The sequence below is a fragment of the Lindgomyces ingoldianus genome, assembly GCF_010093535.1.
Source record: "Lindgomyces ingoldianus strain ATCC 200398 unplaced genomic scaffold BDR25scaffold_4, whole genome shotgun sequence".
In the NCBI taxonomy this organism is placed as follows: domain Eukaryota; kingdom Fungi; phylum Ascomycota; class Dothideomycetes; order Pleosporales; family Lindgomycetaceae; genus Lindgomyces; species Lindgomyces ingoldianus.
Genome location: NW_022985165.1, coordinates 1,602,985 through 1,869,465, shown reverse-complemented (window position 1 = coordinate 1,869,465; position 266,481 = coordinate 1,602,985). Strand labels below are relative to the sequence as shown.

The 266,481-nt window shown below is 43.6% G+C and overlaps 78 protein-coding genes across 78 annotated transcripts; 45 read left to right on the top strand and 33 right to left on the bottom strand.

Annotated features, from left to right (window-relative positions):
* Window positions 1-18,067: 18,067 nt before the first annotated feature.
* BDR25DRAFT_90245 (uncharacterized protein) lies at window positions 18,068-18,483 on the bottom strand. The gene is made up of 2 exons (XM_033699220.1): window positions 18,200-18,483; window positions 18,068-18,142 (listed from the first exon to the last, which is right to left on the bottom strand). The coding sequence occupies exons 1-2, from the start codon at window positions 18,376-18,378 to the stop codon at window positions 18,121-18,123; spliced, it is 201 nt and encodes a 66-aa protein (XP_033552906.1). The 5' UTR covers window positions 18,379-18,483; the 3' UTR covers window positions 18,068-18,120.
* Window positions 18,484-53,043: 34,560 nt separating this feature from the next.
* BDR25DRAFT_350328 (uncharacterized protein) lies at window positions 53,044-54,296 on the bottom strand (the record flags this gene model as incomplete). Its single annotated transcript, XM_033694686.1, has 6 exons — window positions 53,044-53,178; window positions 53,217-53,515; window positions 53,563-53,693; window positions 53,729-53,883; window positions 53,911-54,167; window positions 54,242-54,296. The coding sequence occupies 6 exons, from the start codon at window positions 54,294-54,296 to the stop codon at window positions 53,044-53,046; spliced, it is 1,032 nt and encodes a 343-aa protein (XP_033552905.1).
* Window positions 54,297-59,277: 4,981 nt separating this feature from the next.
* Window positions 59,278-59,924, top strand: BDR25DRAFT_90236 (uncharacterized protein). The gene has a single exon (XM_033699219.1). It carries the CDS (start codon window positions 59,457-59,459, stop codon window positions 59,802-59,804), a length of 348 nt encoding a protein of 115 aa, XP_033552904.1. The 5' UTR covers window positions 59,278-59,456; the 3' UTR covers window positions 59,805-59,924.
* A 437-nt stretch (window positions 59,925-60,361) lies between these two features.
* Window positions 60,362-61,259, bottom strand: BDR25DRAFT_310464 (uncharacterized protein; the record flags this gene model as incomplete). The annotated part of the gene is made up of 2 exons (XM_033691154.1): window positions 60,362-61,006; window positions 61,107-61,259. 2 exons carry the CDS (start codon window positions 61,257-61,259, stop codon window positions 60,362-60,364), a joined length of 798 nt encoding a protein of 265 aa, XP_033552903.1.
* Window positions 61,260-61,400: 141 nt separating this feature from the next.
* Window positions 61,401-63,467, bottom strand: BDR25DRAFT_339930 (uncharacterized protein; the record flags this gene model as incomplete). The annotated part of the gene is made up of 3 exons (XM_033693455.1): window positions 61,401-62,583; window positions 62,729-62,907; window positions 63,329-63,467. 3 exons carry the CDS (start codon window positions 63,465-63,467, stop codon window positions 61,744-61,746), a joined length of 1,158 nt encoding a protein of 385 aa, XP_033552902.1. The 3' UTR covers window positions 61,401-61,743.
* A 1,175-nt stretch (window positions 63,468-64,642) lies between these two features.
* On the top strand, window positions 64,643-65,608 carry BDR25DRAFT_211998 (HET-domain-containing protein; the record flags this gene model as incomplete). The annotated part of the gene is made up of 1 exon (XM_033684704.1): window positions 64,643-65,608. A coding segment is annotated over one exon (966 nt), but the record flags the coding sequence as incomplete, so codon positions are not given.
* Window positions 65,609-66,220: 612 nt separating this feature from the next.
* Window positions 66,221-66,918, top strand: BDR25DRAFT_90214 (uncharacterized protein). Its single transcript, XM_033699218.1, has one exon. The coding sequence runs from the start codon at window positions 66,326-66,328 to the stop codon at window positions 66,734-66,736; it is 411 nt and encodes a 136-aa protein (XP_033552900.1). The 5' UTR covers window positions 66,221-66,325; the 3' UTR covers window positions 66,737-66,918.
* Window positions 66,919-67,099: 181 nt separating this feature from the next.
* Window positions 67,100-68,900, top strand: BDR25DRAFT_310461 (uncharacterized protein; the record flags this gene model as incomplete). The annotated part of the gene is made up of 6 exons (XM_033691153.1): window positions 67,100-67,201; window positions 67,311-67,764; window positions 67,820-68,145; window positions 68,186-68,438; window positions 68,719-68,810; window positions 68,865-68,900. 6 exons carry the CDS (start codon window positions 67,100-67,102, stop codon window positions 68,898-68,900), a joined length of 1,263 nt encoding a protein of 420 aa, XP_033552899.1.
* A 1,441-nt stretch (window positions 68,901-70,341) lies between these two features.
* BDR25DRAFT_379749 (uncharacterized protein) lies at window positions 70,342-71,084 on the top strand (the record flags this gene model as incomplete). The annotated part of the gene is made up of 3 exons (XM_033697634.1): window positions 70,342-70,381; window positions 70,441-70,556; window positions 70,593-71,084. 3 exons carry the CDS (start codon window positions 70,342-70,344, stop codon window positions 71,082-71,084), a joined length of 648 nt encoding a protein of 215 aa, XP_033552898.1.
* A 1,979-nt stretch (window positions 71,085-73,063) lies between these two features.
* BDR25DRAFT_350324 (uncharacterized protein) lies at window positions 73,064-74,623 on the bottom strand (the record flags this gene model as incomplete). The annotated part of the gene is made up of 13 exons (XM_033694685.1): window positions 73,064-73,157; window positions 73,199-73,251; window positions 73,340-73,355; window positions 73,397-73,531; window positions 73,577-73,668; window positions 73,727-73,799; window positions 73,838-73,926; window positions 73,955-74,086; window positions 74,145-74,196; window positions 74,258-74,269; window positions 74,300-74,420; window positions 74,450-74,549; window positions 74,606-74,623. 13 exons carry the CDS (start codon window positions 74,621-74,623, stop codon window positions 73,064-73,066), a joined length of 987 nt encoding a protein of 328 aa, XP_033552897.1.
* Window positions 74,624-78,406: 3,783 nt separating this feature from the next.
* BDR25DRAFT_90137 (uncharacterized protein) lies at window positions 78,407-78,853 on the top strand. The gene has a single exon (XM_033699216.1). It carries the CDS (start codon window positions 78,531-78,533, stop codon window positions 78,768-78,770), a length of 240 nt encoding a protein of 79 aa, XP_033552896.1. The 5' UTR covers window positions 78,407-78,530; the 3' UTR covers window positions 78,771-78,853.
* Window positions 78,854-79,435, bottom strand: BDR25DRAFT_90143 (uncharacterized protein). The gene has a single exon (XM_033699217.1). The coding sequence runs from the start codon at window positions 79,237-79,239 to the stop codon at window positions 78,937-78,939; it is 303 nt and encodes a 100-aa protein (XP_033552895.1). The 5' UTR covers window positions 79,240-79,435; the 3' UTR covers window positions 78,854-78,936.
* Window positions 79,436-79,456: 21 nt separating this feature from the next.
* Window positions 79,457-80,813, bottom strand: BDR25DRAFT_211653 (LaeA-like protein; the record flags this gene model as incomplete). The annotated part of the gene is made up of 8 exons (XM_033684692.1): window positions 79,457-79,490; window positions 79,568-79,993; window positions 80,045-80,188; window positions 80,246-80,283; window positions 80,349-80,367; window positions 80,465-80,613; window positions 80,691-80,729; window positions 80,790-80,813. Coding segments are annotated over 8 exons (873 nt in total), but the record flags the coding sequence as incomplete, so codon positions are not given.
* A 358-nt stretch (window positions 80,814-81,171) lies between these two features.
* Window positions 81,172-82,483, top strand: BDR25DRAFT_310458 (uncharacterized protein; the record flags this gene model as incomplete). Its single annotated transcript, XM_033691152.1, has 2 exons — window positions 81,172-81,233; window positions 81,712-82,483. 2 exons carry the CDS (start codon window positions 81,172-81,174, stop codon window positions 82,481-82,483), a joined length of 834 nt encoding a protein of 277 aa, XP_033552893.1.
* A 1,214-nt stretch (window positions 82,484-83,697) lies between these two features.
* On the top strand, window positions 83,698-86,391 carry BDR25DRAFT_350321 (uncharacterized protein; the record flags this gene model as incomplete). The annotated part of the gene is made up of 18 exons (XM_033694684.1): window positions 83,698-83,762; window positions 83,802-83,861; window positions 83,902-84,160; window positions 84,193-84,230; window positions 84,269-84,385; window positions 84,418-84,495; window positions 84,537-84,617; window positions 84,685-84,765; window positions 84,807-84,870; window positions 84,902-85,051; window positions 85,139-85,258; window positions 85,304-85,362; window positions 85,389-85,468; window positions 85,512-85,654; window positions 85,699-85,934; window positions 85,971-86,042; window positions 86,090-86,195; window positions 86,236-86,391. The coding sequence occupies 18 exons, from the start codon at window positions 83,698-83,700 to the stop codon at window positions 86,389-86,391; spliced, it is 1,965 nt and encodes a 654-aa protein (XP_033552892.1).
* A 649-nt stretch (window positions 86,392-87,040) lies between these two features.
* Window positions 87,041-88,325, bottom strand: BDR25DRAFT_379744 (arsenical-resistance protein; the record flags this gene model as incomplete). The annotated part of the gene is made up of 3 exons (XM_033697633.1): window positions 87,041-87,927; window positions 87,986-88,162; window positions 88,232-88,325. 3 exons carry the CDS (start codon window positions 88,323-88,325, stop codon window positions 87,041-87,043), a joined length of 1,158 nt encoding a protein of 385 aa, XP_033552891.1.
* Window positions 88,326-91,415: 3,090 nt separating this feature from the next.
* BDR25DRAFT_310456 (uncharacterized protein) lies at window positions 91,416-91,754 on the bottom strand (the record flags this gene model as incomplete). The annotated part of the gene is made up of 1 exon (XM_033691151.1): window positions 91,416-91,754. One exon carries the CDS (start codon window positions 91,752-91,754, stop codon window positions 91,416-91,418), a length of 339 nt encoding a protein of 112 aa, XP_033552890.1.
* Window positions 91,755-91,852: 98 nt separating this feature from the next.
* On the top strand, window positions 91,853-93,440 carry BDR25DRAFT_350318 (uncharacterized protein; the record flags this gene model as incomplete). The annotated part of the gene is made up of 10 exons (XM_033694683.1): window positions 91,853-91,918; window positions 91,959-92,000; window positions 92,060-92,249; window positions 92,294-92,376; window positions 92,453-92,653; window positions 92,707-92,948; window positions 93,008-93,118; window positions 93,161-93,272; window positions 93,323-93,365; window positions 93,397-93,440. The coding sequence occupies 10 exons, from the start codon at window positions 91,853-91,855 to the stop codon at window positions 93,438-93,440; spliced, it is 1,134 nt and encodes a 377-aa protein (XP_033552889.1).
* Window positions 93,441-93,969: 529 nt separating this feature from the next.
* BDR25DRAFT_278823 (uncharacterized protein) lies at window positions 93,970-100,491 on the bottom strand. The gene is made up of 5 exons (XM_033687711.1): window positions 100,096-100,491; window positions 99,663-100,030; window positions 99,036-99,501; window positions 96,829-98,986; window positions 93,970-96,780 (listed from the first exon to the last, which is right to left on the bottom strand). The coding sequence occupies exons 1-5, from the start codon at window positions 100,369-100,371 to the stop codon at window positions 94,358-94,360; spliced, it is 5,691 nt and encodes a 1,896-aa protein (XP_033552888.1). The 5' UTR covers window positions 100,372-100,491; the 3' UTR covers window positions 93,970-94,357.
* A 5,340-nt stretch (window positions 100,492-105,831) lies between these two features.
* BDR25DRAFT_391351 (uncharacterized protein) lies at window positions 105,832-106,925 on the top strand (the record flags this gene model as incomplete). Its single annotated transcript, XM_033698144.1, has 8 exons — window positions 105,832-105,967; window positions 106,034-106,133; window positions 106,186-106,242; window positions 106,274-106,494; window positions 106,533-106,613; window positions 106,673-106,706; window positions 106,739-106,858; window positions 106,884-106,925. The coding sequence occupies exons 1-8, from the start codon at window positions 105,861-105,863 to the stop codon at window positions 106,923-106,925; spliced, it is 762 nt and encodes a 253-aa protein (XP_033552887.1). The 5' UTR covers window positions 105,832-105,860.
* On the bottom strand, window positions 106,891-110,678 carry BDR25DRAFT_253695 (nucleotide-diphospho-sugar transferase). Its single transcript, XM_033686258.1, has 6 exons — window positions 110,343-110,678; window positions 109,282-110,248; window positions 109,183-109,210; window positions 107,992-108,828; window positions 107,201-107,935; window positions 106,891-107,144 (listed from the first exon to the last, which is right to left on the bottom strand). Exons 1-6 carry the CDS (start codon window positions 110,668-110,670, stop codon window positions 107,073-107,075), a joined length of 2,967 nt encoding a protein of 988 aa, XP_033552886.1. The 5' UTR covers window positions 110,671-110,678; the 3' UTR covers window positions 106,891-107,072.
* Window positions 110,679-111,195: 517 nt separating this feature from the next.
* BDR25DRAFT_278813 (uncharacterized protein) lies at window positions 111,196-114,092 on the top strand. Its single transcript, XM_033687710.1, has 3 exons — window positions 111,196-111,561; window positions 111,626-113,018; window positions 113,084-114,092. Exons 1-3 carry the CDS (start codon window positions 111,231-111,233, stop codon window positions 113,805-113,807), a joined length of 2,448 nt encoding a protein of 815 aa, XP_033552885.1. The 5' UTR covers window positions 111,196-111,230; the 3' UTR covers window positions 113,808-114,092.
* A 905-nt stretch (window positions 114,093-114,997) lies between these two features.
* BDR25DRAFT_339922 (uncharacterized protein) lies at window positions 114,998-115,679 on the top strand (the record flags this gene model as incomplete). The annotated part of the gene is made up of 3 exons (XM_033693454.1): window positions 114,998-115,082; window positions 115,181-115,186; window positions 115,281-115,679. The coding sequence occupies 3 exons, from the start codon at window positions 114,998-115,000 to the stop codon at window positions 115,496-115,498; spliced, it is 309 nt and encodes a 102-aa protein (XP_033552884.1). The 3' UTR covers window positions 115,499-115,679.
* Window positions 115,680-116,483: 804 nt separating this feature from the next.
* Window positions 116,484-118,352, top strand: BDR25DRAFT_212590 (uncharacterized protein; the record flags this gene model as incomplete). The annotated part of the gene is made up of 2 exons (XM_033684721.1): window positions 116,484-117,213; window positions 117,382-118,352. Coding segments are annotated over 2 exons (1,701 nt in total), but the record flags the coding sequence as incomplete, so codon positions are not given.
* A 1,062-nt stretch (window positions 118,353-119,414) lies between these two features.
* On the bottom strand, window positions 119,415-119,912 carry BDR25DRAFT_350309 (uncharacterized protein; the record flags this gene model as incomplete). The annotated part of the gene is made up of 4 exons (XM_033694682.1): window positions 119,415-119,438; window positions 119,495-119,530; window positions 119,575-119,673; window positions 119,727-119,912. 4 exons carry the CDS (start codon window positions 119,910-119,912, stop codon window positions 119,415-119,417), a joined length of 345 nt encoding a protein of 114 aa, XP_033552882.1.
* A 64-nt stretch (window positions 119,913-119,976) lies between these two features.
* On the top strand, window positions 119,977-121,473 carry BDR25DRAFT_350308 (uncharacterized protein; the record flags this gene model as incomplete). Its single annotated transcript, XM_033694681.1, has 10 exons — window positions 119,977-120,070; window positions 120,120-120,185; window positions 120,245-120,355; window positions 120,387-120,466; window positions 120,496-120,577; window positions 120,619-120,702; window positions 120,734-120,983; window positions 121,037-121,070; window positions 121,104-121,129; window positions 121,212-121,473. The coding sequence occupies 10 exons, from the start codon at window positions 119,977-119,979 to the stop codon at window positions 121,471-121,473; spliced, it is 1,089 nt and encodes a 362-aa protein (XP_033552881.1).
* Window positions 121,474-123,192: 1,719 nt separating this feature from the next.
* Window positions 123,193-123,908, bottom strand: BDR25DRAFT_90025 (uncharacterized protein). Its single transcript, XM_033699215.1, has one exon. The coding sequence runs from the start codon at window positions 123,696-123,698 to the stop codon at window positions 123,285-123,287; it is 414 nt and encodes a 137-aa protein (XP_033552880.1). The 5' UTR covers window positions 123,699-123,908; the 3' UTR covers window positions 123,193-123,284.
* A 1,570-nt stretch (window positions 123,909-125,478) lies between these two features.
* BDR25DRAFT_90013 (uncharacterized protein) lies at window positions 125,479-126,311 on the bottom strand. Its single transcript, XM_033699213.1, has one exon. It carries the CDS (start codon window positions 126,160-126,162, stop codon window positions 125,605-125,607), a length of 558 nt encoding a protein of 185 aa, XP_033552879.1. The 5' UTR covers window positions 126,163-126,311; the 3' UTR covers window positions 125,479-125,604.
* Window positions 126,312-127,058: 747 nt separating this feature from the next.
* Window positions 127,059-127,776, top strand: BDR25DRAFT_90015 (uncharacterized protein). The gene is made up of 2 exons (XM_033699214.1): window positions 127,059-127,450; window positions 127,521-127,776. The coding sequence occupies exons 1-2, from the start codon at window positions 127,353-127,355 to the stop codon at window positions 127,657-127,659; spliced, it is 237 nt and encodes a 78-aa protein (XP_033552878.1). The 5' UTR covers window positions 127,059-127,352; the 3' UTR covers window positions 127,660-127,776.
* A 1,914-nt stretch (window positions 127,777-129,690) lies between these two features.
* On the top strand, window positions 129,691-130,998 carry BDR25DRAFT_211268 (uncharacterized protein; the record flags this gene model as incomplete). Its single annotated transcript, XM_033684679.1, has 2 exons — window positions 129,691-129,954; window positions 130,033-130,998. 2 exons carry the CDS (start codon window positions 129,691-129,693, stop codon window positions 130,996-130,998), a joined length of 1,230 nt encoding a protein of 409 aa, XP_033552877.1.
* A 255-nt stretch (window positions 130,999-131,253) lies between these two features.
* On the top strand, window positions 131,254-132,029 carry BDR25DRAFT_90001 (uncharacterized protein). The gene has a single exon (XM_033699212.1). It carries the CDS (start codon window positions 131,508-131,510, stop codon window positions 131,976-131,978), a length of 471 nt encoding a protein of 156 aa, XP_033552876.1. The 5' UTR covers window positions 131,254-131,507; the 3' UTR covers window positions 131,979-132,029.
* A 709-nt stretch (window positions 132,030-132,738) lies between these two features.
* Window positions 132,739-135,816, top strand: BDR25DRAFT_89992 (Het-C-domain-containing protein). Its single transcript, XM_033699211.1, has 5 exons — window positions 132,739-133,101; window positions 133,164-133,186; window positions 133,267-133,419; window positions 133,469-133,736; window positions 133,796-135,816. The coding sequence occupies exons 1-5, from the start codon at window positions 132,858-132,860 to the stop codon at window positions 135,457-135,459; spliced, it is 2,352 nt and encodes a 783-aa protein (XP_033552875.1). The 5' UTR covers window positions 132,739-132,857; the 3' UTR covers window positions 135,460-135,816.
* Window positions 135,817-136,685: 869 nt separating this feature from the next.
* On the bottom strand, window positions 136,686-139,235 carry BDR25DRAFT_253681 (DUF1446-domain-containing protein; the record flags this gene model as incomplete). The annotated part of the gene is made up of 6 exons (XM_033686257.1): window positions 136,686-136,879; window positions 137,036-137,737; window positions 137,945-138,148; window positions 138,252-138,466; window positions 138,535-139,039; window positions 139,115-139,235. 6 exons carry the CDS (start codon window positions 139,233-139,235, stop codon window positions 136,809-136,811), a joined length of 1,818 nt encoding a protein of 605 aa, XP_033552874.1. The 3' UTR covers window positions 136,686-136,808.
* A 614-nt stretch (window positions 139,236-139,849) lies between these two features.
* On the bottom strand, window positions 139,850-143,626 carry BDR25DRAFT_339916 (uncharacterized protein). The gene is made up of 3 exons (XM_033693453.1): window positions 141,154-143,626; window positions 140,604-141,108; window positions 139,850-140,538 (listed from the first exon to the last, which is right to left on the bottom strand). The coding sequence occupies exons 1-3, from the start codon at window positions 143,455-143,457 to the stop codon at window positions 140,117-140,119; spliced, it is 3,231 nt and encodes a 1,076-aa protein (XP_033552873.1). The 5' UTR covers window positions 143,458-143,626; the 3' UTR covers window positions 139,850-140,116.
* Window positions 143,627-144,309: 683 nt separating this feature from the next.
* BDR25DRAFT_253677 (DUF500-domain-containing protein) lies at window positions 144,310-146,997 on the top strand. The gene is made up of 3 exons (XM_033686256.1): window positions 144,310-144,675; window positions 144,725-144,810; window positions 145,035-146,997. Exons 1-3 carry the CDS (start codon window positions 144,480-144,482, stop codon window positions 146,592-146,594), a joined length of 1,842 nt encoding a protein of 613 aa, XP_033552872.1. The 5' UTR covers window positions 144,310-144,479; the 3' UTR covers window positions 146,595-146,997.
* Window positions 146,998-147,158: 161 nt separating this feature from the next.
* BDR25DRAFT_331638 (uncharacterized protein) lies at window positions 147,159-148,382 on the top strand (the record flags this gene model as incomplete). Its single annotated transcript, XM_033692658.1, has 2 exons — window positions 147,159-147,878; window positions 147,997-148,382. The coding sequence occupies exons 1-2, from the start codon at window positions 147,200-147,202 to the stop codon at window positions 148,380-148,382; spliced, it is 1,065 nt and encodes a 354-aa protein (XP_033552871.1). The 5' UTR covers window positions 147,159-147,199.
* A 1,896-nt stretch (window positions 148,383-150,278) lies between these two features.
* BDR25DRAFT_379702 (uncharacterized protein) lies at window positions 150,279-151,156 on the bottom strand (the record flags this gene model as incomplete). Its single annotated transcript, XM_033697632.1, has 1 exon — window positions 150,279-151,156. A coding segment is annotated over one exon (402 nt), but the record flags the coding sequence as incomplete, so codon positions are not given.
* Window positions 151,157-152,483: 1,327 nt separating this feature from the next.
* On the top strand, window positions 152,484-154,874 carry BDR25DRAFT_379698 (uncharacterized protein; the record flags this gene model as incomplete). Its single annotated transcript, XM_033697631.1, has 5 exons — window positions 152,484-153,602; window positions 153,655-154,110; window positions 154,159-154,400; window positions 154,456-154,502; window positions 154,566-154,874. The coding sequence occupies exons 1-5, from the start codon at window positions 152,623-152,625 to the stop codon at window positions 154,872-154,874; spliced, it is 2,034 nt and encodes a 677-aa protein (XP_033552869.1). The 5' UTR covers window positions 152,484-152,622.
* Window positions 154,875-155,253: 379 nt separating this feature from the next.
* On the top strand, window positions 155,254-156,701 carry BDR25DRAFT_278791 (glutamine synthetase/guanido kinase; the record flags this gene model as incomplete). The annotated part of the gene is made up of 1 exon (XM_033687709.1): window positions 155,254-156,701. The coding sequence occupies exon 1, from the start codon at window positions 155,307-155,309 to the stop codon at window positions 156,699-156,701; it is 1,395 nt and encodes a 464-aa protein (XP_033552868.1). The 5' UTR covers window positions 155,254-155,306.
* A 64-nt stretch (window positions 156,702-156,765) lies between these two features.
* Window positions 156,766-158,795, bottom strand: BDR25DRAFT_278787 (gamma-glutamyltransferase; the record flags this gene model as incomplete). Its single annotated transcript, XM_033687708.1, has 7 exons — window positions 156,766-156,942; window positions 156,992-157,397; window positions 157,446-157,606; window positions 157,661-158,231; window positions 158,285-158,444; window positions 158,499-158,532; window positions 158,592-158,795. 7 exons carry the CDS (start codon window positions 158,793-158,795, stop codon window positions 156,766-156,768), a joined length of 1,713 nt encoding a protein of 570 aa, XP_033552867.1.
* Window positions 158,796-159,322: 527 nt separating this feature from the next.
* BDR25DRAFT_379689 (uncharacterized protein) lies at window positions 159,323-160,450 on the bottom strand (the record flags this gene model as incomplete). Its single annotated transcript, XM_033697630.1, has 5 exons — window positions 159,323-159,456; window positions 159,511-159,746; window positions 159,799-159,913; window positions 159,944-160,037; window positions 160,094-160,450. The coding sequence occupies 5 exons, from the start codon at window positions 160,448-160,450 to the stop codon at window positions 159,356-159,358; spliced, it is 903 nt and encodes a 300-aa protein (XP_033552866.1). The 3' UTR covers window positions 159,323-159,355.
* Window positions 160,451-161,665: 1,215 nt separating this feature from the next.
* BDR25DRAFT_278785 (MFS general substrate transporter) lies at window positions 161,666-163,296 on the top strand (the record flags this gene model as incomplete). Its single annotated transcript, XM_033687707.1, has 4 exons — window positions 161,666-162,005; window positions 162,054-162,167; window positions 162,234-162,983; window positions 163,046-163,296. 4 exons carry the CDS (start codon window positions 161,666-161,668, stop codon window positions 163,294-163,296), a joined length of 1,455 nt encoding a protein of 484 aa, XP_033552865.1.
* A 2,076-nt stretch (window positions 163,297-165,372) lies between these two features.
* Window positions 165,373-166,991, top strand: BDR25DRAFT_253663 (ClpP/crotonase). Its single transcript, XM_033686255.1, has 3 exons — window positions 165,373-165,878; window positions 166,080-166,547; window positions 166,708-166,991. The coding sequence occupies exons 1-3, from the start codon at window positions 165,571-165,573 to the stop codon at window positions 166,862-166,864; spliced, it is 933 nt and encodes a 310-aa protein (XP_033552864.1). The 5' UTR covers window positions 165,373-165,570; the 3' UTR covers window positions 166,865-166,991.
* Window positions 166,992-167,245: 254 nt separating this feature from the next.
* BDR25DRAFT_331635 (60S ribosomal protein L20) lies at window positions 167,246-168,258 on the bottom strand (the record flags this gene model as incomplete). The annotated part of the gene is made up of 4 exons (XM_033692657.1): window positions 167,246-167,529; window positions 167,584-167,760; window positions 167,847-168,031; window positions 168,255-168,258. 4 exons carry the CDS (start codon window positions 168,256-168,258, stop codon window positions 167,371-167,373), a joined length of 525 nt encoding a protein of 174 aa, XP_033552863.1. The 3' UTR covers window positions 167,246-167,370.
* A 386-nt stretch (window positions 168,259-168,644) lies between these two features.
* Window positions 168,645-170,678, top strand: BDR25DRAFT_300851 (uncharacterized protein). The gene is made up of 6 exons (XM_033689457.1): window positions 168,645-169,282; window positions 169,337-169,412; window positions 169,472-169,621; window positions 169,674-169,735; window positions 169,784-170,216; window positions 170,424-170,678. The coding sequence occupies exons 1-6, from the start codon at window positions 168,693-168,695 to the stop codon at window positions 170,505-170,507; spliced, it is 1,395 nt and encodes a 464-aa protein (XP_033552862.1). The 5' UTR covers window positions 168,645-168,692; the 3' UTR covers window positions 170,508-170,678.
* Window positions 170,679-172,761: 2,083 nt separating this feature from the next.
* Window positions 172,762-173,661, bottom strand: BDR25DRAFT_278773 (uncharacterized protein; the record flags this gene model as incomplete). Its single annotated transcript, XM_033687706.1, has 2 exons — window positions 172,762-173,412; window positions 173,471-173,661. The coding sequence occupies 2 exons, from the start codon at window positions 173,656-173,658 to the stop codon at window positions 172,773-172,775; spliced, it is 828 nt and encodes a 275-aa protein (XP_033552861.1). The 3' UTR covers window positions 172,762-172,772.
* Window positions 173,662-176,165: 2,504 nt separating this feature from the next.
* On the bottom strand, window positions 176,166-177,387 carry BDR25DRAFT_379686 (aflatoxin B1 aldehyde reductase member 2; the record flags this gene model as incomplete). The annotated part of the gene is made up of 4 exons (XM_033697629.1): window positions 176,166-176,358; window positions 176,416-176,719; window positions 176,845-177,316; window positions 177,370-177,387. Coding segments are annotated over 4 exons (987 nt in total), but the record flags the coding sequence as incomplete, so codon positions are not given.
* Window positions 177,388-177,441: 54 nt separating this feature from the next.
* BDR25DRAFT_350293 (uncharacterized protein) lies at window positions 177,442-178,474 on the top strand (the record flags this gene model as incomplete). The annotated part of the gene is made up of 6 exons (XM_033694680.1): window positions 177,442-177,551; window positions 177,594-177,897; window positions 177,929-178,012; window positions 178,047-178,140; window positions 178,227-178,335; window positions 178,381-178,474. 6 exons carry the CDS (start codon window positions 177,442-177,444, stop codon window positions 178,472-178,474), a joined length of 795 nt encoding a protein of 264 aa, XP_033552859.1.
* Window positions 178,475-178,645: 171 nt separating this feature from the next.
* On the top strand, window positions 178,646-180,254 carry BDR25DRAFT_379676 (Di-copper centre-containing protein; the record flags this gene model as incomplete). Its single annotated transcript, XM_033697628.1, has 6 exons — window positions 178,646-178,921; window positions 178,970-179,087; window positions 179,210-179,427; window positions 179,481-179,497; window positions 179,597-180,005; window positions 180,123-180,254. 6 exons carry the CDS (start codon window positions 178,646-178,648, stop codon window positions 180,252-180,254), a joined length of 1,170 nt encoding a protein of 389 aa, XP_033552858.1.
* Window positions 180,255-181,833: 1,579 nt separating this feature from the next.
* On the bottom strand, window positions 181,834-182,752 carry BDR25DRAFT_379672 (ankyrin; the record flags this gene model as incomplete). Its single annotated transcript, XM_033697627.1, has 2 exons — window positions 182,403-182,752; window positions 181,834-182,058 (listed from the first exon to the last, which is right to left on the bottom strand). The coding sequence occupies exons 1-2, from the start codon at window positions 182,700-182,702 to the stop codon at window positions 181,834-181,836; spliced, it is 525 nt and encodes a 174-aa protein (XP_033552857.1). The 5' UTR covers window positions 182,703-182,752.
* A 168-nt stretch (window positions 182,753-182,920) lies between these two features.
* On the bottom strand, window positions 182,921-183,197 carry BDR25DRAFT_379660 (uncharacterized protein; the record flags this gene model as incomplete). Its single annotated transcript, XM_033697626.1, has 1 exon — window positions 182,921-183,197. The coding sequence occupies exon 1, from the start codon at window positions 183,179-183,181 to the stop codon at window positions 182,921-182,923; it is 261 nt and encodes an 86-aa protein (XP_033552856.1). The 5' UTR covers window positions 183,182-183,197.
* Window positions 183,198-183,976: 779 nt separating this feature from the next.
* BDR25DRAFT_278770 (uncharacterized protein) lies at window positions 183,977-185,245 on the bottom strand. The gene is made up of 2 exons (XM_033687705.1): window positions 184,763-185,245; window positions 183,977-184,699 (listed from the first exon to the last, which is right to left on the bottom strand). The coding sequence occupies exons 1-2, from the start codon at window positions 185,228-185,230 to the stop codon at window positions 184,043-184,045; spliced, it is 1,125 nt and encodes a 374-aa protein (XP_033552855.1). The 5' UTR covers window positions 185,231-185,245; the 3' UTR covers window positions 183,977-184,042.
* Window positions 185,246-185,385: 140 nt separating this feature from the next.
* BDR25DRAFT_253647 (uncharacterized protein) lies at window positions 185,386-186,969 on the top strand. Its single transcript, XM_033686254.1, has 2 exons — window positions 185,386-186,775; window positions 186,831-186,969. The coding sequence occupies exon 1, from the start codon at window positions 185,597-185,599 to the stop codon at window positions 186,704-186,706; it is 1,110 nt and encodes a 369-aa protein (XP_033552854.1). The 5' UTR covers window positions 185,386-185,596; the 3' UTR covers window positions 186,707-186,775; window positions 186,831-186,969.
* Window positions 186,970-188,660: 1,691 nt separating this feature from the next.
* On the top strand, window positions 188,661-191,850 carry BDR25DRAFT_391337 (kinase-like protein). Its single transcript, XM_033698143.1, has 6 exons — window positions 188,661-189,751; window positions 189,821-189,865; window positions 189,920-190,267; window positions 190,343-190,765; window positions 190,818-191,125; window positions 191,197-191,850. Exons 1-6 carry the CDS (start codon window positions 188,666-188,668, stop codon window positions 191,798-191,800), a joined length of 2,814 nt encoding a protein of 937 aa, XP_033552853.1. The 5' UTR covers window positions 188,661-188,665; the 3' UTR covers window positions 191,801-191,850.
* Window positions 191,851-191,912: 62 nt separating this feature from the next.
* Window positions 191,913-194,029, bottom strand: BDR25DRAFT_89864 (uncharacterized protein). Its single transcript, XM_033699210.1, has 4 exons — window positions 193,503-194,029; window positions 192,760-193,428; window positions 192,594-192,691; window positions 191,913-192,539 (listed from the first exon to the last, which is right to left on the bottom strand). The coding sequence occupies exons 1-4, from the start codon at window positions 193,872-193,874 to the stop codon at window positions 192,026-192,028; spliced, it is 1,653 nt and encodes a 550-aa protein (XP_033552852.1). The 5' UTR covers window positions 193,875-194,029; the 3' UTR covers window positions 191,913-192,025.
* Window positions 194,030-212,629: 18,600 nt separating this feature from the next.
* On the top strand, window positions 212,630-214,134 carry BDR25DRAFT_339902 (uncharacterized protein). The gene is made up of 2 exons (XM_033693452.1): window positions 212,630-212,704; window positions 212,754-214,134. Exons 1-2 carry the CDS (start codon window positions 212,636-212,638, stop codon window positions 214,065-214,067), a joined length of 1,383 nt encoding a protein of 460 aa, XP_033552851.1. The 5' UTR covers window positions 212,630-212,635; the 3' UTR covers window positions 214,068-214,134.
* Window positions 214,135-215,264: 1,130 nt separating this feature from the next.
* Window positions 215,265-216,755, top strand: BDR25DRAFT_339901 (uncharacterized protein; the record flags this gene model as incomplete). Its single annotated transcript, XM_033693451.1, has 2 exons — window positions 215,265-215,528; window positions 215,649-216,755. The coding sequence occupies 2 exons, from the start codon at window positions 215,265-215,267 to the stop codon at window positions 216,753-216,755; spliced, it is 1,371 nt and encodes a 456-aa protein (XP_033552850.1).
* A 3,449-nt stretch (window positions 216,756-220,204) lies between these two features.
* On the top strand, window positions 220,205-221,383 carry BDR25DRAFT_89830 (uncharacterized protein). The gene is made up of 2 exons (XM_033699209.1): window positions 220,205-221,049; window positions 221,129-221,383. Exon 1 carries the CDS (start codon window positions 220,462-220,464, stop codon window positions 220,993-220,995), a length of 534 nt encoding a protein of 177 aa, XP_033552849.1. The 5' UTR covers window positions 220,205-220,461; the 3' UTR covers window positions 220,996-221,049; window positions 221,129-221,383.
* A 43-nt stretch (window positions 221,384-221,426) lies between these two features.
* BDR25DRAFT_212127 (uncharacterized protein) lies at window positions 221,427-222,105 on the bottom strand (the record flags this gene model as incomplete). The annotated part of the gene is made up of 2 exons (XM_033684710.1): window positions 221,427-221,537; window positions 221,701-222,105. The coding sequence occupies 2 exons, from the start codon at window positions 222,103-222,105 to the stop codon at window positions 221,427-221,429; spliced, it is 516 nt and encodes a 171-aa protein (XP_033552848.1).
* A 770-nt stretch (window positions 222,106-222,875) lies between these two features.
* Window positions 222,876-224,287, bottom strand: BDR25DRAFT_322362 (uncharacterized protein; the record flags this gene model as incomplete). The annotated part of the gene is made up of 4 exons (XM_033692028.1): window positions 222,876-223,094; window positions 223,147-223,929; window positions 223,984-224,111; window positions 224,167-224,287. 4 exons carry the CDS (start codon window positions 224,285-224,287, stop codon window positions 222,876-222,878), a joined length of 1,251 nt encoding a protein of 416 aa, XP_033552847.1.
* Window positions 224,288-224,562: 275 nt separating this feature from the next.
* Window positions 224,563-227,625, top strand: BDR25DRAFT_253638 (uncharacterized protein). Its single transcript, XM_033686253.1, has one exon. The coding sequence runs from the start codon at window positions 224,807-224,809 to the stop codon at window positions 227,483-227,485; it is 2,679 nt and encodes an 892-aa protein (XP_033552846.1). The 5' UTR covers window positions 224,563-224,806; the 3' UTR covers window positions 227,486-227,625.
* Window positions 227,626-228,140: 515 nt separating this feature from the next.
* BDR25DRAFT_379649 (aldo-keto reductase) lies at window positions 228,141-229,600 on the top strand (the record flags this gene model as incomplete). The annotated part of the gene is made up of 4 exons (XM_033697625.1): window positions 228,141-228,407; window positions 228,574-228,715; window positions 228,821-229,079; window positions 229,163-229,600. 4 exons carry the CDS (start codon window positions 228,141-228,143, stop codon window positions 229,569-229,571), a joined length of 1,077 nt encoding a protein of 358 aa, XP_033552845.1. The 3' UTR covers window positions 229,572-229,600.
* A 106-nt stretch (window positions 229,601-229,706) lies between these two features.
* On the bottom strand, window positions 229,707-231,430 carry BDR25DRAFT_212412 (uncharacterized protein; the record flags this gene model as incomplete). Its single annotated transcript, XM_033684717.1, has 4 exons — window positions 229,707-230,480; window positions 230,547-230,729; window positions 230,790-231,323; window positions 231,380-231,430. 4 exons carry the CDS (start codon window positions 231,428-231,430, stop codon window positions 229,707-229,709), a joined length of 1,542 nt encoding a protein of 513 aa, XP_033552844.1.
* A 1,680-nt stretch (window positions 231,431-233,110) lies between these two features.
* On the top strand, window positions 233,111-234,726 carry BDR25DRAFT_339898 (uncharacterized protein; the record flags this gene model as incomplete). The annotated part of the gene is made up of 2 exons (XM_033693450.1): window positions 233,111-234,335; window positions 234,536-234,726. The coding sequence occupies exons 1-2, from the start codon at window positions 233,177-233,179 to the stop codon at window positions 234,724-234,726; spliced, it is 1,350 nt and encodes a 449-aa protein (XP_033552843.1). The 5' UTR covers window positions 233,111-233,176.
* A 200-nt stretch (window positions 234,727-234,926) lies between these two features.
* Window positions 234,927-236,250, top strand: BDR25DRAFT_379639 (NAD(P)-binding protein; the record flags this gene model as incomplete). The annotated part of the gene is made up of 6 exons (XM_033697624.1): window positions 234,927-234,975; window positions 235,020-235,090; window positions 235,168-235,382; window positions 235,434-235,515; window positions 235,571-235,862; window positions 235,914-236,250. 6 exons carry the CDS (start codon window positions 234,927-234,929, stop codon window positions 236,183-236,185), a joined length of 981 nt encoding a protein of 326 aa, XP_033552842.1. The 3' UTR covers window positions 236,186-236,250.
* A 651-nt stretch (window positions 236,251-236,901) lies between these two features.
* Window positions 236,902-238,157, bottom strand: BDR25DRAFT_379635 (beta-lactamase/transpeptidase-like protein; the record flags this gene model as incomplete). Its single annotated transcript, XM_033697623.1, has 1 exon — window positions 236,902-238,157. Exon 1 carries the CDS (start codon window positions 238,099-238,101, stop codon window positions 236,902-236,904), a length of 1,200 nt encoding a protein of 399 aa, XP_033552841.1. The 5' UTR covers window positions 238,102-238,157.
* BDR25DRAFT_350278 (uncharacterized protein) lies at window positions 238,154-240,033 on the top strand (the record flags this gene model as incomplete). The annotated part of the gene is made up of 10 exons (XM_033694679.1): window positions 238,154-238,282; window positions 238,380-238,586; window positions 238,690-238,806; window positions 238,871-239,136; window positions 239,189-239,225; window positions 239,300-239,359; window positions 239,389-239,421; window positions 239,505-239,538; window positions 239,594-239,626; window positions 239,765-240,033. 10 exons carry the CDS (start codon window positions 238,154-238,156, stop codon window positions 240,031-240,033), a joined length of 1,185 nt encoding a protein of 394 aa, XP_033552840.1.
* A 54-nt stretch (window positions 240,034-240,087) lies between these two features.
* On the bottom strand, window positions 240,088-241,387 carry BDR25DRAFT_300845 (methyltransferase MppJ). The gene has a single exon (XM_033689456.1). It carries the CDS (start codon window positions 241,251-241,253, stop codon window positions 240,225-240,227), a length of 1,029 nt encoding a protein of 342 aa, XP_033552839.1. The 5' UTR covers window positions 241,254-241,387; the 3' UTR covers window positions 240,088-240,224.
* Window positions 241,388-242,233: 846 nt separating this feature from the next.
* On the top strand, window positions 242,234-243,591 carry BDR25DRAFT_339896 (branched-chain-amino-acid aminotransferase 5; the record flags this gene model as incomplete). Its single annotated transcript, XM_033693449.1, has 3 exons — window positions 242,234-242,310; window positions 242,382-242,498; window positions 242,549-243,591. The coding sequence occupies exons 2-3, from the start codon at window positions 242,426-242,428 to the stop codon at window positions 243,589-243,591; spliced, it is 1,116 nt and encodes a 371-aa protein (XP_033552838.1). The 5' UTR covers window positions 242,234-242,310; window positions 242,382-242,425.
* A 696-nt stretch (window positions 243,592-244,287) lies between these two features.
* BDR25DRAFT_278753 (putative transporter) lies at window positions 244,288-246,091 on the top strand (the record flags this gene model as incomplete). The annotated part of the gene is made up of 6 exons (XM_033687704.1): window positions 244,288-244,547; window positions 244,596-245,105; window positions 245,157-245,313; window positions 245,361-245,507; window positions 245,561-245,746; window positions 245,805-246,091. 6 exons carry the CDS (start codon window positions 244,288-244,290, stop codon window positions 246,069-246,071), a joined length of 1,527 nt encoding a protein of 508 aa, XP_033552837.1. The 3' UTR covers window positions 246,072-246,091.
* Window positions 246,092-248,617: 2,526 nt separating this feature from the next.
* BDR25DRAFT_278748 (polysaccharide export protein) lies at window positions 248,618-250,111 on the bottom strand (the record flags this gene model as incomplete). Its single annotated transcript, XM_033687703.1, has 2 exons — window positions 249,960-250,111; window positions 248,618-249,909 (listed from the first exon to the last, which is right to left on the bottom strand). The coding sequence occupies exon 2, from the start codon at window positions 249,860-249,862 to the stop codon at window positions 248,618-248,620; it is 1,245 nt and encodes a 414-aa protein (XP_033552836.1). The 5' UTR covers window positions 249,863-249,909; window positions 249,960-250,111.
* Window positions 250,112-253,243: 3,132 nt separating this feature from the next.
* On the top strand, window positions 253,244-254,944 carry BDR25DRAFT_253625 (uncharacterized protein). The gene is made up of 2 exons (XM_033686252.1): window positions 253,244-254,257; window positions 254,308-254,944. The coding sequence occupies exons 1-2, from the start codon at window positions 253,443-253,445 to the stop codon at window positions 254,588-254,590; spliced, it is 1,098 nt and encodes a 365-aa protein (XP_033552835.1). The 5' UTR covers window positions 253,244-253,442; the 3' UTR covers window positions 254,591-254,944.
* A 303-nt stretch (window positions 254,945-255,247) lies between these two features.
* Window positions 255,248-256,825, top strand: BDR25DRAFT_339892 (uncharacterized protein). The gene is made up of 2 exons (XM_033693448.1): window positions 255,248-255,822; window positions 255,913-256,825. Exons 1-2 carry the CDS (start codon window positions 255,510-255,512, stop codon window positions 256,383-256,385), a joined length of 786 nt encoding a protein of 261 aa, XP_033552834.1. The 5' UTR covers window positions 255,248-255,509; the 3' UTR covers window positions 256,386-256,825.
* A 100-nt stretch (window positions 256,826-256,925) lies between these two features.
* Window positions 256,926-260,517, top strand: BDR25DRAFT_339891 (uncharacterized protein; the record flags this gene model as incomplete). Its single annotated transcript, XM_033693447.1, has 3 exons — window positions 256,926-257,966; window positions 258,019-259,938; window positions 259,993-260,517. The coding sequence occupies 3 exons, from the start codon at window positions 256,926-256,928 to the stop codon at window positions 260,356-260,358; spliced, it is 3,327 nt and encodes a 1,108-aa protein (XP_033552833.1). The 3' UTR covers window positions 260,359-260,517.
* A 16-nt stretch (window positions 260,518-260,533) lies between these two features.
* Window positions 260,534-262,171, bottom strand: BDR25DRAFT_379627 (S-adenosyl-L-methionine-dependent methyltransferase). The gene has a single exon (XM_033697622.1). It carries the CDS (start codon window positions 262,003-262,005, stop codon window positions 260,605-260,607), a length of 1,401 nt encoding a protein of 466 aa, XP_033552832.1. The 5' UTR covers window positions 262,006-262,171; the 3' UTR covers window positions 260,534-260,604.
* Window positions 262,056-263,284, top strand: BDR25DRAFT_350271 (uncharacterized protein; the record flags this gene model as incomplete). Its single annotated transcript, XM_033694678.1, has 9 exons — window positions 262,056-262,162; window positions 262,202-262,269; window positions 262,316-262,387; window positions 262,417-262,542; window positions 262,684-262,775; window positions 262,819-262,860; window positions 262,898-262,989; window positions 263,025-263,092; window positions 263,172-263,284. The coding sequence occupies 9 exons, from the start codon at window positions 262,056-262,058 to the stop codon at window positions 263,282-263,284; spliced, it is 780 nt and encodes a 259-aa protein (XP_033552831.1).
* A 351-nt stretch (window positions 263,285-263,635) lies between these two features.
* BDR25DRAFT_350270 (uncharacterized protein) lies at window positions 263,636-265,216 on the top strand (the record flags this gene model as incomplete). Its single annotated transcript, XM_033694677.1, has 6 exons — window positions 263,636-263,731; window positions 263,895-264,034; window positions 264,080-264,105; window positions 264,686-264,805; window positions 264,840-265,037; window positions 265,170-265,216. The coding sequence occupies 6 exons, from the start codon at window positions 263,636-263,638 to the stop codon at window positions 265,214-265,216; spliced, it is 627 nt and encodes a 208-aa protein (XP_033552830.1).
* A 213-nt stretch (window positions 265,217-265,429) lies between these two features.
* BDR25DRAFT_350269 (uncharacterized protein) lies at window positions 265,430-265,800 on the top strand (the record flags this gene model as incomplete). Its single annotated transcript, XM_033694676.1, has 3 exons — window positions 265,430-265,440; window positions 265,480-265,529; window positions 265,580-265,800. The coding sequence occupies 3 exons, from the start codon at window positions 265,430-265,432 to the stop codon at window positions 265,798-265,800; spliced, it is 282 nt and encodes a 93-aa protein (XP_033552829.1).
* Between the last annotated feature and the right edge of the window lie 681 nt (window positions 265,801-266,481).

The following is a 266,481-nucleotide window of genomic DNA, read 5'->3' as shown; positions in this document are numbered from 1 at the left end:
AGCTATAGCTATAAGCTTAAAAAGAAATCTGTGTGTAATAAGCTTAAGTATATACTTAATAACTACTTTTTTTTTAAGCTTAGTTAGATTTTTTAATTTAAGCTAGCATTCTGCTTTTAAAGGCTGTCTAGCGCGTTAATTACTTAGTGTTATGTAAAAGACATTATAAATAGCTACAGCATGTTATAAGAAAAGTTTTAAGTCTTATTTAAAAGCTTAAAAAGTAAGCTATATTTAATGTTCTTTAGAAAATTTAATCTAGTGTTGTTGTTAAGGCATTATGTAGATAGGTAGAGTGTGGTAGGGGCTTGGCAAAAGTGGCCGGCTAACCTGTGTGGCCGGCCAACCTGTTAGGTACGTTATAACTTTAGCAAAATAAGCTTTATTATAAGCTAAATATTTATTAACTATACTTACACTTAAAACTTTACTTTAAGCTTTAAATAACACTTTATAAATATACTAGGCTAGTTTATGCTAACATAGCCTAGATTACACTTAGCGTGTAAAGAATTAGCTATATTAGCTATAAATGCTATTTAAGAGAAAAATCCTTGCGCATATAGCTTAAGTATAGTTTTAATAATTACCTGCTCTTTTTTATTACCTAGCCTTTATAAGTTAGCTATAGAATTAGCTTATAAAGGTTATCTAGTGCTATAGTTATTTATTATTTTTTAAGAGACTTTATCTATAGCTGTAGTATGTTTTTTTAAGAGTTTTATGTTTTATTTAAAAGCTTAAAGTATAAGCTATATCTAACATTCTTTTAGCACATCTAAGTAGTGTTGTTAGGAATGCATTAGTGTAAAAAAAGTAGTTTAGTAGAGTCTTAGTAAAAGTAAGCAACTTAGGTGTGTAAGTAACTTGCCTGTAAAGTACGTTAATTTTAGTTCATGTAAAAAAATTAATGTTAAAAAGATATATATTTTATACTATATTTAGTTAGTAGATTTTTTTATAATTGCTATTTCTATTCTTATAGTAAAAAGCAACTTTATTATAATTATACTTTACCTAGTAGTTGTAAAGGAAAACAAAAACAAATAATAAATATAGAAGATAAAGAAGAGTTAGAAGAGTTAGAAAATAAAAGTACTACTAGTAATAATAGTAGTTATATATAGTAAAACTATAAATAAAAACTATTTAGTTTATTTTAGTTATATAACGTACTTCACAGGCGAGTTGCTCACACACCTGAGTTGCTTACTTTTGCTAAGACCCCACCCTAACAAACTCTATTATAGCCTATAACAACCTGCTCTAGCACTATATAGTACAGTACAGCCTAAAATATTATTTAGATACTACTTCTACTTCTTACTTACATATTTGTGTGTTATGCCTAGTCTAATTGCACTATCTATAGCGCCTTTAGAATAGCTTACCTACTTTAGCTTACACTTACTTTTTTGCCTTTTTTTTATTACTGCGCGCCTTAAACTTTTTTAGAGCTATTAAGTATAAGCTTTTTTAAATTATTAAAGTTTTTTTTACCTAAATCTGCTTTTTTTTATGTAATTTATATTATATAGTAGCCTTATTAGCTGCTTAAAGCTTAGTAATTTTTTATTATACTATTACTAGCTTATATATAATTATTACTGCTCTTTTTAACACTTTTTTAAACACTTTAACTATAAAAGTTAGTAAACTATTTATATGCTTTTAAATCTTTATTTTTATAACGTACCTAACAGGTTGGCTGGCCACACAGGTTAGCTAGCTACTTTTGCTAAGCCCTTACTAAAACTTACCTATTCTAGCGCAAAACAGCCTACTTTAGCCCTGTATAAAGTAATATAACATAAGATATTATTTAAAGTCTACTTCTACTACTTTCTTACACATATGTAAGTTATGCCTAGTTTAATTACACTACTTATATTACTTTTAACTTAGCTTACTTTTTTTAGTGTATACTTATATCTTTAGCTTTTTCTTATTACTACACGCTCTAAACTTCTTTAGAGTAGTTAGATAAGCTTTATTTTTAACTATTAAAGTTTTTTTTACCTAAATTTACTTTTTTTATGTAATTTATATTATGTAGTAGCTTTATTTACTACTTAAAGCTTTATAATCTCTTTTTACGCTAATACTAGCTTATGTGTAATAATTACTGCCCTTTTTAAACCCTTTTTAAAGGCTTTTACTATAGACATTAGTAAGCTATTTATATGCTTCTAAATTTTTACTTTTATAAGCATTAATTATAACTTAAATTTAAAAGTATTACTTAAGGTTTACAACTACTAGGGCTTATTATTAATAGGTAGTAGTAGTAATAAAGTATATAACTAGATATTAAAAGCTATTTTAACTTATTTTAGGTTAAATAAGACTAAACTAGCGCTTTAAAACTCTTTTTAGATATTACTAAAAGTAATTACTACATTATAAGTGTGTATAAAGCATAGTAAGAACTTAAGTTTTATAATATAAGTAATTTAGTTATATATAAGATCTTTAGCTTAGCGCTTATATACTTTTTTTACAAAGGTAAAACAACCTACATTAAAAAGCTATAAAAAGTGTAATAAGTATAAAAGTATATAAATAGTAATAATATTATTTTTTTTATAGTACTACTAAAAATTAAGTAAGTTATAGCTTTTATAGCTATTAATAATAAAAAGCTAATAAGTGCTTATAACTTTTCTTTTTATATGCTTATTAAAGTGCTTTAACTACTATAGCTTAAGCTTATTTATTATCTAGCTATTTTTAGAGACTATAATAACCTAGTTTTAAAGTAGATTTTTTTTTATATTAAGTAAAAAAGTAATAGCAGCTTTTAAAAATAATAAAAAGTAAAATAGCTTACTTTATTATATTAATGCTTTAAATAACTATTATTTACTTTTTATTACTTTACTATATTACTTTTAGCTATTTTTATTTCTTTAAAGCTATAACAACTACTCTAGTTAATATCTAGCCTATTATAAAGCCTAACTTATTAAAGTTATACATGTTTTTATTTTAAATACTATACTTAGCTTTTATATTAGCTCCTAGGTAAAACTAGCTTTAGATAACTTTTAAATCTTTATAAAGTGCTTTTTTATAATTATACTTATAATTAAACTTTATTGTAAACTTAAAGCAGTGCTTAACTTATATACTAGGCTAGTTTAAGCTAACCTAGCCTAAATTACACTTTATGCGCAAAGAATTAGCTATATTAGCTATAGCTATAAGCCTTAAAAAAATCTATGTGTAATAAGCTTAAGTATATACTTAATAACTACTTTTTTTTAAGCTTAGTTAGATTCCTTAATTTAAGCTAGCATTTTACTTATAAAGGCTGTCTAGCGCGTTAATTGCTTAGTGTTATATAAAAGACATTATAAATAGCTGTAGTATATTATAAAAAAAGTTTTAAGTTTTATTTAAAAGCCTAAAAAGTAAGCTGTATTTAACATTTTTTAGAAGATTTAATCTAGTGTTGTTGTTAAAGCATTATATAGATAAGTAGAGTGTAGTAAGGGCTTAGCAAAAGTGGCTGGCTAACCTGTGTGGCCGGCTAACCTGTTAGGTACGTTAAACATTAATTATAATGTCGCATACAGCTACCTGTCTATATATATCCTTCTGCTGTGCTAGCTAGGAGGTTAACCTTTTAGCAAACGCAACAGCTAGTACATCTCTTTATATAAAAGATTCTGTCCGTACGCAGCAGCAGCGTCGCGGCCTGGATACAAGCGATCGCGCACGAGCAGGATCACGTATCTATGTCACTGTTACAATCCTTGCTTCGTGGAAGCACTCGGGTCTGATGGTGTTCCTAGGGGATGAGTAGGACGGGTGGTAAGGGGCTAACTAGTAGGGTGTACAGTCCTACGTACAGGCTAATAGGCTACTAGAGGGGAGGAGAGTGACTAAATTATAGTTTACCCTGTGTGTAGTAGTAGAGAGGCTAGGTTAAACAGTCCTATTAGATAGAATTAAAAGTATATATAGTGTAAGATATATAAATAGTATTATAGCTTTTTAAAAAGCTAAATGCTACTTAGTCTATATAAAAAATAAACTAAACATTAAACACACTTTTTAAAAGTTATTTAATATAGAAACTATATATATATGCTAGAAGTGCTAAGGGGAGCTAGTAAAGTTTATAGAAGCCTACTAAAAAAAGCTTCTTAAGCTACCTTAGGCTACCTAGACTTATAGCCTGTCTTCCTATTAAACAACGCATTTCTCTATTATTGTAGGCAGCTGCGCTGCCTCTGTGTCCTCTAATAGGTCTATAAGCAAACCCTACTCTAACCCTACTAGGTTGTGGAGCACTGCTAGTAGAGTTATGCTAGTCTAACTATAGACTATAACACGCTGCCCTTTCTCTTTAGCAGTGTCCTTACTGCTCTGCTTATATAACTATATTAGTAAAAATTTATTTATAAAGTAAGCACTTTTTTACTAAAAAGTATTTTTAACATTTATTTTTTTTAAACTAAATAGCTTATTAGTTTTATTTATTTTATTATTTTTATATTACCTTATGTTTTAATTTTTTTATTAGATAAAAATATAGCTTTATAGCACTTACTAATTTTTAAAGTTACTATGTGTGTTAACTTTATTTTTAAATAAATATATTAAGTGTGTAAAAAAGTATAGTAAGTGTAATACTTTTATTTTTAACACTATATAAAGTTAGTTAAAGAAAGAGAGAAAAACACTTTTTTAAAAAGCTACTACTATAAAGGCTTATAAGTAGAAGCTGTCGCGTATACTAAGAGCCTTGGCTGGGGCTCAGAGCCTGGGACTGGGGCTCGGAGCCTGGGACTAGGGGCTCAGAGCCTGGGACGCAGCTTGGGATCTAGAGATATTATGTTCTAAAGCTTAGTGTATATAAGGAGAGCCTTTAGCTCTCTTAGATAGCAGAGTTACTTTATCTAATCTTCTAAACAGCTACTGCTAGGCTATTTTATTCTCTACAGTTATAGGCCTAGCGCTTTAAGAACCTAGAACAATTCTTTTTATATAACTATAGCGCTAGCAAAAGCTGTTTAAAAGCTTTATTTTTTATCTTTACTTATCCTTATTACCTTTAAAGCCTATGTTATAGCTAATTAAGATGCTTCTCTCCTAACAGGAGTATACTAGCTTAAAGACTATGCAAGCTAGCCTCTCTAGTTTATCTAGCTCTAGTTCTATGCTCTTAGCAAAAACCTATAGGACATGATTAATCTAGATAGACTAGACGCTCTAAATCCTATAGACAGCGCTCTAGAGATGCCTACACTTAAAGTAATTACTGCTAAGAACTTACTAGAGAAGGCTAATATACAGTACTAGACTAATATTGCTAAGTACTAAGCTTAATTAAGCAACTAGGCTTCCTGCGCAACGCGTTTTTAGACAATCTAGAACTAGGTTAATGTAACTGTCGCACTAGAGCTCCTAGGACCTATAATAATGTAGCTTGTGTTAAAGAACTAATCTACTTTATAGGCACTTGTACAAGCCTTAAAACAAGAGCTAGCACTAACAGACGCAAGCACAAAGAATCTTATATAAGTAAAGTACAGAGCTTACCTTACTGTTACAATCCTTGCTTCGGGAAGCACTCGGGTCTTATGATGTTCCTAGGGGGGAAGTAGGACGGGTAGTAGGGGCCAATCCGGTAGGGTGTACAGTCCTACGTACAGGCTATTAGGCTAATAGAGGGAGGGAGAGTGACTAGATCGTGGTTTGCCCTATGTGCAGCAGTAGGGAGGCCAGGGTTAAACAGTCCTGTTAGACAGGGTTAGAAGTATATATAGCGTAAGATATATAAATAGTATTACAGCTCTTTAAAAAGCTAAATGCTACTTAGTCTATATAAAAAATAAACTAAATATTAAACACACCTTCTAAAGGTTGTTTAATGTAGAAATTATATACATATGTAGGGGACGCTAAGGTAAGCTAGACAAGCCTACATAAGCCTGCTAAGCAGGGCTTGCTAAGCTTTCTTAGACTTATAGAATTTGTGTCCTATCCTTCTATTAGACAACGCATTCTTCTATAATCTTAGGTAGCTGTGCTACCTCCGCGTCCTCTACTTAGTCTGTAAGCAAGTCCTGCTCTAACTGTACTATATTGTGGAGCATCCTAGGTGGAGTTACGCTGGTCTAACTGTAGACTGTAACACGCTGCCCCTTCTTCCTAGCAGCGTCCTCACTGCTCTGCTCACACAACTATGTTAGTAAGAGCTTATTTATAACATTAGTGCCCTCTTACTAAAAGGCATTCTTAACATCTATCTTTTTTATACTAAATAGCTTGCTAGTCTTGTTTATTCTATTATTTTTATGTTATTTGTTATTTTAATCCTCTTTACTAGACAAAGATAAGGCCCTATAGCGCTTACTAATTTTTAAAGTTATTTTATGTGTTAACTTTATCCTTAGACAAGTGTGTTAAGTGTGTAAAAAAAAATAGTAAATGTAACGCTTTTATTTCTAATACTAGGTAAGATTATTTAGAGAAAAAGAGGGAAATGCTTCTTTAAAAAGCAGTTACTACAAAGGCTTAAAAGCAGGACCTTAATAATAAGATATTATGTTAGGTCTAGAAGACTCTAGAGGCAAAGGCTAGAAAGCGTTCTAAGCAAGATTATATCTAAAAATTATTAGATTTATTAGAAGCTTATTACATAAAGTACCTAAAAAGAGACTTATCTTTCTTAGATAAGATAGAAGCTCTTAAGGCTAAAGTAGAAGGCTATTTCTTTTCTTAACTATTATTAGCTAGGACTTGTCTCTAAAGGCTGCTGCTATCTAGTAATAACATAGCTGTTCCTTTTAATATAGGTGCCTTATTGCCTAGCTAGTTTTTTTTAGACAAGCCTAAAGGTATACTTATACTAACAGCTGCGCGTTCCTTAAATTCTTAGCTAGTTTTTACATGTTTTTACTAGTAAGCTACTTTTTTTATTTTACTAAAAATTCCTTTTAGTTTTTTTAGTTACTAATAATATGTTTAACTTTATATTCTGTTTCTTTGTCCTTTTATTTTTAAGTAGATAAGAGGACTTCCTTAAGTGCTTTTTCTAGTCTAGAGACGTAGAACTATAGGTGTATCTTTATATATAAAGGAAGCTTAAGCTTGCAGTTGTTTTATTAGGTCTAAAGAACTTTATATAGTTCTATTCTTTTTTTTGCTAGCTTTCTAGAAGGTCTAGGTATCTTAAGGTTCTTAGTGTTAAAGTACATGTAGTCTCTTAGGTAGATTTCTAGTCTTAGTTATTATAATTTATTTGCATATCTTTTTATTATTACCCTACTAGAACTTGCTTCTACAGCTAACTTTTTATGTATCTAGTGTAGGTCTATTAGCTAGTCTATTAACTTTTATAGGTCTATAAGTTAACTTCTGTGTAGCATAAAGTATAAGTTATATCTAAAATTAGCTTTATATAGTGTTTTTTTTATTATAGCTAATTCTATATTATTAATTACTAACTATGCTATTAGAAGCTATTCTAGCTAGTTATTCTAAGTGTAGGAAATATACTTTCTTAAATATTTTTCTATTTCTATATTTACTTTTTTAGTCTGTCTGTCTGTCTGCAGGTAGTAGGCTGTTAATAGCTTATGTGCTATGCTAAGGTGCTACATTACTGCTTTCTAAAAACTGCTAGTAAATAGCTTATTTTAGTTAAAAATAATAATCTTAAGGCATTTATATACTAATATTATATTTTGCTTTAATTTATAAATAAATTTTTTAGCTGTTATTATTTTTTCTAAAGGCTAAGTGTGTAGATACTTAGTAGTTTTATCTAGGGCTACTATAATTATATTACACATCCTGTTTATTTCTAGTTCTTTAGATAGAGGTAATTCTATAATAAAGTTTATTATAATTATTGTCTATAGTAGTTTTAGTGCTTTAATTAATTAGAGATATCTATAGGCTTTATGCCTTCTTAAATTATTTTTATTACAGGTATTATATTTTCTAAGCACCTCTGTGCATAGTTGCTTTACTTTTAGTATTTGTTGTAGTATAGTAGCCCTTAACTTCTTCTAGAGGGTGCCTATTTCTAAGTGTCTAAACATTAAAGATTTATAATATTCTTAAATTAGGTTCTTCTATCTTTGCTTACTAGCTATAAGCATGTAAAATTCTTTTATAAGTTAAGGTCTATTATAAATCTATCTTTTATTAGTTTTCTTAAAAAGTGTAAACTTTTTAGTTCTCTTCTCTTCTCTATTAAAGTAGTCTAGTCTTTAGCTAAGAGCATTAGCCTGCTAGTTTTGTGCTCTAGGCACATGCTTAATAATATAGTTAAACTGTGCAAGTTCTATTACCTATCTTACATGCATTAGCAATAGTTTCTTTACTAACAAGAACATAACTAGGTTTGCATAGTTAGTTATAATATTAAATAGCCTTACTATCTTATGTAGCTCTATAGTCTATACTCTTACAGCATTTAATATTGCTTTTAGCTCCTTATTAGGTATGCTGTAGCCTACTTCTAGTCCTAAGAACTTAGCAGAGTGGTACACAACTAGGTGCCATTTTCTGTCTTCCTGTTTTTAGTATAACACAGCTCTGCTAGCTCTAAGGGACACGTCTGTGTGGATTTTTATTTCTAATTATAGGTTGTACATTCTTAATACTAGTTTATCTGTTATAGCTTATTTTAGCATTATAAATGCTTTATTTATTTCTAGGGTCTAGACAAACTTTGCTATTGCCTACTCCTTAGTTATAGTGTTTATTAATAGTATAGTAATTTTTAAATAGTCCTTAATTATTTGTCTAACATAGCCTAATAGTCTAAGAAATTCTTTTACTTCTTTAACTATTATAAGTTCTAGCTATTTAAGTACCTTTTATACTTTAGCTAAATTAATTTTTATTTCTTTTTTATTAATTATAAATCCTAAGTATTCTGTTTTAGTAATATAAAACTTATATTTAGAAAGCTATAGGTAAAGTCTATACTTCCTAAGCTATTCTAAAACTTTTTATACTTTTTATACATAGTCTTCTAGAGTATCCCTTAAATAGATAAGGACATTATCTAAATATACTAAAGTAAAGACATCTAGATAAAGGTTAAGGGCTATATTAATAATTTACTAGAATGTTGCTAGAGCGTTTGTTAGACTAAACAGCATTACTAATAATTTATAGAGCCCCTACAGAGTCTTAAATGCTGTAAGCTACTTGTCTTCTTTTTATATTCTTATTTTATTAAATCTATCTTGTATGTTAAACTTTATAAAGTACTAGGTTTCTTTTAGTTAGTTTATAATGTTTTATATAATTAGTAGAGGAAACTAATCTTAGACTATGTTATTATTTAGGGTCTTATAGTTTTAATAGACTTATATTTTTTCTTCTTTCTTTTTTGCAAAGACTACTGCTAAGGCTATAGAACTATAACTTTTTTAGATATAGCTTTATGCTAATATTCTATTAACATACTCCTACAAAGCCTTCTTCTGTGCCCTAGTTAGGGGGCAGAGCCTATGCGTTTTTAGGTTATAATCTTTTATTAGGTTAATAGTGTAGTCCTAAAGCTAGTGTAGTAGTAGTTCTCTAGGGTCTTCTAGTGTTTTAAACATGTCCTTATAGTCTTTATATTTAGGCAGGATTTAACCTTCTTTTTAGACTTATATAACACTAATTTATTCTATGTCTTTATCTGCTTTAATTTTTTTATAAGAGACTTCTTTAAGTTTTTTTTTTATTATTTTTATTACTTAAGCTTTTAGTTTCTAGTAAAGAAATTTTTAAGGCTTCTTTTTTTTAGAGTAGTAACTGCTACCCTACTTAGCTTATTTATAGACTAGGCATCTATTATTATAGCATGCTAACTAGGTTATGCGTGCGTAGTTATTAGGGGTTTCTATAGTTATAGTTCTCTAATTAATTACAAGATTATAAGTTCTAAGCTAATTATACCTTAGAATTATATTATATTTGCCTTTTAGTTTAAGTATGTTTATAGATTTCTAATTTTTTATGTTAGAGGTTTTAAAGTCTTTTTTATAAGTTTCTAAGTTAATCTATCCTCTACTGTACTTAATTAATAATGTGTTAGCAAGGGTTACCTTAAATAGGTTTTTTTTTATGTAGAATAGTATGCCTTACTTGTCTACCTAATCCTTATCTATAGTAGTAAAGGTGCACCTGCTATCTACAAGGGCTAATCTAGGCTATCCTTTATACATAAAGGTAGTTGTTAGGCTGTGTCCTGCCCCTTACTCTACTATAATTACTATAGATATGTTATGTTTAACTTCTTTATTAAAAAAAGAATAAAAATTAATGTCTTATAAGTTATTATTAAATTTATTTTTTTTTTCTTTATAAATTTAATGTTCTTAATTACAGCAGTTAGCTGCTTTACATTTATAATCTTTAACTAAATAATGTAATGTTAAGTAGTCTTTTTTTCTTGCTACTTTTTATTAAAAGTAGTAAAACTTATAGTTTTTTTATTTATTACACTTTATTTATAGTTCTTGTTTGTAAGGGGGAGCTGTCTAATAAGTGTAATAATTTATAGTTTTGCAGGCTAAGGCTGTTCCTTGCTATAGGCAACTGTTATAGTTCTTTTTCTATGTAGGCTACTATCCTGCTTAATGTTTGTTATTCTAGTGTTTAACGCAGTATTGTTGTGTACACTAGTACTAGAGGTATAGATAATTATTAGGTCTATGTAACGTGTTAAGGGGACTTTTCTAAGTCTACTAAGGATATTCTTTTGTTTATACTAGCTGTACAGGGTGCTCTTTCTATTAGCACTTGCTTGTGCTATAGGTGCTGCTTCTACAAAGGACACATTGTCTATAATTTTGTTGTACTGCAAAAGCTTTTCTAGAGATTGCTAGGCTTAAGAGTAGTGTCTTAGGTTTCTTAGGCGCTAGTTATAGTACTTTAAACCTAGCAGGTTTACCTAACTATTCTAGCTTTTAATCTTTAATTTTAGTAAAAAATTACTATTACTTTTTTTTATTTATAATATTATATTTAACTTTAGCTATCTTTTATATAATGTTAAACATTAAGTAGTTATTGCTAATATTTATTTAGTAAAGTAAGACTATACAGTTGCTTAGGTAGTTATGTAGTAACCTGCACTTCTAGCACCTACATCCCTAAAACTGTTAGAAAAGCTCTCTTACTAAAGTACTAGAGGTCTAATCTTAAAAGGGGAACTATTTTTCTTCTTTCTAAACATTTATAATGTATTCTTAGATCTAAGTCTCTTTTTTATATCTTTTAAAAATTATAAGGTCCTGCAACACTGTATTAAGGCTACTAAAATTTTAAATAACTACTTTTTAATACACTTTAAAGTAGTTGTTTAAAGAGTAGTTTCCTCTATATTACTAGTAAAGTCTATTGTCTAGTCTTTTTTATATTTCCTTATCTATAAGGCTATATTTAGCAGTAATAGCTTTTATTATTACAGTAGTATTTTTATTCTCCCCCTTCTAGAAGTCTAAGCAATTTTAGTAAAAATGTCCTACTTTTTTATAGTTTAGGCAGGCCTTGTTTTCTAGCTATTTTTATTATTTTTTTATTAAAGGCAGCTTATTGCGTCCTAAAACTTAGCTCTTTTTAGAGGGGGGGCTTTATGTATGCTTTACATAACTAAGGTCTATTAGCTTTTTATTATATTATAAAAGCTCTTTTTTTTTAAGGACAAATTCTAGCTTTTAGAAAGTTCCCTTTAATTTTTTTTCTCTTTTATATTCTTTATAATAGTTATTATAAGTTGTTGCTTTCTTAATATATTCTTTAAAAGTAGTTAGTTAGTTTATGTGCATAAACTTATTTTTTACTTTATTATTTAGTCTATTATAAAACATGCAGCATAGGGCTTTCTAGTTATTCTATCCGCAGATAGCTATTTGCTCTCTAAAACGCGCTGCATAGTTCTAGACTAGTCTGCTGCCCTGCCTTATATTATCTAGTTAGTTAGCTACAATTCTTTTTTTATCTAGGGTCCTATAAATAGCTAATAAAGCTGCCTTAAAATTTTTAACACTACTAAATACTTCTTTTATTTTAAGATTAAGTAGGGCGCTATTAGCTCTAAAGTCTATCTAGTTATTAGCATAAAGTTAAAACTAGATTATAAAAGGGCCTTCTAAGTGTAATCCTATTTAGAAGATTATTTCTATGTTAGTCTAAAATGCTCCCTTATTATACTACATATAAAGGTAGCATTAAGTAAAGAATAGTTAGAGGTCTTTTAATAATCTTTTAAAAGGCTTTAAAAGGGCTAGTCTTAAAGCCTTCTTAGCTATAACACTTACTTTATTTATTAAGATGTTTTAAACCTTTACTAGTTCTACTTATAATTTATGTATCTAATAGGCTTAGGTAGTAGCTTTATAAAGGTTAATAAGAAGTAAGGGGTTTTATAAATTTATAGTTTTTTTTTTACAAAGGTTAGCTATTTTTTACTTAAGTTTTAATAATTTACTAACTTTATTACTAATCTGCTAGAGTTTTTTAATGTTGTTCTAGATAAAGTTAATTTATTCTGCTAAAACAGCTTTACTTTAGGTAGAAACTTTTATAAATTCTAATAGTGCAGCATAGGCTATGTTAGAATCTAAGTTATGTTATAAGGTTACTATACTTTTTAAAAGGAGTAGTGTTTAATGTTATAATTCTTACTTTAGAAAGCACTTAGGTCTTATAATGTTCCTAAGGGGGAAGTAGGACAGGTAGTAGGGGCTAATCTAGTAGGGTGTACAGTCCTACGTACAGGCTATTAGGCTAATAGAGGGAGGGAGAGTAACTAGATTATAGTTTGCCCTATGTGCAGCAGTAAAGAGGCTAGGGTTAAACAGTCCTGTTAGACAAGGTTAGAGGTATATATAGTGTAAGATATATAAATAGTATTACAGCTCTTTAAAAAGCTAAATGCTACTTAGTCTATGTAAAAAATAAACTAAATGTTAAACACACCTTCTAAAGGTTGTTTAATATAGAAATTATATACATATGTAGGGGACACTAAGGCAAGCTAGATAAGCCTACATAAGCCTACTAAGCAGGGCTTGCTAAGCTCTCTTAGACTTGTGGAATTCGCGTCCTATCCTCCTATTAGACAACGCATTCTTCCATGATCTCGGGTAGCCGTGCTACCTCCGCGTCCTCCGCTTGGTCTGTAAGCGAGTCCCGCTCCAACCGTACCATATTGTGGAGCATCCTAGGTGGAGTTACGCTGGTCCAACCGTAGACCGTAACACTTACTAAGGTAAAGCATAGCACTATAACCCTAGAAGCTTAGTACTAGCAGTGGCACTTCCTGTACACTAAGGCAAGGACCTACAAGATTCTTAACGTAGAAGGCCAGCTTACTGCACAAGACTTCCTAGACGCCCTAGCTCTAAAGCTTGCACTAGACTAGGCGCGCTCTATGCACTAGAGGGTTATAAAGGCTAGCGCACTTAGTAAAAAACCTCTAATAATCTAGAAAATTAGTAAGATCTTCTTAATAATGCTCTAGAAGCACTCCCTACGTGTAAGTAACTAAGGCACAGGTATATTTACAACACTTAGTAGATAATTAGATAATAATTTAGCCTAATCTATTTTAGCCTAATTAGGCTACTTATGCTTATGCAGAGCTTTAGGGTAATCCTTTTATTTATAAAAAGCAGCAGACTGTAGAGACTTTATATTAGCAGTTACTAAAAAGCTAAAAAAGCTTAGTAAAACTACACATTAAAAAATTCTTAAAAGGCTTAAGTAGGCGCAGCATAAGAAAGTAAAGGCTATACTGCTTAAAAAAGGCTATATAATTCTAGATAAAGTCTTCTCTACTTTAAAAGCTATTAAAGAATTAGATAAGCTAGCATTTCTAAAAAGCATTATTACTACACTTATTAACCTAGCGCTTTTAGTAAAACTAGAAATGCATATAACTATAAATTTTAACACTTACTTACTCTCTATAAGCATAATTCTAGACAATAAAAGTGCTATATACTTAGTAAATAGTATAAAGCTGCTTATACCTAAGTTATTTAAAAAAGCTTAAAGTTTACACATAGTAAAAGCTAGCACTTAGTTATTCTTAATTTAAGGAATAAAAACTAGAAAGCTTAGAAAGGTGTTAAATAAAGCACAAAAAGAGCGCACAGAAAATCTTACACTACAAAAGGTAGTTATAGTAAAAGGATTTTACATTAATATTATCTTAAAAGCTTATTTAAAAGAAAAAGAACTATAGTATTTAAAACTTAACTATACACTACGCATAAGCACACTAGAAAAGAATAGAGTACTTATAACACTTTACTAAGAACATAACTTTATGTTTATTAAATATAAAGCTGTCTCTTTTTACTTACTAGTGTAAAGTGTGCTTCTAAATTACTAACGCTTATAGACTATATTCCTACACTTAGACTTAGAAGAGCTCTAGTATACGCGCGCAGGACACCTAGGCTCTAAAGCTCTGCAGGCTCTAGTTAAAAGCGCAAAAAATGTATAAATAATAAGTATAAAGCAAGTACACTATAAGCACTGCGCAACAACACACGCTAAGCAGGTTATATTAAGAAGACTAAAAGAGCAAGCTCCCTACCTATTCTAGAGAATTGCATAGGACATGTTTAATATGCTATTAGGGCGCAGCAGAGCTCTATAGATAATAATTATTAAAAATAAATATAGTAGTAAAATCTTTTTATACTCTTTTTAAGCAAAAACGCTTTTAGAAATCTAAAGAGTAATAAAAAACTTTAAAAGTATAGTGTCTAATTAATATAAGCTTTAGATTAGCAAAATACAGCAAAATAATAACACTACTACACTCCCTTAGCATAAAAAGTTAAAGTATAAGCTTTAAGTAAAAAAATCTAGCATTAATATTAAAAGCTTTTTACTATACACTTATAAGCTAAATAAAGCTGTAGAAAAAGCTAAATAAAAAATAATTATAAAGTCTATTAAAATAAAAAGTAGCGCAGGACTCCCTAAGAAGCTCTAGCTAGAAGTAGTAGACGCAGCAACATAGCTGTACAATATAAGCCTGTTGCACGCATATAACCTACGCTTACTAAATAAAGTCTTAAACACATAGTTTACTAACTACTTTAAATACTATAAGCTAGAGTAGGTAAAAAGTGCTACAGCTAATCTAAAGCCTAATTAAAGTAGGACCTACGCATATAGCTATTATGCTTACCTACTTAATAAAGAATAAGCAGCTAGGTGTTAAAAGTAAAGCTTTAAAGTAACTTTATAAGGCTACATAAAATATCTTATAGGCTATAGAGCTTTAAATATCTATAAAATATAAGTCCTATTACTTAACTAAGTAATTACTATAAGAAACATAGCTTTTAATAAGACATACTTTTATAAAAATAAAAGTAATAAGCTAATCCTCTAAGAAAAAGCCTCTAAAATTATTAAAATTTTTAATAAGTAAAGTAAGATTTATAATGTAAAAAAAGCTTTTAAGCTTTTACTTTAAAAGTTAAATAAGTAGTAAAGTAATATACTAAATTAAAAGCCCTAAGAGCGTAAGCTTAAAAGTATAAAAACTAAAAAGCTTATTAAAACTTAGGTTAGCTAGCTAAAGAATTAGCACTTAAAAGTAGAAGTAACTACACAGGTAATAAGTATAATAAGTAAGTTACTAAAGATTTACATAGTTCTTAATAAATATATAGCACTTATTACCCTAAAGCTAACTTCTAAGCTAGAGCTTATAGATAGCTCTACAACACGCCCTATATAGGGTAGGCATAAGCATATAGGTAATCTTTAGTAAGTGCACTTAACTAAAGAAGCAGATTTACTAGGCTTATTAAGTTAAATAGCTAACTTACTAGTTAAAAAATTAACCTTTACCTTTTATACTAAAACATTATTTTCTGTAGCTCTAGTTAAAGCAGGTAAGGCACTCTCTAAACATGCGTACAATAAAAAAAGCTAGAGACTAGCTACATGTATAAGCTAAAGAATATAGAGGCAAGATTCTAATAACCTAGGTAAGCCTAAAGGTGCAGAAAGCAGAGGTATATATACAACGCTTTTAAAAAGAAGTAGTATACGCCTAGCTTTAGTTAATCTAGAGCACTTCTAAATAAACTTTTTTAAAGCATTTATTACTTACAATAATAAAGCGCTTAAAACGCTTTACATAGTGTTTTCTATAGCTGCTTTTTTTAAGTAGCCTTAACTAAAAGCTTATAAGCTCCTAAAGAAACTTTTAAAATAAAAAGATCTATATAAACACTTATATAAAAATCTTTTTAAGATTATAGCATAAAAAAAGATAGCTACCCTACTTAAAAAAAGCACTTAGAAAGAGATTATATAAACTAAAGTAACATCTAAGCTGCTTCTACTAAAGTAAGTATTTACATATAAATTTAACTAGAATAAGTATTTTGCTAAATGCAAAGCTTGCATATGCGTACGTAGTAATCTCTAGAGTAAGGACTTGCTCTAGTTAACCTATGCTGCCACTCTTACAGCTAGATCCTTCTAAATAGTAATAGTAATAGCAGCTTAATTTAACCTAAAGATTAAGTAATATAATGTTATAAGCGCGTTTCTAAACGCGCACTGTAAAGGTAAGCTAGAAGTAACATGCAAGCTCCTAGAAAGCTTTATAAAGCTTAGCATATGCGTTAAGCTTCTTTAAGCCCTATATAGACTACGCAACTTACTAATTTTATAGTACTAGAAGCTTTTATAGGCTTTTTAAAAGCTTAAGCTTAGCTTATTTAAAAAGAAGCTATGCTTATTCTTTAACTATAATTACTATATCTTACTTCTTTTTTATATAGATAATATACTCTATATTTATTACTATAATAATAAGTTAGAAGCTTACTAATTAATTAGTGTAATTAAAAAAATATATAAGCTAGAAGATTAAAGGCTATGCAAATAGTTTCTAAAGATTAAAATAATTAAAAATAGAAAGGCTAGAATAATCTAGCTAGTATATAACATGTATATTAAAAAAGTAGTAAAGAAGTTTAACTTTATAAAAAGCGTGCTCTTTCTAGAAACTTTTTTACTGTTAAAAGAGCTTATAAGCAACTAAGAATTAGTAATAAAGCATAAAATTAAGAAATACTAAAAGCGCGTAGGATTAACACTCTACACTGTAATTATAGTGCGCCTTAACGTGGCGTTTACAGCATCTTAGCTCTCCTACTACCTAATAAACCTAAGAAAGCAGCACTTCTAGGCAGTAAACTAAGCAATTATGTACCTGTACTGCATAAGGCATACAGGCATACAGTATAGAGCACTAGAAGGCGCGCAACTTATTATGTGTAAAGACACATCTTTTACTAATTACATAAAGACTAGATAATTATCTTATAGATACATTATTTTACTTTTTAAAAGACTAATTTTATAAAAAGCAGCTTTTTAGCTAATAGTAACTATGTTTATAATAAAAGCTAAGCTGCTTACTTTAGCGCACATTATAAAGAAATTACTAGCTTTAAAACACTTCTTTAAAGAGCTTACCCTAAAGCTAGGCACACTGTAGCAGATCTACTGTAACAACTAGCAGATAATTAGGTTAGTAGTAGAGAAGAACGCCTAGATAACTACCTACCTACGCTACATTAATATTTAAAACATGTGGCTGCGCTAGGAGCACACAAAGGGATCTTTTAAAGTGCGCTATATTAAAATAAGCAACATGCTAGCAAATAGACTTATAAAGCACTTACTAAAATAGTAATTTAAGCACTTTAAGCAGCTTTTTAACTTTAAAGACACATAAATAAGCTTCTAAAAGAAGAAAGCATTAATTATTAATAGTAAGGACATCTCTACACTGCCTAGAAACAAGAGGGCTATCTACTAGTAAGGACACTCCTCTATGCTATAGAGTTTAAGTAGGGATTTAGTACATAAGATGTGTAAAAACATAGAACGCTTAAACTATAAAGAGATTAACAAGCTCACCTAAGAGTTCCTTAGCGCGCTAGCAACGCGCCAGGAGCCTAGGGGAGACAACACCCTGCTCCTCCTCCTCCTCCACCTCCTCCACCTTCTCTTCCTCCCCCTTCTCCTCCTCCTTCTTCTCTTCCTCCTCTTCTCTCTTTTCCTTCTTTACTACATCTTTCTTAAGCAGAGCTTAAAGAACTAGCTAAAGCTAGAACGCAGCCTATAGCCTGTTAGTCTAATCTAAGGTATAACACACAATCTCTGTAGAGAAGCTTACCTGCTTATCCTCTGCAACAAGCGCTGCAACAAAGCGCCGCGCATAGACAACAGCAACAGGGGGACTGCAAATAGGTTAAAAGCTAGATTACCCCACACACTGCTACAGGGCTTATAGGGGCAGGCAGCTGTGCCCGGAGGAACAGCGCCAGCAGCGCGAACCGCCAGTGGCGGAATCATAGCACTCCCCACTAGAGCGCCCCGCGAGCGCACTCTTTATGCAGCCCAGACAGGACTGCGCGCGGAGCGCACCAGGGGGAGGCCGGCGGGGGGTGGTGGGCGCAGGGCGACGGGGGGTGGTGGGCGCGGGCTTGCGGGCAGCGCGGCCCCGCAGAGCGGCGGCACGCGAGCGGGCAGCTCTTTTAGCTTTGTTAAGCTACAGATGCACGTTAGTAGAGATTACAAACAGGTTTAAAGTTGTTCTTAGAGCTCTTAAAAGCATTAACTTACACGCAGCATGTTGTTAGGACTTACAGAAGAGAAGCTTAAGAAGTAGCAGAATTTATTTACCTCTATTGCGGCGATTACAGCACGCATGTGACCTGCGCTGCTTAGGGAAACAAGCATCACGCTGCCTAGGGCAACAAGCACAAACACAGGGTAAACGCACAACGCTGCTCTAACAAGCTAAGTTAACGCTTAACGCAGGTAAGCTGCTGCGCAGCTCACCTGGGGGGTGTGTCGCGTATACTGAGAGCCTTGGCTGGGGCTCAGAGCCTGGGACTGGGGCTCGGAGCCTGGGACTAGGGGCTCAGAGCCTGGGACGCAGCTCGGGATCTGGAGATATTATGTTCTGAAGCTCGGTGTATATAAGGAGAGCCTTCGGCTCTCTTAGATAGCAGAGTCACTTCATCCGATCTTCTGAACAGCTACTGCCAGGCTATTTTATCCTCCACAGAAGCTTAAAAAAGAAATGTTATATTAGGTTTAAAAAACTTTAGAAGCAATAGCTAGAGAGTGTTCTAAGTAGAATTATATCTAAAAGTTATTAAATTTACTAAAGGCTTAATATGTAAAGTACTTAAAAAAAACTTTTTTTTTAGATAAAATAAAAGCTTTTAAAGCTAAAGTAAAAAGTTACTTTTTTTTAGCTTTTATTAGCTAAGACTTGTCTCTAAAAGCTGCTACTATTTAGTAATAATATAGCTATTTCTTTTAATATAGGTGCTTTATTACCTAGCTAGTTTCTTTTAAATAAGCCTAAAGGTACTTTTATACTAACTACTATATATTCTATAAATTTTTAGCTAGTTTTTATATGTTTTTACTAGTAAGCTACTTTTTTTATTTTACTAAAAAAAATTTCTAGTTTTTTTAATTACTAATAATATATTTAACTTTATACTTTATTTCTTTATCTTTTTATTTTTATATAGATAAAGGAATCTCTTTAAGTGCTTTTTTTAATCTAGATATATAAAACTATAGATGTATTTTTATATATAAAGAAAGCTTAAGCTTATAATTATTTTATTAAGTTTAAAAAACTTAATATTGTTTTATTTATTTTTTTACTAGCTTTCTAGAGGGTCTAGATATCTTAAAGTTCTTAGTGTTAAAGTATGCGTAGTCTTCTAGGTAGATTCTTAGTTCTAGCTGCTATAATTTATTTATATATTTTTTTATTATCTCTTAACTAGACCTAGCTTCTACTACTAACTTTTTATATATATTTTATAAGCCTAATAACTAGTTAATTAACTTTTAAAGGTTTATAAGTTAGTTTTTTTATAGCATAAAGTAAAAGTTATATTTAAAATTAGCTTTATATAGTGTCTTTTTTATTATAGCTAATTTTACTATGTTAATAGCTAACTATGCTATTAAAAGCTATTCTGCCTAATTATTTTAAGTATAAAAGATGTATTTTTTAAAGTATTTTTTTACTTTAGTGTTTATTCTTTTAGTTTAACTGTCTATCTATAGATAGTATGCTGTAGATAGTTTATATGTTATGCTAATATGCCTTATAGCTGCCTTTTAAAATCTGCTAGTAAATAGCTTATCTTTATTTAAAATAATTATTTTAAGGCATTTATATACTAATACTACATTTTATTTAAGTTTATAAATAAATTCTTTAGCTATAATAGTTTTTTCTAATAGCTATATATATAGATATTTAGTAGTCTTATTAAAAGCTACTATAATTATATTGCACATTTTTTCTATTTTTAGCTTTTTTAATAAAGAAAGTTTTATAATAAAGTTTATTATAATTATTATTTATAGTTACTTTAAAGCTTTTATTAGTTAAAAATATTTATAAGCCTTATGTCTTTATAAGTTATTTTTATTATAGGTGTTATATTTTTTAAGCACTTCTATGCATAATTACTTTACTTTTAGTATTTATTATAGTATAGTAGTCTTTAGCTTTTTTTAAAGGGTGCCTATTTCTAGGTGCCTAAACATTAAAGATTTATAATATTTATAAATTAGGTTTTTTTATTTCTACTTATTTACTATAAGCATGTAGAATTTTTTTATAAGTTAAGGCTTATTATAAATCTATCTTTTATTAGTTTTTTTAAAAAAAGTAAACTTTTTAGTTTTTTCTTTTTTTTTATTAAAGTAATTTAGTCTCTAGCTAAAAGTGTTAGCTTATTAGTTTTATGTTTCTAGAACATGCTTAATAATGTAGTTAAATTAGGCAAGTTTTATTACTTATTTTATGTGTATTAGTAAGAGTTTCTTTACTATTAAGAATATAACTAGGTTTATATAGTTAGTTATAATGTAAAAAAGTTTTACTATTTTATGTAGTTTTATAGCTTATACTCTTATAGTGTTTAATATTGCTTTTAATTCTTTGTTAGGTATGCTGTAGCCTACTTTAGGTCCTAAGAACTTAGCAGAGTAGTACACTACTAGGTGCTATCTCCTATCTTCCTGTTTCTAGTAGAACACTGCTCTACTAGCTTCTAAGAACACATCTATGTAGATCTTAGTATCTAGCTATAAGTTATATAGTCTTAGCACTAGTTTAGCTATTATAGCTTACTTTAACATTATAAATACTTTATTTATTTATAAAGTTTAGACAAACTTTGCTATAGCTTATTCTTTAGTAGTAGTGTTTATTAAAAGTATAGTAATTTTTAAGTAGTTTTAGATTATTTATTTAATATATTTTAATAGTCTAAAGAATTTTTTAACTTTTTTAACTATTATAAGTTTTAGCTACTTAAGTACTTTTTATACTTTAGCTAAGTTAATCTTTATTTTTTTACTATTAATTATAAATCTTAAATATTCTATTTTAGCAACATAGAATTTACATTTAAAGAGTTATAAGTAAAGTTTATATTTTTTTAGCTACTCTAAAACTTTTTATACTTTTTATACATAGTCTTCTAGGGTATCTTTTAAGTAGATAAGGACGTTATTTAGGTATACTAAGGCAAAGACATTAAAGTATAGATTAAGAGCTATGTTAATAATTTACTAGAATGTTACTAGTGTGTTTATTAAGCTAAATAGTATTACTAATAGTTTATAAAGTCTTTATAAAGTTTTAAACACTATAAGCTATTTATTTTTTTTATTCTTATCTTATTAAACCTGTTCTATATGTTAAACTTTATAAAGTACTAAGTTTCTTTTAGTTAGTTTATAATATCTTATATAATTAGTAAAAAAAAATTAATTTTAAATTATGTTATTATTTAGAGTTTTATAGTTTTAATAGACTTAGATTTTTTTTTTCTTTTTTATAAAAACTACTGCTAAGGTAACTAGGCTATAGCTTTTCTAAATATAGCCTTAGGCTAACATTTAGTCTACATATTTTTATAAGGCCTTTTTTTATGCTCTTATTAAGGGGTAGAGCTTATAGGTTTTTAGATTGTAGTCTTTTACTAAGTTAATAGCATAGTTCTAGGGTTAGTGTAGTAGCAGCTCTTTTAAATCTTCTAGTGTCTTAAACATATTCTTGTAATTCTTATATTTAAAGGGGATGCTGCCTTTATTTTAGATTTAGAAGATTTTAATTTATTTTATATCTTTATTACTTTTAATTTTTTTATAAAGGCCTTTTTTAAGTTTTTTTTTTATTATTTTAATAGCCTAAGCGTTTAGTTTTTAGTAAAAAAACTTTTTAAGCTTTTTTTTTAAAGTAGTAACTACTACTTTATTTTACTTACCTCTAAATTAAGCATTTATTATTATAGTATACTAACTAGGTTATTTGCGCGTAGTCTTTTAAGCTTTTAATTATTATTATTCTTTAGTTAATTATAAAGTTATATGTTTTAAGCTAGCTATAGCCTAGAATTATATTATACTTATCTTTTAATAAGAGTATATTTATATACTTTTAGTTTTTTATATTTAAAGTTTTAAAGTTTTGTTTAAGTGTTTCTAAGTTAATCTATCCTTTACTATACTTAATTAAAAATATATTAGTAAGGGTTACTTTAAATAGTACTTTTTTTATATAAAAAAGAATTTTTTATTTATTAACTTAGTCTTTATTTAAAGTAGTAAAGGTGCATCTACTGTTTATAAGAGCTAATCCTAACTGCCTCTTATATGTAAAGGTAGTTGTTAGACTATGTCTTATTTCTTATTCTATAGCTACTAGAACTAATATGTTATAAAAAACTTTTTTATTAAAAAAAAAGTAAAAGTTAATGTTTTATAAGTTATTATTAAACTTATTTTTTTTTTATAAATCTAGTGTTCTTAGTTGCAGTAGTTAGCTACTTTATACTTATAATTTTTAACTAAGTAGTGTAATGTTAGATAATCTTTCTTTTTTACTACTTTTTACTAAAAGTAGTAAAACTTATAGTTGTTTTATTTTTTACACTTTATTTACTTCTTTTATTTATAAGAGGGGGCTGTTTAATAAGTGTAGTAGTTTATAGTTTTATAGGTAGAAGCTGTCTTTTACTATAAGCATTTATTATAGTTTTTTTTTATGTAAGCTACTAGCCTGTCTAGTGTTTGTTGTCCTAATGTTTTACACAGTAACACTGTGTATATTAGTACTAGGGGTATAGACAATTATTAGGTCTATATAACATATTAAAAGGACTTTTTTAGGTCTACTATAAGTATTCTTGTGTTTATACTAACTATATAAAGTGCCTTTTTTATTAGTAGTTATTAGTGCTATAGGTGTTACTTCTATAAAGAACGCACTGTTTATAGTTTTATTATATTACTAAAGCTTTTCTAGAAATTACTAAGCTTAGTAGTAGTGTTTTAGGTTTTTTAGATACTAGTTTTAGTACTTTAAATCTAGTAAGTCTACTTAGTCTTTCTAGTTTTTAATTTTTAATTTTAATAAAAAATTACTATTACTTTTTTTATTTATAATGTTATACTTAACTCTAGCTATTTATTATATTATGTTAAATGTAAGATAGTTATTACTAATATTTATCTAGTAAAGTAAGACTATATAGGAACTTAGATAGTTATAGTATAGGCTACATTTTTAGCATTTGCATTTTTAAAACTATTAGAAAAGCTTTTTTACTAAAGTGCTAAGAGTTTAATTTTAAAAAAAAAACTATTTTTTTTTAAATATTTATAATATATTTTTAGATTTAAGTTTCTTCTTTATATTGTTTAAAAATTATAAGGTCTTATAATACTATATCTAAGCTACTAAAGTTTTAAATAGCTACTTTTTAGTACACTTTAAAATAGCTGTTTAAAAAATAGTTTTTTTTATATTACTAGTAAAGTTTATTATTTCGTTTTTCTAATATGTTCTTGTCTATAAGGCTATATTTAGTAGTAATAGCTTTTATTATTATAGTAGTATTCTTATTCTCCCTCTTTTAAAAGTCTAGGTAATTTTATTAGAAATATTTTACTTTTTTATAGTTTAGGTAGGCCTTATTTTCTAACTACTTTTATTATTTTTTTATTAAAGGCAGCTTATTACATTCTAGAACTTAGCTTTTTTTAAAAAGAAGGCTTTATATATACTTTATATAACTAAAGTTTATTAGTTTTTTATTATATTATAAAAGCTTTTTTTTTAAAAAAATAAACTTTAGTTTTTATAAAGTTTTTTTTATTTTTTTTATTTTTTACACTTTTTATAATAGTTATTATAAGTTATTACTTATATAATAAAGTTTTTAAAAGTAGTTAGCTTATTACTATACATAAACTTATTTTTTACTAATTTACTTAGTCTGTTATAGAACATGCAGTAGAGGGCTTTTAAGTCTATCTATCTATAAATAGCTAGCTGCTCTCTAAAGTTTGCTGCATAGTTCTAGACTAGGCTACTGCCTTATTTTATAGTGTTTAATTTATTAGCTATAATTTTTTTTTATTTAAAGTTTTATAAATAGCTATTAAAGCTTTTTTAAAGTTTTTAACACTACTAAACACTTTTTTATTTTAAAAGTAAGTATTATACTATTTACTTTAAAGTTTATCTAGTTATCTGTGTAGGGCTAGAACTAAATTATAAAAAGGCCTTTTAAGTATAGTTTTATTTAAGATATTATTTCTATATTAGTCTAAAATGCTTTTTTATTATATTATATATAAAGGTAATATTTTATAAAAAATAGGTAAAAGTTTTTTAGTAAACTTTTAAAAAGCTTTAAAAAAGCTAGCTTTAAAGCTTTTTTAGCTATAGTACTTACTTTTTTAGTAAAGATGTTTTATACTTTTACTAACTTTACTTATAGTTTATAAATTTAATAGGTGTAGTTAGTAGCTTTTTAAAGGTGTGGAGGATAAAATAGCCTGGCAGTAGCTGTTCAGAAGATCGGATGAAGTGACTCCGCTATCTAAGAGAGCTGAAGGCTCTCCTTATATACACTGAGCTTTGGAACATAATATCTCCAGATCCTGAGCTGCGTCCCAGGCTCTGAGCCCCTAGTCCCAGGCTCCGAGCCCCAGTCCTAGGCGCTGAGCCCCAGCCAAGGCTCTCAGTATACGCGACAAAAGGCTTAAAAGTTTAAAAAGTATTTATAATTTTATTACTTTTTAGTAAAAGCTTATAACTTTTTATTAAAAGCTTATTAGTTTACTAAGTTTTTTACTAATTTACTAAAGTTTTTTAATGTTATTTTAAATTAAATTAATTTATTTTACTAAAACAGCTTTACTTTAGGTAAAAACTTTTATAAATTTTAATAAAGCTATATAGGCTATGTTAGAATCTAAGTTATATTAAGAAGTATCTATACTTTTTAAAAAAGTAGTATTTAATGTTATAATTTTTACTTTATAAAAGCACTTAAGTCTAATAGTGTTCCTAAGAGATAAGTAGAACAGGTAGTAAGAGGCTAACTAGTAGAGTGTATAGTCCTATGTATAGGCTAATAGGCTACTAGAGGGGAGGAGAGTGACTAGATTATAGTTTACCCTATATGTAGTAGTAAAAAGGCTAGGTTAAACAGTCTTATTAGATAAAATTAAAAGTATATATAGTGTAAGATATATAAATAGTATTATAGCTCTTTAAAAAGCTAAATGCTACTTAGTTTATATAAAAAATAAACTAAATGTTAAATACACTTTTTAAAAGTTATTTAATGCAGAAACTATATACATATACTAAAGGTGCTAAGAGGAGCTAGTAGAGTTTATAAGAGCCTGCTAAGAAGAGCTCCCTAAGCTACCTTAGGCTACCTAGACTTGTGGCCTGTCTTCCTATTAGACAACGCATTCCTCCATTATTGCGGGCAGCTGCGCTGCCTCCGTGTCCTCCAATAGGTCCATAAGCGAACCCTGCCCCAACCCCGCTAGGTTGTGGAGCACTGCCAGTGGAGTTACGCTGGTCCAACCATAGACCGTAACAGTTACATAATGCTTGTGCGCAAACCTCTGTGCGCAAACATCTAGATATCCCCCTTTTTCTCTATATAAAGGAAAGACAAGAGTAATAAAACTAGAAACATATTACCTTTACTTTACCTACTTTATACACTATGTACACTATACACTACTCTTACTTTTACTACTTAAGTGCTTATACTATAAGCAGCTAGCTATTAGAGCCTATTTAACACTAATTAGTAGTTAATTTAATTAACTATAAATTAGTAAAAGTAATAATAAAGTACTTACACTTTATAAAGTACTTTATTTTATTACTTATTTTTTAAAAAGAGTAATAATAAAGTATTTATACTTTATAAAGTACTTTATTTAGTTACTTATTTTTTAGAATAGTAGATTAATCTTTTACATTATATAGTAAGCTCTACTACTATATAAAGTAAGAAAAAAATAATGTAAGATGTACACTAAAGCTATTAAAGCTGCATAACTTAGTAGCTAGATAATAGTAAATTAATCTTTTACATTATACAGCAAGCTCTACTACTATACAAAGTAAGAAAAGGATAGTGTAAGGCGCACACTAAAGCTATTAAAGCTGTATAACTTAGTAGCTAGATAATAGCAGTACCTATATAATTTACTAGAAAAGTAATTAACTATACTATTATAATAAAATTTTATTAGCAACTAACAACTTTACATAATAATAAAAAGAATAAGAAATAATTTCTATTATATAAATAACTTATAAAAAATATAAGAATATTAGAGGTAACACTATAAAATAAGACTAGCCTAAAGTACTAAAATAATAAGATTAACATGTTAGAAGCTTTAATAAGCTTATAAACTTAATTATATATAAGTTATATAATTACTAATTTATGTATAATAACTTAAAAGAGCGCTACTTTTCTAAGTTTATACATAAAAAATTTTAAAAAATAAACACTATAAAACTTCTTAGTACTTAGCTACATATTTAAAAAGAAGCTTATATAAGTACTAAAAAATAAAAAAATTACACTATAGCTAAGTAATAAAAGTACTTAAGCCTAGAAGCTATAACGTACCTAACAGGTTAGCTGGCCACACAGGTTGGCTGGCCACTTTTGCCAAGCCCCCACTAAACTCTACCTATCTACTTAACAACAACACTAGATTAAATCTTCTAAAGAATGTTAGATATAGCTTGCTCTTTAGGCTTTTAAATAAGACTTAAAACTCTTCTTACAACGCGCTATAGCAAATTATAATGTCTCTTACACAACACTAAGCAATTAACGCGCTGGACAGCCTTTATAAGCAGAATGCTAGCCTAAATTAAGGAATCTAACTAAGCTTAAAAAAAAGGTAGTTGTTAAGTATATACTTAAGCTTATTACACGCAGATTTCCCCCTAGGCTTATAGCTGTAGCTAATATAGCTAATTCCTTGCCTGTAGAGCGTAATCTAGGCTAGGTTAGCTTAAACTAGACTAGTATGTAGGTTAAGCACTGCTTTAAGTTTATAATAAAGTTTAATTATAAGTATAATTATAAAAGAGCGCTTTATAAGGATCTAAAGGTTATTTAGGGCTAGTTTTGCCTAGTAGCTAACATAAAAGCTAAGTATAGTATCTAGAATAAAGACAGGTATAACTTTAACAAGTTAGGCTTTATAATAAGCTAGATATTAACTAGAGTAGTTATTATAGCTTTAGAGAGACAAGAACAGCTAAAGGTAATATAGTAAAGTAATAAAAAGTAGATAACAGTTATTTAGGGCATTAATATAATAAAGTAGGCTATAAGATTATAGAGCTTTAAGCAGCAAATAAGGCTACTACATAACATAAATTACATAAAAGAAAGTAGATTTAGGCAGAAGAAACTTTAATAGTTAAGAGTAAGGCTTATTTAACTGCTCTAAAGGAGTTTAGAGCGCGTAGTAATAAGAAGAAGCTAAAGACGCAGGTGCGCGCTAAAGGAGGTAAGCTAAGTTAAAGGCAATGCAGGTAGTGTAATTAGACTAGGCATAACTTGCGTACGTGTAAGCAAGTAGTAGAAGTAGACTCTAAATAATATCTTGTGTTATATTACTCTATACAGGGCCAAAGTGGGCTGTTTTGCGAGAGAATGGGGTGGTTTTGGTGGGGGCTTGGCAAAAGTGGCCGGCCAACCCGTTAGGTACGTTATAATATAGCATAAAAAAAAAGTAATTACACTTAAAAAGCTTTATATATAACTTTTATTACTATATAAGGCTCTACATAAAAGTAGACTAAACATAATGCTGCTAATAACACTAAATGTACTAACATTACTTACTTTTATACTTTAGCTAGCACTACACTAATTACTATACAAACAATACATGCTACCCTACCTAACGCCTGCTCTACACCCTTAATTATATACACTACTGCCTGCAGTAGTGTATACACTACTAATACTACCTGCATAATTTATACTATATTATAACCTGTATAAACTTCTACTTTAGAGGGAAACTACTAAAAAAAAACTTTTAGTAAATAAAATTATATAATTTTAAAAAGCATAAAAAAAATAATAACTATATAAGTTAACTATATAACATTTTTATAAATAAAATAAGAATTTTTATTAATTTATATTAATAGCTAAATATCTAAAAAACTTAGTATATAGACATCTTTCTAGATATTTTAAAAAGTTATGTAAATATATACTATATACATAACATAGGCCTTAGATATAACTAGAAGCATTTATACAACACCTTAAGTAGTTACTTTAATACTAATATAAACTATAGCTAGTACTAAACAGACTAGATAATAATAACTTTTATATAATAACGTACTTCACAGGCGAGTTGCTCACACACCTGAGTCGCTTACTTTTGCCAAGACCCCACTAAACTACCCTTCCTACACTAATACATTCCCTATAACACTACTTAGACGCGCTAAAAGAATATTAGATACAGCTTACGCTCTAAGCTTTTAAACAAGACATAAAACTCTTAAAAAAATGTGCTATAGCTATGTGTAAGGTCTTATAAAAGATAATAAATAACTACAGCGCTAAATAACTTTTATAAGCTAATTCTACAGCTAAATTATAAAGGCTAGGCAATAAAAAGAAGCAGGTAATTATTAAGACTATACTTAAGCTATATGCGCGAGGAATTTCCCTTTAGATAGCATTTATAGCTAATATAGCTAATTCTTTGCGCGCTAAGCGTAATCTAGGCTATGTTTACATAAACTAGCCTAGTATGTTTGTAAAGCGTTATTTAGAGCTTAAAGTAACATTTAAGCGTAAGTATAACTATAAGAGAGCTCTTTATAAGAGTTCTAGAGTAATTTAAGGCAAGTTTAGCCTTATAGAGAATATTAAAGCTAAGTATAGTATCTAAAATAATAACACATATAACTTTAGTAAAATAGGGTTTATAATTAGCTAAATATCTCTTAACTATACTTGCGCTTAAAACTTTACTTTAAGCTCTAAATAACGCTTTATAAACATACTAGGCTAGTTTATGTAAACATAGCCTAGATTACGCTTAGCGCGCAAAAAATTAGCTATATTAGCTATAAATGCTATCTAAGGGGAAATTTCTTGCGCATATAGCTTAAGTATAGTCTTAATAATTACCTACTTCTTTTTATTACCTAGCCTTTATAATTTAGCTGTAGAATTAGCTTATAAAGGTTGTCTAGCGCTATAGTTATTTATTATTTTTTATAAAACTTTACACATAGCTATAGCACATTTTTTTAAGAGTTTTATGTCTTGTTTAAAAGCCTAGAGCGTAAGCTGTATCTAACGTTCTTTTAGCGCGTCTAAGTAGTGTTATAGGGAATGCATTAGTGTAGAAAGGGTGGTTTAGTAGGGTCTTAGCAAAAGTAAGCGACTCAGGTGTGTGAGCAACTCGCCTGTGAAGTACGTTACTAATAAAAAAACTTTAATAAAAGTTTATATAAAGTTTTTAAAGTAATAATTAATAAGCTTACACTTATATAAAAAGCACTAAAAATAAAATTTTAAAAGAATGTTCTACTGCACACTACTATTATATAAGCCTGTTAAAGATAACTAGAACTAGAATATACTATATTTACTATTAAGCTTTTATGTAAAGCTTTATTTAGCAACTTATAAGCATTACTTTAAGTTACTATAAACTAAAAGGTAAACTAATACTTTTAAGAACTGCCTAATGCATACTACATAAACTACTAATATAACTTTATATAATAAAAGTCTACATAATAAAAAAGAAGCTTTTTTTATATAAAAAAAATAATGTAAAAGATCTTTATTTAAGTTTAGGCTATAATTTAAAGATAACTATATATAAATAAAAAAGTGCTTTATCTGCTATAAAAAAATGTTAGTTATTCAACTACTCTTATAATAACTATATATAACGTTAAGTAAAGAACTAGTACATTACTTTATATAAAAAATTTTATAATAAAACCTTATTATATAAAGCTATTACTTTATACATCTAAAACTTTAAAGGTTACTCTAAAGAAAAAAATAATTTACATAATATAAAGAAAATAAAATAAAAAAGTAAAAATACTAAAAAAGCTATTAACTACTTTACTTTTACTACCTACTTATACTATGCAACAGGAGAGGACATTTATAGTATTAAACCTAAGAAGTATGCTAAGCAGTTTATCCTTAATAACTAATACTATATAGTATACTAAGGTAAACTATAAAACATAGGCGTAGTAAAAATCTCTACTATTAGTAAGTTTTAACTTAAAGCATATATATAAAAGAACTTATATATAAAAATTAATTAAACACTTAGCTAAATAGATATTAGCTTTAAAAGCTAAACACTAAAAAAATTAATTAGTATTATATAAATCTAGAACTTAATTAGTCTAGTTATATACTATATTTTAGAGACTTTAATACTATTTTTACTATTACTAGTAAATGCTAACTAACTTAAGGCATACTTTAATAATGTTTTAAATATTATTATATATAAAAATAAAACTACTATACTTATTATATAAAAATACAGACACTTTTTTTTAATATTAGTAAAAAAAATATATATTTTTTTTTACTAAATTAAAACTTTACTGCCTCTACTGCTAATTTAGACACCCTTATATAAAAAGACTCTAAAAAATGCTAACTAGCGCTAGCTATAACATTAATGCTGTAGTGCTAGAAAAGATTAAAAAGTTTTACTACTTTTACTAATTATATAACTAGGCCCTGTAAAAATTTAAGTTTATAATTAAAAATAACACTTACTTTAACTATAAAGTTATTATTAATGTTATATAAATTAATAATAAAAATATTTTATATATTATTAATGTAAATATATTATTTTAGGCTACTATATTTTTAAAATCTATGTCTACATAAAATACCTAGGATGTACTATGCAAATACTAGATTAACACTTATTAAAAACTTCTAAACTATATTATGTATAACTTTAGTATAAACTTTACTTTAAAAGATTTTTAAGCTTATGTAAAGATTATAAAAGCTATATATAGGCAGATGCCTATAAAAGCATATTAAGTAGTTAGAAAAGTTAAGCACACGCATATACTTCTTTAATAAGTGTTTAACATTCTAAAGACTAAGCTAGGTAACTATATAAATAATAAGGCTATTTTACAGATAGCAGTTAAGGCTCTAAACAACACAGCTAGCCTGCATAGTCTAGTACCTATGTTGCTAGTTTTTAAGGCATACCTAAGAATTAACCTAAACTTTCTACTATTACTAACTATTATTACATAAGTAAGCGCTATATAAAAGGTAATAAAGATACTTTAAAAAATTATATAAAAGTAAATATTTGTCACGATTGTGCACGAGTAAGGTTATAGAGCTTCACAGAGGTCTAGTTTAATTACTACGTGAGGTATCATAGTAGGTACAAGACGTTGTGTGAGAAATAAGAAAGTTTAGAAGGAAATTAGCAATTAAATACTTAGCTTAGAAGTCTAAGCGCTTTAAGTATAAATTAAGCCTGTTTTAGGTTTAGTTAGTGTTAAGGCAGTTTATGCTTAAGTTTATGTCTATGTTGTGTTATATTTATGTTAGACGTGCACTAATAATACTCTAGTACACGTCTAATACAGTTATGTCTAGGATCTAGGGAGGATACTGTGACAGTACCCCCCCCCTTATTAAAAAGGGAATCCTTTACATTAGTAGTTCTAGCATTAGGTTGTCTTTATTAGAGTACAGGTTTAGTTTAGATAGGTATTAGGCGTAGAATTAAGTTACTATAGAGTTCTTTTATAGGGCTTCTGCAGGTTTCTATAACAGTTTGTTGTATCTAGTCTATTTTATAAGGTATTTATAGATATGTTTCTTTTTATTAAACTAGATCTATTTAACATCTTTTATAACATATTTTAGTTTATTATTTATAATAATAAGTTTAGGTAGTAAGTTTAGCTATTTAAGTAGATAGTTAGATTTAGAGGCTGCTTAGCGCAGCAATAATATGTAGAACACAGGGTGTATCTTTATGCTGTTAGGTAGGATTAATTAGTAAGTATATAATAAAACTATATAAGCTACTATAAAGAGGCTAAGGTTCTTTTAATTAAGTTTTTTTAATTATTAGTTTATTTAAATATTTCTAGTGTCTAGCTAGACCTTCTTGCTAGCTGCATACATAGAGGCAGAGGTTTAAGATTAGTTTATGTACTTTTATTAAAAAGCTTAAGCCTATGTAAGCTTTTTATAAACATATTTAAATATATTTTAAATTTTATTAATAAGTCTATTTATGTTTATTACTTATATAAATTAATAAGTTAGTTAAGGGGTATTTAAAAGTAGTTTAAATTTTATTTAGAAGTAGTATCTATAGTTTACTAAAAATAAAGATACTTATGTTAATTTAGATATTATGTTATTAGCTTTAAACTATGCTATAGCTAACTATTTTACCTAGTTATCTTACTAGTAGTTTGTGTACACTTATAGGACTTATTTTATTATAGTGTTTATGTTCTTAGTCTAGCTGTTAGTCTCTAGGTAAAAAGCTATAGATAAATAAAGAATAATTTAGAGCTATTTATAAAGTTTGTCCTAGAAGGCTAAGACAAACTGCGTACCTCTGTCTAATATAATTATGTTAGGCAGGCTATAGTAAACTTATATGTATTAGTAGAATAACTAGGCTATATTAGAGGCAGTTATAAAGAAACATAGTATTAAGTGTTAATACTTAGTTAAGTAATTAACAACTACTATAATATTTATATACCCTTTAGATAAGGGTAGGTTTATAATAAAATTAATTAATATATTTTTCTAAGCTTATTTAAAGATTAGGAGTAGTTTAAGTAGGCTATTATACTTTTTTTAAAAGGCTTTTACTTTACAGTAAGTATAGCAACATAATACGTATTAGCGTACAGTATAGAACATGCGGGGCTAGTAGTACTCTCTCTGCAGTAGGTTAAGAGTCTTTTCTCTGCCTAGGTGTCCTCTAATAGGTAAGTTATGTATAATTTAGAGTAGTTTAATTTTTAGTTTATTAGAATTAAAAATTATAAGTTAGTTATAGTAATACAGCTTACTATTTTAGTTTTTATAGTTAGCTAGTGTTACCTTTTTTAACTAACTAGCGCTATTTTAAAGTAGGTCTAAAGTTTCTTAGATAAATTTATTATTTAAATACTTATTAGCAATAATCTAATTAATTATTTAATTTATTTTATTTAAGTTAAAGTCTAAAAATAGCTTAAGTTAAAGTAAAGTTTAGTGTTAAGCTTTTTACACTTCTTTTTAAGTAAAGATGTTTTAAGATTGCTTTATAAAGGCATCTAGTTTCCCTCTGTCTTAACTAAGATAATAAGTAATCTTAAAATTAAAATAAAATAAGTATTTAGACTAATAAGCTTATTAGTAGCTAAGTTATTTTATAGTTGTAAAGTACTATAAGTTCTTATAGGTAGATAGAACTTATATTAGATGCGCTGCACTTTCTAGTTTAGGTTGCTATTGTTTAAAGTAGTATACTATAGTAAGTAGTTTCTTATTATAGATCTTATAATTACCTTCTGTAGAACTTATTTTTTTTTAAAAATATGTAATAGGCTTAATAGTCTTATCTAGCTTAGTCTAGAAAAGAACTCCTACTACTATGTAGTCTAAGGCATTAGCTTCTATAAGTATTAGTAGTTTAAAGTTAAAGTAGTAGAGTATTAAGGCTTTAGTAAAGGCTTTTTTTAGCTAGTTAAAAAACTATTAGTAATTTAAGTTAAAGTTAAATTAAATTTTTTTTTTAGTAAGTGTAATTATAAAGCTTACTTACTATAAGAAGTTATTAATAAATTATTAGTAAAAGTTAGCAAATTTTATAAAAGCTTAAATATTCTTTATATTCTTTAAGTATTACTAATCTAGCATAGTCTAAACCTTAATAGGGTTTATTTAAATGCTATTTATAGAAATTACATATTTTAAATATGTAACTTTTAATTAGTAGAACTTACATTTGTCTATATTAAGTTGCAGACCTACTTTTTTTATAGCCTTTAGCACTAGGCGTACATGCTATTTATGCTCTAAAAGGCTATTACTGTAGATTAGAATGTTGTTAATATACATAGTGCAGAACACGTCTAGGTAGGGTTAGAGTAAGTTATTTACAAAATGTTAAAAAGTACTAGGCGTATTAGCTAAGCTAAAGGGCATTACTAAGTACTTAAATAGTCTATATTAGGTCTAAAATGCTGTTAGCTACTTATTACCCTTTACTATTCTTAGCTTATTAAAGGCAGTAATAATATCTAACTTTATAAAATACTTTACTTTACTTAGTTAGCTTAGAGTTTTCTGTAAAAAGAGAATTAAGTATTAGTTTTTAATAGTAATAGTGTTTAGTCTTTAGTAGTTAACATAGAATTAAAGCTTACTCTTAAGTTTCTTTATAAATAGTATAAGTAACACTACTAGTAAGAAGCTAGCTTAAATAAACTTTTTTTTTAAATTCTTATTAAGGTATTTTTAAAGCACTTTTAATTTATTTAGTAACATTTTATATAGTAGCCTATAACTAGGTTGTTTACTAGGCTTAAAGGTTATTTAGTAATTATATAGATGTTATATTAAAAGCTTATTTAACTTATCTTAGAAAAAAACATATAACAGGTTATAGTAGTCTTAAAGGACTATTATTTTTAAGTTAGTGTGTTTTTAAGAAGCTAAAGCTTAGTCTATATTAGAAATTATAACTGCATAGATTTTATAATCTAGTTATTAAGCTAGGGTTATAAATAGAGTAGGTCCTATGTAGTAGATGTCTATCTGCTGTTTAAGTCCTAGTTTGTGTTTAAATTAAGTAAGTAAAGATTTTTTAAAAGCTTTTTTTTTTAAGTTTAAGTAGTTATTAAATTATTTTATATAGCTTATCTTAGTAAAAGGCCTAGCTTATTATTCTTACTTAAGTAGTTCTTTTTTAGGTTATTAAAAAGTAAGTTTAAAAACCTTCTATATTAAGTGCTACTTAGGTGTTATTTAAGTGTAAGTGTAAGTATACATTTTAGCATTAAAAAGAGTTAAAGTTTAAGACTTACTCTTAGTAATTAAAAGTAACCTTATGCTAATATAGCTATAGTTATTTTAAGATTAGGTTATAATATTTTATATTTATTATATAGAGCTTAATCTACTCCTTATAGTGTTAGTAGGTAATTATAATAGTTGTAGTATAAAAAATAAAACCTTTTTTAAGTTATTTTCTATTAAATCTAGTTAAGTAAATTATTTAGGTAAGTAGTGTTAATTAGAGATTTAGTTTACGCGCTAGTTCTTTATTAATGTAACTTATACTATTTACTTTTAAGTTAATAAGAGCCTATATTAAAGCTAATATAGTTCTTTATTATAAATATATAAAAATATTAACTTAGTACTTCTAGTTATTAGTAAGGGACTTAGCCTATAAGTTAGTAAAGATCTAGTGTTAAATTAGTTCTAAAGGGCAACTTAGCCCTAGAACAAGCCTTTTTACAGGCTCTTACTGCTATAGCTGCAGCTATGTTAAGAGTAGTAAAAAAAATTAAAGCTTAAATATAAGTTAAAGCCCTTATAAAAATAAAATTAAAATAGTAAAAATTTTTAATAAGTGCTAGCAGCGCTACTTATGTAAACTTAAAGAAAAAAAATAAAGCAGTTTTAAAAAATATAACTATGCTTACTACACTTAAAGTATTAACTTTTTTTTTTATAATTTTTACGCTTTCTAGAACTAACTAGAGCATAATTTAAATTAATTTTTATTATATTAAAGTCCTTATTTATAACTGCGCTAGTTTAGGGGTGTATTAGGGCTTATACAGAGAGGAACCTTATGTTATTATTATAGGTAGTAATTAAGTTTGCATATGTGTTAAGGTTGTTTAGAAGGGGTTCTTCTACTATAGCGCGTTATAGTTTAGTTAAGAAGGAGTTATATAAAGCTATAATTAGACTTATCTTATTTAGGCCTATATTAGATATAAGTTAGTAAAACTTAGTAAAGTGTAAAGTAAAGCCTTTTTTTTATTATAAGGTGTTTAGGTAACTTAGAGCTGTTAACTTTTTATTTAAGTCTTTATAAGTTACTTATAGAAATGCTATAAATTAATTTAAGTTAATAATATCTTTATCTATTAGTAAGTTAATTAAGGCTGTTATATTATAGTTAAGTTAAAAGTAAGCATATAGTAACTAAAAGTGTTTAAAGAGAAATTAGTCTACATTTTCTTTAAGTTTATATTAGAGCTTATGTAGAAAAAAAAGTAAGTCTTTTTATTTTTTATTAAACAGCAAAGGATTAGAGAGTTAGTTAGATTTTATTACTAAGTTAGAAAAGTTACAAGTTATAGGTAGCATTAAGTAGAAAAAAGTTAAGCTATCTCTAGACTTCTAAGTAGGCTTTAAGGCTAGTAAGTTCTTAGTTCTTACTACTATAACAAAAGTTAAGGCAGAAATAAACTGCTTAATAACATAAAGCTGTTCTTTAAAGTTCTTTTAAAAAGCTTTAAAGCTTATAATGTAGTAGCTTTTTTATAAAGTAAGTGCTTTTTAAAAAGCTTCTTAGCTTACTTTAATAGCTTAGAGTTATGTAAGTACTAAGCTTATTAGATTAAATTTAGAGGCTATTCTTAGCTAAAGTTTTAACATAACATAATGTTATAATTATGCATAAGTAAGGTTATAAAGCTTTATAAAGGTCTAGTTTAATTACTACATAAGGTATTATAGTAGGTACAAGACATTATGTAAGAAACAAGAAGGTTTAAAAAAAAATTAGTAATTAAATACTTAGCTTAGAAGTCTAAGCGCTTTAGGTATAAATTAAGCCTGTTCTAGGTTTAGTTAGTGTTAAGGCAGTTTATGCTTAAGTTTATGTCTGTGTTGTGTTGTGTTTGTGTCAGACGTGCACTAATAATACTCTAGTACGCGTCTAATACAGTTATGTCTAGGATCCGGGGAGGATACTGTGACAATATTAATTATGTAATTAACACTTATAATAGCTTTATAATATATAAAGTTCTTAACTTTCTCTTTAGCTTAAAGATTATAGCATAAAGAAAGAAGAAAAGCTAGACTAGCTTATATAAGATTAAGAGTATTAAAGAAAAAAACATTATTATTAAAAAAAAATAGCTTACTAAAGCTCTAATATACATAAGTTAAACTATACTATAAAAAAAAGATAACTTACTTATAATAAATAACTTAGATAAACTAATCTCTATATAAAAAGATTTTTTATAGAAGAGGAGAAAAGAACAACTTTATAAAAATATTATAAAAGTAGAACTAGAGCCTACTATAAACTAAGCCCCTTAGAATAGCAATGCTGCACTAGTGCAAAGAGAAGATATAGATACTAAAAAAAGTAAAAAGTAAAAAAAACTTATATAAAGTCTAAAATAAGTATTTTTAACTTAGAAAAAAAAATAATTAAGCCTTATTTATTAAGCTTTATATAAATAGTGTAATTACTATACTTAAAAAGCTATTTAAAAAATTAGACTATATAAAAATTAACACTTTAATTACTAATAGCACTTTTAAAGTTATAGTGTATAACTTAATAAAGCATAAAGGTTAAATTTTTAACCTCTGCTTTATATAAAAAGTAAAAAGCAAAATAACTTAACTATATAAAAAATTCTACCTAGTGTTTACTAGCTACTTAGATAAGAAAAAAAGAAATTTTTTTACTTAGTTACTAACTATTTAGAGAATAAGCTAGAGACTACTTTTAGCTATAAAAGTAAGCTTAAAAGCTATATATAAAATGCATTTTAAACTATATAATATTATATAAGTATATATCTAATTAATAGATAAGCTTATGCGCACGCTGTATATAAAGCTACTAAAGAAGATGCGCTAGAGCTTTTTACTAAATATAATACTCTAAGTTATACAACTCTTATATAAAGCTACTAATTAAGACTGTATTAGTTTAAAACATACTATAACTACTATAAAGAAAAGCTGTGTATGTACATTTTTTATTATAACCTCTACTTTTTAATTACTAATAAACAACACTTTAAGCATTATAATAAAAAAATTTACATAAAAAAAAAACTATAAAAAGTAAAGTTTTATATAAAAAGTAAAACTATTCTAGCAGAGAAGCAGCTTATTAAGTTTAATAGTAAAAGAATTAAACTTACACATAATATAGTAGTTTTTACTTAGAAAAAATAAGTAAGCTACTTTTATATAATTAACTTAAAAAATAAAAATGCTGCATAATAATATATTAAGTAATATGTAAAAAAAGTATATATTACATTTATATATTAACTAAAGGTAGCATTTAACTTATTTATTACTGCATAAACTATAGACTTTTTATATAATAATATTAACACACTTAACATATAAATCTAATAGTAGATAGATAATAGTAAGCGTAGTCTTACCTTCTTACTATTATAGCTTAATTATGTAAAGCTGTTTATCTTTATAAATAAATTATTTACTAATAATAAAAACTTTAGCTTATAGCTAAGATTTTTAATTATATTAAGTAATAAAAACTATATAAAGTAAAGTAACTAATTTAAAATACTAGGTAATATTATACACTAAAATTTTACTAAGTGTAAAAGAGTAACTAGAAGTGTTTTTACTAATAAACTATATAAAATAGTTAGAAAGTTTAATAATATAATTACTTTTAGTATAACTTTATAGTAAATTATATAAATACTTAAACTACTACTAATTTTAGTAGTAATCTATATAAATTTAAAGTTTTTATATAATTACTTTATTAAGCTAGGCACTACTAGTAAAAAGTAACTTATAATTAACATTATATTACTCTATAAATTATATAAGAAAAGGGAAATTACTAAAATTAAGTAAATTAATAGTAAAAATAACTTAGTAAATATATATATAAAAAAAACACTAAATTAGGCTTTTAATTATTAGTCTTAACTAACTGCCTATCTGTCTAGATAGAAGCATCTGTAGACTAGCTAGATCTTGTGCACAAAGATGCCTTAAACTAACTAGACTAATAACACTTTTATATAAAGCTTATTTTTTTTTATAATGTACATACTTATTTTTTTTATTATAAGGATCTATTACTGCTAGCACTATATAAAAAAAGAAAAGAGCTAGAGGATTATATAGTAAAGCTTAAAAAGTAAAAGACAAAAAAAAGCTATTTATATAGCATAACTAGCTTATTCTAATGCACAGCATTACTAGAGGCAAGTCCTAATAAATAGGGTAAAGTAAAGGTAGAACATAATTAGATAGACTTACACAGACAGAAGAGAGGTAACATGTATAAAAAGTAACTTTTTAGATAAAAAAAAAAGTTACTAGTGTTTATACACAGCAGCAGTGTTGCAGCCTAGATATAAGTAATTATGCATAAGCAGAATTACATATCTATGTTATATAATGCTTATGTGTAAACCTCTGTGCGTAAATATCTAGATATCCTTCTTTTCCTCTATACAAAGGAAAAATAAAAGTAATAAAACTAGAAACATGTTTCTTTTACCTTACCTACTTTATACACTATGCACACTGTACACTACTCTTACTCTTGCTACTTAAGTGCTTATACTATAAGCAGCTAGTGTTACGATTGTGCACGAGTAAGGTTATAGAGCTTCACAGAGGTCTAGTTTAATTACTATGTGAGGTATTATAGTAGGTACAAGACGTTGTGTGAGGAATAAGAAAGTTTAGAAGAAAATTAGTAATTAAATACTTAGCTTAAAAGTCTAAGCGCTTTAAGTATAAATTAAGCTTATTTTAAGTTTAGTTAGTGTTAAGGTAGTTTATACTTAAGTTTATGTCTATATTATGTTGTGTTTATATTAGATGTGCACTAATAATACTTTAGTACACGTCTAATACAGTTATGTCTAGAATCTAAGGAGGATACTGTGACAGTACCCCCCTCTTATTAGGAAGGGAATCCTTTACATTAGTAGTTCTAGCATTAGGTTGTCTTTATTAGAGTATAAGTTTAGTTTAGATAGGTATTAGGCATAGAATTAAGTTACTGCAGAGTTTTTTTATAAGGCTTTTATAGGTTTCTACAACAGTTTGTTGTATTTAGTCTATTTTATAAAGTATTTATAAATATGTTTTTTTTATTAAACTAGATTTATTTAACATCTTTTACAACATATTCTAGTTTGTTGTTTATAATAATAAGTTTAGGTAGCAGGTTTAGCTGTCTAGGTAGATAGTTAGATTTAAAGGCTACTTAGCGCAGTAATAATACATAGAATACAGGGTGTATCTTTATGCTGTTAGGTAGGATTAATTAGTAAGTGTGTAATAAGACTATATAAGCTACTATAAAAAGGCTAAGGTTCTTCTAATTAAGTTTTTTTAATTATTAGTTTATTTAGATATTTCTAGTGTCTAGCTAGACCTTCTTACTAGCTGCATATGTAAGGGTAAGAGTTTAAGATTAGTTTACATACTCTTATTAAAAAGCTTAAGCCTATGTAAGCTTTTTATAAATATATTTAGATATATTTTAGATTTTATTAATAAGTTTATTTACATCTATTACTTATATAAATTAATAAGTTAGTTAAAGAGTATTTAAAAGTAGTTTAAATTCTATTTAAAGGTAGTATCTATAGTTTGCTAAGAATAAAGATACTTATGTTAATTTAAATGTTATGTTATTAGCTTTAAACTATGCTATAGCTAACTATTTTACCTAGTTATCTTACTAGTAGTTTATGTACACTTATAGAACTTATTTTATTATAGCGTTTATGTTCTTAGTCTAGCTGTTAGTCTCTAGGTAAAAAGCTGTAAATAGATAAAGAATAATTTAGAGCTGTTTATAAAGTTTGTTCTAAAAGGCTAAGACAAACTGCGTACCTTTGTCTAATATAATTATGTTAGGCAGGCTATAGTAAACTTATACATATTATTAGAATAACTAGGCTATATTAGAGGCAGTTATAAAGAAACATAGTATTAAGTGTTAATACTTAGTTAAGTAATTAATAACTACTATAATATTTATATACCTTTTAGATAGGGGTAAGTTTATAATAAAATTAATTAATATATCTTTTTAAGTTTATTTAGGGATTAGGAGTAGTTTAAGTAGGCTATTATACTTTTTTTAAAAGGCCTTTACTTTACAGTAAGTATAGCAACATAATATGTATTAGCGTATAGTATAGAACATGCAGGGCTAGTAGTACTCTCTCTATAGTAGGTTAAGAGTCTTTTCTCTGCCTAGGTGTCCTTTAATAGGCAAGTTATGTATAATTTAAAGTAGTTTAATTCTTAGTTTATTAGAATTAAAGATTATAAGTTAGTTATAGTAATATAGCTTACTATTTTAGTTTTTATAGTTAGCTAGTGTTACTTTCTTTAACTAACTAGTGCTGTTTTAGAGCAGGTCTAAAGTTTCTTAAATAAATTTATTATTTAGATACTTATTAGTAATAATTTAATTAATTATTTAATTTATTTTATTTAAGTTAAGGTCTAAAAATAGCTTAAGTTAAAGTAAAGTTTAGTGTTAAGCTTTTTACACTTTTTTTTAAGTAAAGATGTTTTAAAATTGCTTTATAAAAGCATCTAGTTTCCCTCTATCTTAACTAAAATAATAAGTAATCTTAAAATTAAAATAAAATAAGTATTTAAACTAACAAGCTTATTAGTAGCTAAGTTATTTTATAGTTATAAAGTACTATAAGTTTTTATAGTTAGATAGAACTTATATTAGATGCGCTACACCTTCTAGTTTAGGTTGCTATTATTTAAAGTAGTGTACTATAGTAAGTAATTTTTTATTATAGATCTTATAATTACCTTTTATAGGACTTATTCTTTTTAAAAAGTATATAATAGGCCTAATAGTCCTGTCTAGCTTAGTCTAGAAGAAAACTCCTGCTACTACGTAGTCTAAGGCATTAGCTTTTATAAGTATTAGTAGTTTAAAGTTAAAGTAGTAGAGTATTAAAGCTTTAGTAAAAGCTTTCTTTAGCTAGTTAAAAGACTATTAGTAATTTAAGTTAAAGTTAAATTAAATCTTTTTCTTAGTAAGTGTAATTATAGAGCTTACTTACTATAAAAAGTTATTAATAAATTATTAGTAAAAGTTAGTAAATTTTATAAAAGCTTAAATATTTTTTATGTCCTTTAAGTATTACTAATCTAGCATAGTTTAAACCTTAATAAGGTCTATTTAGATGCTATCTATAAAAATTACATATTTTAAATATGTAACCTTTAATTAGTAGAACTTACATTTATCTATGTTAAGTTATAGACCTGCTTCTTTTATAGCTTTTAGCACTAGGCGTATATGCTGTTTATACTTTAAAAGGCTATTACTATAAATTAGAATATTATTAATATACGTAGTGCAGAACATGTCTAGGTAGGGTTAGAGTAAGTTATTTATAAAATGTTAAAAAGTACTAGGCGTGTTAGCTAAGCTAAAGGGCATTACTAAGTACTTAAATAGTCTATATTAAGTCTAAAACACTATTAGCTACTTATTACCTTTTACTATTTTTAGCTTATTAAAAGCAGCAATAATATCTAACTTTATAAAATACTTTGTTTTACTTAGTTAGCTTAGGGTTTCCTGTAAAAAAAAAAATTAAGTATTAGTTTTTAATAATAATAGTGTTTAGTCTTTAGTAGTTAACGCAGAATTAAAGCCTACTTTTAAGTTTCTTTATAAATAGTATAAGTAACACTACTAGTAAAAAGCTAGCTTAAATAAACCTTTTTTTTAAGTTTTTATTAAAGTATTTTTAGAGCACTTTTAATTTATTTAGTAACATTCTATATAGTAGCCTATAACTAAGTTGTTTACTAGGCTTAAAAGTTATTTAGTAATTATATAAACATTATATTAAAAGCTTATTAGACTTATCTTAGAAAAAGACATATAATAAGTTATAGTAGTTTTAAGAGACTATTATTTTTAAGTTAGTGTGTTTTTAGAGAGCTAAAGCTTAGTCTATATTAGAAATTATAACTATGTAGATTTTATAATCTAGTTATTAAGCTAGAGTTATAAATAAGGCAGGTTCTATATAGTAGATGTCTATTTACTATTTAAGTCCTAGTTTATGTCTAAATTAAGTAAGTAAAAATTTTATAAAAGCTTTTTTTTTTTAGGTTTAAGTAGTTATTAAATTATTTTATATAGCTTATTTTAGTAAAAGGCCTAGCTTATTAGCCTTACTTAGGTAGTTTTTCTCTAGGTTATTAAAAAGTAAGTCTAAAAACCTTCTATATTAAGTGCTACTTAGGTGTTATTTAGGTGTAAGCATAAGCATATATCTTAGTATTAGAAAGAGTTAAAGTTTAAAACTTACTTTTAGTAATTAAAGGCAACCTTATGCTAATATAGCTATAGTTATTCTAAGATTAGGTTATAATATTCTATGTTTATTATATAAAGCTTAATCTGCTCTTTATAGTGTTAGTAAGTAATTATAATAGTTATAGTATAAAAGATAGAACTTTTTTTAAGTTGTTTTTTATTAAATCTAGTTAAGTAAATTATTTAAGTAAGTAGTGTTAATTAAAGATTTAGTTTATATGCTAGTTCTTTATTAATGTAACCTATGCTGTTTACTTTTAAGTTAATAAAAGCTTATATTAGAGCTAATATAGTTTCTTATTATAAATATATAAAAATATTAACTTAGTACTTTTAGTTATTAGTAGAGAACTTAGCCTATAAGTTAGTAGAGATCTAGTGTTAAATTAGTCTTAAAGGGCAACTTAGCTCTAAAACAAGCCTTTTTATAGGCTCCTACTACTATAGCTGCAGCTATGTTAAGAGTAGTAAAAAAAATTAGAGCTTAAATATAAGTTAAAGCCCTTATAAAAATAAAATTAAAATAGTAAAAATCTTTAATAAGTGCTAGCTGCGCTACTTATGTAAACTTAAAAAAAAAAAATAAAGCAGTTTTAGAAAATATAACTATACTTACTACACTTAAAGTATTAACTTTTTTTTTTATAATCTTTACACTTTTTAGAACTAACTAAAGCATAATTTAAATTAATTTTTATTATGTTAAGGTCCTTATTTATAACTGCGCTAGTTTAGAGGCGTATTAGGGCTTATATAGAGAGGAACCTTATGTTATTATTGTAGGTAGTAATTAGGTTTACATATATATTAAGGTTGTTTAGAAGGGGTTCTCTTACTATAGCGTGTTATAGTTTAGTTAAGAGGGAGTTATATAAGGCTATAATTAGACCTATCTTATTTAGGCCTATATTAAATGTAAGTTAGTAGAACTTAGTAAAGTGTAAAGTAAAGCTTTTTTTTTTATTATAAAGTGTTTAGGCAACTTAGGGCTGTTAACTTTTTATTTAAGTTTTTATAAGTTACTTATAAAAACACTATAAATTAATTTAAGTTAATAATATTCTTATTTATTAGTAAGTTAATTAAGGCTGTTATGTTATAGTTAAGTTAAAAGTAAGTATATAGTAACTAAAAGTGTTTAAAGAGAAATTAGTTTATATTTTCTTTAAGTTTATATTAAAGCTTATATAAAAAGAAAGGTAGGTCTTTCTGTTTTCTATTAAATAGTAAAAGATTAAAAAGTTAGTTAAATTTTATTACTAAGTTAAAAAAGTTACAAGTTATAAGTAGTGTTAAGTAGAAAAAAGTTAAGCTATTTTTAGACTTCTAGGTAAGCTTTAAAGCTAGTAAGTTCTTAGTTCCTACTACTATAATAAAAGTTAAGGTAAAAATAAACTGCTTAATAATATAAAGCTATTTTTTAAAGTCTTTTTAAAAAGCTTTAAAGCTTACAACATAGCAGCTTTTTTATAAAGTAAGTGCTTTTTAAAAAGCTTTTTAGCTTACTTTAATAGCTTAGAGTTATATAAGTACTAAGCTTATTAGATTAGATTTAGAGGCTATTCTTAGCTAGGGTTTTAACATAATGTAATGTTATAATTATGTATAAGTAAGGTTATAGAGCTTTATAGAGGTCTAGTTTAATTACTATTTAAGGTATTATAGTAGGTATAAGACATTATGTAAGAAATAAGAAAGTTTAGAAGAAAATTAGTAATTAAATACTTAGCTTAAAAGTCTAAGCGCTTTAGGTATAAATTAAGCCTATTTTAGGTTTAGTTAGTGTTAAGGCAGTTTATGCTTAAGTTTATGTCTGTGTTGTGTTGTGTTTATGTTAGACGTGCACTAATAATACTCTAGTACGCGTCTAATACGGTTATGTCTGGGATCCGGGGAGGATACCGTGACAGCTAGCTGTTAGAGCCCATTCAACAGATTCTATAATAAGACCCTAATGTGTAAGAAAGTAAGCGTGTACATTTAAAAATTTAAAAGTAAACTAAAGTAAAAGAAAAAAAAGTTGTATAATAATAACTTAAATAAATAAAAAAGTAAAAAGATTATTAACTACCTTACTACTGCTGTATTTCTCTACTGTGTGACAGCAGAGAACATATACAGCCTAGAACTAGAAGAATACGCGGAATAGTTTATTCTTAAGAATTAATATTATATAGTATACTAAAGTAAACTATAAGATACTAGCACTGTAAAGATTTCTACTATTAAAAAGGTATAACTTAAAGCATACCTATAAGAATTTCTTTATATAAAAGTAGACTAGACACTAAATAAGAGAAGTATTAGCTTTAAAAAATAAAAATAAAAAAAATTAATTAGTACTATATAAATTACTAATTTAGTTAGTAGTGTTACATATTACATACTAGATACACTAACACTCTTCCTACTATCTCTTGCTAACATAGACTAGATAAATGCATACTTTAACAACATATAGAATGTAATTATATAAAGTAATAAAATTAAGGTTTTAGTTATATATAAATAAAGTTACTTATTTTTTAATATATATAAAAAAATTAATGTTTTTTTTACTACACACAAACTTTAACAACTGCATAGAAGGTTTAGCTACTCTTGTATAGAACAGCTTTACATAATGCTTAAAAACGCTAGACACAACACTAATTTTTTATACTTAAAAAGATTAAAAAGTTTTGCTATATATATTAGCTACACAACCTAGCACTATAAAGATTTAAGTTTATAATTAAAAATAATTTATTCTTTAGTTATAAAATAGTAATTAATGTTGTATAAATTAGTAACTAAGACATACTATATGTAATTAATATAGATATATTATTCTAAGCAGCAACTTTCTTAAAATTAATATCTATATAAGATACCTAGGACGCTCTCTGCAAGTGTTAGATTAACATGTATTAAAGCTTACTTAATTATATTATATATAACTCTAGTATAAACTTTGCGTCTAAAGATTTCTAAAATTGCATAAAGATTATAAAACCAATGTGTTAACAAATGCTAGTAGAGGCCTATTAGGCTATAAAGAAGATTAAGCGCGCGCACGCACTACTATAATGTGTGTATAACATCTAAGGTTGCTGTTTACTATAGTAATTACTATGCAACCTTTTAGCTCTAGTAATAGTAATTACTATAGTAATCTAGTAATTACTATTTACTAAAAATAGTATAAAAGTATAACATAAGTCTTAATTAGCTATTTAAAATTTATAGCACTTTTAACTTTATTTTTATTATTTTACGTAGACTACTATATGTAACGGCACAGGCAAGACAATGGGTCTGAATACAGTAGGAATCCACTTAGAGGCATATAAGAGTGCGTGGGGACTTAATAACCTAGGAACTCTATTAACACCTATAGGCCTTATACAAAGGATATTAGAAATCTACTAAGCTAGCTACAGGGGCAAGGTGCAACTAAATACATAAGGGAATAGGGGTAACAGCAGAGGTTAGGGCTAGGTTAGGGTTAGAGCTAATACAGGGGCCTTCTAGAGGTTCTAGGCTGCCTAAGATAGAACAATTTATAAAAATGATTACACTACCCCCCTCTTTGTAGACTAATAGTCCCTATTAGTAGTAATTATAGTACATAGTATTACTATTATGTTCTCTATATTCTTAAACTAAAACTAGTCTAATTTAGCTAGGTGTCCTTACTCTAAAATATTCTTTCACACTGCTAGCAGTATCCTCTAAACTAAACGCCATGTGTGCGCGCCTATTCTAATAGTAATCTATATAGATGTCTAGCCTGTTAATAATTAAGACTTGCCCTTTATTCTTTACTATCTATGCAGTTATTAATCTTAGGCGTGCATTTAGTATAGTAACATTTAGGTGTTGTTAGAGGTGCCTTAAAAGTCTCTTGCTATTAAGGTAGTAGAGGTGATTTAAGGCATTATTAGTAGTAATTTAACGTACTTTACAGGCGAGTTGCTTACACACCTAAGTTACTTACTTTTACTAAAACTCTACTACACTACTTTTTTTATACTAATGCATTTCTAATAACACTACTTAGACATGTTAAAAGAATGTTAGATATAGCTTACACTTTAAGCTTTTAAATAAAATATAATACTTTCTAAGTAACATGCTATAGCTATTTATAAAGTTTTTTAAAAAATAATAAGTAACTAATATACTAAATAACTTTTTTAAGCTAATTATATAGCTAACTTATAAAAGCTAGATAATAATAAGAAGTAAGTAATTATATAGCACATACTTAAGCTAAATACATAAGAATTTCCCCCTAGCTAGTAGCTATAGCTAATATAGCTAATTCTTTACATGCTAAGTATAATATAGGCTATATTAGTATAAACTAGCCTAATATGTTTATTAAGCACTACTTAAAGCTTAAAGTAAAGTTTAAGTGTAAGTATAACTATAAAAAAGCTTTTTATAAAAAATTTATAGTAATTTAAAGCTAGTTTAACTTTATAAAGAATATTAAAGCTAAGTATAGTATTTAAAATTATAACATATATAACTTTAATAAAATAAAGTTTATAATAAGCTAGATATCTACTAGAGTAGTTATTATAAGTTTAAAGAGATAAAAATAGCTAAAAGGAGTTTAGCTAAGTAACTAGAAGTAGACAACAGCTATTTAGAGCATTAATGCTAAAAAGTAGGCTATTTTACTTTTTCTTATTTTTTAAAGTAGTAATTACTTTTTAAACTAGTATAAAAAAAATTACTTTAAAATTAAGTTATTATAGTCTGTAAGCATAGCTAGACTACTAATTAGCTTAGTCTAGACTAGTTAAAGCACTTTAACATATATATAAAGAAGTGTACTATTAGTAGCTACTATTTACTAGTTATTAACAGCTATAAAAGCTATAACTTACTTTATTTTTAGTAATACTATAAAGATAATAAAATTATTACTATTTATATACTTTTTTACTTATTATACTTTTTATAGCTACTTAATGTAGGTTATTTTACTTTTTTAAAAAAAAGCATATAAGCGCTAAGCTAAAAACTTTATATATAACTAAATTACTTATATTATAAAAATAAAGTTTCTACTATGCTTTAAAGTAGCCTATAGTGCTATAATTACTTTTAGTAATATCTAAAAAAAGTTTTAAAGCGCTAAATTAGTTTCTTTTAACTTATAATAAGTTATAATAGGCCTTAATATAAAGTTACGCACTTTATTACTACTACTACTTATATATACTAAGCCTTAGTAGTTATAAACTTTAAGTAATACTTTAAAGCTTAAGTTAACGTACTTTACAGGCAAGTTACTTACACACCTAAGTTGCTTACTTTTGCTAGGACTCTACTAAACTACTCTTTCTACACTAATATATTCCTAATAATACTACTTAAATATGCTAAAAGAATGTTAGATATAGCTTATGCTTTAAGCTTTTAAATAAAACATAAAACTTTTAAAAAAATGTGCTACAGCTATGTATAAAGTCTTTTAAAAGATAATAAATAACTATAGCACTAGACAACTTTTATAAGCTAATTCTATATCTAACTTATAAAAGCTAGGTAATAAGAAGAAGTAGGTAATTATTAAGACTATACTTTAGCTATATATATAAGAATTTTCTCTTTAGATAGCATTTATAGCTAATATAGCTAATTTTTTACATGCTAAGTATAATTTAGGCTATGTTAGCATAAACTAGCTTAGTATGTTTATAAAGCATTATTTAAAGCTTAAAGTAAAGTTTTAAGCATAAGTATAGTTAATAGATATTTAGCCTATAATAAAGCTTATATTACTAAAGTTATATATGTTATTATCTTAAATACTATACTTAGCTTTAATATTCTTTATAAGGCTAAATTTACTCTAAATTACTCTAAGACTTTTATAAAAAGCTCTTTTATAATTATACTACACTTAAATGTTACTTTAAAGTCTAGATAATACTTCCTAAATATACTAAGCTAGTTTATACTAATATAGCCTAGATTACACTTAGCGTGTAAAAAATTAGCTATATTAGCTATAAATGCTATTTAAGAGGAAAATCTTTACATATATAGCTTAAGTATAGTTTTAATAATTACCTACTTTTTTTTATTACTTAGCCTTTATACGTTAGTGTCGCGTACAGCTATCCGTCTATATACATCCTTCTGCTGTGCTAGCTAGAAGGTTAACCTTTTAGCAAACGCAACAGTTATAAGCCTAGTTTACAGCGTAGTGTAAATAGTTAGCGCTTAAAAATTTGCACACTCCTACTCTACTAATAGGATTACATTATTTTTAAGCACTGCGTGTTTAATTCCTACGCTTAGCAAAAAGCATTTAGGCAGTGCGTCTATTACAGAGGCTACCTTACTAGATCTGTCTCTAAGTTCTGTTGCTTAGGCTAGGGAGAGTGTGTTAAAGTTATTTTACTATGTTTTACCTCTCTTGTTCTACAGTTTAAGCTAGGGGGTGTGTTGCGTACAGCTATCTGTCTATATATATCCTTCTGCTGTGCTAGCTAGAAGGTTAACCTTTTAGCAAACGCAATAGTTAGCTATAAAATTAGCTTATAAAAGTTATCTAGTGCTATAGTTATTTATTATTTTTTTAAAAAACTCTATACATAGCTGCAGCATGTTTTTTTAAAAGTTTTATATTTTATTTTAAAGCTTAGAGTGTAAGCTATATCTAACATTTTTTTAGCGTGTCTAAGTAGTGTTATTAGAAATGCATTAGTGTAAGAAAGGTAGTTTAGTAGAGTCTTAGTAAAAGTAAGCAACTTAGGTGTGTAAGCAACTTGCCTGTAAAGTACGTTATAATTAATGCTTATAAAAATTAAAATTTAAAAGCATATAAATAGTTTACTAACTTTTATAGTTAAAGTGTTTAAAAAAAGTTTAAAAAAAGTAGTAATAATTACACATAAGCTAGTGTTAGTATAATAAAAAATTACTAAGCTTTAAGTAGCTAATATAGCTACTATGTAACATAAATTACATAAAAAAGTAAATTAAAGTAAAAAAAAACTTTAATAATTTAAAAAGGCCTACACTTAACAGCTTTAAAAGAGTTTAAAGCGTACAGTAATAAAAAAAAGTAAAAAAGCAAGTGTAAGCTAAAGTAAGTAAGCTATTCTAAAAGCGCTATAGACAGTGTAATTAGACTAGGCATAACACGTAAACATGTAAGTAAGAAGTAGAAGTAGTATCTAAATAATATTCTAAGCTGTACTGTACTATATAGTGCTAGAGCAGGTTGTTATAGGCTATAATAGAGTTTGTTAGGGTGTAGTCTTAGCAAAAGTAAGCAACTTAGGTGTGTAAGCAACTCACCTGTAATGTACATTACTAAAAGTAATAATTTACTTATAAAAAAGTAAATAAAAAATAAAAAAGCAGCCTAGTAGCATAAAAAAGCTTTTAACTATAAGATAAAAGTAAACTAATAGTCTTAAGTAAAGCTAAAGTATAGAGAGTATAAAAAAAAGTAACAACTATAAATAAATAAAGAAAAGAAATATTATATATAAAAAGCTTACCTGCACTATTAAAAAAGGCATTTTTAATAAAACTACCTAAAAAACAAAAATTAAAGTCTAAATTAAAAAAAATAGTAGTAATAGTAGTTTTACACAGAAAATAACACTATAATAAGTAAAGAAATTATAATAAAAATAGACTAAAAACTATGCTAGTAATATAAAAGAAACTACTAAAGTAAAAGATGTGTAACCTGATAATATAAGCTAAAGATACTTAATAGATTAAGTATATATCTAGTAATATAAAACACAGCAGCATATAAAGAATAAAAGAACTAAGATAATATAAATGCTTTTATATATAATGTTTATAAAAGATATAAGAACCTTTTAATTAAAGTTAAATATAAAAAACATAGTATAAGAACTCTAAATAAAAGTAAACTAAGCTAAGTACTAGCTATACAAGTTACTATAACACACACTAATATAATGTAAATTTAACTTCTATAACATAAAAGTATAGAAAACTTATAAAGTTTAAAAGTTTATATAAAAAGTAACTTTTAAAAACTTTAGACTATAGTTAGTTGTAAATAAAATAATTCTTTAATAATATAATTAAAAAATATATAAAATAACTGCTAGTCTAAATCTAAAAACTATAATATAAATAAAAATATAAAAAATAAAAAATAACTTCTTTACTTTCTATAGCTTTAGAAAAACTTACTATATAAAAATAATATAAAAAAGAATAACAATGCACATTATATAGATTATACAAACACTTAGTACTGTAGCATGTTGCTTTAAAAGTGTTGCGTCTTGTTTAAAAGCCTAGTGTGTAAGCTGTATCTAACATTCTTTTAGCATGTCTAAATAGTGTTGTTAGGAATGTATTAGTATAGAAAAAGTAGTTTAGTAGGGTCTTAGCAAAGTAAGCAACTTAGGTGTGTAAGTAACTTGCCTGTAGTGTACGTTCTTAGTTATTGTTAGCCTTAAACATTACTACTTTATTTAATATTTAGACTTATAGTTTAAACTTTTATAATTTTTTTTATAGCTTTTAGGTTATAGAAGCATATAGAATGCTTTTAGCTTTTAGGTAGTTTAGTTCTCTAATTCTAACTCTTCTATATTCAATTTAGGTTCTGTAATATGCTATACGTATTTACTACTACAAGTTACTTGCTCTGCTCTCTAATTTCACATTTATGAATTAGCGTAGTATGTTATATAGTAAGTTAAATAAGCTTATAGACTACATTAAAATAATTCTTAGCTCTATTACTTTAGATGTTACAGTGTAATAATTAGCTAATTATAAGAATTACTATGGTTTTCTAACTGTTATAGTTACACGTAGTAAGGGCCCCTCTAGTTAGTTGTGCAGTATAGCTGTATTCACGAACCTAGACGTTACCAGTTGAAAAAGCTGTTCTAGAACGTACTACTCTTGTTGAACACGCTGAGTATATTTCCCCTATTTTCATATCTGATATAGCACCTTCAAACCCGAGTAGGAAGACAATCTAGTGTAGCAGCACATCAACATGTTGACTGATATGACATTTCTAACTTGACCTTCCCAGTAAAGTATCAGCAGCTGTTTCCCTTTGCAGGATATGTTCCTCTAACTATATTCACAAATACCACTGGGAGCAAGACATTGGGGGAAGCTATCATAGCGAAATTAAACTCCACAGCAGAACGCCATCATTGAATTTGCCCTATTGCAAGGACTTGGCGTGAATTAGGCCTCGAAGCATGAAATTGGCGGCTTACAAATCACGGAAAGAGCGGTTCGTGGGAAATAGAAAAAGTCAACAGTAAATGCACCGAAGTGCTTGAGCCCGACCGCCATGTTCCTAGTTGAACAAGCAACCCCCTAGCGAGGTTTCTCAAGATTAGAAATGTTGTATGTACACGGGCTAGGCATATTGCCGAATTTCCTGTAACATGATAAGCACAAGATGTCCTCTCAACGACACAGCGAGCTTTGGCATCTACCGGCCACTTGATGAGAAGGTCGAGCACGAAATACCACAGCATGATGGGCCCGAAACGGGAAAACCACACTGGTGTGGGGCGTCCATATGACATTTGTACGTAGCTGGCTTGACTTTCATTCACTGAAGAGAGTCGATAATATATTGTACTAGACAGCGTATAGAAAGTTGAAGCTAGTCGAATAGGATCTGGAGTTGCGCATATCTCTGTAGTGGCTGCCCCCGATGGAGTAATCAGAACAAGCCGGGTTAGCGGGATATACCAGCTGTAGTGGAGTGCACCATTCGGCTTGGAACACCAAGCATTGCGTCCGCGATAATAATGCTATTCATAGTTCCAAGTGTTTCTGCTTGGAGCAATGCTCCTTGTAATCCCTGTCTAGTGTGTTTCTTTCTGGATATTGATAGGTAGCGAAGGATATTACGCACGATTTCCCGGCGTGCTGTTCTCCCGATCCTATTACACTGGAAGCCTTCCCATCAAGAGTTGGCTTGAGGGCTGCTCCATTTCCCTCTGGCGTGCGCTTATGGTTAGTAACGTGCACATGATATAACATCCCCAAGACACTAACCCTCGTAGAAAACTAGGCATCTTGTTTCAAGCCTCCCACAGTGATGAGGAACAGGATCCAGAGGAAGGTTAGGAGAAGGGTGGCTATCCTGGTCAGCCGCGTTATAGCCGGGGAAGCAACAGCAATATCATCAAGGTTAGGACTGGTACCTCTAGACTTTCTCGCCGCATTGAGAATTAGAGCACCCTTCTCAATAGTGAAGACATGTTGATGGACATTTCTGCGAGTGATAACGTAGCAGTGTTTCGAGTATCTTCTGCAATTGAGCTTACTCACACGTCTATTGTGGGAACGAGCTTGTGGCAACCGCAGGCAAAGACCTAATAGCTGTGATATTTAGTATAGTCAAATTCTGGCGAGGTAGGATAACAGGACATGCAGCAATGAACGTAAATTATGGAGGCTGGGGCTTTTGGAGCGATCATAGGAGGTACTACCACTGCTTTTATCGCCCAGATTGCAGAGTCATCCAGATATTCTCGACTAAATTATTATCATCAGCATAGAAGTAGGGTGGATTGAGATAGAATTAATATCGGGGAGAAACCTGTACGGTAATTAACTTAGCCCATGTATTTTAGGCATGTCAAGCAATCAGATATACATACCAGACACTCAGCGCTTCCAACCGTACGTACTACGACTCAGAAAAGTGAATAGTTACGGTCACGTGAGCCGTACAAACGTAAGAGGATTGTCAATTGTAACGTACAACTAAGAGAGGTCCCCTTACAGTTTGTAATACGTCTTAGAAAGTTAATTTTTCCTAGTAATATAGGACCTAATTAGACATCTATAGGCAAGCGTTAGAAGGGCGTTTAAGGGGGCGTTTTTAAGTAACAATAGGTAAAAACTCTATTATGTGCTACAAGCAAGAATGTGTTAAAGAGGGGGGGCTAGAGTATTAAATCTTATGTAAATAGTTAACTTTTTTACGCTTTATATTATCCTTTAGTTATAATTTGCTATTTTTATTTATTATAAGCTAATTATCTTAATTCCTCTAGCATAGTAGGTGTACAGCCTTATCTTAAGCTAGCTTCTTTTAAGCTAGCTCTTTTTAACAAGCTAAAGTAGCTTATTACACTAGTTTTTATTATCTTACTTACTTAAAGGCTTTATTATTCTCTTTATTTATTAGCTTTTATAATAGGACGCTAGTAGTTAAATTTATAAAAAAGTTCTTAGCTAATAATTATTTTAATAATAGCATAAACTTTTTTATTAAGTAAAATAACTTTTAGCTAATAAATAAAAAGCTTTTACTAAAAAAGCTTAGTTACTATGTTAAATATAAAAGCTAGCTTTATAGGAATTGTCCTATTTCCTTTATATAGCAGCATAGGGCAGATTTAGTGTATAAGAATAATAAAGGCGTCCTTTTAAAGCTTTAGTTATGCAAGAGATGCTACATATAAGGCCTTTAAGCTAGAGTAAAACAGGTTAATAGCTATAACTATATTATTAGCTATTTTAAAAAGAAGCACTAAGTTAATGCTAATAAAAGTTTTTTACCTAATAGGCTATAGCTTCTAGCTAATTCTTTTAATACTACTTATAAAGTTGCTAAAGAGGGGCATATTATTACTTACACTATCTAGTAGAAGAAGTCTTTATAGAAAGTAGTTATTAACTAACATACTTCACAGGCAAGTTACTTACACACCTAAGTTGCTTACTTTTGCTAAGACCTTACTAAACTACTTTTCTTACACTAATGTATTCCCTACAACACTACTTAGATGTGCTAAAAGAATATTAAATATAGCTTACACTCTAAGCTTTTAAATAAAACATAAAACTTTTAAAAAAATGTGCTATAGCTATGTGTAAAGTTTTATAAAAAATAATAAATAACTATAGCACTAGATAACTTTTATAAGCTAATTTTATAGCTAAATTATAAAGGCTAAGTAATAAAAAAAAGCAGGTAATTATTAAGACTATACTTAAGCTATATGCGTAAAAAATTTCCCCTTAAATAGCATTTATAGCTAATATAGCTAATTTTTTGCGCGCTAAGCATAATCTAGGCTATGTTTATATAAACTAGCCTAGTACGTTTATAAAGCGTTATTTAGAGCTTAAAGTAACATTTAAGCGTAAGTATAACTATAAAAGAGCCTTTTATAAGAGTTTTAGAGTAATTTAGGGTAGGTTTAGCCTTATAGAGAATATTAAAGCTAAGTATAGCATTTAAAATAATAACACGTATAACTTTAGTAAGATAAGGTTTATAATTAGCTAAATATCTCTTAACTATACTTATACTTAAAACTTTACTTTAAGCTTTAAATAATGCTTTATAAACATACTAAGCTAGTTTATGTAAACATAGCCTAGATTACGCTTAGTGTGTAAAGAATTAGCTATATTAGCTATAAATGCTATCTAAGAGGAAATTTCTTACGCATATAGCTTAAGTATAGTCTTAATAATTACCTGCTTTTTTTTATTACCTAGCCTTTATAATTTAGCTGTAGAATTAGCTTATAAAGGTTATCTAGCGCTATAGTTATTTATTATTTTTTATAAGACTTTACATATAGCTATAGCATATTTTTTTAAGAGTTTTATGTTTTATTTAAAAGCTTAGAGCATAAGCTATATCTAATATTCTTTTAGCACATCTAAGTAGTGTTGTAGGGAATGCATTAGTGTAAAAAGGGGGGTCTTAGTAAAAGTAAGCAACTTAGGTGTGTAAGCAACTTGCCTGTAAAGTATGTTAAGTAATTTTTTATAATATTTTTTTTACTAAGGCCTTATTAGCTAAACTTTAGAGCATTATTTCTTAAAACTACACTAACTTTTTTTATGCTTTTTTATTATTGCCTACTATATATTTTTTATATATAAATTCTAAAGTTATAGAGCAAAAGCAGGAGATTTAAACAGTACTAAGAATAGCCTAGTTAAAAGTTACATTAAGTGTTAATATATAGACTTTACTAAACTACTTCTTTTTTTAAGGTAGTAGCTTATTTTATTAGTAAGTTAGTAATTCTTTAGCACTAGCGCCTTAGCAGCTTAAAAACTTTATAATAATTAACTATATAAAAATAAATAGTAACTACTAGCACTAAGACTTACTTATTAGCTTTTAAAACTTTTATAGTAACTATATAAAAGTAAATTAAGTGCATAAGATTACTACTATTATTTATAACTTTAAAATTATATTAAAATTCTATTATTTAGTTGCTAATAATATATTAAATAATAATAAAGAAACTATTACTAACTTTACTAAGCACATTAACATGCTGCTTACCTCTAAGCACTATATACACTATAGTAGTTATATAATCTAGCTAGTTATTAAAGCAGTAATATATAGTAAAGGGCTTAGTGCTTTTAAGACTAAGCTAGCCTAAGCTGCTCCCTAAAATTAGTTTAATATATACTGCTAGCATAAAGTTATAGGCAAGCTTTATAATTTTATAAATATAGTGTTAGCATTACATAAACACTAAAAGGCTTTTATAATATATTAGGCTACTATTAACACTAATAACCTTTTTTAGAGCTTTAAAACTCATTTTTTTATATAAGATAGCAGTGTCTGCTAGCATTTAGTATATTTTATGCTATTACACTATTATAAGCTTAAAACAACTATTATAACATTTATCTAAAAGTAAAAAGGCACTAATAATAACTCTACTACACTTAGCATCTCTACTTTTACTAAGGTAATAACTAAGAATAAGTAAAAAAAAGTAAACTACTTTTATAAGTTTTTTAAAGTCTTTTACTTTATAACTAAAAAAAATTAAAAGTAATAGTAAGTATAAGTTTTTTTAGATAATAATTATTAATTTTTAGCACTTATATAATAAACTTTATAAAGTGTAAGAGAAGGTAAAGTATAAAGATAAAAGCTTCTATTTTAAAAACAGCATATTATATAGCATTAAAAAGTTAATATTATACTAGAGTAAGTTTATTCTAAACTCTTTTATATCTTATTACTATATTATAACTATACTTAACTCTTAACTTTATCTTATTTAGTTTAAGAATTATTAAAGAAAGCACTTATTATAGCATAAAAAAGCTAAGGTTTTAATAAAAGCTATTTTCTAGTAGTATGTTAATGCAGAGGCTAAGGCTAAGGTTAATAAAGATAACCCCTCTTAGCTACTCTAGTGTTATAAGTTACCTAGTAGCAACTATTATAATAATAAATTTAAAAAAACTTTTTTTATAAACTTTTTTTTTTTTACTAGTAATTGCTTATATAAAAAGCAGTAAAAAACTTTAAAGTTATAGTAGTATTATAACTTTTATTAAAAAGACTTTACTATAGCTAAGAATAACAGCCCCTTGTTTATAAATTCTTTTACATAGTAAATAAAAGTAGGATGTTTCTTCTACCTTATACTTTTTAAAATTACCCTTAATTTCCTCTCTATCCTGTGTACGTCCTACAACTGTAAGAGAGCCTTCTTTAGTAGAAGAAGGACTTACTACTTTAATAAAAACTACCTTTTTAGAGAGATAATTAAGGCTTTTTAATTATAAAAAAACTAGCTTTATTAGAGAGTAATTTACTCTAAGCTTTTAGCTTTCTTAAATTATATTTATTTTAGTGTTATGTTATAACTTCTGCTAAGTTGTTAAGCTGTATAAAAATTCTTAATTATTATAGTTAAGACTTATAAGTTGTCTTTATGTTAATTGTATAGTAAAAACGTACTAAGATAGTTAGACGTAACGTCCTAGATTTAGTCAAGTCGAATCGTATTACGTACGGTTGGAAGCGCTGCAGACACTTATAAACTTTTAAATCTATAGCTCTGTACATCTCGTCCTATCTCCAGACGTAATGCAGCCTCTTATAAAGACTAGGGGTGATGAAAATCAGAAAAAACGAACGGTTACAGGAAGAACTAGGGAAGAAATGAGAAATGAAAGTAAAGCATAGAAACCACAATGTGCGAAATGACATTAGGCGAAACCAAGCAGGAGGGCATGCATCAGATGTTTCCTATCACTTTTCCTAACAGAGCAGCTACCCTCTCAAGCTTAGATCACTCCGAATAAGACACAAGACAATTTGCAGCATGTAGCCTTTTGTATAATCGCTGCGCGGAGTTGAACGTGAGATGAAAAGAGACCGCATCTCAGGTGGAACAAAGACGGGGAAGGTAAGGGCGGAAAAGACACGCTTTCCGTCGATGGCAGCCATGATCCGACATGAAAGACATGATGAACCGCAGCCCATGAGAGCCGCACGTTTGCAGCACCACACTTGCCTGCTTGCCTGCTAGCATACTACGGATTCTGGGGCTTGAAGTCCATCGAGACGAGACAGTTGAGAAGAGAAAAGCAGCCACAGCTTGTCTGATATCTTGGAAAATAAGGACCTCAGTATGAACAGAGAAAACTACGCAGGCCTTAGCGAGATATGAGAAGCAAGATGCGAAAGATTCAAATGACCCATGGGGGTCATGAGATAGAAACCTGCCTTTCCTTCACTGAACGCATTTTGCCTTGGTCATGAGCACTATCCTTCATTTCCTCTCCTCTATTGATTGATCTATTCTATCTGCCCACGCAGGACCACAATTGCTTGAGATACTATGAGCAAATCTCTAATCGAAACACTGGACCATCCGGTCAATATACATGACATCTGCAAACTAGTGGAAGCCCATGGACAACCGTATACGTGTATGAAATCTGTGCTCGAGAAGTATTTTAACCACTCCTATTCATGTAGGGTGAACCACCACAAGAACGAACTTGTTCTTAGGCTACGGAAGCAACTATCTGTAGCGTCGGATCCCAATTTCGGAAGCTGCGAAGCGCTGCACCTCACCAATACCGCGGTTTCGTACTTCACCCGGCCTGCGGAAGAAATGAATGATAAGCAACAGCGCGCACTGCGAAATTTCTACCGTCTTGCAGACGAAGGAGCACTACTATAGAAGCTGAATGCGGAGGATGCAAGTGGCCGCTGTAGGTCACACATATATCCTTGGATGAATGGGGATCCTTAACAACATCCTTTTCTTCAGGTTCTCTCTCCAATCTCGCGTTCTTCTGGGAACATGGGCGTTTTGATAGTGGAAGCTTATCACACAAACTGGAAGGGTTTTCGACAGCTCGTGGCAACATCATATCTTCTGCACCGTAGAGGACTAGACGAGCGACTAAGCACGCTGCTTTATGACATGGTTCATGGCCTTTTGTTCCAGTTTCCTTGCTCGAGAAGTGAGACGTCCGGGGTTAATGTTGAGGTTCATGATGAGAGGGCCTGGCAGTTGGCATCGAAAGCGGTTGAGGAAGTTGCGCTACAGTTGCTGGGCATTGAGGTCAGCCTTAGAAGGTTGGATAACTTGCTTGAGGACTTGGTGTATGGAGCGGAGGTCCCGAGTTCGGACGACTTGACGTTGAATAGTTTCAAGTCGCCGCCTAGGTCCTGGTTGTTGATGGCCGAGTGGGGGGAACCAGCTTCGTCCAAGCATATGTACCATGTGTTCCTTTAGCTTTTATTCTTCTCCCTGCCACACTCCTCATACATCTCCCTCAAACTTGGCATCTTGTGGTCAACGTAATATGACATCAGCTTCAGCACCTTATTTGGAGTCCGGTGTTGGCCCGGTGGTCGCTTCGACACATCGCTCAGTCCGATCAGAGGAACAACCTTGGCAAGATCCTCCTGCGCCATCGACTTCATTGGGCTAAACTGCTTCCAATACGGCTGCCTCTCTACGAAATCCTGGTGTACAGCACGCGACCTATCGACGGTAATCTGGAACCATTTCGTCGTCGTCCCTCGGGGCTCTGGACTCTCGAAGGGCAACCCGATCGATGGGGATGATTGTGGGCTTTTGGACGAACTGGTTAACGATGTAAGGGATGTCTGCCTGTTCGGTAGGTTGCGGTTGAGCAATGGACTCGCCCGCGTGATTTCTTCAATGCCATCTTTAACCGGAGTTTCAGGCGTGATGGCATCGTCGCTCACCGTCACGCCACTCTGTCTGCTCCCTGCCTTCGATGCGTCGTCTTCGGATAAGATTTCCTCCAACGAAAACCGTATGGGCGAGGCATTCAATGCCTTTTGTGCGGCGTCGGGATCTCGATAGATAGCAAATGCGGAATTGTCGGCTGGGGCGTGATACTCGTACTAGGAAACGATCGCAGCCATTAGCTTTTGATCCTCTACTTTGACTCTGCGAAGGGGCTCTACTCTGCAGGGTCATTGTAGGTTGACAGGGGAAACAAACCCGAAGATACTTGTAAGTGCTGAGTTCTCCAAAGCGCTGCATTACACGGAAGACCTCGCGGCTTTCTGACAGATTGGCAGGCCGAGGCTGGATGCGAATGTGGACGGAGCGCGAGGCTAAGAGCTGGGAGGTGGCTCTCCATGAGACGGACATTGCTGAGTGTTGCGAGATGAGACTATTGGGGTCGGTGAGGTTCCAGCAATTCCCAATGCATCAAGAAAGTGTTCCCGAGAGCCAGGGTTGCGGAACGCGATCACGTGCTTGGCACGTCAAAATTAGATCTCCTGTCGCCATGTCACGCAACGTCGCTCGATAAGCTTGATAAACATGCAAATGGTGCACATGATGCTCATATCTACAATGGAGCAACTGAATAGTGGTCACGATAGCACTGAAGCTTATCGCGCCCAAACAACCCCAGGCTCAACCCACTCAGGGAGCGCACTCTAAAACCCGAAACCCAATTCAGACCCATTAATATGCAATACGATACGTCAGGCCCGGTGACCATTGAAATACCTGTCCCACCGCCCAATTTTGTCGCCATTGGCCGTTCGACAGCCTCCTAGTGGTATATGGCGCCCCCAGATCAAGCAACCCAAACGCCAATGCAAATGCTATTTAATGCCGAGAGTGATTACTTAGACGACCTCTTCATTACCTTTGATTTCTTCCGCATCCTCACGGTCTTCGCCACCATGGCTTGCCCATTGAGGCGGTCGCCCGATCGGCGGAATTTAAGAGTGGAGAGCGGCGAGTCCTTGGGCGCCAGAGGGCTGTATTCCATGTCGACGCCCTCGTCCTCGTCTGCGTTTGATGAATTGGATGATGGTGGTGATGGAAATGGTGATGGAGATGGTGATGTTCGCGACTTCGAGTCGCAAATGTGGCACTGATCGCCTTCCTCGACCATCCTTTGTACGAGTATCGATATGTCCCTGATGTGCGACGGACTGCACTGCATCCGCATGTTCGCTTGCCGTTGCTGCCGTAGCGCAACCGGGGACGGGAATGAATATGGGGACTGTTGAGGTGCATCAGCGGGAAAAACAAAGTCGTCGCTTGGCGGTGTGAGTGGCAGTTCGTAGAATGTCGGTATCCGATAGGAAGAGCTGGTGTCGACGCGCAAGCTTTGCTGGTTGAATCGCTGGGCCAGCTCGCCTATTGAGCATGGTGGTGGTGTTGGGAGCCGGGCTGGATATAGCGGGGGAGCGAGCGGTGTCGAGGTTGGCGAGACATTCATGGCTGCACGCTCCGCCTCATGAAAGGACGACGGGTGCCGCGACGCTGGCCCGAAGGAGAAATCGCGAAAAATGGCGGCCATTGTTGCGAGCGAGAGCACCGGCGTGCTCGTGGAAGGCGGCAAGATGAGATAGACGACGTCGTGGTTTTGCGGAGTCGGTCGTCGAGGTGGGTCGTCCAAGACAGCAGCTTTGCAGGCCCAGCAGAGGCGGGCAAGGCGCGTGGTATTAAGGCGCTGGTCAAGGCAAAGGCCATCGTTTAGCGAGTGAAAGCCAAGGGAGTGGGCGCTCCTCGAAGGTCGCGGGAGGAGCCAGTCTGGCGTCAGAGGGAGCGGCGCAGACAACCAGAAGGGCTAGCAGCGACGAGTGGCAACGACCGACCCAGTCAGCAACACCACGCTCCTTCAGATGGCCCGAGGTGGCGCGCTCGGCTGAAGCTTGGAGGAACGCCCATCCACTGCCCGTCTGCCTTCGATCCCGAGCGCCGGTCGGCTGCGACGCTCTCCGTCTGGCGTGTTGCACCGGCAGCCCGTCGCCCGCAGCATTAACCCGACAAGAGCCTGCTCATTTCATCGTTTCACCGAGCTGCATGCCCACCCTCCCCAGAAGCGGAATGCCATGCTGGGGCAAGCGCCTGGGGCATGCTCATGGGGCCGGCCAGAAAAGCGCCAGAAACTGCAGCTTGTAACGAGCGTCCTGCAGCTAGAAGGCCCCAAGAACCGCTCCAGAAAACATTTTCCGTCACGACGCTTGCACCCTGGCTTTGACTGGCCACTCGCAACCCTCCCAAAAAACTCTCCCTTCCCTTGGCGCGCCCAATTTGCCTGTCCCTCAACAAGATCGTCTCTTCGATTTACTCCTCCTTTCCCTTCCACTGCCTGGGCAGTTCCCTGAGGCCTCTGCAGCTCATCGGCCACCAGCTTGCCAGGGACCAAGGATCAGCCCTTCATCATCCACCCGGCACCAAACTGGTTCTCTCACATGGCCATTCCAAATCCTCATCTCTTCCGCAGAGCATAGCCCCTGCTATATCCCATGGGTTCGCCCACAGCTTCAGGCAGACGACCTCGCCTTCGGATTCTGGATCGTCGGGGCTGCCGGCAACTTCAGCCGTGGACATTCAACTCGTGCCACACTTCCTCTAGGCTCCCAAGGCCCAGAAAGGAGCCAATCCCCGCACTGGTGGGAATAGCTTACGCCCGGCGCAGCATCATATCCAGTCGTTGGCCAATGCGACCAGGTAAAACCTTTCCACCACCATCATATGATATCTGGCGTATTACAGCCCACCATCCCTTTCCTTCATCCTACTTCCGCTCCCCTGGATTGCGGAGCAACTGCTTCTCCTTTTCTTCTCTAGCCTCATTGAAAAAACTTGAGTGGTAATCTAGGGCAGTCGAATAAGAATCCTCTGTCCTAATCTACCACAGCTGACTACGGAGGCTGCTACTAGCTGGGCCCCAAAACTGTCCAAAAGAACATCATCGGAGCCCGGCTTCTTTCGATGTGGCTGACTCCTGCATAAACGCCAGGTTTTGCTATCGAGGAACCTGGGGAAATCGAGTCATGATTGGAAGCATTTCATCTCAACTACCGACATCCGGCTCCTTCTAGCGCTTCCATTGGAATGCACCCCCTGAACCAGCGGGAGGACGACCTTCATTCATGCCACTATGCCGCTCTGCTCAGCCTGTCAGAATATTAGTGTACCAGCGCTGATCTGCGAACTCCAAGATGTTCCAGATTGGTGGGAGATGGTGGTCGACCGTAGCACGAACAGCCAGTCAAAACCAAGAGGCATGGTTCACCTCCATGATGCCAGGCAGCTGCCGTTGTCTGCCGCAGAAGGTTGCGGTTTGTGTGCCATGATCATAGATGCTGTTCTACAATACAACGGCAACCACACTTTCGCCCCCAGCTTATTTCATCAGTCTCCTGTTGCTCAAGGTCAAGGGCAATGGGACATTACCAACTTAGAGGACCATTTGATCGATAGTCCAATTTATCTACGGCATAAACACGACCCAGTCAAAGGGAGCTTTCCAGAAGATGATGTGACAAACGCATTACATTTCAGGGGTTTCGTGGTCTTTGTGCCTGTCGATCAGGGAATATTGACCGGACAGATTAGACTGTGGGCGCCACGAGGTACCGCCGGCCCAAATCTCACTTAACCCTAATTGCTGAACTGAGCCAAAGACAGACAGCCCAGCCGCCGTCAGCTGCGATGTCGTCGGCCGTCCAGCCCTACCATCCTCGGACTCGCCGGAAGCGTACGATCTCATTCACCGTTGGATGAGCGCCTGTATTGGCAACCACAAAACGTGCAGCGAGACTTTCTCGGGTGCTATCCTTGATGAATGCACTCCTCCAATCTTACCCACTAGAATCATTGATGTGGGATCTCCTGATAGGGAAATATCGCCGCGTTTGATAGAAACAAAGGGTATGGCTGGGTACTATGTCGCCCTCAGTCATTGTTGGGGAAAGCCTTCCAAGCGTCCTCTTATGACCACTCAGTCTAGCATCCAGAGCCACCTAACGAACATACCCTGGGAGCTTGTACCCAAGGCATATCAGGACGCCATGACAGCCACACGCCGCCTTGGCCTCCAATACATCTGGATAGATTCACTTTGCATCATTCAAGATTCCCACTCCGACTGGCTGGATGAATCGACGCATATGGGGATGGTGTACGAAAACGCTCGTCTAACAATTGCTGCCTCCCACGCGTCTGACTCCAGCCAAGGGTGTTTCTTCACGCGTTCCCATCCTCCAGCCTCCATCGAGCTGTCTCACATATCGCAATCCGGCGATCGTGAAGGGTCCGTATTCGCAAGCTCCATGCCAATAGACTATGTCCCCATCACACCAGAACTTGGTCCCCTCGCCCAGCGAGCCTGGGCAACCCAAGAATGGCTTCTCTCCCGTCGCATGATATTCTACACCGCTGATAGCCTTGTCTGGTCTTGCAAGATGATCACTCAACGCGAAACTGGTGGCTCGTTTCACTCCACCGCTCGGAATCACCGGTGGAAAATCATCATTGAGCGATACTCAGCCCGTCTGCTTACCAAGGCAACTGATCGCCTTATCGCACTCGAGGGGCTGAGGAAGGAGATGGGGAAGAAGAGGGTAAACGATACCTACTGCTTCGGGCTGTGGAAGACTAGCATGCCCGACCAACTGCTGTGGTTTTGCAAAGACCCAGCCGAGCGGTCGAAAAGTCTACTGGGGCTGCCGACGTGGACTTGGGCGAGTACAATGCATGGAGTGCGCTTTCTCGAGATCAAGAAGGCGAAGAATGTGTGCAAAGAGTTTCAGTTTGATGAAGCTAGGAAGACCCTCACAATTCGCAGCTATATCAGAAAGGTGCCGAAGATTATAATCCCATCGATAATGCAGATAGAGAGTAGCTCCAAATGCCGCATTTACTCCGCTCTGATGGAGGGTGTCCATATTGTGCTGTCGGCAGGAATGGTGTGTGGGATTTGTGCCGACGACCAGACCGTCTTTGGCTGGGGAGGACTCGATGAACCCGACATACCCGCTGATGCCGACATCTTCTGTCTCCAATTGATGAGCAAGAACGTAGTCATTTCTGCATCACCTGGAACCAAGCACAAATTTCAGGAAGACTGGGTCCTACTCCTTCGAAGTTTAGTTGGTCATCCTCATACGTACGAGCGCATCGGGGTAGGAAAACTGTTTTCTTCCGAACCATGGTTCAAAGAGCAAGGATTGACACAAGTGCGCCTACATTAATTATGGTAAGGCGTGTTGTTCTCTTTGCCGTTACATGGCAGCCTCGTGTCTCAGTGTGCTCTTTTCTTACTCTGCTTGCTCGGTCGACGTCATCTCTCCAGAGGCTCCCCCCCTCAGGCACTTTGTGATTGATTCTAAGGCTTATTTTACTCTCCTGGTAACCTCCCATTGCGATTTGCTACATCAATTAGAATACGTTTTTTCCAAATAATGCATTGGGAAACTTCGTTCAAGTTGCAAATATCTTGCGTACGTAATGTTCATCAAGAATGTAAGCGCACTTCGACCCTCGAAAGGAGTGCCACGCATTCATGCAATTGCTACCTAGGTATAACTGAACGCAAAGAGCCACAACTGCTGAATCGGTATGCTTGGTTTTCAAGCTTGTTCCCTTCCGTCTTTATTTCTCACATATATGGCCTATTCCGGCGCCGCACATGCCAGATCGCCGCATGCGGCAACATACGAACAAAGTCATGCAGTACCGTCCTTAGGCATACAAGAGTCCACAATGCAGAGGAAACTCTCACTCAAGATAAATCAGCCCCACCCCAACTTTTGACCGATTGTCCTCTTTCAAACTTCGTCTATCAATTACTCAGGCACCCACAGCAGTTTTGAGAATAAGCATCCACTCTCTCAGAACCACTTTGTCCATTCATCGGATACAACCCCCAGCAGCTATGGCGACGCTCATCCAGCGCCTTTTAGGCTATTGCGCAGCCAGGACCGAAGCAGACACATCCTACTCTCCTCTATCTCGAAAGCGCAAATCTACGGCCGAACCAGAGGGACGTTCGTGCCTTGAAGGAAAGTAACCGAGCCACCTCATACAACAAAAAGCACTACCAGAATGCGAGTTTCTATGATGGTGGAAAGCCTACATCGCCAGTGGGTCAAGACCAGAATTACTACTCTAAAGAAATCATCCCGGACAGAGAACCTGTCCACAAGAAGTCCCCAGAGGTAGGGTGAACTGTTACGATGGTGGGGCCTTCGGGAACTAAGAAGGCGGTGGTGACCCGCATGCCGAGGGCTCCGGTTGTACCTCCTGATGCTAGGCCGTCGGGAATTCAAAATAAGACAGTAAGCCGGCTCACCCAGAGCTCCTTCTGTTCACGCCATTGTCGACGATCATGAAGAGAACGAGGAAGTATATAAGCCTCCAGAGGTCATTGAGCAACTTCCACTGAAGGACCATCCAAACCATGTCACCAAAAGACTCCTACAACTCAGTAGTGGAAACAAATCAAGAGCCAAACATAACATCATCAACACTTTCCAGCAGCCAGAGTACACAGCTCGAGACATCGAGATCCGGGATGGAGTATGGAAAGTCATGGGCTTGATGGAACGATTTACGAAAGCTCATATCCGGTTCGAGCTTAATAATATCGTTGCTTTGAAGAAGGTTTTCAATACGCTGAAACCAGAGACGGGTAAGATCATTGGTTGTGTTGCGTCTGGAGGCCCTGGCGGCGAGGATGGTTGGTATGACTTGTTTACGAACGAGCCAAAGCGGTGTGCGCTTGTCGTTACTATCATAGGAAATGTGCTCATGGAGCAAGTATTTCAACATGCCTTCTTTGGCGGGAAAGAGGCTCAGAAGGAGTTACTTGCTATTCAGAAGCAGTATCAGAGGGAAGACGGTAAGCATTCGCGCCCGTTATCACCTGCGACAGAAATTATAGGAAATGATACAAGGGTTTGTCCGCAACATCAAATACGCGCAACACATCCGCGCCAGTCTCGGTGAGGAAACGCATCGCGGGCAGTTCAGCGGAAAAATAGATCTCACACCGCTTCCCCTCAGCTTCCACATACACGTTAAAGAAGTTATTTTAGCAATTTACAAGCACCTGCTTCCCATCCTCTCCCTCAACCCTTCCTTCACCTCCAATCCTGCGCCCACAGCTCGCAAACCCGTTCTCGGAACCCTGTACACCCTTGTCGGCTGCGCAGATGCCATTTCCACCTTCATGCGCTTAGATCCCCACACCGTATACTACTTCACTCCCATCCTCAAGGAAGTCAGTTTTGAGCACAAGTACATGGAATGTTTCAACCAAGAAAAAAATGCAAACCACCCATCCGCGCCGTCGAACATCCTGGCCTGAAGAATTCCTTGAAACCAACATTGCGCGAGCGAAACACGATGAACGTGTCGTAGAAATCACACTAATTGGTGGCGTTACGGCGTATCGCCAAGGGGGATGGGAGACGCAGGATAGCGGAGTTGAAGAGGGGACAGTCAAGTATGTAGATGAAAACGGGAAAGAGAAGGGGATTCGCAGTAGGGTTTTGACGCAGAGTTGGGTGCATTGTCGGTGAGGGAGAGCAAGGAGGTTCGATAAGGAATCCGAAGTTACAAAGAAGAAGGATCATGAGAAGGTATGGAAGGGTAAAGGGTTTTTGGAGTTTAGGACTGCTGTTGAGGGGTTTAAGGAGGGAAACAGGGCGAGAACGTTGTCTTAGGTGAGGGTAGGGTCCTGGTAGGGATTTTTATGTTGGTTGCGATTTGAATTGTTGTACTGGTTTCTCCTTTAGTCTACTCTTAGAAGCACCTTAGAAGTAACGAGTCTAGCTTATGAAATATTTGCTAGCCTGCCTAAAATTAGAAGCTACAGTGAACAAGTTGAAACACGAAACGGGAGAAGGCGCCCTCGACCTCACTGACGTGAGCGAGGCGTCTTCAGTAGGTACTAAAACCCCTACAATACCTTCCTTCCGATCTCTACTTCGCATTCAGCACCTTCTGCCCGACTCCTGTCCACCTGGGCACTAGAAACTTTCCCATTGGATACCTTTCCCCATTCTCAATTGTTTCTTGCTTGGCACCCACTACCTCAACGCCCTACTTGACACTTCGCTCGACATCTCACTCAATTCTTTCTCACCTCGTTAGCCAGGAGTTTGTTGCGCATTGGGGGGTGAGATGGGAGACTGTAACGTCCGTCCGTGTGTCGCGAGCCACCTCCGACGCGAGCCACATTCCCAAATCCGACCCCGTAGAAGTCTCCCTCGCAAGCCAATAAAGATATAGTGCGTACCTTGCCATTTTTAACCCTTTCCTCTACTAGGATACTAACGCGTGAAGAGAATTTCAGAGTTTTGGTCACGCTGTTGACCTTTTTATTCACGCCAACGTTCGCTCCTTCGCTTAACCACCCTTGCTAAATCGCAAATTAGAGGGGTGTCTCCTACAGCCAGAATACTAGGGAGAAGGCACTGTTATAGAAGAATATAGTTTCAAGCTTAGAAAGCTATTTCAGCCTAGTAATGTAGATTCTAAGAGTTTCTCCCAGTAGATTAAAGGACAGTTTCAAAGCCTTATAACGTAGCGTAATCCTCGACACAGTTTAGCGAGAGGCCCTTGTTAGTATTTAATTGTATTACGTCTTAAGCAACCATATTCTGAGGTTAGCTGTAGCGCATGGCGGTAGAATTCTAGTAGTGTCCATGACTACGCGCTGTTTCTATTTCTGCAACAAGCTGCTGCATTACAATCCTTCACTCAACTTCATAGCCGTCCCAAAAATGCTTTATGTCCTAACAAAGAGAACAAGCTTGTGGCTCTCCTGTCTGTGGCTGTGACACTAGTGGCTGGTAAGCCAAGGCATGTGCGGGGGCGGGGATACTCCAAACACACGTCAACCACAACGAACGCATAACCTCTCCCACATCTTCGATAGAACCATTATACCGTCCAGCGAACGGCACCGCGGCAGCTGCAAGTACAAGCTATACAGGTCACATTGGCTTGGGACCACCTACCCGTCGACGTCCCGCGCAACTCTGTATTTGATCCCTAGATGGCCATGGCGGTTGAAGACTGCATTCGTTGCCGTAACCCAACTACGAAAAGGTGCATCGGATGTTTAGGAGCACCAGATTATAACAACAACCCCTCAGTGCCCACGTTCTACTGTAGTCTTGAGTGTCAAAAGGCGGATTAGTCTCAACACAGAACAGAATGCCAGAAGCTCTAAGCCCGAAAATCTTTAAGTAGAGCAGCATCATTACTTCAAGCTATCGTCTACAAGATCAAATTGCACGCGACAACACTTGAAATCACGTCAGTACATGTGGAAGGCACGACAGTCTATTTGCATGGACCTCTGCCACACCCATTGTGTGCTCAACAGATAAAGCCCTTTCCAGTTCACTTGTTCGAGGATCAGGCCATACTCAAGTCTGCTTTAGTGTACACAAAATGCATGGATACTATGGTGTTTCTCTACAGTTTTACTACAGAGCTGCTACAAGGTCAGATTTCACTATCCGAATTACATCCTACATTAACTATACTAACCTAATGTACACAGATAATTGCTCGGAGATTAAAGAAATCGCTGTTAGCGTGATCAAACCTCGATTGCGAATCTGCTTTGGCCCCGCTCACGGCCCAGAGATCAGCACGCCGCAGTCTATGTACCATAATGTGTATAGAGTTGTACTGAAACAGGGAGAGATTTAGGCCATAGACACAACCGGAGCGCAATTTGGCTACTACGAGCCTTTGTGCTCCTGGGGAAGCTTTCAGCAGAGAATAAGCAAGGTCGACAGAGTGAATGAGCTTGGTTACATTCGCCACACAGTCTTCTATAACAGCACGAAATATCCTGTCAAATCCATGATCTCCCAGCAAGCTGAGAAGGAAGAGTTGGTCAAACAACTTAAGCACTGGCTCCCTGTGTGGGTGACACCGCACAGCGGAAAATTCAACCCCATACTGCAAGGTCCAGAGGCAGCTTTTGAGTCAACCAAGCACGAGTTCTTAGAGCAGCTGAGCGCCCACGTCAAGAAGTCGCTGGCTAGAATGTATACTCCCGCCGAGATTGCGAAACGGACGAAAGAGGTTAAGGCACGGATGGCCCAGAATCAAGCAGATCCTACCAGTCGAAACGAGTTTGAAGGATCCCTCCAATTCTTTACGTCTGCAATAGGAATACAAGACCGTATAGGTTGACAAGGAGCCAAAACTAGGCAAATATTTTACAGTTCAATGTGACTTCATTCCTCAAGGCTTTCTAGGCAGCCCGCGAGCCACGGGATGCGCTTTCCTGTTTGGTTAGTGAGAACTGCACGGCCACAAACTGAGTAGGCACGGTTTCGAAACTGCAGTGCTTACAAGGAATAAATTACATCTTAGATGCTTAGCTCATAGTTTTGCGCTAGCTCAAATCGTCATCCCTTTGAGTAGTAGGTACCGATCGCGTGGCGACGTTGCATGAATTATCCCCGCGCGGTAGCCACAATCCTAAGGATGACTTATCGACGCAATAGGAAGGTTTCGTGCCTCAGATACGGCCATACTATAGCTATCAACAGCAGCGAGGCGCCAATGATGGTGTCGTAGTGGAACTACTCTGTGATGCCGCTAGATGGGGCCTCTCCGCAGACCGGCGATATGGTGGTGACGCCAGCGTAATTTTAAGGTGGGAGACGTTCTAGAAGTGCTAGAGAAACTAGGCTACAGCACTCGCATATTCTCAAGTAAATACAGATATGTATAAAAACTTGAGATTCCTCTAAAACTAAAGTACCTAGATTTTGGCTCGCTGCAGAGGGTGGCTCGCGACACAGGGACGGACGTTATGTTGGTCATGACATGGGGAGTGAATTGATAGTGAGAAAGGAGTGGGGCGGAGTCAGTCATCTCTAAATGAGGTGGTGTGGTGGTGAGCACAATGATCACCCCTATTCCAGGCAGCGTCCCGTTCGGGAAGTCTTCTCTCAAGATGGCAACCGGTCGTCCCTGCTCCTTAATTCACTAACAAAACTTTGACTTGGCCTCTTCGAGAGTTTGTTTGATAAACAGTTATGCGTTATCTTAGCGCATAAAACAGGCAAGAGAACCGCGGCCGCTTCATTCTTCTTAGAAATCTTGCCAACCATACACTATACTTTAGTCATCCAAGATGGGGCCTTCTAGTTTAGGAAGCATGAAGAACTTCTCTGCGCTTCTTTCCCTAACATTCCTAGTCTTGCCCGGCTCTAGACCTACTCCTAATCGATGGTATCGTGCTACAGACTAGAGTGTAAATCGAATTTAAGTACCCTGGGTAAGCTATGCACCTTTTGTCTACGAAGGTCGAGCTCGCAGTCTTGAGTAGACTTTTCTAGACAATGACTGGCGGAGACGAGGAATTCGTGGAAAACTCGAAGCATCTGCTCGTATTTCAAAGTTGTCTACACCAACGGACATGGCACGGACGGTTATGTTGGGTGGAATTCTACGGCGCCACACTTTAAGAAGCAAGTCTTCGATGTCGTCGACAATAGGAAGACGATACGCTTACAAACACATACCCAGTTTCATAGTCCGTACGAAATGCCATAGCATCCGCTCAACAAGATATGTTGTCTACTGGTGAATATTCTGGGGAACGTTCAAAATACGCAGATATAAATCGACGTTGGCAAAGAGGAAAGGCAGAGAGCATCGCATCTCGATGTGGACTCGAGTCTCGCTTGCAAGAAAGCGAAACCTGGGTTTTCTTGATTTTACCTTAGAGTTACGTTCATATGAAGGTAACTTCAGATTATACCCGTACTAGACTACTAGAGAGAGATCGCTTCATAGAAATATAGCCAAAACTACGCGATTAGTTCCGACAAAGTATTTGCTCCATATCGCCTTCAATCCTCCACCAAATAATAAGGATAAAGTATTCATCAACGGTTTGCCTCTCTAATGCTTTACAGCCGAAAGAACTACAACACTATGTCTGGCACAGCAGCCCGGAGAGTCTATAAGAGGTTGTCCTGGTCCCAACTTCAAAATGCGTTCGTGAAGCACTGAGTGGATGGACATCTGGACATTTGGGTAGATGTCGATGGAGAAGTTGGGCATCCTACCCATGCGTCTTATAATACTGCAGTCGCACTCAGGATTGTTCCCTTGATAAATGGGAGAGTTTACTTCAATGCAGATTTATGCCCGATTTAACCAGCTAGAACCTCCTTGAACTTGGCCTTGATTGGTGACACAGAAGTCCGATCTAGCGTCGTGTGAGTGGATCTAGGGGTGCTAGTCTCACTCAATGCAACATTGCTCACAGAGAAGCTAAGGGTCGGCACAAGTTTGATAGGAGATGCGCGTAGATGGCCTTCCTAATTTCGGGAAATATCTCCTAGATAAGGTCTCTCCTGGTCATGGCGCGTGTGATGTGATAGTGAGCTGCAGAGGCAATGTTGATGGCGTTCATGCTTCCGTTCTACTTGTAAGCCATATATACTATTTTGCACACGGATCGACCGTTAGTTAATTATTCGCACCTTTTTGGTTGTGATGGGGGAGTGGTGCGGAGACCCGCTCTTACAATACTCAAGAATTTATCTTTGGAACGGTTTTCAGCGAAGTTTTCCTCCTGCATTGTGGACCCTCCTTCACCAATCCAGGCTTCTAGAATCCTTTTCAACACCAGGTCTAAAGAAGCTTACTTTGAATTTATTTACGCCGTCTTGGTCTTGAGCTGAATAGGTCTCCGAGAGAACCCTGAAGCGAAAAGTGACATGATAGAAAATGGGAAGGAGTTGAACGCGGAAACCTAATCCTTTTGACATTAATTTAAGACAGAGACTCGTTTCGAACAACAGAGATTTTACCACGTGTAAGTTCCCAAGGCGAAGATGTAGGACGTGAAGCTGTCCACTCTCATAGTGATGTGACGAGACCGTACTGATCGAAGGAAGGAAAGAAGGACTAACTAGGAAGACATAGATTGAGAGGAGTACTTTAGGTTTGAAGATGTTGAGCTATGTGGAGATGGGAATCTGGTTATTCGTTTGACGCTAGTCGACTTCGTCTCTTCATGTGTTAGCGCGTCTCCTGACGAAGGCGATTAGTATGGGGTTTGGCGGAGCTCGATGCTGAATTGGCCGTAACGACTTCATCATCCCCTTCCAAACACTGCCGAAATCACCGAGTAGTTCCAAGATGAAACGCGAATAACGATTCAGCCTAGGCTGTCCTCTTCAAGTATCGACTCTGTTAGTGTGTTTTTGTTTGAGCCCCTCGCCGAACCCTGAAAGCGTCCTCGTTAACACGGACCCGTACTAATGCAAGGCGAAAAGTACTGAGTAAGGAGTAGATACTGTACCTCTCTATGTATTATGGCTCCCCCCTAGAGATTCCACATCAATACAACACTATCCTGCTGCATCGCCACCCAGGGTTACAGGTACTTCTCCCAGACTCCAGTCGTTCCTCTCATAACCTCCACGCAGAGTTGAAACAGGGAAGCTGAATTATGAACATCTTTGGGACGGGTCGCATATTGGTATGGGCTTATGGAGCAATCTTAGGTGGATGGAACCAAGCCCTGCGACGCCAGTTCGCCCTGCCGATGCATGGCCTGGCATACCATGGAAATATTTGTGCTCGCAGATCATGTTGCTGTGGAGATAGCCCAGGAAGTCGCGGAGCATACTATAGGATCACCTGGGTATCTAAAGTGGACATTAATCCGTTAGAACAGTTGATACTGGACTGGGCTTACTCATGGGGAATATTTCTGAGATATCTACTGCCACATGCGCCTAGACGGCGTTGTGGGAGATATCAGAAGAGATATTGAAACTCTCATTGACACACGTCCCAGAGATGGCTTTTCGTTGGAACTGATCCTAGATTGTGACTTCCTCACCCAGGATGTAGAAGAGGTGGTAGAGCAAGTCCGGATGTTTATCGCAATTCAAAAAATTGGGGGTTAGGAGTCGCATTTCCAGCCCCCAGAAAAATGGGCAGAAACCTGAGGTCGAGCTCGCAGACTTCTACCACATCCCCTTGGATACAGGCCAGATAAACCTTCACGCCTTCTCAGCTAGCTGTAAGGGAGGCTCTGAATCCTCCGACGTAGAAGATTTCGTGTTCTAAAAAGTACCAAGATAGGTTGATTAGCTGCTGAAGCAATCACCAGGAGAATTAGCGCAGTAGTGGTATGAACATTGAATTTTGTTTGTATTATTAAAGAAAATAGTTCGAGCTTCTCTCTCTGTTACGCATGTGAACGGAGTGAGTCTCGAACCTTTCCCCCATTACTGAAACTAATCGAAGTGGAGCAGATTCATTCCTGTACTACATTGCACCATAATTAACCCCTCACATGTCCTGAGAAGCGCGTTGTGCGAAGGTCCGTGATGCTCTTGGAATGACGTGGGCATGTTGAAGTGTCATATTGTGGTGAAAAAGACTACACGACGATGAAGACATCCTACAACAGTCGTTATTGTGGTTGCAACGTTGTAGTTACAATGCTATCATACACTATGATGGAAACATTTCTACCTATCGTGCATGATTACATGGTTCCGCATCTTCCTCACGGTATTTAAGCACAACGAGTCTAACCCTATAACCCTACTCTTCACCGATCAAACAAACTAGCACGAGAAATTCTACAACCAACAACTGTAAAGAAAAAGGAACCACACATATGAAAATGTCAGTTTTAAACCCATGGCTTTTCTTAGGGAACGACAATGTCGGGGACACCTGGCATGAGAAAGACATGCCCCAACCGCGCAGCACTTTTCACTCCCCACCCGTGTCCCCAAAGCAAGAAGGACCGGTGGATAAAGCTAGTAGTTCCCTAGAGCCCACACGTCAGACGAAGGCTGGTTCAATCTACTGATTTTCATCAGGTAGCAAGAACGTCGGATACACCTGGCTTGAAAACGAAATGCTCCAACAGTGCCGATCTTCTGACTCCCAAAGCCAGTCCACCGGTCTAAGCCAAGAAGAGCCGGTAAATAGAGCGAGTCATTCGTTGCTTCCAGAAGTCGGATCCAGAATCCAAGAACAAGAGCGCGGGTCTTGTAGACCTTCACGGTGTCACGAGGCCGACGAAGAAACTTGGAAGAATCGCTTCGCTGAAGTGTACTTTAGTGACTTAAACCACTAGCGCGTCGGCCGTGACAGGTACATAGCGTCCACTAAATCGTGGCGTACATAGCAAGCATAGCCTAGAGAAACTATGAATCATTAGCAATTGAAATTGGCATGTGTATTAGTCGTATGGTTCTAATGGATACGAAGTACCAATATTCTCCGCGCGCTCGTTTCAGACATTGATGAGAAGATATGTGTATTGCTGGATGTGAAACCATCGTCTGTTCTGCTACCCACCCACGCTCTCCTCGCGGTACATAGCGTGATAGCGTGAGGGGAAAAGCAGAAACAAACTCATATGGCCCCAGCGTTTGTCATCATAAGGAGGATTCAGGATAGATGCGAAACAGACATGACATGACATGACATGGACGGGAAAGGAGGATTGGGAAGTAAGCTTACCAAAATGTTACCAACATTTAAACGCCTGAAAGGGACCAATAGTCTGGGTAGTTTCGTGGTCGACAGACTGGTAGCGAGGCGCCCTTTAAGTACCGACAGTGAAGCATGCAAACAAGGATAATAGTGGAGAAAGCGTGGGATGGACTGTGGAGAAATAAAACTCAAAACACTAAAAACTGGGGAATTGGGCCGGGTGGGTTAATCTCGGGCCATCTAGATACAGACAAGTGAGTCCGATGCAGTCCTTTCCGAATGAAGGGTCCGCGAGTAAGCGCTCAATCCCTGAGCCCTCGATCCCGTAAATCTCCTTGACGAGTGGCATGGCGTAGATGGGGCTTGGGATGGAGGATGAACATAGTTCTCTAGTTCACCAATTAGAGGGCTCTCACATTTAGATTTTTGAGTTAAAGCCTGGCGTCTACGGCACAAAGCTCTCAAGAATGTGAAGATATTGGTGATTGAGTTAGATGCCGTCAGCCGAAACTTCGATTCTGCATCGGGGGCGCGCTATCCAGATTTCGGACATATATCCGAGACGAGGTGGGCGACGAGACAAAGTCGATGACAATTGAAACGTAGTGGAGTGGATGAGGGAACAGGGCGGAGATGTGTGCAGAAAACTACCTAATCGGCGACATGCTAAACTTACAACAGCAGAGTGCAACATGCCCATGAGTCGTGTTGAAAAGAGAGTTTGATCAGCGCGTGCAGGTGGAGGGGTCTCCCAGAGATGCAGAGCGCGCGACACGTGCACTGCCGGTGAATGACCCTGGAACGCGGGGGATTTTAACGATCGGCACGGACGGCCATCTTCCACGAGAGTAATTGGCAAATCGCAAGTGCGCATTGAACCAAGGTCCGTGAGGGGTTCGATAAGAAAAGTGTTAAGAGGAAGAAAGATTTTCGCAGAGCGGGTGGCTCACGATGTCTGCAGCGAGGGGTGATCACTTGGTTAAAAAAAATTAGAACCAGAGTCACTTGTCAGCGGGACTTGTGAGCGGTTAGACCAAGGAAACGGCCGGGCGATCTCCTGGGCCAAATGCAACCAAGATTGGCGCCGTGATTCATCCATCATGCGTGCAGCAGGGAAAGGGGAGCGGAAATGCCTGTTTAGATAGAGGAAGCTGGAGGAGTTAAGGTGATCGGCTCGGCGCGTCGAGGCGGAACCAACGGGCGCAGGCAGGCACACTCAGCCGTTCCACTGAGCCGGGCACCTCTCGCACAACACAGGATAGCAGCATGCAGCAATTCATCACGCCCTTTACCCAACCCTTGCATGGTGTGCTACTCAGCGCTGGTAAAGGCGGATGTCGATGCGTGCCCATGCAGGCATTGGAAGAGTCATGAACCCCTCGAAGGGGCATCTTTCGTCACACTTTGCCTCTCCCAAAATACCCGCCATCAACCCGCCACACTGGACGTCCCAGGAGCAGTAATTAACCTACGTGTCAATAGCAGAGAAGGAGTTTTGCAGTAGGGCATGGCCAGACCGCTAATTCACACATTTACACAATCCCACGACTCCTAGACTGACCATCGGAGCACAGTCAGCCAGTCCTCCCAAATTGCCTAGATGGGCAGGTCTACTCCGACGCTGTGTACGAAAAGTAATATCTTTTTCATTTGGGACTCTCATTTTGCCACCACACGCCCACGTCAAACTTGCTTCCTGCAATGCACGCATCTTCCAACCAGAAGCCCTGCAGCACAGCGCAGCTGATGCACGCATGCCCGATTGCATTGTGCAGCCAAACGGAGTTGCCAGCGGTTACGAGGAGGGCACCGTTGCACAGGATCGAGGAGCCAGGGGCGGGATGAGGCTGAGGCGAGGCTCCGTGCCGTGAGAAGTGTACCGGTTATCTGGTCGGAGGCTTTCTGAGCACTGACGCTGGGCTGCCTTCGACGTGTTCGATATACGATGCACGCCTGGCGCACATCTCAGGAGGAAATTGTGCAGTGCAGCTCAGCTTCAAAAAGACCACGCAGAGATCAAAGCAGCGAACACTGAAACCAGCTCAGAAGAAGCTCAATTGACGGATGCGGGTATAAGCTCTCCTATTATATTCAGTCGGACACCGAAAGACGACCTCCTCATAACCACCTTGGCCCTCTAACACCATGTGCGTGAGACCGCTTGGAAGCTGCGGAGATTGTACTCCGGAAAGCCACCCGGCGACAAAAAGCAAAAAATCACGCGCTGTCCCAACCACGCACCGAGCAACACGGCTTGCAGCCCAAAAGGAATATGACCTGAAGGAACTGTGGTGTGCGTTCGTACGGAGCCACCAGAGGCCTGCAGCCAGTGCAAGGCAAAGCAATGCACACGAAAGCAGCCCGCATGAAATGCTTCAACGCTGAAAGCCACGACGCGAGCAACCAACAGAGCAGGGTCCAGATCAGGGAGGAAAACATTAGAATGGAAAAGTGGGGGACGGCGGTTGGAATGCAGACAAAAAACCCAGCCATGTGAACCATCTCTTATTGCGGGAGAACAGGCAGGAATGTGAAAAGCAGTAGCAAGGTATCAATGTTGCGTGAATGCTGGCCCAAAACAAAATAAAACGCCTAGCATAGTGCAATCGCCCAAAAAGACTCCATTTTTGTCCCACGCACACATGCGCCGCCGAGTAAGAAAAGCGGAGAGAGGAGATGAAGAGTTAAGAGCGAGTACTCTGGTGTGAGGAGTATAGCAGAGTCGAGGCGGTGGCCATTGTCCTGCGTTGAGATCGTGATCCTTGCTTCCTTTTGACCCAATAACTCCCGTTGCCGAAATGCCTCTGTTGGGTTTGGTTGACAAATTGTGTGTATAGAGGCATCCCACCTGCATCCATTTTGAGAAATGTTCCAACTAATCCGAAATGTGCGATGATGTCAAAATCCTAAAATGACATTGCTCAACAGGAAAGGCGAGCGCGAGGTTTGAATTGGAAAGTTGGCAATCGGACGAGAGTGGGCCGGTGGCCTTGACCGAAGCCAATATTGAGGATCGATTCAGAAGTAGTGCAGACTGCGTATGACGGATCAGTGGTCAATAAATTACCAGCTCATTGCTGCGGTCTCCTGGCAGTCCAGATATGACTGTTAAGCAAAGGGTCAGTATCGGCAGGTAACGTCAAAAAATTGGTATCACGGCGGTGACGCAGGGGTAGACCTACATATTGTTGTACGCATGAATCTTCTTGTTACATATCTGGAGTCGGACAGCCTCGACGAGTGGTTTGACGTGCTCGTTCACATCCCACCGGTTGACCCTTGTGAAGGGGGCGAAGCTCAGGGCTTCCAGGCCCTCGGTTATCCCTAAGTTGTACCACCTGCCGATCTCTTTCTGGTGCGGGTCGTTGGGCCACGAATTGTACGGTGCGCGGATGACGATCTCCTGAATGTCAATGAAGCCGGCTGATTGCAGCAACTGCCGGGTCTGATGGTTGTAGGCAATGGGGCGTGAAACGCGGTTAGTGGCATCCGCTAAGTAGTTGTACCACTTCACTAAGGCACTCTCTGGAGACAAGGTCTGGTCGTCACAGCGTGGCTCCAGATCGATTTCGACGTGCTCTATCCATCCAGAGCCCGGCCGTAGGTGCCTAGCAGAAAGTTAGTTCTGGTGTAACAGGCCACAGCGCGCGCCATCGTACGTGAAGATCTTCTGGTACAGCTCTGGCCAGCTCGAGACGCTGCCGGCGGCCATTCGCAGATGGATCAAGTCCCAGGAGTCTTCGCCTAGGGACCACGGGCTCTCGTAATCGCGGGGGACGCGGAATCGCAAGTTCGGCGGGATCCTGAACACAGGGGATGTGAGCACTGGCGCCAATTTCGGCCGGATTGGGGGCACACACTTTTCTGGCTGGATGTTGACCAGGTCCAGGCCCAGAACCTGCGGTATTCAGAATCAGTTGTCTGCCCATACGAGGAGGGCTGAGAGTGAAGCGGACGACGCACCTCGGCGTTCAAGTAACGACTACACACACAAAAGGTTAGCAAAGAACTATGCAGAGGAAACAGGAGCCTTGGTGAATGGCGCGGAGGCACACTGCAGGTTGCGGAACCAGACTTACTCTGCCATGTCAATCGCCCAGATACCTGTCCCACAGCCCAAATCAAGGATGCGGGGCTCCCAATTTGGCGGGATCGGAGCCTGATGCAGCTGGTCTCTTCGTGCAACGAGGAACAATTTGTGGTAAATGTCCATGCGGTCCTTTTCGGGCTGCGCAGTGCACGTCGGGTTAGCGAACTAGAGTCTTGCTCGTCTAGGAGAACACGTCTGAGGGCTGGATTTCTCACCTCGTCACACGGGAACATGTATATTCCCCGGCGGAAGCCCTACGAGGGGTCAGCAAATTTGGCACTGGTGGGAATTGAAACTCGGTAGGTGTGGCTTACATGGTACGATCGTCCATTCTCGACGTAGTTGCTAGAAGCAGGAACGGCCAACCTGTTAATTCCACTCGGTCAGTGGGGCGCTCGAGTAGGTGAACGCAGGGAGACACGGAAAGCGAGCAAGCGCGGCCGAGGGCAGCGTCGCACGGAGCGGGGAGAGCAGTGCTCCACTCACCCATTCGAAGCCATCGTAACCATTGGAGCAGCCTTGCTCCTCATAAATCCGCCTACAGCGCTCGTGGAAGCGGACACGCGGTTTAATAAGTCGCAGTCACCAGGCGGGGAGACGGAGGTGTGTCGCGGACGACGCTGGTTATGGGACGTCGAACTGCGGAGCGGTGAGGGCGCGGCGACGACACTTATGCGGCTGCGCTGGCGAGGCGAGATGGTTGAGGGCAGGCGGCTGAGAGGGGGGGGGGGACAGAGGGTGGGTGCGGGCGTCGATGCGTGAGTGGACAGCGCAGAATGGTGAGAAGCAGTCCGCGCTGGTGCTGGGGGCGGGGAGGAGGTTTTATTAACAGTTCGCCGGGACGTGCTGGTGGGAGCGGGTGTGCACTGGCAAGCCAAACTCACCAGGATCGCACGGCAGGGGCTTTAGCAGTCAAGTAGCGCCCAGATTTCAAAACATCTGCCCCATGTCGGATCCAGCCAAGGTTGCACGGCACGAGCAACAAGCAAGTTCGTTAAGCGTAGCACGTCCATCTGTCTCTTGGGGCTCGACGCAGCTCGCTGACTCCAGTGTCCCCGAGGGCGGCCGCTGCGCTAGCTGCTGGGAACCACGCAATAATAGCATCGTTATTAATTTTTACCGGCATTCTCATGCGCGGCGCGAAGCCTGCCCTCCTTCTCCGGAGTAAAAAGCCCCTACGGCTTAGCGGCCTCTAATCCAAGGAAAAAGTGCCCAGCAGCGCACTCACCGACCCAGGTCCACACAGTCGGAATTTGTCTTGGAGAAGGCCCAGGGCAAGGTCCACAGGGTGGCCAAGCTAGCGGGTCGAGCGGGTAATTGGCTCATCAGCAAGCCTCCCAGAAGACCGGCTCCAGCCAGCCCCTCTCCTCCAATTCATCCCTCGCATCCTTGTCGTGCGCCTCCCACGTCTTCCTTGACGTACCCTGGAACCGAGCGCTCACGTATCATCACCGCGGCCCCAAAGCAAGGCTCGTCGGTAGAGAAGACGCTGCTGTCGCTACTGCCGCTGCTGGAGGACCACCACAACAACGATAAAAACAACAACAAAACAATCACAAACCGACGACCGCGCGCCCGGGCAGAAGACGGTTGCTCCGGAGCGAGGCCTAGCGCGCGCCGTCATGACCGATCATGGGTCAAGAACGAGAACACGTCGAGATGGCAGCCGAACCCCAGCCTTCACTCTTCGCAGGGCCCGCCAATCATGTCCAGCACACACGGTGAGCTGTCCGAACTTGTTGCTCCCACACCACCAACTCTCCGCCATGGCAAGATTGCTGCGTGTTCGCACAGCGCAGCTCACCATGTGCGCGGCCGCAGCGTGCGGCGCCGGTCGTTCCATGCTCGTGGTGTGCGGATCCTTTGGGCGTTTCTGCACGAATTACATGCCTCGCTGTTTCTTGATTGCGTTGGGGAGACTCTAGTCGCGCAGTCCTTGTGGATGGTTTGGCGCCACATGGAAATATCATTCGGCACTGTTGGTTTTTCGACTGAAGACAAGGTTTGACTTTCTCCTGAGACGTTCCCAACATTCTCGTTAGTCACCGCGACCCGCTTCAGCTCCAGGTGTCGCTTCTGACAAACCGCCGCCTATCGCAGCTGCCCTGTCCCAGAGGTCTGTCTGCAAGGCGTTGGAGCTCGCAAGCCAGCCTCGGCCTCCTGCATGAGTCGCATATCCTGGGATCACAAAGAGGTCACCCCGAGATCTGGGGGTGATGCGCGCATAGACACGAGAAATGGTGTTGCCAGGCGTGCGAGTTCCCAGTCATCAAGTTTGGTTGCGCCCGTTGCTGCGTCTGTGTTCTGCAAGCAAGCTGGCAGCACACGTTCCGTTCCGTGCCGTTCTCGGTAATAATTGAGCACGCAAGGAGAGTCTGCATTCCTGGGTAATTTTTGGTGCTGTTGAGCTTGGATATCAGAGTTACCTTTGATGTTTGTGCTTGAAAGTACGCATCCTCGCTACATGAGCCTCCAACAATTCGATCAGCAGGCGAAGTGGGAGATGAAGAGACAAAGATATTACTGTCCATAGCTGATCGGGATTGGCTGCTCTGCGCTTGCCCAATTGATGAACAAAAGCCCCGGCGGTGGTCGCTTACACTCGGGGGAAGGATTCAAATGCAGGACGCAAATCGCAGCCTCCTTGGTAGCACGAGACATGCAAGCCCATCAACAAACTCACCACCCACTCCTTGTCACAAGGCGCCTCATTAGTTGCCGACTTCTTAAGGCTGGAGGCCATGTGTTGGATGCGGCACCTTGACCAGTGAAGAGGCCGGGAGGTGTGAGTAAAAATGATGGTGAAATGAAGGGCGAGAGTGACATGAATCGTAAGAGATCCGAGAGTGTGGTTCCAAGCTTCAACCTGCCCTGGGATCAAGCTGGTGCGTGCTCTCTCGCTGCGGTTCCCCCTCCGGCTCGGTAAGGAGACTTTGCAGGCCTGACATTGCTCCTGTCATTCACTTTCTAGTTTCCGACCGACTGGCTAGGGTGCGGCAATTGCGGTGCGGAGCTGTCAGCGATTGATTATTGATGGGGGTGCAGGCAGCCATTGGGCAAATTAGCTGCGAGCTAGCGAGCATTGGTGCCTGGAGTAAATTTAAATCGAGCGGATCGCCGGGAGCCTGTGAGAGAATGCAATAGAGCAAAATATACAAAATATAGAAAGGTACTCGCTGCCGTCATCGTCGCGCTCATCCGGACTCGAGAAAAGAACATGTGATGAGCCCGGGCAGGAGGATGATGAGGTGTGGTGAGGCTCGAGTTTTTATTCGAGTCCTGGAGGAGTAAATGCCCCGAAGCAATTCACGGTTGGTCGCGAATAGCATTGGGCTGAACGCACCTTCCTCCTCCGGTGGTCCCGCGGCGGAGGATGGCGCTGCTACGTCGCAACTCCTCTTACTTCTCTGAAATGGATGGCCTCAGAAAAGGGAGTAAGCCCCTTTTGCGGCCAACGAGCATTCCCAAAGCGGCCGAGCTGGTGCGCGCGCCACTGATGAGGAGAGGGTTGGAAAAGCAGCAGGCCACGACGCGGAATCGCGATGGCTCGGCGAGGTGCGGGGACGGGGCAGGACGCTGCAAGGAAGCCCGTCATCAATTTGAGATGAAACATGCCGCATGGCGGCGAGCAGAGCGCCTGCGCGGCACAACCACACGTCTGGGACGTTTCGCTCTCGAACCCGCCGTATTGGAAAGAAGAGTCGGTCCGTGGGCAAGCAGCGCGCTGCACCGGCGAACCACTCCACGCTCATGCAGTCTGCGCATAGGCGTTGAACGGCGCGGCCTCTCACAGTGAGGGGCCATTCTTCAAACCAAGGATGCTCTCCAGAGGTGTTAGTGGTGGTGAAATGAGACTGCATACGAACTGGCACGCGGCAGAGGCCAGACGACGATGTGACACACGAAAGGTGTGATGACCCCGTTTCTTTCGACCGGATCCAGTTCTGCTCGTGGATTAGTCAAAGACCGGACACAAAGAGCATTCCCTGTCTATAACAGTTGCTGGTATTATGACCATGCGTGATCTGGCAGACAAGGACGCCGTCGCGTGTGTGAATGAGGATGAGGCGTTCCCGCCACTACATTGAGGGCATTGATCATGACGAAACAAGCAGTGGGCAGACGGAGCGGCGCTCAGCGGAGTGCTGAAGTAGGATCGTGGTTATGTCCAGCCCTGTGCCGGCAATTGAGAGTGATCCGATGATAAAGTGAGCCCGTGTTCCTGGAACCTGCCCAGCTCATCTCGGTGCTGCACTGCTGCACACTCCATGTCCAACACAAACTGACGAGGTGACTTATGTTACATTGTCCTCAGCCCGATGTGCTCTGAGCTCGCCACATGCGACACGTCTGCCGCCCACCGTCGCTCGCCAACGGTTGAAATCCGGTTCGGTCGTGTTGCAGGACCATGATCGGTGACTGAAAGGGTAGGAATCCCTCCTGCCTCGACTGCTGTCCTTATTCAGCCCACGACCATAGTCCAATTATGCAAGGGACTTGGCCTCTTACAAGTGAGAACGACGCCTTGACTGAGCTGCTGACACTCGCCCGACTGGCGGTGACGGGGAGCTACGTGGTCCGGTGTGGACAAGCAGGCGCCTGTTAGAGCTTGAGCGCATCAGGGACGTTGAGAAGGGCCCACCCCTCAACACATCGCGCGTAGGCGGAACCTCGTCGTTGCTTTAGTGACTGCAGCCGATGGTCTTTCGAAACGCCATGCTTCCCCCACGCCGTTACAGTTCTTTTCCAGAAGCATCGAAGAATCAATGTCCCAGCCGTGTGGGTGCGCGGCATGCCCAGAGTCTAAATTGGCACTCCCTTCCGTCAGTGGAGCCCGTCCGATAGCGACGCGAATCATCCTCTCCTAAGTTGCGACCCGCTTGACTTGTGAGAGGCGTGACTTTCCCACCTAGTCGGTATCTGCCTGAGTTTCTTTCTAATAATGAAGAGAAGCGCCGACTTGGGACCGAGCTACCATCCTCCATATACCTAGGTATATGGGCTTCCAATCAGCCAGCATTGACCGATGACTACAGCACCGAACACAACATACGTTATCTATCTCATGGCACATTTACCAACGCCAAATTTGCGGTACGAGACACAGACGGTTGAAGCAACGACCCGCCTGTACGGTTCGCTGCCGAATGGAGCAGCGGAAATTGATCATCGCGTCTCCGTCGGGTTTTCTAAGCTTGGTTACAAACGATCTGTCTGCCGTAGGGTTCCAACTCCATCAAAGTAAATGACCTGGGAACGCACACTCGGCAGCAGTTCCCTTTGCACAGCATTGTCTCTCGCGGGACCGAATGTACGGGTACGAAATGTATCTTCATTGCCAAGGGGTCAACCACACAGTGGCGACGAGCCTTCGACATCCGTAACGGTCACCTAGTCGGCCCCAGAAATCATGCCATGATTCCTAAATTAGGAAAGCGTTGGATGCGCTTTGAAGGACGGTAGAGTTAGACCTAGGCAATCTGTCGACACAATAGGCAACAGACCATTCAGGCTCTGCCTAAAAATGCGCTTCTGCAGATCGCTAAACATCCGAACCGCCTCAACCTGTAGCTTTCCTATCACTTCACAGTATTTCGTCTGCCTTTGTTGATAGCATTCACTCGCCGCCATTGTCGGAACTAAGAGCTACGACTCTAATAATACGTCTAGTGTTACGGTGCTTGCTTTGCATATATGATTCAGACTACAGAGCGCAGTTGGTACCTAGGCTATACCTAGGTACAAGGAATAGGAACTTAGTATGATTTGAGTTTATTCCAAGGCTCACCCTTGGGATCCATACCCAGACTCCTAACTGCGGCTGCTGATCATGCATCTGTGATTCCTTCAGTCCAACGGCCTTCAGGGGTTCTTAAGAGGATGATCCTTATGCAAACCGGTCTCGCCGAGCGATAAGAGGATTGATACCTCTGATTATTTTAACGCCAAGAGTATCTAGCTCATTGCTTAGCCATGACAGATGAGCAATTATTCCCGCTTAGCAAAGCTAGCTGAGCTTTCTTTGGCCTCCCATTCCCCGGCAGTTACCCCGTACTAACTAACTCCCTCAGCACCAAGCCACCAAACTTCACAGATAAACATTGCAGAAGCAGACAGAGGGAAACCATATACATAGCAAAATCTCATTGAAGACGCTATCTATTTCGGTTTCGGTCTCGGCCCCATTACGTGACAAAAAGCCCGAGCATACGCAACGGGCCGAGTTGCGTCAGAAGTTGCATCGGAAGTGTTCCGCTCTGCAAGTGCACGTTCCTGTTTGAAAGGGCACGTTAGCCTATTCCCAGCTAACTTATGGGAACCTTGGAGACAATTCGCAAAAGTTCTATTCTGTCTTTCTTTCTTTTTGCTTTATAATAATCTGGTGTCTAGGGAGATTCAGCGATTGATTCGTCCTCAACAGTCAAGCAAATTTCGAAGATTTCAGTTCAGCTGCTCGCTCTGGAAAATGGTACTCCCTGAATCTCAGTTTCCGAAGAATTATCGTCATGCTCACTCACGTCTCATGTCCAATCATCCCCCTGAACGCTCTTCTCCTTTAATCTGATCATCCTTTCCAGCCCCATCTCTTCTTGAAGAATTGCAAGACATACACTAACCCCACAAGCACTGGAACCTCAATCAACGGGCCAACTGTACTTGCTAATGCTTGTCCACTTCCGGCCCCATACACAGCAACCACCACCGCGATAGCTAGCTCAAAGTTATTGCTGGCAGCGGTGAAACTTTGTGTGCAGCTGATCTTATAGCCGAAACCCATCTTCCAGCAAAACCAGACGGTAGACGTGAAGATGACGAGGAAATACACTAGTAGCGGTGCACATACTCGGAGCACATCCGTAATCTGTCGCACGACATGCTGTCCCTGGCTCGCGAAGAGAACAATAATGGTGTAAAGCAGCCCGATCAGCGACCAAGGCGCTATATACCGTATGAAGCGCCTCTGATAAATATCCTCTCCCAAGGCTTTGATCAAAATGAGTCTTGTAAACACGGCCGCACCGAGTGGAATTCCGAGAAACACTCCTACACTCTGTGCAACCTTGCTATAAGACACACCTGTCTTCTTCCCATGGCTAACCACCTGAATGTAGAACACTGCAAATGGTGCAAACAAGACAATCTGCAAGATAGAATTGAACGCCACAAGCACAGCACAGTAATCGCCATCTCCCTTAGCGAGATCAGTCCAGATTAGCACCATGGCGATGCAGCGCGCTATTCCAACAAATATGAGGCCTTCGCGGAGATCCTGGCGATCAGGGAGGAAGGCCCATGCCAGAGCAACCATGAATAGGGGTGCAATGATCCAATTTAAGACGAAAGAGACGAGAATTTGGATCCAGAGAGCGCGGGAGCCGAGAAGGAGGTGGAGTGTTTCGAAGCGGACTTTGCAGAGGATTGGATACATCATTACGAGGAGGCCGATAGCTTCTGTGAGTTAGAGAGTTTGACCCACGGCAGTGTTAAAAATGTCCCAGAGTAGACGCACCGATTGGTAAACTAACACCAACAAACTGTCCCTTCTGTAACGCAGGACCCGTTGATGGCACCGTATTCCCTAGGATGATTCCGATTGCCATTGCCAGGATGATCCAGATTACGAGAAACCTATCCAAAAAGGAGAGCTCCTTCAGAGGAGGAAGGCTCTCGTTTGTTCCATCATTGCCTCAAGTAAAGTCAGCAAATCCCTCCCCTCTGTATACCCAACACACCCAACCTGTATAGTGAGACTCACCAGAAGATACAAATTCAGCCTCCCCATTTCCTTTCTCAACATCGCCACTTCTACCATGTTGGTCCTCCAAAGCAGAATGCTCAATAGTATCCATATGTTCGCAGAAAAGATTCAATTGTGAGAGACTGATGAGCTATGTGAAGTGTCACTGCACTCCCAGATTTTATAACTGTAAAACAGAGGGAAGAATTTGGCCAATCAGGGGATGGGAGGATGTCACCGTTGCCAAGGCGCTAGATGAAAATCCGGCAGAAAAGGAGGCGGTGTGAATGTGGAGGCGGTGACGATGGACAGGGGCGAAGATTGCATGTCACTCCCAGCAAGAGGCGAATTCCTCCTGTTGACTGACCGAAGTGGGCGTTAATGTGCAGTAATAGACATGTAGCAAATTTTGCAGTTGCAGGTAGATGCAGTGGGTTGATATTCCCTTGTTAACTTCTGCAAGTATTTAGATACCTTAACCGTTCCCAATTCATGTGAGTATTGGGGTCGCCGCTTCGCTAGGCTCCCACACCTTCTCGTCCTTGGAGTCTTCTAGATCCGAAAATTCTTCCTCGGTGAGACCAATGGAGTTCTCTGAATTAGCATTTGAGGAGAGTTCGTTTCATGGTCGGAGGGATACGCTTTCGCCGCTAGTCTTCTAAGGAGATTTCGAAGAAGTTCTTAATCTCTACAAAGGTGAAGTGCCTGCCTGCTACCGTGATGTGAATGTCGCACCGGCTGTATTCAGATTGCAGTACACAGGCCGCATTGCCTCTAACGAGTGCTCTAGAATGTGGTCGAAAGCAAAGTGTCCAATTAATCGGCTCAGTCTGAGACTTGCTTTGCGTCGAATGTCAAGCAAAACCTCAAAGTTCTGCCTCACTACTCTCCGAAGAGAGCGTTTGGTGGTGGTGGTGGTTGTGATTCTAGAGATATAGGATATTTTACGGATTATTCTGTATATCAAACCCTGTGAAATGATCGCTTGGCATCATCCTAAGGCCGAAAGAAGTCCACAGTCATAGACCATTCCCAGTCTTGCGCACCCCCAAGGCTGCAACGGCCAAGATCATAGAACACGGCAGCTTCTCGAGCAACATCCATACCGATGTATTTAAGTAAAGCGAACTTCGTTATATTCATCTAGGTGACGCAGCTGTGAAGAGGCTAGTGCACTCAATCTTACACATGTCGATTCAGTCCAGAGTATCCTGCATGATAACCTAGTCCTAAAAGTATCCGTACACTATATCGCGTAGCTCGCGAGGTAAGGAAATATGGAGCTTTGTCACAAACGCTAGAGATTCGGCTTGGGAGTAGGGAATGGATGGCCGTGCAGAATTCGATCTCAAGCTAAGAGTTTCGTATTTCGAGCTCTCGCGGACTCTCTACCTAACTTCTATAAGCCTAATCTCTAGTATTAGTAGTAAAACCTAGGCACACTAAAGTGTACCAGTCGCTAACCTCTTTCGCTTCGCTTGGATGTTGCTTTGTGTTAATAACGACACAAAAAATAATAGTCCGTCATCTAATGAGGTGACTTGGTCAAAACTCGCGTATGTGATGAACGAAATTGCTTCATGCAGTGCGTTGAGAGTAGATGATTGGGGCCAGGTGCTAATCTAGACGAGTTTAAATTCTGACTTGTTGAGTAATGTGGTAGTCATCAATGCTTCTTCGGGATTCACTGCCTGCAACAGCCTCGGGGAAGGTGAATACCTACTCTTAGCACAGGATACGGCGATTCTTACGTATCTTCTAGCCTAGGATGGCCTCCTATCCTAAGCTCCATCAAATGGGGGATACATCCATGCGACTGCGCGTTCTCGTCCAGCTGCTGCCAATGAATTAATTCCACATGAAGCCCTCGCCTATCTCTTAAGTTATAAATATATATATTGAGATTTAGAATGCACTGTACCTTCTCGCCCAATATGGGACATGAAAAGTTTTCAATTCAAGGCAGAAACTTGCATCCCATTGATGTGCTCTCTAATTCTAGTAGAAGGTTTAATAGATTGACCCTACCCTAGTCATGTTCCGTGTTGCCTATACACTGTAGACGAAGGTCCGCTTCTTATCAGAATACCTCACATCATTCGTATTCTCAGCTTGAATATCTTCAGGTGGCATTCTGGCAATTTTCTTCCCCTTATACCTATTCCACATTTTCAACTCAAAATAGTACGCCGATATCACACGTAGGATATGCTAACCAATCCGGTCGTAATATTCAACGGGAAGATATAATTGGGCTCACCCTTGGCGAGAAAAAATTCTCAGTCGGTGGTGTCACCTAGGTTACTATGAAATTCCGAGAACAATTGTGCGATTACCAGGCTCTGAAGTGTTCTAGGTAGCCGGGCTAGGGCGATGGGAGCTGTGATGAAGGTCCCAGAGAACAATATTATAATGCTACCGTAGCGAGGATCAGAGTTCTCTAGGGGAAGCGTGAAAGCTAGAATCATGCCAACGATGGCCAGGAGACCGATGAGGATATGCAAAGTTCGCTCTCGAAAGTGGTCGGAGGAATACGCGAAAACTGGGAGCAGTATAGTGCCGATGAGGTATGGAGGTACGGTCATCGGATTTGCAGTTGGTCCTGGATATCCGAGTCCCTAGTTTTGGTTTAGCGCGCGATCAAGGCATTACCTTTATCATAATGGAAGGAATTTAGTAAAGCTCTGCGGTGCTACGGAAGCAAGAATGCTGAGCGGCAACGCGGCCCAAAGCCTCCAGTCCTTAATCGCCTCTCAAACATCTCTCCTCGAAAGCTTGAGACCCGAATTCAAATTCGCCGCCGAGTCAATCACCATACGTTCTTCGGTAAACTGCCCCTCTGTCGCATCCAAGAACCAGGCCCCTCTCTGGCTTCTAGCCAGCCAAAACGGTGTGACCAACGCAATTCTAATAGTTGCTGTTCCTTCAACAATAAACAAGCACTGCCAGCCGTGCAGGCTGCCACCAGTCTGAAAACATTCGTATGCTATCAGACCGCCAAATGCACCTGTAATTGCGTACCAGCCGTAGAACAATGCGAAGTTGAAACGCGGGTATGAGAGTAAGAGGTGGGAAACACACGTGGAATAAAAGCCGGATTCATGATGCGCTTCATTTCTGACCCAAGCATGCGGAAAGGTTAAGATGGCCCATCCTGGGTCAATGATCTCGAGAAATCTCGGCCAGCCAATCTTCTCCTCAATCACCACTGAAACTGGCCGCAAGGGAATGTAGGTAGCGACACAGTGGCGGACACTCCAAGGTCGGCTGTGGACCCATCGGTTTGCGTATTTCCTAAGTTAGAATGGTTAAGGTTATTGAAGAGATAGGTGATGGTGCAGGTTAGAAAGACGAAGAAGTTGAATTTGCGGTTGAGGGGACGATGGTGTGTATTCTCCTCCAGAGTTTGCGGGGAGTATTCGCCTTGTGGCGAGCTCTGCAGCCCCTGTTGCAGTCGACCGGCATCTGCGCCATCGACCCATTGGACCGCGCAGCTGACTTGCTCTGCCTCTTCCACTTGCTCGGCTTTTTCGAGAGACATTGCTGAGTTGCATTGTATGCCAGCATAAGGGACTCAACCCAACGTAAATGTTGAAACTACATGGCCAGTTTTCCATGGGCGGAATAAAGCATGCAACAATGGATCCAATCAGAACTGCACCCGGTAATCAGGATTCCCATCCCCCTATCTTGGATTACCGAGGAGTAGACATTGAAATCCCCGCATTGATCGACACAATCCAAGCCCTTGGCTCTCGCCACCAACAACCTTCCCTGTGGAGAACTTGTGGGAAACCCCTATTTCCGGGTTAAGTTAGGAAATAGTTCTCCTCAACGGTCTGTAAGTCCACCAATAGAAAACGGCTAGTCTTGTGTGATACTGAGAATGGCACTTGGTCTTCAACTTCAGTCGTCTACATTTTGAATCATGAAACCTCGGATCCTGAACTGCCAAACAGTCGAATTGATGGTCTCTGCTCATTATCCCTGGGATGGAAAATTCGGTCCATGTCACAGGAGAATGACATGCCCAAGCGTTGCGTACTGAATATTCGCTAGCCAAGATGCCTTCACTTATAGCATCACCCTTTTCAACTTCCCCTGACGACGTGCCCACGGCACCACTCCTCACTATCCGGTTAAGCAGGCTTCTTGCCAACGGTGTCGGTGAAAAAGACCGTATCTTTAAAGCTAGCGCATCGCTCGGCTTTTTCTCCCTCGGCCTAACGAACTTCCCAGATGGAGAAGCCGTACACCATATTCGATCTCATAGAGCGGTTCTACTCGCTTTCTCTAGAAGAGAAGATAAAGGAGGATTCCGCGGCCGAAGGTAGCTATTTTGGATATAAAGGGATGGAAGCTGAGGCTATAGATGGTAAAGGGACTCTTGATAATAATGAGATCTACAAGGCGAGCACCACCACTTCGCATATAGCCGATGTTGCACAAGCATCATAAGCACAAAACACTTCACCAACCTCCCCATCTCCCAGGTCTCAAAAGACGACATCCTCTCACTAACTCCTTCTATTCCTGCCCCACCTATCATAGCCACAAATCGCAACCCCCTAATCTACTACATCCACGCCAACAACGCCATCCTAACAACCCTCTTCTCCTCCCTCCCCACCTCTCCCAACCTCCCATTCTCTCCACCGCCACACCGTATCTTCAGGGTGCCATATTCGCTTCATCCGTGCATCTCCCCAACCTCAATCCCCCCAACCAACCTTCAGTGAACACACCGATTTCGGCAGCTTAACAACCCTCTTCAACCGATTGGGCGGCCTATAGGTCCTCCTTCCAGACACCTCGTCTTGGGCCTACGTCCGCCCCATGCCCGGCTGCACGATCATCTCTCTTGGGGATATGCGATGGTGAAGTTCCGGGCGGGGAACTTGAGGAGTAATTTGCATCACATTGTTGCGCCAACCGGGGGTCAGGAAGGATTAGTGGATACGAGGTAGTGGTTGGAGAGGAGACATCAAGGGAGGAAGATCCAGTTTTCCAAGGGTGCGGAGAGTTAGCAGAACGCAGTGGGGACAGAGGGAGCGATGCTGTGAGAGGGTATTTGTACTGGGCTCTGCTTATCTTCATTCTGTCTAACAGTATCTAACAATAGAGCCAACAGCTCTCATCATTATTGCCAATGGTCCGTAGTACGTCTTGGCATGCTATAACAGGCACACGGTATTCTACGATCACAATTTCATATAGCAGTTCGTAGGCATTTCCATCTTAATTCCTACAAGTATCTTAACTGCCTAACTACTCTTCGGACACCTCAAAACCGGCTTTTGTTCTTGAACCGACAGTTTTGTGTACCTAAACCTATATACGTGATATCTAATTAGTTTTCCTGTCTTAAATTCTGTAGAATAACATCTAGACGCAGACTCTTTATTCTTAGTCTGTGCACATTTAAAACAATCCCCTCCATATTCTTCTCTTCATGTCTTGCATTCAGCGCAAAAAGCAGACTTTCACGATTCTAATTCTTTGATTGGAACGCATTTTCTTCAGGCATATACGCTGAAGCGAATATCGTCAAGACGGACATCAGTATTCTAATTAAGCAAGATCTTGACTTGCCCAGCGGTATAGCAGAGATTTTGTATCCAAATGTGAAGAGGATCAAGGTCTGGGACGGATATAGCATCCTTGATGCACTTAAGACGGAAAGTGAAGGTGCTTTGCAACCCTCACCTAGATGAAACCGCGAGCCAGTTAACATGACCAAGCAAGGGAAAAGTATTAAATGAACTCATGATCGTTTGAAAAGTCAAGCTACCTAAACGAACCGAGAAAAAAGAAAGCGCATCCGAATCCACTCCTCTCACCAAACTTCCCAGATATGCGCAGAATCCACGCAGCATCAGCCCTCCTACGCCATCCATAAGCACCTTTGGAAGAATTGAAGATCTGTACCCGTCCCCGAGCTGAAGGTAATTACAGATTTCCAACCCCCTACCTATCCCAAACTTCCATGACTCCCAGAGCTCAGTACCAAACACCGTGACACCAGCCTTGCTGCCGTCAAAGGGAGGAACAGGTCCCCAAGAGTCTATCCCACCATCATGTCATGACTCGCAAAGTCTAAACTATGTTTGCGCCATCAACGATGATTAAAAAATAGTTTGACCTCTATGTGTACGCCGCGCTAGCTCCTGAGCTAGGCGAGGTGGCAGGATGTCCATTTCCAGGGTCGCGAATGAGTCCGCTCGTTGGCTCAGCATCAGTATAAGCCATATCCATATCCATGTCCACATCTCCATCAACGTCTTCAATGATGTCAACGTCTTCAACCTTGACGGCTTTGACATCCCCAAATATATCTTTTTCCTTTTCAAACTTTTTTTGTTCTTTTGTTTTGTTTTCGTGGATGGAATAAGGCGACGTCACGTCGACCAGCGACTTGGAGGAAGAAAACCTAAAATCGAAATCAAACTTAAACCCATTCTTGAAGTCTTGCTTCCCATTGCCATCAATCTCAAACTTCGTAATATCGAACTTTGCATCTTCATTCTCATGAATCTTGGACTTGACATCGGGCATTAGGTCCACACTCTCGAAGCACACCGATTCTTCTTTCTTGACACTTACAGCATCCCCTCGTAGGCCATGTATCTTGATCTTCATCTTGTCCGTGCTCCCGTCTTTCGTAAGCTGGCACCCGCGTCGCAGGCCAGGCACGGCTTCAGTCGTCTTGGTATGTACCTTTTCCCAAATGAGAGGCGGGAGACCGCGTGGGAATGTCTCGCTCGCCTTGAGCGAGTTGCATTCCCAGTACATTTGCTCGCCCGCAAGGTGGAGTAGCCGGTGACTGAGCAGCCGCTCTTGGAGGCTCCAAGCCCGTGTATCCCAGGCGAAACCCGGGGCATACCAGTCGATGAGCGGGAGGGAGGTGTTAGCGATGTCGTCGCTGAGGGTGAGAGCGGCTCGAAGGACAGGGTTGACGCTATCGCTTCTGTCGTTTTCCGCGTTCTCTTGGTTGACCTTGTCGACGACGATTGTGAGGGCTGCATTGCGGTATACGGATGCCATGGCGGCGCACTCGCGGCGTTTCTCTTCTTCCGAATCCTGGAGGACACATAGGGAGTCGGCCCAGATGTAGCGGAAGCCGATGCGGTTTGCCGCTGAGATAGCGTCGTTCACTGCTTTCGGGAGAATCTCGCGAGAGATTTCGCCTTGGCTGCTGCCCAGACGGTCGTTGGAGAGGGTAACGTCCCACTGGCTCCAGAGGTGATTGAGGACGACATATTCGACTCGGCTTGATTCCCACTCAATCTCAGAGCTGTTGACGACGCGGATAGTGCGGCCATCTGGTCCACGCGGCTGACTGTCGACGAGGCGTGTCGGGAGAGACTTAGAATCTGAGGTCTGTCGGCGACAAGCTTCGTGTCCATGGGAGCACTCATCAAGCCACGACTTCGCTCGCTCAAAGGGTCCAAGTTCATGCCTGTGATCGGCTCCCGTACATGACTGCAACTCGGCCAGGCAATCAAGCATCTCTACTGTGCCAAGCTCCTCGAGTGGACCAGGGAACGAGACCTTCTCGTTTGGCCACTTGAGGCAGCAAGCAGAGGGAGTGAAGATGATGGTAAGCCTTGCCGCATTCGGTCGTTCAGCGGGCTCTCGACTTAGCATCGCCTTGATGGTGTGAAGGGCGGCGGTCTCTTGCGGAGCGGTGGCGTGGTCGAGGAATTCAGATAGATATTCGTGTAGTCGCGAAACGTCCTGCCAGTAACATTTGCCATCACTGCCATGGAACTCCTGGCGGAATTCTTGCCACTTCGGATTGCTCTGGATGAGGATGGCAGAGGCCATCTCAAGGAATACACAACCAAGGCTCCAGATATCTGCTGCTTGTCCGCGAGTCGCGGTTTCGGGTACCTCAGGCGCGCAGTACTGGCGTGTTAGAGGCTTGGAGCGGGGGCCAGAGGAATCCTCCTCTGAAGAACTGATGCCGAAGTCACTCAGGACTATGTGGGGGATGCCGGAGTCACCATGCATGACAAGGATGTTCTGTGGCTTAATGTCCATATGCTTGATTACCGGCCGTTGCTCGTGGAGATACCGAATCGTTGATGCAAGACAGCCATACATCTTGAGGATTACTTCAGTCAGCCCAGCGGGTTTCTCTGTCATAGATTTGTCGATCCAGAGGGCAAGCGTTGTCTCCGCCACCGGAGAGAGGAGGATTGAGACTTTGTCGCCCTTTGAGTACGCTCCGAGGAAGCGGATGATGTGAGGGTGCCGAAGTTTCTGGAGCACATCAACTTCTTTCTTAAGCTCCTCCAATGCAGAATGTTCCCGGTTCTTCAGTGTCTTCCGACTAACCCTCAGGTTTGTCTCGCGGTGAACGACCTCGTCCACTGTACTGAAGCCACCAGTACCAAGGAGCTTGACGCTGAGGAAGGATTGCGATGTATGGTACATGTCTAGTGTAGGAGGGTTTATCTCATGCCAGTCGGATTTGCCCGAAGAGGTCTGGTCTGAAGCATATCCGAAGTGTTCCGTGGCTTGACAAGTGGTCTCCAAGAGAGGATCTTGCATTACATCCATTTCTGTAACATTGTTAGACAGCAATCTGCACAAATTGGAGCGAAGCATACCGGATCCGTCGCTCAAAGAGCTGTCTTGTAGTAGAGTAGCCGAATAGTGGTCCAATAGGACACCCTCTTGCGCTTTCTCCAGATCGTTTTCATCTGTAACATGCTTGCTAGTGACGTTAGCAGTGCGAGCGTTCATCATCATTATGACCTCGAGGAGCGAGCTGATACCCTCGGTAGCACTGCTGTGGCCAATTTTGGCCTTGGTGGCACCGAGGTGGTGCGTTTGATGGAAGCGGTGTCGGCTGCGGCGAGGGGCGAAGACATCGGTGACAGAGGTAATGCCTATACCACTACCGGCAGGGGTACCATTTCCATGCGTCTCGATATAGCTCACGTCTTTATGCGTGTCTGTCCGGCTCATGAGGGCGTTGAAAAAGTCTTCAGGGTTTTGGAGCGATTGACCTGTGCCAATAACGACGGCGCTCTCTTTTATTTGTTGTGTATGCATCTCTAGGTTATCCTTCAGTACGACTCTCGTAACGCAGTCATCCAGATGTTCATAGAATTCCTGAGCATTGGCGAACTTGACTGTACATATGGAGCAATTTCCGGGCTTCTCAGATCGAGATTTCTTGCGACTGCCAGTAGGGTTCTGCTTGACATCGTGAACCCGAGTGAGATGGCGTTTGAATACGTCCGTGCGGGTAAAGGAATTTTCCGTTAGAGCAGTGGCAGAACAGAAGCCACAGACCATGGTACCTTTGTAGTGAGTTAGTGTATGTCGGTTCTCGTCGTACTTTCGTGCGAAGCCCTTAAAGTGGTATTCGCAGGTCGCGATTGGGCACTTTTCTGGTCGCTCGTTTTGGTGGGCCAGCATATGGGTCTTGAGATGCTTGAAGACACGTCCGCACTCTGGGTTAGGACAAATGCCTTTCTCCTTGCTCTCTTCGTTGAAGGGTTCGCGGAAGGGTTGCATACAACCGAAGGTTGAGGAAAGAGATGAGGCTGGCAGTCCCGGCTCGTCAGGCTGGAGGTCGTGGTGTAGATCTTCAGTCCAGGGAGCCATATCGCCACAGTACCCTTGAATCAAGTCGCAGAACGTAGGCGTAACTTTGAATTTCTCATCGGTGCTCTCCGGAGACTGTCTCGGAACCCGCGGTGGAGGCATCGTGGACTCGAAGGAGTGCCCATCATTTGAAGAAGATGCATTCGAGGAAGACTCATCCTCAACTACTGCACCAACCCTTTCAGCAGGGCGAATCCCATCCGCAGGTGACGATAGGTCCATATCCGATGATCCAAGAGAGGAAGAATCGGAGACTGAACTGACATCTTCCAAAGGTTGGGTTACGTTAGGAGATACCGAAACAGAGTTGCTTCCCTCTGGCTTCGAATATGCCCAGTGGGTGTCATTTGTCGTAGATGGCCTTTCTTGTGTGGTCTGGTCATCTAGGTCTTGCAATAGTCCGCCTAGTTCGGGTTTCGTAATCTTTGGTAAGGGTGACATCGCCTTACTTACGGTCCTGGTGACAGCATCTCTGGCCATAGCATCCGTGTGACAGTCCGCTGCTTCATCGCGCCTTGGGATTGAGCCTGATGGAGATGAAAATGAACTCGAGGTTGACTTGGGGTTTCTGTGGATTCGTTCGCCGGTGTACGCTCCTGGAGGTGAACGTCCCTCAGCACAGCCATCTGAGAAAATGTGACCCTGTGTTCCACTGTATGTCTGTGAACAATGTGGTTTAATATGCTGGTTGGCTGTCTCGCCGCAGGAAGATTGTCCGTGAGAGACCTCGTCACTGATCTCTGACAAGTGGAATTGCGAGAAGCTCGGTGGAGGTTGGCGTCGACCACCGCGTTGGTTACCGCCATTGCCACTGCCGTTTTGCTTTGGGCCTGGCCGGTCTTGTGAGTCCTTGTCTTGTGGATTGTTTGAATGATTGCTATTATTGTTGTTATTGTCGAAGGCATCGCTGTCATGCCTATCGTCGTCATCATCGACATTATCAGAGTCGTTGCTGTCATCCTCATCATCATTCCAGAGGAGCATGTTCTTTCCTTTCTTGAAATGGTCTGCTATGTGGTCAATGCGGTCCTGTCGCGACGTGAAGCGGTGAGGACAGAAGCCGCATTTGCGAGGGAATGAAGTGTCAGAATGGACGACACTCTCCTCCTCGTAGTCTGCACTATTCAGCCCCGGGTGGATGTTCCTGAAGTGCTGTAAATTGTTAGTCAGAGAGCCAAATTTAGGAGAAAGATGTGCTTACTTGAGAGAAATGGTATCGTCGAAAGCAAGGCTTTACTTTCTCCACGCCCTGGCTGACACACAAACTACATTGCCAAGACTTGGATGGGTAGCCTTCTTCTTCGTTCCTCTTCCAATCACACTTCCGGCCGTATCGCTTCCCACACTTTCGTGTGCACTGGTAGATTTTGTTGGGGTCTCTACAAAGAAGCTCATGCTTGTCTGTAGGAGTGCATCCCTTCCTTCCACCGCGAGGAGCTGACTGCCCAGTCGTTGTCGTAGTATCGTTGCTGCATGGAGCAGTGGAAGCTGTATCCATCCAACCAGTTGAGGTGTTTGTCAGCTGGTCTTGCTGGCTTAACCTGGTCTGAGACTTGTATGCAGAGTCATGACCAGACATGCCCTGCTTTAGCATTTGCCCGAACCAATGTCGGATGGCAGTTGGCGACTCCTCTGTGAGCTGACTGAGAGACTCGATATGCCGGTCACTAAAAGAGCCGTTAGAACTTGTTTTATAACGGCTACCGCGACTGACATAGTCAGGAGAATGAAAGTACTCGATCACTCGTGAAGCCCACCCCCAAGGGTGACATTCATGAGTGGAAAGCATAGTAACGATAATGGGGTAAACGAGAACTGCTGTACATACCCAGGAAGCACACCATACTTGCTAAACCACGTAGCACAAACATCTGCCGCCTCGTCACTAAGCCCGATCTCATTCAAACTCGTTGGCGTCGGCTGGGTATCCACCGTCCAGCTTGACCCGGTCACACTTGCAGACGGGACAAAGGGTGAGAAGTCGGCATACCCCGACCTCTCCTGACGCTTCGGCTGTGGGAAGTCCTGGGTATCCAGCTGTAGCGGACGCTTGTGGATATTACCGCTACCGCTGAATTGTGATTGATTCAGCGACCCAAATGACTGAACTGGTGTGGATGTGGATGCAAAGTCATCTATCGCGGGAGAGAGCTGGTTGTTCCACGCGGAAGCACTTGCCATGGTGTTATCCATGCTCTGCGAACATCATCAGCACTCAACCCACCATTAAACCAACAGCATCATCACTGGCTCGATCTTACCAAGTTCTGCTGTAGTCCAAATCCAGTCTCATGGGGAAAAGAAAAGAGATCTGTAGCATTCATGGAACCAAAGGACTGCTGCGTGTTCGCAACTCCAAACTGGCCCCCAGACGTATCAATCCCCTCATCACCCGCAAAGAAGAAGCTGGAGGTGTTATCCTCATTCGGCTTCATAAACGCCTGATCCGTCATCTGCGCAGCCGGCTGCGTATAATCCGTGTTGAAACTCAAGTCGAAATCCAGGTCGTTAAAATTAAGGTTGTTAGCGCCATCCATGATTGAGGCCCCTCAATTTGCGATTTCAAAGCGTGGAGTTTAGGGCGCGGAGTTGAATATTTTTCGAGCCCAGGGGCGAGAGAGTTCACGATGGAAAGTGAGTCAGTGCCTAAGGTTGGGTAATATCAATCTTTTTGTCTCGAAGATGTGCCCGGCGCCGGTGAGATTGAAGTTGGAGTCATTCCACATTGCTGCAGCCCTTCCGCTCTGGAAGGGCGCAGAGCAGCGGTAGGCAGCCATTAGCGAGGATGTGTGTGGCTGTGAAGCCAACGTAACGAACGGGCCCTTGAAACTGTGTATTAAGCCACAGAATTGCTCTCCGTGATTCTAGCAAAGAATTTAAACAGATAGAAAGTAACCTAACTGTGTTCTACATTAAGTAAGAAGGTGCAGTGCAACATACTCAAAACTATCGTGGAGGGTTAGCAAGGCAGATTTGATCAATTAGACCTATGGCTAGAATTGCGGAGGATTTAGTAGGATGCCATTTCTGTTTTAAATCACCACCCGGTCAAGTTTTACGTTCAGTGATAAGATGCAGTGGAGATATTTACAGCACAAAGAAGTGTGACACTCCGCACAAGACACTCGAAATGCTCGCATTAATTTCTGTTTGCATGTTATTCGGAGAAGGGAGAGTGTCGATGTTCCTTCCCACGCTTCGAAAATTACTGGCCAAGCATCATCGCTAAGCCAGTCTAGCAAGAGAAGGGCGGTGGAATCACTTCGAGGCTGTGCAGCCAATAAGAGAGTCCGGGCTCGTGGCTGTGTGCGTTGGCTTCACATTGCCCCATTTCTCCGAGCAGTTTCGCTTATGTTTCTGATCAAATGGTTCACGAGCGAGAGTGGTTGAGCAGAGGAGGGTAGTAGGGAGAGCTGGTTCTTTTAGCTATCCTACAACGCGAAGCGCCATTTTCTACCAGAGCTCCTCGACCCTGTATTACCAGATGAAACCTTGACTCTGCTGACATGTTGAAAATCGCAATACATCGTCCAGTCCATTCCCTGAGCCGAAGTAAAAAGCTTGGAATATGATTGACCATCAGTCACATTGCCCACAATCTTTGAAGTAGTAATTTGCCTATCAACTTCGCACGCCGGCTTCCCTACATCATCATTTCGCTACGCCTTCGATTATTCAGACTTTCTCCGGATCGTTGATACCACCGTTCGTAATGATGTAGGTAGCCTCCTTTTCCGGCATGTCTGGAAATGCGATTAGAATTCTGCACATCCAGAATATTAGGAACAGCATTATCTACCAGGTGAGTCCTGGATTTTTGCCACTCGTTCTTCACCACGACCCTTTCGAAGCAGAATCCTGGTCGCTGAAGCATGCGCAAGAATGTGGCCGCCAACTGGTTTACGACCATCTGCACCGGCAAAAAGAGCACTGGCTCCGGGATCGCTCTGGACTTGGTTGGTCATGAGGACGGCGACATTGAACTCTGTGAGTTGTTAGACTGCGTATCGGATACTGGAATGGTGTCTAACATACCTTCTGCAACATGTGTCAACTTGGAGAGGAACTGATTCAACTTCTGCTGTCGTTCATTAAGCTCTCCTCGTCCAGTATAGTCAACCCTGAAAAGAGCCATGATGCTATCAACGATCAAGAGGCGGTACTCGTTGCCAACGAAGTATTCGGCGACTTTATTGAGGAGTTCCATTTGGTGTTCTGAATTAACAGCGCGAGCATAGGTGATGTTGTCTTGGGCTGAGTGATGTGAGTGGATGAGCAATGCGACAAGGTAAAAGATCATACCAGTCTCGGGGTCCACCCCAAACCGCTCAGCAATCTGCGCGATCCTCTCGGGTCTGAAGGTGCCTTCCGTGTCTAGCTCGGGATATTAGATAACTATTCGAACGGGAGTGTCAATTATACCGATGTACGCCACTTTCCCTTCGGCCCCCCCAAGATCCTTAGGCAGCTGGGCAATCACAGACATCGTGTGAGATAATTGAGTCTTTCCGCAGCGGAACTCTCCGAAGACCTCGCTGATACTCATGGTTTGGAAGCCGCTGGATCGAGTAAGCGTACGATCAATGGTGGAAGCAGGCTCACAATCACCCCCCGAGGACAGCATCGAACTGTTTGCTGCCAGTCGATATCTTCATGACTCGCTTCCGTTGTTGACCGAGTTCGTGAGCGGTTTGGAAGCCTCCTCCAGCAGGCTGACACTTCGCGATAGCATCCTTAACCTTATCAACCTTAATCTCACTGAACCCTTTGATCTTCAGCAACGTCCGGCGAGTGGCCGCATGGACAGACTGTCATTAAGTTAGCACGCCGAATACCCCCTTCCACCCGCACTGAAGTGCTGAACGTCTACTCACAGCAATAGTGTAATACCCATTCGCCTTCAACTTCGCAATGTCCACAGCACCGATACCTACCCCGTCAGTCAGCCACAGCATCCACATCTGCCCGGAGCAAGACACATACCATGTGCCTGAATCACATCGATATCCACGATGAAGCCATCCTACCCAACACCAAGTCAATACTGCGCAGGAGTGAGATTGAAGCCCAAGAATTATGTCGTACATCGTTCCCAGAATCGTCGCTTGCGACTGAGGAAGGGGCCATGGTCGGTTCTAGTTCTGGTTCTGGTTCTGTGAGTTGGTGCTGTAATGATGGTTTGCAAAAGAGTGATGAGAATGTGTTCTCAGTAGACAATAGAAGAGAGAGCGACCGTAGATGTAGGAGTGATAGTGAGGGTCAGGGTGAGGGGAGGCTGGTGGCGAGCTGGCTGCTTTGGAAAGGGAAGGAAGAAACGGCGATCCATACTCGCAACGCGACGCCAAAGCACGTGTTTCTAGAAGCCTTCCAAAGTTAGAAGATGCGCGGTAGTACGGATTGACGAACATTGAAACTGAACTGTCGGAAGTTTTGATGATAATGAAAAGGCAAGTGTAAGAGTTAGAACAAAGGTGCATCGAGTAGCTCCAGGAAATATCCAGAGTGGAGATGGGCAACCAAATACGGACCAAGAAAATCTCACGCACACATACGGCAGGCTATCTCATATTCACAGAGTAGATTAGCACACTAAGCCATGCTAATTACGATCCTAAACAAAAGGTAGCATAGGGGATAGGGTAAGGGTAAGCAACAACAATAAAAAAGGGTAAAAGCCACATACTGCCACTGCAGAATCTCCAGCTCCGACAAAACACACACAATAACTCTGCATTGCCACTGCAAATCCAATGCCAATGCCTTCAGTCCTCCCTCCACACCATCCCTCATCCCTTTCTCCAACTTATCTTATCCACAACACACCACCACCGTCCGTACACAGCACAGCCGTCGCCTTTCTACGTCCATTGATTGATGCCATAACTCTTCGTCTATCCAAGTAAGATCCATCATAAATCCCCGTTCACCAGAAAAGGAAGATATTCAAGAACATACAAAGAAGGAGTAAGAATTATTTTCAGTTGCCCCATCAATATCGATCAAGTGTTGTTTCAATTCGCCAAGCCGTTCAAAGTATGATGGTTTCTTGCGTGTAAAAGGGATAACGTTCGTGGGGTATCAGCGTAGGATTCGTGAAAACTTTTTTTCTCTTTAATAGTAACTCGTGATTGCGTAAGTTTGCCAGTTCCGAGGGCGTGTGGTAACAAGGCAGCCAAGGCCTAAAACGATTGTGGGTGACGAAACGAAGGTAGGGATGAGAAATTCAGAACAGGGGTAGTGTCGAGGATATTTGTCACGTCGATGTTATTCGCACAGGTGTGACTGAGATCGGTTGATTGATTTAAGCTACGGCAGTAGTAGGGGCCGGGGGTTGAACGGCAGCAGGCGGAGCAGTGCTGTCGCCGTTGACCTCAGTTTGAGTGCAATCGCGAGAGATATGGCCAGTTTCGCCGCATCGGTAGCAAGTCTTGCCCGCAGTGTTGAGAGGACCGCCGTTTGGCGCAGTGCAGTCACGGGAGATATGACCTAGGAGTGCGTTAGTCATCTCGCGCTCCATCAGATGATCGAGGACTCTTTACCCAATTTCCCACAAGCATAGCACTTCATAGCCTGAGCTTGGCAGTCTCTGGCGAAGTGGTTTGGTCCACCGCACTTATAACAAGTGGCTGGGCGAGGGCCGCCCGCAAAAGCGCCTCGGAAACCTCCGCCAAATCCGCCTCTAGGAGCGCCAGCTCCGCGTCCCATTCCGGCACCAGGGTTAGGGCAGTTACGGGCCAAGTGGCCAGTCAGGCCACAGCTATAGCAACGTCCACTAGTACCGGATCCGCTGAGGCGGAGAGTTGGGCAGTCGGCCTAGGAAGGTTAGTGGTCCCCTCTAAATACCAGAGCTGCGGAACATACCTGGACATGTCCAAGGCCCTGGCAGTGGTAGCACTGCTTTGCTATTAATCCGTCAGAGATATTCCTCACGATTATATAATAACACTACTCGAGGCTGGATCGACATTGCTACCGCCACTCCGCTACGCAGAGGCGAACATGTTGCGCAGACGAATGTTAGGATACTGGGAAATTGACGTACTCTCGGTGGTGCGTGGATGCGGGCATCCGTTAGACTCATGGCCAGGCTGCTTGCCTTCAAGCCGTCAGCATGCGCTCGGGAGATGGTGGGTGGTCTTGAGCTTACAGTTGTAGCAGAGCCTCTCGGAAGACGAGCACACCTCTGTTTGACAGCCATGTTAGTCACGTGCTCCTCCTGCAGCGATTCTGTATTGGCTGGGGCTGCGCGGCGCAGATACTGGGACTGAAGTGCAGTCTTGCGACACTCTCCCTCCTCAGCATCCTACGACAAGCGCATGCCGAGGCCGAACGGCACAGGTATGCTCACCAGCGTAGTGCCCGACGTTCCCGCACTTGAAACACGCACGGCGAGATAGAGAAGACATTGTGTATCCTCCACGTAGATTCTAAGTCCAGATATGAGTATCGTGAGTTGGTTGTGGAAGAAAGCGAAAAGGGGTGGCGAGCGGGCAGAGCGCCGTCGAAGAAGCAACGTTTGAGAGTCTGGCGTGCGCTCGACGGCGACGTCTGCTCTGCTATGAACCGGCGCAACAAGTGACGAGGGCGCGTACCTGCTTTCACGTCTTCGATTCCTTCACCTGCGCGGGACCGGTCAGCGATGAAAATTTCGAGCCTGCGGCGGGGACGTGGCGCGCGCCGAGGGGCGAGTGCGCGCTCCTCCCCCCGCGGTGAGTCGTGACTTACGTTCAAGTCTCCAGTCCTTCCCTCAGCGACACTGCTGCGACCGTCCTCCGCTTCGTGCTGTGGGCGTTGGGTGAATATGTAGTTGGCAGAGATGCAGGCCAGGACAAATGCTCGGGCTGCAGGCCAAAAGGATGAGGGAAGCGCTGTCCGTGCACGCTTCGGCAGAGCTCTAGCGACCTGCGCAATTTTGAGTGGCCCGAGGTCTCTGCCAGCATCAAAAGCCGCCAAAAAGGGAGGGTCCAGATTCCGTCACGGAGCATGACGGGCCTTGACTTGCCCTGCCACGTTGAACCTGCACACCATGACGAGAATTTTCACCCCCTATCTTGCCCAGATTGGCCCTCGACAACCCTATCACGGCCCGCTGGTGGACTTCGTTTTTGCACCTCGTCCGCCTCTGCCGCCTGGGTGGGAGACGGAAGCAAAACACGCACCTCGCGTGCGCTAGCATAGGGGGCAGCCCCGCGTGATGAGTTGTGACACAATATTGGGCTGGGCACCGCTCATCAGGACATCGACATCCATCCCCACATCATGTGGCAGAACCCCATCGCTCGCGGCGGAATTTCTCCTCGTCCTTTTTTATTTGCTTTTGGGCAGCGCGCGGACGTCTGGAAGAACCCTAGCCCGAGCCCCGAGAGCTGGAAAATTTAGGGGACTGGTCAGGCTTCATGCCCTATGATGTCCGGCTGCGCCGGCTCTATCCGAGCTGAGCAAGGCCTGCATCATGAAGAGACTCTTTGCTGCATGGGCTGCAGAAATCAGTCTCGTTGCCAGCAAATCAAGAGCCGCAGATGCTGCTATCGTGGCTCGAGCGATTCCCCTATGGCGTGCATGTCAGCACACGATATGCCCATGTCCCAGCAAATCCCCCAATCCTACAGGGAACGGTGCAAAAACTCTGAGATTCAGATTGATCTTTGCGGCTTTGCGCGGTGGGTTTGCTTTGCAGGATAGATGAGCTTGATATCAGGCTTGGCACCATGGATGCGGTTTTGGCTCGGGCCGCGCAGTCGGCGTCAGATGCGTGGATGTTGCGCGCGAGCGAGCCTGGGTTCCTGCATAAGAGACGCTGAAACCCCGGTTAATCTTGTCATACGACCATGGCTGAAGTCACGATGAGCTGCCTGGTAGGAGAGCCACGCCTGTTTACGGAAGAGGTGGGGATAGGCGAGATAGGTTGAGGACGAGTCAGGCCGGGCACACGCGCTGTCGCGTCCTATGGAATTTCGGAGGGAGAAGGTGATTGGAAAGCTTCTTGCTAGAATGCGCGAATATGTCAAGAAGATACTTGCTTCTGTTTATATACTAGCACGTTTGCTAGGGAAAAGGAGAACGTCAAGCGGATGCACACTTCTTAACCTGAGCCCGAGTTTCCATGATGTGCTAACATGCGGTAGGTGCGGAACAGTCTTTTCTTAATATATGGTTGGTTCTATCTTTTATTGTCCCCCGGATCCGCAATGGACTTTTAAGTTCATTCATTAAGGAAAGTTATGAGTCGCCATGATACTTAGTCCTCCTTCTCGATGACTGCGGGAGCCTTGATCGTACGGTCCTTGAGGAAATCAAGACCTTCGCCGCCCTGTTCCAGTGGTGATTAGATTTCATCCTGGCCATAATATGTTCGGAGGGACTTACATATGAGATCAACGGCGAAACCTCAATACCATCTTCCGCACCCTCGCTCACAACAACAGCGCCCGCAGCCCGCACCCACTTCGCGCCTTGTGTCATGATATCCTTCTTGCTCGTATCTGGATCATCCTCTCCAGTCCCTCTCGCATTCTTCAACGGCGAGAACTCATCTTCACGCTTAACCTCCATGCAAGCGAACTTGTCCATAGTGAGGAAAGGGAAACAGTCGAAAACAAACTGCTCCAGTTTGATACCATTCGGCTTCTCCGGCTTGACTGTCTCGCCCTTCTCTGTATCCACATACGGAATCTTCTTGCGCGCAACATGGTGAGGCAGCTTCTTCGCCCACTCTGGGATGCTCTCCAGAAAACGGTACGAGTAGTAGTGGTTCACAATATTCGCAGCGCGGAACTTTAACAACTCCGAGTTCTTGGGGTCCTTTGCTTCCGCGTCTTTGGTGTCGATCTCAGAGTACTCGACGACGTCTGGTCGGCCATTCTTTTGGAGGATCAGACCGACGGATTCCTTAGCATTTCGTTTCCGGACGACCTTTGTAGCGATGTCGACATCTTTAGAGGCTGAGAAGCCGATGAAGACAGGATCGGCGACTTTTACGAGACAGTTGTCAACGCAGTAGGCGTGGATGTGTTGGATGCCGCGTTTAGACATATCGGCCACGACGCCGGATTGGATGAGGGCTTGGTAGATACCGCCGTTGCCGTCGGGGGCCACAGCAACCTAGAAACGTCAGCGATTGGTTCCTGCAGATTCAGAAAGCAACCGGTGCTACACACTTTTGACTTGCTCTCAAGTAGAATCTTGCCTTCATTCGAGATGCAAGGAAGCACGCCCTGCTCGAAGATAACGACATTCTCCTTCTTGAGACCAAAATAGCTATTCTCCTCAAAGAACTTCTCCGTAGGGCCCCGCGTCGGTCCACTGGTCATAACATACCACGGCACCGTCACCCTATCCTGACCATACTTCTTCTTAGCCAACTGCTCCACCTTCGAAATCCTCTCACCTTGCAGCTGAAACAGGGACTTCTTGCTGGGGAGACCAATATCAAAGCAGCCTTTAGGGGCAGAACTACCCAATCGAGTGCCCTGCCCACCAGCCATCAATACCACCGCAACCTTGTTCTTCGCAATCAGCTCCAGACCGCTATTATACCATTTCTCCAAATCCTCCGCCTTGGAGTCCAGCGCCGAACATGTGGCATTATCAGGCAAGGGCTCGATGGTCGATTCGGTGGATTCCTGTTTTGGGGGATGCAGTGCCTTGTCTGTAATCTCGTTGATGTAGTCAGGGGTGAAGCCGGAGAGCTGGGCGAAGAGTCCTGCCTTCTCTGCCGTGGAGAGGCTGTCATAGAATGCGAAGACCTGTTCTTGGCCCGCCTTCTCGTACTTGGACCTCAGTTCTTTGACTTGCTCTTCGCTGGGCTCCGTGGTAGGAGCACCGTTTTCACCGCCTGTGACGTGCAATTTTTCGAGGAGCGTGTTCACGGTTTCTTTGACGGCGGCCATGATGCAAGCGGGGTAAGCGGAGCTCGAATGTCTGACGAGAAGGGGAATGTGGAGAATTGGATCAAGGAGAAAGGAGCCAATGTTCAGATGCAGGAAAATTGAAGACTGAAAAGAAGTCGCGGTCTCAATTTAAGTTTATGAGGGAAAGCCAGAAGCTCAGCTGCTTTGCCCTAACGCCACACAGAGTGGGGTCCCAGCACAACGCAGCCTCACCGGCATGTGTCAGCGGGCGCAAATCATCACTAAAAATAGTCATTCAGAGGACAATTCATCCGTTGGAATCGTAAAAGACTGTGAATTGGATATATATCTAGTCGGCTACAGGCAAAGTTCCTATTTAAAAGTTTGCAATTTGCCTCCTAATGTCGAACGTCAGAATCGTCGAGATGGACAACGAAAATGCGATACCAAAACATCAGGAACCCCGCCCTATAATTAAGCTGACGGTAACCAGTACACGGCCATACGAAAGAAGAAAGTGGTAATGCTCGTCGACACAGATTTAGCCATGGAACCTAGATCGCAATGACGTTTAATAAGAAGTGAAGAAGAGGCTACAATGCGTGGCCATTTGCTTGAACACCATTGGTTTGCGGTTCCTCAACTTTCAGTGGCTCGGCTGGCGCTGGGTTTAGAATGCGGGTTGCATCTATTAATCTGGCATTGGGGTTTAATTCGAGCCCAAACCCAGGTCTGTCTAGATCAGAGACATCTAGATATCCCTTCGTTGGAATAGGTTCGTTGAGGAACAAATCACCAAACACTGGTAAGACTGACTTGCCGTCTGGGGAATTGGCCAAATACTCCTGGAATGGCGAGTTCGCCTGGCTGACGACGAAATGGTACGAATAGGGTCCGCTGGCATGAGGAACGACGGGAATGTCATACGCGGCGGCCATAGCGGCGACTTTGAGCAATTCCGTCATACCTCCGACCCACATGACATCTGGCTGGAGGATGTCCAGGTTTCGGCCCTCGATCAATTTCCGGAACCCATACCTGGAATATTCATGCTCGCCCGTAGTAAACTTCATGGTGGGATGAGCGCGCTTAATAAGCTCAAAGCCATCTGAGTCGTCGGGGGATAAGCACTCCTCCCACCAGTTCAAGTTGAGGTCTTCGCAAGCCTTGACAACCTCAATTGTATATGGGACGTTCAAGCTCATGTAGCAGTCAACCATGAGGGGAAAGTCAGGACCAACGCTCTCACGGTGTTTCCGGAGAAACTCGACATTCTTCTTCAACCCCTCAACGCCCTCACCAGGACCATATGGGAGCGGAACCTTTGCACCAAAAAACCCCATGGCCTTTGCCGCTGCAGGTTCTGGGCCGGTGCAATAGAAGTTCAATCTTTCCCGAGTTGCTCCACCAATCATCTTGTATACGGGCTCGTTTCGGATTTTCCCCAACAGATCCCAAATTGCAAGATCGATCACAGATATGACAGCAACAGGCAGTCCTTTCCGCCCGTAAAACATGGAGGCGCGGTACATCTGCTCAAACATGTGGTTCGTATCTCGTGGGTCTAGGAGACATATGAGCAGGGAGATTCATTCCACAGGGTCCACAGGACCCACTCTCCGCATCCAAGGCCAGGAGGTTCAAGAAAATGGGACTACCTTTGCCAATAAGGAATCGCTCAAAATGCTCTGCAACAAGCCAGCAAGCAGGGGGGCCACCAAAGCCGGTTGCAAAACCTTTGCTACCATCCGATGCTTCAATCTCGACACAAAAGGAACCCAATACATTGATTCCCCAGCTTGTCCGCGATTTCCTATATTCTTCGTATTGGGACATAGGTGTTGAGATCTTGGAATCTATCAGCCAATGGCCCCCATGGACATTGTGATAGTCGCCGCCAGACCCAGGCCCCTGAGTAATGAAGGTTCGCACATGCTTGATAGCCGGAAAAGCCCGGACAGCCGTGGAAGCTGTATTTGAATGCATGATTGAAAGATGAGACCAGCACAAAAGCCACGAGAGGAAGTGGAATGACGGGTGAAGGAGTGGGATGAGGCACAGAACAGCTGAGGCGGGCGCACTATTAAATACGTGTACACGCTCTTGTGGGAGGTTCTTCTTGAACAAGAAATACCACACTAGAGGCGGTGTCAGCTTGCCTTTCGGGCAATCTCGCTGCAATAGCAATGCCGAAGAGATAGGCCATGTTGACTTCGGCTTTTGTGTGGAGCCTCAACGTGATCGCTGGTGGGTGGTGATGGTGGTCGAAGGAAGTAAGACAAGCCACCATTGGCTCGCACGACGGGTGAATAGAGAGCCTTCGCAGACGTATAGGGGGGATTACAGCACTAGTCAGCGCAACCAGCCACTCAACAGCGTTCACAGCGCTGAACATCGATAAATACTCGATCTGACCCACAGCCGGGCCAGCGCCAAAACTGGCTTCCGACGGCGGGGAACATCACCTTCGTTCCTCGGGTTAATGCTCTTGCGATGGTTGCTTGAGTGCCGCTCGACACATCGCATTCCAGAGGCCTTTGCCCGCGATGGACCTGGCAGGTGCCAATACCCAAGTCCAGAACTATGTCAGCCCAGACTCCAATGCCAAATTGTCCCAGCACTCGCCGACGGGCGACGATGACCACGACAACTGGAGTTCGAGCGCGGACGAGGCCAACCGCAGCCAGAATGGCACCGCGAAGCGCAAACGCCCTCTGTCTGTCTCATGCGAGACGTGCAAGCAGCGCAAGGTGAAGTGCGATCGCGGTCAGCCTAGCTGCGGATGGTGTATGAAGAACCACTCGGCCTGCACGTACCTGCCGCGCAAGAAGCCTGGGCTGCGCGCTGGCTACGGAAGGGAGCTCGAGGCACGACTGGGTGAGTGAGATGAGTGCGCAAGACGTGTTTTGGAGGTGCACTTGGCTGATGGAGGCAAGCGCAGACAAGCTCGAGTCCCTGCTCCACCACCAGCAGAACCAGATCTCGCAGCTGTCGAGCAACCAGCTGTCCAACTCTCAAATCGCGCATTCAGGGTCCTCGCCGCAAGACGGCCCCGTGTTTAGAACGCCGCCCATACTCCAGACCCCCCACATTCCGCGGCCAGAGACTGCCTTGTTCCTCCAGAAGCCGTCTGTCTTCTCCCAACAGCCTCAGCTTCCGCCCAGCTTCGTGGGTGGCATTGCAGACGCGCGACAGGGGCCATCTACGCCAGCTGTGGGAAATGGGTACCAGCCCCCGCCAGATGAGATGCAACACTCGTTGGGCCCGCTGCAGCGAGATGTGTATGGCTCAGGTGCTCCTGCAGGATTCAGCAACGACCGTTTCCCCGCGCCTTCCTTGTCCGCACACGCTGGTCAGGCGACCATGGGACAAACTGACACCGATTTCCCCCCGTATGACCTCTTGTACGGCCTTGTCGACCTGTTCTTCAAACACATCTACCCATGGTGTCCGATCCTGCATCGCCAGACGACATTGAATTCACTCTTTGGGGAGGCGAGTCTGGACGAAGCCGACAGGATCATCCTGCACTCCATAGTCGCCACCACTCTGAAGTTCTCAACTGACCATCGTCTAAGTCCAGAGAAAAGAGACAGCTACCATCGAACATCTAAGGAGAAGGTCCTGCTCTATGGTATCGAAAACAGCTCTGTAAAGTCACTTCAAGCTCTCGTCATCCTGTCTCTGGATGTTGTGGGCTGCTCTAATGGCCCTCCTGGGTGGAACATGCTTGCCCTCATCACCCGATCCGTTGTTCAACTAGGTTTGTCCATGGAGACGTATTCGCCAATGGTTGCTCCTCAATACGCATCCATCTACACTCTGCGAACCATAGTTCTGCCGGAGCCAAAGGATTGGATCGAAGAGGAGAGCCGGCGGAGGCTGTTCTGGATGATATACCTACTTGATCGCTACGCTACTGTTGCTACAGCCTTCGAGTTTGCGATGGACGAGAAGGAGATTGATCGTAGATTGCCATGTCGTGACGACCTGTTCAATCGCAATGTGCCGGTTGAGACTAGATGGTTCCAGACTTCTGGGCGGTCCGACTACACAATGAACCGGCCGGAAAACCTTGGCTCCTTTTCTTATTATGTGGAGATCCTCGGCATTCTGTCTCGAATTCACAATTTCCTGAAAAAGCCTGTGGATATTACCTCCTTGTCGGATGTGGAGAAATGGCAAGGCGAGTATCGCGAGCTTGATAGTGCTATCGAGCAGTGGAAGTATAATCTTCCCGCAGAATACGGAAACTCTGCCCGGATTTTCTCCGGCCCCGGAGTGAATAAGACTCTAAATAGTGGACTAGTCATGCTTCACGCGGCGTTCCATACGTAAGTCTGAGAGCACGCCCTTCCAAACTATTTTTATGAACATACCCATCCTCTAACTTCAACAGCACTGTAATTCGACTACATTCATCCGCAGCTTATCCGACCCATCGGTCCCCAATCTTCACCCCTTCTTTCAGCGCTAGCCAAAGATGCCTCAATGCTGTGGAGAATATTACGGCTCTTTGCGCATGCATTCGAGAGAATAATCTTCTCACGAAGCTCGGCCCACCCTTCGCTTTCTCTCTCTGGGTGGCAGCTCGCGTTCTGCTTGTTCACGGGTCAACGATCGACCACCGTGTCGATCAGTCAATCAACCTCCTCGTCAGTACCTTGCGAGAGATCGGTCAGTACTGGGAGGTGGGCACTCGTTATGCCAATCTTCTTTCACGCGTTCTTCATGAATATCAAGAATCGCAACGGGCACCAGCGGGAGTCAATGGCGAACGTGTTACCCCTTCAACAGTTAAGATTCTTGCAGACATGCGTCGCTGTGCCTTCGATCTAGACTTTTTGATTTCCCGACAACCTAAGACGCATGCCTCTACTAGACCTGCTTCTGTGACGCCTGCTCGAACTCCAGGTCCAAACGAGTTAGAATACCTCGACGTATTTGATTTCTTCAATATGCCTCGACTACCTGTCTCTATGGATGGTCCCATGAGCTACGGCGCCAGTGCCAACACAGACGGAGCTCTGCAGATGCCAGACGGCACACCCAGCAACGAGTTCAATATCACCAATTATATGGTCGATGCGAGTTCGGATTGGTTCATGAAGAATCCTACATGAAAAGTCAGCAACTTTTTTAATTTCCTACTCGCATCTAACCTAAAAGCTTGAATTTTCCTCCTTCAGCAAAGTTTTCAAAGTGTAGTCTGGTCTGATTCTCGCAATTCTCTAATCATGTTTTTCTCTACCTTCCTTATTGTTACAGATACCCCTTTGCTGATACGATGGAGGAATGGAGAATAGGTTTAGGTAATGAAAATTAGTAATATTTCATCCAATGAGTATCATTTCCAAGCACATACTTGAGGAGGTTCTGGCAAAGAGTCGGTAAAACTAATATGGATTCGCGTTGTAAAGGTTGAGGATCCGTCATCCACTGTACATTCCGCACGTTCGGTATAACGGAAACCCTTGTGCGTCCTGACATCGAGCTTACTTCAATAGCCTGGACGTGGATAGATGAGTGGGCTACGCACGACTCATAGCCTCTCATCACCTCTCATCACCATCCTTTCCCAACGCGAAGATAGGGCTTATGGGCCAGTCCATCATTGAATGGTTGCTTTACCGCTACCAGCAACGCACAACCCACATCTTACCAATTTAGATATACCCCTGAATGCTCCTACAAAGTCGGAGAAGTTCATCGGGTCGACATGCTGGTGGACTCATCCGCGACGCGCTTCGACTGAACTAAATTCTCGCAGTGAAGAGCACATTGAAATTTCAATTCTGTGATGAGACTGAGCTTCGAGTCTAAATCTTCGGCAATAAATTATATTCACAGATAACCCCCGCGATGATTGACTACACCACTAAGCGCCCAGAGCTCTCGATGGACGCCATTGCTAAGATAACGACTAAAGATAAGCCTCGGGATCCTCATGATTAAAACATCAAGCTCCAGACTTTGATTATTCCATGTGACCAGTCTTTTCTTGGCTGCAGCAGTTCCACCATCGGGTGTCCACTCGCCACCAATCCCTCATCTTTCGGGAGTTCGTGGGGCGCCGGCCTAAATGCATGAATGAAACTAGTTCTCTATCTTAGAATCCCATGTAGAAGGCGGGGCTTTTTTCCTGCACCTGGGTTGATTTTGCCTTTGCATACCTACAATCATGTAATTGGTCTTTCCCTCTCCATGAGACTCTTTTCATATCTTAGGCTTCAAGCCCCCCGATAAGTACATTCATATTCGCAATTTCAATCCTCCAAGGCCCTTCTGCTAGGTACTCTTTATGTAATACAAGATGAAGTTTCTCCTCTCTCTCATCCCATTCACTGCTGCGTCTACCATTCCTTACGGCCTCGCTTCAAACTATAATGCGGATTCTTGTAAGTTGCCCTCTCTTCACCGAACTTTCAAGATATTCACGACTATCAGCCTCACTGGCGTAAATAGAGGTATTACCGGTATATGGATATCTCTTTAGACTCACGTATGTTTCCATACTAATCCGGGCCCTCTAGCAGCCACCGTCACCCTCCCGATCTCCACCTCCACACAATTCGACCAACTCTCTGCTGTTCCAGAGCTGCGTGCAAAACGAGGGGAGGTCGGCGAATGCGGTGACAACCGCATTATTGAGGATAGACGACTCGTACCTGATGTTGAGAATCTTGATCAAGATGTTGCTGAACTAGAAGCCATCGAAATTACTCAGCGCGGGAAACGAGATATGGAGGATTGTGGAAAGAGTTGTTTTATGTCGGAGGGGGAACTGTTCGTGCATATTTCCACTAGGGAGTGAAATTAATGGGGGCACTATTTTCCTCAAGGGAGGATGAGGAACAGGAATAAGTGTGTTTAGATTCCCTGATCTTCATGTACTGCATCTCATCACCTAATGTGGAAGATGGCAGGGGCGATAATTATTTTTTGGGACAGGAAATTTGTATTGTGTTGACATTCTCCCTGGGGTGTGGACTTTGAGGATGGAACGTGGTTTGGGTAAGCCCAAGGAAGTGTTTTTCGGTCTTGCAGAACGGCTCTTACTCTTCGCCAACATTATAGACACATGTGGGATCGACCAAATTGCACAGACGCGCATTGGTTCGTATTCCCTTCCTCATGTCGTTGCACTTCTTTGGAGGTTGAATGACACGTTTGTCGTTGGCAATGAAGCCTGAAGGGAGCCTACGCCACAGCCAGGGGGACGCGCGGAGTGGCGTTGACCCCGCAGCATGAGCTTCGATGGAAGCTTCGAAGCAGCGTCGATGATGTGCCTTAGGCAACAACATTTCACCTTTGACTTCGTCTTGCCCTGAGAATATCCCCGCAGCAAATTGCTCTCAAGTCTTCTCAATCCCCAATATTTGTTCTTCTATCGAAGATGTCCCTCTTTTGAAATATTGGTGAAAATTACCGTTTCTGGACGGATAGTATCGGGCCCGAAAGTTCGCGAACTCTCCGAGATCAGCTGGAAAGAGGATTGCGTGCGTAAGACGCGCGGTTCGTTCAGGCAGCAACAATACGAGCTGTCCAATCTTCTGAGCCGTTGCCAAACACCGCGTGGTTTGATCGCAAAAAGGTTATGACGCGTGTGTATATTTGACGGCGTCGCCGAGCCTTGCGAAGCTCGAGGCTTCCTTCAACCTTAATCCCACTCCACCTTTTTCTTTCCAAGCTTAAAGTTGCCCCTGCTTACTTGCCTCTGACCTGGACAGCATTTGTTCTCTACCTAGGTATCTTTCTCTTCTACCTATTCAAAAGTCTGATTGACACTTCCACCCACTATGGTGGACAAAACTCTCCCACCATCAACCAACCCGAATCTTCAGCTCAACATCCATCCTCCACCACCACCCCACTCAACTGCAGGCTCCAATTCAAATATCCCTTTCACACCTCGCTCCTCGACATTCCCAGATGATCTCTCTTCCGAAGACCCCGATATCGATGTCTTCGAGCCCACTCCTATCAGCAGCCCCGGAGGTCCACATTATGATGACCTCCCTCCTTCCTACGACGAAGCGCAACAGCAGGCGCTCGAGGATGCGAGAGCTGGCAGGACTCCACCAAATCCCAACGATATAGAAATTCATAGGCTGGTTTTGAACGACACCCAGTATCCTTACATGGCACCCCCGGGTCCAGAGACACAACGGACAAGGGTAAGTGGGAATCTACTGGACAACCCACATGCGTATGAATTCGAGCCCGAGAATCGGCGGAATTCTAGGGGCTTGGGGACCAGTATTCCTGTGCAGCAGGTTGAAGGTGTGGAGCACATTCCTGTAGCAAATATGCCTTTAAATACCTTACCGACGAACAACATCCCTGTTGGGCACATATCATCCAGTGCGGGAGCTACGAGGGTTGTTCCTAATCCGACAGCCGTACTACTGAGTAGAGCCCTCGAGTTCACAAAACACGAGCCCGATGCCGACGCTCGCTTTGCGCCTCGATTGACTCGCGTCGTTGCCGTTCCACAGCAAAGACTACCATCCTTGCGTCCCGTCGAGGGTAGAGGATCCCGCCACCGCCATCGGGGACATGGACGACGAGAACGACGAGGAGGCGGTCCCACTGCCTTCCCACCCTGGGCCCCCACAGCACGAGAAATGCACCGTATGCCGGGGCAATGGCCCGACACCTCGACCGAATCCCTCCCGGAATTAACGGAAGAACCAGTCCAATTTCTACGAGCATATGCGAAAGCCCTACACGCACACTCCATCAGACCAGCCGAGTTCACAGAATTCCTGGACGGACTTAATGCGCTTTGTCTAGCCACTGGCACAACTGCCCAGCAGCTCACACGCCCTGATGCGGAACTTGATGAGGGGTCATCCCTGATCCAGAATTACGTCGCCTCCACAAATGAGTCTTTCTTCGCTCCTCGCGGTCTCAAAGTCTCTCTCCGGTCTCTCTCTTCCCTGACCACCGCACTCCAGATCCCCGAAGATCGCGGACAAAGAGCAGGTGCAGTGGCAAGTGTGCTTGATGAAACAAGTACTGCTGAGCAAAGAGCCGGGTCGCTGTTTCCTTGGATCGAGAGACTTGAAAACAACGTTCCAGAACCGACTTCACAGATGCTAGTCTTGCGGGAAATGAGCGAGCGCATCCATTGCCAGGCTTATCCACAATCTCAATCCCAATTCCAACCCGAACCCCATCCAATCTCTCAGAATCAAGATACTGGGGTTATTAGAGACAACGCTCCACCCAGCGGTCCCGAGAAGCCTCGAGAAGAAGACCAAACTGTAGAGGACCCTCCTCATTCCATCCCCACGCCTCCTCCCGGCCCTATTCCAGGCTCATTCCCAAGCTTTGGTCCCCAATTCCCCTTCGGCCCCGGCCACGGCAGCCGCCGAGGCGGCCCGCCATTCGGACCCGGAAACTGGGGCCACTGGACACAAAATCAAGCCAACTGGGCCGGACCCTGGGGCAACCACCGCGAGCGTGGCCGCGGCTGGGGCATGGGGCGTGTACCCGGTGCATGGCCTCCACCACACCGGGGCCGTAGAGGCTGCGGAGCCCCGAACCCTCGTGCAGCCGCGCCTCCCTTTCCTCGTCCTGGAGAAACAAATAGCTGGGCAGCCTGGGGTGAGAGTATTGGGAAGTGGGGTGAAGAATTTGGGAAGCATATGGCAGAATGGGGAGAGCAATTTGGGAAGAAGGCTGAGGATTGGGGTCATGGGGTTGAGAGAAGGGCAGGGTCTTGGGGAGAAGAGATTGAGAGGAGGGCTACTGGGTTCAGTGGGAATCCTAATAATATCGGGAATGATGTGGGTGCGGATACTAGGGCCCGCGAGACGGGTGTGCATGTAGGGGAGGAAGGCAGTAAAGCGAAAGAGATAAGCAAGAATACTAGCAAGGATGAGGCCAAAGGCGAGCACGACGACAATTCCGATACTGAATCCATTTCCAGCTCCTCAGACTCCTCAGACTCTTCAGATTCTGACTCTGATTCCGACTCCGACTCCGGCCGGGACCCCCATCCCAACCCCGAACCTGAACCCCTTTACCCAGACCCCGAATCTATCTTCCTCGCCCGCATCCGTGAAATCAATCTCTTAGCCTCCGCCGCCACTGCCAAAGGCAAAAAGTCTCCTCTCCTTATCTCCCGCGAGCGCGACGCAGCCATCGCCCGCGCCTCCGCCGATAAAACCGCACTCGAGCTCAAAATAGCACAGAAGCGTGAAAAGGCGACAAGGAAGATGCACCTTAAGGAATGTAAGCGGGAGAGCAAAGCTGAAGCCAAGCGCGTGAAGAACGAGTTGAAAGAATTGGGGGTGGGCAAGAAGGAGATTAAGAAGGAGTATAGGACCATGAAGAGGGAGAAGATGAGGGAGCATAGGGTTTTGAAGAGGGAGGCGAAGAGGGAGTGGAAGGAGAGAGCGTGGGAGAGGAGGGAGGAGAGGAGGAAGTTGAGGAGAGCGAGGTTTGGTGGGGAAGGGGAGAGGATGGGGTTCGGGATGGTGGGGAGGGGGAGGGAGAGGGGGGCAGAGCGAGAGGAGAGGATGGTTTGGGTTGTTGTTGAGAATTTGGTAGCGTGATTGATGATATGCACGCTAAATGGATAATGAATAGATAACTGATCGCCTCTATTGTATTTACGATATGCAGCTATTTCAATGGTAGATAACGCTCTACACTCAAATGTCAAAATGATGATGAGACACTTACGTTATACTCCTATTCTGCAGGCCTAGTTCTGCCCTTTAATCGGCATGATACACTTGCATCTGATATTGGACCCTGAAAACCAGCATTTAGATAATAATTTTCCGGTGATTCTCACTTCGTTCTGGAAACCTCTATTAGCATTCAGATGGCCCTATTTCCATCCCATCCCCGAAGTATACCAACCCTTCAACATACCCCAGCCCACCAACTAGCAACCTTCGCCCGCGACCCCTCCAACTCCCTCTGAAAACACTTATGCTGACTATCCTCAAAGAAATTCGCATCGACAAAATCCTTCGCTCCCTCTTAAATCAGAGAATCTAATGCCAGGCCGGCATGTATCTGACGAAGGTAACGGCTCCGCCTGCTACGCCAATAGTTTCACGAAGCCAGCGCAATGCTCGGCCGTTTTTGCGGAAATTGGAGATGGTGGATGTACCGCTGGGGACAAAGATGTGGCGAATAGCGTGAACGCATGCCTTCAGGATGATGGTCTGGGGTGAGGCGTTTGCTGGAGGGTTTGCTTTCTCCATCTGTGAAGGTGAGTTCTAGAATAGCTTGGCTTGGCTGAAGTGCTCCCTAAATCTCTTGCTTCGTATGCGTGGTTTCATGCCCGTTATCTTCTTGGCTGAGTCGACGTACCTGCCTTCCTGCTTGGTTGCCGGGGAATACTTTCGAGGCGGCTTGGCTAGTAATTGACAGTTCTTTTGGTGAATGTATTGTGCATAGTGCCGCCTTAGTTGTGGTCCATGACTGGATACACGAGTCTGTTGATAGGTATTTCTTGCCAGTTCGCTTTGAGGAAGGTTAATTGTATGTTAAAGTAGAAAAGTCGTGGTTTCATTGAATAGTGTCATTGGGACAGCTGATGCTAGGAATAACGTGACTAGTACAGTATGTGACCTGATCTGTTTTCTAGGAGTACTCGTCAGGATTGTGGTTGAAATCAAGCTCGCTAATGAGCGTAAGGATGCCAGTTACTCTAGCAAAGCTTTTGTGATGTCGAGGATGTCTTGGGCTTCAAACTTTCACCTTGAACCGCGCCGTTTTCAATAGTCTCCCACAAGTATTTATGCTAGAAGTCAAGGTCTATACACGTTAGCGTGTGTAGGTTAGAACACCTCCCATACTGAACATATCTTGAACCGTGGTCTTCATAGCCTCATCCTACACAAAGCTGCGTACTCTGAGCTCTGGGGTAAATGTAGACTTGATGAAATGTCTCATCCTTCTCGTTAGTAAGAATGGAAGTATTGACGCCAAATCCTCGCACCATTCGGAAAGACCTAGGAATAGCTCGGTCATTTGGGTCCACACCAATATGTACGTAGCCTCGGGATGCATACACTAGAAGTCTCAGAAGTTGTTATGGGCTATTTGAGCTTGAGGGACCTCAGTATGAGGCTCCGGCTTCCCAGCACGGATAGCATCTGGGACCATCATAGCATCTTGGATGAAGAAGGCCGGGGTGTTGTTTCTAACATTGCCCTAGTTGCCCTCCTGAATGTAGAACTTGATGGTACAGCCACGGATATCTTGGGCCTTGTCTGCAGATATACGGATTCCAAGGACTGGCGAGAAGTGCAGAAAGACTGGAGTCTCGCGTGAGGTATCTGTAAGGACACCGGCGACGTGACATTGGCGGGCCGATTCAAAGAGGTGAAATTCCCAAATGCACCAGGGGCTCGCGCGTGGACATCACGCCCGGGATGCGCTTTTGGTAGAAGTGGCGAATTCAGCACTCACTAATGTCCCCCAAATTACATGAACAACATAATATAAGGGTAAAAGTTCTCCCATTTTTAGAGTAAAGGGGTCTGTAAGCAGCATAGGCCCTATTTTGTCCTCACTCGCGACCTTCAATCAATCATCCGCGTTCGTCTGCTCGACACCAAAACCGCTTGTTATCCCTCAGCTCTTATTCTGCACATCTTTCGTATCTCACGAGAGATCTGTGACCTTCTTGGATTGTTTCGAAGTCAAGGCACTCTTCGCTCTCACAAGTCTTTTGGTAAGAATTTGCGAAGCGACTCGATTTTCGCACATGCATTTCTCAAATATAAAGAGTTAGGGCAGCGATTAGACAACTTTTGATGTTATGATCTATCTTGTGCAGCGTATATGAGGGAGGTAATCCTCCAGGTAGTGGTGATATTCTTTCGATCGTAGATCTTGCCTACCACAGTTTTTATTGTGGCGGTCGCATTTTCCATGCGAAATGCCGTTGCTAGCCCGGTTTCTGCTTATCCCGGGCACCTTGGATTATTACAAATCTTCTACTCAATTGGTGCTTTGATAATGTCCAGCTTTTGTCGAGAAAATTCGAATACTCATTGTTGAACTAGCATGCGAATCCAAGTTTGAGATGTTGGGTTTCGCAGTGGCGATGATCGGGAAGTGGAATTGATTGATGCTGTAAACTAAACCCCCATCCCTAACGAATTGAAGTCGATGACGAAGCAGAGAAAGAGGATAAGCGACAGAAAAAGTGACAAGCTAAACTCAGGTTGGCCATATTGTAAAACGTGATGGTGATAAAACACGTGAGGAGAATGGCAGAATGCTATTACCAATAAGTCGATGCGCATTTGACAGTTTCACGCAGAACTCCGCATCTAGGGGGAAAAAAAAGTGCTTACGAATATCCCACGCAATCGTGGCGAGCTGAACTTGCAGCAGGCATCAGTCAGACTTCTGCCTTGTTCAAGCAGCCATCAAGCAGGCAGTGAGGAGGAAGAGGGGTCAAGGTTTAATCAGAAAGCGAGCGAGATAGCCGTTGAAAGGAGGCCAGACGATTAGCTCGGAAAGAGCTGGGACAAGTTAGTCCAGAACTTATATTTCTCCTCCCCTGCTCTTATCCCGCAGCCACAAAGCCCAACTGCCCCTCTTCGGGAAGCCCTCCGTCGACCTCCCGTGAAAAGAAACATTGCGGCCGAAACTCCAAGCTCCGGCAAAGACTGACCCCTCAAACCTTGGTGTTTCTCCAAAGCGGTTTACCTGATTTCCAAAGCGCCAAAGTCTAGAAATAGCCCTCTGTTTCCGTTTCTGCATCTTGCTAAATGCTGGGCGAGTTTGGCTGGCTTAGGCGTTACCAGATAGCCTAACCTTGCCTACCTTTTCTTTACACCACGTTGTCCTTTTCTGTCTTTGTTTTTAGAATGTATGATCGATGCTCTAATCTTCCTTGTCGATCCCCACAAATAATACCGTCGGCTCTTCATAGATACCTACTGGATTGACGACGCTGCGATGACTCGCTTCTGCAGAGAGAGAGCATCAACCTACCACTTTGAAATCTTGGCACATAAGCGACGCCACAGACCCGTCACTGGCGTTATGCGAGTCGCTGATGGCTATCAGCCCTGGAGATCACGCCAGATGGGTGTGTAATCTCAAGGTAAGATTTCGATGCAGTGCGATTCACTTCATCGCCGGCTAGGGCTTGCATGTGAAGAAGAGCTGTTGGTAATGATGGTGTGGGGGGTACAGGGAAGACAGGATTGCTAATTGGTGCACTTTGTCAGCAATGCAGGAGAGGGGTATGCCGTGGAGGTCATCCTCGCAGGAGAAGCGAATGCATGCTTGGGGACAACACACGTTGTTGCCTGCTCGGGATAGATGTGATGGCTGCAAAAGAAAACTTTTTGATGATTGCTGTGAAGCACGAGATATACATCCTTCTTGTAATAGGCTGAAGATCGTCCAGTCTGACCATCGGTAACCTGTCCATGCTCCTCCTTCCCCTACAAATTAGTACCAAAACAAATGTTGAAAAGAAGATAGGCATGAGTATGTACAGAAGAAAAAAAGGTATTTTGCACCATCGCTGTGAAACCGATCGCACTTAGCCGAGCCATGCTTCTGTCTTTCCTGCACACCTTCATGCAATAACCAAGTCATCCTTCTTAATCTGCCAGAGTAAAATCGGGTACTCCGACCTCACCCCCGCCATGAACAGGGTTGAGCTTCAGGAAGCGCCGCCGACCGAAAGATTCGATGCTGCTCATGCTACTGGATCGCCTCGTTTTGGGGAAGTAAGGCCTGGTGTCGTTGGTTTGAGCGCTCTCTGACTCGAGATCTTCCCCGATATATAAGGTGGCGATATCTGCTGGAAGTACCTCGATCTTTGGAGATGTCGGAGGAGACCGCTTTGGGTAGGTGGTCGACATGACTGGAGCCAAAGGCAGGAATGCAAAGTTCCGCCTTGGAATATGATGAGCGCACTCGGTCTTTGAACCTGAAGCATCCGTGATGCTAGAAGCACGCTCAACCATCTTGTCGGTAACTTCAAAAGTAACGTGGCGAGGCTCGGTAGTCATTGTTGATAAAGAAGGTTTGTTTTGATGTTGACAGTAGGAAAGACTTGCAGGAATGACGAAGGAATAGAAACGGCTCACTTGTGCGATAGTGAAAGAGAGGACTGCGGTGGAATGAATTCCTAACCCCTTTTATATTCAGGAGAGCATGGTTGCAAGACGTAATAATCCTATGATTCCGGGCTACAAACGTGGGTGATTGTGAGTTTTGCCTCATCGCCAGCTGCAGAATATGCAAATGGCGCTTGAATTTAGATATCGCGTGATTAAACTAGCGAATCGCCATCAACTGTGTGACCAAGCAGGAAAGAAGAAAATAGATATGGTTCGACCATAGAATCTGAAAGAATTGGTTGTAGGACTTAGCTTACCCCGGATTACTAGAAGTAGAGGACTATTTTTGATAAGGAACCAGGACGCGCAGCCATCAGGATCACTAGTTCATGCCCATGAGAGATTTCCACTTGCTCGAGGCGATATTGACGAGGAAATCTCGGAAGGGAAGGCATGGCGTATTCGTATCTCATGGCTGAGAGCGGCGTTTCCAGCGTGTATGCGTCTTGAAAGCTTGAGGAATGGTCGGAACTGTCCGAATACCCCACAAAACGCATGAAAATGCAGGCAGCTGAGATCGAAGGTGTCCCCTCCGATCTCTACGGGTGGAGAAGCAGAGCAGAAGGCGGGCTGTGCAGCCTCTTCTATCCAGCTCCGAGTAACCTTAGTTTTGTGATGCGAGCAGCGAAACACTGACTCACATGGTGATGTCGCTGCCAGTCTGATCTTGCACCCCATGTCAGGAGAGACATTGCTTTTATTTGACACCCCGCATTTTGGACTGAAGAGGAGGACCTAGCGGGGAGACTCGGTGATCAATCCTGTTTTTGAAGCTGAGGCCATCCATCGTCGCGATGAGAGCCCTCTGTAACCGAACGTAGCCGGCGCAGACTGGAGAGGCGCTACCCAGTACTTCTGCAAAGGGGTCGACCGGATAATAAGTGTCGCTGAAGGCTTGACGGATGTCCTGGGAGATCTCACGCCAGAGGGCGAGGCAGGGCACGTACGCAGAAGTCGTGCTGAGGCAAGGACCGCGGTGTTGATGGATGTTGGAGAAAACGAACGGCACGGATGAACCTGGTGTGCTCACGGGACCTGAAACAGAAGTTTCATGTTGCGAGGCTGGTGAGGATAATCCTGTCGAGTGCCGAGTCGAGTGTCGAAAATGTCCTTTTCTATCGGCCGCGGCCTGGCAGCAGGACTAGAGGTTTTTGCAGGCTGGTCGAGCAGCATCAGATGCTCGAAATTTTTGTCGCCCGAGTGTCACGATCTTCATCGGGCCGATGCACTAGCACCAAATGCGGAAAGGCGTTGACGCAAGCCGAAAAGCCCAAGCCCGCCGTTGAAACCTGAGGCGGCCGGAATGTGCCTTGCACGCCTAGCACCTTGACGTCCAACATTGCCGCACACAGGAATTCATTATTAGATTACTCTGGATCTACCAGTCTGCTTGTGCTGTGCACTCGAGGACACCAGGGACCTAGATGGGCTCAGGCAGCCTCGTCGGCAGTCACGCGGCCGGCATTTGCGCCCTCGCGCAGCCCAGGACGGTGGAGTGGACGCAGGCAAATGAACACAGCCGTGGATGCTGCTTCGTCTCTTCATCTCGGCTTAACTTCTACCGCTGACGTCCATTGCGTGATCTAGTCCTGACTCGAGACCCTGGATGAAGTTAGATGTCCCTTTTTAATCTCAAAAAGATGACCCCGCGAGCATAAGAGATCGCCTGCTCTGACTCTGACCCACTACGCCGTCCTATGAATGGACGGAGAAACGGAAAATTATCGTCCAACACACAACCGTCTTTTTCACAGCCGAGCCGTACTATTCGAGACGACATTGGCCAACCCTAGGACTACTCTGTGCGGTCACTCCTGGCTGCGTCAGTCTGTTTCTGGACGCTGTCCTTGGCCAGGGCGGCTCCAATGTTCCACCCGCGTCTCTCTTGATGTGCTGCACTCTGGCGCGGATACGACGCTTCGTCCGTTCTTGATAAGCTGGACGCGCAAAAACCGCTCAGAAATTCGTGCTGCAGAGACATGGGTGCCATGTGCGGACGCACTGGAATCTTCGGAGCGAGCATGGGTAACTTGTGTACGAACGACGCTCCGACAGGTACCTCCAGAAATGGTACCCTTTGGAAAGTTTTTCGTGCTCCTTTTGGGCGAATTGGGGTAAGGGGAACCGCTCTCCATGATTCAAGCATGGGCCTCCCGACAACGGCCGCACGGAGAGGAAACAGAGCCCGAGCTCTGTTCGCTCTCCATGATGATGAGCGTTGACGGCCAGTTTGGGGTGATTGGTGACTGTGTCGAGGCTGCCGGCATGCAATGCGTGACGCTCTGCAGCTAGCCTTCGCGGATGCGCAGTCCAATATTATCGCAGGTATCAAACGTCCCACAATCACGACCATGATACAAGCAGATCCCAGGGTTCATGTTTGCGCAGCGCCATCCACAGGGCTGATGCTGATGGCTGAGGTGCCTGTCTGTGTCGAGGCTCCGTGACAGGACTGGTGGCCTCTCCTCTGCTGGGGATCTGCCAGAGTGTAGCCTAGCGTTTGTGCACTCCCGGCTAATGTTGGGATTCCATGGTCGCCGCCCTGTAGGTGGTATTTTATTATAGTTGTTATCAACCTTGGAAACAAAAGTCAGTAGACTCGTCTGCCATGTGAGACTCGCGGAGAAGCGAGCTCCTGAAAGAGTCCTGGTCAATTTGAAATCGACGGCGCTCGTCTGTCTGGCCTGCGACTGGAGCAGCGGATGTTTCTCTCAGCTGGGCCGCCTTGACTCTGTCCGCTGCCGCTCAATGCGCTTCTCGCGAGCGCTTCGCAGGCCTCTCGCATGAGGAGGCGGCGGACTGATGCGGCGCGGGCACGATGGAGAGACTTCTGCACTCGAGCGATTCCAGGCATGGTCATTGGCGGTGCGGACAAAAGCCGTCACCAACAGCGCGCCGGTCGTCGTCTGCAGATTGCTGCTTGATAGGATGGGATGACCCTTGTCGTGTGTTCCTTGTCGCTGTGTAGGGTGAAGCCAAACGCCCGCTGTACGTACATACATGTCCTTGCCTTCCGCACGGGGCCAACGGCTGTAGAAGACTGTCGCACTCAATGTTGCAAAGGTAATCTAACAGCTTGCCAGAAGCACCGTCTGTTCGGGCTCGCTGCGATGCCTCTATTATAAAACCACCCCACGGCCCAGCTACTCCCTTTTGGACTCCCTGCCAGCCAATTCCTCCAGACTTCTCTGCCCCAGACCGTTCCATTCCTCAGCGGCCCCATAGCCCTCCAGCCTGAGCTCTACGCTGCTGCACAAGCTCCATCATTGCCCCAAGGTACCGCCGAGCGTCGAGCTTCGAGCTTCGAGCGTCGAGACACAGTACACAACGCCCACACCACAGAAACAGCTCCCCGCGACGAGCTCTCGGCCAATCAGCACCGAGCAGATCACCCCCGCCTTGCACGCCTTCACAACGCCCGCGTCCTCGCACCACCCACTCCTCTTGACGCTCCCTCGGCGTGCACCAATCCGCCTGTCGCCGCCACCAGCATGTGTACCAAGGTAGTACACCACTATAGCTGCGGCCACCAGATCATGGAGGATGCCCCCTGCGCGACGTCAAGAAGCGCCGTCTGTGGCGTGCTCAACACCAAGAACGTCAAACACGACGAGAAGTGCGATCACTGCGATCACTGACAGGTACCCGCTTCCATCGGCCGCCTCAGCCGGCCCGCCTACGCGTTACACGGTCTGACAAATCTTATCGCAGTGTGCCACCGCAGACTTTATCCGGACGACACCCCATGACGGCCGGTGGCACGCAAACGGGTGTCGAGAGCAGAGACGCAGGCCGTTCCTCACCTCAGTTCTTCACTCTGCTACTTAGACCTCGGGCCCGGCGGGCTTGACCACTTCCACGAGCCCGCCCACGCACCGTAGGCAGCATTTCACGGCGTCACGGAGATAAAAAAGTTCAGGCGTTGGACGGGCATTGGGACCCACATGGACCATCGTGAGTCCGGCGTTTGAATACGGGGTGGTGTTGCATAGCACTTCCTATCATGTATTACTCAGCACCTTCTTTCCACATCAATACGGGACTTTCTTCTTTGGAGTATTCATGTGGCGGAAAGACGGGCTAAATGGGTTTATTCTCCTCATTATATCCTCTATGTTACTGCTACGTCTTTTTACAGACCGCCTTCCACGATGCCGGGAAGCGAGAACCATCAGACAGAAAAGCGAGTCGAATTAATGCCGAGGCGCGCCCAGACAACTTCCAGAAGGATGGATTGTCTCTGAATGGGCCTCCTCTTTTTCAAACTCCGCTCTTCTTAGCGTTTCGCAAACTGCAGACTATCACTAACACCACTGACTCCGAGGCGTGTAACATCCGCGGTTAATCTACGAACCAGTGACAGCAACGGCCATAGATACAGCTCCATTTCTCGCCAATCGGTATGGGGAGACGTCGTAGCCTATCTACAGACAGATGCTGGTAGTAAGTGGGCTTCGGCTGCGACGGCCGGCAGCCTACTTCAAACCCAATTTTGCATGTCACTAAGACGCTGCGACAGCATTATTCGCTATCGATATTGGTCGCATTTCCCTCAATATTGCAGCCATCGCTATTATTGGGTCTAGGTGAGTGTAGATGAGAGGGTCAAGATGGTGCCCAGGGTCTGAGTGTGATAGGACGTGATATGTGATGTGGACTAACAGTATTTTCCGGCATGCAGCACGGCTCGGCCTGGAAAGAGGCGTTTGCTTCTACCTGGAAACGAAGGACAGTCAGACGAGCTGAGACATGTTTGTTCCCTCCGATCCTCCCGCTTCTGCTCGGGGAACGGCCCGTTAGCCACAGGTGTCTGAGCCCGGTCAGCTATGTCTCGACCGTTGTGATAATACGTCTCCCGCATGCACGTCGTCAACTGCAGCTCCAGCGAAGCGGCGAGGGTACTCGACAAGATTGGGATCCTTGGGTTTCATGTGATGTCGCGGCGAGCCCGTCAGTGTCATATACCGCCGACGTGATCTTCATATAGCCGAGTTATGAGGCGTATATCAGGCTTGATATAGCTCAGTTGCCTGGTTCGGCTGCAAGCTAGGGGGCGCTGTCTTTTCCAGAAGGCCTCATGCCTCATACACGGAGTTGGCTCGAAAGAGCAACGGGACATCAATATGACGACCAATGCCAAAAAGCCGGTCACTCCACTCGTCCTCCGGCGTAGACTGCAGGCTTCAGCCGTATCAGCGGACTTTGCCCTAGGTTGTGATATCAAAGTCCATGGGGTACGACCATGGGTAGCTGGAATGCGCTTGACCACTTAATCTATTTGGCTTATTATGCAGGCTGCGTCTACCACCCTCGAGCCTTACCCGCGATTCTGCGTCTCGATCGCTTGCCTGACGCCTACTCCTGGGCTCTTTGTCACGCAATCCATTTGCAACGAAGTTCCTGCGAGGGCGTTGTTCGGCATCTGCGTGCATGAACGAGCATATGCAGCAGCACCATGCGGCTCTGCCCTCTGGCTCTTTATATAGCATGTGGTTCCAAATCGCCCTCTTCTGAAATTGTGATCATGAAAATTCTCACTACACTTGGGTCAACATGGCGCCACGCTCCTCTCCTGAGGCATATCCCTTGGAGTATGCGTTAGACGACGCGACAAGGATGCGGCAGAGAACAGGGACCCCAGCGGCGGCGGACAGGGAGCGTGATACAGTCGATTGAATGCATGACCGCTTTTCGAGGTGCGGTGGAGAGTTTTTCGAGTACTGTGATTATTGAGCGATGTTGGTGTTGGGATGCTCTTTCGCTGTCTGGTGACGACGCTGCATTTTCGTGACACCCGGTGCGCAATGAGGCTCGTCCAGGGCAGGTAAGTAGTGCACCCATCCGACCTCCGTTTATCCACCACGACCCGTGTCGAATAACGATGTCGATTGATATCAACTGGGAGACACTCACGGGCGGTGCAGATGGGACCGCCCGCGCAGAATCAATCCGTGCCTTCATTCACGACAAGTTCCAGCAAGTGACGCTGCCTCGGTTCATCCGATCCGTAAAGGTCCACTCGTTCGATTTCGGCAGCGTGCCACCAGAGATCGAAATCAAGGATATCTGTGACCCCCTTCCGGACTTCTACGAAGAGGATGAAGATTACCCAGACGAGCCCGAGGGTGATGATGAAAGCCCTTCCGTCCCGCGCGGCACGGTTGGAGGCTATTCCGCTCCGCCGTTGACGGCAAAGGAGCGACGCTTGAGAGACACGGAAAAGGGGCCGTCCAACATAGAAGTTCACTCATCAGCACGTCCGCGCGCAACTCCGTTTATCAATACGAATGCACCCAGCTTCCGGGCCACGCTGACGCCGGCCGAGCAGCTGGGGAGCCCGCTCCTCCCCAGAGCCTCAACACCAGGCATCCCAGGAGGGACATCCAACATCAACTACTTTCATCTTCCTTTAGGGGCCGGCCTGTCTGGTGCAACTACACCACTAGCTGCCGTAGCCGGGGCTCAGTTTCAAGGCTGGCCCGACTATCCTCATGGCCGACCAACAACCCCGACCGAGAATCGCCTTCGGAATGCCGCGTCTTTCGGCTCCTTGACATTGACACCACAATCAAATCCAGATCCTGGTACCCGACCTTCTTCTCAACACCAGCACGATTCCCCAAGGAGAAACTCCGCCGCAGAATCAGCAGGTTCGTCTTCCCAAGGAAGACTTCACCGTACCCCTTCTCCTTCCCCCCCACCGCGGATGCTTGAAAAGAGGGTCGAAGACATCCAAGTCGTTGCACATGTGCAGTACTTTGGAGACGTCAAGATGTCGCTTACCGCGGAAATTCTCCTTGATTATCCTATGCCAAGCTTTGTTGGCATTCCGTTGAAGCTGAACATCACTGGACTGACCTTTGATGGGGTAGCCATTCTAGCGTATATTAGAAAGCGCGCACACTTCTGCTTTCTCTCTCCTGAAGATGCCGATGCCCTTGTCGGCGGCGAAACAAGCCTTGGCGCCCTTCAGACGGACACCCAGCCCCCAGAACAGCATAATGTCTGTCGACCCAGGATTGGCGGCCTCCTCGAGCACATCAGGGTCGAAAGCGAGATCGGTGATAAGGAGAATGGAAAACAGGTCCTCAAGAATGTTGGCAAGGTTGAGTCGTTTGTTCTAGAGCAAGTCAGGCGGATCTTTGAAGATGAATTCGTCTATCCTAGCTTCTGGACGTTCCTTGTCTAATGGTGGTCTCATCGAGCGACCAGCCGTCGACAAAGACTGCTAAAACTTCCCTTGGATCTGCTGTGTCGCCGAATTCTCCTTGCCTTACTGTCACCTGCAACCATGCAGCGACACGAGAGAAGCATTGATAGCTACATTAAATGCAAGAGATGGAATTGAGAAACCCAGTCAGACGACCTGCAGCTGTCATCTCGTACTTCGCGGAACTTTGTACGCGCTGTCAAAATGCAAGCAAGCGTCGACCTGCCTTAGCCCTAATGCTCCTCTCGCGAGGTGGTACTGAGTACAGTCTCCACTGTTGAACTGGAGTCACGTACGTCGCAGTGCGGGCGTACCACGGCATGAAATTCACCTCGTTGAAGCAAGCATTTCCTACATTGGACTAACACAGAAACGTGGGATAGCGTTCTGCCACTCATGGCTGGATGCAGAGACGAGAGAGGACAAGTTTTTGACAGGTCTATACTTAGGCTGTCACTATCACAGTAACTGACAGCGGGAGTCAGACCATGTCTGCATCACTCAGTGCTCGCATACACAGAGAATACAATATTCGCTTGGCCCCGCGGAGTACGACTCTTCTTGTCGCCTTACAATGGAGTTCACGCCACAGGGTCTACTATCGGGACGACTTACAATCTCGCCTCGTTCTCTGTGTCCCTCACATATTGTACATCGATTTATCATCTAATTTTTCCTCCCGTCAGGTGCGCGGCCGATCTTCTATCTGGGCGTCCCATTTTGGCCGGACGCATCCTGCCCGAGTTATCCCGCAATTCCTGTTTCCAACTCGATGGCTCTCCCCTATCGGCTGCGCCTTGTTGTTGCTTTCGTGTAGCCCCTCACCCCTAGACCACATGACGGCATACTATCCGTGTCCTTCTGCCACGGTCCCATTAGCGAGTCTCAGCTGTCCACTGTCCACTTCCAGACGTCAAGACACTGCAGGCCACCGACGGGGAACGTGTCCACCCATGTAACCTTGCAACATCTTTCGAATGCCTGCACAAGGTGGTCGGGTCGGAGGACTGCGTCGTAAGATATTGATTGCAGCCCGGACGACTGAAATGAATTTTAGATTTCAAAGAGAGAGGCCTGTCCGAAGAGGCCTATTCTTGGACGAGGCGGACTTGCAGGTGGAGTAGGTGGAGAAAAATACGCGCAAGTCCTGCGAAGGTCTGCCTAGAGGGCTATAATCTAGGCCAGTATTTCGCGGGGCCTCTTTATTATCACATATAGTTCTCGGGGGGGTATAAACCATGGATCGGAGTTAGCGAGGCGGTGGGCTCTCCATCTACCTTGCAGCGGGCAGAGCAAGTTTTCCTGGATGCCATTCGTCTTCATCTAGAGCTTGATGAATGCATCCGTACGAAGAGATATTCTCGGATTTCTGGAAATTAAATGCTCTGATTGGTTGATTTTTCCACGTGACGGTGAATTGTACCCAGGATCCAAGCTGTCAGCCCTACCTTCTCTTGATTTACAGCCAGCGCGAAGTCATAGGGACCTTCGACGTTAAATTTTGCAGGATCCTCTGGCCTTGAGGTGCGCTGCCTCAGCCTCCCTGTGATGGTACGAGTGGCTTCAGATCAAGCTCTGATTTTCCGGCGATCATGCGTCTGCCACCTCAAGTCTGTCGCTTGCATAGCCAATTATGGCGAATACAGCTACACACACCCCTCCTTAGGTCACATGTCACGTCGTTGCCCCACTACGGACAAGAGCAAGCTGAAACAGGACCTTACGTCTGCCAACAACACGCCTCCTAAACACCTACCGACAGCTTCTCCAGCACCTACACATCTTTCATCATTCGACCTATTGCACCCTACATTCTTTGAATTCCATCAACCGCCACCATGCCGCCTCCAAAGCTGCACGTTGGCTCTCTCCTCCTGCCCTGTGTAGTTCTCCTGATCTTCTGGGTCGGCCCAACCCATGCCTTTGGTGCGGGAAACATTGCCTCTCTAGCGAAGATTGAGGGGCAGAATTGGCGTCATGGGGATATCGAGGACACCCTTCTCAACATTCTGATGTCCACTCGCACCGGCAAGAAATTCAGCAAGATGGACGTCAAGCGAGTGTATTTTGGCAATTGGCTCCGTATGTTCTGTGTCTCTGCTGGAGAAAGGTATGAGTAGTAGAGCTAACTCTGAGTGTTACAGGGGACTACTCTCAAGCTGTCGACGTATGTGCAGACCCTGTTGCCACCATTTTCTCTCTCAAACTCCGTTTCACTGCGATATAGCGGCTGACATCAGGTGATAGGTCGGAACTGTCAAGATGGTCTCTGCGGAAGCTATCCGGATCTTACTCTGGGTCCTCGGCTTCCTGAGCTTCGGATACGGCACCAAGGAGTTCGAGGTTACCAGGGATAGACTTGGCTGTTACAGGCCCGAGGAGCATATCGATAACCCCAAAGTAGGTCCGGATCGCAAGCCAAAGTCCCAGTAGCTGACTAAATTGACAGGACTATGCCGACAACCTCGATGCCCGACAATATGACCGTCGGCTCCGAGGTCCCGTCGATGAGAGGCGTGAGCTGAGTGTTGATGAGCGCACTGGTTTGAAGAACTACATCGCCTCAGAAGACCTTGGCATCACCACCTCCGCTGGCATGGTTCGCGACCTGTTCCGCCGATGCATCGATCTCGGCCGTCGCTCTAATAGGAGTGGGAACAAAGCCGATTTCTACGAAGCTCTTCGACTTCTTGGGACCGCCTGCCATTGCCTGGAAGGTACGCGAAGAAACCCACGGAGCTTCATTGTTCCGCTGGCTGTGCTAATTAATGGGCAGACTACTCGGCTCACTCCAACTACACCGAACTTGCCTTGATTGAAATGGGCGAACGCGACATTTTCCCTCATGTTGGTCGCAATGCTCAATTCCGCGTCCAAGGCGCTCGTGGTCCGGTCTATCCTATCGTAACTGGCACCTTTGGTGGTGTAGACTTCTTACACTCTGTCATGGGCGAATTCTCTGACAAAGCCACCCAATCCGAGATTCAGGAGCTCGAAGGGGCTATCTCAGATTCTCAGAATAAACAGAACCCTAGCATGATCAAAGATCTTCTAAATCAGCTTCCGGAAGGCATCTTCGGCGGCAAGGACCAAGCTGGAAAAGCCGACGAGCTCGAGCAGAATGCTAACGCTGCTCAAATGGGGAACATGCAGATTACCCCAAAGGAGCCCGAGGCTTTTACTCAGCAGATGGATGAACTTGTCAAGCAAATATACCCCATCATGGAGTTTCATGACGAAATCATGCAGCAAATTTCTGAGTTCATCGAAAATATTCCAGTACTTCCGGAGCTCATCGAGCAGGTCCAGGAGCAGGTGAACGTCTTCGTGTTCAGCCTCTTGGCACCGTATGTCCTGCCCATCATCAACCAAGTCAAAGCCGAGCTCGAAACGGGTTCCTCGGAGGTTATTGCCAGCTCTCGAGACAAACAGCACATTGTTTTCAACGACCAAAACTCGACTGACCCTACTCATTCCATGCTCTCTAAGGATCATTTTAGCAACGTGCTCAATGAGCCGGCCGGGCGAATTGCTTCGGAGGTCTTAAAATGGGTCGTCCCCCAGATTGTAGAATGCTGGGACGACGAGCGAGTTGACGCTGACCGTAACATTCAGCGCATCATTACTGGCGTCTTCCACCACCCCGCTCTCCGTAAATATGGTGATGATGGCGCTTCGGACGGTCGCAACATCATGTTCCGTACTGTTGAGAACTGGTGGCGTGACCTTTCTCAGCGTGCCAAGGATGATCTACGTGACAAGCTTAGTCGTGATGGTGTCCAAAACGGACGTAATCACAAAGAAGGTGTCCATGACAAGGGCCACGGATGTGGAAAACCACTCGGTATGGCTAATGACTTCTCCGGGGTTGGCGGTAAAGGTGGTGCCGGAAATCTCCTTGGAGCTGCCTTGGGTGGTTCGTCTGGTGGTAAGAGCAACGATCCATACCAGAAGATGGGCAATGAAGCCGGCAAGCTCGCCAGTGAGGCCGTTGGTGGCGGTGCCATAGGCGGCATCGTTGGTGGTCTCGTTGGCGGCATTGGCGGAGGTCTACTTGGTGACGCATTCGGCGGCGAAGAGAAAGAGGGTAAGAAGAGCGAGCAGTATGGCGATGATGGCTCTTACTCGCAATCTTACTCCGAATCCGGCCACCACAAAAAGAAGTCGTACGATGATTCTGAACGCTATGGCCAGGCAGAGTATAAGCAGACTCAATACCCTGGTGGTGGACGCCGTGAGGAGTACTCGCGCCAGGAACAAGATGAGCGTGGTGGCTCTTATGGTTATCAACAAAAGGTTGAGACAACTAGCTATGGCGGGTCCGGTGGATATGAACGTCGTGAGGAACGAAACTATGACAGTGGTGCCCAATACCGTTCTAAAGAGACGCGAGAAGGCTTCGATAGCCATGGCGAGTACTACAAGGAGGAGAAGAAGTAGGTTCCCCGCTCAACTTTCCCAATGGCCAGACCCGCATATTAATACCTCCCCAGGAAATCCGGCAAGAAAGACAAATACAGCAAAGACTCGGAGGAAGAAGAAGAGTCTGGTGAAGACTCGTATGAAAAACGCCAAAAGAAAGAGCGCAAGAAGCGTGAGAAGGAAGAGAAGAAGAAATACAAGAAGCATGGCGATGACCGAGATGACTCTGGTGACGATGATGCGTACAATCGCCGTGACTCAGGCGAATACAAGAGAAAATCGCAAAGCCCGAAACGGCGTACGGCAGACTACTCGCGCGAGAGTGGAGAAGGGTATGGTGGCGGAGGGGGAAGGACGAGTGATGCGTATGGTCAGGAGAGGAGGTATGGTGAGAGTGGAGGGTATGGAGAACAGCAGGAATCAGGAGGGTATGGAGGGGACTCGTACTCTTCCCGGGGCTATAGACAACAACGACAAGAATCCTCTGGCTATGGGCAACAGCAGCAGGAGCCGTACGGAGGAGGTGGCGGTGGCTATGGCCGCGAACAAGATGAGTATGGAGGGAGACGTCAGGAGGGGTACGGATCTGGTAGCTATGGACGCGAACAAGATGAGTATGGAGAGAGGCGTCAGGAGGGATACGGATCTGGTGGCTATGGATCTGGTGGCTACGGTGGTGGTGGAGATGATAGCTATGGAAGGAGGGACTATTAGACACTAAATCGGCGTCAATTATATCTTTCCGCCATTGAATAACTCGCTGGCTGGGAAAGATGTTCCTGATGGAATGAGATTAAGAGGGATTGGGGAGGTCAGAGGTTGGCTGATAACGTGGTAAAAACTTTTGGTAGAACAAGTAACGACTCCTCTCCTATAGAAACATGGGTTGAGTGACCTTTTTGTCTTTTTGGATTAACGGAGGCTTTGATCCTGACCTCCTTCTGGGCAAGCAATAAGAGAGTTAGAGATTGCCCCTTCTTTGATTCTATTTCCAGGTTTGCTGTGATCTCCCATTAACCTCCTTCCAAGTTCCCCTCGATAGCTTCTGAATTACAGTTAATAGCAAACCAGATCCTGGGAATAAGCTGATATTAGAATAACTAGGGTTCCTGGAAATGCATTTTCTTCATCAGATACAGTAGAATTTGATCATTCAAAAGACACATTTAAGGTAATTTGTATGCTTCAAAGAAATGGCACAACAAGAGGCATGAAACGAAAATTCTGAACAGTCCGTCTGATGGCAGTAAAATAGTAACTTCCCTCATCCATAAACAACTAAAGACATGATACAAATCCTGGTCCCCCTTCACTTTTGATATCTCTTTCCTTCTGCGCCTCGTTATAGGTAGAAGAGCCTGGCACCTTCAAATCCTCCCCCGATCTAAAAACTTCTTCGGCAGGTCCACAGTCTTCGCTCGCATGTATTCTATGGCATCTATATCATAAGTCAGCTCAGCCCCTTCCAGTGCCCCTAAGAAACCCTATCATTTCCTCTGCTCTTCCTCGGGGAGATCCAGCGAAGGGAAGCGGGTGGAACGAGGAGAGAGTAAGGAAAAGGGGTAGTTGTGTAATAATTCAAAATCCCACTTACTCTTCCCCAACGTATCATAATTGCTACAAGCATTATACCCACGATCTAGATGATCATGTAGCAAGAAATGCACTGCAAAAATCCCCGGCAACTCAAACCGATCAATTGGCTTCCCTTTGTATTCCTGCGGCCCCAGTAACTGCTGGACTTGCGCCACCGTCATGAATGATCGTAACCAGTCCCATTCGTCAGCATGCCGCACGAAAAACCCGCAATTGCAGTCTGACGCTTTATCACCCGATCTCCCTGCGACGATGTATCCCAGCGGCGCACGCATCGTGGGGCCGAAAGTCTCGAGGGGGGTGGGAGAGACTGGGTCATAGGATGGCTGTTGCCGGGGATACATCTTTGTAATTCTCGGCGCCTCCAGCTCCGTAATTGTCCTCTCGCCATACATATTATGCACACGCAACGGTAATTCTGTCTGTGGCATAAGTGCAACCCAATATTCGTAATACGGCTTTGGCGCGATTTGCCGTAGGTCGTTGGACAAGGATAGCCCTGGGGCAGACTGGAGGAATACTTCAAGACACCAGCGGTTGAAACCGTTGGGGATGTCTGGGCGGACGACTTCGGGGTCGGAGGTTTGGGCGAAGACCCGGAAGTCGACGGTAGAGAGATCTTGGTTAGGGGCATCCAGGGGGGAGGAGCCGTTTTGGTGGAATTTCAGGGTTGTGAAGCGGGAGACGTTATCACCCATGGCTAAATAAATAGTTAGAGTTGTTGCTAAGGGTATTAAGAATAGCAAGAGGGTCGTAAAGGTTCAGTTGGAGTTGATAGGCGGGGGAGTATGTATAAAACAGGGGATTGGGATTGGGGTTGGAATTGACATACCATCTCTAATCTGATCTTCCGTAATCTTACACTTCTCCTCAATATCAAGACCGCACATGTAAAAATGCCATTCACACTGAAACCCCGCGGGCGCTGTGATACCCACTTTAGTCGTTGGCGGCGGAGGAAGGCCTTTGATGCCTGTGACACGCACGTGGTCTTCGCCGATCTGCTCCATTTTGATGTTGGAGATGTCGGCGGTTACGTCGCAGTTGTAGTACAGCGGACCTTGGATTTCATATAGGAGTTGAGATGCGCAGGAGCCGATTGTTACGCAACCTAGGGGAAAGTCAGTATGGTTAGGGTCTTTGATAATATGATATTTGGGGAACGTGGACTGTGTGAAGAGGAGGAGATGAGGGAGGGAGGAGATGAATCAAACCTCCTGTGTTCTTTTCCTTTGCTATGTTGAAGCTTCCATCGTATTCCACTTCTGCGATTGGAAATCCCATGTTGACATGCTTCCCGATCTTGATGAGATCCTTAAACATTGAGTAGTACCCGCCGGTCACGTAGGCTGAGCACTCTATCAAATGGCCCGCAATGAGGGACGCCGCGAGTTCATCGAACTGGTCTGGCTTCCAGTCATGCCACCACCTACCCGCGTTAGTCAACCAACTCTACAGTCGCGCCCCTCTCCATCCCCAAATCGAAGAAATACTTACGCAGCAGCCCCAATAACCGGCGCCGCATCCGCGACTCTACCCGCCAACACAATATCCGCACCCTGCTTAAACGCCTCCGCAATACACAACCCGCCCAAATACGCCTGCGCGCAAATTGGCTCCATCCCCCACTCCTCCAACTTCTTCCCATGCATCAGACTCTCAAACTTCTCACCCTTCTTAATCAACTTATTAACCTGGGCTGTGACGTCATCGCCCTCGATCCAGGCCACTTTTAAATGGCCCGCACCTTTCTTGTCCAGCATGTCAACGACGACTTCAGCGAGGAGCTCGGTATCAGAGGCGCCTGCATTGACAGCGAGTTTAGTTTTGTTGGCGACGATGTTAGGGATCGCCGGTTCGAAGCATTGCAGAAAGGTTTCGGCGTACATAGCGGACTTCATGCGTTCAGAGAGGGGAAGTTGGATTTTGCCGTTGGAAGAGGAGAGGTTTTTGACCTTGCCGCTGCCGTGTACCGTCATGGTCATTTCAGAGAGCCAATCGCCTGTATATTTTCAGCTCTGGTAGTGAGAATGAGAGTGGGAGCAAGGGGATCGAATGGAAAAGAGAGTGTGTATACCAATTACAACGTCGACATCAGGATCTCCTGCCATTCTCGTGATAGCAAGAGATCGATCTGTGAATCCGCCTGAGCATCCTGCAATACGGATTGCGCGTTTAGTATTCTTCAATGGCGACATCTTGATTCTCGATCGAGCCTGTACTCTCTTTCAAACTTAATATAGAAGGGAAATTACAACTTCACAAGCACTTCATCAATCTAGAGATAAAAAAGACTTTGGTTGAAGAACCCTACCTCCTAGGCAACGCGTCTAACGCGGCCTACATATGTCTCTCCATCTCGGAGCTTACCTTAGCTCCAAGTCCCTCCAAGCTATTCACTTTGTCATAGGAATGAACGATCTGGGGTTACATGTAGAATCAACCAATAGCACGCCTAGTCATCGGAAATGAAGGCATGTTGAGGTCCTGAGGACATGTCCTGAGACTTGTTTGTGGATAAGTTTTGACGAGAACAGCAGGGCGGGTATTGCTTTCCCGACCTCAGGTTTCTCCAGAGGTGGACTAGATTGGTAGCGCGGGCCATGCTATTGGCTTGTTGGATAGTGGGGATGCGGGGCAGTGGATGGAGGGGGAGGAGCAATAGTGTCAAGGGTTGTTCGGATTTTCTGGAGTGAATGCGTGAGGTGAGTCGAGGATAAGAGCCTTAAACCCTCTACAAAGAAGACAGCATTTGAATTCTTACGGGTAGCTAGAGTCGAGGTCTCTTAGGAGAATGTCGCCTGAAGAGTTCCTACAATGATAGATGGACAGAGCCAGACGTCGGAAGGGTTGACGAAGAGCCGAGCTACGCGAGTCAGCCGACCTCAGATCCAGGAAACCATGACTCAAACCAGCTCCCGCAAGAAAGGGTGGTCAAAACTTGGTATTATTGTTTTAGTCATGATCTGTCCGTCACTGCCATGTGAGTAGAATTCCAATCGCGCTCAAGTCCATCTGGTCCTCACCTCAAAACATGCTCCTCTGGTATCACCCCTAACCGTATATATTCTTCAATTGCTCAGGTTTCCCCCTCAGCAAACGCCCTCGCAATCTCTTTCGCGATCCCAAGCCTCAGGATCCTAATCACATCTCTGCCACTCGCATCTTTCCTAAACCCCTTTCTCCAATCCCAAGCCCTCTTCGTGTCATCCACACTCCCGCCCTTAACCAGCACCGTACTACTCTCTGTCGACTGCCCCTCCATTGATCCGAACTCGGCGCTGCCGATGAGCGAGTACTGGCTCGAAGCGGTGGTCAAGTTGGAAGTTGATTTCTGTAGCATTGATCTTGGCGATGGAACGTGGCCGTCGTGGGCAGCGGCAAGGGCTGTACTAAAACATGCTTCGCATTGTGATTGAATCATAGAGGGTGCGGTGTCAAGGTCTTCCACGGCTGCGAGAAGGGAATATATTTGTTGGAGTGAGAGTGTGCGCTTGGGTTCTATATGATTAGATTATTAGCATCACTCTATCCCAGCTCAAGCGGGAATTTTAACCAGGACTTACGGTCGATGAATAGAAGGACCTCCCCAAGTAGACAAAGGAGCACATCAACCTGCACCACAGTCTCAATGTCGGCATCATACAGCCCTCCGCGGATGCTTGAAGCTGCACTTGCAATGATGACCATCAAAGCATTTGCAGCAGCAAGTTTCCTCGCCATGGGTCTATGTGCAGGTTTTTTACCTGCTGTATGAGCCAAAATTTCTTCGTCTCGCAGATCATAGAATTTGCGAATGGTTGCATATCCGCTAAGGTAGTTCGAGAGAATTTGTGCAGCCTCAGGGTCGCTGCGGGCGAATTCAGTCAGCGTTTGTTTAGGTGATGTGATAAGGGCGCTGAGGCGGTCATCGAGCTCGCCGACTGGAGGAAAGGCTAGAGATTTGACAAGGCATTGTGCAACGAGGATCCGTAGGACGTCCTGGATTTTCTTTGAGTTGTGGGCTCGAGCGTAGTAGAAGAGTGTGTCTCCATAAGCCTGAGTATTCTCACGGAGATGGTCGGCGTATGTCTGCAGCATGTTAGAGTGATGTGAATGAAGAGCTGGAAAACATACTAGAGCGACGTGAAGTGCATGTTTGGATAGACCCAAGGTATGACATAGCTGAATGATCTTATCGACACGTTCCGATGACTGAAGAGGGAGGTCGTTCAAAAGCTGCTCGATGCGGTCATCAGCCGTTCTTTGATCATCCAGCCTTTCGAGAACCTGAATCGAAAGTTCCCAGCCCTCACGAATCGTCTTTCCATCCGAAGTTGCTATTCTATCCTTTGAAGCTAAGGCAGTTGCATACGCCGTAAGCAGGTCATCTTTGGTGAGGCCTGCGCGTGGTCGCTCGTTGAAACTCAAGACCATGAGGTCGCTCTGATCGAATTGATCAAGAATGCCGTCTGCTCGCCGGAACCAGTCACCACCTGTCGCCACCTCTGCGATAGCAGATGTAAGGGTAAGTGACCAACCGCGGAGGATGTGTAGGACACCTTCGATATTGTCATCAAAAATACATGCCATGCCAACCTCGGTAGGACTTGTCGTTGCAATACTGAAACCCTCCTCGCCACTCTCAAGAACCGTGGCTAAAGCAGACGATAGCCGCTGGCAGTACGCTTGAACTGGGGTGACATCGACAGGACGAACTCGTTGCGATCGGGCGATGGAACGGCGGCTGGCTGCAAAGCTTCCCTGGGGGACCTCATCTTCTTCCCCGTTCCACCATATCGCCAAGGCGGCCGTGGCCTCGAGCCAGTCCGCTGACACAGCAATGATTTCTTCTTCTCCTCCAAGGAGCTGTTTGTACAGTAATTCGAGGTTCTTGTACACAGACCAAGGCACGTTGCTCTCGGCTCTGCGACTTGCCATGCTCAAGTTGAAGCTATTCTGGGATTGAGAGATGCCGAAACTTGAGGCTTGGAATGGCTGTGAAACACTGTGGCGGTTCTGGCTGTCGCCTTCTGCATATTCTTGCAGGTCAGCTAATGCTTGATACACTCGCCGTCTGAAGACGCTCCAGTCCTGTCCCTTCACGTCCCAATCATCCGAGGTAACGGCAGGACATTCCTGCAGGAGCTTTATGGCGCTCTCAGCAGCGGAATTTGCCTTGGTAAGGTGGACTCCGCGATAACCGTCGTCTCCCAGATGATCATCACGAGCTGTGTCCGCGACATCGAACTTGGCACCTTTTAGCAATTTTAGTGTCGCTGAAAAATTTCCTCGGAGAGTCGAAGCATGAACTGCATCCCAGAACATGTCGGATGCTGAATATCCACGCCTCTCTTTTAACACAGTCGCAATTTCGGCTGGCGTGTTATGGTAATTGTTGAGCCAATCGATTAAGACTTTTGGAATCGGCACAAAGTGCCTCGACTCAAGCCGGGTCGGGACGAGGGAAAATGCGGAGGGGCGTTGATTCCGTGATGCTTGACCAGGGCAGTGAATACTGAAAAGGAGGCTGATAAGTCGGTTTGCCGCGACAAGGGGAGAGAAGCCCGTAGAACGTCCTGATGCCGCTAGACTCCCGCTGAATGATGGCTGAGTCGGAGCGCGCCATATCTCGAGAAGCTCCTGGGCAACATCAGAGAGAGCTGTACTTCTGCTTTCTGGCGTGCCTGAGGCAATTGATTCATGCAGCCTCCCCATAAGACGCTCTGTTTCTAGTATGACATGATCCGACTCTCGGAGGGTCTCACTGCCAGGGTTTGGCGCGAGACTCTTGGCTAAGTTGAGGAGATCGTACTGAGACTGCTTTGCGGCTGGGCGAACCACTGGAGAGCTGGATATTGGCTGTTGTGTGATGCTCGCCGCGCTTTGAGAAAACCGATTAGGGGGGCGAGAGCGACCTTGAAAGATGGATGTGTCCTCCTCCTCGTCTCCTTCAGCGTCCTCCTCTTCACCCTCACCCATGGATTCATCTTCGTCTTCGTCGCCATCTTCTCCGGCTCTCCCCTCATCACCCGTGCCCTCATCCTCCTCGCTATAGTCGCTGTTTTCACCCTCGCCATTCTCTTCCTCCTCGTCCTCATATTCGGCCTGCGGCGGACTGCTGTTGGGCCGCAGCCCTGAGCGCCCCCGATGTGTTGAGGGACGACCCGGCACTGCGAAATGGCCGCTCCCAACTCCAGAAAACTCATGCTTAGTAGGAGAGCTATGGAAGGGAGATGGATTGAAATCCCTCCCTCCTTGGCTGCCCAAAGTGAATTGTAGTGGGTTGCCGAAGCGATCTCTTGGAGGGGGCCCGGCCGGGGTGGATGATGGCAAGGAGTGGTCAGGTGGGGGTCCGGCAGGAGTTGTCGAGGGTACATGACGACTAGAGCGGCGCGAATCGGGGGTCGATGGAGGCGTAGTAGAAGGGTGGCGGAACATGACTTGGTGTTCGCAGGGGAGCGGGACGTTTGCGGTGGGTTGGAAGGGAGGATACCGAACTATTTACGCAGAGAAAGATGGTCGTGAAGCTGAACTCCAATTGCAGCCGAGCACCCGTTCTCCTAGGTCAACCACTTAGGCGGGGTGCGGGGTGGAAGGAGGCTGTGAAGATATTGTGGATGTCGCAAAACATTGCTATCAAATAGCTCCAGGAACGCGCCGCGAAATATCTTGGCGATGGAGCGTTCGGGTTAACCCTAGTTGTTCCGAGAAACCTCACTCACGTGACGCGTGCTTACCTCAGACCCTCCCTTCGAAGGGCTCAAGGGATGTTGCATGCGCTGTAGCACGTTTCGGACATTAATCTCCACGCATTGCTCTTTTCATTTCCTCTTGCGAGGTCGGGAATCTGGACCGTCACACATACGCCGCCGGCCTGCATGCCCGATACCATATCTTCCTTTCCTTGGAAGCATCTGCTAGCTTCGCCAGCTTTATCGGTGCGCAGCTGGGGCGCATATTCCGGGGCCGCAGCAGCGAATCATACGCCCCAACGATTCACTTTTTCCATCTGATCCTCCGGACTTCTAGGCGTCGTGCATGCTTTTCCAATATCGCTCTCTGAGCCCCTCGAGTGAAGGGTGGCCATCGCTGCAGGGGTTGCCGCTCGATCATTAAGGTACCGGCGCCCAGCAGTGTTTTTTAAGCTGGGATGCGACGAGCTGACGAGGGGGTGACGGGGAATGACTGGCAAAGACTGACATGGGCTGACGGCCGAAGTCCACTTGACGTATCCTTCAGAAAACGGTCTGTCCCGCCGCCTACCGGCGGCCCCATTATGACCCTGTTGTGCCCACAACCTCTGCATCATCGTTTTCTTTCTCCTCACGCTGTCCCCATGCCGTGCAACTCGGGGGTCTTTCTTTAATGTCTAATCTTGGTCCTTTTGTTTATTGATATATCGAGCTCTCGCCCCACACTCTCTCCATCCTCTTACGGAGCTGAGCGGCAGCAACCTCGTCATGGTGCAAACGCAGGCTGTGTGGCAGAAGACGAAGTCCGGCGGCAAGGCTGGCTTCGACAAGCTCTGGGGATGGGCAGACAAACTCGGGGCGCCCGTCAACAGACTTTCAAATAAGCTGGGTTCCGAAGCTTTTTGGCCTACCACGCTCGACAAGGAATGCGACAAGGCTGCGAGGATCTTGAAGAGCTTTTGCAGTATGTTCCGACTTGAGAGTGTCTGGAATGGCTACTGACTACGCGGCAGAGGATGGTTTCTACCAGGAGGAGGAGCGTCCCACCGCTGAAGGCCCCAAGCAAAAGCAACGAGTACTGAAGAGAATTCCTCCAGAGGTATGTCGCTATATCTTCTCGTCACATCCCCGCCCCCCATGCACAATTGAGCCACACCCGGAAAGTCAAGAGTACCTAGATCGGTTTATGGGCCATGAGTAAGAGGTGCAGCCTTAGACTGCCACTAGAACAATCTGCGCAGTCGTATTGTCGTTCTTCGAACGATAGCTCATCGCAGAACCTCGATCTTAGGAAGTAGTCAAAGCTAATCCGGATCACTCTAGGTAATCAAAGATGCCAAAGGCCTTGCCATCTTCACGACTATGCGGACCGGCCTCTGGGTATCCGGCGCCGGAGGAAGCGGCGTGTTGGTCGGCCGAAAAGAGGATGGGACATGGTCTTCGCCCTCGGGAATCCTCCTACATACTGCCGGACTAGGCTTCCTAGTCGGAGTGGACATATACGACTGCGTGGTAGTCATAAACACACAGAAGGCGCTCGATGCCTTCTCCAGCGTACGATGCACATTAGGTGGGGAGATTAGTGCGGTTGCTGGTCCCGTCGGAGTTGGCGGAGTTCTCGAGACTGAAGTCCACAAGCGACAAGCACCAGTTTTCACGTACCTCAAATCGCGAGGGTTTTACGCCGGGGTGCAAGTCGACGGAACTATCATCATCGAACGAACAGATGAGAATGAACGCTTTTATGGGGAGCAGATTGGTGTCGCGGATATTCTGAAAGGGAAGGTGCGACATGAGCCATATGAGACGAGAACCCTCATGGCAACCATCAAAGCCGCCCAAGGGGACCGCGATGTTGACCAGTCTCTAATACCGAACGAGCCACCGCCAGGTGATTTCGAAATTGAGCACGACGAGAAGCCCTTTGGGATTCCTGACAAAGAAGACCCAGATCCATTCGGCGTTTTGGCATTGGAAAATGCTGGTCTCGAGATTAGGGAAGCAGGAACCCGCAAGAGACCAACAAGCGAGCAGTTTGAATTCAAGCCCAGTCCAACAAGCCCTATTTACACCACATTTCGGAGGAGCATGGATAATCGCTCCAGTATAGACGGCAGAAGCAACAGCAGACGCTCGAGCTGGAGGACAAGTACCATTAGTAGCATGGTGGAGCGCAGCACCCAAACAGTCGACATGTCGACACAGACAGACTTCGACGCACCACCACCAATTCAAGTACCGCCAGCACTACCTCCTAGGACTGAACAAAATTCCAGTCCCAAAATGGCTGAGATCCCCGAAGACAAAAGCACGGATGAAGCGAAGCCTGAAGTACAAGAACGTAAAGACAGCGCAAAAGAAGACTCAAGACCGAGCTCAGCACGAAATTCACAGGCATTTGACAACATCAATCTCGACGACGATGCCGAGGATGAAGAAGAAGAAGAAGAAGAAGAAGAAGAAGAGCCTGTTGTCCAAGAAATCCACCAAGCCACCGCCCCTCAAGTTATCACTCGCGCCCGCCTCGTCACGGTCGCAAAGCCGATTCCACCAAAGCTGCCACCACGCAACCCCTTCCGCAACAGGCTCACCGTAAACTCTGACATTGCCAACGAAAGCGCGACACGCGATATCGACGCTGGGACGTCGCCCATGGTTGCATCAGGTCCGAGTCCGCCATCGACACCCTCGCTCAAGCACGATGGCTCCTCCACATCGTCTAAGGATAGCATCTCTTCCATCGAAGGCCTTGAGCACGTAAGCAAACGCCTGCAGCCAAAGTTCGACAGCAACGATGAGCCAGAAGAGAAGAAAGAAGACAAAGACGAATTCCACTCAGTTCCGGATTCCCCGGTCAAGAACATTCCAGGCGGGTTTAACTAATCACTTCGGTTTTGTCAGTATTTAATGGGAAGGGGGGAAATGGATGTATTGTGCAACTTGCCACAGGATTACAAAGCTCAGTCCGGATGATCGGTTTGTACGGAGTATCGCGGGAGTTGGGACTGGGTTCTCTATTTGGGTTGAGAAGGTAGGACTCAGGGTTTTGGTACAAGGGTATCATATCCAATAGCATAGCTTCTTTTATTTTTCATTGGGAAGGGGGGAAAGTGCTATTGTGTACGTTATTGATATTTTCTGGGGGTTATGATGGGATGGCACGATAGGTATGTTGGGCGTTTGATGATTAGATGCTTCGACGCTGTTGTTTGCTTGCCACAAAAGTAATTTCTCAATCACTTACGAGGTAGCCATGCATAGAATAGATACGGTTCATGTGGGTTCGGACCTCGATACATTCATCCTTTGTCATGCTCTCTCGTGGGGACGATGGGTTAAACAATAAGGCGGGCTGGCCGCTAAGATTTTGCAACCGTGCCATCCCTGCCGAAATTTCTCCAAATCCACAGACCCATCATCCATCCCACTTCGACTGAATCTTCATCACGACATCAAATACTCCTCCTCATACGCAAGGTCCCGCAGAAATGCCCCCCAAACCCTCCAAATCCAAACCAGACCCCGCAGGCCCCCCCTCAACACCAAAGACAATCTCCGGCTTCACCGTCCTCGCACTCACGCTCCCCACACTCGCCTGTCTCAAATTCACAACCACGTCCCTCTCCACACCCATAAAACACTGCCTCTACATCAAACCGCACGAACCAAAAACCCCGTCACCGGACGACGCGAAAAGCCTGTTTATCGCAAATGTGCCAATCGACGCGGATGAGGGTAGTATTCGCTCGCTGTTCCAGGAGCATTTAGGAGGTGCAAAAGTGGCGCGCGTCGAGTTTGATGCGAGTGTTCCTGGTGGGGTAGTTTATAAGCGATGGAGGAGTGAGGGTGGTGTCGGGAATGCTAGTGCTAGAGAGGAGATGCGAGATGCGAAAAAAAAGGGAATGGCCGGGGGCAGAGATGGAGGCAAAGAGCAGAGGGGTAAAAAGAGAAAGCGAGATGAGGAAATTGTTGCAGAGGGCGTGATTGAAGACGAGAAATCAGCACTACCTAAGATCTGGCCTGCGGAATTACGGAAGAGTGGGTCTGGAGCCGTGGTCGTGTTTGTAGATAAAGCGAGTGCAAGGGGTGCGATGAAGGAGGTTAAGAGAGCTGGGAAGGAGGGGAGGGAGGTGGCGTGGAAGGGTGCAGAAGGGTTGGGTGTGCAACGTAATTTACCCATTTCAACTTCTTCTTTTTCTTCATTATCTCTTTCCTTAGAGGGATTTGGAATAGACATGTTCTTCAAGTTAGATTCGTTAGCTAACCACCCTTGTTCTCCCTCTAGGCTACAAATCCCACCACCACCTCCAATACCCCCCCAAATCCGTCCTCCAAGCCTCAATAACATCCTACCTAACCCAATTCTCTACCGCCGAACTCGCTCGCAACCGCCTGCGCTCCAAACTCCGCTCTGTACCCGACGAAGATGGTTTTATCACGGTAGTTCGCGGCGGCCGGGCCGGGCCCGCTAGACTTGAGGATGCCGAGAAGAAGAAAGAGGAACTGGAGGAAAGGAAGAAGAAGAATGGGGTTAGGGAGGATTTCTATAGGTTTCAGATGAGGGAGCGCAGGAAGGAGAAGGAGGGGGAGTTGAGGAGGAAGTTTGAGGGGGATAGGAGGAGAGTGGAAGAGATGAGGGAGAGGAGGGGGAAGGTCAGGCTGGAGGGGTAGGGTGGGCCGGGGTTTTGTAAATTGAGCGGAACCTGCCGGTGTAGGTTCGGATGGAACGTGTTTCGACGCATGGAAGGACGAAGCATGTCTAAATCCCTAGGCTTCCTGCGATATCGATGTCGAATATTGCGTCCGAAATAGGACTTCGTCTCGATTGTAGCGACTGAATCCGTTTCGAGGGGACCGCAAAGAGAATATGCTCGTCACCCTCAATCCCATACTTGCGCATAGCTGGAGGCTACAGCAGGCTAGCGACCCTTCGAAGAATCTCTGAAAGCAGGCGTTCGGGGTATAGCCATCGTAGCAGAGGGAGACGACCCGGTCGTAGAGCGGTCTACAGATTAATACCATCCAGATATACGTTGAACCAAATATTGTTAGAAGTTTCCTTCATTGCTTCCGAGGATAGTTCTTCGTTCTACCGGCCTGCCACATGCTCTAACACGTTGTCATCAGTGGACGCTTTCCAAATAACAATAAATTCTCAACCTAGGAAATGACAAATAATCAAGCCCTGTCGGCAAGAGTCACTTCCTTTTTAAAAAGGCTGTCTAGTTCATGAGGCCGTAATTATTGAGGGAAAAAAAACCCCTATGTGGAGGGCTTTTTGAGTGGTTCTGCGGAAGGTACGAATGAGAGAGTAATTTTTCTCATTGGGATTTCGCTACCTCTACTCCTATTGTTATCAATTACCGTCGTCATAATTGTTTTTAAAAGAAAAACGCATCCCACTAGCCACCGTGACACGAGCAACAAGACATCCCTGTATCAGCACCACGGCATATGCCTTTAATTCCCAGATAAATAATTCTCCACGGGAAGTGTGGGCAAGTCCGAAATTCTCTAAAGGCTAGGCATTTGTCGGATAGAGATCAAGAGTACCTCTCGGACCCCCACTTCTTCCCCCTTTGCTGGGACGCGCTTTTGACCACATACGAGCTTGTACGCCCACCATATGTCTCACATTTAATGACGCTTATGGTCGCACAGAAGCCCGAGGAATGTCGAGAGTGATGAAGCTGGCATTCGTTTCCGCTCCAGGATTCAATCCATGGCAATTAGCTTGCCGACGGATATCCAGATCTGTGTCTGTTTCCACGATGGATCCGAACATCGGTTGAGTGCGGGATATATTGCTTGCTTATATTAACGGAGAGATGTGGAAATGTTTGACTTCGGCCTAATCGTAAGCTGTTGGAGGCTGGCCTTTGAAATAGGTCTTGGACCTGGCTGGATGTGGAGACAGGTTTGGCGACACGCTCTTGATTGAATCCCAAAACACAGCTCGACATCACTCGCGTAAAATTGTGGCAGTTCTTATTTCATAATTACAGATCGGATACTTTCATCGCCGGTTTTTCCGCTGCGGAGAATAGGAACCTACCAGTCTGCTGCTTGACTGCGCCACAGAGCCCGAGGTGGTATTTAAGGCTTCGCTGATCGGGGAAAGTCCTAGAGATATTTGAAGTCTAGTATTGGTGAGGCTGTAGGGTAGCATGTCGATTGGCGGATCCTGGTGTGAGGTCATATTGATTCAGTGAGTGAACCCAGATGGATGTGGGGAAAGCATGCCGCGGATAGCTGAGAGATCAGCAAATCCAAAACCCTCAAGGGGTGAATCTTCCGATAATAAAATGGTAAGATCGTCTGATCGCCATATAGCTTCCACTTGGAGTCCGATATAAGCTCCTCGTCTTCCCTACAAGGAAGTGGCATTTGGATGTCAAAAAGACCTAACTAGCAATACGCTACGTCTTCTAAACGAGCTCTCGGTCTATCTGAAATGCAGCACATCTTCTGAGTAACACTGATACTCTCGATTACACCTGCTTAAAGAACATGCCTCAGAATAGAGGCGATTAATGAGAGAACTAAATCCGGGACCGAAATATTGTACCAACCTCGCAAAGAAAACACAGTCCTCATGGGGCTATGGGTTCTCGAAGAATCAATCGCTGCTGAGCCACCGCGGGTCTTCGACTTTACACCACGCGGGATTGGCCTTTCAATATCCTCGTCGCCAAGATATATGAGACAAATCGTGGAGTCCCTGTACCATGAATACATTAAGTGATGGATTCGGTGAGCTCCGTTCTGGTAGCTTCGTCTATGCAGCATGTATCAATCCAGGTGTATTGATATCCTATAACCCAACTCTTGTTGATAAATCCGAGTAGCTTAGGTTTGACTATTTCCATAGCATTGAACATTTCCTGGTACGCTAACCTTCGGCGGCTCCATGTATGCGAAAGTATCGAGTATCGAGGGATATCATCACCTACATGATCAGGGAAGGCCAGTGTCTTGGTATCCAGGAGTTTCGTTTCTGACATAGCTGGAAGGTATAGGGAAGATGGATGGCAAAGAAAGGGCTACATTAGAGACGTAGATCTAAAATCTGGAGTTCTTCCGTGTCTTTTTTGGTCACAGCCAACCGGAATGCCGCCACAAGGCTGAGAGAACGAATCCGAACGAGGAGAAAACACAAATTTAAGGGGCAGGGAACGCAAAGATTTTAGAAGCACATTGGTTAGGGATGATTTGTTGGTAAGTACAGATGAAGCTGAGAGTTGCTGCGTTGCCAATAGAACTTCTCGTAAGCGCGTATACAAGCGGTTAATTCGGAATCCCATGAGAGGAAGGAAGGTTGAGGATGGTAGGGGTTTTCGGCAGGGGCTTAGCCAGTAGTAGAGGAGGGCTAGGAACGCAGGAAGATCAAAGGGACAGGGGAGGGAGAATGTTGAGGCGCAGTGGAATTCAGCGGGTGCGTTTGAGGGAAGTGTCAATCGTTCCACATGCAGCTCTGGAGCCTTGCGCTACTTTATTTACTCTCGATTATCGCCTATTTATAGCCTAGCATTTTATTCGTAGAAGTGCCGAAGTGGTAGGAAAGCATCGAAGGTAGTTGACTTGCTAATATTACTCCAGCGGCTGTCACCTTTAATAAGAATATAAGAATATAACAAATATCGCACAAAACAAAGTCCTTATATCCAAGACCGCGAGATTTCGAGGCACCGGCTCGGAAGGACAGTCAGGCATTAAGGCTTTGGTTAAGACTCTCCAACATGTTGTTCACCGAGCAGCTGCTTTGGGAAATCCCAAATATGCAAGCCTCGATTTATCGGTAGCAATCGAACGACAGGGGTTATAGAACGCGAGGATTAAATGACCTTAGGTCCTACTTCTCAAAGCGAGCGCCGGTGAACGACGAGCAACTTAGCTAATGGGATGAGCTATTGCGTGGGTTGAAACGTGGGCTGCTCAGACCTTCTCGGCACACGGATTGTTGAAAAGGCCGTGTCATAACAGGCAGAAATGCAGTTAAATTAGGAGGCTACTGGTGTAAAATGTTTCTATTCTGCATGGCAGTCAGCATGGTGATGACTAGCCTATGGGGTTGTTGGGCAGAAGTGGGGTTTTGTGTTCATATGCATGCACATGGCATATCAGAATTGCATGCTAATCGGGATGCGTGGAAGGCAATGATTTCCACCCTCAGAGGAAAGAGGCTAGGATTGATGCAACCTCCCGTAGAGCCTCACTTCCTTGTTCCCATGGTTCGAATCGCAGGAAAACGAGGCCTACACGACGCGTCATACGAGAGGTACGTTACACTCTCTTTACTAACATCAGACACCCCTCGAAATGGAACAATATTCACTAAAGAGAAGGGATGTAACTCACGATCTACGAGAACAGTAAGTGACCACAGGACTAAATGTCCCGCAAATCCTAACGAGGAGGATTTTGATCATTGAGCCGCACATTTCTGCCATCCAAATATGTCTACATGGTAAGCCAGTCGAAATCCGGCCCCCTGCCAAATGGGATTTCTTGTGAGAACATGGCAGGGTCAAGCGATGTCAAACGCCTCCAAACTTTGCTTATTCTATATTTCGACCTATGATTCTTTTTCCTGCCCCTCTACCTCTCCAAAATATATCAGCCCCAGGAGCGTCTCGCCCAGAATCATGGCTAACGGGGTTCAGCCCTTGGACCCTTTTGCTTTCGCCAACGAGGTGTGAGAGTTATACGATTTTTTTTGCAAGGAAGCAAAGCCTGTGTGACACTCTCTGAGGCAGGTCGAACGCCTTTGAATCACCTTCGCACGAATATAGTCTTGTGGCCTGGTAGGCAAAAAATGCAGATCTTACATAAAGGTTCATATCCTCCCTCACTGAAGCCCTCCTAGTTTCAGAGCAGAGATTATCCAGTATCGTTAAATTACCTCTTCGAAATGGCATGCCGGCCCTTACTTCGAATCATAGCCTTGTACTGGTTATGCCTGTGTGCGCGTGCTGCTGGGCCTTACCAGTCACTCGGAGACATCTTCAACAACCAGCTTGCTCATTTGGAACAAGCAAAGCCCACCAAAAACCCCTATTTAGGAGGTCAAAATTTTGGCTACTGTTGTCGCCTTGCCGTCAATGAATCCTTGGAGATAATTGACGGACAACTTCAATTCAAGCCTGGTCAAATTCACCTCAGCGGCAACATATCGACGTTTCTCCAGTACCAATTTCCTTGTGGAGCCAGCTACAACGGATCACAAGGCCAGCCAAGACAAGTATGGGTGACATGGAGATGGTGCAACAAGAATTGTCCCGGCTGGGAGATCTCCAAACCTGAACGATACAGTTTTTGGATCCAGCCTTTGGTCGCCTTCATCATTCCCTCGGTCGTATTTTGTCTCAGCATTCCCCGAAGACGCAGAATCCAGGTCCCAGATGTTCTATTTCCCCGCAATGGAAGCACTCTGTCGAAAGCAGTCGTCCTCCCGCTCAAGGCGACCGTAGCATTTATCATAGTCGCACTTGATATCCTCATCTGGCTGGCCACAGTTCTCGCTCTGGCAGGCCCGATGTTGATATCCGGTATCTTCGAGGCAGTACTTGACCTTCGTGTTATCACACTATTAGTTAGAAAACGAGATATATCATTGCGAGATCAAGCTCGGCTTCTATACGCAGTTCTCATCGGCAATCTCGATCAATCGCCTGCATGGGGTCACATGAACGCTATTACGCAGGAACTCCCTAGTGAAAACTACGTACCTGCACCTAGTGTTCTTTCTTACATCACGACGACCAAAGCCCGCCTGAAGTCTATGCTAGAATCACAATACAGCTTTGGTTCAACGGTCGGGGCAGCGATCATCTTCTTCATGGGAGGATTCATATTTGCGCTAATTGAAATACAATCGACCTACGGAATATCGTAAACTAAATCATCCCTCTTTGAATTCGTATTGGGGATCTGACCGTGATAGATCTACTGCGCATCGCCTGGCATTTGGCATGTTCTGGATGATCATACCACACGTCGCGATCGTGAGCAGTGTTCTCCTCGCTGGCAACAACCCAAGTTCTTGGAACTGCGTGGCGTCCCAGTATTCTAGCGCGGACTTGGATGAGCTGAGCCATTCACCAGGCTCAAGCACTGCAGTCGACAAAGGCAGGTTTTCGTTGGGATCATCACGTAAATGGCTTAGCAGCTTTTATGCGATGCTTTATCAGCCCTCTTACCAAAGTATCTACCACTCAGCGTCGCTATGGAATCGCGGGACAAACAAAGCAATGTGGCTGTCAAGTCTCTCCGCAGAAAACTCCCTTCCTTCTGTTAAGAGTGAAGTACTTCACCTTGGGACAACGAAATGGCTTTTCTACTGCATTTTCCCCGCCATGTTCCTCCTTGTAATTCCATCCTTGTTTGGGATAATGATCAGGTAGGTCAGATCTAGATCCACCTGGTTCAAAATTAATGATTTTTCTAGTTACGTCACGCCAGTTGTCGGTATTAGTTGTCGCTCTGGCGCTATTCTTGTCTATGTCTCAGCCCAAATACTACTCACGATTCTCTGGATAGTCGATGTTCGCCTTTGGAAAAGAGATTCTAAAGGCGAATTTCTTACTCTAGGATCTCCCCCCAGGGGATCGTGGGCGCAGAAGCTTCCTTGGTATATTCTAGGCTTTCTGGGTGTTTTGGCAACCTTCTTCTTTTCCATCCTTAGTACCAGTACGCATCTTGAACCTTAGATCAGGTACTTTGATTCTGATACTGAAATTGTTAGTCTTCACGTTCATCAACCTCTACGTGAATTGTTTATGCTTTTTCCCCGTAAGTAAGCCCCCAGGAAAATTATTTCTTGTTGTCTGAACCGAATTTTAATTTGATACATAGATATGGCATTGGTGGGACCGCTACAACTCGAATGCTCAAGTCTATCTTGGAAGCAATAGTGATGAGAAGATTAATAACGCGAGAAGATACTGGACGCCGTGCGGCTTATCAGCCACAGCCTTTCTCGTCGCGGCCGCGTACATCGGGTGGTGGTATCAGCGGCGCCTTCGAGCCCAGTTCCGTGACCTTGTCGACAATTTGGGTACTGATACCCTGCACATATCTCATCGGAGAGAGGTTTCGCATCAAAACGGGGCAAGGCATATAAGCAGCTCAAGTGCCGGTCTTCCTCAGGCACAATCCTGCTGACTACGTTAGTGGGTTGCGTGCGTTCCATATTTCTAGAGTCTGCTTTGTATTGCATATTTGCTGTAACGAATCCTCACTTCTTTTCTGGATAGACCTAGTATAGATTGTGAACAAGTGTTAAGGCTTTTCTAGAAGAGAAGAGAACGTAGCGCTCGGAAAACAACTGTACACTCTCATGTGACAACGATTGGGCATTTTCGAGGAGGGGCAGCGCAGGGTTCCAGTGGCGGGAATATCAGTCTCCAATAGAGTTCGAGGTACAAGTGAGACCATACAGAGTTCTTGTTTTGCGGCGTTTTCTGCCTGGGCAATCAATGGTCATGCGATTTCGATAAAAAGCAACTGAAATCCATTTTTCATAAAGCTCATTCGAGGAAGTCTTGTTTTACACAGTCTCACCGATTCCTTGCGATACAGCATCCCCTGGGCATCATGGCTGTAAACCCTACTATTACATTGCATACAGGAGACCATCAGCTGAACTTGCGGCTTGCTGTTGAATTCTTGGGCAGCCATCCCGACGTCAAATTCATTCACTACCACTGGGCGGATCTCTCTGGCGTCCTTCGGGTACGAATATTACCGACTGATCACAGCCTCCGGCTTATCAGGCAGCATCGCCCTCTCCAAGCAGGCGCGTTCAGCCTGATTGGTTTCGCTCAAGGCCCCTCCCTACCCCGAAATTTTCGCCCTGGGGGTGTGAACGGCCTCTGGCCTGATTGGAGCTCGTTGCGACTCTTGAAGCACGGCCATGCCTCCGTGCTTTGCAATGTGTCAGAAGAAGCGTCTGGTCACACTGATGTCAACCCTTCAGCGCCGTTTCTACGATGTCCCCGAAGCATGCTTCAAAGCTTGCTCAACAAGGTTGAGTCCGAGCTGAGGGTATCTCTATTAGTTGGTTTTGAAATGGAATTCCATCTCATGGATGAGAAGGATCGACAACAGGCACTGACTGGCGATGGACCCGCCGGGTACAATTACTGGAGTTCGGCCTCTGCGATGAGAGACTCTCGAGGGAAGTGCCTGGGAGAGTGTGTGGAAGCACTACAGGCCGCAGATATTTACGTGGAGCAATTTCACGCAGAATCTGCAAGGAACAGTTATGAGATAGCCACTGGTCCGCTTTCAGTCCTCTCGGCAGTTGACACCTGGAATCAGAGTCTCGAGATTGTAAAGCAAACCGCTGTACAGCATGGCTTTCAGGCAACATTTCTGCCAAAGCCTTTCGCAAGACTTTATTGTCTTGGTCAACACGTACATCTATCTGTACATGTTGATGAGTGTGATAGCGATGAGAAAGTGCAGGAGATTCAAGAATCATTCCTAGCAGGCATACTACGACGTCTGCCACTGCTATGTGGCTATGGGATGCCTTCCAGAGACAGTTTCAAGCGGCATGGGCTTGCATTTTCGGGATGGGTGACGCGAGGAACTCAGAATCGCGGGGCCCCTATTCGGGAGATAGATAAAGGGCATTGGGAGCTGAAAACAATTGACGGAACTGCAAATTTCTATTTAGTGCTAGCCACATTCATTGCTGCAGGGGTCCTAGGCGTTCAAGAAAGCGAGGCTCTTGTCTGGAGAGATAATCGGGACTTCTTAGCCAATCTCGACGGAGCGGAAATGAAGCAGCTCCAACTTGAGACCCAGCTACCGGCGACACTCAAGGAGGCATTACACCTTTGCGCATCGAATCATATGGGACTGGATGTGCTTTTAGGGCCGCAGCTGCTGGATTTCTTCACTGCCGTTAAAAAGGGGGAGGAGAAGTGCCTGGAGAATATGACGGATATGGAGCAAAAGATCATGTATCTGGAAAATTTTTGAGCTTCATGCGAATAATGAAAAGAATTTAATTTGAGAAAGCTTTAAAGGATGTGAACAGGAGTATCTATAAGGAAACCCCGCCAGCCCCTTTAAATTTGGGTTCCCCAACTGCCTCAAAGCTGCCGTTCGGATATCTTAGCAATGCGTTCATTCCGGAGGAGTGTCCCATCCATGAGACATTGTGTCCGAGCGCTTTCATGTAAGCTACAGTGCTATTATCATAGTCATAGTCGAATGAAATCTAGGCATGCTTTAGTATCTTGAAAAAAAAGGTGTATGAAAATACTAACGACATCAGGGTTAAGTTGATCGTGAAATCGTGGCTCTGCTAAAGCCTCATAGATGTTCAAGCGTCGATCAAGGACATACCAAAGCGATTGAAGAGTTGCAGTAATGATTCTCGAACCTCCTGAGGCACCAGTGACAAAGTACAATGTGCTGTTCGAAAGGAACTCTACAATAACAGGTGTGCTAGACGAGAACGGCCTCTTTCCGGGCCTTATGAGGTTGGCGGGCGATGGAACAAATCCGAAAGCATCGCTAGTTCCAGCGATTGAGAAGTCATTCATTTCGTTGTTCATCAACAGGCCTGTCTCAGGCACCATAATGGTAGAGCCAAAATTTAGATTGATGGTACTTATCAAGGATACTGTCAAGCCGCTGTCATCGGCAGTCACAACATTTGAAGTGCCTGGCCTACAACTGGATTAGAAACTCTAGACATATTCTAAGGGGGTTCCTTACGTTTCCAAGCTCTCAATGTTATCAGGGTTATATGCCGATACTGGTTGCGTACTGGAATCCAGTATTTTGTTGCGAATCGCAAGAGACGTTTGGTTTGTCAGCATCTCCGCTTCAAATTTATTTACCGTATCGTTGAATGATGGATCTCCAAGTTTCGTTCGCTACAATTGTCAGTGCCATCACTCACAAGCATTCACTGCATATGTTAAGCTTACAGCACCATAGCCGAAGCGAATTGCTTCATCGAAACGATGAGTGCTAAGGTTTAGGTGGGCTGGATCCCAAATGTCGTGATAGCCCTCCAAGGTCTTCAGCACATTGAGAACAACGGCGCCGCTTGTGGGTGCGCCAGTGCTGACAAGCCTGAAATCTCGGTACGTAATCTGCTGAGGCTGGCGGACTGTGACCGTGTAGTTCGCTAGGTCTTCTAACGTCATGATTCCACCAGTACGGCTCAGGGCAGAAATAGTCGCCGCAGCTATGGACCCGGAATAGAATGCGCTTGGTCCACGCTCCGCTAGCATCTCCAAGAGATCGGCGTACCGTCTCCTCGTCAAAGTGTCTCCTATGCCAAGTCTAGTGCCATTTGGTGCGAAATCAATCGCCCAGGCGGAGTCGTCGACAAAGATTGTATCATCCAGGCGGTCCATATGTGAGACCATCTCCTCGTTTACCGGAAAACCCGTTCTCGCGAGCTTGATGGAGGGCCGAAGCAGATCTGGCCACGGCAAGCGACCGTAATTGTGGTGAAGGTATTCGAGACCTCTTACGGTACCAGGAACTCCACTATGCCATATATCAGCCTGTGTGGCTCTGGGTGATATTTAAGAAAGCCAAACCTAGCCAAACCCCCATATATTGAATGGACGCTTCCGTCCTTGAACATGTCCTCAGTTGAGCCAGCTGGTGCCGTTTCTCGAAAGTCCACAACTTCATACTCTCCGGATGCACTACGAATGAGCATGAAGCCACCTCCTCCTATGCCTGTGAGATATAGTACTCCAGACAAGTAGGTCAGCATTGGCGAGTCTGGTTCGATGAAGAAGAACTTACAGTTCACTCCTAAGCAGAATTCAGTCCCAACCATCTTCAACCTCAGTTAGTGCCTTGCGATTTCTCTTCTTTTGCCATTGCCGGAAAACATACTGCATCTGCCGCATTTCCGCCCTTCTTCAGCAAATCAAGGCCAATGTTGCTACATATTGAGCTCAAAGACGCGACTGCCCCACGAACAGGTGAAGAGCTGTTGCCATATCCCTTTTGAGCGTGAAAAGGGAAGTGTGTAGTTGTTGTAGTTCCAGCTAGCTGTTGCAGGGCAAGCACAACCAGAATGGCGAATGAGACGAACATGATGATTTCGAGATCGCGCCGTCGTATTCGCGACATGGGGCGCATCTTGTAATTTCGGCCCGGTAGCGGGCGGGGGGGGGGGGTTGCTTAGCTGCCCGAGAAACGTAACCGAAGGAACGGAAGTTCCGAAGTCTACCCGCGCCTTGCAGGATGGGTTGGATAGGGTTAACGTTCATCCAGAATTATAAAAGGTGATAGACGGAGGGAGCCTGGAAGGACGCTGCGGTGTGCCAGCTTTGTGCTTACCAGGCCGACTGACGGCCCTGGGAGTGGTGGAGGAAATCGGTGAAACTTGCTTGAGGTGGGGGTCGCCCTGCCTTTTCGACCCGTCACGGACCACCACAGATATCTATTACCAGCATGTTGGTTTCACTGTCTCGCATCTTCAGCAAACCACCTTGTACATGACGTGGACAGAGGATGGGTGGACATTTGTCTGTGCTGCGCTAGCACAAAAGATGTGATTTGCAGTCCTGTAGCGTCGATTTCCACCCCTCACATTATATTCATCACACCTATCACACCCATCGCACTTTTCGTCGTCCCATCCTCGCTGAGTGTCAACAATTCTTAGGATAAGTAAAAACCAAGGCACGAACTTCTATGCTCTGTCTCGGAGCAGCCCCTTCGTTTGCAAGTCCAAACGAAGCATGAGGAGCATCTGGGTCGTCAGCCCAAGCGACGGTGTCAAATGAGGTCTACAATTATGACTTACATCTTGCGAGAACGTCAGAATTCGAATCGAAGTTCTTGAGCAGCAGCACATCGTCATTCTGTTGCTGGCTCATGAAATACCATTTCATTCCTTCACTGTACTGCGCGTACATGGTCGTGCCATCATACTGCCTGCGGATATGATCCGTTTCAATCATATTTTCATCCTTGACGGTCTTCCCATCGCAGACAGCTAGCGGCCAGTCTTCAATCGGGCCGTTCAGTGGCTTCCAAACACTGATTTAGTTAGCTGGGATAACAGGCATTGGTTAGTGGTTACAATATTTACTTGATAGTTCGAACACGCCCTTTCAGCAAGTATTCAGCGTCGTCACCGAGGTGCAAATGAACTCTGCGGACAACAGCATCCGGGGCCTGATCTACCGTTACCGTAAGTCTGGGTTCTTTACAGTGAACTTTGAGCCATATCTCACCAACATGAACATGTTTCTCCGGTGGAAGGGGCTGAGCCGGGTCGCTTAAATTCACGAGCTTCCCATACCACTTTGATAGAGAATTATTCCTCAACTATCAAAGTAAAATTAGTAGTAGGCGTAGATTTCCCACAGTGAGCCAACACTTACCCTCCAATCAAAAAAATGGACGCGGTCAACGCCCTCGAGGTGCTTCCGGAGGAGCTTCTCGCATTCTGGGAGATAGCAGCCTTCAACTGCAGCATGATCCTCGAACTGCTCGCTAGAGAGCTTGGTGCTGTGCTTGATGTATGTGAAACCGTTGTTATCGATTGAAAACTCGGATTCTCGTCCCCGCACATCGTGCACTATTTCTTCCGGACCTTCTTCATATACCAAGTTCGACTTCCGTTGGTCTGGCGACTCCTTTGGGATATCGAGGAAGAGCTGGAAAGGCTTTTCCCGATTGTAAAGATCCGACCATTTCAAGTACAAGAAGTGGGTTCGTTCATCTCGAGGTCCAGCCATGTTGAGACGCTCTGATGACAAGAGGTGTCGCGATGAGTACTGGGCATGCGAAGTGTGCTCCCAGTCCCCAAGGGCAGACTTCAGGCTTATCTACTAGTCTCGGGCCAGGCATACGATGTCGCGTAGATGCAGATGCAAGCTTTTGAGAGTGCCCCCGCACATGCCCCAGTACGCCATCTGCACAGGAACTACAATGAATTCGATGCCGGGGCGTCACGATAGGTCAGAAAGGGTCTTAAAGTGCATGACACGTTGGAGTCACGTCGACTTGAATTGCAATCATCAATTTATGGAAAGAAAGAAGCTGGTACACCCAATACATTGATTTCACTGCCTAACTCTCATCAAGGGCTAACTTTCCATCCAGAGATATAGTTCCAGTCCCGTACTATAGCTTATTTAGGATCCATTCACGAACGGAGACAAAAGGAAAACTAACCATAGTTAGGGTAGCCGTTTTGCAGACTACCCTGCGACACCATTCGTCATAGGCTGGTCGGGGTCCAAGAGTGAGAAATCGGGTGCCCGATCGGTCTTATTGTTCACCTCTTCACTGAACATCGCTTTCCACGGCTGGACACGAGTATCCTTCTTCACTTTTCCCTCTACCTTGCTCGACCAAGAGACTTCCTCCACCTTCTCATCGCGCTTATCGGCGAGCGGCATTCTAAGTCTGGCTGGGTTCTTATTAGCATACTAGATGTGTCTTTGCTAGCATACTCACCAGTTGAAACGGATCAGTCGAGAGGCTAGAAGTATAGGGCTGGTGGAAACGTTTTTGGTTTGGCACCCGTATAAAGAGCGTTGGGCTGTTTTCAACGCTATATATGCCAAAAATGTTGGAAGAGGGGTTGCATGAAATACCAAGCTGTGAAGACGCAGTCGCCGGAAATGGTATGGATCAAAGATATGATGCATGTAATATATTGTCCCCAACCACTATCAAGCTGAGAATTACACCGTGTCTATTGGCGTAGACGGCAATTACAATTGGGGGTGAATATGGCGTGACTCTAAGTCTTCGAGCCTATAATGAGTCTCTGTGGGTGTCCTGTGAATGTCCCCGTCGGCTACTACTACTTATCAGTTTGACTCCCCAAAATATGGGACGCTTACATAACGCGAGTCGGCCGTCACTTGTAACGTTGAGGCTCTGCCTCGCAAATTCGGGGGTATGCGTCATTCTCCATTCCAACACCATCGTTAACACTGACCATGTCCGACAGCCCAGATCTCCATGATGGCAGTGAAGCTGCCTCTCTGCTTGCATCGAACCAAAATGATGCGGCCACACGAGATGTTGTTCGTCGAGTGCCGCGGAAGAATATTTCTCGCCTCACTTTGTGTTGCCTAGCCTTATTTTTTATTGTGGAGATGTTCAATTTCGTCACATATGCTCCCCTCACAGTTCTGTTCGAGAATGTGATATGCGATGCTTACTACTCTAAGAGGTCGTCGACTCGGTCTGGTGGGTACTATGATTGTAAGATCGAGCCTATTCAGGGAGATCTTGCACGCTTGAAGGGATGGAAAGGGTTCTTCGATACTCTACCAGGTGGGTTTCCTTGTTAGATCAGCGTACCAATATTGATGCTCCTCAAAGTATTCATAGTAGCTTTTCCGTTAGGAAAAGCTTCAGATACACTGGGTCGAAAATTTGCTTTGGCAAGCAGCATTGCTAGTGTCCTCGCGGGATTTTTATGGATACTTCTTGTCGGTGGGTTTTAAATTCATAGTGTTAGAGGAATGAAATGGCGTAGAATATACTGATTTTGGTTTGCAGGTTATATTCCTTCAATTTTCCCACTCAAAGCAATATGGCTATCCGCCGTGATGTATTTGTTCGGTGGTGGAATCTGTCAAGTTAATGCCACAATAATACTCATGACCGTTGAAGCAGCGGGGGAACGATACCGTAGCCAGATCATGTACTACACTTACTCTTTATATCTTCTCGCTGAGCTGGTGGGTCCAGCCATCGCCTCATTTTCCATCTCGACGTCATTGTGGCTATCGTTCCTTTTGGGAATCACACTCCTCCTCATGTGCCTGGCTTCAACATTTTTCATCCCTGAGACACGCCCTAGAACAGAGAGAAGACATCCGGAAGACCCTCCGTCCTCGTCACGAGATGCTTATGGAGAACGTCGACAGTCCCAGCATTGGGAAAGAAGCTCTGGCATTCAAATTCGGAACTCCAGAGCACTAATGCGTCATCGAAATGTGCTCCTCGCTGCCCCGATTTTCGTCGTTGGTCAATTTCGACTTGCCACGCTTAACTTGCTCCTGCAATATGCCACCGTTAAATTCCGCTGGACATTCTCGAGCGCAGCACTGCTCATATCCGAAATCGCAGCAGTCAATCTAATTATACTCGGTCCTGTTCTTTCGTGGGTTCCATCAATACTTCAGCATCGATATGGATGGAGGACTCGAACTATTGACCTTTGGATTCTGCGTGGTAGTCTAGGTTTCTTATCCATAGGCGCATTCATGATCGGAATTGCGCCACGGACTGATTGTCTTATATTCGGTGCGGAAATTCACCCACCAAAGCTTCTTCGGCCCATCTTGGGTTATTCTGACCTTCGTTAGGCGTTCTGATCTTTAGCGCAGGATTCGGCTGTCGAGCTTGCCTTCTCGCGTTAACTACCTCTTGGATTGATGATAACTACCGAGGTCGTTTCTTCGGCATCACCCAGATCGTTGAGAATATTGGTTTGCTCATTGCCGACCCCATCATACAGAACATGTTTGCCGCTAGTCTTGGACTTTCTCGGGTTTGGATAGGTATCTCTTTTTGGTTCGTATCCGTGAGTGTAATCCGGACCTTCACTTTACGATGAAATGCTTAAATCCATACAGGTTGTTTATGTCATAGCGACAATATGCGCATTTTCAATTAACAGACGTTTGTAAAGAACGTATTTTCTTCGTATTTCATATTCCACCTTTTGAGGCGTATACTTCCGACAGTGGAGGGCCTTTCCTACCTCTTCAAGGCACACCTTCTTGGGCACTATCATCGCATTACGGGTAGCCGTTTCGATAGCTTACTATTGGGCTACTCCCTTCCTTCGTTCGCCACGTCGTGTTTCAGCGTGCCGCCCTCCTTCAACTAGATTCCAGGTCTTCCGTTTGCTTCTCTCCTCAAGAATTTTTGGAACCGGAGCCCTTCCCATCAGCTGCATATTCAACCTCCCCCCTCACCTACTCACTTCCCACTCGGCCCGCAGTCTCTAGCGAGCTTTTATTCCCCCTTCTCTTCTCCGTCACTTGTCCCATTTCCCCCTCTTCCTTCGCCCTCTTCTCAGTCCACGCCACGCGTTGAAACTTCGTCAGATACGGATTAACCTTTCCCCAGGACACCCATTTCCTCAAGGATGCAGAGGGCAATGACGAGTACGATCGCACCGCCTAGAGATCCTCGAGTTATCGCCGAGTGGTAAAAGTGGGGTTGGGGTTAACAGATGAGGTGTGAAGTTTGAACACATATCCCAAGGTGAAGTGGGATCTGAGTGGAGGTGAAATTCAATGTAGTGTGCTTATTATGGAACTCTGCGACTTCCGACACGAATGTAAACTTAGCGCAGGGGACTTAGCATAGAGTAATAATTCATACGATCTTTAAGAATAATCCCCCTTTGAATCCGAATAAATTGAAGATAGGGGGTTGGCAAGGCGATGCTCAAGGATGCCATCCATGTATTCACCAATCACGAGCCTAGATGCTAGTGGCTGCACAAATCTCATTCGTCCAACATCACACAGAAAGTGATGCGGAAGTAATGCTGGCCTTAACCACAGCCATCAAAGTCAGTTTACGAGCATTGGAACACTCTTATGCCTGAATTTCAATGTGAGGGTATGATGCAAAAGGATAGGAGGATTGTATGTAGATGAGAACAAATTCAATGTAGGCAGGAAGCATTAAGGGGCAATCTAGATGTAAGACGAACCACGTGCTGACTATTTCCGAGAAAGGAACCAGTACAGGTCTTAATATTGGGTAGATGATACTTGGCCTAGAGATTCACGCTGAGTAGTAGTAGTAGTAGTAGTAGTAGTAGTAGCAGCAGTAAGAAAATAAGATCGAACGGAACAGTGGAAATAGCTTCCTAACATCATCCCTACTTGTCTTCTGGCTTGACCAATGAAAAGAAGCTCCCTTCGTGATGCAAGCCCCTGTTCCAGTTGTATACAACTCAACTACTTCTGTAAACGGGAGGGCTCTATAATAGGCTGCTCAACAACCTTGGGCTTGGGGTCTCATCATACTATATAAATCCCAAAGCTCCTCGGGCCCTCAGTCCAGAGTAAATCACTTCTTGTAGAACCCATGTTCCTTGCGACTTTTCAAACGGATATGCAAGGAATCATATTCCCCGTACATAATCAATACCACCCACAGAAGAAACCCACGGGAACAACCAACGCCACAAAAAGCTGAGGTAAGACGAAAAAATGAGATTCAGTGTTGCGGCTCAAGCATATCTCCAAGGAACTAACGTTTGAACGACCATGGCCAAGTCCGAGAAAATAGTAATTCTCTTAAGTTTTATGTATTTAATAATACTAGTGTAGCTTTAATATTTCCTATATTAGTAGCGATATAGATAGTTAAAGTATAGGTATATTGTACAGAAGGAAAATCTGTGCGTTACATGGGAGTGTGCATCAATTTCTTTGGGCGACATGAAAGAACTATAAGGCTGAGTATAGCTTGGCGGATAGCGGTTACACGTGAAATAGAGGCCTCCCTCCTAGATGACAAACTTTCTCGAAGTGACAAAGATGTGATTAGTGATGTCAGCTGAAGAGTCGAGGTCCTCGACTCGGCACGGTCCACACGCATAGATCACTAATTCCTGCCAAGCCGGAAGTCCGTCCAAACTTTCAACCTCGGCCGCTTTCTCCAGACTCTCCACTTTAACCATCAGCGCATGGCGGAGACACGAGCTAGTTAGAGCAGCTATTGATATTTGAACGTCTTTTTTGATCTCACTACTTACACTGCCCACTCACCTTCCAGCACTTTAGATACATATCTTCCGTCTTTGAATCTCTCCCTCCAACCTTTCTTGGAACGATTCACACTCAAGTCAAATCCCTTGTCCGCAATGCCACAACCCCGCACCCCAATCAAGCTTCCCATAAGCTACAACGACGTTCCATTCACACAAATCAAAACTAAACATTACGAAAAAGACCCGTCGATAATCATACTCACGCTGTACCGACCGAAGAACTACAATGCATTTACGAATACCATGATGTTAGAGTTGGAGGAAGCGTACGGCATGTTTGACGTCGATGATCGCATAAAGTGTATTGTGGTGACAGGACATGGGCGGATATTTTGTGTTGGGGCGGACTTGGAGGTCGGGTTTAAGGGCGGGTTTGAACCTGTTAATGAACATAGGGATGGGTATGCTCGTTTTGATTTGAAGTTTGAGGATTTGAGGGCGAGGAGAGATTGGAGCGTCTGCCCTGCCTGGTGTTCACTATTAAGTCTTTTCGAAGTTGTGTTTATGTTCAATTTCGTCCCTCCATCTGGTCTCTCTCTGCGCATCCCGATTAGAAACTCCTTCCCTTCTCCAATGCTACTAAGCTAATGTCCCCCCTCCAGTGGCGGCCGGGTAACCCTTGCCATCCACCACTGCCGTAAGCCCACCATCGGCGCCCTCCAAGGCTCCGCCGTCGGCGTTGGCATAACCATGACACTACCCATGAATATCCGGATCGCATATCGCCATGCCAAAATCGGCTTCGTATTCGCGCGCCGCGGACTCGTTATGGAAGCCTGCTCCTCCTTCTTCTTACCACGATTAATCGGGCATTCCCGCGCCATGGCAGCCGTCACCACTGGATCCACGTACGAGGCGGGGGATGCGATATGGGGTGGCTTGTTTGCGGAGACAGTGGATACGGCGGAGGGGGTTTTACCCCGGGCGCTGGAGATTGCGACAGAGGTTGTGAAGAATACGAGTGTGGTGAGTACGTATTTGATGAAGGAGATGATGTTTAGGGATACCGGGAGTGCTGAGGGCACGCATTTGTTGGATTCGAGGATTCTGTTTGAGTTGTTTCAGAGCGGGTACGCTTCTCCCCCTCCCCCCCTTATCCTAATCCCTCACCCCTCTTCCCTTTGATGTAATCGACCCTTACGGATGCATAATTGGGACAATGCTCCCAGAGTAATTCCTAGACTGGATTACAGACAGAAAGACAAGCTAACCTTCCCCGTTACAAATTAGGGATAACAAGGAAGGCGTGCAATCCTTCATGGAGAAACGACCAGCCAAATTCAAAGGCACAATGGAGAACACAAATGTCTCTGCTTATCCATGGTGGATGCCGATTGATGTTGTGGGACGAGCGAAGGTGGATCCGAGTGGGAAGGCGAAGATTTGAGTCCCGGGCTGGGTTAACGTAAGGGGTTAGTGATGGTTTAGGCAGTAGATGATTTTTGTTTGCTTAGGGTTTAGGATGATTAATGGGGCCCGAGGGAATTTGACGTATATCTCATATGAATGAATGCACAGAGCAGTGCAGTGTATTGAGTATGGAGAGCTATCAGTTGTGTGTTACGCTATCTCGTAATCTGCTGCCAACGGATGAATTTACATCTGTCACGATCTTGCAGCGCAAGCATCAACGTCCTAGACCTGTGATCATTCAGTTATTTGGGCAATTTGAAACGGCAAGTTCAGCTCTGCAATTTTGAAGGCGTTGAATATGAACTGCAATTTGCCTTCTTGTGTGCGGCACATCACTACTCCGTTCGTTCGACAACGCAAGTTAGGTATTTTGATTCGTTTATATTGTACTTCATTTTTGAAGCTATGCAGAAAGGGTTCGGAAAGCCATTTCATCCCTTCCCATCCAGTCCAGTCCACACCACACGAAAGAAAAGACGCTCAATAGAAGGTTGATGGTCGGTGGGCAGCGAAGAGCTTCTTGCTGGTGACCTTGTTGACACGGTGTGGGAGCGGGAACTTGAGGTCCTTGGTGAGGAGCTGCTTGATGTAGGGGCGGCGGATGTCATTGGTCTTCTCCACCTCGACGACCTTTAGGATCTATATAGTTGTGGTTAGAAAGACAGTTGTTGGGCGGAAGTTGGACGTTCATACGTGAATTGACCTGAAACGAGATCGGTGACGGGCAGCCATATCCTGATAGAGGGCATGTACGGCTTCACACCGGGACATCTCACGGTACTCCTTGTACATGTTGTGAGTGCCGGAGCGAGAGTCGTAGCGGATCCAGATGCCAAAGTTCTTGACCTTCTGGGGGCGCTTCTCGTAGATCTAGAAGCACAACATTAGCATCTCAGTGTTCTCCCCATTAGATCGGTATTGAGCATATTGTATCCATCAAGCCTATTGCAACGCACCTGGTTCAACGAGACAATCTCGCCGTTCGCCTTCTTGATCTTTCGCAACTTTCCAAGGAAGTACCAGAACCTTGATTTCGCAACGACATCGTTGGGGGCAAATATGCGCATTCGGTAGAGCTTAGGGGTGGGGTTGGCCTCTGTGGGCAGATGGCGCCCGATGACCTGGTATTCCTGGAGACGACCTAGGATACCGTTAGCACCATCCTATGGCAAGCGTCAAATCGTCCAGCCCAGCAATTGCATTCAGATGTTATCCGTGCGGGTTGGGGTCGTTGCAAATTGTGTCGAATGGTGCATCGGGTGACTTCTCGTCCTTAATAAGTTTTCGTGATGAACGCTTTTCCAATTTCCAGCGAGCGACAGAGTCCTCCATTTCCACCCTAGCGCTTCCCTTCAGTTACACACCCATCTTTTCTACGGATCCTACAAGAGGAATATGCGTGTGCAGGTAAGAAGTCCAACAAGAGGGCGACGTGGTTGTGTGTGGGCCGGTTCGAAATGCAATTGCTGAGCTGTTTATCGGTGTGAGGGGGGTCTTCTTACCCATCTGCATGAAAGTTAGCAGTGCTATTATGGCAAATTATTTCAAGAATCTCTCACCTTGAATGTGGCTGTTGGGTTAGTGGGCTGTCGTCGCTGTCGATGAAGTCCAACTTGATGGGCAAGGTTAGAAAATCTGTGGGCTCGCTTACGGAGGCAGATTTTCCGGCGCCGGTTGAAGTGGATCGTGCACGGCGCCGAATATTAGCCGCAACCACTGACGACACAGATAAACTCGACAAAGCTCAACCAAGCTCGCCATCTGTTGCTAAACATGGTCGACACTTGGTTCCCGGAGTAAGCATGGAAGCAATTATAGAACCCTTCCGCCGTGCCCACGCAAGCGGGAATGGATACGCTGTCTCCGCCCTGCTGAGTCCAGTCGCCCCGCCGGACGACGCTGGCCGACTCTACGACTTTTACCGTGCGTCCAATGAACAACAGATCGAGCCTGAGATCCGCTATGCCCTCAAATACAGCAAGAGCAGCAGAATTTCGCCCGAAGAAAGCAACGCGTGGACCGATATATTTGTGCTCTATTGGAAGGCCGTTGGCGAAATACTTGCGGTAGAAGAGGCTACAAACCAGGGACGCCTGGAGGACCGCATATGGGTTGCTGTGTACGACGCGTGGAAAGCGCTTACCGACAGCATTCAAAGATACGTCTCCAATGGGACGCTTCCATTCTGGGCTGTTGTGTGTATGTATCATGCTGCAACAAACCTGAGGAAGTTCGCTATCAAGGCAGACGAACAGCTAGCGAGCACAAAGGGCAATGTGACATTCAATTCAGGCTTCCAAGACGACGTTGTCGACTCGTTGGCGAAGACGGAGAAGCTTGAGGAAGCAGCGCGGTTGTTCAACAGGATGTTCGCTTTATGTCTTGGGGATCGGTGAGTCCGGCCTATTACGGCTGTTGCAGGCACAATTGCTGAGATCGTGGACAGGAACCCTGACTTAAATGAGTCCCGCAAATGGGGCACCTATTACATGGCGAACCTCCAATTCAAGACTTATTTTAAGGTGTGTATGGCCTCCTGTATCTCAACTGCGTTGCATCACTGACGAGACCCCGCCTGTAGCTCAAAACTATTAACCTATCAAAGAACGTAGTTAGATCAATCGAAGCCCAACCCGACCTCCCACCTCTGCCGTTATTCCCGAAAGCGCATCAAGTAACCTACAAATACTACACAGGCATTCTAGCCTTCCTACAAGAAGACTATGCAAAGGTTCGTTCGGTCTATTAAAGCGCTCACCGACGATCTTCTGACCATCGCACAGGCGGAAGTATTGCTTACCGAAGCGTGGAGCCTCTGCCATGTCGCAGCTACCAAGAACCAAGAGTAAGTCTCGAGCACTAACCTAGGCAACAGCTGCCGCTAACTTGGCAGACTCATCCTCACCTATCTCATACCTTGTCGTCTTGTCGCAAAACACAACGTACCCAGCCAAGACCTTCTCGCCCGCTTTCCCGGCCTCCAGAGAAGATTCGGCCCTCTTGTTAACTGCATCAAAGGGGGGGACCTCACAGGATTCGACAATGCGCTTCTGGCGGGCGAAGAAGAATTCGTGAAGCGTCGCATCTACCTTACGCTCGAACGAGGCCGGGACATCGCATTACGAAATCTCTTACGCAAGGTTTTCATCGCGGGAGGCTTTGAAGAATTGAAGGAAGGCCAGACCGAGGCGGACAGGATAAGGAGGACGAGGATCACACTGGCGGAGTTCGCGGCCGCCTTGAGGATGGACATCGGTGGAGAAGGCAGCGGCCAGGTCTTGGAGGACGATGAAGTCGAGTGCATGATCGCAAATATGATTTACAAGGCAAGTACTCTCTCTCAGCGCTTATGCATTGTCACCACCTGCAACCCTAACCCACCGCTCACCATCCTTCCCGAATGTCTCATGCAGAATGTTGCCTGGTGGCATGGGAATGCCTTATCCGGAGGCAAACTCGCTTCGGCCAGGCAACGCTGCAACGCTTCCAGAACCTCCGCGGCAATGCTTGAGCCGTGCTAATAACCGGCGTAGGGCCTTATGAAGGGCTATATCTCCAGAGAACATGCAATGGTAGTGCTGAACAAGAAGGGTGCCTTCCCGGGAACAGGGGTCTGATGCCTAAAGTACCTTTCACCCTTCTGCACCCAGCAACTCCTGGACCCACGCCCTGCGGCGTTATTGGCTGATAAGCAGCGACGCCCATCTGCGCTGCAGTCGAGATGCATGCAGGTGGTCGGTCGCGAAAGGGACTCCGGCCTTGCCAGATTAGAGATGATAACGAGAAACGATTTACCCCATCGCTCACACTGAGCATCATTTCTTCAACTATGTGCACCCGTCCTTGCATGATTCGTGCCTCCAAATCCGTCACACACATGCGACGCACACCCGTCTTGATTGCCACACAATCTAAGTTTTACGAGCGAGATCCCTCCGAACTGCGCGGCCAGGATTCAAAAAGTTCTGACCCGCGCCCGCGCCGCGCACAGACCGCAGCCACGCTATCACCTGATACCGCGTATACTTCCCCCCACCAAAAACCCACCAACCAATTAGTAGTGTTATCCACCCTCCATCTGCTTTCTCCACCGCTGAGCGAAGGTCAAGCCTCCTGAGATGGCGAAGCTAATTTGGATCTGCCACAACATCCTTGTTGGGGCTAGGGGAGTGTTTGTCACTGTGTGACTGTTCGTCCATGTGCCGATTGTGTCTTGTCTTGTCTTGTTCAGACTTCCTTACGGCTTGCGTTCGCCTTAATCAGTCACCGAGCGGAATGGGAAGCCTCCAGATGTTTGCTGGGTGGATGCGTGCTTGTGTGCGTCAGGTCCGTTGTACTCGTCCTCACCTAGTGACTCACACACCTCGTGGTAACAGACAACGGAGGCTATGCCTGATCATTTCTTTCCTTCAAATCTGTGCGGCTGTTGTCTCACTTTCTTACCGTGCCGTTTTCTGTCCTCTCTCTTCTCTATGCTCTGGCCGCGCCACGCTCTCTGGGGCGTGGGCGTTGCCTTTTAAGGCAGAAAATGAAACTAATGACCCGCATATATGGGACGGCCTGGTCTGAATCCTTGCGGGTGGATAAGGTGGGAGAAGTTGGTGGGATGAGATTGGAATGGGGACTTGGCATGCAGGTCAAAATTTGTTGGGACGACCGCAAATACGCAACGGTGGTACAGTGAATAAGGGGCCTTTGTGATACCAAGTAAGTTTGTAAGGCTTGCAAAGGATTTGCTTCCGGTTACCGCTTCTGGAATATGGGAGGATTGGCCGTGGAATGGGTGAGACAATGGCTTGCAGGGTGAAGATTTCTCTCTATTTTCATCACACCATGTGTTGAGTAAACCAAGACAATGTATCACAGAGTTCTCACGCTTAGTATCCCCGCTAATTCTGTGAGAATTCGTCATGATAACGACAAAACTTTGAATGCTATTTGCCCTTCAGTCCACCTTTCTTAAAACAATAGCATCCAAGTTCTCATCCAATCCCCGCGTATATATATATGGTGACAACACGTATCCAATCCACCCAACGTGACAAACAATATCAAAATCCTACGATCCTTGTATTGCAATTTGTGTAAGACACTCATTCATCTGTTTTTCCCGCAGAAGAAAATAAGGAATACAATCGCGGCCGTTATTACGAAGGGGAGGGAAGTTGGGAAAAAGAGAAATGTGATGTATGAGAGTGAAAATGAAAATGAGAACAGCTTCTGAGCTGCCGTGACATAGTCACGTATGCGTTCCATCTTTTTGAGATTGATATTTTGGAGTGAGTAAAATAGAATCCTGTCAAACGGTCGACGAAAATGGCCGGACTATCATTCGCAATCTTGTGGCCGGAACGAAACGCAATCATCAGAGGTAAAATGATAAAGAGAGAGGGATAGATATAGTACAATGAGTTGGCAAATGAGTGCCTGAATGGTATGGTATCATAGAGCCGGAACGCCTTGCAAAGGAAAAGGAACAAGGAAGCAGATAGATAAAGCTAATTCCTCGTCGAGAGTCGTTCGATATGAGCGAGTTGATGCCTGGGGGCGAGATCGAGGGAAGTAATATACAAGAATATTAGGTTGATGCACGTGGAATATCAAGAGTGGGTTGCGGGTATTGGTCTTCCGGAGAAGCTCGGAGCGAAGTTGATATTGGTGTTGGGGGTATTGACGTGTTGTCGTGGCAAATGATGAATCAGGGGGGAGAAATATGAGTCAGAGTGATGGTAGAGAAAAGGGATATACGCGGAGACGACATAATAGCGAGGCTGTGTCAACATCCATGGTGCCAAGGTGAAGAGTGTCGAACAAGGTCGCGACTAGATTGGGATGAGTCCGGTCGGACGCCGTGATGAGTGGCGATGTAGTATTGTGTGGACCTAACGAGGCGTCTTCTGAGCCAAGTCGTCCATGTGATTCACCATCGCGACGAAGAGATCGAAGAATAGTTTTCCACCGTTTTCCATCTCGTTCTGCATCGTACCGCTGCGTTTGAATGTGTGGCGGGCGCGGATGATGAGGGCAAGGTAATGTGCTCGAAGTTTCGAGTCGTTGTCAGGAGTATGTGCATACGCAAATCGTGCAGATGAAAGAATAGTGCTGCACTGGATTCCAGATTGTAGCCCCTGCTTCTTCAGCGCTAACTTCTTGAGTTCATGGAGTCCGTATCTGTCTGCGGCGCAATAGATCACCGTATCCTTTAGGATCGGCCCTTGGGGTGTATACACAATCGCCTCGGCCGTTCCATTTCCATTTCCATTCCCGTTGCCTCCGTCTTCGAGGTTCCAAGAATTGCGACGCTTGTCGTACTCAAGTCGAGGATAGTAATCACCTTTATAGAGATACTCAAGGAGAGAGGAAAACACTTCAGGTTCTTCGTCGGGTAATTCGATTCGTTTGTTGGTTGTGGAGAAGAACTGGTCGCGGCAGGCGGTAGCGAAGAACGGTGAGTGGCAGAGGACGTCTTCATGAGCAGCGAAGAGTCGTTGCTCGCGGCCGACAGATAATGTGATGATTGCACTGATAGAATCCATCATTAGCCATCGACGTTCGATCAGAAGGATGCAGTGGAACTTACCTTCCGATTGTAGGGGACGTTTGATTAGACTGTGGCGACGATGCTTGAGCTTGCTGTGCCAATCTCTCGACTTTTCTTGTCGATGATGGGTCTCTAAATGATGGGTTCTTCTTATTCGATTTAGATTTGCTGGCTCGATGCTTCGAGAAGCTCTCACCACCATATCTTGATCGGTTTGATGAGAACATGACGGCTGGTGATGAGATTCGTTGAAATGCGACTGGTGGAGAAGATTGGAAATGAGGCGTGGCGGGTATTTATAGTTTCTCTGGATAGGCAACAAACCCTATGAAAGTGTCACGCAAGCTTGTATCGAATGGGAATCCTCAGGCAGAAACGAGACAGGGGAGGGAGAGGGATATGGGCAATACAAAATGAGGCAGCCGGTCCTAATATATATGCAGGCCGCCTTGGGGAGGCCGCTATCTGAGCTGCGTACATGCCTTGAGTGAAGGAATACGCGGATTGGACGCGTCGGGTGGGACCCGACCTGCGAAACGTACCAACGCGATATCACATGCACCGCTTAACCTAAAAGAGTTATATAAGTGGTGGTCTAAGAGTCAGGGACTCAGGGCGGAGGGCAGAAAGCTCAGACCCTGGTCCTAGCTCCTGGTCGAGCACAGGGGCTGTGACACGAGGGAAAAAGTGGCCATCTTTTTCGATAAAAGGACAGAAGAATGAAATGCATCTGAACAGAAGTGATCCGATACTTATCTTCTTTCAATCGGGATGAGCAACCCACAATTGATGGAAATAAAAAGAAGATGGTGAAAATCTGACTCCTCACTCGTTTGCTCGAAGCCCCATCCTTCGGGCAAGAAAGTTGGGAGCTTGGGCCAGGGACTGACATGAAAAAGCAAGGCACCGTCGTGGTGCAGCAGCCAAAACCCAGTCCAAAACGAGCTCATTATGTCGTTCACAAATCAAGGAGACTTTGCCGGCACGTCGAGACGGCCGAAACTCGTTTGCCGTGCCCCTGAGGGGCGAAAAGTTGTGACAGGCCGAATGTTGGCTTAAGGGCGGCCGCTTCCCGTCTTCCCCGCTGTGATGGCCCTTGACTATCGCTCGCGCCAGGGCCGAGGGTAGACCAAAGGTGAGCTTTGGATGCAAAATCCATAAGGAGTCCTTGCAAAGCAGTTGCAAGCATGATCGCTTAGTGTGGAGCCGCGTGGTTCCATGATTGGCCCATTGCAAGACAGGTACCAGGCATCACCAACCGTCCTCAGGCATCCACAATGTGACGGAGATCTGTCATGGTGGCCACGCGGTTTCGATTTTTCCAATAAATCTCTCCTCTCTTTTGGCTGATAGTGGCACCTCTCGGGTGTAGGACTGCTCGGCACTTTTCTCAACTCCTTACTCCTAAGTCAAATTTTTTGCGTTCAACAGGTCAAGGCATTTAATTGTCAAATGAAAAGGCAAGCGTTCCTTCTCGCATATCCTCATTCTTCTCATTCTTTCACCTCTATTACGTATATATAGTGTCAGTGACGACCTAAGAATATAGCTAAACCTTCTTATTTCAAAGCTATGAGGCAAACTAAATTTCCAAAGCAAATTCTTTCAAACCTTTCCCTTCATATGAGGTTATATCCTGTCGTGTGCGCTCCTCAAAGTCAAAATTCAGGGGCTCGACTCTCTACTCTCGACTTTCCCTCACAACCCTATATCCGTTTCTGCCGTTCCCCATAGATACTCGAAAATTCCTTCATCAATCCTCACAGCATTCCCCACAATTCTCTTTGTCCTTTCAGTCCACATCTCCTTCGGCATTCTCCTAGCCTCTGCCCCTTCCTCGAACTCATGGATTGCAAGATACTTCGGCGCCTCCTCCGCCTTCGGATCATCTTTACTCTGGACCTTGAAAACCAACACATACCTTGTACTCTTTCTCCATCCAGGCATCTGTGAAATTTCCTCGAGGTGCTCTTCCCTGTACCAACGTTCGAGTTCTTCCTCCATACCCGGCGCTGGTTGAATCGCTGTGGACTTGATAATTTTTCCAATACCCCTCAGCCCACCCTCACCGGGTTTCTCGAAAACCTGAACACGCCGGTAAAATCGGGTATCGAAGTCTGCAAATTTCTGCGCCGGTCCTCCTTCCGGTAGTAAATCGTTATACATGCTCACTCTCCCGAATTCTGCACTTTGTAGGAACGAGAGGTCAGGAAGGGCGTAGAGCGCCAGGTGTGGGCGTAGTCGAGAAGGGTCTTGACACTTAAAGCGCCATGCAGCGACACAGCCCGTTGGACCCAGCCTTGCGTTTCTAATGTCGGGAATGTGGTGGTTCTCATACCAGTTGTTGAAGATGGCATCGGTGAGAGGTGGCTTTGGGACTGAGTTAGTCCAGATAATTCCAGGTCCGGTGAGCGGCGGTCCTCTGTATGTTGTACGATTCAAGTTAGACATTAACACAGGAGAGGGCGAAGCGAAATCCGTGGAAAGGCAAGGTGAAATTTAAAGGGCTGCGAAATTTGTAGAGCATTGGGTTACTTTCGGTCAACGCGACGGCAAGGTATGGGATGTAACCACCAGTGGGAGCGACACGAGGCTGATCGGGAAATTAGATCCGAACTAGTAAAGATGCCGATCTTCGGATAACTATACGCCGTTTTTCAGACGCGCAAGCACGCGTTTGGTCAGTGCTGGTTCTGGGTTCAAGTAGCGATAGTGGGATTGTCAACTACAACTCCTAACTAAAGAGTGCCCTCGTGGTGTCATATCCGTATTTCAGCTCACCGAACCAGTATTCTGGCGCTTCTGCTTTGGCAATTCGCCAAGCAGCATCAAGGACTTCGACAACCTCGCGGGGTAACGGGCCTTTCTCAAACAGCGGCAGAGTCATTTTGAATTGTTCTAGGCTACTTGCTCCCGTAAGAATACCGCTTTGCAATATCAGTTTTCTAATTTCTATAGCATACGCAGGTTCCAGGAGCACTTACTCATTTCCACCGTTTCTTCTCATCCTCAAGCCACTATGATGAACAAGCCATCGCAATCCTGTCTCGATCAACGTAAGGCCGTATTTTCGAACTACCGGCTCGATGACGCTTAGGGCTTCCAGCGACGCATTCGTGAGAAACCGAGCTCGGTACGTTTTGTCAACTTGCGTCAAGACCTGCGGTGCCGTGGTATTGTTGGAACTGTATTTGCCTGTGAAGAGGCCTCCCGCGAGGCCATTATATGTTACGATATCGAGTCCATACCGTCGACATGTGGGAATAAGCTCTGCTTCAATCGACCGAGCTGCAAATCGTTAGCTGTTGAAAGTAACAAGCGTGTCAAAACGTTGACAGGTAGGATAGTAAAAGCGGTAGGAAACGAGCGCGAAAAAAGCATGGTCACGGGTAATGATCAGAAAACAGGCGTACTAATTGCGTTGTACATGGCTTGGTATATCGTCGGCCGGATCCACCCACGCGCACTGCAGGTCATCACGATCTCGGCTACCTCAAATGCGGCGAAGTTACTCAGGCCAAATTGCTTGAACTTGCCTTCTCGGTACATGGTGTCAACCTCGTCAAGAGTTTCGGCAAATGGAACACTTCGGTCAGCTGCATGGAGGTAGAATGTATCGACAGATATCGCACGTAATTCACGGAGAGACGTCTCCAGCTGCTCGCGAAGCTGGCAAGGTGAATGCAAGCCGGGGGTGATGGGATACACTTTGGTAGCCAGCTTGAAGCCGCGCTCTTTCCATCCTATGGCTCCAGTAAAAGCCTCCTGCTGACCTTGCTGGTAGAGCCTCGACGTATCAACCTCATCGTACCCGTACTCCTTAAAGGCGTCGAGGAATTGCCCAAACTCTTCGAGACTCGTTGTTTTAGCTCCCCATTCTTGATTCTGAGGATTCTGGGTCGGTAAACGAATGGATTAGGCTAGACCACTCTGCTTACAGGACCAAAGGTCATCACTGTACGTTGTCAGCGATATTAATCGAGAATAGGGAGAACCACTCACAACCCAGGATGATGCGATGTTGTGCCATACTGGCAACGTCAACGCCCAATATTGCACAATCTCAGGTATCCAAGATTAAACCCTTGAACAGCGGTATCCTGATTTCAAAACTGCCATTGTGATAGGTAGCGCACAGCTAAGCACGGCATTCCATCCGGAGAGTTGCTCCGCGCCTGTATTCTGGAAAACGAAGTGAGAGCTATGCGGACGCAAGAGCAAAGCCGAGTAGCCGCGAAAAGAGTCCCGAAAGCCTTGCCGGAATTGGGTCGCATATGAAGCTTGGCATTGCCCCTCTCCATCGCACGTGTTGCGGGGTGCAGGATCTTGCCCAGATTCGCATAACCAGATCTCGTGCAATCTACATTCATCTCCACGACACTCGCTTCAACAAGTCATTGGCAGATGCTCTCCGGCAGAGCGGAAGCTTACTAAGGTCAGCCGGCAGGAACCATTTAACCCATAGTGTTTGCATTTGCTGACCACGCACGAATTTAGAAATACAAAAACCTCATTGGACACCTTCCATTTTGCGTCAAGATTCTTTCTCCTTTATCTGTTCGGTTGCACCTTAGAATAGCGGTCTGCTCTGTGTTGAGCGGTGTCAACGTGCAAGGGCTCTGCTGCATATATAGCACTCATCGATGACGGGCGACCTCAACATCCTGCCATAGTACATTCAAATACGTTCATGAGGCGTATGGAGGCAAGTACCGCAGGCTATACTTAATACGGAAGGGAACGTCCAATTAAGCATCTCTCAAATCTTAACTTTAATATGTTCATGGTGGCAAAGATCGTGGGTCACTTACCGAACCCGTTAGGGAACATATAATCCTAATCCTGCTAATGCTGGTATTGGCAGTGGATACCTTGAATCAATTACAAACACCGCGTCACGCCTTGTCCATCTTTATTGGCTGAGCACAGTAACCCTCATGGATTAGAAGGAATCCTCCCTGGGCAACCACTCGGGCCCACTCCATCCATCCTTTCCCTGGGTATTCTTTCATTTCCGTCCTGAGCGGCAGACACGGCAGATGAACGTGACTGCCATCTAAAATAAACAACTTGTACTACATGTCAGTGCAAAAATTGAAAAGTTGGAGAAATGACCTCCCCCCATGAGCTAGGAACGTATAAAGCGGGGTTTGCCTATGCTCAGATTTTGGTGGTCTGAGAATCGAACTGTGTAGGTGTAGCCGTATTGTAGTCATGGCTTGGAATGCAGTATTTAAAATTTTTGTGGCGTCGCTGTGTCTCTTCTCTGGTTCCTCGACCGCCTTCCCCTTCTCCAAGAGGCAGACTACATCCCTCGACATCGACACCATTCAGAAGCAGGCGCTTGCAAACGCATACAAGGTGCTCGATGGCACGCTCTCTGATGGTATGACTCGGGGAGCGGGATGCACCAAGAGCACTGTCGCGATCCGAAAGGAGTATGGTGATCTTACCAAGGACGAGAGGACAGAATACATTCGCGCGGTGAAGGCAAGTTTTCGTCGCCCTTTCTCGAAATTCTACTGACAACGGATAAAGTGTATACTCTCGAAGCCGTCCAAACTACCCGCTGGGAAGTATCCAGGGGCTAAGTCGCGATACGATGACTTCGTCGTTGTGCACATGAACATGACTCCATCAGTTCATGGCACGGTATGTTTCCCTCAATGAAATTTTTCATTACTGTTCTAATGCAACATAAGGCAAACTTTATGCACTGGCACCGATATTACATCTGGTAACTCCTACTCTGATAACTAAATGGCGGGCACCACACAGCTAACTTTCACAGGGCTTATGAAACAGCACTGAAGACGGAGTGCGACTACAAGGGATACCAGCCTTACTGGAACTGGGGCAAGTACGCAGACCTCCCAGCCTCTCCAATTTTTAATGGAGACAACTGGAGTATGGGCGGCAATGGTGAGGCTGTGGCGCATAAGGGAGGAAACATTGGCCGCGCAATACCTGCTGGACCTGGAGGAGGATGTGTCAAGGTATGTGTTCTCCAAGGGCCATGATACGACAGTGGTGCTGACAAGTCATCTAGACTGGCCCGTTCGCTAAGTAAGCCCACACCTACCTTTAGTCCGTAGCATTTCATGCTGCTTGGCTTGATGCTACATTAGAATCTTGCATTTCAGGCCAGAACTAAGGCTCCTCTAGCACGACGATTCATCTTGGTCCCTTGTCTCCGACGATGGACCCTGCCCTCAAGATCAAGTCCAACCCACAACGAGATGGTTATGGCGACAATCCACGTTGCCTGCGCCGGGACGTCAACAACTATTTTACCACTCAATTCTTGCGTCCTGTGGATCTTGCCTCCCACATTACGAGCAATCCTACCATCGGGAAGTTCCAAGACACCCTTCAGAATGACACTCCGCAAAAGGCTGCTATCCATGGGGCAGGTCACTTCTCAATCTGGGGAGATCCAGGAGGTGATGTCTACGTTTCTCCTGCGGAACCAGTCTTCTGGATGCACCATGGCCAACTCGATAGGCATTGGTGGATGTGGGCAAACTACTTAGAGGCTGAGATTAAGACAAGGACTAGTCAATATGAGGGGTATGTACAATGGTTCAAATCGGCTTGGGTCTATTAAGCTAATAATTTACAGCGGTACAAATTGGCAGAATGATCGTCTCCCTGGCGCCTACTTTAAAAACCATGCTGACTTTTTCCACAGCCAAATTCTGCAAAAGGCAAACCGACTGATCCACAATGGCTGGATGTCACTGCTCCCACAGGCACAAATGGCCTGCCCAGCAACAAGATATTCTCGACCACCTCGGGACCTTTCTGCTATCTCTACCAGTAAGAGAAAGCGCCCTCGGACTCTGATTAGAGACGTTTATCTTCTATCTATGTGCGAGTCGAATTCGAATCGTCACTGTCTTTACACAATTTACACAATTCAATAGACCAATTTGCCGAGTGCCCGTTTGCGCAAGCATTTGATAATAATTCCCCCCCTAATGACTGCTACTATTGCGACATGATCTTCGAATACTCTAAGTACCGACTCCGACGGTTATCATACTGTTGGTATTGCGAGCGTCACCAGCATCTCCGTAGAAGGGCTTAGATCACGTGCATAGGCATGGGCCTAGATTGGCAGTGTGACATAGCCCACGAGGTTCTCAAGAGGTCCGCCATTCTCTAATTTCATCATTCTTCATCACCCACGATGTATCAGATCGACTATCCTACCGATTGGGTCTCTTGGGAAGTCTAGGGTTCTTTATGCTCAGATATCTATGAGAGAGTATCACTGTTGGAAAGAATTCTCCCTTCCTCTTCGTCATGGCTGTATGTTCAAAATTGAATGTTTCGATAAATTGTTTAACGGTCGGGCAATTTGTGGTTGCCTTGGACTTGCCAAACTTAGCTCTAGGAGGGGAATATACTTACTATTACAGCTCTGAATGAATTCCTGATACCCTTTAGCCTCGAACTCTAGAATCCTCCTGAGATTCTCCTAAATCTAGTGGCACATCTTGCTATATTTCATGTGATCCACAGCTGATATTTGGTGGGTCCTTGAGGGATCTAGGCTAGCAACAAACCCTCCTCTGAGCGATGGATATGATATGTCTCACAGTCCATTCCAGGCGCGAACATTTTTCTCAGGTTGCAGTTAATTCTAACTCTATACATCAAACGGCCTCCTAACAGCTTGAAATACTTGATATTTCATGATTGAGCCTTTGTCCTTCACTGAAATCAGCTGGGGAAGTCTTTCACAAGCTTAGGAACGTCTTGCCTGCATCTAATCCTAGATGGTAGGACCTCTGACCTGGTTTTTAGCTCCATTCTCGGCCTTTGGGGTTGCGGCATCAGGAAGTCCCGCGTGATATTCTTCGTTCTCAGTTCGACGCTGATCGTCATGCGTATCGGCTCGAAGCTCTGCTACCTGAATGTTCCTGAAGTCCTTCTTTTTCATACTAACAGGAACTGTTTCAGTGACCGGCGCGCTCTTCGCCGCATAGTCAATTCTATCTTTTTCCTTCTTTTTTTCCTGACCATTTCGAGCATCTATATCCTCGACAGGACCTAGGTGTGGATTAGCATCGACGACAAGCACTGCCGCTTAAGCGTATTCAACTCCCCGGGAATAATCCATCTGCCTCCTGAAGGAAATGAGAGGCACCTTGACATCCAAACATCTTTGCTCGTGCACATGCATTGCTATTTCTAATCAATACTTTGGTAGCATCATCTGCAGTCTGTAATTTAGTTATATCGCAGCTCCCGCCGAACATTACACAAGGTATATTGTCATAAAGTTGTGGCAGTTCAGATCCATGCTCCCGGGAGCGTAAGTGCCATGGCCATCCTCATGTGCACCTTTCAACATTTATGGTAAGAGCTGTGTCTATGTGACGACAACCAAGAGCTCATTTCCACATTTGAAACAGTGTTCTTATTGATATATATATATTACCCGTTTGGCTAATGAGAATTCGGTATGTATTCTGAATTGGCCAATGTGCTCCGTTGTTGGGCAATAGTTTCCCTGGCTGGTTGTGCCCTCTGGCGGAAGCTGCATAAAGTGCGTTGTCGTGGCGTCTAGCCTCCGCGTTGAAATTGGCGCCCCTGTTAAGCAGGAGTCTCACCATCGGCTCGTGGCCTCTCCACGAAGCCGCCTCGAGGGTGTTGCTGTAGTGTCCACCCTAACGTCGGTGCTGATGTTAAGCAGCAGCTTCACAATCTGCTCATGGCCTCTCCATAAAGCCACCCGGAGTGCACTACCATATTGCGCGGTGGCGTCAGCGCCCTTGTTAAGCAGCAGCCTCATAGCCTGCTTGTGGCCTCCTATAGCCGCCTGGAGTGCGTTGGGATTCGCTCCGTGGTCAAGTAGCATTACTATCTGTTCATAGCCTCCGTATGAAGCAGAGCAAAGTGCGTTGCTGTACTCTCAACCCTGGGCGTTGGGGTTAGTACTGTAGCTGAGGAGTAGCTTCACTATTTGCTCATAGCCTCCAGATGAAGCTTTGTATAATGAGTTGCTGTAAAATCCACCCTGGGCGTTGGGGTTGGCACCGTGGTTGGGCAGCAGCTTCATTTTCTGCTCATAGTCTCCGTATGAAGTAGAGTAAAGTGCGTTGCTGTACTCTCCACTCTGGGGGTTGGGGTTGGCACCGTGGTTGGGCAGCAGCTTCACTATCGGCTCGTAGCCTATGTATGAAGTCACCTGGAGTGCGTTGCCGCAGTATCCGCCCAGTGCGTTGAGTTCAGCGGGATTGTCAAGCAGAAGCCGGACCATTTCAATATGCCCTCATTTTGCTGCGAGTAGGAATGTGGATCTGAATGAAGTGGGTATTGTCTTTGATGGTTTGAGAGAGTTTGCTTGGATATATAAGCAGTGTTACCTTGCCGTGCTAGTCTGGAATCTTACAAATGGTCTCTCTGGAAAGCAATCTCTATCAGCGTCTTCATGCTCTCTATTCGACCCAAGATGTCGGTAATCTCTCCTTTTTCAAACTAGCCCAATGGTCCTTTCTCGACTGCGAGGGCTCGGATGACCGTATACCACGGTATATCGGCGGCTCCACCCTCGAAGCGGAACCTTAGATTCAGAAGGAGACGATGCAAATTCGAGGCCTTAATAGTGGATCTTGCATGATCTTTCGAGGCATCTTCTACGTCCGTTAAATACCCAACAACCTTGCTCGAGAGCTGGAGGATGGCGATGATGTTCGCCGTGGGACTAACTGGGTCCTTGTTGAAAGACAAAGGGTACATATTGTAGACATGTATAGGTATGTGAGAGGAGAGAGGACGGCGATATGATGTAGGGAGAGGGATGGAACTTTGGCAAGGCTCCATGGGGTCTGCCTCATACTCGTTATACCTTATCGATAAGGCCAAACAGCTGCAACGCTGAGCTACAGAATTACGTTGGACCAAAGATCCGCGTCCAATCCTGGAATACAACACTATCAGGGAAAGTCGGCCACTCGCTCCAATTAACTAACCCTTTTGTGGGTGTGACTCCTGCACCCAGACTCAAGCAGCGGGGCGACCGTGTCTGGTGCAAAAAGGCTTGACGGCCAAGAACAGGAAGTGATGCGATTTGAAAGTGAACAAGTGGACTAATTAAAGCTCCTATGTCTTGTTATTAAATAATTGTACCGCTCTGTCTACTTCAAGAGCTCTGATGTGCTAAATGTACTAACTTCTGTGGCGGATATGTGTTTTGTGGCACGCCTATAATAGACAACTACTTAAAACCGCTACAGGCAAGCATCGAATACCTCAAAGAACTCATGTCTTAATTTTAAGCCTGTAGGATTAGTCCTACCTTCATTTGACCTTGTAGCTGCGTATGTTCTATACGCTTTCCTGTCCTGAATCCCCCCTCCGCCCCGTCCTTCCGTATTCCGTTCTTCCTCGCGAGCTTCCTCCGCTCTGGTCTATAGATGCATCAAGTCTCCTTTCAAAGACATCAACAATCTAAAAAAAATAAAAAATAAAAAATTAGGTTAAGGAGGAAATTTTTTCCAAACTATATGCTGTTATCCCCATAGATCCTAAAATGCAGGCTGTACTCACAATGACGAACCGGGTATATAATCTACTGCGATGCACATTCAGCCGGCTCTATCACTCTAAAACTCTACTCTGCCCATTGCCTATTTCTTCAAACCTGACGTCTTCCATATCTATATCCTTGTCATTTACCTCCGGGCTAACGTCCCTCAGCGCATCTTCCAGAGTCCAGATCTTGCGTCGTAGGAACCAGCCTACTAAGCCACCGCCCGTCTTCACCTCATCATGTGTTCCGACCCAGTACTTTGCTCGTAGTGCCCTTTGAGCCAAAAGGCCGTTTTTGGCACCCAGATTGAGTTGCTGGGCTGCTGCAATCGAGACATCGTGGAGCCCATGCAGAAAGGCTAGTGTATGTAGTGGGGGGTCTGCCAGTTCAATCGGTACTAGGGAGGCGTGGGGGATCCCGTGAGGAGTGTATATTACGCATTCAGCGGCGTCGGGACCGCTGGATTCAGCAGACGGGTCCGGGAACATGGAGGCGGATGTTCGTTTGCGAGGCGTGGAGGGTAGGAAGGGATGCGTGGCGAAAGCTATAAGGAGGGCGGAATGGTAGTAAAGGGCGTCGTTGGAGGCGGTCAGACGCGATATCGAGAGCCATGTGGGGAGTGGAGCGAGCGAGTAGGAACGCCAGTCTGGCAGGTCGGAGGTAAAGGTAGGAATGGCGACTATGCTACGGAAGTGTTTGAAGCTGGATATCAAACTTGCGGCTTTCTGGGTACCGACATTAGCATCTTAACGACTCGTGCAGCTTTGAAGTGTGATGGCAGGACGCACCTCGGTCGCGAAGACAGGTATATCCTTATGAAGCTCTAGCAGCGTTTCCTTGTGGCAATGATCGGTAAATTCATGCGATATGGCAACCGCGTCGATGAACGTTTCAATGTCTGCTGCGGCCTCTTTTTTCGTCACCCTTCCCTTCCCTAGTCGCAGGCCGCCCGTAAATATCTCGATCTGCTGTGCCAGCGCCTCCACTTCGGCCACCGTTTTCACAGCGCTCTCTGTCGCGTGCCATTGCTGCGAGAACCAGCGCGCGACATCGGACTGCCCACCGACAAACCACGGGTCGATGAGGATATTGTAGTATATGCGACTGCCGTGTCGGATTGCAGAGGCGGGGCGCGGAATCTGGAGCAGCCAGCTGGTGTCGGCGTTTAGGTGGTGTAGTAGAGGTCGACGTGTTGCGAGGGCGCGTACGACGCGTTCGCGAATCTCAAGATGCAACTGAGCAGAGGGCTCGTCCATTGCTCTTTGTTAGGGAGGCATCATAGTGAATGGTGAAGATGCATGACGTTGACTTGGGTCAATGTATGCAGGGATTCTGGTTAGCGTGGCGCTAGCGAGTGAAAGCCGACGGTTTGCTCGGCCGCTTCCGACGATTAGCTTTCACTCTTCCACAACGGAATTGTTGTCGCACATTGCATCAACTATTTACTCTTTTCATCTGCTGTCTATCCATGAGCGGGTAATTGTTTCTAAAGCATCATCAGAGCTAACCAACATCGACCGAGCAAGATCACTTGACCTGACTAGGTTCCCTCTCCTATTTCAATATACAGCTCAACTCATTAACCTCTCTTTGGATTTGCACTCTGACCTCTCTACTCTGCAATGTTCAAGAAACTGAAGGACAAGATCAAGCGTGAACAAGATGGGCAGCAGCACCAATTCCATCCAAGCAACCCATACTACATGAACTCATCAAATCAGCAACATCTGGGAAGCCCTTCTGGGAAATACCAGTCGCCTCATGTGTCTCCACCAGCCCAAGGGGATTCATCCTCAGGTTATGTAGCTACCCCAGGTCCTCCCCCGCCTCAGTATCCCCAGCAGCCACCTCCAAGTTGGGAACCTCCGCCCTACCATGACTGGACAGTGATTCCAGACAACTCACTTCTTCCGCCACCCCCATCAATTTGCTACGATAGCTCTCCAACTGCAAACTGTACTATGGAAGATGGAGACCGAGCCTTTGCCTGGACCGAAGCGAACCCTCTCTGGCAGCCGCAGAATCTCACCCCTGCTCAACATACTGCGATCCAACACGGCCAGTTAGCCTTGCTCAAGGCACCGACATACACAGGCGATTTATTACCGCAGAAGCGTCCTGGCCACTGGAAATGTAGGACCCATGCCAAGTGTAAAGACTCAAGCATCCTGACGAACCTCCCAATGTATTCGGTGTTTTGGGATTCACCTCTTCACACACAACAGCCTAAGACCATCTATTTTGAGCTAAAAGTTACCGGAGTCGGTCGCGGAGAGCGTACGCTAGAAGAAGCAGAAGCTGGAATTGCGGTAGGCTTCGTTGCTCCACCTTATCCCACGTTCAGATTACCGGGGTGGCAACGCGCATCCCTCGGCATTCACGGCGATGATGGAAGGAAATATGTTAACGACACCTGGGGAGGGGTCGACTTCACCACTACATTTAAGCCGGGCGACATTGTAGGCATTGGCATCAAGTTTGCTCCTCCCCAGAAGCCTCCTTCCTATGAACCGACTCAACGAGCGAGGCTGCTCGATATTGACGTTTTCTTCACGCGCAATGGAATGAGGGAAGGAGGCTGGGACGGAAATGAAGAGCTGGATGCCAGAAGCGAAGGTGGAACAACTGGGTTAAGGGGTGAATGCGATCTGTTCCCAGCAATTGGTGTATTTGGTGGTGTGGATTTCGAAGTGTTCTTCAGTCCTGAAGACTGGATCTACAATCCATTTTAACGGCGTTGACGGTGTTTGAAGTATGAAAGATTACGCCGCCGTTGTGGGTTGTCGGGGCTGAAATCAATTGTTAGTATCAAACACCAACATGCAAGCAGTGATGCGCCGACTAAACTTCAGCTAGTGTCTTGGTATTATGCTTTTAAGAATGTCGATTCAGCAACACCTTCACCCAACAAATCGAGCGCAGAATGGATTCTTCACCACAGATATCGTGCGCCTCCCTGGGTGTGGTCGCCCTTAATAACATGTACTTTCCCGACAAAGCACCAATAGCCAACGTGATTGGTACCTTCTCGAGCTTCTTCACACTCAGGAATCGTGGAATCGTCTCTTTGTGACTTCGCGGAAAACTGTTTCCTGCTTGATTCCAGCGGGAGCTGATTTTTCAGAGATGGCGGAAGCCCAGTGAGGAGGATGGGGCGTAACACTTGTACTGAAGAAACAGGAGAATGCACTGCTGATGAGAGGCCATCTGGAGTAGGATGACACTTTCAGACGCACGTAAATTGGCTATGGTGAGACCATTTTATTCTAATATGGTTACAGCAAAGAACTTTTATTATACTGCCAAGCCCCTACGACTCCTCCTTGATGACTTCCCACACGCGCCACCCTTGTATGTAGGAACCTTTCGCATCCTAGCATCGTCATACAAAGCCCGAATCCGGGCTCTCACCCTCTTTCAACTTCAGTAAAGCCAATGCATCACTGAGCGTTCACTTCTGCCTAGGAACTGTTTCCAGCCTCGTGTCTCCTGATAACCGCCATTCCGTCATAGATACTTCCGAGATTGTAGAATTATTCTTACCTAATCACCTCGAGACGCCCAAATTATTCACAGAGAATGCTTTTCAAAAGTTTACATAACAGAAACTCGAAACGTTCGCAGTAAATATCTTAAGGTGTAGCCTCTGCTCAGTCGGCGATGGAACTCTGATTATCGGGACTGGATAGCGTGACTTGTTAACAATGAACTGCGCAATGAGAGGAACCTCGCTTCCACCGTTTAATGAATTACCAGGAAAAGTGTTCGATTCAGCTAGTGCGGGAAACGCTTTCGCTATAAACCATGTTGGATTGGCTTAGAAGCCTCCATATTCTGGAGTGATTTGCCCCCGAAAATGGAGGCCTCTAAGCCAGCAAAATTAGAGCTTCAAAAAGTCTTAGATCTGCACTCCAATTTCTATGTTCATTATATAATCTTGAAGTAAGCAGCTCATCAAACGTCCTAGTCTTATTTCACTCTGAACCTCTCAACCCTCCTTGACTCCCCTCAAACCCCCCTCTTCTGCCCGCATCTCCCCCTGCACAGTCGAACTGTGCCCGCTACTCTACTATACTATTGCTCTGCATCAGTACGAAAGCAAGTGTACTAGCGCAGTGCTCTCAGCCTGCACGTTCTCATATTAACGCGAGCTTCAGCAGCTGTCATTTGCCGTCTCAAATGAGGAGCTAGATTTCTGTGTGATTAGCTGGCGTAACATTAAGGGGCAAACACAGCTGAGGTCGGTATGTATTAAGATTGCTTGCTTTTTCTAAGCCTGTCGCAGCTGCCATTCTCGTCTCATCTTCGATTTGCTCCGTTCTACCTTCATTTATTATTCCATTTCTTGAAGTGTATTTTTGGAAGGTGGCACTCTAGTATTGCTATCGAATGCAATCGAGCGCCTTAGTATGCTTGAAATTTCAATGGTCGCGATACCCTTGATGCTCTGATGTTGTACAATGCGTCTGAAAGCCCTCACTCCATTCTGTGTCAGCCGATCAATGTTCAATCAAAGGTGTAAATATTCGAAAATACTGATATTAAAATCCTCTGAATGGATTTTTCTAGGCGACATGCATCTCCACGCCACAGGCCCACCCGAAGATCAGGTGATATCACAAGGCTGGAGGAGCCATGACTTCGTCTCAGCCTGATGCGACGAGATTCTCCTTCACATTTTGACATCCACAATGGATGACCGCTACCTCTTCCACATCCGCGAGCGCTGTAGCTGGCCGCGTATAACACGCCTTCGGCATATATGCCTTCTTAATGCGCTCTCCTACTTCCCTTCCTCCTCAAACTCAAACCCATTGTCATCCCCATACACTCTTCCCCTCCGCGTCAGACTCCAGCCCTTTGAACGGACTCTCCTTCTAAACACACTTTCCCAGCTTCAGTCCGAATCTAGGCCCCAAAGTACCATAAGCGACATATTAGCCGAGCATGCAGCGGTCGTCCTCTTCTTTCGCTGGTCCTGGGCCGACAATGTCCTGCGCTTGGCGCTGACTGAATTGGACCCCGAATGGGTTACCGAATGCCACGACGGGGATTTCAATGCCGCGCTAGACGTCTTTCGATCAACGTTGCGGACGAGAGTTAGAGGAAGAAATGAACTCTATGATAGACGTTATTATCGCACCGAGCAGCTGATGCGGGACAATCTCGAGTTGAGCGAGCGAAATGGTGTCAAAGTTGACAAGGTTACGGTTATGCCGCATGAAGAGGATTTAGGGATCTGGAAAGAGCTAGGAAGGTTTGTGCTCTGTGATGTTGAGGGGGTGAGAGGGTTGCCGGGGTTTAGAAGGGAGGCGCTGGAGTTGTTGAGGTTGGTAGAAGATCAGAAGGCTTTGAGGGAATGTGTAGAGCGCATGATTGAGGAGACGCCGGAGTTTCCGCCTAGAGGTTTATTTGAGGGTATGGGGGACGATCTCGACGATAGCGAGAACACCGACCGTGAGGGTGAAGGTGATGACGAGGTTCCTGTGGATGCGGAAGCTGAGAAGGCAAAAGAAGAGCAAGATAAAGAGCGGACCAAAGATTTGGCCAAGATCACGACGACCAAAATCATGGAAGCCGAGGAACTTTGGGATGTATGGTCGCTGTGCCGAATGTTGGTAGTGTCGAAGCAGAATGCGCTCCATAAAGCGGAGATCGATCGGCTCATTACATCTGAGGAGTTCGCTAAATGGTGGAAAACAGGGAACCAAGATGATGAAAGCGTTCGGGAAATCATTGCGAAGCAGCCATTGAGTGAGGTGTTGTCTCAGCGTCCGGTAAGCCTCTGACCCCTCGTAGGCTCATGCTTAGTCAAGCGGGATTGAACGATTCTAAGACGGTAATAGAGCGAGATAACCAGTTTCTTCTTCAAAGAGGACTCCCAAGAGTTTGTAAGTACCCCAGAAGACTGCTTGTAGCGCGAGCATCAACTCATTAGATATAAGCTCGACCTCGAGTTCCGTCGGAGAGCCCATGAAAGTCCAATCATCGACCCAATGAACCTGTTCTCGTTCTATTCCTGGGAGACGCTCGAGGAAATCGACGCAAAGAGCCTCGTCGACCTAGAGAGTGGGTTGGGCCTCGATGCCAAGGCATTAAACGGAACTCTGTGTACTGTTTCAGTGGACAGTGTCAATCACACTCTATATCTCACGGACGATTTATTCCTTTCGCATGTTGGTTCTGGCTATCGATACCCCGGCTTGACGATTGGAAACAGGGTCGTATTTCAGCAACAGAAATTAGAAGGGACAGAAGTTGTGAAGCAGTTTCGATATTTCCTAGAACTTTGGGTGAGTTCTTTTCTTCCACAACTCCCCGATACGCATCCATGAGCCGGACAGCCACTAAGCAGGTCTTCTTACTAGAACGACTGCGCGTTTACCTACGATTGTAGTAGCCAGACCTTCTACCTCCTCCAAACCCTTCCGGGCCTGAAGATGCGGCAGCTAGAGCACCGATCCGGCGTCTGGGCTGCCTTCGACTTCTTCGATCTCAAGTACCGACACCGAAATACCCTCTCTATACAACATGAAGCCCTTCGAAAGATTCTCGGCGAGAACTATGATCCATCTTACAGCGATTTCCTAGTCTTTATCGATTCTCGTGAAATCGACCTCGCGAACCTAGCGTTCATTGGAAAAGGCAGTTTCGGGCGAGTGTATAAAGCGAGCTGGGCGAGGAAGCCGACAAAAATGTATGATCATACCGAGGAAGGACGGGGAATGGTCGGATTGAAAGTGGCCTTAGTGGGTAAGAGTTTTGATGACCAAGCGAAATTCTTTGTCGAGGTATGCGGCAGGTCGCCGTCTTTTCTAAGCCTTTCCAGCTGACGGATTATAGTTGGCCACTGTGTACTCAGCTCTTGCCGGAGATTCCAGTGGTTGCGTCCCATTCTACGGGTTCTGCAAAGTATTCGTGGATGAAACAGGGCGTATTATCGATTTGAATGCAATCAAGGTGCTCCCAACTACTACAAAGGAGACCTTCGCCCTCGTGTTCGACTTCGCAGAACAGGGCGACATACTGGGGTTTTTAGAAAGAAGATTAAGGCCGGGAGAACTAGAAAATAACTGGTTGGTCATTTGCGGGGCGCTGAGTGGACTTGCGAATGGCTTGATGACGATTCATAAGAAGGGTATCGTGCACCGGTATGTTCCCAATCGCTGGTTGCTGACGAATGTAGATGTGAGTCTAGATGCTGACAATAGGGTTTAAATAGAGACATTCATCCGAATAACGTTCTGGTGACATCTCTCCGCCAAGCAGGCGAAGACGAAATCGAGTTCGACTGTCTGCTGTCTGACCTAGGCGAAGGGAAAGACATCACTACCACCGTCAAGAATATGGACTCACAACCTCTCGCCAGTTCCTCGAGCATGGCCACCAGGTCTTATTCCTACGCCGACTTCATGACGCCAGAAATTACCAATCACACGCAGGGCTCCTCAACAGCCGATGACATCTTTTCGTGGGGCCTGCTCGCCGTGAAGATCATCAATAATGGTAAGATTTTTCCGCTGCTTTGCGACGAGGATGGAAATGCCCATTACCTCGCAGGCCTCATGAGAGTACTGGAGCGGTGCTTAGATCCCAATCCGGCCGGGCGATTTGACGCGACATCTTTAGTAGTGGTGATGGATGAGATCATGGATGGCCCGTCGGGGATAGCTGCTTCGACCTACGGTGAGGAGACTGAATGGTATGATGGGAGCTACGAGCTCCCTCAAGTCAGAAAAATGTTGGAAACAGACTCGGAGTTGAACCTCAGATCAGGTTGGTTGTCATTGTCGAGCCGGAAGAGGAAAGCAAATTCTGAACTGTGATGGAACTAAGCAATCAAGCTCATGTAGAAATCTCTAGTCTTGGTTTATTCATAGTCTATCTTTAACAAGGAGTAATAGTGTTCTGCCAGATGCTTATGAGCGAGAACCAACTCTTTGATCGCACCGACATGCCCTTGTTGTTGGGCCATGTCAAGGTACGGCAGGGCTAGCTTCGCACGTCGGACTTCACCTGGTACAAATCCAGGCGATGGTTGATCATCACTACTAAGCTCGACAAGATCGCGAAGATAGGCTAAGCCCACAGTGTAGGCGTATACCGGATTGATTCCTTCGGCCGCTCGTATCAACTTGCTTATCTCGACTTGCGCAAACTTCCGAATATCTGTTTTTTTTGGTTTTGGCTTCTCGCGCCACTAAATGAATCCGCTTTACCAGTTCATCCATGCTCGACTTCTCCATATCGTTGGATGCTCTTGGCATCGGGACTGCCAGAGGAAGATTAGGATTATCTTCGGCCGCAACACTGATCAAGACTTCGAACATTTGCTGGGCGACCCAGGAAGCCGGTGGTCTGAGGAACGGATCTGACCGAAGACATTCCCGAGCCAGCTCAGTCTCTTTTGGCATAGGCAAAGGGTAACTGGTGAAAGGTCCCTTCTTTGCCTGGAGAAGATCTTTGATCTCGCGCCGCGCCGTCTTGTCGTCTGGCTTTGCTTGGTCCACTTTCTTGCTAAAGGGAAATTCCGTAAGAAAGAGCATATGGAGAATGGTGCCTAGCCTGTGAGTTATTGTAAGTGGTTAAACTACGAGACGGGCGTAACTGAATACTTACGCCCAAACATCTGACATGGGAGACCGTGATCCCACTTTCTCCGTTTCCGGAGCTTCGAACCTTGGATCCTGTACGTCGCGAGTTGTTGTCTCCCATATCTGATACTAGTCAGTCACTGCTGGATGCGGAAACCATATATGACCAGATTCAGAGATGGAACGCTTACTCTTCGAGCACTTCGCAATCCGGAAAGCTTTGCCCTTATTGAGCCGTCGGGCATGGTTTCAAGGTGAGTCGTGACGTCGGACATGACCTTGACAATAATTTCAGCCCTATGAAGAGCTGAGAGAGTAGCCGCTATCTCGTGCCCGATCTGGAGTTTCTGTAGGCGGCTCAGCTTGGCAATGAAGCCCGTCTCCAAAGCATCCGCGAAGCTCATGTGCTGTGCCATGTCTTCCATGGCAGCATAAAGGGATCCATCTATCTCAACAATACCGTACAGCGTCTGGATTTGTGCTATCTCCGTCATATCTCGATACAGCTTGACCACTCGAGGGAGCCCATCCGATACCCCTCTCTTATCGATGACTTCATGGAAGGAGATTTGAGAGCCTTTGAACGTTCCTTTTATAGGCTTCCCGTCGGCGGACTCCTTCGACACAAAGATACTTGGGTCAGGCACTGAGACTATATTCAGAGTCGTATTTGGGAGCGGCTTCAGAGACAAGATGTTGCGGCGCGACTCTGACACGTCGTCCTGAAGCTGGCGAAGTTTCTCCAGCATGGCTTTCCTATCCTTTCCATCCTCTTCCCTGGCATCTCGCATTTCATTCATTTCCGTCGCTAGTGAGCGAAGAGCGTCAGCAGCCTCCGACGAGGCTCCCTTAAGCGCCATCTGAAGCCTGATCAGAAACGAACTGGTCCTGTGTGTGCGTTGATGTTCTTCGTATGCTGGATTGAGGGACTCACCAGAATCTCCAATTCGAAAGCCTTACGGATATTATCCAGCTTTGCTTTCATCGACGTAAATCTGTGCTTTATAGTAACATCCAACGCGATGTGCGCAATATTCCATTCTCGACATTGCATCACAAGGCTATAGACCTCCTTCAGACAGTCGTCAAATTCGCTCTTCAATTTTGCGTCTTCGAGCGCCTTCTTATTGTCTAGGTAAGTGAGAGAAAGCGCAATACAAGTATTCGTGAGTTCCTGGCAATCCTTGCGGAATCCGCGCACCTCTCGCACCTTGCTAACAATGTAGCCGAGTAATGCGATGAGGGACGTCACGTTATCGAGGACAGCAGCCTCAGTTGAAAGGATGTTCAGAGGAGAGATAGGCATTGTGTAATACAAGCGTTGATGGCTGAAAGACAGTGTTCGGTGGAAGGCTGTTCGGATTGGCAAAAGGTGAAGTAGGCTAGCCACAGGTCTGCTATATCATGGTGAGCTCCAGATAGACGAGGGAATTCCGTCTCATTCAATCAAGAGATGTTGACTTCGCCAAGGATGAGTGGCTGGCTCTGGCCAGCGAGCCTGGCTGTTATCTCACGAGTCAGCCGCCCCACAGATGATTTTGCACTAATACTATTTTAGATTAGACAAAACTTCTAAAACTTCTAAGCTAATTAAAACTTCTAGGGTCTTCTAGGCTAATTAGAGGCTAATTACTAATAACACGTAAAATTATCTATAGAGCGTCTAAGAAGAAATAGAGTAAGTTTATATATATCTTAGTTTATAAATCTATTAAATTATGTAATAGCACTATACTAGCATTAGTATTTATTAAAATGTTTAATGTAATTAAAAACAGAGGTATTTATTTCTATAATAGGCATATTTTAAGATGTATCTAACACTATTTAAAGAGTAAAGTACATTATTAAACGTGTTTTTAATGTGTTGTGTGTTTTAGCTATTAACTATTTATTTTTATTCTATTACTCCTGTTAACACTACGCGTTGTATCCCTCTATAACTGTAGGAGCTAAGGCACACATGCCTTTTCTATTACCTCCTGTAATTAAAACTTTAGTGTAAACAGGTGTAGGTGTGCAGTTACAGTTATTAGTACACCTATGCTTAACCTACTACATTATACAACCTAGTTAATAAAAAGGGTGTTAGAGATCTTATACTTTTAAAAAACTTCTAAGAACTTTTAAGAACTTCTAGAAACTTTTAAAAACTTCTAAAAACTTCTAAAGACTTTTAAAGACTTCTAGAAACTTTTAAAGTATAGTAAAAAAAAAAGTTAAAAAAAAAAAATAAGTGTTTAAAATAGCAAAGAAGTAGAAAAAAGTAAAGACATTAAAATACTTTAAATGTAATAAGTTAAAGCCTTATTTTTTTAAGCTTTTAGCTTTAGATTAATCTTATCTTATTTATAAAGTTAAAAGATCTTCCTAGCCTTATCTTAGTAGCTAAGGATGTTTATAATGTTAAATTCTAAAAAGACATTCTTTACACGTGTTTTACATAGATCCTTTGTAAAGAAAAAATAATAAGTGCTAATAATAGTAGCTTATTACTATGTAATAAGTAAGTTTATACTTTAAGGTAACTAATATTTAATTATAAAGATACTTTTTTAATTACTTAAACTAGTTTTAGTAAAAGCATAATCTTTTATACTTATTTAGTATTAACTGCTAAAATTACTATCTAGATTATTCTACTAAATAAGCTTAAAAACAAGCAGCTAGATAATATATAATAACTAAAAAGATCTAAGCTATGCATTATTAATGCGTAGAGTAAGGCTAGTTAGTAGGGACTATTTACTTAAATTATTAATAAGGAATTTACTTATCTACTTATAAGGCTAAAGCAGGCTTCTAGTAAAGCTTTTTAAGATATTTTAAAAAATTTAGAGTTATAGTCTTAGATTAAATTAGTAGCTATTAATAAATGTTATTTTATATTAAACTAGAAAAAGTTTTAACCTGCATTTATAATGCTAGGTTAACTATAAGTTATACTTTAAAAAAATGTTGTCTAGTTTACTTATTTTACTATGTTAGATAGTACTGCAGAGGATGCAGTCTTACGCTACGCTAGTTTCTGTCTGCTAGGCTGCTGTATGTACTAGACTAAGGTTATCTATATGTTAGTTAATTACTTTAATGTTGCTATTTTAGTAGTTTCTTTACTATAAGGTAAAGTTAACTTATAAAATAGTCTTTATTTCTTTTTAAAAAAAAGTGTTTTAAGTAGGTGTACTAATTTTAAAGAGATCCCTAAAATAGTTATATTTATTAATAAGCGTATATCTATTTAGTTAGCTGTAGTATAGTTTTACTTAATGCTTCTTTATTTAACAAAAGAACTAGAACTTTATAATTAGTATATAACTAATATTAATAATAGTCTACAGTGTGTGTATAATATAGTAAAGACGTTTACTATAAATGTGTAAAAATATAACTAAAATAAGTGTTATTTTAAGTTTAAAAAGCTAACATCTTATATCTAAATTATAGTAGCTACTACTTTACTAGGCATAAGTATTAATATCTTTAATGTTAACTATGTTATATGCTAGAAGTTCTTAATTATAAAGAGCCTTTTAAATCTCTAGCAGTATACTAGGTGTAGTAAACACGCACTTAGTTAATTAAGTACTATGTATATATTTCTACTATATTAGTTATTTAACTCTAAGGGTTTATATAAACTAGGTGTTTTACTACTTTACCCTAAATAAAATAAATAGCCTTTAAAAAAGAAAACAGCGCAGAATTAGTTACTAGTTAATAAAGTAAAGGTATATAGTTAATTAGCTTAAAGCTTTACACTAAGTAATACTAGTAATATAAATAGTGTTTGCTTATAAAAGTCTAGCTAAGAAACTGCTAGGTTAGACTAGCTTTCTGCTAAATATTAAACAAAGTCTAATATATAGGCCTAGGCAAACATAGGTAATTGCTAGATTAATATAGCTAATAGTTTATATTACTGTAAAAGTATTCTGTCTTAACTAGAAAAGTATAATATCCCTTTAAAAAATAAATCTGTTATTATACTAAGTTTCTACTATTTAAAGTGTAACATTACACTTTTTCTGCTAGCTACGCTACTGCTAGAGCCTCTAAGTGTAGTTTTTACTTTAAAAATAGGCATACTTTTTACTTTTATACTTATTACTCTTAATAAGTAGGCTAGAATTTAAGTAAAAAGATACTATAGTAACTCTACATGTTAAGCACCTCTGCCTTTATCTATGTATATAAGAACGTGCTTACAATAGAAGCTGTTATAATACTATAAAATTAAGTATACTATTAAAGTAGATTTTATAGTTAATAAAATGTGTAAGTATATTTTATTTATATCTAGTTAAAAATATTTTAAGACTAATACTAAAGCACTTTATAATATACTTTTAGGCATAGTAGCGTCTATAAACATATGTTTAGTCTATTATAAAAAAAAGCTATAACACTAGCATATAAAGTAAGATAAATCTAGTTAGGTCTATACTTTATTATCTATAAAGGATTTAAGTATAGATTATGTTACTTAAATCTATTAACAGGATAACGCTTTTGCTAAGAAGGTAGCACTGCAACATACACTGCAGGCCGCATCTGCATCCTCTAGTAGCCGCGTTGTCCTCTAGCTAGTTGTATTAGACAATACTTATATAACTATAAGTGCCTTTACCTTAACTGTACTAAAGATACTACCTTTAAATAATACATTATATAGTGTTGTTTATATAATTATATTAAGCTCTACTTAAAAAGTTACATATCTATAAAGTCTTATAAATAACTCCCTTTAGCGTGCAGTTTAGGTTCTTTAAGATGTTTAAAAGTAGGCTAATAGTAGGCTAGTAATGCTAACTGCTAGCACTAGTTAATCTAGTTAGCTAGAGCCCCTAGAAGATAAGAGTTTGCTAGTAATAGTACGCAATAATGTAAGTTATAGTAGGCAGAATAAGCTATATATACATAAAGTAGCTATAAACACTACACTATTGCAACCCTAAGCAGCATTAGTAGATGTAAATAAAAATATATTATGTTGCTAAAAAAAAGTCTTTAGTTTTTTACTAGTATTCTAAAGCAAAAAAGTATAATATGTAACTAATAAAAAAAAAAAGCTATTTAATGTGTTATAAATTACATTATTAGCCTAAGCATTTTTTTAAAAGCTTTAATTCTTTACTTTATGCCTTAGTTAACTTAAGAGTTTATAAGAGTTTTAGAGCACTTAAAATATTTAAAATATTTAAAGTAAAATTATAGTTTATAGTAATTTAATTAGTAAAAGTTAGCTAAAGTTTTAAAGTATTTTATAATTTAAAAAAGTACTATATATTATAGGGTTTTTATTAGTCTAGGAGTTTATAGAAGTTTTAGAAGTTAGTAAAAGTAAAAATATAGTAAAGTTACTATAGTAAAAGTATAACATATGTAACTTACTAGTAACTAATAAATAGTAATATAAATAACACTATGTTATAAGTTTAACTTTAACTATAATATTAACATGCCTTACTTTTAGTCTCTTTTAAAAGCTTTAAGTTTTATAACTTAAAATAAACATTAAGCTATAGTAGTAGCTACTGCTTTAAGCTATAAGATAACTTATAGTAGGCGCATTTTCTGCTTTTTATAAGCTATTAGTTGCTGTTGCTGTTTTTATAGCAGTTGTAGTTAAAAGTATAGGTTGCTAACATTAGTATAGCTGCTATTACTATTGCCCTTGCCCTTGCCCTTGCCCTTGCCTTTACCTCCCTCTTACCCTTCTTATCTGCTTCTGCCTCTCTCCTTCTTCTCCTCTACTACTACTACTACTACTACTACTACTACCTTTTTTTTTTTTTTTTTTCTTCTCTTCTTCTCTTCTTTCTGCTGCTCTCTAATAATAATAATAATAATAATAATAAGGTCTAGTAGCTGTTTAGGGACAACTCTCTCTCTTTAGCTGCTCCTCTCCTCCCTCCTCCTCCCCCTGCTGTAGTGGTGCCTGCGCCTGTGCCTAGCTTGCAAGGATACTACACCTAGAGTTAACAGGTAAACCCTATTTACTAGCTGTAGGCTTAGGCTAACTAGCCTACTAGTAAACATTATGTTTACTAGAAAAATAGTAAGTAGTAGTTTACTTTAAAGGCTACAAAGTTTACCTTATAAAGGAAGGTAGACATAGTTTATAGTTATGTAGGCTAAATTATAGAAACAGAGTTAGGTAAGTAGTTACTAAGTAATTAGTAGTGCGCTTACTATTAAAAAAAAAGTTAAAAGTACTAGCATTATTTTAATAACACTAAGTTATAGGTTAAGCATGCTAGATTAACTTACACTTATTATTATGCTAACTTTTATAAAGGTAGTTACACATTTTTAACCTACTATAAGAAAGACTTATAAGCAAAACTGCCTTTTAAACTTAGAAAAATAAGGTATTATCCTTTAGCACTAAAAGAGCTACTCTCTCCCCTACCTTCTAGGGGTGCTAGCAGCATTGCTGTGTAATAGGTATTAGGTGTTAATAAATAATAACTTTTATGTATATTTTTACTATAGTAGCTTTAAACTGTCTCTAGAGTAGCTTTAAGTACTATATAAAAAAGAACACTAAAGTGTTAGAGTTAGGTTAACTTAGTAAAGTGTCTCTTACTATTTAAGTTTTAACTTTATACTAGCTTTAGCTAGTGTCTTAAAAGAATTTAAGTAACAAAGCTTAGTAAAACAACATTAATATATAATAACTTTTATATACACTTTTATTACAGTAGCTTTAAACTGTCTTTAAAGTAGCTTTAAGTACTATATAAAAAAAAACGCTAGAGTGTTAGAGTTAAGTTAACTTAGTAAAGTGTCCCTTACTACTTAAGTTTTAACTTTATGCTAGCTTTAGCTAGTATCTTAGAAGGATCTAGGTAATAGGGCTTAGTAAAGCAACATTAATATATAATAACTTTTATATACACTTTTATTATAGTAGCTTTAAACTGTCTCTAGAGTAGCTTTAAGTACTATATAGAAAAGAACGCTAGAGTGTTAGAGTTAGGTTAACTTAGTAAAGTGTCTCTTACTATTTAGGTTTTAACCTTGTGCTAGCTTTAGCTAGTGTCTTAGAAGAATCTAAGTAACAAAGCTTAGTAAGATAATGTTAATATATAATAACTTTTATATACACTTTTATTATAGCAGCTTTAAACTGTCTCTAAAGTAGCTCTAAGTACTATATAAAAAAAAACGCTAGAGTGTTAAAGTTAAGTTAACTTAGTAAAGTGTCTTTTACTATTTAGGCTTTAACTTTATGCTAGCTTTAGCTAGTGTTCTAAAAAGGCCTTAAAGTAAAGCTTATTAAAACAGCTTATATTTTTAGTAGCTTAAAAATAGTTAGTTTAAGCCTTAGTTCTTTTAAAGTTTAAAGTTTAGACTATACTACTTTAACTACTAGCATTTAACTAATACTTACATAGCTTCTAGCTTAACTTTTACTTATACTAGAATAGTGTTTAACTTTTACATATATAGTAAATACAGCTCTTACTACAGCAACAGCAACAGGTATTCTAACAGGTATAATAGTAGAAGTAGTAGACATAGCGCCTGTAATATTTACTATTACTGCTTTACTATTAGACAAGAGGTAGGGCAGCTTATGCACTAGTATATTTAATTAGTAATAATCTTCTAAGACTTATAGATAAGCTTAGAGCAGATAAATATTACACTAGTGTACCTATTTTATAATAATAACCTTAGCGCCTATAATATCTTTATTACAGACGCTGCCTTATACTACAGTAATGCTACATACTTTACACTTATGCTAGGCGGAAACTTTTATGCTAACGCTACCTTATATTTAGGCAGTTATTGTAAGGCCGGATGTCCTAGAACGGGCTAGTATGGCCTTACCTAACCTGTTTAGAGGTTGTATGACCTGTGCTTTATATATAAGCATAAATCTTAACAAGCAAAGCTTAGCAGCAATTTGTCTCTTTTATAATACACTTCTATCTTTCTTTAAAAGCTTACTTTTAGTGCTATTTATGCTACTTACTATTCTAGCTTTACATTTAAATTGCTCTATAAGCTAGCATACTACTTAAGGGCAACATTTCTATGTAATAGTGTTAAAGTAAAACGCTAGAGGAGAATTAGATGCAACTAGCGCTTAAAGATTACTTAAAAAGCTAGCTAAAACTACTGCTTTTAGTAATACTTAACTAAAGTTAACACTAACACAGGGAGGAACAGAGTAAGAGATAAGTAAAAAAGATAATAAAATTTTTTATAAATTAGGCTTATTAAGCTATCTAGAAGGCGTTTAGGGCCTAGAAGAGGTTAGAAGGGCTAGTGCAGGACTAAGCAACGCACAGTCTACCCCCGCAAATTAGGCTTTAACAGAAGCCTGCGCCTAGCTGCAAGAGCAGCAGAAAGCGCAAGAACTAGCTAAGATAATAAAAATTTATTATTAATTTAAAGCAGGTAATATAAACGCGCTTAATAAGTTACTAACTAAGGTATTAAACATTATTATACTAAAACCTACTTAAGACTAAGCAAACCTACTATGTCCTAAACTACTGCACTAATATAAAAAGAAGAACAGGGCAGACTACAACTAGTAGTGTAGGGATAATAAGGACTATTACTAAAAAAGTCTATTAAGCTTTACTTAAAAATTACAGAAAATCTCTTTTAGCCTATAATACATTAATAAGACACTATAATTACTATAAAAGACATACTATACTTATTTAAAGCTTATTAACTTATTATAGTTACTAACATAGTAAGATCTTAAAAACAAGATGCTTAATGCATTAAGTACTCTAGCAGAATAAAAAAGAGTAGCTTATAACACTATAAAGAACTATAAATAATAACTTAACTAGTCTTTAACTAAACTTCTAGCCTACCTTAAGCTATTATAGACTAAAGTTAATAAGAAGAGCCTAAAAAAGATAATAGTAAACTTTAGTAGCACACTATCTAACAAGATTAAGCATAATCTAACATATATCCTATAAAGTAAGCAAGAGACGCTAGCTTAGGTAGAAGAGCAAAGCAACATATCCTACTACTGCCTACAAAAAAGAAAAGGGCTAAAGTTAAAAAAAAAAAAAACATAAAAGCGTTCTACTTTACCTCTAGCTAATAAAGACCTAAAAAAGCTTAAAAAAAAATAAAAAAAGCCTTTAAGCTAAAAAAAAACTAAAAAAAAGTAAAAATTTAATAAAATAAAAGTTACTTACTAGAATTATAAGCAGCTAGGTTATATTTCTCTAGATTATTTTATAAAAGATAAAGACAAAGATAAGTCTAATAAAAATAAGTAAAAGAAAAAAAAGTAAAGCTAAAAAAACTAAGCTTCTTTCTTCTAGCCTATATTACTTTAGTAAGTAATAAAAAAAAGCTTAAAAACCTTTAGAACTTATTATACCTAAAAAGGTTAACCTTATTATTAGTAATAGTAAGCATAGAGTTATTAGAAGACCTTTAGGCTATAGTAGACAAAAAAGCTAAATTAAACATCTTGTCTACTATAATAGCTAAGAAGCAGGATCTTAAGATTAAGCCCCTACTAGGTGTCTTTCTAAAGGCACCTAATAAATTAGACTTTGCTGTCTATAGCTTTATAGTTATAAACATAAAGATTATAGACTTTTAAAAAAAAGTCTAGACTTATAAAGTGCTATTTATAGTAATAAACTTAAAAGGACCTTTAATATATTTAAGTTTACCTTAGATTAATTAGTTTAATCTAAAGCTAAACTTTTATATAAAACATATGTTATTTAAGGGCGTAAAAGACTATAGTGTGCTAAAGTACACTAAGGTAGCCTTAGAAGACGCAGCAGAGTTTAAGTAAACTATATAAAGTCCTAATATAGATGTCTATGTCTACAGTGTGCTGTCTAATAACACTAAAGATTCTTTAGGACCTATAAAGCTTAAGTTAAGACTAGAGTATAAAGAATATATAGACATAGTTAAGTTTAATAAGATGTTAGAAGTACTACTGCATAGCCTGCAGGATCTAGCTATTAAGCTAGAGGAAGAGACAAAGCCTTCTTACTAACTACTATATAACTTGTTAAAGTATAAGTTACAGCATCTCTATAAATATATTAATAATTATCTATAAAAAGAGTAAATTTAGAGGTCTAAGTCTTCTATAAGAGCTCTAATCTTATTTATAAAAAAGAAAGATAAAAAGTTAAAGCTTTATATAAATTATAAAGGCCTAAACTAGATTATAATAAAAAATTATTACTTACTACTGCTTATTTTAGAATCTCTTAAGAAACTTAGAAAGTAAAGTAGTATATAAAGCTAAATATCTATAATATGTACTATATGTTATGTATTTATAAGAGAGATAAGTAGAAGACAGTATTCTAAACTTAATATAGTTATTTTAAGTACTAGGTTATGCCTTTTAGTCTTACTAATGCTTTTACAGCTTTCTAGGCTTATATTAACTAGGCCCTAGCAAGGTTAGTTAATATAACATGTATTATGTACCTTAATAATATTCTAGTCTATTCTAATATAGAAAAGGAATAAGTTATTTACGTTAAAAAAGTGCTATAAAGATTATGTAAAGCAAAGCTTTTTTTAAAACTTAGTAAGTGCAAATTTTACACACAGAAGACTAAGTACCTAGAGTACATAGTTTACCTAGAAAGAGTTAAAGTTAACCCTTTAAGAATTAAGATAATCTAGGAGTAGCTAATGCTAAAGACTGTTTAGAATATTTATGTTTTTATAAAGTTTATAAACTACTATAGGCAGTTTATTACTAACTTCTCTTTAATTGCCTTACCCCTTACTAAGCTAACCTAGAAGGGCCTAGACGCAGTAAAAGGTAGTTAAGAGTAAAGGTAGGAAAAAAGTTAAAAGCTTAATATTAGTTCTAAAGGTAAAGTAGCCTTTTAAAAGCTTTAAAACTTATTTCTTAAAGTTTTTATATTAGCTTATTTTAATGCTAATAAAAAAACTAAAGTAAAGGTTAACACCTTAGAGAGTGTAATTTATAGCATTTTAAGCTAATTAGTCTTAGATAAGACTAGAGGGGCTTAATAAAGGCTAATTAGCTTCTTTTTAAAAAAGATAAGTAAAGCTAAGTATAATTATAATACTTATAATAAGAAGTTGCTTACTATTAATAAAAGTTTAGCATATTAGCAATATTACTTTTAGGGTCTACTATTTAAACTTTTTACAGACTATAATAATCTTTACTAGTTTATAGAAACTAAAACCTTAAACTACTAGCAGGTCTAAGCCTATAAAAAGATAACAGAATATAATTTTATTATTACACACTGTCTAGAGAAGCTAAACTTAGTAGATAGACCTTTAAGAAGACTTAACTACATTAAAGAGTTATAACAGCCTTTCTAAAAAAAAAATGCAGCGTATGTAATAAACATATATAACTTTTTAAATTAACAAGATTATAATAAAGAATTAATAGTTATAGCTATTACACATTCTTAAAATTCTTTAAGCTTAGCTAGGGACTGCTTTAAAAAAGAATAAGGGCTAAAACAGCTAGATTTTAAAAAAGCTATAGGCAAAAAACTAGAGAAAGATAATAATAAAGACTTTATATTAGGTATTAAAGAAAACTATAATAAAACAGACTTATTAAACACTAAAAGTAAAATAAAGAATAAAAAAAACTTTAACAAAAACACTTATCTTTAAAATAGGCTAGAATAACATGCTATAGCTAATATAGAAAGAAAGACCCTAATAATAGACTAAGAGAAGGCAGAAGCGTTTTAGAAGTGCTACAACAGCCTACTAGTAGGCTACTTTAGTGTAAAAAAGACACTTAAAAAGATTATGTGTTAATATAATTAAAAAAAGCTTAGAAAGGACGTAGAGGCGTACTATAACAACTGCCTAAGGTGCAGATAATTAGTGGCTTTACAACACTGCCTATATAGGCTCCTTCACTCTTTGCTACCGCCTAATAGGCTCTAGTAGGATGTTACAATAGATTTTATAACGCAGCTGCCCTCTTATAAATACTTAGGGTTAGTATACAATGTAATCCTTATAATAGTAGACTGTCTTACTAAGATAGCCTACTATGTGCTAGCTAAAGCTAATTAGAAGGCTTTAGACTTAGTAAAGGTTTAGTTAAAAAAAGTTATTTACCTTTATAAAGTTTTAAAAAACATTATTTTTAATTAAGGGCTAATAATAAACTTAAAGTACTAGAATAGTTTTTGTTACTATTTTAGCACATAAAAGATTCTTTTGTTAGCCTACTATTCTAAGACTAATAGGCAGACTAAAAGACAAAACTAAACTCTAGAACAGTACCTTAGATGTTACTGTTGCCTAGAACAAGATAATTAGGTAATGTAGTTGCTAATAGCAGAGTTTGCGTACAACAATAGTGTACACGCGACTACAGGAGTCACTCCTTTCTAAGCATACTACAGAGCGAACCTAAGAGGGCCAGATTGGCCCAGAGAACCCCTAGGTTGGGGGGAATCACATATGGCAAACAGAGTTGCTGCTAAAGCACTTACTTTATAGTTAGAATGCTGCTAAAAAATTATTGCTGCAAATATATATTAAAAAAAGTATGCAAATAAACAACAAAAGCATATATAGCTATAAGTAGAAAATAAAGTATTAGTCTCTAATAGACATATAAAATTAATAAGGCTAAAGAAGAAGTTAGACTAGAAGTTTTTAAAACTAGAGAAAGTTATAGCCTAGATTAGCGCAAAAGTATATAAAGTAGACCTACCTAATCTAGGAGAAGTTTATTTAGTGTTCTATGTCTTACTTTTAGAGCTATATACCTAGAAAGGGCGTCTTAAGTTGTAATTAGAACTAATTATAGACACTCTACGCGCTATAGAGGATAATGTGTACTATGTAAAGAAAATACTTAACTAGAGACAAAATCTAGTTAGAGTATAAAAATATTTTATAAAATAAAAAGGTTATTTATTTAAAAAGAACTTATAAGAACTTAAACCTAACATTAGCTTAAACACATTAAAAGCATTCTAAAAGAGCAGAGGAATATATAGCAAAAGATTAAATTATGCTAGTTTAGGTTAAACTTCTTAAAAAAGAGAAAGTAACTTAATAAATTAAGTATAGCTACTTTTACTTTATTTTTTTCTTACTTAAGGTTTTTTTAACAAGAGGTGTTTAATAGCGCTATAGAAATAAAAAGACAACATAGCCTATTTAGACCTAAAATTTCTTAGTTAGACTAAGTAAAGCTATTTTAGCATAAAATAGCTTACTAGAGTTAAGAAAAAAGTTATTTTAACCTAAAGAAATCTATTATGTAAAAGAAATAAACATCCTAGCCTAGAATAACTTATACTAGCAAAAAAAGGGCAGAGTTTAAGTCTAGTAAGACATTCTAGAATTTTTAGGATAAAAGAGCTGTAAAGTAAGTAAGCTAAAAGTAAATTAATCTATTACTACTAAAACAGTTGCACTTTAAGTCTAAAAGACATAATATAAGGGTATTTAACTTTATTAAGAAAAGAAGAAAGAAGCTTAAGCTAAAAAACCTAAAACTACACTATACTATGCATTCTTAACTATTTTTACTATAGGATGCGCTAGATTACACTAGATTGTGCCATCAAGGCCCTAAATTAGACATTAAGGTCCTCTGTAGGTAAATTTGCAACAGCAGAATAACTATTAAAATGTTTCTTATTATACCTAGTTAGCTACCTTTTTTTAGCTAAAGTTTAATCCTAACTAGCCTTATTTCTAATATTATTAGCCTTATTATGCTTTTTAGAGACATAGTAGATTGCATTAGCAGCTTTAGCAGTATTAACATAATAATGTTGCTTAGCTTTAGTAACACAGACACCTTTAACACTATATTTCTTCTATTATGCTAGTTAGCGCTAGAATAGTTAAGAATAGCGCACACCTACCTTCTTAAATAAAGTTATTATAGCTTTATTCTTATTAAAGTCTTTTTTAAGCGCCTTACACTTCTTTTTCTTTTTCTTAGCAATATTAGCTTTAGAGTAGGCGCGCTTCTTAAAAACAACTCTAGTCTTAGCAATTTTACCTATAACACTACTGTGCGCGTACAGATAGTTATTGTACAGGATTTTGTTTTTGCTGTAAACTATTAAGAGCTAGAATAAGGCTAATTAAGCTAAATTATGCTGCAACAGAAAGACTTACGCCTAAAGAAACTAAATAATAGTGTTTACTTATAACATAACTATTACATTAGCCTACACTAACTAAGCAGGGTTAAGTAAATTAATAGAGGCTAAAACATTAAGCACAGCATCCTTAAGAGCCTATTATTTAGGTTTAAAGGTAATAGGGAGCTATCTAGGGTTAGCCTAGACAAACTGCGCGTAAATACACTAGAAGGAGCTAGAATACACACCTTAAAGCACTTCTTACTAGATTTAAGGTAATAAGCACACTTAGTGTACTTAATTCTTTTTTCTTTTATGCTATAACATAACTTGTTGTCTATAAGCATATAACAGCTACTACTTTTATCTATAACGCTTTTACAGGACATTTTATTAACGCATTAGATGTAAGAGTTATTAAAGTGTAAGTTTATATTAGTAAAAGCTAATTAATCTTTTTTAAAAGAAACTATAGCTAGATTGTAATAAAGTAAACTGTAAAGGTTTATTTTAAAGTTATTAAGTAAAGTTAAGTATAAGAGAAAAAGCTAAAAGCAAATTAGGCAACAGGCAGGCGCAAGTAAAGTAGGATAGGACTATTAAAGCTTGTTAGCACCCCTTTGCGCTAGATTACGCTAGAGTAGCTTAAAATATACTTACCTTAAAAAGTTTAAAATCTTCTAAATTCTAAGCTGTAAAGAGGGTAAAAGTGTAAAGAAGATAAATTTCTAGGACAGTTAGACCCTATATATACTGTCCTAACTGCTACTTTATTAGTGTAAGATATACTGCTATTTTACCTTTACTTTTACTTTATACTTTTACTTTACTTTTACTTAATAACTCTAGGTTATTTTTAAATAAACTTGCATAGAATTAACTAAAATAAGCAGAAGTAAGTTTTTAGGGCATTATATAACACTTTTTTATGCTACTTAGGCTTATTGTTATCTGTTCTATCCTCTAAGTTGTAGGACTACTATAAGGGGGGATAATGTAAGGCCAGATGTCCTAGAACGGGCTAGTATAGCCTCACCTAACCTGTTTGGAGGTTGTATGACCTGTGCTTTATATATAAGCATAAATCCTAACAAGCAAAGCTTGGCAGCGATTTGTCTCTCTTACAATACACTCCTATCTTTCTCCGAAAGCTTGCTCTCAGTGCTATCCGTGCTACTTACCATCCCAGCTTTACAGTTATACATGCGACGCATATAACAACTTTAACCTGTAAGCTACCTAGTTAATAGAAACAGTTTAATAGACACAGTTTAATAGACACAGTCTAATAGACACAGTTTAATAGACACAGCTTTATAAAAATGCTAGGATGGAAACACTTTAATAGACACAGTCTAATAGACGCAGTTTAATAGACACAGCTTTATAAAAATGCTAGGATGGAAACGCTTTAATAAACACACTTTAATAGACACAGTCTAATAGACACAGTTTAATAGACACAGCTTTATAAAAATGCTAGGATAAAAACGCTTTAATAGACACACTTTAATAGACATAGTTTAATAGACACGCTTTAATAGACACAGTTTAATAGACACAGTTTAATAGACACAGCTTTATAAAAATGCTAGAATTAAAACACTTTAATAGAAACGCTTTAATAAAAGCGCTTTAAAGAATGCCTATAAATAGGCTTTTTTAATGTTGTATATAACTCTATAATTTTACTGTCTACAAACTTCTATAAACTTGTACAAACTTCTGCAGACTCCTAGAAACTTCTATAGACTCCTAGAAACTTCTGTAGACTTCTAGAAACTTCTGTAGACTCCTAGAAACTTCTGTAGACTCCTAGAAACTTCTGTAGACTCCTAGAAACTTCTGTAGACTCCTAGAAACTTCTATAGACTCCTGGAAACTTCTGTAGACTCTAGAAAACTTCTGTAGACTCCTAGAAACTTCTGTAGACTCTAGGAAACTTTTATAGACTCTTAAAAACTTTTAATGCAATTATAAAAGGCTATTAATTATTAGAACTTCTATTAGCTTCTAATCTAATTAGTAGCACTACTAGCAATTGCTAGGTCTATAATTACATTAAACTTATCTCTAACTGCGCGCGCGTACTTAGCAATATTAGTAAACTTAGAATTATCTGTAGTGTTAGGTTAGGCAGTTAGATATAGAAGGTCTACAGAGCCTTAAAGCTACACATGCGCGTAGTTAAATTTATTAACCTCTGCCTTAAGCATATTTATCCTAGTAGTGTATATATTAAATAAGTTAAAGAACTTATAGCCTACTAAATTATTTAAGTTTTAAAGCGCTGCTAATCTATCTATAATAAGCGTTTAAGCTAAGAGGAACATGTTTTAAATAGTAATAGTAAAAGTATAACTACTAGGCATATTCTTACTAAAAACTCTTTCTAACGCTATCTACACCTTCCTTACTTAGACATTGTAAAGGCAAGTTTAGTTAAACACTTAATTAATATTATATGTAAAGTTCTTATAGTTTTTTAAATTAATTTTATAGCTGCAGTTAAAATGCTCTAGGCCTAGATTAATTAGCTTAAACATATTTTTCTATCTATACTAGTTTACAAGACTAGATGCAAGGATAGCATGCTATAACTCTACAGTGTTAGCTAGCAAGAGAAGCTAGTAATACTAAAGCATTTTCTAGCTATAATTTATCTGCCTAGCGCTAAAGAAAATAATAATAAGAGGATCTATAAAGTATTATAACATGCTAATATTACTATACCTAACAGCATAGTGTACTGCAAGGAAGAGCTTAATCTCCTAAAGCATGCAACACATAGTACAGAACTTAACATCATCTACACTAGCGCCAGAACCCTACACCTAACGCCTAAAGGTAATAGTGCGTATGTTTTTAACTAACTATAAGAAATTATTTACTAAAAAATCTTTAATAGTGTTCTTTATACAACTAAAGCGCTTTAAGGAGAACTTATTAGTTATATGTTCTAAAAGAAGGCGTTAGCGTTGCATAGCAGCATAGAATAGTGTAGTAACACAGGATGTAAACCTCTAAACAACTAATAGTTCTAGCAGATAGTATTTACTATTATTTTGTGTAAGCTATGTTTAACACTACATAACAACATCTAACTTAATAGTATAGTGTGCAACCTTATCTGCTATAACTAGGCCTTAATACATTTAGCTAATAGTTAATAAAAGGTTTATCTGCACATAAAACTATGCAAGAACACTAAGTAACTACTACTTTTTATTATATAGTTAAGTTACTTAAACCTGTTTACTTTATATTAAGTAGATATTACACGCTGTAAGCTAATTACTATAGCATAACTAAAGGTAATTATTAAAATTATTACTAAAAATATTAGTAGAGTTATTAAGCACATTTAGACCTAATTAATCTAGCTAAATAGTATTATAAACTTTATAAGTTTTACTAATAAACTTTTTTTTATTAAATATAGCACTTAACTAATAATACTTAGTCTTAACTAAGAGTAAGTAGTCTAAAATAAGAAATGCTAGGTATTTAGAAAATGCTTTACTACTAAAGACATGCAATATAGCTTTTAGGTAAAGACACTTAATTAAATTAGTAATAAGACTTTAGAATATGTTATTATTAATACTATCTAGCCTATCTAATCTAGGGCTAAGTACAATGTTCTTAAAATCTAAGGAAACTGCTAGGTTATGCATAGACTAAGTAAGACCTAACTTAGGTAGCTTAGAAGCTAAAATAGCTACAGCATTTATTATGCTTTGCATAGTAGCTGTATAGCTTACCTTCTTATAGCGCGTGCAATCTATAAAGTTAATGTTGTTATACGTAAGTACTAGCTTTAGGTCCTTTATAAAAACTTATAATTTATTCTTTTTAGCACTATTAGTTCTTATTAGCTTAGAGGTTTATAAGTAATTTTAGAAGTTTTAAAAGTTCTAAAAGTTTTAGAAGTTTTAAAAGTATTAGAAGTATTAAAAGTATTAAAAGTATTAGAAGTACTAGATAGTATATATACTTAAGCTTTTTTTATAACCTTATTTATTAGCTTATTAGTGTAATAATATAAATAATATAACTTAAGTCTACTTAAGACTTTAATTACACAACGCTTTGTTCTAGACCTAATAAGATAAGCATCTAGCATAAATACTAAAGTGTTTAATCTCTTCTTAGCCTAAAAGAAGCACATAATACTAGTAATAGTAAACACACACTTTTTAATTACATTAGACTTATTAGCACCTTAGTAGCTTACATATCCCTAGCGTAAATTACATAATATACTTATAATAAAGTTATACTAAGTTAGCGCTTAATTCTAAATAGTTTAACTAGCATTATTAAAGTTAAGTATTAATATATTTATATTAAAATTAAAATTTTTAAAGTATATCTTTTATACTAGCTAATCTAGCTTTAAAGCATAATAATTTATTACATTTTTTATATAAAAGACTTTTATTTTAAAGAGTAAGTCTATTAAAGTCTTTAGCACATACTGCCTATTACACGCCTTATAATACTAGTAATACTAAAGAAGTGTATTGTCCTTTTTATTATCTACTTATTCTAGCATAAAGTCTTAAAAGCTCTATTAGACAGTCTGCAATGTGTCTACTATATACTGCAACTTCTCACGCCGCGACATAGGACTACAACGCCGCGTAGAGGCGCTAGAGATTCTACCTACTTAGGTAAGGTTACTAGAGGCACTTATATTATTATTATAGTTTATAAGTTAATCTAGCATAAATATATTCTTATTTTATTTAATTAAAGAGTTACTTGTTAGCTAAAAGAGCCTAAAAAGTAGGCTTAATAATAAAAAAAAGTTACTAAATAAAGCTATAGTTAGCGCGTCTGCTAGTGTGTCTGCTAGCGCGTTAGATAGAGTGCTAGCATTGTCTATGTTTAATGTATATTATAAAGTAAAATAAGCGCTTTATAGTAATAATAATTTTAAGAATTTTAACGCAGTATTAGAGGGTAAAGTACACTATTAAAGATAGCAACACTAATAGCTAATAAATAAATTAAGATACACATAAATAACTACTATTTTCTCTTAAACCTTTAAGACAGAATTACCTTTTTTTTATTTAGTATGTTTTAATTAGTTTAGAAGTTTTTAGAAGTTCTTAGAAGTTTTAATTAGCTTAGAAGTTTTAGAAGTTCTGTCTATTCCTAAATAAGTTAAGGGCGATTCTAGGTTGAGGGTCTGACTCGTGAGATAACCTGGCTGCACTCTTCGGCGAAGACCAAGCTGTGCTGGCACCTTCGATGGGGGTTGGCGGGGCATGGATTAGAAACATGACATAAGTAAATTTACCATACAAATCCGTTAGATATCGACGATGGTCTGCGCAAACGCAGTAGTGACTTTCCTTGAAGGCGATATGACTGGTTGGCAGGAGACGGCTCACGTGATCAAGGCGACATTCTACGGTCATGTAGAAGGGATCTTCGCTCTACAGTAGCTCGGGCATCCTTATCTCAAGAAGATGGATGACTTCGAGCTCTAGAATGACAAAGCATGATGGATCGATTGTGGGAGTACGCGACCTGCCTCATAAGGGTACGGTTGGGCCAGAAGTTTTCTTGTAGTGTAATTTATATCATAGGGCAGTAGGATCAAGACCTTGGCTTTTAATAAATTTCTTTAGGCTTCTGCTACTGCATTCTAGTAGCCGTGGAAATGTATATGTTTTAAGAGGTAACTAGGTCTTTAGGTTAATGCAAATGATATTGTTGAAATTTCTGAGTAGTATTCTTGGTACGTTAATGCCTACAATGCTACAGTAAGAAAAAGCGGATTCCAACTGCGAAGGGTCTTTCTCGAGTCAGAGTGGGAATTCAGATATTTGTCCAAGATCAGGTGGTCTGCTGCTCCTACTTGAGCTAGGCAGCAGTGGCCCGTGCACAAGCCTACTTAACCCCGCTCATTCCCTTTCCTCACCTCCTCTCCACAGCCGAACACAACATGGCAAGAACGATTCATCATAGGCCGCACTGGCTATCTGATCAGCCAGCGAATTATCCGGGGAAGGCCGTAAGTATCTTTCTCTGCAATGTTGATCACGTTTTCTGACCGTCAACAGACGAAATCATTTAATCGCCAATGTGATGATAGCGACGGGGTTAATTTCTGTGATTGTCAGCAAAGAGAAGGACCAACTGAAAGGTGCATGTACCATGGACGACATGTCGAACCGCTAGCATTTGCTTTGAAGGATATGCCGACCATGCCGCAAGAAGAGTGCCCGCTGTTCTCTAAGCTGCCTACAGAAGTCCGGCAAATGGTTTATGACTACGCTCTAACAGACTGCACGTCGCACCCCCTGGATGGAGACAATCCATATCGCCAGGATTTGTTTTATAACAGCCAGAAGATCACTATCCGTCGCCCTGATATTGCTGTCAATCTGCTTCAAACATGTAGAGCAATATATCTCGAGGCATACAGACTTCCACTATTGCTTAACCCATTCATCGTTTATAATTGGGGTTCGCAACCATCTAGCGATGTCACCCGGCCGTCATTTTACCGACTCGCACCCTGGCAATTTGCTCTTATTCATCGTCTGGATATCAGTCTCCAGCAGATCGCTCTTGAAGGAGACCAGTTGGGAAAGTACCTGATGGCGTGGAAACCCAACGACCGACATGAGGGTGCTGTCGTTGCGCCTCGATTCTACCAGGAGACCCGAAGCATGCATACCGGTGTCGTTACTCATTCGTTCAATTTTGGGATTCTGAAACATTATGGGCCACCTGAAGATGGTGTCGAGGTTACTCTTCCGAATAAAAACTATTTCTATCCGAATATCCACCCCGAGCAGCCAACGTGTTCAACCGCAAGGTCAATGTTGGCCCGTCCAATCACGCATTTGACCCTCCGACTTGCTCCTACAGACTGGTGGACTTGGAGTAGCAGCCCTGCCAGTGCTACTAGTCGTTTTGGCCTTGATCCAACTATTGGGGATGGCGGTAGTTTGGATCACCAACGCCCAACTCCAGCTCGCATGTTGAGGAATGCCGAGGAGAGACGTGCTGGCCGCTGGCCTGTCCAAAGTGTTAGCAAAGAGGGCAGCTCTTCTGGCGCTTCAAGCTGGGGTGCTCGAGTAGCCAAGCTTTCAGACCTCAAAATGCTCGAGCTTGTCCTTCAAACATTTGAAGATAAGAAGGATCAACTAGATTTGGTAACTGATTGTGCAAAGACCTGGACGTTTCCGCTGGACAATTCGCGACACCAGCTTGTTTGGGATGGAAAGGCAGAGAAGATGAGTTTTGAAGGAGAGGACGGGGCTCTTGGTGGCATATATGTTAACGGACACGGATATAGAGGGCAAGCTGGGAAGAAACCTAAGTTTGTGGTGAGCGTCATACGCTTTAAGAGGGTTATCGATCAATGAGTTTGTTGAAGCGTCCTCCGAATCGTCGCACAGGGAATTAGGACCATATATAATCATCATTTTCAACGCGCAATTAAGATATGAAGAAAAACTGAGTGCAAACAATGGATTCTCTACTGCCCTGAGCTTTTCCGTGCACATGGTGAGCGACAAATTAGGTTACCTTGATGTCCGTGCACATACTCCACCCTTCGAACCTTTTCTCTTCCTTCCACCGACCACCTCACATCTCCATAGAAGGCCACGTACGCCACCCCCGCATAAGATCGCCCTCGAAGAAAATGGATCCCAATAAAATGGGGACTAAGATGCTATGCATTGTGCGCGGACCTCGGCATCAACGCGTTGCTGTCGCGATGATGCGGCTGAATAAATCGCGTCACCTTTGAGGATAGACCTTATGGCTGGATTTGATATGGCAGCCTCTATGTTCGCGACGGACTCATTTCGGTGGAATGGAAGAGTAGTCAGTTTGAAGCGGTCGAGGAGGGAAGAGTGCGACACGGAATAAACGCTGCCGACAGAGTCTACTTATGCTGCCCAACAGCTTCCACACCTAACAATTCACACATCTCCTTTTTTTTTCCCTTCATGTCATTTTGTCGTTCTTTCAAATACTTCTGTTCGGTTTGGTCGGCAACTCCACTTTTCGAAGCTTCCAACCTTCCATGGTTCGCACGTTATGAGGCGCGACATGTCGTTTCAGGCAAAAAGATTTGCGATTACCCCAACTATCGGCAAATAAGCTTTTGGAACATGATCCAGTCTTCGCTGTCAATGCAGATCCGATCCTCGAATTTCCTTCGCCTTTAACGTTCCAAAAGACACAGATGATCATTTCAGCCTGTGTCATTCGCCATTCTCCCGTGTATTAAGCGGCTTCGCTCATCTCCTGAAGGGTTGGAGTTCGTTGGACAATGGCGGCTTTGCGAACACATCTCAATCGCAAACAAAGCAGTAAATTTGGCCATGATTGGCCGCCACAATTTTGCAGAATGCAAGATAAATGCGAACGACTTGATCTGATACCGCCTCAGTTACGGAGGTGGAGATGGTTCGGCTACCCAATCGAACTGATGGTTCAGGTAGGGATCCGAAACTGTGCAATGGTTCCGTAATCACAGCCCTACCGCGAGCATTCAACTATTGCATACGGCGCTGCACCTCTTGCCCTTCAACTCTGTCAAGATCTTCACGATGGTTTGTAGCGTAGGTACCATGATCCGGCTGTGCTGGATTCTGTGTTGGATTCTTCCTCTCGTTAATTGTGATTTTGGCGGTCCTGGTGGTCCTCCTGGTCCTGGCGGTCCTCCTGGTCCTGGCGGTCCTCCTGGTCCTGGCGGTCCTGGTGGTCCTGGTAGTCCTGGTGGTCCTGGTGGTCCTGGCGGCAAGGGATTCGATCGATTTCATGGCGGTGGCAGGTTTGGTCCTGGGGGTGGAAAGCATCGTGGCTTTGGACCGGTAAGCACCTTAGCATTTCTCTCCTCGAATCTTTACTAGGATCGTCCTCGATGGTTTGGAGAACTTGGTCAACACAAAGGTCGTGGCTTTGCGCACAGAACCTTCTGACTCGCAATACAGGGCTTCAAAGGAGGGCAAAATCAACCTGATGGGACTGATGGGACTGACGTGACTGATCCGAGTGATTCGCAACAAGAGCAAGGAACTTTGCAGGCACAGGATGGAACTCAATCAACGGAAGCAGCAGCTCCTCAAGCTTCTGTGGTCGCCGAGCCTCCAGCATCTACAACTATTCTACCCGACGTAATCAGCTCTGCTACTCCAGAATCTGTTGCCCCAGCATCTGCTCCCCTAGCACCTGCTGCCCCAGCATCACTAGGTGCCGCTGTAGGATCTGCAATTCCCATTTTCGACCCTCCTTCTAGTATCGACTCTGCCGCAGGGGGAGCATTGCCAGCTTCAGTAGCAGCCCCAGTCCCCATTATATCTTCTTCATCCATCGTTATCAGCGACTTATACAACACCGCATTCCCAAGCGATGCAACAGCTGTCCAACTCAAACCCACAGCCACCGTCACCATGGTCACATCTATGACCATCCTGGTAACCCCATCCCCTATCAACAGCCCCGCCGCCATCTCAGAACCAACCCCAGCAGCCGTATCTACATCTACTCCCTCTTCATCCACAATCCTGGACCTAGCACCCCTTTCCACCTCCCCCGGCACCACGATGAGCGCTTCAGCCAAAGCCGGCATGGGTGTCGGACTCACATTCGGCATTATCAGTGTCGCGGCTATCTCAGGCCTCTACCTCTACCGCCGCCGACGCAACCAGCGTTACGCCCGCGACAACATGGGGGGTGGTCTAGGCGGCTTTTTCAAACTCCCTCGCCGCGAAAAGAACGATCAGGAATGGGAAATTCGCTCCGCGGAAAAAGTTGAAATCGTAAACGTGCGCGGCACAGGTTCACGGAGTGTACGATCGACTAGTCGTAGCGAGGGTAGTCATACTGATAACAGAGGTGAAAGTCGCGGTGGTGCTACTGGTGCCGGTGCTGGTGCTGGGGTGGGAGGAGGAGGAAGAGGAGGAGGAGATAAAGTCGGGACAGAGGTCCTGAAAGTCGGAATGCGAGTCCCAGATCGTCCGAATCCGGCGCTGACGTCGAATCCTGTGTCGCCTGGGCCTAAGGCTGGGAAGACGTCGAGTTGGCCTTTACCGGAGTAATGAGGGGGTTGGGGGAAGAGGTTGAGGGGTGCGATGGTCTCGACGAAGGGGGTTGAGGATTTGCCGGTTGGTTGGCTCTGCAGACATATGACAAGTTGGCGGGTTGGAGGGTTGTGTTACGATATTGATATGGAGTTCTTCGGTTCCGATCTCATGGCGTGGTACAAGTAAGATGGTTGTAGAGCTCGGCGTGATGGGCCAAGTGCGTCATTGAAAAACATTAAGCTTAAAGTAGTCTTAGGAGTATCGGCTGGTTGGTTTGGCTTTTCTTGTGTCGCAGGTTGGATGGATGGATGGGTTTATTTGAGATACCTTGTACCTTTAGTATTTTCTTGGAGCGCTTTTTGCTCTCCACTTCCAGTCTTTACCGAACAATTCTTTTACAGTTTGGTGGAGGTCTTCTGCTCGTGTTTTGCATGGAGTGATCTACGGATATGACTATGAGTGAATCGGCCTTTGAGCACCTCGCGACACCAAGTGAAACGGTGTTTGAGAAAAGACTTAGATTACCACATCATTTATATCGTCCATCTCCTCATTGACTCGGTGCATATTAAACCGCAGATTATAGAGGCTCGACATGACACGTTACCATCGTCACCCATCGCATCTACTCGAGACCCTTTATCTAACCCAGACCTTCTACCGACCACATCTGCCTTCCTGTTGATGTAAGATTCCTATCCCACTGAGATGGACTAAGCCGAGAAGATAGAACTAGTCTTCTCTAGCTATATCTACCAACCTTAGCAGCGTTCGAGAGTGGCATTGGGGTGGGAATGGTAGTATTGTTGTGGGGAGCTGCCGTCACTAGAGCCAAGAGAGTAGTGATGGGAGTTGACAAATCTGAAAGAAAGTGGGACGGAAGGTCTAGCGAATGCCTTCTGATTTCTCCATCTAATAGAGTCTGCTTTGCAATTTGGAATACACAGGATTGGGATTTGGCGTCTACTGAGGGATATTCTAATCATACTACGTGGGCATGATAGTGATGAGAATAGCTCGGTATGAAGTCGATAAAGGAGGAATGCTTCATGGGGTCATGTAGAGGGTTGAAGTATCCGGCGGGTCGAAAGACTCGCTAAAGTGAAACATCTAGTCATATCTACTTAGAGTTGAAATGGCTTTCGAAGTTAAGAAGTTAGAAATCACATTAGTGAATGTCATCCTTGTAGGGATGATATGTATTTCGTGGATTGCTTTTGAGAGATGATGATCTTTACATCCCTGTTGGAATCTGAATGAATATCCTGTTGCTGATGCGGTGCACCGTGGTTTCAAGAAGATACAGAGTGGGGATTCGACGCAAGATGTTGGTATGCGGTACTTGCTTGCATTCAGCTGAGGTCGTGGTCCGGCGCACCCATGCTCCACTCTCATGCTGTCTGTGAATCAGAAGGGCGGAGGGCAATGTGGAAAGAAACTAGGAATGGTTGAAGAGATGAGCCTCTAAAAATCCAAAGCCGTCTCACTAATCATAAATCCATGAAACCGATCGATGCTGCTTTAGGGAACGGAGAAAATTTGTCAAAAAAGCGGCTACTTGTGTAAGCGATCCCCTTCCAGCCTTACCATAGCCTTGGGGCCCTTCTATCATCTTCCGACTTACTCTTTCTCACAATATCCGCCAAAGTATCTAATACTTGTTATACTGGCCCGTTAATGCGGGTTTCTGCACCATACTTCTGCACCTGGCCTTCTTTGAGCCAGCGGCAGCCTAAATCTCTTACCCAACTTTCAGTATTTCCTTGGCGTATGTCTCACTCGTTTACGCAATCCCAATTTTCGATCATTTTCTTCAAGTATTTATGGATTATACACCTTTTTCTCGCTCTAGGCTATCATATTGAAGACTGCTTAACCAGCCGCACAGCTCCCGTTTTTCTTCCACGGACGTTATATTAATTTCACGGTTCCCTAATTTGTATTGTTTAATCATAGTTTGTGTATTGTTCTAAGTATAGCGTGCCATCTTTTTGATTTTCGCCGTTGGCCATTACTTTCTGGATACAAGCTTTTCTGGACTCTAAGCACGAGACCTATCCGGCCCCATCATATACGTCATGAACGCCTTTTTGTCGAACCAAAGCTTACCCTGTGGCGAAATTCTTTCGTGGATTCATATTTGACCGCACGTTCAAAATAAGCCACACACGCAAGTCGGGAACTGGTGCGGCTGTTTGCAACCGTAATCTTTGTTAGGTCTATTGCAATTGGCTGGCCAGGCTAGCCGAGCTGGTAGAAAGCCATAAATGTCTCTCCGATCTTCCCGGGCGAAGGAGTTCGGGAACGACATTCGTGTAGTATCAGCTGCCATCGCCACCACTCATTATAACCTATCCAATCGCTTTTTGTTTTCAGGGTACGTTGAGGAACGGACTCTTCAGGAATGATTTTACCAAAGGCGGAAGATGAGGTGAGAGTGAGGGTATACGCCTGTTTCCCTTCCCCCCGATCCGTCCTCGTTTCCTTTTCCACTCTCGTTTCGTTCAAGGCCACTGCTAGGACCGGAATTCGCTCTTAGTTTTGGATATTTTGCTTCATTTCGATCCTACAACGTTTGCTCTCCTCATTTTCCGTTCGTCCCAACGCACCGCCTTAGACTCTCGATACTAATCTGCCTACCTCGTCATCCCTCGAGGCCGAGCCTGCTCACAGCCACACATATAAATTCCTTATTACCGACCGAGGTGCGACCATATATGCGCCACAATCACCTCCGCCACATCTCACGATACCAAGCAGCTCTGGAAGAATCTTGGTCCTAGAGACTGCTTGTTAGGCATTTAGTCTTGGGTAGATGTAGAGAACGCTCGTGCCATCTAGCAGAAATGAAGTGGGCAAGCTGGCTGATATTTGTATGACAGAGAAGTTGAAAGAGCGCTTCGTGCGGACAAGGTAAGCCCGAGCTGACTACTTGGAGTGAGACAACTCACTAGCAAACTCATACGCTAACATATAGACTTAAGGGCAAGATCAGAACGAGGGAAAGGACAAAAACATGGGAAGACTTCCTATCGAGTTCATGGGTGGAGAGACGATGGCTTTGGGGCCACTGCAACACCACCCCCGCCCTACAATTGTGTGGCCCAATCCTCTCATGTTATAAATCACCACTGTTATAATCCTTAGTTGCCTTCTTCTCATGGTCTGCACGTTGCAACCGAGTTTGCAGCGCGCTCTCATTGGCATTTAATAATCAGTAACGGCGAATTTTGTGCGACAAGTCGAACGGTGCATTCGCAACCTCACGAGGCAGAATACGCAATACAAGACTGAACAACAGTGAAATAGGGCTAGGATCGAATCACTGCCTCGAAGTCGCGTGTTGTCTGGAGGAGTCGGAGACTCGGTGTTGGCCGACCTGGCAAAATGCGGCGTTTTTCGAGGATCATACGGCGAACATCAGTTCAGCGTCTGACGCTGACTCGCACGCCGAGCTATCGTATCCAGGCCGAACTGGTGAGGCTCGGCCTATAAGAAATATGTATTATCTTGAAAACACTGTCTGCGCTTGATTCTGCTAGATTTCGCCTGCATAGAGACAGCATCCAACTCTTAAAAGAAACTTATAGTAAGGCGTGATATATAAGAATATATTGCCTCACCCCTCTCTTCTTGTCTTTCTCTCAATTCAACAAGATCCCCGATCCTTCCGAATCTTGTCGTACTGTCAAAGCAGTATCTGCAATTCCAATCTCTCCAAATGGCACTGGCCCGCGGTCTAAAATACCTACCATCCTCCTCCTTCCGCACGAGCGCCCCTCGCCGAAGCCATGCATATAATTCCTCGTCCCCCATTCATACTCAAACTTTTTCCACGACGTCAATGACGGCTAATCCCACCTTGTCTGGATCCTCGGTTCCTCCCCATACTTGCGAAGGCTACCACCACATTCCTCCAGGATCTTTTCTCTTTGGGATTGGGACTTGGGCTGATAGCAGTAGGACTAATATCAGTGCCTATTGTGGCAGAGAAGATGTTCGAGAGGATAATAGATATGATGTTGATCAGAGGGCCACTGCAAATGGGGATGCGAGTGATTGTCCACCGATACCAAGATTGGAAGTGAGAACAACACTACAAGGGGTTGTTATCGAGGAAAAGGACGAAGAGAACATCGAACTAAAAGCGAAAGGGGAAGGGAATGGGAATGGGGTAGGGGGATATGGTCGCCCTATCTTCCGGCAGTTGCCGGAGATCTTCCCACTTGAGTTCAAAGGGGGAAAGGAGATATAAAGTGGCTTTAGACTTCTCACCAATCCTACTCAAGGATATTTTACCCTCAGCTAGGTACCAAGTTTCTCATCTCCCTCTTTTCTTACCTCCTCTTTTTTGCCCACTGCAACTGCATGTAGCCCTAATGGTTTAGCCAGCTGACCAACCAACACCATCTTCCCCGAAGCCTCCCAAGCAAGATGAGCGTCCCCCAACCGTCTTAGAAACCCTCTTGCCCTATGCTCCTACTCCGAACAAGTCCTCCCGCTCTCCCTCTCTTCCCATCATTAAGGACATCCAAAACGCCTTCCATCCACGCTCTTATCTGTAGTTAGTCTCTGTACAGCCAAGTCAAACCCTCTTCTCCTCTCCTGTGGTTTTCGAGATTGCGTATATCTCCCACGCTAGCATTGGCATCTAACACCCTAACATTAGTAGCTTTTCACCGCAAGTCAGGTGTAGGTATGTGGCTGTAGAAGGGTGGGGCGATTGGGGAAGGAAAGATTTACAGTAAAAGCCATGACAATTGAACTTGGGAAATGCGTGATTTTAATCACCGTCTCCTATTACATCCAAATCAGCTCCTCAGACCTGGACTTTTAGCCCAAACGGGTCAGTCCCCTTGCCCTTTCAACAACCATAACCACACCACATCACATTAAAACACCTTTAGCCATATCTTCAGAACCAAAAAAACTCAGACATATGGAAAAGTTGTCAATATACCATCCATTCCTCGGCCTTGACTAAAACCCCCGCCTGCTCTGCCGCAATCCCCAACACCTCCCGTGTTCCCCACCACGCATTCACAAACTCGCTCCCAACCGTCATCCACACACTCACGCAGCTCCAATACACAAGTGCTTGCTTCCATTTCCCCATCTCATCCACAAGCCTTTTTCCCCCCTCATTCCCCCCACCCTTCCTGGTGCTGGTAGGTTGAAAGGTGGTGTTAAGAATTAACCCAATAATCCCAACCATACACCCTTCAACCATAAACTGGATATGAGCTGTCAGTGCGAGACGTGGGAACGGGGTGAGTGGGATGATGAAGCCCACCCAAAGGCCGGTGGAGAGGAGGAGGGTGGAGTGGAGGAGGAGGGATGTTGGGAGTGTGGAAAGATTTTGCATTTTTTTTTCTGGATAGCGAGAGCAGTGAGCGGGTGAGCAAGTCCAGAATAGTATGTATGTGACGGATGTGAGCGGAAGAGTGAGCAGTGAGAGAGGGAGAAGGTAGAGTATATATATGTGTAAGGGGGGTGAAGGTAAATGGAGAGTTTGAATTTGAGATGCGTGAAGAATACTCAAAAAAGACTTCAAGTGGAGAGAGATGATCAAATAAGTATTGCGGGGTCCAGCCATTCTTTCAACTCCTACCTTTCCATCTGAGCTGTGGTAAGCTAAGCCTAGGTTGGAGTTGGTGCAGATCATCGGCGTAGCTGAGCCTTGCCTTCGCTTCAAACAAAGACAGCTTAGCTTTGTGGTCCGGGCTCGTGATTGGCTCCCTTAATGTCTGGTCACGGCTTGTTCTCACATCCGTAGACTTCAGTCCTCATGAAGGTGAAGGAAGCGAAATGTAGGAAGAGACTGCCAGCAAAGCGATTATAATGCTCTGCGCCCCGTCTGTGTGTGTAGCCTGCATCTTTGACTTTGCTAGCATGCCATGGGAGCTTGCATGCTTTTGAAATGGGAGAGAAGGGCAGCCCTGGCCCAATGTTGTACGCATAATTCAGAAGTAAGGACCTTAAAGCACCCACGTGATCGCCATAGTAGAAATACCAAGCGATGAAAACGCCGTCCTAGCCCCTTCCCATGAGTGCCATCTGGTAGTTGGCTAGATTCCTACGCCCGGCGCCATTAATGCTCACGACGGTAGAAACAGTTTGAACAAGAATATATATCTACAAGAACACCTTCTTCGCATCTCCTGGATGTGACTCTCCGGGGCAGTATGGACACTTGAATCTTGCGCCCTTGCTTAGCTTGTCGAGCGATTCTTGTGCTATCACGTGACCACATGGCATCATCATTGGTGGGTTTTGGTCTGTGGATTGTTCTTTGGAGACGGGGCAAACAAAGATGGAATGGAAGTGGTAGGAAGGTGGGAGTGGGATTTCGACCTAGCCGGGGTTAGGAAACATTATCAATGGGAAATCACGACAGGAGACTTACGGGGAGCTCATTCTGTGTTGTCCACTCTGTCCGCTTCTCTTTCATGATGTTCTGAAGTTTGAGGAGCGTCGGTAATGCGATGGCGCCTGCCGTTGCGGCGATATAGAGCGGCGAATCAGCGGATAGCCCCAGCAGCGAGCAGAATTCTCGGGTAAACGAAGTCGCCACTTCCTCCCAAGCAGAATTGTTGTAGAAGTATCTCCGATAAGGCGAGTCGTCTACATTTTCCCAGTATGCCATTGCCCCCATAAGTTGCTGTACTTCTCGCCCATATCGAGCCTGGAAAGGACCAAATTCGCTTCGTGCGTACGCCCATGCGCGGAGAGGTCCGTCGGCGGAGTCTTCAGTCATCATGCCGTCTTCGTCGCGGCCGATGAAGAAGCATACGAACTGTAAGCGACAGAGCTCGAATTCGAGATTGCTTCCGCGGGCTTCTAGGACGTCGCTTCGTTCTCGCGCCCATGCGATAGCCGGCGAAAGATTCCTGTTCTGCCGAAGTTCGTGGAGAATGTGATACATGTCCTTGAATTGCTGTTGCAGCTTATGAGAGTCGAATGTGCCGTTCGCCGGATCCTTCTCCCATGCTTCCTGTAGATATGGATTGGGGGTGGCGGGGGTTGGTTCGGGCTGGGGTGGGTGGGCGTTGGCCTCTTCGATGAAGGTGGATGCGACTGAGAATTGGCCCTCGCGGAGGAGGTGCATGGCTATGGCCCGGTTTATGAGCTGTGGGTGGGACGAAAGGGCGTCGTTTTCGGCGGTCGGGAGGGGCTTGTCTTTGAATCTCTGGAGGGAGTTAGCCGGTGGGTGTCTATGTGAGCGAGAGGAGAGGATGCATACCCTGTCCAGCGCCTTTCCGTATGCGCCCAGACCCTTGTGGACCTTCTTCAGGTCATTGTTCGCGGCTTCGATGGACTTCCGGACAGGCTCTTGGAGTTTCGCGAGCGTGACGGGTGCCATTTGGGGATCTGTCGGGGGTAGGTTAGCGTGGCCATGACGAAGAGCGGCGATAAGAACACGCACCCGCGGCGACCTTGGCCCTGGCCGTGGTGAGCAGGTCGATTGCCTTCTGGACATCGCAGATGCTCTGGGACAGATTGCTCTCCGACTGCAGCTGGTCTATGTGCTCCTTGAGGTCGTCCATGGCTGGCTGGCGGCGGGGGGGACACTTCCGCACCACTAGGGACTATGGGCGAGCGATTGTGCTTGTGTTGGAAGAAATAGAGAGAGTCGGCTGGAGATAATAGCCGAGCACGTAAATCACATGAGGTGCATCCATGTCCAAGGCGTTGGCGCGCTGGGGTTGGTGTTGAGCTTTGGGATCGGCACAGGGACGCTCGCATGACGTGGGGAAAGCCAAGCCTGGCCGTGTCGCTGAGAGCAGCACCTACCTGCTAACTCCCTCCTTCATTCACTCATCGGGAGTCCTTGAAGGCCGCCTCAAATGCACGCCCAAGTAAGGGGCGGCTAGAAATATGCATGCTTTGAGAACGCCGTCACACCAGTTCCGTCCATCCACGCCCTCTGCCCGCTGGCCGGCGGAGAGCGGCAGCGCCTGCCTCCCTCTGGGGCCTGTGCTGTCAACATGAGGCAGCGCCTTCACAAGCTTTATACATTTATTCGCGGAGCTGGGACTTTTCTTTTGCCATAGACGACCGCCGACATGTCCTTCTCCATCCCCACCAGCCCTCTGCCGCCTCCCGAGGAACAGGAGCTGCGCCGAAGCATGTCGCGACTCCAGGCGTCTGCCGCAGACGGCAAGAGCGTAGCTGGGTCTGGAACTGCGCAGATGATCCCCCCATCAACGGCTGCGGCTTCCACGGCCGAATCCACTAAGCCATCTCCGACCTTGACCGGCCACCAGCGCTTCGTCTTGACCGACCATGTCGCTTTCAGGTATCTGGAAGAAGACCCCTCTACTACGGTCCTTGCTCGTCGTCAGAAACTCGAAGGCTATGAAATATACCTCGTCGAGCAATGGGCCTGCTCACGGGCTCACCCTACCTTCATCATCACCACCTATACCGGCGATCCGAAGGATTCTGTCTTCGCAAACGTACTGAGCGTTCCCACTGATGAGTCTGCCTGGTCGCCGCAGCTCAGGATCTACTTCAAGGCTCTAAATAACTTCCATGCTAGGCGGCGGGAAACAAATCTTGGCACCCTCATGATCACAAATCTCAGTGCCTTTCCCTCCTCACTAACCGTCATCCCCGTCCCTGAGGGTGACGTGAAGAGATATCGGGAGTTGTTCTTCGTGAACGAGAATCTAAAGAGGTTAGGCTGCTCAGGTCGTCTTGGGATTAAGCTGGCTCAGCCCAGCAACGCAACTCAAGCCAAGTTCCATCAACTTTACAGGACCAGCGATATAATACCCCTGAACAGCTCCGTCATCGAGCTTGTGAAGCTTTGTCAGGTGGCCTTGGTATTGTTTGGGAAGTTGGAACCAGAGTACGCGGATGGCTTGCTTTGTGATGTCACCGAGAAGGCTATCAACGATTGGTGGTTGGAGTTTGGCGCAGAGTACTACACCGTAGAGCCTCATGACGGCATACTTGGCCCTACTACAGTCGCAGCGCTACTAGGCATGTTGATGGGTGCACGGAACCGTCTGAGCGCATACGGTGCGCCCGTCGCAAAAGACGTGTTCGATATTGAGAATACAAAGCGTGGCATCGCGTATTTTCAAAAGACCCAGCGAATACAGAAGACGCGTCGCCTAGACAGGCAAACGCTCGAAGCGCTACGGCGAGCAACTGCCAAAGCAGCTAGTGGAGAAGGCTGGGCTATGCCTCGTGCTTTGAAGTCCACTGTGGCAGAGCTTGGCGGGAAAGGAGGGGAAATGATGATGGGGATGGTTGGAGCTCGAGATAAAGCTGGCATTGCTGATGTTGAAACCGTCGACATTGACCGATTCATCGAACTTGTTCAAGGAGAGCGATCAAAATGGCTGTGGTATGGGAAGCCTCGGAAAACCGCCACTGGAGATATGTTCAGTCGCTTGCCTGGAGAAGGAAGCTTGACACCTTCCGCTGAAGAGCACAGTCACACCGGAAGTCTCTTGAAAAGGGAATCAACCCACGACGGTCATGGTCTTACAAAGCGCGATACTGCCTCTGAAGGACGCACGTCCGATGTTTTCGGGACGTCAGAAGCAGTTGAAAAGGACCCAAACTCCAAACGAGCTGCAATTAAAAGGGCGACTGGAAAGATTGAATCTGGTAGCGGCTTTGGTCGAATCAAAGATGTTGTCGGTAGACGAGGCCACCAACCGAAGCTGTCTAAGCATGAGAATGGCCGCATTTCTTTCCAACGCGCAAAATCCGACAACGAATTTTCGGGTTCGCTCGCAAACGATCCCCTGGCTACGCAAAAACAGAATCATGGTGACCATCTCAGCGAAAATATCTCAGTCATGTCTCCACGTAAAAGCACTCGTGACGAATACGAAGCCACCTTTACCAAGACCCTCACTCAAACTCCTCGGGCCTCTGCAAGCACACTTGTTATTAACAAACTGCAACCACAAAACAAGGGGAAGGTCGACCTTGGCGCTTTTTCAAGGCCCACCGAGCCCTCAGAAGACGAATTGTCCAAACCCCCAACCGTCGAAAATTCTATTGCAGGCTCAATATATCGAGGAGAAGGTCTCGAAACTATCCTCCCCGCCGACTCCGCTCAGGACATCACCCCTCTTCTCCGCCGGACCACCAGTGCCGAGCAACTCTCCCCCTACCACGCCGAAAATAGAAACGAGAATTGGTGGCCCAGACACCTCTCTTTCAGCATTGCCGAAGAGAGCATTCTCACCTGGCCCCCAGCCTCCTTAGCACCTCCGGAACCAGAACCTTTCGACGCGCAAGCCGCGCTCACAAGACAGGCATTTCTTTCCTCGGACGCGAGACGCCTCGGCGAGAATCTCGCAACCCTGAAAACCATTGATGCGTCCTGGGTCTCTGCCCGACTCACTGCCGTCCAAGACCTCGATGAGAATGCTGACCAGGATATCACCGGACTAGAAGATATGTACTACCCATGGCTCGAAGAATACCAATCTCTCCGCGAAGACGCACATGAAATCATATCCCGCGAGCGCGTGCAATTACAGGATGCGGTCCGGGATCTAGAAACCATGGGTGCGAAGCTGGAATATGAGATCAACACGTTAAGGAGTAAAGTCGATGACATCGAAGACGGGATCGCGGAATTTGAAAGGCAGGTTGAATTCGTGGAAGAGAAAGTCAGGGAGCTAGAAGATGTGGTTGGGCAGAGGGAGGGCTGGATCCATTGGGGATTTAGAATGTTGACGGGGATTGGGAGACCGCCTGGTTGGGTTGATTGAAGAACTCGGCTATATACGATATAAATATGTATCCGCTTTACAGCGCCCTGATACGCTATTAGAGAATGTGCAGGTTTTCTAAGGCGTTCTTATCGTCTCATTTTCATTAGCCTTGGAACTCATTGCTCTCCTGCCAGCACACGCTAAACTTAAATAGGGATGGGCTAAGAATTGCACGACATTGATTTCAAAGCAAGCTCAGGAGGCGTTATGCCGCTACTACAGAGCCGCCCAGATCGCAAAGACCAACTACAAGCATATGGAACCGCGCTATATCCTTTTTGGAAAAACCCACGAGCTCTCCTTGGCGTCTCTATGAATTGTCCGCAGTGATGTATGTAAGCTAAGGACAGAAGAAGGTTGGAAATCGGGCTTAAAGGGCTTGGGAAGGTTGAGAGGGGTGTTATCGCCGTCGGGTGGACGAATTTAGGTCGAAGATGTGCCAAGAGAAGAGAAGAGAGTGGGAATGTGGAAAATGTAGAGGTATATAAAGGGTTTGCATTGCGTTGTTCTGCTTCTGCTTCTGCATGTACTCCGTAGACTGTAGACTTTTGTTCTCTAAGCTCTCCTAGCACAAAAGCTTCACACAGACACCCTTTCTGTCCTCTCACAACCACCCTCATATATCGTCGTTCACACATCAACCCAACCAGCCATGGCGACCTCAATCCCCCTTCCCCAAACCCTCCAAGCCAGTGCGGACGCCACTAAAGTCGAATACGTCCAACTCGGCACCTCTGGTCTACGCCTCTCCTACCCTATCCTCGGCGGGATGACTCTCGGCTCCTCCCAATGGGAAAACTGGGTGCTGGATGAGGACGCCGCACTGGAGATCCTCAAAGCAGCATATGACCGTGGAATCAACACTTGGGATACTGCAAACGCTTACTCCAATGGCGCGAGTGAAGAGGTGATGGGAAAGGTATGAAGGCCCAAGTACAACCTCATGGTCCTTTCTTAAACTTACTGCAAGCATCTGAGGCTACTCAAGTAGTGCTGTAGGTGCTGCAGTGTGCTTTAAGACAGAACATAGAGGTGCCGGAGCCCCACTATAATATTGCGCTGACTTTATGCCTCTAACTTTCCAGGCGCTGAAGAAATTCGGGATTGAGAGGAGAAAAGTTATTATCATGACCAAGTGCTGGGCGCATGTGGCAGAGGAGGCAGGGGTGGTTACATTCATGTATGGCCCGCAGATGGAACAAACTAAAGACTATGTCAACCAAGGAGGTAAGTTTCCGTACCATATGCATTCCTTCCACTCCCTCCAATACCACTGGCCACAACCCCAAACAGACCCCCACCCGCATGCCAACCCCGCTCACCTACAACCAGGCCTCTCCCGCGCCGCTATCTTCGACGCAGTCGACGCATCTCTCGCCCGCCTACAAACGTCTTACATTGACGTCCTTCAAATCCACCGCTTCGACCCTACCACACCTATCGAAGAAACTATGAAAGCGCTACATGATCTCGTGCAAAGTGGGAAAGTGCGATATCTCGGCGCAAGTTCGATGTGGGCGACGCAGTTTGCGAAAATGCAGTTTGTGGCAGAGAAGAATGGGTGGACGAGGTTTGTTGGGATGCAGAATCTGTGAGTGTGGGTTTTCTTGGATCCTTCTAAGGGGGGATTGAGGAAGATGGGGGAGATTCTCATGCTAACGTTTTGCTTCATAGCTATAACCTCTGCTACCGGGAAGAAGAACGCGAAATGATCCGCTTCTGCAAATCCACCGGCGTGGGCCTAATCCCTTGGTCTCCTATGCTTGGAGGAAAGCTGGCGTGGCCATTAAACAAAAATACTTCCGTCAGAGCGACAACTTCCTCTCCCATGAACCCCGTCCTCACTTCCGCAGATGAGGAGATCATTCGTAGAGTCGAGAAAGTCGCGAAGGATAAGGGGTGTAAGATGAGTCAGGTTGCACTGGCTTGGGTTCGGATCAAAGGAGGTATTCCGATTGTGGGGTTTAATAGCGTCGATAGGATTGAAGATGCGTGCGGGTTGCGGGGGTTGAAATTGTCGGATGAAGAGGTGAAGTTTTTGGAGGAACCGTATGTGCCGAAGAATGTTATTGGGCATTGGTAAGTCTGTATTGAGTATCATGGGCTTATGAGCATAAACTGCTTCTCCTCGTGTTCGTTTTTGTTTTCCTTTCTTAGATGAGATCTTCTAACTTCTCCACTCTGGCGTGAATCAATCGGATAGTCTTTCTCCTAATCCCTAAAACCTGAATTCCCCTTTCGAAATAACTGAAGCAAGCATAACATCTCCTAAAATCTCCGCAACGATATTCAATCTTTCCAGCAACCATCGACGCTGTGGTCCCGGAACACCTTCGGTACTCACAGCCACGGTTAAAGGCCAGGCTAGGAGCGCGGCCATCTTTTGCGGCATTGCGCCGCCTATAATAAGAGGATTACAAGAGTGAAAGAAGAATAGAACCCCGCCGCACAAATCACGCGCTAGAGATTCGATGTTCTTCTGGGATGTTTCAATTTCCTGCTGGGAATTTACATATGAAGCTTGCATTGGGCATTGGATTAGGGTAGCCAGTGAGCGTATACGAATGCTGTTGACAATGAGACGAACAGCTCGATATCGGTTCCATACTGCGGCATGGCCGTGTGAGGCATAGGCATGCACAGGACAGTCGTATAGTTCATCCGTTGTGGTTGTTCGCGAGTCTATAGTCGAGTATCTCCACTCCTCCGGGGCAGTTTTCGACCATGTTACAAACGCTGCATCGAGGTCCTGGGCCTCTGCTGCGACTTCTCGGGAGATACCTCGATGGGAGGGAGGTGAGCAGCAGTCAGTTCCCCCGGAATCTCGTGATTTAGGTCCACTGTTATTTTTGAACAGATGTAGGGATCTCGCTCGCAGACCCGCGGCTCGAAGAATAAGCGCGTCGAGTTCTCGCATAGGGCCTTTTTCTTCGTAGCTTGGATCTTGAAGCCAACCCGGGATTGTCTTTCCTCGAAGGATGATTATTCGGATCTAGCAAAGCAACATTAGATAGTCTATGGGAAAAGAACGATAGCTGTATGGCCGCAGCGTACTTACAATCTGGCGTCTCACCACTCTATCAAGTGGGAGATTCTTTGGTAATCTCCGTAACTGCCGTAGTCTCAAAAGCCCTGCTGCTCCTTTATGGTGGCAAACATTCTGCCAAAATCGAGACCCAACTTCGTCTGAACTGCAAGATGGGTTTTGGGGGTTGTGGGGGTTGAGTCCCCACATGATATTCTACATTTCATTGTGTTAGCAATGGTCCAAAAAAGTTAGATCACGAGACTCGAAACATACTTCATACGTTCCCATCAACATAATCGTAATGAGAAGTTGGTCGATATCCTCGGTAGCCACATCTTTGATTTCTGTCTTCACTTTCGCAATGGTTTGGGAATAAAATCTATTAGCGTCTTCAAGCGCCTTACGAACCTTCCTTGCACGCCCGAAAACAGCGAGCGCAAATGCAAGGAAGGCGAGGTGTAGGCTTGAATCTTGCCTTGCACGATCTTTGTGGGAGATCACGTACGAGGTGTACTCGTGTCCGATACCAGGAAGGTCATTAGTCCCAAACGCCCAATTCTTGACCCAGTAGTTCACGGAATGAAGTTCCAGGGGAAACGATAAAGCAGGTAGGATAGTTGGATGTGATCTCGCCGTGACAGCTGTTGAATCTTGCAAACAGCTATGCACTTTCCGCGGACGACGCGGACGTCCCTGAGCAAATGCATTCTCACTCCTGAATGGTAGACCTTCTTCTTCGGTGGCGGCCCAGGTACACAATAAACCCCCTTTTCTGCAACGACCGCAAAGTGGCCGCGCTGAGTCGCACTGATGAGGTTATTTAGCTCGGGCATAGGAGGGTATTGGAGGGGAATAGTAATTACCTTGAGATGACGGCGTTTGCAAGTGTTGCAGCCGAGACTCGGAAAGACCATGCTGTCGTCCTTAAGTAGGTAGTGTGAACACCTCTTAGCGATTGGAGGAGGTTCAGTCTCCGCTACCTTGCTGCATGGCCTGAGTGATACTGACTTTGCATACAAGTAGCTTCAGGTTTTGAGAAGGCAACGACGGAGCGAATGGAGTTAAACACGCTTGGGAAGGCTTAATTCCGAAAATCCCGAACCTCTCCTCCTTTACACGTCGTTGCTTACCTAACTCTTTAATAGGCCATGGTTTGGCTCTAATTGAAATAAATGCCTGAGGGACTTGAATTACGGGTTAAGGTATCTGTATCTCTTGCCTTCTGGGAGCAGGTGCACACTAAGCCCGATTTGGTTATGGTTTCACCGTCTGCGATCTGGAGTTTCGACCCAACCTATTTACCTGAACTTAGCTACTGTTTGGAATAAATGATATCATGAGGGATTTATCCCTGATCATTAAGAAGAGCATGTGGAGCTAAGTACGAAAAGGAATTGTAATCACTCTACATCTGTTGGAACTCTTGGTGACATTTCCACCTTCTTCGACGCGGACGTCCAACCCCAAGCTGGCCCATCCCGAGCATCCCAAAGGTTTCTCCATAGCTTTGAGTCTTTGAACACGATCTGAGATTGTAATGAAGAAAAAGAGCAATACGAAGCTTCGATATCGTAGTCTGCAGGGGTGTGTGTGTGTCATCGAGAGACACAAAACGTGAGACATCAAGAGTAAGGTAGAGAAGCTACTCCTTATTGGTGGATAGATAGGCTAAACAAGATATAAATTACTAGCAAAAGCGAATTTGTCTCCGCCGAAACAGTTAAAAACTTCAGCAAAAGGCAGCTATCTCCACAAAGAAGCCAAGGGCAGTACATGCCTTTATACTTATCTTCTTCTTGTTCTCCTCAAAAGCCCTGCCACCATCCGTCTGCTTTGCACTCACGCATTGTATTTTTACCTTCTCGCTAATTGGCTGCAGTGCGCGCAGAGGACTTTTGCATAGCTAATCAGAGCTAAGTCAAAGACAGAGTTAATCTCGCAATCATTTATGCATTGAGCAATTCTACGAATGTTGATAAGCAAGATCCAACGGCTTTGAATTCTGGGAAGCGTATTGATCCTCATGCGGAACGGGACGCTGGTGGAGTGGTGGCTTGGGAGGAAAGCAGAGGGATCGTGTTTGGGGTGTAGGTTGCGACAGCATGGGAAACGGACCTTCTAGAGAAATTTTGAAGGAAGGATTATCATACTTTCCCAAATAACCCAAATCCGCTGTTTTGGATGTTTATGGATGTGCATGGCGGCCTTTAGGGTGACTAAACGACCCTATTTCATGCAGAGCTCTTGGCTGCTAAAAGAACAAGTGTTAGCGACGGCACGTACCTAGAGATGCAGTGAAACCCTCGAAGTGGTACGGCATTTGACAAAATGGTCTAGGTAGAAAGCAGTTTAGAGGAAGAGAAAATGTGGGAGTGTCATTTCTATAAGGTGTTAAAGGCTCTCGAAAAGTGTCAAGAACTTTTATTCGCCCCTACGGTATCTCTCGCATCATTCGCCCGTTTCCGCCAAGACTTGGAAGCGGCTACAGGGGTCCAACATGGTCAACGGGACCAGGCCTGAACTGGCTAATCAGAGACTAGCTCAATTTCACGCCATAGTGTCAGACGTTACCTCAGACATTAACCATTTCGAAATCACAATCGTTACCCTCCCTGAATAAATACTGGTGCGGCTACAAGCAATCCCTCATCAAACGAGCCATGGGAACAAGCCCACAGCCCGTTACCGGCCTACACCTAGGACCTGCAGCCCCGAAGCTGCGGTCCTCTTGCGATGGCTGCGGAGTAGCGAAGGTCAAATGCGATCGTGGTCACCCCGAATGCGGTCGCTGCACAACGCTCCACTTAGCCTGTGTTTATGGCCGATCACGCCAGTCTGGAAAACCCTCGCGGAAGAGGCCTGGCGTCAGCCTTGATGGTGCCACTGAGAAACGTAGATGCACGTTATGGCCCGCCGACAGTAGCGAGAATCACAGAGCAACGGAACTCGGAGAACCGCAAGATGTTAGTGTGTCAACACATGCTGATTTCTCAAACCTACTAGTCGACATTCTACCCTTCTCCAATTTTACCGAAACCACGTTAAGCACCAACGAGCAGAGCCAATTTAGCTCGTCCCTTTATCCCGCCTTGCCACTCGAGGAGTGGCCTCAACTCGACGGGTTAGGATCTGGCCTGGGTATTCCGTCACCCTCCGTATTAGGGACCACCACCAACCTGAGTACGAACGCTAGCAGTGATGATTCCCACAATTGCCCTCGGGAATCTTACGAAATCTTCCGGGACTTGATCTGTCCCAGTCCTTTACACGCGCCGGAATCAAATTCTATTACGATCCGGGCCCAGTTGGATCATGTGCTTTTTTTCAACAGAAATGCCGTCGAGCGTCTGAACCGGGTCCTGAAGTGTTCTTGCTCCAAAACTGGTCACCGGGCCATGGTTCATGCATCCATTGTTTCCCGCATACTGATCTGGTATCAGCAAGCGGCTGGCTGGTCTAGCAGTAGTTCTTCGGAGCCTCAACCTTCGGCATCGGCTAGTTTATCAGCACCCTGCTGTATGCCCTCATCTTCATCCTCGTCCTCGGAGCCGCCATCTGGGATGGCAGCCGACACAAGTAAAGCAAGCTCAGCATCGCTGGTTCAAGCAACAGGGTTTGCTGTAGAACAGGTTCCTGTCTCAATGGGAACCTTTGGCATTGAGGACCAGAATGTGCAGGCCGCTATTAGGGCCCAGCTAATTTTAAGTGAGCTCAAGAAGATGGCCAATTTGATTGACGCATTCACCTCCCAAGACTCGGTTGAATCCTCTGCCCACGATGTGGCCGGCCTGTACTCGCATATTGGAGCATGGCTGCGGAGTGAGCATTCAGCAGCTGTCAAAGGCTTGATATCTAGACTCAATACAATCAACAAGAAGCTAGAATCTTAGCCGATGCTGCGCCCGTCTCGCATAGCTGTATGTTAATTATAACCCTTGCTCACATTCACTACCTCATGTCCTACTCCTCGCCTCTTCGTGACCACAGTTATTCAAATGTACTCATAATGCCCTTCATAGCGATGGTAACGACCCTTTGCTTCCTAGGCCTTATTGTGCGGGTTCATATCTTCAACAGGACAAGCCTAACAACGTGCTCGGCTTGTCAGCGTGGCAGCGGAGTTCATCCAATCAGCGTCAACTTCCGGGACCCGAAGGTCGTCCCCCATTGGCCAAACGGCACGCGTCAGGACAAGGCCCTCTCTCTGTAGATGCCCTAGCACAAATGTAGGTGCTTGTCAAAAGCATTAAAGCTTTCTCCTGTATCGTATAAATAGCTCGACTTTTCTACCCCTTCTTCTCCTAATTGATCTGGTCTTTAGGTCGCCTATAAAATTCCCCGTTCATTTTTTACAAGCAAACCCCACAACCTTTATTAATCACAACAAACTGACCCTTACCACAAACTATAATGGTCAAGATTGTAGTGGCCGGGGGTTCGGGAGGTGGAGTTCCCTGCCGTCAAGCAAGACGACTTAAAAGCCACGCTGACTTTTCCCTTCAGAACTTGCCCGGGAAGTCGTCGACGCTTTGGTAGCTACGAGGAAGCATGAGATAACCATCCTGACTAGAAACGTGAGGAGCAGCTCCGAGCGCTGTGTTATGCGCTCTTCCAATGTTTTCACCCTCTTTCCATTGCTAATGGGATCTAGAAGGCTTCCGCGGGATACATCACACCTGGAGTCACTTGGCGTACTGTAAATTATGACGACAAAATCGACCTCATCGGAGCCTTACAGGGAGTCCACACAGTCTTGTCTTTCGTAAATCTGCTTATGGCAGACCCGGAGAACAATCCTCAGAAGAACCTCATTGATTCTTGCATCGCCACTGGTGTAAAACGCTTTGCACCAAGTGAATATGGAAGGTAGATTAGCAGTGCCGAACAGTGTATCGACGATGTCTAACTATTTGGTAGTTGTGGGAAAGACGACTTGCCCTTCTGGGCAGGGAAGAATGAAATCAAAGAGTATCTAGAAAAAGTGAACGAGAATGGAAAAGTAAGAACTTCACCTCACTCTTTCCCATTGTCTATATTCTGACCAGCCTCCTCAGGTTCTCGAATACACCTTGTTCCAGCCAGGACTATTCTTAGATTATCTGGCAACTCCTTGCAGGACGGCCAAATACGTGACTCCTTTGGACACTTTCATTAACTTCCAGAACCGGCACGCCATTGTCGTCGATGGCCACGAAGATGCCATCATGACTCTGACCACAGTTCAAGATATTGCTATGGTTGTCACACGAGCGGTCGAGTGCGATAGCGAGTGGCCTAAAATTGGGGGCATTAGAGGCAACAGAGTCACAGTCTCGCAGATCCTCGAGATCGGGGCGAAAGTCCGAGGTGTGTAAGTAAAACTAGAATATGAATGAAGATGTTTACGTCAAATTGTAGGTCGTCCTTTTACCATCGACAAGGTCAAACTCGAAGACCTTCAAGCCGGAAATCTCAAGACATCATGGTCATTGGGACAACGTCACCCGAGTTTCACGGTGGACAAGGCGGACCAACTCCCGGCTATGTTGAAGACTGTTCTCATCGGCATTCTCCTGAGCAGTGTAAAGGGTGCATGGGATGTGTCTGATGCGTTTAACCAACTTCTTCCGGATTACGAGTTCACGAAAATAGAGGATTTCCTCGCTAATGTGTGGGAAGGAAAGCCATAGTAGTAGATACTCGGATGGGGTGTCAAACTTGCTCCTCGAGGTACGGGAATGTTTTTAGAATTCTACGTGGACTATCTCCCACAAATCCTTTCAGTGCTTAGGACATCTTCACTTCCACTTTTGGTGACACTATCTATGCCAAATAATTAATCATCATGCCCCTCTCTTAGTCTTCCCAGCTACAAGAAATCTATCTTGGAATTTATCCTCAATGGGGCCTTCCATAACACCTTTCTTGTCTATGCGCTGACCAGCACAACCCACCTTGTCTTCTGCAATGACTGAATGCGGCGTATGTCGCACATGATATATCTCACGTGACCCTGCATCGAGGGCGAATCTGGGGCATACCTTGTTTTATCTACTATATATTCACTCCGGAGCTCGTGAGACAAGGCTTTAAACACGATAGCCCAATCAACCTAGTTTAATTCTTATCACCTAATTGACCCCTCACAAGTCCATAACATCTATCTATAAGCTATATAACTAACCCTGCGATAGAAAGTCGATGTTGTCAACTGCAAAATATTGAAGCAGGCTACGGACAGGATTGAAGTTATGATCGATGAAGTAGTTGTAGAATTGAGATCTAGGTTCCTAGAGTTCAAAATAGACACTGAGACGTTAATCAACACTCAAGTTTCATCTACTGCACAGGCGAAACCCTAAGTAGCTGTTGGGAGTTGGTTGTGGTAAGTGGAATCACTCCTATTTCACCTCTCCCTATTCAAGATTCTATATACTGATTCGGCCGAAAGCTCACGAACCGACGGCACTTCGATTGGAGGCAGGCCGATGACATGGTTAATTAACCCAACGACGACCAATTCCTTTCCAGGGTCTATCCAAAACCATGTTCCATACAGCCCAGCCCAAAAGTAGCTCCCAACCTCCATGGCAGTTTTTGCCGCGACTGAATCTTGAACGATCGCAAATCCAAGTCCGAACCCGAGACCGTCGAGGGGCCGACGAAACATTTTCATCTTCACGCCAGCCTCAAGGGCTTGAGTGTGCATCAGCTCGACTGTGCTTTCTTTGAGATAGCGCCTGCCTTCAAATTCGCCGCCGTTGAGGATCATTTGTGAGAAGCGCCAGAAATCCGTCACTGTGGAGAGCATGAGACCACCTCCGCCGGCGAGGAAATTGGGTCTCGATGTGTTGTATGTACCTTTGCGGTCGACGGCTACGAGTTCCTTGATTTCATTGTACTTGTGGATGCTCACAAGACGCTCTACCTTTTCCGCAGGCGCAAAGAAGCCAGAATCGACCATACCCAAGGGGGCGAATAGTCGTTCCTCGAGAAACTCGTCCAGGAATTTACCAGTGAGTTTTTGGATGATGTAACCCTGGATATCAACACTATACCCATACCGCCATTCTTTGCCCGGTTGAAATGACAATGGTCGCACAGCCAGTGTGTCAATCATATCCTGGAGAGTGCCGCCTCGCAGATCCAAGTCAGCGTATTCACTTCTTGATCCGAACCCTGCAGAATGGCTCATCAAGTGTCTCATCGTCATCTGTGTCTCTTGCGGGACGAGCTCGCCATCTTCCTCCCGCTTGACCTTGAGCCCTTCAAATTCTGGGACGAACTTGGAGACTGGATCATCGAGTGCCCATTTATCTTCTTCCCAGAGCATCATCATAGCGGCGGACGTAATGGGTTTAGTCATTGATGCGATGCGGAAGATGCTGTCGGTTCTGACAGGAATAGGCGGGGCTGCAGAGACATCGAGAACGCCGTAAGCATCGCAGTTCACGATTTTGCCCCGATGAGCGATGAGAGTGACGACGTTGGCAAGCTTGCAATCATCTACTAGCTTGTGGAATTGGGCATTAAAATCTGCTATGTCTTCGTTGGTGAAAACCCGGGTCGGGTTAGTAGGCGTAGTTGTAGAAGCATTGTTTGACATGTTGATTTAATCTCTTAAGATTGTTTTTAGAATGCGTGTGCGTAGCTTAACGATGGTATATATTTGGGTTGAAGTGAGTGAAAAGATTTTCAAGTCTGTTGTCAAAAGAGTTGACCTCGTGTTACCCCGCACAATTGCTGCTCCTTGTATCGAAGCCATTTCTCGAAAGACGCACGACTGTGTACCAAACACGGCATGTATATTTTAAGGGAACTAGATTCTCAGACTTATGCGCAAGGTAAAGGATAAAATACGGATCTGTGTGCTGATCACCTCAGCTAGCAGCATCTAAAAGATGGCATATCCCCTTGGATTTCCACCTATTTTACCTTCACGGTAAACTCAACAACATCCTCACTAGCCAACTCAAGTTTGTGCCAAGTTTCATAGTCTTCATGAGGTACCTCATTATTCCAATCTCTGAAAAGCTCCGACTTCGTCTTCCTCGTCAATTTCAGCTTCTGTGGCTCCGCCTTGAATTACAGGTGTGATCATTCCTCCGTACCGCGTAGATCAAGGGATTATATAAAGGATTTATATCTTCAAGGAGATATTTCACTATAAAAGGCTCTCCTGGCTGCAGTTCAGGCAAACTTTATAGAAGATACCGGTTTCGCATCCCCAACCACCACCTTGTCTTTAGGTTTTTGGAAGTACTCTTCGGCGGTAACATCATCACCACTCGAAAAGATTGAGACGGAAATTGTTGCAGAAGATCGTGGCTTATGTAGAATTATATTAACACTGGCTATGAAGCGTGATTGAGTAGTGGGATTCGAGCGTTGTGGTAACTAGAAGATGCACGCCTTTGGTCGTCCTTGCGCGATCTATGTCTCGAGATGTTTCGATATTTACCAAGGGCTTTGGGTCTCTAACACTACTTTGTAAGATGAGATTGAACAAGCAGATCACGCGTGTATCTGATGAGAGCGGGTTGTTGAATCAGATTTTACAGAAAGTGTTCTATTGCTTCTACAGTATGAATTTAGGCGTTGATGCAAAGGAGAAGCGAATAGCAAAGCATGGAAACCTCCAGTTCCATATTTAGTTCCAATATAGATAGAGTAGAACGAACTGACATCGGGAGTACGGTTCACTTTAGGAAAAAACATTTGAGAATGTCCGTATGAAGCGTTTTTACCGGGATGTTGGTAAGTCCTTCTCAGGTGGTGGGCTTAATTCTCAATTTAGAAGATAGACTCATAAGGGATGGAAGGAGAGCGATGTGAGGGAGAGCGATGCGAGAGAGTCCGAAGCAGTTTGTTTAGTTGTGGTCCTTCTGTAAAGTTATTGTGTAGACTTGACTTCCCAGTATTGTATGTATGCTTGTGTAGAGTAAGTTAGTGAAGCTCAATATAAACCCGTTATTAAAAACTATGAAGCTCTCTCGTTACGTCTCTTAGTCGACGAATACCACCGTCCGCGATCTTGAAGCTTGTAATTAGTGCTATAGTTTGGCTCCAGATCTATAAACTTTAATGATGAATCTCAGTAACGGTATCTCCAACGGCGGCTGATGTCGCTCGTCTAGATCTCTGAGACTTTAGCTCCTTCTCTGCTACGCTAATCACTAACGTTCACTCTCTATTCTCCTATAATTCGAGTGCAGCACTCACACTTATTATTATAGCCCTTGATAGCTATCCTCTTTGGCCTCCCTAAGCATTAAAAGCTAAGATTCTCTTTGACTTCATCCAAACTAGGAAAATGCTGCAGGCTATACGGCCAGCCCACTCGATCCTCACTTTGGGACGCTGTATATCATTAACCTCGCGTTTGACATCCGCACGTGGTAACGGATTCAAATATTATTTGCAAGATTCTCCCGTTTGCCGACCCTCCTTCGAGCAGAGGCCCAGGCTAGATATTCCCGTACACATCCAGGCCGTTGACACTGGCCATTTTCTGGCGCGATTTGGCGAAAACCAATGAGGTAATCAGTTAAGATTCATCATACTCAATATTCTAACAAAAAAATTGTTTGAACTATAGGTCCCGACTAAAATGAATGCGTGAGAAGATAAAACGTAACGACAGGCTTTACAGTAAATGACGAGCCGGAAAAGAGTGTTCAGTGTGATAACCCGTGAGAACAAGCACTGCACTGTCGACTTTTTCTGCATTTAGTCGTGTTCTAGTTCGAAGATAACCGAAAGATACGATGATTTAATGAGGTGCGTCTTTACACAACGCCATCCGCCCTCAGCAAAAACAGCTTCCCATTCTTCCATCGTCGGTAAATAGACACCCATCATAGCGTGCCCGAATTCGAAGCCAAGGGTAAAGATGGGGACATCATCTTCGGTGACGGCATGTCTAGAACGAGGATTGTCCAGCAGGATCCGGGTCGTGTCTCCCAGGAGGAAGCGGCGGGCCTTGGGAAAGGCCTTACGCAACCGCTGAAGAGTAGCGATGCAGTTGTCACGAGGCCAGAAGTCATGGCCCATCATGAAGCACATCAGAAGGTCGACTCGGGCAAATTCGTCGCAGTACACCATTTCACGCGCGTCGCCCTCGATGAATGACAACCGATCCCTGAAGCCACGCTCTAACGCCTCGTCCGTGGCGACCTTAATTGCAGGGCCGGCGACATCGATGCCGATGCCAGTGGTCCCAGGATACCGGTCGAGAGTCTGCATTAGTCGCTCGCCACTCCCGCTTCCTAAGTCCACGACCGAGTGGAATTTGTAATCGAGTCCATCCATGGCCGCCCAGAAGACCGGGTCAAAGTGTTGGAGGTTGATATCGCGACAGGCGTATGCGATCGCCGCGGGGTCACGGCTGTAAAAGGACCCCTTGCGATTCTCGTTTCGCACCACGTACTGCATTCGTGAGAAAAGTCCTCCAGACCCGAGGGCGAGCCAGTGGAACAGAGACTTGTTCCTGTAGGTCTCATCCAGCAGCCTGCCCGGCACGGCGGTATCATGATCGCGCTCGACCACATTGACGACCGCCAGTGCGGTGACCAGACCTTGTATGGACCCACTGTCCAGATCGTGTTGCTTTGCGAACTTGTGCACGTCAACTTTCTTGTGGTCTCTCAATTCATCGAGCAAGCCGAGCTCCCAGGCAGCGCCGATGGCTGCGGCTGCAATGGCTGAGTTGAAAATAGCCGCAACTTCGCGCTTTGAATCGTCGATAGTTGAAATCATCTCCGCGAACTCTGTTATGATTTCAGTGAATAGGTAAGATTTGGAGTAGCTAAAGTAAACTGGGAACCCTGAGGCAGAGGTACGGCGGTACGTATAATGGAAAGCTATTGAGTGTGTAGAGAAGCGTTGCGCATATGTTAGTTTGTTATATATCACCGCGGAGGCTAGCTGGAGGGCTTTGACAGGAGGGCTTTGACAGGGAGCTGTGGCTTTCCGTAATCGTGATCAGCATAGCGCAGTCCGAATGGGGGAATGGTTGCAAGATCGCTTTTTGTCAGAAATCTCGCTTGTACAGGTCGTCATATCCGGCTTCCCTGCCTTGAGCAGGTATGCATATGGCTTAATCCCCGGATAACGTCCACACCGACGTCTTTTCATGGAGCATCTGTGCCCAGGAGCGGTGAGGAGGGTCAGCAATACATGGGCTTTTGCTGGAGCAAAAAGTGTATCGTAATTCTCCCTAACTTGGAAATTGATATTCAGAACGTTACTATCTGGTTGATTAGTTTCCACGCAGAGGGATCGGGCGGTATTGGTTCCTAACACTAGGTAAGCTGACAGCCAACCAAGGATTTTAGAGAATAAAGGCCGAAGGAAAATACGCCCCAATGGAGTGATGGAGGGTGTGATCAGTTTTCGACATGCGTGGCAGGCTAGCCCTCATCTATAGGTGGGCTAACGACAGGTGACTAGGTGTCTGGAGGTGGATCCTTTGTGGCAGGCTAGTTAAGAGGGGAGCACTAGGGTATGTTCTGTTTAAATCAAGCGTGGAAGCTTTCCAGACAGCTATCAAGGCTCAGTGGCATTAATTCAATTCTTGGATCGCTAGTGCTAGTTCTTAAATCCATGAACTTAGCATTCCAACGGATATAATTAGGTTTGGTTTAGATAATCAGCCGTCCAATATGAGCATGAAAACCCGAGTAGCTGCAGTTTGCTATTTTCAGATGATTCAATGCCGAATACTGGGCACAAAGAATGAATAATCTCAGAAACGGCGGTCAGAGCAACCTCAGCCTCTGTGTACGCCGAGCCCAACAGGAAACGCAATATCAAAGTAGGTCTCTAAGCCCGCACATCACACCATATAAAGTGACAAATATTGACACCTTTTATCTTTTGCAATAGAACAGCAACGGAGGTCTATTCAACTCAAGCTTACATACCAGAACATGACGGCCTTTCCCCCCCCTCCTGTCAGTACGATTGACTGGACCAATACGAAGGACTCCAAAGTCCACGAAGGTGTGTGAACTCCACCGCATTGAATTTATGGCCACTAAGGTTCTTTACAGTCAACGGCCATATCGAGTCTACCTACTCAAAGGCAACTGGCAAATGGACACCGCTCAAGTTCATCTCCGACCCGTACATGCGCATCCACGGCATGTCGCCAGCCATCAACTACGGCCAGCAAGCTCTGGAAGGTTTCAAGGCTTTCCGAATGCCTGGAAAACCTGGTGGCATCGCCCTCTTCCGCCCCGACCGCAACGCTATGCGCTTTCAACATTCCGCCGAGGTGCTCTCGATGCCGCCAGTCCCTGCTGATATGTTCCTGTGGGCGTGCCGCGCCGCGGTCGCGCTCAACGCCGAATACGTACCTCCACATGAGTCTGGTGGGGCACTCTACGTCCGGCCCCAGCTTTACGGTTCAAGTGCGCACCTTGGACTCACAGCACCAGATGAGTACAAATTCTGCGTATTCGTTGTTCCGACAGGCGTGCATTTAGGAACACAGCCAGTCAAAGCGCTGATCCTAGACGACTTCGACCGTGCAGCGCCTAAGGGCACGGGCCATGCCAAGGTGGGTGGCAACTATGCCCCCGTATTGAGGTGGAGCGACCAGGCAAAGACAGAAGGGTTTGGCATCACACTGCACCTGGACAGTGCGCGGCATGAAGAGGTGGACGAGTTCAGTACTTGTGCGTTTATCGGTGTGCGTTCTCAAGGGAGCAGTGACGACGACGTGACACTGGTGGTCCCCGACTCGCCTTGCGTCATTGACAGCGTCACCAGCGACAGCATGCAGCACATCGCCCGTAGCAACGGGTGGAAGGTTGAGAAGCGGTCTATCCAGTACGCGGAACTGCCCGCGTTTAGCGAGGTGTTAGGCGCTGGAACTGCGGTAGCCTTGGTGCCAATACGGTCCATTACCAGGCGTGTGATGGGGGCTAGCGCTGAGTCGGAAACGGTGAGATACCTCCCCGATGATCAGCACAGTGGCGGGCTAGTATACCTCAAGCTACTAGCGCAACTGGAGGGCATCCAGCGGGGCAAGGTACAGGACGAGTTTGGGTGGCGCTTTGAGGTGCGGGCGGAGGATCAAGACATCCACTAGACCTATGTGCACCTTTGTACTCTCAGCTCCACCTAATCATATTGTATTAAAGCGTCTCCTTGTATCATATCATTCTCAACAAATTGAGGTAGTGACATCATATTCATTTATTAACGGTTCAGATTTGTCAGCATTCTACGACAGCCATGGCTCTCCCACCCAACGCATCACTGAATGTACCCCTCAGCACACCGAAATTGCTCATCATGCCAACAGCGGACCTAACGTGCATCTTAAGTTCGGATAGTTCTTACTACAGCTTATGCCAGACCGCAACTTTAAAGCGCGATCGCAATTTTAACCGTAGACGGCATAAATTCCCTAGACTGGAGTTCGGACTGGAGTTCGGACTGGAGTTCGGATTGGGGTTCCTTCCAAACCATCCCTATGGATTATCTTATAGTCTAAGTGGGGTCTGGGTGGTAGTGGGTATTTCAGGGGTAGGATAAGCTGAGTCAATATGGAGCATCGACAGCTCAACGGCCCACACGTCACCCGCTTGATCCTTTGTCCACTGGTGAAGGTGATGATGACTTCTGTCCACAATTATTCCGAGGACGGGGTCAAAAGTAATAAGGGCATCTGAAAACCATTACCGACATGTGTACAAATAGGAGAACTAGCATTATACCAATAGCATTTTTACTCCATTTCTGGAGGTCAACGACCACAGCTTCAATAGAAGAGTCAGTATCAATGGCCTGTTCTGAAGACACTGAGAAGCAGCAATATTCAAAAGAGGTCGCCATTGCACCGAAAGATGCACCCTCCAGGCCCAATGCTCGCCCAGCGTGTTTCCGCTCGACGGCACAGGAGATTCTGTTCATTCTAACAGTTACAATGGGTGTAGCCATGCCAAGTCTCCTTCAAGGAAGTACCATCGTCATATCTTCTTTTGTGAGAAAAGACCTTAACATGACGACTTCTCAGACAACATGGATCACAGCCTCCTCGGCGTAAGTCTCTCAGTTTCCCCCAAATATTCGGAACGCTAACGACGGCAGCTTAACTTCAGGTTCTTTCCTCCTATTCTTTGGCAAGGTTGCGGATCTGTTTGGTCGAAGAGGCATGCTCATCGCCAGTCTTTTCCTGTTCGCCGTTTTCTCCCTTTCGGCAGGATTCTCGCACAATGCCATTACCCTAGACGTTCTCAACGGAGTTCTGGGCTTGTTCTGTGCATCAACTGTCCCCCCTGCTCAAGGTATCCTTGGTAGCATATACGAGAAGCCATCTAAGAGGAAGAACTACGCATTTGCCTGTTTCAGTGCAGGTAATCCGCTTGGATTTGTGTTCGGCTCTATCTTTTCCGGAGTTGCGACACAGCTCTTTGGATGGCGTGCATCATTCTGGCTACTTGCTATCATCTACTTCGTAGTGGCGATTGTGGCTTGTTTTATAGTCCCAGTGGATGACAGTGAGAAGCTCCCTCTCTCAATTCAGACGATGAAAAAGTTTGATGTCGTTGGCGCAACATTGACTATTGGTGGTATTGGTCTGCTTTCCTTTGGTCTCAGGTAAGGAAGGTGTCTTAAACGAGGTGACAAAAGCTCACAGATACTGTCCAGCGTTGGCTCAGATGCTCCCCTGGGGTGGAAGACTCCATACGTGCTAGTCTTAATCATATTGGGTATCCTGATGATTATTACTTTCGTATGTTGGGAGTGTTGTTTTCCATATCCACTCATGCCAATGAATGTTTGGCGCGATAAGGAGTTCTCTCTGGTACGTTCTCTGTAGCTTTGAAGCGGTATTTGTCTAATTTCTTTCAGCTGATCGCAATTTTACTACTTGGTTTTCTTGCTTTTCCGCCGATGACATTCTTCGTGGCACTGTATCTTCAAGAGCTATGCAGATATTCTGCATTGATGACGGCGGTACACATGCTTCCTATGGCAATTAGCGGGATCATCGTGAATGTAAGTTCGAAAGTTGAGAAAGACAGGTCGATGATGTTGATGGTTCGTTCTAGGTCATTGCCGGGCTGGTGTTACATGCGGTTTCCAATAAGTTATTAATGGGAATAGGAGCTGCTGCCTACACCATGGCTTTCCTTCTCGTTGCTGTCCAGCGCTCCGGTGACTCATATTGGGCATTTACGTTCCCGGCCCTGGCCATTGTTGTCGTCGGAGCCGATCTTGAGTTCAATGTTGCCAATGTGAGTACGAAATCTCTCCAGCTGGGTGTTGTAGCATAGCTAATTCACCATTCCCAAGATGTATGTTCTTTCCTCCTTGCCCAAATCGCAACAGTCCATAGCCGGCTCTATCTTCCAAACAGTCTCAAAACTCGCTGTCACTATTGGCCTCGGCATCGGTACAGCGATCCTTAAAAGTGTTTCTGAGAATCCTGCAACCTCCGGCTACTACGCACACGATCCCTTTGAGCCATACTCTGCAACCTTTTGGTTTGCCATGGCATGTACCTTCATCAGCCTGCTCCTCGTGCCGTTCCTCAAGATTAAGACTCAGGGCCATGAATAATAGTATTAGAAGAGTCTCGGTGTCAACGTATCATTCCAGCTGTACATAGATCTGCAATTCAGAAAGACATGTTTAAGACTTGCCGTTGAACTTCCAGTTTAAGCACCAATAAAATATTGACAGATTGCGTCAGTGCCAGAGGAGGAAAAGTGCTAGCATTTAGCCTGGAGGGAAGATATGGCAACGGAAAGTGGTAGCTGCAAATGGCCAATCCAAACGAGAGGGTGCTTGAGTTACTGAAACTATTGTCATAAAGTCCGACTAGCACTTAATCTGATTGAGGAAGCCCTACGAATCACTCGGTTCGTTCCTACTGACTTCTATGCTAGGTTAGTGGCTACCCCATGTTGTGGATCCCCCACAATTCAGCCCAGTCTAACTCCTAATTACCCTTAAGACAGGAGAGCGGATTGCCCCTCACAATGATGACCATTTCAAAATACTCAACTCTACTATGAAATGATGTCATTTCCTACAGACGCTGCCTTGTTTTGCCGCAGGGGCGCGTCAGCTATTCTAACGAGCTAGGGAACGGGATTGACTTGATGCCTAACCCGAAAAACGCTGACCTTCTCAATCCGCTCCATCATCTCGAAGAAATCCTTCCCAAACCTCGGAAGCGATTTCTCGGACGAGTAGTAACCTCGAGTCTTCAACCTAACTCAATCAAAACAAGCCCCATTAACCAAACGTGACACCTACGGACCCTTGAATTTTGTCAACCTAATTGAAGGAGGTCTGGCCTAATCGAACATACCTGCATTATACCAGCTGCTCCGCTTAAGTCCATCCTCTAGGGATTTCCGTTTTGCGTGTTATCATCCAGCATCGTGCCCTAGCGGCCTCTTAAAGGCTGCTCCCACATTTCAATTCTACACACTTTATTGTAGATAAAAGTTATCCTATGCCATAGTTGTTCGTCCTCGTAGCACAATAGATACGTTCTCCCCATACCGTTTCACAGGTATGCTCCATTTTATGTTCAGCAAATCTTAACTCACGCTGAATAACGACATCCTTGGTTTTTATTTCCAGAACAGGTGCCTTCAACCGGTAGATTGCTTGTTCTAAATACTTAGGTTTTCCGGCATTTAAGAAACAATCTTGCTAGCCTGAGTACCGTAACTTGACCAGATGGTTGATTACGAAGTGCTGCAGAGTTGATACCCACTAGGATATTTTCCCCGAACTTTCTCTAGGAGATGGACTTCCATTGATGGACATTTTTAATACCTCGTCGATCGCCCGATTAAATTTGGAGCTAGTATTGGAGACTCGAACAACAGTTAGCTGCTTTAGAGCCCCATGGCAGCGTGCAAATAGGATACGTTATTATAGGCGCGTTAGTGGCGAAAACGAAGGTCTCTTTTCCGCCTCCGGAATACATCCATGATTCCAACGCAATATTGTTAAAGGTCGGGTGATCACTTACTCGACGTTTCCTCTTTACTGTAGCTTCTTTGCTACGTAAGGTAAACACGTCTTGGCTTCTGAAGAGGATAGTGTTGTCCAAGAATTGGTTATGCGAGTTACTTGGTCCTACCCTAGTATCCCCGCGGGCGAGTAAGCAACGGAAAAGGACCCTAGACGCAATTGTTACCTTAGTTCAGGATGTGAATCGCTTGTCTGGTGCTTGTATTTGGGATTCTTAGAAGGTGGGTACCTAGAATGTGAGGAAGTCGAAATATATAAAACGGAGGGTGCGGCTTATGCTTCAGTATTTGACCTCTGTGTCGACCAACCCCAAACATTCACTCGGTCTCGTCTTATGTGGTTGAATAATAGGGAGTATAGCGACGTCTTTCAAGATGTTGTAAATGCAACATTTAAGATTGATTAGGGTTGAATTTGATTGTACCCTCCACTAGCTACACGAGAAAATAATGAAGTACATGACTCTACAACAAAGCTTAAGTGAGTAATGCACTGTGGGATTCTTATATTTTCAGTAGTTATAAACTAAACTAAACGGATTGTATATAAGAGTACACTATATTAGCAAGTATGTAGTAGTAGAGCCTATTGTTTCCTCTTATTTTGCCAGGACCTTTGCATGCAGGAGCTCATCCAACTACTGACCCAAGGAGGAGTTTTGCCCCAGCCTGGCGCTTTTAAGTAAATGATAGACTTGTGCGTTTTATTAAGTTCACTGCTATTGGAGACTGGAAGTCTTCGCGGGGAATGGCTTAGTCGCGATAGTGCCATATGCTCAGCCTTCATACATTGTTCATGCGCTTTTCTATAGGGCATTAGCTCTACATCAAAGGATCTGCCATAGTTACATGTGAGTGATATTGATTCAGCTCCTTGAAAGTATCATGGCAAGGCCGATACCTAAATTAACCTCTCAGCTGCCCTTGTACAGAGGATAGGATGCTGAACGCTTACGCTCTACTTCCCCCGTCTTCCTGAGGATTGAGTTTTGGCGTTTAATAATACGAGTTCACGAATACGCGAACTTAATGATACCCTGAGCGCTTCGTTAGTGCTGAGCAGGGTTGAGGCGTCTCTGAATTTAAATTGTAGAGCAGATATGAAAGACACAACTAGAGATGTTTCCAACCATTCTTTACTAATACCTGCATCTCGTTGATAAGACAATAAATCCCTGGTTCTATCCTAGGGTTTTTTGTGGGGGACGCCGATTTCCACTGCCTTAGCCTTGAGAGTACTACTAGGTGTTGAAGGAGACGACTTGGAGTGCCAACCCATCGGGCCAACCGGTTGATCCATATTCCTGTAAATCGCGAGTGGAAAGATGGCCAAGAGTGATTTGGAGACGCTTTGACAATGTCATAAGCATCAACATTATATCCAACACGAACATCGGGATTCAGCCACACACCCTTTACACTGCTCAATGGATTATCGGCATGTATCAGACAACATTCGGATCCCTCAAGGTGCAGGGACGCGAGAGAATCGGAGATGCCACGAAATCTTAGAGGCGAGTTTGCGTAAAAAGGATCTGCATCCATGGCCACTATGCCATTCCAACAGGATTGCACTAGGACAGCCTGATCTGAAACGATAGCGGCGCGTGAGGCCGATGCTAGGAAATATGGCCACGTTTGGGTGACGGGTTGGGCTCCGCTGATATCGCGGAGAGCGAACGTATCATAATATAAAGGGGGTTTTGAGAAATCCAAAGCGCAGGCGGCAGCATAGTGGCCAGAGTTGGTAGATAGCAAGGTGAGAACATCGTCGACAGTGAAAACAACATCGTTCAGCCATAACACCTTCGTAAAAGGTCTGGGGTCGGTATCGTTGGCACGGGGCATCATGTCCATGACACGGTTGCGCAGGTTGGCCAGGTACGGTATCCTGCGCAATTCCATCTTTTTCCTTGCTGTCCACATCCAGCCATGTTTATCGGGAGGCGGAATCCGGGACATTTCGTCTTCATGCGTGCTTTCCTCGAGCACGATTGTATTCGGCACCTGCATGCCTAACAAATCGGCCTCCAGATCCCGAAGCGCGCCCTTGCTGTCGTCCCAGCTGCCGCTTTCCAAGACAGCAACATATGTGTTTTCAGCACCCAAATACTTTACAAGATCCACAACAGCGCGATTCCAATGCGACCTTAATATTTTCTCGTTGTTCCAATGAATACTTGCTATGAAAAAGCGCTCGTTGGGGTTGGGATGGTACGATGATGAGACGTTTTGGGTAGATGGGGAGCGCAACAGCTCGTAAGTGTCCCAGGTGAGAAAGAATGCAACATAGATAAGAGCGACTCTGAGCCAGATGCGTCGCGAACGGCGAAAAAAACGGCGAAATCTGAGATGCATAGTGGGCTAAGACTTTTCAGAGTTGGGGTAGGCTGCCCGCGGATTGTCTGAACCATCATCAGTGTCTCGTCAAGTCTCATCGCGAGTTGTCACATACTCAGTGGACCAGGGAAGAGTGGGCAGTCTCCATCAGGCCGGGTCGAAGTCGCGACTAGGTGATGATGGAAGTGTTGAGGTAGAAGCAGTGAAGTGAGTGTTGAGATGTCCTTACGTTCAAAGATTGGGAGTTCAAGCCTGCGGATAAGAGCTTGGCAGAGAGTGTGGCCAGCGTGCAAGCCTCCCCAGAACGTTGAAAGTCGCCGCGCCAGACTGCGCCAGGTCAGCCCCCGCAAAAGCCAAAAGCGGGTCAAGTTTGAGACATTGCAAGGCTGATAGACCTGTAACTGAACGTCATCTCCATCGTCCACACTCCCAACTACTGTACCACACCACACCTATGCAGCATGTCGATCTCGCATGCTCCGTACTTGGTAGGCCCATTGGACTGTATGCGCACCCTGTCCAGCTTGTTTGAAAATTGCAGGAGCTGTATTTATCTAGTGGTACGTTGCGTTGCGCAGTGCGATAAGTCATCTGTTACAAGATTGCATTCCTTCCTTCTGTTCTCCCGTTCCCTCCGGTATGCTATCAAGACCTTGGCTAGCCTCTGGTCGGTTCTCCAATTGCACGTGCTGCCCACCTTGACTTCCACTACGCCAGGCAGTAAGGAGTTGCAAGACCTCTCTTTCCTCTCAATCGAACTAGCTGTACGGATTTGGCAAACCGGTCGCTCGGAATGGGGCATATGTGGAATGCCGCATTGCCGGTCCTTGTACCGAGTTTCTCAGCACAAGCAAATGTCAAGTACATCCCGCACCTCTTGGGGGCGATAGAGAATACGCCCTGCTGCTAATGAAGGCGAAGCGCTTCGTCAGGGGTTCGTGCCTGCAGCAGCTCGAGATCTATACGTGGGGTTACGCCAGCCTTGCAAATACACATCCGTTTCCTCCCCAATCGAGCAGCTGGTGTTGCTGGGCCACGTCCGTTGCTAGTTCTGGGCGTCCCCATTTCAACTTGTTCATAACTTTCTGTATCAACAATTATTTCGGTTAGGGTTTCTTCAAAATATACTGCTGACACCTTGCAAGCTCTAGGAAGTCACTATTGTCCAATTATCTCAGATAGTGCAAACGCATCAACCTAACTTCGAGTCATCGTTCTTTTGTGTGTGATTGGTTTATTTCCCCTCTTATTCGCGCACACAATACCTGCATGCGACAGAGACTAGATTTCAACAGGATAGTGCTGAGAAGGTTGATAAGAATGCGGTATGCGGTGCTCAATGTTCCCATGACCTTGGCATCACTTTGTGCAATTGGTCCTCTTCTACACAACTTTGTCATGAAAATGACTAACTAGGATGGATGTAAGGTTAACAACGAGCACGACTATAGAAGAATAGGGCCCGGATATAGCCCAAATTTCCAGCTAGTCTTTTCTCGCGTTTTTATAGACTGCCGTATGTATGTCGGCCAGATAACTGAGGAACAATGTTTGCAGTAGTCACACGATAGTCGGATGCGTCGTCACCATGGTCGTATGCATCTCACGATGGTCTATGTTGCCAAGACTTACCCACTTGTTTCGCACATATATAGACTCCGACGAGCACTCCTCTGGCAATCAATGCAGTTCAGTTTCTCTCATCTCTGTGCCCCCACAAGCTTCACAAACAACATCTTGCGTTCGGGTTCAGAAAAACTGATCGAACCAAACTTTCTCTCAGGTTTGGCGCGCACTTCTTCATCTTGACAATCCGTGATATAAGTCCGCATAACGTCTTCAAGTTCAAGGATCTCCAGTGCCTGATTGTCGGAGTTGATCCTTCGACAGACTAGCAAATTTCTAAGTCTGGTATCCGGCAAGTCAGCCACATGGGGAATTGCAATAAGAGCAATAAGATGCTTATAAGAGTGAGGCAGTTCTATTGAGGTCTCCGCTAGCCTTCTGTTCTTGGAAAAGCCCTAACTTTGTCTCAAGAAATGAAGAAGGCGCGACTGCCAGCCCTCGAAATGCTTGGGGGGATCTGTGGAGGCAGGTGCGATTTGACGACAACCCGAGCACCGAAGCAAGCACCGAAGAAAGACACAATGCTGCAACACTACATTAGCCAGACAGGATACGTCGAAGAATGCCTCTGGTAGCAATGCGACCCAAGTGATCATGATGGGACTCAAATACGACTGGAGCGATCGACCGGCTCTCAAATGTAAAAATCCATAAGTCTCGGGAGTTGAAGAAATGAAAGGAGACGCGAAAGGGTCGACTGAGATCGGCAGCATAGCGAAGATGTTGCATCTGCTCCTCACACTTTACAAAGGATGTCGGCTCGAGCAGGTCGGCTGAGGCTTTTCGTGCTATCCGAGAAAAGTACAAAGGTGCACCTATAAACAAAAACCCCTTAGGCACATGCCGATATCCATTGACATGGCTTCTAGTTTCTGCAAGGAAGTCTTCGAAGGTTTCTACCAGACACATAGTGAAACGGCCCTGACTGAGAAGTGCGAGCACTACGTTTTGGACAAACGAGACAGGAGGAGATGGAAAGTACTCGGATGCTCCATGTCATCCTCTGATCCCGCTCCATGAGCGGCCAGTACCCTTGGGAGGCAACAGATCTGCCGAATATACCCACGACGCTGAGCCTGTTTAATATTCCAGTCCAACGCACGCCATTCCTCACAGCTTTCCCATTGTTGAGTTTTTGTGGCAGCCTCCGCGGCCAGATTTTGGAGCTCGAGTTCCGAGGCTGAAAAAAGTCACCTCAAACAGCCACCCGTCGGGCAGCAAAGCGCCAAGATTGCAAGAGAGATGATTGGACAAGTGGACCTTCGCAACAATCCCCTTGAAGTTCACGCGCGCTGCAGTGCTGCTTTCAGAAATAACAGTTACAGTGTCGCCCTTTAGTATGAGAATGTCCGCGGCTCTGTGCTGATGACGGAAATTCGGTGTCGAAACTATTTTGAGGAATATTATTTTGAGAGTTCCGTCCACGGTTCCCATCTCCCCTCACGGGGGTGTTTCATGTTGGAAGCTTGTTCGTATTGTGGCGCTTATCGTACCTGTACCTGCATACGACAAGCACGAGCGGCTGAGGCGGCGCCCCCAGCGGCATTGTGCTTTTCCCAGCGGACAGTTGAGGGCCAACGGCGAAAACAAAAGCTGCTGGAGGTGGGACAAGACATGGAAATAGGATGGAAAGGTCCTGGTGAAGAAACAAGAGCGTGCTCCAAGCGATCAGCAAGGTGTTTGTCGGCCCGCCGACCAAGGAGGCGGGTGATCAGCGCTCGGACCTGCATTCTTCAACTCCTTAATCTCAGGGTTCCAAGGCACGCCCTCGTCCACCAACCCGCCTCTAAACCACCTTGTAAAACGCAGCCCTGCTTCTCTCTCCCTTTCACTGCACATTCTCTTTTCTCCTTGTGAGAGTCCGCTCTTTTGCAACTCATTGCCCGTCAATCCTTGATCTCCCATCGCGCGTCTGGAATACGTGCAACCACACTCTTTGTAACTTCTATACATTCTCCAATTGACCGCCACCATGGTGTCATTTATCTTGTCTGCCGTCGTGCTGCTCTCCGCACTCCTGCCTGTGACCTTCGCGCAGACGCATACCGACTGCAACCCTCTCAATACTACAGGATGCCCTAACATGCCTGCACTCGGCGGTAATGCCTCATTTCACTTCAACTCTACATGGTCTTCGAAGCTTTGGAAAACCACAAATGGCAAAGTTGACCAATATGACGACGGTGCTAAGTTCACTATTGCGCGAAGCGGCGATTCTCCCACCATTGCATCCTCCTTCTACATACTCTTTGGACGAGTATCTATTGTCATGAAGGCCGCGCCCGGCCAGGGCATAGTCTCTAGTGCAATCCTGCAATCCGAGGACCTGGACGAGATCGACTGGGAGTTCTTGGGTAGCAATACCACTCACGTACTCACCAATTACTTCGGGAAAGGCAACACCACCGATTATACCCGCGGCAAAGAATTTGGAACGGAGAACCCGCAGGAAAAGTTCCACACTTACACAATCGACTGGACGAAGGAGCGCATCCAGTGGTGGGTCGATAACAACATGCTTCGAGAGTTGAAGTACGCAGAAGCGCTCGGCGGGAAGAACTATCCCCAGACCCCCATGAACATTCGCCTGGGTATTTGGAGTGGTGGTGACGTGAAGAACAACGATCCCGGCGTGGTGGCCTGGGCTGGTGGCAAGACCGACTTTGACAAAGGGCCATTCACCATGTTCGTCCGCGATGTGTATGTCCAGGACTATACTACTGCTAAAGAGTATTCATGGGAGAACATGGATGCCAGTGGCAGCTTTGAGAAAGTCAAGGTCATCAAGTACGTTGACGAACAAATCTGTATCTATTCCTTTAGCTAACCTATCCCAGTGGTACTTCCGACGCTCTCACAGAAGCTCACAAGCCCCACGGCGTGAAGAACCGCTGGAATGCCCTTTCCAAAGGCGTCCAGATCGGGATTATTTCTGGCGTTCTCGGCTTCGTTCTCATCTGCATTATTCTCATCACGATCTGCTGCGTCAAGCAGCGCCGCGCCGGCAAACGTGAGTTCGCTGCCCTCGAGGCCGAGCAGAACAAGGAAGCATCTGAGCTTCTCGCATATAAGCAACAGATGGCAAGTGGCAGATTTGGATACGGCAACAATCGCGTATGAGAGCATTGGCAGGATTGCATTCGAAGTCGCGATGAGAGAGGGGTGCAGGGATAGTAATGTTTCAGAGCATGCCAAGGGTCTCACTTGTCCGCTCGAGTCCCTTCGTCCCTGCATTGCCCTACTCACCAAATCGGCAGCTCCTTTAGCGACAAGCGGATGGATAACGTGGTTGACTTGATGGTGTGGAGGAACAAATTTGGACTACACACTGGTTGAGAACGTCCCTTTCACGAAACACTGATACCCTCCTGTGGCACGGCAAGCCTTTCAAGCATCTGTGTATCTATTTCCTTTAATCACGTGAGGCTTGATGCCATGCTGTAGAGATGAAATCCCAGCCTTTTCCAATTTTCGAAAGATCGATAGGAGAGTTTACGTGCCGGTACCGCAACGCTTCCCAAGTTGGCGGATGTTTGTTGAGCCACGAGTGTGGCGAATAGGTGTGGCGTAAGTGAGTGATCACAAGATTGCTCCGACATTTAGTAGGGAGTGGACAGATGGACAAATCTCGTATTCAGCCCGTAAACGGAAGCTGAATTACGTAGATCCAGCATCATCTTACAAGCCCTTGAAAAGCAAAAACAGCAGCAGCAATCTTGGCAACCGTGGGGAGACTTCGGCGCTTTCAACGTCACTCACTCCACATCTCCACGACTCCAAGTGTCCACTTGACTCCCACAAAGTGACTCTGCCACAATTAGCAGCCCACGCCATCACATGGTTGCGTGCATTGCGTCTCTCCATATAATCCCGGCATAGAATGAGGGTCGCGCCTGGACGGTTATGCACGATATTCTACAAGTCACATTACCCACCTTGAACGATTTACTATTCACTGCTCTCGACCAATACGAGCACACCACACCTACCAATTAAGCAGACCGGCTACGATACGGCTATTTAACGGGCCATAGACACCATGATGAGTCCTGGCAGACAGGGTTCTTTTCACGATGCAGTGCTTACCCCTCCTGCCTCGTCCGTCACGACTTCACATCATCCCTCACCTCTTCCGCGCCCGCGACAACATCCACTTAAGCCCGGCGGAGTCAAGGAGAGCTCGTTGATCAGCTATCTGGACCAGACAGTCAAGGCTGTGAAGAGGCGATGGGCAAAGCGCATGTTCAAAGACGAAGAGCTTGGACAAGGCGACGTGAAAGGATATCATCATTTCCGAGAAGCTGCAAAAGATATCGAGGACCTGGTTGATGTCATTTGGGTATCTGGATCTCGTAAGTTTTCCTCCACCTCAGCACCATCCTAGCCCCTCTCCCCGTGTACCCTTCATTCTGTTGACCAAGTCTTAACGTTCTACGTTTTAGCAAACCTCCAAACCCCCTACCTCCTCACAATTGCTCTCATGATTACTGATTTCTTGCCCGGCTTTCCTCCCTCTCCTCGCATAACCTTCCGCCTCCTCGATAAGATGGACCATGCCTTCTCCTCCCTTCTCCAAGGAAAAGACTCCGATACTGGTGACATTCTCCCTGGTTTTGAAAACGGGAGGAAGCTGAGTACGACGGATAAAGTCAGGCTCAAGAGTCTTGTAGAGAGGACGAGGTTGACGGTCGTGGACGTCTTGGGTGACGACAACGCCGATGGCGAGAAAGAAGATGAGAGTATGGGAGAGGGAACGGACGGTGAAGACACGGTGAAGTTCGAGGGCTTTGGGAATGAGGATGAGGATGAGGATGAATGGGAGGAGATGGAGATTGCGAAGGTTTATGAGCGGACGATTGGGGAGTTGGGAGATGTGCTTGGTGGTCCACCGATTGGGATTATCACAGATGATTGATGCAGAACATTTCATAGATTGAAGGTCTTGTATGGTTTCTGTGTTTCATTTGGTTTGCAACATGCAATGTCGCTTATGGCTCGATGAGCGGCAGCGACAGCGACAGCATTTTCTCAAGATATCCCAAAAATTTTCGTCTCCAACCTTTTCTCTTCTCTTCATACTGGTAGGCTCTTGCAAGAGAGGAACCAGACACGAAGTGGGCTGACAAGGAGGTATGATCTCCGTCATCGGCTTTCATCGGCCCATGCCCGCATAGCGGTCAGTGAAGGTTGCGAGGTGCGATTCCACGTGGCTACCATTCGAGGCAGCTGGTGATAGATGACGTAGCGCGTCTTTCACCACCCACACCCGACCAGACGCCAACGGCAACAATCGCAATCGTAGGCATAAAAAATCATCGCCGAGTCAATGCCACAAGCGTCTCCGCTCTTCCTTTCAGCCTCAACCCTCATCTATTTGCGCGCGTCTCCCGTTTTAATGTGCTCTCTCCTTTGAGTATCTATCCTATAGCTGGACCCTCCACCGCTCTAGCTCGGCATGCCGGCATACCGGTCAGCCGGCATCCGCGTGCGCATCGGCGCCGCGAGTCTTGCCGATACCATCACACCGGATCTCGAATTGCTCAAAGCGAAAGCGCGACCAAAGAGCGAGAGAGCGGAGGACCGGCTGCGGAAAGGTGAGCTACTTGTGGAGGAGAATGTGCCGTTTCCGGGGGATGAAGAGTGCATGGGGGTTAATTTCCTCGGGAACGTGCCGTTTCTGCAGGCCCGGGTTGGGAAAGACTTGTTCAAGAGCGGAACGGGAGACAATGGCGAGGGGAAAGGCGTGGATTGTGCGAAGAAGAATGGGAGAGGGCAGGCATTTACTGGAGCTGGAACTGGAGGACATCGCTCACAAGGGCCGGCGGCGAGAACGCGTTCGCATACCCCGGCGGCGGGAAGTGAAGCACACGTCGAGCTGCCACCCCATGGCGCCGCTGGGTTTGATCACACCGACTCAGAACCCAAAGCACTTGCAGTCCATGTCCTACTCACTGATACGACATTCTTCCCAGGGCTCTATGATAAGCCACGGCACTTGAAGATCGAAGTCTTCTTCAACGGTATTCTAGCTAGCTGCGTCCGCGCTCACCCTATAGAAGTGCGGCAGGATAATAGCCTGTATCATCAGATGTTCTCTGGGTCGCGGATCGAGTGGCTCGCTGAGCGGCCCTGGGTGTTTCTCCCTCCGGGGCAGAATGCTGACGGGAGTTTTCGAGGTCCTAGTATGACGATTGGTGCGCAAGAGAGGTGGGGTCAGATTTGTGCTGCGCTGTTGGAAGAGGCTGATGAGCGGGGATTCGATGAGAATGGGGAGCGGCCCCCGAGTGCGGCCTACTTGGAGAGTTTGGCGGTTATGCAGATGCCGGAGGATGTCAAAGACATGCAGAAGCCGGGAGGGCGGAGCTTTGGCGTTGTTGATGTGGTTATCGCGTATGGACAGGGGAAGAAGTTGACAGCTGGTGTGTCGTATTTGAAAGAGGTGACGAGGATGGTGGATGGGCGGTATACGAAGCGAGACAGAGGTAAACAAGAGGAGGTAAGAGATTCTTTGGAACTGGTGATTCCAAGTCTTTACTCACAGTTAGCAGGAACCAGGTAGACCAGCAGCCAGCCCTACCAGTCTTCCGCCCCTTCCCCCGTCTGTATTTAAGTTTGGTGCTGCAGCTTCGTCAGCGTCACAGGTTGATGGGCCAGCGTCCTGCTCTTCTGATCTTGATGCAGAAGGAGATACGGACTCCGACTATGAACCGGTTAGCCAGGTTACAGAGGGGGGGCACGGACTGGCATGGACGCAACCACAGCTGATGCCCGTGACACAAGAGTCATTCCTCCCCCAAGTTTCGACTCCACTAACCCAATTCCCGCCACACCCGCCTATGGTTCCGATGCCAGACTTTCAGAGTCCCTTTCCGGAGTTTGCGAATCAATTCGGAAGCCAATTCGGAATGGCCCCCTCTACCCAATTTCCCATACCAGCAGGATTCCCAGAGGTATCAGAACGATTAAGGATTAAGGCGCAAAACTTCTACCAGGCTACCCCATCTCACTTCTCCTATGAACCTCCGTTGAGGGGCCTCACTGCTCCCCCTCCACCCCACGGGTTCGCTATTCGTCCAGGAATGAACCAAGGATTTGAGGCCCCTTCGTTGCCAACTCAAGAGCTTGCTCCGTTCCAGCAACATCTTCAAGGCTTCGGCTATTCTCCAGAATCGAACCAGGCAATTTCAATGTCGTCCTCTACCCAAGGCCCTGCGGTTTCTCATGCACCGCACCCCGGCCTTACTTTTCCTACAAAACCAGTTCATAGCTTCGAAATGCCTCCACCAACAAGCATACCAATTCATGGAACGTCAGCACCTTCTCTAAATACTCCCATGCAGACGCATGCATTTTCCAGCCCTGCACATTCACCATACAAGAGAAGCCGGCATGTCTCAATGGGACCCGTCAATGTGACTTCATTCGACCCCAACGCTCCTCCATGCGATACGACACCTTCATATGGTATTTCGCATCGTGGGATGTTCACCCAGGCTGGAAGCCCTACAGATATCTCATCACAATCGCAAAAGCAAAGAGCTAGCGGGCAAGGTTACGTTCACCTCGAGTATAACCCGTTTGCAGCACAGCGAAATCCCTTAGCTGAAGGGCCATTGCCACCTGTTGGGCTCTTTCCTGTAACCAAGCGGCCTCGTCCAGGTTCTTTTGATGAGGTCGTGGGCATCATTGACCCCAATCAGCCTCGATCTAGTATTTTAGTGGATCGTCTTGTTATTACGGGAAAGCATGGTGCACATATTGTAGATCACCAATGGAAGATCGCGCAGAGGGTTGCCGTGAAGCATGAATACCCGATTCCACGGCCCTCGCGGACATCAAGGCTCCAGGAATCCCCAGAATCAGCAGAATACATTCAGCCTTCCACTATATCTCGCCGTCGAACGAGGAACGCGCAACCAGTAGATCCGACAACCCCGCCTCTGACTTCTCCTGGCCCAACACAGGATCTTGACATGACAGTGAGCGTGGACAGGACAAAACGTGGAATTATTCATGAGGGAAATCTGGCCCAGATTTTCGGGAAACCGCCGACCATGGGACCTACGCTGAGTAGTGAATCATACGGCTGGGCTATTCCGGGTAATGGAAGTGAGAGGGAAATAGGTGAACAGGGCGGTGATAATTCTTGTAGTGATGATGGTGTTCAAACGTTGCCAGCAACGCCTGTTGTAGCATCGAATTCCCGGGTTCCGGAATCCTCGAGCGACGTGGGGGATTTTCAGCAAGCGAGGGGGAAGATGAAGAGCAAGCAAAAAGAATTAATGGTACAGGGGAATGAGAAACCTGTAGTGGTTCAACATAAGGCTTCGAAAGTTAGCGCTAGGCAAGCCCGTCGTAGGCCCTCGACCGTTGTTGAGTTTCTGGGGGACGATGATGGTGAGAGTTCCGAGCTTTCTAGTGTTCCGAGTTCTCCGGAGCCAGAAGTGAGGAATGTGGGTAGATCAACAGTAAGAACCATTATCCGCTCACTCTGCCCAGAACCACACTAACACATCCTACAGCGGCGCAATCCCAACCTCCTCGCTAGCACCAACGACTCCGACCCTGATTTCACGCCTATCACCGCAGCATCTTCCTCCTCATATAGGCAAACCACCCAGTCTCAACTCCAACTCGGAAGTAAGGTTCAGCGGGTGCGCCAACCCCGACGCCTTGATCCTGAAATTTTCGTCGATAACCCTGCGCTGAATCAGGATTGTGCGATCGCGTTTGCACAGGCGGGACCTTGGGCCAATGGTCTGGGTCTAGAGACTGCAGCTACGGATGGCGGGGAATGCGTGGTGTTGAGGCAGGTTAAGGCGGAGAGGATGGGATGGTTTTCCGAGGAGGGAGTTGTTATTGGGGTGAGGTATTTTGTTGAGGGATAGGGCGGGCGAGAATGAGGTGGCGAGGTTGTGGAAGTATGTGAGGGCAAGGAGAGGGATGAAATGTAAGATAGCTAGTAAGGGTGTGTGTGAAGGATTATCCCGAGTGAGAGGAGACAGGGGCTTTTAGGCCTCGAGGTTATATGTTCAACAAGGATTGAGAATTGGTATGTATGGATTCTCCGAATCTCTGAATACCGGTTAATCTTCCACACTTTCCCTCTTCCATAACTTCGAAATGCCATCTCCCTACTCTAAACTGCCCTGCTCAATCCCAGTCCTTCCCCCTCTCAACCCAACCTCAACAACCCCAAATGCACACCCCACGGGCTCATACACGTCCCAAACCACCAACCCTTCGTCCGTCTCCTTAACTAACCTATCCCAATGCCCCCGATCCCTCTCCCTCGCATTCGCATACCCTAGCATTTGAATATCCGCACTCCTCGCTCCCCTTTCCACAAACGTAGGCACAGTCCCTGGTTCCGGTAACACTACCTCCAGGAGCGCTATCCTCGCAGCGGGATTAGCTTTGAGTTGAGGAAGGAGAGACGAGAGGATTTTGACGCAGTATTTATCAGACCAGTCATGCAAGACAAAGCGCAGGAGAAATACATCCGCAGCTTCGGTCTGGGGCGTGAAGAAATTATGGGGTTGGAACTGTATCCTATCTCGCACTTCCTGGGGTATTTCTTCGCTCTTGACAGACTCGATTGTGGAGGGTAGATCTTGCACAATAAAGTTCGGATGGGGGAGTTGTTGCGCTAACGCAATCGACACATGGCCCGTTGACCCTCCAATATCCACAATCGTACTCCCGGGCCCCAGCCTCTTAAATACCGGCGCGGAAGCTGCGAGGCCGGCGTTAAACGCGCCTTCGGATAGAAATCCTAGAGTCTGGTGGTAGCTTTGAAGACTGGTTTCACGGCCTGGCTTGCTCATCCAATCGAACCACGTCTGCTCAGTTTTGTACGCAAAGTTAAACGGGGATTCGTTCGGTTCTTGGGAGTTTTGATTTTGTTGGAGGGATTCTGGGAGCGAGAGGAAGGCGGGGAAAATATCGTCGAGGTTATGCCGCAGAACGCCGCGAAGGCGGGGGGAAGTCAGTAGTGCGAGACTTGTGGGCGTGTGGGCGACACCGACGCCCTCTTTGATGGATTGTACTGAGTCCTTGTTCCTGGTATGTGAGTTGGAGGTCGGATTGTACTGCACTTCGGTGAATATCCCCGTGGTGGATGCGTATCGGATTATGCGTTTGAGAATATCAGCATTCAGTCCGGTTCTTTTACTAAGCTCTTCGTAGCCGATACATCCGTTTATTGGTACCGCCTCAGGGATATTGTAGTAATTGATGGTTCGCAGTACGCCAATGTCGACCTTCATGCTTACGAGCGGATGTATTAATGCGTCTATAGGACCAAGAACGAGTTCGGCAAGATCACGACATAGTTGTGCGATGGACATGCGGGACATATGGATTTTGGGCGGGCAGTCTGGGGGTGGGAAGGAGGGGATGGAAGTGGAGAATTGGGGGTGTGGGAGGTTGCGGTTGGTGAGGAAGTTGGTTATTATGGAGGTGTGGTGGGTTATTAGGGATGCGAGATCTGTAAGGACTGGGGGAGAGGGTGATTGCTGGGAAGGTTGGGACATGGTGGAGGAAGGAAGATATGGTGTGATAGGTATAGAAGAGGAAATGGATGATGAAGTTTTCCGCGGCGGCTGCGAGTGTCAAAATGTCGCTGGAAGATTTTATGGATGGTCGTCGGACATATGCAAGCGATGGCCATCGACAATCAAGGGTGGAAGGGTGATTAAGAGGAAGCTCTCTGATTGGCCGAATGCGCAGAGATGAGATACAATCTTCCCGAATAAATGAATCCACAACGGCAATTGGATCCCCACATCGCATTGCAGGTTCACAAGGAAGCTCATTTAGCAACTGAAGAGTTTCGGTGTGGAGAAGGACCGCTCAATGTAACCATCTCCGGATTTCCTACCTCTTCTTCTTTTCGTAGAAGATTTGTGAGGCTTCGTTTCTAGCTTGTCTTTGCATTTTCGAAGCAAGTGGCGCGAGGTCATCCTTTAGTATTACAATTACACCATCGAAGAGTCCTCGAGCGAGAAAAATTAAACCTAAAATGTACCACCATGAACCCACCTTCAAGTCGGACGGTCTAAAGAAAGCTGGTCACCATCAGGAAGGCATTAATAAGTGTTTTCTCTATATTTAGGTTCAGTTATCAAATTAGAGTCTTGTGGATATGGAACAATAGAATAAAAATGAGGAGCGAAAGGCGATATTTGACTAGGTTAATTGACGAAGCAAAGATGGGAAAAATCTCATTCAAACTGCGGCTCCAGCTTCATTGTCACGATTAACTGGGACATGCCTCGGACTACCCCCGGAGGGCCATCGCCACGTGGCCTAGTACATATATATATATCCTTTCTCAAACCAGCAAGTCTCCTATCTCATGTTACTTATTGATATTTTCTTCACTGCACGTCCTAGGAGGATTGAACGCGTTCATGCCACCCCTAGCCAGCAACGCAAAATACTTCACATTCATGCACCCAAAGGAGAGAATCGTTTTGCTGGGGATTCCTTACTATGGATTTTCTATTTTGCATCAAGTTCCCTAAGGCTGTGGCAATCTATTGTCTCCAAGTAGAATCAAAAAGCTACGGTCTATCACTGTTAAGCGAGAAACCCTGTTGAATTCGATGAAAAAGAACTGTCCTGGCAACCGAACTAGGCTTTATACCTCAACACCTAGCTAGTTTAGGTCTAGATTAGGGGTAGCGTCGTCAACAAGCTAGCTTAGTGCCTCTTGAAATACAACAGATGTGTGCCGCAGTTTGCTTCATTTCCTTCCTAACGCGGCCAGGTAATCTCTGGCTGATACCCCTGGGCACCAGCCCATTATAAATACCGTGAGAAAAACAAGGGGTAGCTAATCTAAAGCCAAAGAAGTGGAGGGCTTCTAGGCTAAGAAGAGAGTTAAAGATAGTAAGCTTATCTTGTTTCCAAACAATTCCGTGCTAGACTAATAGCTTTACACCCTGTAGTATAAAAATAGAAAAGATTGCATAACTATGGAAAGCAAATAAGTTTTGCAGACACTAAAATTTACTAGGATCAAGTTATATACAGCTGTTGTTATTCACTTGCAGTCTTTTTAGAAGAGTAAAGAGATAAAACTACCTCTAACTCTACATAGAGAGGGAGGGTCTAAATAGCCTACTAAAGGCTTGTAAGCGCACTAAGTGTAAGGCCGAGATGACGCTTACATGCGACAGGTATATATACTATTCTGCACGCAACAATCAACTGTTGGTTGATTATTCACACCTTTTTGGTTGTATTGGCGCAGTGGTACAGAGCTCCGTCCTTACACTAAGCATAGAAGACAGCATCTTAAGTTTACTAATAGAGCTGCAGAGACGCTATAGAATAGTTATAATAAAGCGAAGATATTTAACGCAGTGCAATTCTGCTCGGAAGGCTTCTGCTAAGAAAAGCAGCTGTGATGGGTTAGACCCATAAGGACCTGCAAGCGGACCAGATCAAAGATCTGGGACCCGGTATCCGGGGGACATCCCATCTCGCTCATAAAATCGACTATGAAAGCTGGTTCCTCGTTGATTCAACTGATGCATGCCTTTTAGCTGTCGCTTAGTGCATATAGCTGTGTCGCTGATCCTATGGTCCTATGGATCTGAGCGCCCGTTACAGCAGCAGTATAGACAGTTGACAGAGCTGTACCTACACACTGCTACTAACTTCTTACTTGCCTATAACACGCTGCTGCAGAGTAAGGCGCGCCTAGAAGCGAAACTACCTAATTTCTTTCTAGTCTTACTGCTAAATAAAGGGCTAACGGACTACTACCGAATAATTAAAATTATAGATAATAGCAAGATAAATCTAATAGAGCAGTTAGAGTACAGAGCTGTTATAAGGCACTAGAATCTGCTCCTATGCACTATAGCCTATGCAGCTTTCTACCTCTTCTAACTACTGCAAGAACATTATAAGCGAGCTACCCCCTAGCTTTAGTTAGCACAAGCTTTAGTATAACCTATACCTAACTAAGAGAGAGCATGTGGCAAAGAAGATAGCGTACAACAAGCAGCTAAACTAGATTAATAAGCTATTTTCTAGAGCAAATGTTATGTGGTTAAAGAAAACGCACGCTAGCTAATTACAAGAAACAAAGCATGCTAAGCGTAAAAGTGTTAGCAAGGGTTAAATCTGCTGTGAAGGACAGTAGAATAGCAGCGCCCTAACAAATTGCTACCTCAACTACCTTCCGCGTAAGTTTATGAGGAGCATGGCTGGCTTTAGCCTATCCGCGTAAGGTAGCTTTTAACTGCCGCAAGCGAATGTGTTGGTTTCGCGATTACTTGAATAGGCCGTGTGGTCCTTTGTTGACGAGTGGCTGGACTGGTTTGACTCGTACTCGGACGGTGACAGCGTGGAGAAGCAGGAGAGGCAGGAGAAGCAGGAGAAGCAGGGGCAGAAGGAACAGCAACAGAAGAAAGAGAAGAGGAGGAGGAACAGCAACAGAAGAAGGAGGAGAGGAAGAGGAAGAGGAAGAGGAAGCAGCAGCAAGGGAGTGGCAAGGTGACAGTAGCGGCAGCAAAGGATTTCGACAACCTCATAGCTCAGGGCTCCCTACGTTTATTACAGCAGCTTTGCATTATCCTCCTTTAGGACTTAGTAGTTATAAGGCAAGAGGTTCCTGTGCACCTAATCTAGGTCAGTCTTATCTTCTCTTAGACTGACTACCTAGCGTTTGCGAACGATGTAGAGCTCTCACTACTAGACGTAGAGGAGCCTGGAGAAGTGCAGGTTTGAAAGACACTCCCTGTAATTACTAAACAACTTAGCGTCCTACAGCAGGGCCTCACGCGAGAGGTTAACAACTAGGGCGCAGAAACAAGAGAGCAGCTTAACAGTATTAAGATACAGTTAGGAGACTTACTTAAGACCTGCATCTCTCTAACTCTACAGCCTCTGCGTTGTACAATATTAGCAGCTTCTACCTCTACAACGCCTACTTTAGCAGCGATGGCAGTAAGGTCCTTCTACTCTAAATTAGCCTCCCCTTGTCCTAAAAGCACTCCATTACTACAAGAAGAGGAGCCGTCACCACTAGAAGCCCTCTCCCGTGCAGTAGCAACCGTCTTACAACTGTGGAGGGAGTGGACTGTGGCCTAGCCCGTGGCCCGTTCGTGCAAGGAATAGAGGATCTGTACGGGTCCCGCTGGCGCCAGAAGCACAGCGAGCAGGTGCTCTACGGGCGGAAAGTTATTATTAATGAGATTCGGAGAAGACAGGCGCAAGGCATGAGTACAGTCGCAGCAGTGGAGGGAGTAGAGTCTATTCGGCAGCGGGCCAAATTGTCGCTCTATCAACTGTACCAACTCCTTAATAAGTAGAAAAGAAGTACTTCATGGTTTGCTGTAAATGTCACGATTATGCACGAGTAAGGTTATAGAGCTTCGCGGAGGTCTAGTTCAATTACTACGTGAGGTATCATAGTAGGTACAAGACATTGTGTAAGGAACAGGAAGGTTTAGAAGGAAATTAGTAATTAAATACTTAGCTTAAAAGTCTAAGCACTTTAAGTATAAATTAAGCTTATTCTAAGTTTAGTTAGTGTTAAGGCAGTTTATGCTTAAGTTTATATCTATGTTATGTTATATTTATGTTAGATGTGCACTAATAATACTCTAGTACACATCTAATACAGTTATGTCTAGGATCTAGAGAGGATACTATAACAGTACCTTCTCTCTTATTAGGAAAAGAATTCTTTATATTAGTAGTTCTAGCATTAAGTTATCTTTATTAGGGTATAAGTTTAGTTTAGATAGGTATTAGGCGTAGAATTAGGTTACTGTAGAGTTCTTTTATAAGGCTTCTATAGGTTCCTACAACAGTTTGTTATATTTAGTCTATTTTATAAAGTATTTATAGATATGTTTTTTTTTATTAAACTAGATTTATTTAATGTCTTTTATAACATATTTTAGTTTATTATTTATAATAATAGGTTTAGGTAGCAAGTTTAGCTGTCTAGGTAGATAGTTAGATTTAGAGGCTACTTAGCGCAGCAA

Bases quoted from the DNA above. Each gene is read 5' to 3' on its own strand.
- BDR25DRAFT_90001 (XM_033699212.1), top strand. From the start codon at position 131,508: ATGTCTGCATCACTCAGTGCTCGCATACACAGAGAATACAATATTCGC.
- BDR25DRAFT_300845 (XM_033689456.1), bottom strand. From the start codon at position 241,253: ATGATTTCAACTATCGACGATTCAAAGCGCGAAGTTGCGGCTATTTTC.
- BDR25DRAFT_278823 (XM_033687711.1), bottom strand. From the start codon at position 100,371: ATGGATGGCGCTAACAACCTTAATTTTAACGACCTGGATTTCGACTTG. The intron at 100,031-100,095 runs GTAAGATCGAGC...TGATGTTCGCAG, and splicing joins TTGGACTACAGCAGAACTTG to AGCATGGATAACACCATGGC. The intron at 98,987-99,035 runs GTAAGCACATCT...AACAATTTACAG, and splicing joins GACGATACCATTTCTCTCAA to CACTTCAGGAACATCCACCC.
- BDR25DRAFT_253647 (XM_033686254.1), top strand. From the start codon at position 185,597: ATGTTCAAGAAACTGAAGGACAAGATCAAGCGTGAACAAGATGGGCAG.
- BDR25DRAFT_253625 (XM_033686252.1), top strand. From the start codon at position 253,443: ATGGTGTCATTTATCTTGTCTGCCGTCGTGCTGCTCTCCGCACTCCTG. The intron at 254,258-254,307 runs GTACGTTGACGA...AACCTATCCCAG, and splicing joins GAGAAAGTCAAGGTCATCAA to TGGTACTTCCGACGCTCTCA.
- BDR25DRAFT_90013 (XM_033699213.1), bottom strand. From the start codon at position 126,162: ATGGTCGTGATTGTGGGACGTTTGATACCTGCGATAATATTGGACTGC.
- BDR25DRAFT_253638 (XM_033686253.1), top strand. From the start codon at position 224,807: ATGTCCTTCTCCATCCCCACCAGCCCTCTGCCGCCTCCCGAGGAACAG.
- BDR25DRAFT_253663 (XM_033686255.1), top strand. From the start codon at position 165,571: ATGCCACAACCCCGCACCCCAATCAAGCTTCCCATAAGCTACAACGAC. The intron at 165,879-166,079 runs GTATGCTCGTTT...TCCCCCCTCCAG, and splicing joins GTTAATGAACATAGGGATGG to TGGCGGCCGGGTAACCCTTG. The intron at 166,548-166,707 runs GTACGCTTCTCC...GTTACAAATTAG, and splicing joins TTTGAGTTGTTTCAGAGCGG to GGATAACAAGGAAGGCGTGC.
- BDR25DRAFT_278770 (XM_033687705.1), bottom strand. From the start codon at position 185,230: ATGGACGAGCCCTCTGCTCAGTTGCATCTTGAGATTCGCGAACGCGTC. The intron at 184,700-184,762 runs GTGCGTCCTGCC...GTCGGTACCCAG, and splicing joins TACCTGTCTTCGCGACCGAG to AAAGCCGCAAGTTTGATATC.
- BDR25DRAFT_90214 (XM_033699218.1), top strand. From the start codon at position 66,326: ATGCATTGGGAAACTTCGTTCAAGTTGCAAATATCTTGCGTACGTAAT.
- BDR25DRAFT_391337 (XM_033698143.1), top strand. From the start codon at position 188,666: ATGGATGACCGCTACCTCTTCCACATCCGCGAGCGCTGTAGCTGGCCG. The intron at 190,268-190,342 runs GTGAGTTCTTTT...TCTTCTTACTAG, and splicing joins GATATTTCCTAGAACTTTGG to AACGACTGCGCGTTTACCTA. The intron at 191,126-191,196 runs GTATGTTCCCAA...GGGTTTAAATAG, and splicing joins AAGAAGGGTATCGTGCACCG to AGACATTCATCCGAATAACG.
- BDR25DRAFT_339892 (XM_033693448.1), top strand. From the start codon at position 255,510: ATGATGAGTCCTGGCAGACAGGGTTCTTTTCACGATGCAGTGCTTACC. The intron at 255,823-255,912 runs GTAAGTTTTCCT...TCTACGTTTTAG, and splicing joins CATTTGGGTATCTGGATCTC to CAAACCTCCAAACCCCCTAC.
- BDR25DRAFT_339902 (XM_033693452.1), top strand. From the start codon at position 212,636: ATGGCAAGAACGATTCATCATAGGCCGCACTGGCTATCTGATCAGCCA. The intron at 212,705-212,753 runs GTAAGTATCTTT...GACCGTCAACAG, and splicing joins CGAATTATCCGGGGAAGGCC to ACGAAATCATTTAATCGCCA.
- BDR25DRAFT_278813 (XM_033687710.1), top strand. From the start codon at position 111,231: ATGGACCTGGCAGGTGCCAATACCCAAGTCCAGAACTATGTCAGCCCA. The intron at 111,562-111,625 runs GTGAGTGAGATG...AGGCAAGCGCAG, and splicing joins GGAGCTCGAGGCACGACTGG to ACAAGCTCGAGTCCCTGCTC. The intron at 113,019-113,083 runs GTAAGTCTGAGA...TAACTTCAACAG, and splicing joins CTTCACGCGGCGTTCCATAC to CACTGTAATTCGACTACATT.
- BDR25DRAFT_300851 (XM_033689457.1), top strand. From the start codon at position 168,693: ATGGAAGCAATTATAGAACCCTTCCGCCGTGCCCACGCAAGCGGGAAT. The intron at 169,283-169,336 runs GTGAGTCCGGCC...GATCGTGGACAG, and splicing joins GCTTTATGTCTTGGGGATCG to GAACCCTGACTTAAATGAGT. The intron at 169,736-169,783 runs GTAAGTCTCGAG...CTAACTTGGCAG, and splicing joins GCAGCTACCAAGAACCAAGA to ACTCATCCTCACCTATCTCA.
- BDR25DRAFT_89830 (XM_033699209.1), top strand. From the start codon at position 220,462: ATGGCACTGGCCCGCGGTCTAAAATACCTACCATCCTCCTCCTTCCGC.
- BDR25DRAFT_253677 (XM_033686256.1), top strand. From the start codon at position 144,480: ATGGTGCAAACGCAGGCTGTGTGGCAGAAGACGAAGTCCGGCGGCAAG. The intron at 144,676-144,724 runs GTATGTTCCGAC...ACTACGCGGCAG, and splicing joins GATCTTGAAGAGCTTTTGCA to AGGATGGTTTCTACCAGGAG. The intron at 144,811-145,034 runs GTATGTCGCTAT...GGATCACTCTAG, and splicing joins TGAAGAGAATTCCTCCAGAG to GTAATCAAAGATGCCAAAGG.
- BDR25DRAFT_90025 (XM_033699215.1), bottom strand. From the start codon at position 123,698: ATGACTACCGAGCCTCGCCACGTTACTTTTGAAGTTACCGACAAGATG.
- BDR25DRAFT_379627 (XM_033697622.1), bottom strand. From the start codon at position 262,005: ATGTCCCAACCTTCCCAGCAATCACCCTCTCCCCCAGTCCTTACAGAT.
- BDR25DRAFT_89992 (XM_033699211.1), top strand. From the start codon at position 132,858: ATGCCGCCTCCAAAGCTGCACGTTGGCTCTCTCCTCCTGCCCTGTGTA. The intron at 133,420-133,468 runs GTAGGTCCGGAT...CTAAATTGACAG, and splicing joins AGCATATCGATAACCCCAAA to GACTATGCCGACAACCTCGA. The intron at 133,737-133,795 runs GTACGCGAAGAA...ATTAATGGGCAG, and splicing joins CGCCTGCCATTGCCTGGAAG to ACTACTCGGCTCACTCCAAC.
- BDR25DRAFT_90143 (XM_033699217.1), bottom strand. From the start codon at position 79,239: ATGCAGGTGGGATGCCTCTATACACACAATTTGTCAACCAAACCCAAC.
- BDR25DRAFT_253695 (XM_033686258.1), bottom strand. From the start codon at position 110,670: ATGCATTCAAATACAGCTTCCACGGCTGTCCGGGCTTTTCCGGCTATC. The intron at 107,936-107,991 runs GTGTGTAGCACC...TGACGTTTCTAG, and splicing joins TACTTGAGAGCAAGTCAAAA to GTTGCTGTGGCCCCCGACGG. The intron at 107,145-107,200 runs GTAAGTCCCTCC...CCACTGGAACAG, and splicing joins TTTCGCCGTTGATCTCATAT to GGCGGCGAAGGTCTTGATTT.
- BDR25DRAFT_90236 (XM_033699219.1), top strand. From the start codon at position 59,457: ATGAGCAAATCTCTAATCGAAACACTGGACCATCCGGTCAATATACAT.
- BDR25DRAFT_90137 (XM_033699216.1), top strand. From the start codon at position 78,531: ATGTGCGTGAGACCGCTTGGAAGCTGCGGAGATTGTACTCCGGAAAGC.
- BDR25DRAFT_339916 (XM_033693453.1), bottom strand. From the start codon at position 143,457: ATGTTCCGCCACCCTTCTACTACGCCTCCATCGACCCCCGATTCGCGC. The intron at 141,109-141,153 runs GTATGTTTTCCA...AACATGCTGCAG, and splicing joins ATGCACTTCACGTCGCTCTA to ACATACGCCGACCATCTCCG. The intron at 140,539-140,603 runs GTAAGTCCTGGT...CTAATCATATAG, and splicing joins GGTCCTTCTATTCATCGACC to AACCCAAGCGCACACTCTCA.
- BDR25DRAFT_90015 (XM_033699214.1), top strand. From the start codon at position 127,353: ATGCCCCCTGCGCGACGTCAAGAAGCGCCGTCTGTGGCGTGCTCAACA. The intron at 127,451-127,520 runs GTACCCGCTTCC...ATCTTATCGCAG, and splicing joins ATCACTGCGATCACTGACAG to TGTGCCACCGCAGACTTTAT.
- BDR25DRAFT_89864 (XM_033699210.1), bottom strand. From the start codon at position 193,874: ATGCCTATCTCTCCTCTGAACATCCTTTCAACTGAGGCTGCTGTCCTC. The intron at 193,429-193,502 runs GTGAGTCCCTCA...ATCAGGCTTCAG, and splicing joins CTTTCGAATTGGAGATTCTG to ATGGCGCTTAAGGGAGCCTC. The intron at 192,540-192,593 runs GTAAGTATTCAG...AATAACTCACAG, and splicing joins CCCATGTCAGATGTTTGGGC to GCTAGGCACCATTCTCCATA.
- BDR25DRAFT_90245 (XM_033699220.1), bottom strand. From the start codon at position 18,378: ATGATTCCGCCACTGGCGGTTCGCGCTGCTGGCGCTGTTCCTCCGGGC. The intron at 18,143-18,199 runs GTAAGCTTCTCT...AACAGGCTATAG, and splicing joins TTGTTGCAGAGGATAAGCAG to GCTGCGTTCTAGCTTTAGCT.